Genomic DNA, 231,758 nt, shown 5'->3' on the forward strand with positions numbered 1-231,758 from the left:
TCTAACTTGAAATTAGCTACTAATTTTGTAGAAGTGGAAGTTTTTTTAGCTTAGTATCAAGTCATTTGACACGGTTAATTATACACGTTGAAATAAGATCAACTAATATTTAATGTGAGCTATGATTCTCAATCTGGTTGAGACGTCATCAATTTTAAAGCTGATTATAAAACAAAGTGAAAAGCATGAGAAGGGTTCCTAAAACAATAAAATGGAAGAGTTTTATCATAGAATTTTGCAGAATAGGGAACACTTATATTAAGTTAAGTATATATAATTTTTCAAACGCAATAGCTAATAAAATCGCATTGCAAGCTTACAAATCATATTTTGGTCTATCTTCAAGCAAATTTATCTATTGTTTTTTACAAGTAAAGCAACATTTGCTCAAGCAGAAGTTGAATGTGTTAATGTTTGTATATTTATACTTTTAACACATGCATTGCTGTATATCTTCCTTCTGTCTTTTCTTTTCTATCTTGCCCAAGACTTGTACAATAATGCCCCAGAAAAACCATTGTGGAGGTCTCTCTGACTTTGACTCTGACTCTGACTCACTTCCTTGAAGCTCAAGTTTTCTTTTGAGGTCACACCATCTATCATTTTGCCTTTGTCTAACATAACTCGATCGCTAATTAAGATATGGAAAAGGCAGCGTCATTGTCTCCATCAAGGCGCCCTGATCTATTTCCGATGGCGTTTGATTCGAGCCTCGTCTCCCCGGGGAGCTCTCCAACCCCTTCTCTCAAAGTTGGAGCATGCCTTGTGTGTGGCACAGAGTCACTTCCCAAAACTTGTACCTGCTCTATCCTTGTAACAGCCTCCCTCATATCTAATCGTTGATTTGGATTGCTCTCAGTACAGGCTGCCCCAATGTGTAAGAGCTTCTCCATGTCACCAAGTGAACCCTTCGTGCTCGAAATTTCGGGGTCTAACAATTCGGATTCTCTCCCTTCAGAGATCGCTGATCGAACCCATTGGATCACATCAAGCCCTCCTTTCCCATTGTTGAGGTATTGAGAAGGGAATTTTCCTGTCAGGATTTCAAGAATTATGATCCCTAGACAATACACATCACATTTGGGAGAGACTCGGCCATGTTCTGCAGCTTCTGGGGCTTTGTACGCAAATAGCGCTTGTGATATATTTGCAGTGTTGATCAAAGGCCCAAATGCAAAGTCTGAGAGCAATGGCTCATAGTCAGGGCCAAGTAGTATGTTGCTTGATTTGAGATTGCCATGGGGCACATCACAGGATGCAAATTCTGTGTGAATATAAGCCAGCCCTTTTGCTGTGCCTTGAATAATCTTTAGCCTGGCAGGCCAATCAAGTTCATCATGGGACTGTCCCCGATCACCTACAAAATCAGCAAGTTTAGAGTTCGATTTCCTTCCAATGTAACGAGAAAAAAACAAACAGAAAGGTTAAATTAATTTCATACCATGTAATATATAAAGCAAACTACTCTTGGGAATGTACTCATAGATCAAGAGCTTCTCCTCTTTCCTGTAGTGGTATGCCAAAGGTGTCAAGATGTTCCAATGGCGTAGACTTCCAAACCTTCTCATCTCTGCATCAAACCCATCTTTTCCCATGCCATTCATCTCCCGCATTCTCTTCACCACTACCGCGAACCCGTTCGCCATGACCGCCTTGTAAGATGACCCCAAGCCCCCATTTCCAAGCACTTCAGCGGCGGCCTTCATCAAATCTGGCAGCCCAAAAACACCTTTCTCCTCATTCAACATCACAAGCTCCGCCATTCCTCCGCCTCCCTTGCCATTGTTGGACCCCTTTCTCGAGCTGTTTCCCGTCCTTTTCGAGCTTGAGGGGCGGTCCACCACCACTTCCTTTTGTTTTATCTCCGACACATTCAGCTCAACCGAGTCCGGATGATCTACTTTCTCTATGTTCTCTTTCCCGGGCATGTCGAAATCTTCCTCCTCCCCCTTCCGCCTCGACTTCACAAAAACAGGACGATGAGAGCAACCAGCACCACCGCCGAAGCTACTGACACTGCCACAACAACTTTGGAGCTTCCCCCGTTGCCTTTTGAATTCGAACCATTTCCACCATTGTTGTTGTTGTTGTTGTTGTTGTTGTTGTTGTTGTTGTCATTAAGGGTTGTTGATGCTGCAGGTGGAGGCTCTGGCTTTGCACATTCCTTGCCCAAGTTCCCTCCACAGAGGCCAGCATTCCCAGCAAACGACGACGCTTCGAATTTCGACATGCTGGCAGGAACTTCCCCCTCCAATTTGTTGTTGGACATGTTGAGCGACACCAACGTTGATTGATTGATCACCGGAATGCTCCCACTAAATCCATTGTCTTCGAGGTGCAGCTCGAGAAGATTGGGAATCGTGCCCAACGAAGAGGGGATGTTGCCAGTGAATTTGTTATTAGAAAGCCACAGCTTCCTCAGAGACTCCATCTTGACAAAAAAATTGGACGGAATCTCCCCTGTAAATTGGTTGCCCGACAAGTAAAGACCCTTCACAGGACCCAAGGTGTTGAACTCGGGCATTGGCCCCGAAAAATTATTGTTCGCGAAACTCATGGTGCGAAGGCCCTTGATTTCAGCGAGGACCTTCGTGTCAATTTCCCCGGCTAAACCCATTCCCCCGAGACGAAGCCCTATGACGATGCCATCGGCGCAAATTAGTCCTGCCCATTGTGTGTTTCGGGCACAGGGCGCAGTGTCGGGGGTCCAAGAATTGAGTGCCTCCGCATTTTTAAAGGATTCTTTGAGCTTGAGCAAGGCTTCGGGTTCGGCTAGCGAGTATGCTATACAAGGGAGGACAAAGAAAATGATGGAGGAGAAGAGGAGGTGGTGCGGCCGGTGATAGAAAACCCGGGTTGCGGCCATTATTTTTTAGTCGGAAAAAGTTTTTTTGGTTGTGTGCTGCATCGTAGTTGGGGTGTGCAAAAATTTTGGGGGTGATTGTTTTTTGTGTTTTTTTGGTGGGTGAGAGGAAGAGAGCCTCAGAAATCAGAGAGGCCTAAAGAGCCTCAGAATGAGAGGGAGGCCTAAAGGACTTGGTGAACACCCTTTCTTTCTTTGAACAAGTCAAGCCAGGTTCAAAAAACCGTTATAACCGTTATCTTTTTCATTGAACATTATGGACTTTGCTTACCTGGGTTTCCAGCTGCAATCACATTGTAAATAAATTCTATTCTAGGGCCAGAGTCACCACAAAATTGATATTTCTTATAATAATAAAAAATTATGTTACTAAATATTGTGGTAAAATGTTTTTTTTTTTTCTGCCAAAATTAGAAAGGGGAAAGAGGGAAAAGTCACACACACAGGTACCGTAGGAGTTTGAATCAATGACCACCTCGGAACACACCAAAGACCTGAGTCAATCCAACTAACACCCTAATAGTATACGGTGGTAAAATGTTGGTTTGTGTTTTCTTTATGGAAATTAGAAAGCCTTGGTGGGTTGTGTTGGTTTTACTTTATGGAAGATGGAGTAGCAAACAGAAGAAAAAGAATAACTTGTATAAGTTTTTTTTCAGAGTTTACAGAGTTTTAAATGATATGCATTCATGCTTAGAGGAAAGCCAAATAGATCCAACTGCCAAGCATGAAAAATCTTAGCAGAGGATCCTTTTCCGTGGGAGAGAGAAACTCCTCACTTGAGGAGAGACACAGGAAGGTTTTGGTGCGTACAATTTTTGGTGTTATCTTTCAAACATATTTACTTAACAAAGGTTAGTAGTGGGCTCACTGCGAATAACCCAACTTTGAGATGGTGTTTAAATAAAAATTGGGTTGGACCACAAAAATGGCAAATTTGGGTTGGATTTTGATTTTAATGAAGCCTGGTTTTGTACTGTTTATTTGCTTTGCCCAACAGCTACTTCAATTTCAATGTAATGATTCTAAGCCCATCAAGATCTGCATATAATTTGCTGGCCCCATTGAATTTTGTTTTTGTTTTTTGTTTTGGGTCTATTATTTTAGAGAAAAGGGTTAGAGTCGAAGGAAGTATCCTCTTTGTAGCTTATAGACTAGAAATAGAAGTACGACTTTTTCTCCATGCACCACAAAAGAATTGATCATTTTTGTCCCTAGTCTACCATAAATCCAGGAGACTTTATCTATCATGTGCTATGGTTGAGGACTTGAGCTTTTATTTATTTTTGGGCTAGAAAGACTTGACTAATTGAGTCTAAGTAAAATAAGTAAAACAAAGGAGGCTATGACTTTTTCTTCTAACCTAATTAGTAAAAAAGGGCTTGGTTTTTAGCAAAATTGGCTAAAATGGACCATGTTCACAACATTTATTTCGTAATAGACACCTGCACAACTCTAGAATTCATTTAACTTACACCAACAAAGAAGAAGCATAAAGGCGAACATGAGCAAGAGCAAGGAGAGAGAACATCTTCACAACAAAATGGAACACCTCACAACACTTCTTCGCATAAGAATTGGAGCAAAGAGAGAGCACAAGAGCACCCAATTCCATTTTATAGAAATTAAGACATTGTTAATAAAGGGAGTTGAATTTCCCACTACCTTTGTTGGAAATTGTACATTCACACTCATCTTTTGTCCACTTAGAGCATCTATCCCCTCATCCCTAGCTACTTTGGCTAAAAAGAAGGAAAATCCTCCTTCCAGTAGACTCCATATTTGACTCTCTATTTTAAAGAACCAACTTTTGGCTCTCTACATCTAGAGAGAATGAGATAATTTGGCTAGGAGGAGAGAGATAGAGACATTTAGGAGGTTGATGGGGTTAGGTTTCTACTTTTGTTTTTAATATATTTGATTTGCAAGAGGGAGAAAGAGAAAGAAAATAATAAAAAAAAATATTTCAGATTAGCCAAAATAAAGAACATTGCTGGAGGAAATCCCTTTTAAGTGGTTTGCTATAATAGTCTTTTAGCTATTTTAGCTAGAATTTGGTTAAAATTTGAAAACTCTCCTGGAGGTGCTATTCACTCCATTTTTTGTTATAGTAAAAAAGTATTACAAAACAAAAATGAGTGCAAGAGAATGTCTACCTATTTGCCATGGTAAAAGGTAATGGGAGGCAATGGTTGTTACTATTCACATGAATAGTGTCTTCCCTTGCAATTTTTTTTGTTGGTTTTTCACCCATTGTCATGACAACCCAAGGGCAACCACTATTCATATGAAATATGAGGAGAGGAATTTGTATGGTGTGAGAAGTAAAGAATATGACTAGTTATTTATTTTTTTAAAATTATGGTTTTTTTTTCCTTTTTTTTCTTTTTTCAATTTTTTGTTATTTAAATTGGTTGCTAACATCACAATGACATCAACATTAGGTCAGTTTGCCCAGGCAAGTCTTGTCTTTAGGCTTGCCCAGGTTGGTGGAGCGTAGCTCTTATCCTGGCAAGACTTGGGAGTTGGAAACATGAATGGGGGCTTGGGGGGCTTCTTGCCTAAGCAAGGGCCTCTTGCTGGAAATGCTCTAAGGCCCCGTTTGGTTCATGGAAAAGGAGGTTTGGGATGAGAAATCAATTGCTTTCTCATATTTGGCAAGTTCATACATAAAAAATGGTTGTGTGGCATATGAGAAAGTAAGGGGAAAGTGAAGCCCTCCTCATAACTTGCATTTTGTTTTCCCTCATCATTGGAAAGTTTGAGAAAATAAGTCAACATTCAATGCACATTTTTCATGGTCATTTTGTCCCTATTAACAATTTAGAATTACAATATATCATTAGAGGCACTTTTATTTTATTTTATTTAATGTGGGTATAATTGAAAAATTATACAAACTTTGTTTTCTATTCATACTCAAAACAAATATGGGAAATGAAATAAAGTGAAATTTCCTGGTTACTTTCCCGGCATTACCAAACGTGGAAAATAAATATTCCATTTCCCATTTATTAGGAAATGACATGGAAAATGATTTCCCTTCAAATCGGTTATGTGAACCAAACAGGACCTAAGTGGACAAAAGATGGGTGGGAAAATCATCACCCTAAATAAGTAATCACTACTCATGAACTACTGCTATGTGTTAGGTATCTACAGGAGGGGCATCCAAGAAAATATGAGATAAAGCTTTGTGGAAATGTCTATTACGGAATAAGGGTTGTAAAGATGGTCCATTGTGGACTATGTAATTTTGCCTAGACAAATATACATTGTTAATTATTTCTTACTTGATTAGAACAAAAAAAAATTGAAAATGAAATGAAGTGCAAGTTCAAAAATTAAGTATAACGAAAAAAAAATTAATGTGAAAAAAAATTAATGTAGGATAAGAGTAGAATAGGAAAGAAAAAGAACAAAATTAATTAAAAAAATATTGGAAAACAAGAGATAATGTAAGTGGAGAAAATAAAAATAGGGAAATCAGCTCCCTATACGATATACGATATACGAAATACCAGTGCTGCATGCATAGTTTGATTTGTCCTGTCACCCGGCGTTTTCAGACTTCTCTGATGTGATGGGAAACGTTTTTAAAATTCTTCGGTGCCAAGAAGACTTTGAACATTTCAGAGCAAATTTAGCATAGTACGCACAGCCAACCAACCAATTCAATTCAATGATAATTATTATACGTACTAGAAATACAAGTACACATATGGATCATGTGCCCTATCTTTTTTTATTTTATTTGACCAATGTTTTGAAAGATTCCATCCAAATTGCTCTGCCCTACCACCGCCACAAAACCCCAATCAATTTTCAAACATTTTCTTGACTTGTTTGGCAACCTTTATGTTGATGGGTGACCCGACCTTCCCATTAAAGCTAACACGTTTTGAATATGACTGCTGCTACTTCGTCAATTCTCTCTCTTGGTCAACTAAAAAAATATATTTTGTAGAGATGCTTTTAATAAATTTAAAAAAATTAAAAGAGGTGCATTTCTATTGGAGCACAGTGCCATTTCAAATACAGAAAAACTTGTTTGAAACGGAAATAACACTATTTTCCTATTTCAGATCAATTACAGACAGATACATGTGATATACACTGATTGATCGGGATATCAAAACAGCGTTATTTCCTTTTCATGTAAGGATTTCTCCATTGAGACTAAACGTGTGGAAACTTCCCACCAAGCAGAGGTTTTTTATATTTTGTGGCATTATTAATTAATGGCTTTATTTATTATTTATTTATTTGGTCTGAATTGTCAATGTTATATAGTATGTGTACAAACAATGAGAGTGGGTGAGTAACAAACCGCGTGGGAGATTTCAAATCGCATTCTTTAATATGCATGAGTGAATAAATAAGGTGAGTTTTAAATCATGCTTCGGATTAAAAATAGAAAGATAAAACCATTGGGCACCTTTTAACTTATAAAAGACTGAAGATTAAAGACCAAAACAATAGCTTTTGATTTTTCAAACATCACTTGGTGTTGAAAATTCATTTGGAAGTGCTTCTCTCGAAAATACAAAAATACTTTATTTAACGTGAGAAGCACTTTAACTTGTTTTGTCAAATATTGTCAGAATCATTTTTGATTATTTAAAATAGTTACCAAACATACCCTTAATTCCGGTCACATATCATTTTAAAAAAACTAATGCAAGTGGGGGTGGGGGTGTTGGTTCGGGATGCTAGTGGCAGTTGTATTGCAGCTAGAGTATTACGTTTCAATCATGTAATCTCAATGTAACATGCATAAGTATTAGCTAGGGAAATTCACGATGCAATGTAGATTTCTATTCAAAGTGATTCAAGCACTGCAATGATGTCAGGAGCTCAATTCCGGGCACATCTGATTTGGAAAAGATTATTGATTATGCTCGGGATAGTTTTCTTCAATTTCATGATTCTTCGATAACTCATGTTTTTCAATAAACTAATATGGTTGTTCATTGTCTTGCCCCCGTTATGATATATCATTAGATTGTTATATGTTAAATTAGTTTGATAAAGTCTCCGATATCGTATGTATATGATGATTTTCTTAAAAAAAAGTTGTAATTTTTTATTACAACATGCAAATATCGCTTCTTTCTCAAAAGTAACATAACATCTCATTAGTTCATCACTATACAAAACTAGGCACATAAGAGGAGAAATATCAACTCATATAACTCATTTCAAATAGTTGGAAATTTGCATTACGAAAAAATATAACTAGTACATGGCATGCAATCCAATTGCTCATCAGTCATTCAATTACTATCAAATTAAGTTATTAGGAAATAACTAATTTTTTTAATAAGAATAATAAACAAGAGATAATATAATATGGGCAAACGTTGCATCAATAAACAAGCTCATGTCACATGGAAGTTGTAGATTTTGTTATGAATTTTAGAGGGAAAAATAAGTTATGCTAACCACATCTAGTTATTGCGCTAATTTTATCTTAAGCAACATGAAATGAACTAATTAGATATTAATTTAATGATATTTTGAGGTTGAAATTTTGATCCGAATCATTCCTAATTTCTTCTATAAAAGAAAAAAAATGAAATAAATATTCTGATTAATGTAAGAAAATAAGAATGTTCAACCACAAAATAAGCCGAAAAATTTCAAACATTTATACATAAATTCATACTGTAATGTAACCAGATGAATATCACAATGTTATTTTTCTACAAGCGATATTGGAGATGAAGGGACAAATTTAGGACCTCGAATATGGGAATTAATGTTTTTAACCACTTCAGCTACAAATCTCTTACATGAAAAATGTTTTGTCACTTCAAAAGTAAATTTATATTAAAAAAAAGGATAGTTGTAGAACAAATTTTCTTTTATATTAAAAAACGAGGATAGTTGTAGAACAATTTTTTCTTATATACAACTGATAATCTAAACTGCTCAAAATTAATTTAATATATCAAGAGAACTTGAAATTGAATACAATGAGACGAGCTCATTACCCTAATCAATTGATATAACTCACATTTACTAAAATAACTTTTTTGAAGTAACAATAACAAATTTTATTTTCTTTAAAAAAAAACATATTATTTTTTTAATAAAGAATGTGTAGGGTATATTGGTAATTTCATATACTTGACGGAGTTAGAGTTAACAAGGTTAGGCGGATGCGTGGAGTTTGGTTCCAGGATTTCGTGCCGACAAGGACCAACAGGGTGGCGGGGCCCACACGTGACAATTACGAGCAGGTGGTTCTCTTCTTGTTGTCTTCGGGATTCGAGACTTGGGTTGAGCAAGAGCACGTTATACACAATTCTCAATCCTCCGTGGGCAATCTCGTCACTTCACTTGAGTGGCCATAGTGATCGCCAGGTGTCGAAATATCACGCGCTTCGACGGAACATTTTCCACATACGAAGTTTCCTCGTAGTGTTTGTTCGAGCACAGTTTTGTAGCCAGAGCCCAAGTGGGAAAGCATCATCTTCCCTCTTGCCCTTTGAGTCCACGTGTTTGAATCGTGTCACTTGCTTGCGGTTGCCTCGAATTTTTTACAATGCAAAAAACACGTGCTTAAAACCCACATTAAAAAAATTGAATACCCATTAACCAATTAATTTTAATATTATATTCAAAGATAAAGACACCAAGAAAGCTCATGGCCGGTTATAAGATTCAAAGAACATGCTAAGCAAACTCACTCGGCTCTCTCCATATAATATATTCTCCCTCCTCCTTCCCGTCTCTCTTCACCATTAACATTTCTCTCAATTCAAGCCCCTCAAGCATCATCATCATAATCACCGACCGAGATTTGATTTTTCTCTCAGTTTCATCACCATCAATTGGAAAGCCATGGCAGAGAAGGTCAATTTTGCACAAACATGCAACCGCCTGAGCCAGTACTTGAAGGAGAAGAGAAGCCTGCAAGTCCCCACAACCATGAACTTGTTGACTAACATGGAGACCAGCCCAGCTGCTGAGACTCCATCTTCAAAACCCAGTATTGACTTGTTTCCACAGTTTGCTAAGAACCCAGAAGCAGTTGTGGCAAATCAGCCTGGATCTGCCCAAATGACCATCTTTTATGGTGGCCAGGTGCTGGTTTTCAATGATCTTCAAGCAGAGAAGGCAAGAGAAATCATGGGTCTCGCTACCAAGGGAAGCTCCAAGATTTATTCTGGGTTTGTTTCTAATGGTATTGACAAATTGGGTTCTGCCTCTATGACCAATATGGTGGCTTCTGAGCCAAATATTGCAGCTAATTCTCAGGACATTCAGAAAGTTCAGCCTCAAGTTATTGGTTCAGGTAATTAAATTGTTCATCCCCACTAAATTACCTCAATTTTTTTTAGTACAAGCGATTCGGGAAGAGAGTTTACAATAATATTCATTGGGTGTCTGGAGTTTCGAACATCCTCCCACATAAGTGGAGGTGGAAGAGTGAAGCTTTTGGTTGTGTATTTGCTAGGCTTGTAGTTTTTGGATATTGATTTTTTTTTTTTGCTACAATTTTTGTGTACAAACAGATTTGCCAATTGCAAGAAGAGCTTCACTTCACAAGTTTCTGGCCAAGAGGAAAGAAAGGTAAATTACTTTCTGAAAAATAATTTAATTTCTAGGTTGAAAAGTCTTGTTCCCCAATTTGGGTAAATATGTATGTGTGAAGAGATTCTTAGTGGGATTTTAATTTCAGGGTGGCAGCCATAGCCCCATACGAAGTGAACCACCAAAGAGCATCTCCTTCCAAGTCTGAGGAAGAAATGAGTTCAAGGTACCAAGTAGAAGGCCAGTCTTCAAAGCAGCTTGAACTCAGGCTATAGTGATTGGGCTCACAGTTTTTATTAGATTTAGATTTTATTATCATTATTATATAAAATATATATCTAGGGTTCCTAGCGGCTTTATGATTCTGACTCTGTAATTTGTTATACGCCCAATTTATTCTTCCATCAAAATTTAATTTTTGTAATTATTTTCTATCAATGGGATTGGATCCATTTGTGGATGGATATTAATATGTGTGTAACCGAAATTTCTTTGAGAGATTTAATATGAGAATTTAGATCCAAATTATATAAAATAAAAATAAAAATTAGATCTTAATGAAAATGAAAATCAAGTTCTTCCACTTTTTTTTGTTGTTGTTGTTGTTTGGAGAGAAACACGAAAATAATTTATGTTTCCCACTTCTCAGAGGGGACGATATGAAGAAGATGATTTTATTTCCTAACCCTAATTTTATGTCTTTGTTTCTTCTCGAAAAGGGGAGAAACAGAGGAAAGAAACTCTATACGTTTGAATTAGTCAAAGTTGACCAACTAGTAGTGGATGGTTATAAAGGAAAAAAAATAAAATAAAGAAATTAAGGTTGTTTTGGATTCATACTGAGTGGTATAGACATCACTTTAGTTAATGTGGTCAACTTTTGTTTAATTAACTTTTAATTAAAGCACCTTAATCCACAAAGTTGTTAAAGTTTACCTTCCATTCCTTTTACACCTTCCCACTCCTATTCATGCCTTGAAGTTTAAGAAACTATTGTGTGCAGTTGCCGTATATGACATTTACATTTACTTTGGTAGGATCATTCTGGGATGGGTGGAACCAAAATACAGGGCTTTCACTATTGTGTGAGCGTGGTTGAACACTCCATGCTGTTCATGGTCATAACATGCTCTTAAATCGAGATTTTCGGGTAGGCAAAATATGCAAGATTGACACCAAATAAGTGAAAGCTTTTTGTTGACCATGCTAGTTAACCGAGAAAACGATTTGGTGCGATCAGTAAGCATAAAGGCTAAACGCTAGTATGTGTTAACAAGATCTTAGCTTAATTAAGATATTTATTTTCTAGTTTATTATGATTATATTTATTTCTTTTTTGTAAAGATATTGTGTAATTATGTTTTTATCTTGTTTCCTAGTTTGACCATACTAGGCTTACATCATTGTACTATAAATACATTCTTTTGGAGAATGAAATACAACCTGAAAAATATTCTACCTATACTGTTTGACTGTACGGTAGAGGCAATTTTTGAGATAAATGAAATAATGATCTACAAAATAAAACACAAAGGAGATGCCTAACAAAAAGCAAAGGCAAAGACCAAGGGAGTCATTATAGCAATGGTGTGACATAGATGATGAAACCGAGAGAGAGTTCGTGTAGATCAATGATCAAAAGATCATATATGGATGTGGAAGATATGCTACGATGAATACCAATGTAAACATTTTCCAAAGTACATGAGATCCATGTCAAAAAGTGTGGACACAATGAATAAACGAGAAAATTTTGGGTGAAGACTTGAACTGAATGAACACGAAACAACATAAATGTAATACCCTAAATTTCATTGCAATGTAAAAGAACCAAATGGTATTATTCAAAATATAGTGCTCAAGTTGGAGTCCCCCTCCCAATAAATTAAATTAATATAAAATAGTTTAGACTATTACTTGTATTAGAAAAAATAATAATATATCGTCGTCTTAAAAAAAAAGGAATTGAAAATTAAATGACAAATACCTAAAGTGGGCTAAAATGAAAGGCTGAAGCCCAACTTTGGAGTGGACTCATATGTAACAAGTCCAACACCACCTCAAAATCCAAGCTCAATTTTCTAGCCTTAGCCCCAAGGCCTAATTAGTTGTAAAAATAGTGTGACACATTCCCATTTAGGAAAGCCCAATTAAGTTATAAATAAGACGTTTTAGTGCCTAATCCAGAAATAATTAGCTTATTATTTCATTGATTGAAGTAAGTTTAAATCTAAGTAGCCAAGTGGCATGTGGCAAGATATTGGGTCAGGGGAGCCAAATTCATTAGCTTAGCATTTGTCCCTCTTTGTCTTTGGTATATCCCTCTATATAAATCCCAAGAGCCATTAATGATTTTTTTTTTTCTCTCTGTCAGAGGCCTCTTCTCTCTCTCTCTCTCTCTCTCTTTCTTTCGCTCTCTTCCCTTCTCTTTCATTTCTATTGAGGCCCTTGCTCGAACCCTAACCTCAAATTTCTCGGCAAGACACCGACTTTCTCGGAAAATCACCGAGGAAATGCAGCACCAGAGGCTGAAGCAGCAGCAGCAACAAGCTCTGATGCAACAGGCTCTTCTTCAGCAGCATTCTCTTTACCACCCTGGCCTATTAGCTCCCCCTCAGGTTCGAGCTTTCTCTCTTCTTCATTTTTTTTCCTGTGACTTTGATTCTGTTTCTGGGTTCGAGTTTTGCTTGGATTTTGGTGTTGATCTTCGACCTCTGGTTGTCTTTCTATGTGATTGCATTATGGAAGCTAGCGACCTAGGGTTAAGTTCTCTTCTTTCTTGTTTTGGAAGTACCTGATTTCCAAGCTTGGATTTTTGATAGTTTTTGTTGTGCGAACGTTCTAAATTTGATTGTTTCTCGATAGTGGAAATTGAGCTAGGGTGTTGAGTTTGAGTTTATTTTTTGAATTTTCTCTTCTCCGTGTTATGTTTTGGAGCTGAGCGGAGCTCGAGTGTTGGGGTCAAATGATTCATGTTTAATTAGATTAATCATTTTTTTAAAACTTTTTCGGAATTCAAATATGGAGAAGCATTATAGGCATCTGTGTAACTTTCTCATCATTATGTCGTAGTGAAATGGCAATAAAAAATATCGTACTGATTTATCTATTCTGAACACTGGTTTTTTTGAATTGTTTCTGAGTATGTTGTTCCTGGTTTGAAGGCTCCAGTAAGTTGCAGAAAAGAGTTTCAAATATAGAAGTAAACCAAATGCTCATTTTGACCTATCTTAGAATTTTGATTAACTGTGTAGGGTTGCCCTTTTTTACGTTAACTTTAGTTTTCCTGCCAACCATGGTTTTGTCTTGCATAATCATTCTTTTTCATGGCGGAGCACTAGTGTTTTAAATTGTCCTTATTAGTTTCTCGTGCAAGTACCTATTTAAGTGGATTCTGCTTTCAGGTTGAAGTACTCCTGACTTGGTTGATAAAGAAGTAGGGGATTTTAGTTTATTTTGATTTAGGTTTCTTTTATTTCGCTTGTATTTTTTAGGTTTCTTTATTTTCTTTTCTTTTTCATATTTTTATTTTGCAGATAGAGCCAATCCCAAGTGGAAATCTGCCTCCTGGTTTTGATCCAAGTACTTGCCGCAGTGTGTGAGTGTTTTGTCTAGACAATTTTTTTCTTTTCATCTTGTGTTTTTCTTTGTTTCACCTCTATGCTTATGTAACTGTTATAGTTCTCCGTAGTTTTCATACCCTTAATCAATACTTCATTGAATAATTGATTTTTATCATAGTTTTGTTTCTTTCATTGTTGCTCTTCACTTACCCCATGGTATCTTCCTGAAGTATTTTAAATTTTCAACTATCTTAAATTATGCACCTTTATTGCAGCTTTACCCATTCCCTGGCCATGCTCTCTGTCCAAAAATATCAATATGATGTTAACTGTGTGTTACTTGCATTATATTTTTGTCTTTTATGATCAAGAGTAATTGCTTATGGATTAATTTAATTTCTTTCTTCTCTTCTGGTTTTAAAACTTCCAGTTTCTTTATTTTTGAGAAATTTCAGGTATGTGGGGAACATACATACCCAGGTGACTGAACCACTTCTTCAAGAGGTTTTTGCAAGTACCGGTGCTGTTGAAAGCTGCAAGCTTATAAGAAAGGAAAAGGTAAGTTTGCAATGGTCCACATAGCCGCCCTTGGTGCATTTGAACTGTTTTGCTGTTCACCAAAGAAGTCTACTTGGTGGCTATTGAAAATTTCTTGAATCAATTTGTTTACTATGAGCCTAACTCAAATTTACCAGCTGACGATCATTTTTGTTTTTTCTGCCTTTTGCAGTCATCATATGGTTTCATTCACTATTTTGATCGCAGATCAGCTGCCCTTGCAATATTATCTCTCAATGGCAGACATCTGTAAGTACAAATCTTAATTACTCTCCTGGTTATTTTGTTTGTAATGATTGTCTCTAAAATTTTGATGTGTGATTTCAAGGTTTGGGCAGCCTATCAAAGTAAATTGGGCATATGCTAGTGGTCAAAGGGAGGATACATCAGGTTAGTTCAAGTTTTTTCTTTCCCGGAACTAATTTTGATGTAGGTTTCGCATTTATCAGCTAGGTTAGTTTTGATATTGTCTTTTTGATGTGCAGGCCATTTCAACATTTTTGTTGGTGATTTAAGCCCTGAGGTTACTGATGCTACGTTATTTGCATGCTTTTCTGTTTATCCCAGTTGTTCGTAAGTGTCTTCTCGGACACCCATTTTCTTAATTTTATCATTTTTTATAGGACATCTGATGGCCAATAGTTAGAACTCCTGGAAGTTTTAGGTCATCCGTTAACAGTCATTAAGCTTGCCTTGTAATCCAGTGTGTTTATGACGTATCTAATTTGATTATTTTGTTGGTGTTAGAGATGCAAGGGTTATGTGGGATCAGAAGACAGGGCGTTCAAGAGGCTTTGGGTTTGTCTCATTCCGAAACCAACAGGTAGTATGTTTTTTACTTTTGGTATCTTTTGGAATGCATGGGATCTTGAATTCTTTTTTGTTAATAATCTATTCTGAGTCTGAATGGTAGTTCTGATGGACTGGTAACTGAATGCAAGGGATTAGGATGAGAGAAATTAGGTAACAGCTTTGATATAATGACATCAAATTTCAAATTTTCTTTTAAAGAGTCAATAACGCGTTAGCCAAAACCCAGCCTCTGCATTTATTTAATTGTGTAGATTTGTGCTTAAATTGATTCTCATCATACTTCCATTTTCTCTTTCAGGATGCTCAAAGTGCGATAAATGACTTAACTGGTAAGGACGATGTTCTTCCTTCTTTAAAAATTATTTTAAAAATGCATAGATGCTGAGTACACGGTTATGGCTTCCTCTCTTGTATTGCTTCTCGCCGTACTTTGAACTTTTTTTGGATGTGATGCCAGGTAAGTGGCTTGGAAGTAGACAGATACGTTGCAACTGGGCAACAAAAGGTGCTGGTTCCAATGAGGATAAGCAGAGTTCAGATGCTAAAAGTGTTGTGGAACTTACAAATGGCTCATCAGGTGAGCCCACTGTGGTCATTTTTTATGTCAAAGGGAAAATAATTTGGTTTTGCTAGTTTCAAATTTATTATGTGAAAGGATAGAGCCCTCTCCCTGTGACAGACTCATATTCAGTTTTGATTGTGCAGAAGATGGAAAGGAGACGACTAACAGTGAGGCTCCGGAGAACAACCCTCAATATACTACTGTTTATGTGGGCAATCTTGCACCAGAGGCAAGAAATTTTCTTATCTATTATATCTCTTTACTCTCTCTCTCTCTCTCTCTCTCTCTCTCTCTCTCTCTCTCTCTGTGTAACATGTGCACACACTCAGATACACACATAATACTTACCTGCACTGTCACACATTAATTTCTGCCATCCTTAGAAGAATTTTTTACTTTTAACTGCTTTTCAACTTGAGTTGGCGCTTTTTAGTTTCTTGAAAGAGGAAATGATTTAGAGAACTAAATGAATATCTTCAGTACTCGTAGATCATAGAAATTCCACTGTTATTAGTTTATTTGAAAACCTGTTAAATTGGTATTTTCATTACAGGTCACTCAGCTTGATCTTCATCGGCATTTTCATGCTCTTGGTGTTGGAGTGATCGAGGAGGTTCGGCTCCAGCGTGACAAGGGCTTTGGTTTTGTGAGATTCAGTACCCATGCTGAGGCAGCTCTGGCTATTCAAATGGGAAATACTCAGTCAATTTTGTGTGGTAGACAAATAAAGGTGTGGTTCTCTGCTTATTATTAGAGTTATGAATTTCAGGAAGTTAGAAATAGTAGAGGACTGGGTCGGTCAATCATACTGGGTTATCTCTCTTTTAGTGATGCATGTATGTTGTCCGAGTGTTTCTACTTTTTGTCTGTACATTGATCGTTGAACTCATATTATTTTTGTGCATGTAGTGCTCTTGGGGTAGCAAGCCTACTCCACCAGGGACAATTTCAAACCCACTGCCTCCACCAGCAGCAGCAGCACCTTTACCAGGCCTCTCTGCAACAGACCTCTTGGCCTATGAACGGCAACTTGCAATGAGCAAGATGGGTGGTGTCCATGCTCTCATGCACCCCCAAGGGGCAGCATCCCCTTAAGCAGGCAGCAATGGGAATGGGCACTGCTGGAGCGAGCCAAGCTATATACGATGGCGGATTCCAGAATGTTGCTGCTGCCCAGCAGCTCATGTACTACCAGTAATAATACATAAGAGTTCTGTTAAATGGTACAACCTACATATATATATTTCCTGCCACTATGCAGGTGTTATCTGAGTTATAAACCCCTTAGGAAGCGTTTTATTATTTCCGTCCGCCCCTTGAGCGGTGAGCTTGTTACCCTGCCTTATGTGCTTGCTGTCTCTGGATATGTAACATGTATGATCTCTGTTTTCTAATGTGTTATGATGAGTGGTTATTATTATTAGAGGGAGTTGGCTTTTTCAAATTTGTTTTCAGTTCTTCCCCCCTTTTATCTATTTATTCTGCTTTTGTTGTCATTTTAGCTGTTATTGATTTTGTAATGGTAAAACCCACCTTTGTTTAAGCTATCAGCAATAGATGAAGGTATGATTAATACATGGAAGTCAGTATACAATTTCACTCATTCTCATATCTGGAAGCTACAATTCGAAGCAACTTAGACTTCTCTTTGACATAGCTCCTTGAAAGTTGAAACATTAGAGGTAAAGGCACGACGGGGGTACAAGTTGTGAGTGGACAATTAAGACCCACTGATTTGTAATTCCTTTTCTTGGACGAATTAAAAATGGAACATCTATGTTCTTCTACAATCTAAAGTGACACTGACAGACAAGGTTGAAAAGAGTAGACGGATTAACAAGGCATTATGCATCAAACTACTTCTAGCACAAAAAATGAAACAAAATGATCCGGGATCCGCAGGCTACATCTAACTCTGTAATCCATAGATAGAGACCAAACTTCTGGGTCATGAAGCTGATTCAGTCAGATTCCAACCTTGCAATATAATTGTCATAGAACTTCCCTGCCTGTTCGAGATCTCCGAGCTCGGTATAACAATCAGCAATTGCTCCATAAGCTTCTGTGTTTCCTGAGTCTTCTCCTTCTCGCTCGGAGATTGCCAAAACCATAGAATGGTATTTAATGGCTTCTCGGTACTTGCCCAGTCTTTGCAGCGAGGCACCTACGAGATGCAAATCGCATTAAAAAGAACAGAATTAGAAAATAATTTCAAAATAGAAAAATACCCAAACCAACATAATTTAAGACAAGTACAATTGCAATCTGTTCAACATCATTCACATTGCCACCTGAAGCTAAGAAATGAGGCTCACAGAGACAAAAGTAGTTGGTAAGCAAATGAACAAAAAAGTGAATCTGTGCACAATGTATGCTCAGTCTCAATTAGATAGAGAACATGAACAGTTGCATCTAGTTTTTCTTATTTGTTGTCTTAACAAAGTTGCAAAAGAATTTCACCTGCCAGTGAATGAGACATTCAGTGTCAATGTAGTTTATATTACAAACGACACAATAACACGACTTAACTGATGCAAAAAAGAAACAGAAAATGTTTGTTCCCAAGATACGAGCACTCCAATTTTGCTACTTCTCTTTAGTACTTCTTATTCATATTTGAACTGCTGCAATAATATTATATGTGAAAACAGGAAAGTAATGAACAAGAGTAATGGAAACGAACCTAAACCTCTTGCAGCCTTCTTTTCCTCAATTGGGTCCTTCACACTTCGAGCAAGCTCAAGAGCTGTCTTAAACTCGCCCAGTGCTTTTTCTGTTTCTTGATTCCTCAAAAAGTTCTTCCCAGCCTTCAATCGAGAAATCAACTCATGCTTTCTTGGATCAACTATCACCTCATTCTCTGGTAGTACTTTTGCACCAATAGGTGAATAACTCAAAGACGGAGCATATGACTCAATCTTAGCCTGCCTTCTTAGAGACTGATTGATTTGACGCAACTGTTCATTCACTCGCTGTAATTCTCCTTTCCTTTGCCGAGCAAGCAAGCCTATCATAGAAGCAATAAACTATCAACAAACTACTCAACATGGCTATAAGGAATACACTGAATACAGTCTGTTGAAAAAAGAAATGCAATAGAACTGCTTAAAACATGTTCATAAGCAAAGCCCTTAAATCCTATGGAACAGCATTAATGCTGATTTGATTATAAACCCAGTAATATCTTACCACCAACAGTGGCCCCTACGAGGGCTACAAACAGCAGTACAGGCATGTTCATGTTGAAAACAGAGTTTTCAGCTTCACACGTTTCTGCTAAGGCCTTCAAAGGTGTTGTCAGTATTAAGGCATTACCAACCAAAAGTTCCATTGCTGGGAATCTCAACCGTATGTCTCCCTGCCGAAGTGATAGTTTCCACAGGAGTGGAAAAAAAATTGTTAAATAGGGATCATCAGATCATAATAGATGCGAAGGGTTTAGGGTAACAAAGAATAGGAATTTGGAGCACATGCATCTTCATGATATTAGACAAACTCAAATATCTTTTTATTCCCTCATAATGATGCATCTGTCAAAAGATGAAAATCAACCAACAGGGGGATTTAAGATACTTGAACGGAGCACCAGAATGCAATACTCAGCAGGTTTCTACATAAACCTTCGAATTAAATACAAATGATGTTGTCATCTATAGATTGGCTTCATGAAAGGGTGTAACATATATTTTCCTCTTGTAATACTTTATCTATAGACTGGCTTTACACAAGTCACAAAGCAGGCAAGTCAACGGTGACAAATATGAAAAACCCCAATCTCCCAAAAATAAATATACAAATAAACCACAAAAAGCTGGTACAGGAACTCACCATCATACCTGACATTTTTTGTTTGGCAACACATGGTGGATCTCAAACAGTCCATCTAAAGTATTCCCAAATGCTGACCTAAGCTTTTCGGCTTGAAATGGAAGAGAAGGTAACTTCCCAGGTTCTTACAATGAAAAAAACTTCCATGTCAATATGCAGACCAGCTTCAATTCAAGTGTACCAACTCATTTTTGCAACAAACAATGTACTAAGTTACTGCCCAAGAACATTGACAAGAAAAATCCCATAATGCAGTAGCTTTAAATCCTCACATTCCACTCACACCTTTGACCATGCCAAGCTTATTTATTCATTTCAATCTAGGAAGAAAAACTAAAAAGAGGGAAAATTTTCAATTATGAAGTCACCTATATCTGAGAATTCTAAGTCAACAACATCCCATTTTCTTTCCTTAACTTTCTGAGTAACCAAACAGGAACCCAAGTTAAAATTCCCCCGGAAAACTCAAGGTCACTAAATTGGCACCTAAAAGAAAGAACTTTAAGAAGTCATTACTAACCAGGAAGACTGGACTTGACGGAGATTTGATCGGACAGTGGAGATCGGCCGGAGTTCTTCGGGTGAGTAAATAAGCAGCAGGAGAAACGGGCTACCACCGCCATTGCTTCGGATAAACGTTGGTGGCGTTACTGTGGGCTTTTAGATAAGCAGAATCTTTGTCAACTATAAAATAACTTTATTTATAAATAACATTGGTGCCTCTGGTCATCCGACACGAGCAGAAGGATTGTATTTTGGATATTGATAATGGATAACTTTCTTCCTTGCTATTTAATTTTTAATTTTATTAATAATAAATAAATATGTGGCATAAATATATTGATATATTCTATTTTATTTCACCGTGCATTTTAAGATAGTGGATTTCAACCCATCAAAATGAAAACCCTTAGACCAAGTCGATCTTCTCATTTTAATTCTCATCTCTATTTTTAATTTAGTCTCTTCTTAAACAGGTGACATTTTTTTTCCTTATTGAATTTAATCTCTTAAAAAAAAAGATGTTACATGTTTAATAATTAGTTAAATATGTTATTGAACTACATACCTGTTTTTTATTTGGGACAAATCACATAATACATGTTTAACACAATCCAAACCTGACACAACAAGTTTATTAAATTGGTTGAATTTGGTTTGAACATTCTTGACACGTTTATTAGTCTGACATAACACATCTCAATACCAACCCTAGTTCTCATACATAAAATATCAATTATACCCTCATCATGCCATTAGCTATTAAAACAAATAAATAATTATTTCTTTTTTCTTTAGTTGCCAAATTACACAAATCCTCTGTGGTATGAATCATATGTCAATGTCCCTTTCTTTGTAAAAGTTCTTAATAATATCCTTGTGGTTAAGCAAGTTACCAATATCCAATTTAAATCAAACTTTTCACCTCAATTTTGTTCAATTTACCCATGTAGAGCCATGTATGATGGTGCAAATGGCAATTTAAGGCATTGGAGTCTGTTTGACACTTCTTGAAAGGACTTTTTCATAGTTCACCTTATGATATCGAGTAAAACTTCTAAGACAAATAGAGAGAGATGAAATATGAGATATGTAAGTTTTTCTCCATACAACCAAATGAACCAAGGGCTTTAACTTAATTTTTTTTTTTTGAAGAATACTTTTTTATAAGCTTCTCTAGAGGAAGTGGGCACACTGATTTGAATTGGCCTAACTCAAATTTACTATACCTTCAATTTCTTAAAAAAATAAAATAAAAAATGAAACGGCATAAGTTGGGCTATTACTTGCTGGTGGACCTGCAATTTGTTTGGCCAAGAGTGGGCTTGCAATTTAATTGGTGCTATTTGGTAATTTGCTGGGCTCATACCCAATAAGCAACATTAAGCTGGAAAAGAGAACCCCAACAACACGTCGTCTTTTGCAATTCCCAACAGTTTTTGTCTGAACCGCACTTTTGCATCTTGAATCCTTCGTTTAGATGAAGAAAAATAATTTGGAATTTGGTAAAAGTCTGGAATTTAAATGGAATAATTGAAAATTTATTTGTTTGACAACTTAAACATGTAAATTATTAAATGATTGCGGGAAAAAAAATCGTAAAAATTAGGGCATGAGATCTAAATTGCCAGAAATTTAAATGACGGAGATCTAAATTATGTTATTTTAGAATTTTGTGTAATTTTCAATTCCTTCGTCCAAACATGTTAGATCTCCGTCATTTAAATTTCTGACAATTGAAAGTAGTACGTAATCTACAAACTCATAGAGAAACTAACATAAAACCTATATGCAAACTGAAGCTTCATATATGCGATTTTTACATAAAATAATGGTGCATTACAATGTGTGAGCAAGCTGCCATTTGCTGCAGACTTTTACATGAATTAATCCACAGTAGCCTCGTATATCTTTTCATATATTTAATTAAAAACATATAAACCTGCTGCTGTTTTGGAATAAAAAAACCATTAAACTGCTATTTGCTGCAGATTTTTACATCAAAACATTATCCCCAACACTGCAGCTTCATATCTCTAATAAAAAACATATAAACCATCAGCTCTTTTCTAATCAAAAGCAATCAACACAATTGCCCAAAAAAACATATTTTTACATCAAAACATAATCCCCAGCAGCTTCATATCTCTAATAAAATAAAAACATATAAACCACCTTCCCCTTTCTAATCAAAAGCAGTAAACCAGTTTCCCTTTTCAGGGGGGAAACTGAGACTGAAATTGACTTACATGGGGTATTTCAATAATTTAGCCTTAAAAATTTCACACACATACCCAACAACTAAGTAACAAACGTCTCTTTAGGACCAGCTACAAAGCTGACAGATTCGCTTTGAAACCCTGTTATGCAGGTCTTGGGATCAAAAGAACTCCACTCAAACTGGTTCTTGAGCTTTTAATTTGTACCACTATCAATTTGCAACAATTGCACATAAAAGCAGTTGATAGGTTTGAATTCAGAAGCTGAAACCCATAATTTATCTTCCATGTAAAGATTCCATATAACTTTGACTACCTGTCAGACGTATCCATTGCAAATTGATCAAAGTAGCTGGAAAATTAGTTCACAACCTTTTTTTCAGTACTGACCAGCACATCCCCGAAACAAGAAGCAAATTGAAACCAACAGTGATACATGATGAAGTTATGATTCCAAATTACCCCTAATGCGGGAAGCAAGTCTTTGCACATATTGATCATCAAAAGAATTATCAATCTCCTTAATCTTCGAGAGAAAGTCCATGGCTTCTTTATACTTTCTTGCTTTACAATAACCATCCACTGCAATCTTGTAGCTTAGCTCATTGGGCTTGCAATTGTTCTGAGTCATATAGCTAATCACTTCATCTATTTCTGAGAACATTCCCTGCCCTGCATAGCCTGTGATAAAAGTATTGTAGGTAAAGATACACGGCCGAATCCCTCTGGCTGTCATCTCAGAGAGAATTCTTATGGCCTCCTGCATGTGCCCTTGCCTGCAAAACCCTTTGATGACAGTGTTATAAGAGACTAGGTCTGGTTTCCCACCAGATTTTTGTAGGGCCATTAGTATTTCTTCTGCTTTCCAACACTCTCCCTTTCTGGCATACATGTCCATCAAGCTATTGTAGGTTACAAGATCTGGCTGAAGGCCGTTTTCACGAATCATGTACAACATGTCATTCGCCCGGTCATACATGTTGTTTCTAGCAAAAATTGAAAGCATCGAATTGTATAGAACCAAGTCAGGTTTGTATCCATTGCTCTGTAATTTCTGGAATGCCCTCTCCATACCCTTCAGTGCTCTACACTTGAAGTTTGCAAGAACAAGAGTTCTTAAAAGAACCCAGCTAGGAAAAATATGACCATCATAAATTTCTCTCTCAATTCTCTCTATCCCCTTCACATTCGCTCCCTTAGCATAGCAGTTGATCATCAATGAATATGAGGTTTCATTAGGCTTGAAGCCCTTACTTCTCATGTCTACAACAACAGATTCTGCTGCTTTCCAGTCCCCTCGCCGAGCCAGAGCATTTAGAAGTGCATTGTAAGTTGTAACGCATGGAGTAAATCCTGCTTTGATCATCTCATCGTACATCTGTGCAGCATCTATTTCTGACCCACACCGTCCATATGCACTGATCAAGGTATTAAATGTGTCCCTGTCAGGCTCAAAACCACAATTCTTCATTTCTCGAAAGACCCGATTCACATACTTGTGCCTACCCTTATCACCACACATGGCAAGCATTGTGTTCCAGGTAATACGGTTGGGGGCACATCCACTTGCCTTCATATCACAAAGCAGCATTATCATCTCCTCTGGTCGTGATTTTTTTCCGAGCATTCCAAGGATAGCATTGTAGGTACAAACATTAGGAACACAGCCTGTCGCCTTCATATGGTTGAACAACCTTAGAGCCTCTTCCTCCTTTCCAGCTTTACCATATGCATTTATCACAGTCGTGTATGTAACAGCATTTGGCATTGTTCCTTTTTGGGTCATGGTTTCTAGGACAGATGCACCTTCCTCAGAGAATCCTGCCCTCACATAAGCTGCCACAAGCTCATTGTAAGTAACAGCATCAGGTGGGCAATTGTTGTCTCCATTTCTTTTAATATACTCAAGGCCTCTGTAAATACCCCCGCCTTGCCGAAAACTTGTAACAAAGCATTGTAGGTAACAGTTCCTGGTACATAGCCTTGTGACTTTAATCCAGCAAAGAACTCTTTTGCCTCATTCAACAACCCCTCTCTTCCACAAGCAGATATCACCGTACTACAAGTAAACTCATCAAATTCAAATCCTTTGCTCCTCATCTCCTCCAAGAGGCCTAAAATTTTATTCCAAGATCGACCCATCTTCCCATAAACATCAAGCATGACATTGTATGTGACCAAAGTTGGTGAGAGACCAATCTCCACCATTTTGTTAAACAGGTCAATTGCACGTTCATACTTGCCAGTACGAGAATGAGCGTGAATGATAGTCGTGTAAGCTCGAACATCTAATGAGTATTTCTCTATAGGAATCACATCAAACAATTTTGATGCAATCGTATGCTGTGACTCTCTACCAAGAATTCTAACCATTAGTTCAATCATCGGATTATTTAATTTCAAATTTTCTGAGCTTAAGTTGGACAGAATCCATTCGAACAACAAAAGGGCTCTTTCCCAATTGCCAGAGAGGTCCAATGCTTTCAAGAGACTAATCAAATCAACTTCAAACAACTCAAACTTAGCAGAATCAAAGAAATCATTCAAACTATGCAAAGGCTGCTCTACAATGGAACTGAACATCAACTTACCCTTTATTGTCAAAAAGTCAAGAAGCCCATCTTCTGGTTTCACCTCTACTTTATCGTCCTCAAAATTTGGGACCAAAATTGAAGCGGGTTTCTTCAGTTGATGATGCTGTTTTGGGGTTGAATCAACTGAAATTTGAAGAGAAGGGAAATTGCCATTGGTTTGCTGAGGTGGGTTTAAAGGTTTGAGCTTGGGGGGAGTGTTGGGTGGTGAAGAGAGGCTCAGAAGGTGCTGGAGAAGGGAGTCAATAGGAAATGGAGGAGATGGAGTCTGAGTAGGGGGTGGCAATGTTGTTGAATTGAATTTCACAGGAGGGCTTGGTTGTATTGGTCTGTTTGTTGGAAGGGGATATGCTGGTCTGGATGGAAAGAAAGTACCTTCCATTATAGAGATAATTGGAGTTAAAGGGTTTTGCTACAATGGATGAGCAGAGAAGCTCTATTGGGTGACAAGTGAGAAAATAAGCAGAGAAGATTGGATTTGGATATAGCAGCGGTAGATGGAGAGAGCATTTCAGCATGGGTTTTGATTTTGTGACTTGGATGAGAGACAGACAGAGACACAGAGATCATTGGTCTCTATTGAAGGGAGATGATATTGGGCAAAAGATTGGGTTTCTGAATAACCGAGTTTCTTTCAAGGGTATCTTTGTCTCTTTGCTATATTTGAAAGTCATTTTGGCTATATATATATAGGGCCTCCATATATATATATATATGATAAGTTCTCTTCGGTCTTTCATGTCTCTGTCTGTATCTGAAGCAGACGAAGGGTTTTAATTAAACCCTCACTCACAGCACTTCGGCTTCCCGCGCTTTGAGCTCCTCCTGGGTTTAAGCGACAACCAGCTACCTGGAAGCCACTGGAAAACCCTAGGGTTTTGAGGACAGCGTCGTTTTGGTGGCAATGGACGTCGAAATGGATACTTCTCCCAGCTTCTTCGACCCTGAAGACCTCTCAACCAGAGAGAAATTTCGTCGATACGGGTTCGAATCCAAGATTTCCAATTTAGCTCATGATACTGTTGTTGGGTGATTTGGTTTTGGCTGGGTGAAGCTTGATTAAAAAATGGAGTTTTTAGTCTTATTGTGCCATTTTAATGGAAACTTATCTACTTTTGATTGGTAAATATTGGTTCAAGCATTAGGGTTATGATTTCAGACTGTAAAGGCTCAGAATTGAATTAGGCATGATGTGTGTGTATTTTGAAATTAATGTTCAAAATTATGCTTCAAATGCCCTTTAGAGAGCTCCACTCTGTTTTATCTTTTCCTTTTCCCTTTCCCTTTTGCACTCTTCATAGTATCCTCCTTTATGGTTTACTGAAAAATCTGGGTATTGTTCCTACTGGTTTTCCATTTTATATGTTTGAAGTGAACCCTTTTAGGTGTTTTTGGAACTGTAAGTAAGTGTGACATTTATTTTTGCTTTAATGTAATGCCAGGAAAAGGCACTTGGGTTCAAACATATCTCCGCACCAAGAGAATTCAGCTTCAAAATTTAGTGAATCCTAGGCTACTCTATGATGGCCAGAGTATACATAGCCCGACCAATGCTGCACTTCTTCTAGAAAATATTAAGCAAGAGGTTGAAAGCATTGATCCTTATCACTTGGAAGGAACTCCTGGAAAGACTCCTGTCTCAAAAAGGAGGTCGCCCATTGATGGGACAGAGGTGGATGTTGGTGCCGGTTCTGGTTTAGTCCACCATTCAATAAAATTGCTCAAGCAGGAGGAGGACTCACTGGCTGATGATGGAGATACAACCTTTGCTTTATTTGCTTCTCTACTTGATTCTGCTCTTCAAGGTGTTTGAACTAGATATACCTAAATAATGTTGTACTCGAAATTCAGATTTCTATTTATTATATTTTTTCCCTCCATTTTCAACATTTCCTTTGAGAGTGTTTCTGATCTCAAGCTTCTTCTCATTGTTATAAATTGTATCAAAGTTTCCTAATGAGCAGCTTGATGTAGCATTTAATTGCATCATTGGTGATATGCAGGGTTGATGTCTTTTCCTGACTTGATACTAAGGTTTGAAGGATCCTGCCGAGACGTTTCAGAGTCAATTAGGTATGCTCCTTGTTATTGAGAACACTTGTAAGCTGGTATAGAAGCTGTTAGTATTGCAGATACACATAAATGAACCATTGGGTTTCTTCTACAGGTATGGTTCCAACATACGGCATCGTATAGTAGAGGACAAGTTGATGAGGCAGAAGGCTCAGCTCCTTCTCGATGAGGCTGCTTCATGGTCGCTGCTGTGGTACCTTTTTGGGAAAGGAAATCTATCGCTAACCTCTGAACTTCTTATGCTAGAACTGATTTCCTTCACACAACCACATATAGATGTTCACACAAATACATGTAATGTAATTAGGTTATAAGGATGCTGTAATCCAGGTGAATTTAATAATAAAGTTATCTCAGATGTCTTATATTTGCTAGTACAAATCTTCTGATGATAATGAAATAGTATTTGAATAATGAATGAATTTGATGAGGCGTAATTTCTCTGATTTAATGCAGAAGGGGTGAGGATTATCTCCTGTTCCAAAATGTTACAATTTAACATGCATGCTTATAAACATTCATGTATTATGTGAACACTGCACTTTAAGTCCATCTTTCATATTGTTAGATGGATTTCAGTTCTTGGACTCTCCAATCCTGTTTTTTAATGCTTTGTAGATTTGGTGTCCAAATGGAAATACGAATACATGTCTGTAAATGTGAAAAGCCATCTGTGTAAAAAAAAAAAAACTTTCTATACTAACTTGCCATACCTTATGATACCTGTATTCTAATAATTTGCACTTGCAGGCAATCCGACAAGATTTAATATTTTATCTTTGCTTATTCTACTCTACTAATCTCTTCTAAAAGTTTACCATCTTCTAGGAAAGAAAACTGTTTGTAGAGATAACTAGGTAAATGTTTTGGTTATTTTATAGGTTTATTCAGCTATATTCTGAGTTATGTTTATTTTCTAGTTGGTGAAAAGAATAATTAATTGCTTGTGTTTTGCTTTGGCTGTGAGTCTTACACTTATGAGCTCTGGGTTTTAGTGTGACAGTTAATCTTCTTCTTGCAGGGACTGAAGAGATTCCTAAAGAGCTCATCCTGGTAAGGCATTTTCCTTGTCGTTAGTTGTTTGATTGGAAAACATATGAATTCCTTTATTTATTTATTTTTTCAGAAAATTTAGTACATTACGTACAGGGAGGTTAGCCAGTTACAGGGAGGAGTTTGTTCTCATTTTAACTATATTGACTCATGACAGTTGCCCTCAACATCACACTTGGAGGCTTGCCAATTCGTCGCAGAGGACCATACGGCACAATTATGTCTACGGATTGTTCAGTGGCTGGAAGGCTTAGCCTCCAAAGCACTTGACTTGGAAAGAAAGGTTATTACTTACTGCTACATTTTTTTATTCCAAAATATCTGGAATTGTGCGCAAAAAGTTATGATCTGGCTAATATGCCAATCTGTTCTTATGCAAATTTCTGAGTACTAGTATCACACCATGGCTTGTATTAGCCCCTTTATTTGGAAAAGACAGTGAGCTCTCACAGCTTCTTGTGTACTGAGAAATTTTGAAAATGGAAAATTGTCAATACTTTCAGGTGCGAGGGTCTCATGTTGGTGCCTGTCTCCCAAGCTCTGGAATTTGGTACCATACTCAGTGCTATCTTAAGAAAGGAGCATCCAGTACAAATACGATTCATCACTTGGATTTTGATGCTCCAACACGTGAACATGCTCAACAATTACCTGATGACAAAGTATTCTTTGTGCTTGTCTTACAAATTTCTTTGAAGTTTGCTTCCCTTTTGCAGTCCCATCTTGATGTTTCCTGTGGCCATGTTTCTTCATTTGTATATAGAATTTGTGCACTTTTAAAAATAATTATCTACTATAAAAATGGATTTTTAAATTAAATAGGTTGTCTAATGGACTTCTTTTTATAACTGCCCCCTTTCCCCTCCTTAAGTTCTCAATGCATTGCTGGCTTATTTTGTAGTACCCATAAATATGCAACCAGGTGTACAAACACAGACACAAACACCAATCAGAGGAATAATATACTTTTACTATCATGATTACAAAACTTACATTTGACCAGGTGAACACGTAGGGAAGACAACATAGTATAATGGAAAGAATATCAAGTTGTAAGTAGAAGATTACCAGCATTGTATATTTTCTTATGAGAATATCAAACTTCTGTCTTGTCTGTTGTCTGGAAATTGCATTTAAAATTATGGAAAGTACTTTAGATTCTGTAGAGTTTTAACAAATGCAGTATGCGTGCCTTTGTGCTGCAACACAACACAAATTGGTCTTCCAAAAATAGTATCTAGGTTTACATTATTTTTGTATTAAAGGGGACAGGTGTTGTCAAGTCAGAGTCAATTAACTATGTACTGGGCTCCAACCCTCACCTTTTTTCCTGCTAGGGATTTACAAATCTACTTTTAACGTAAGTGTTTGACTTGTACTTTTTTCCATGTTGAAGACTGTTACCTAAAGGGGCTTGTATATATTTTTATGCATGTATGCTCGTCTCAGATAACATTTTGACAGTTTTACTCCTACAGAAACAAGATGAATCTCTTTTGGAAGATGTCTGGACTCTTTTAAGAGCTGGAAGACTGGAAGAGGCATGTCACCTTTGCCGATCTGCAGGACAGGTAAGAGAAGTTCTGAAAATATGAGATTAGTACTTTATTTTAGGTTTCGTGTTCCTGTCCTGATACATATTAACATTTTGGTAGCCATGGAGAGCTGCAACTTTGTGCGTATTTGGAGGACTTGATCAGTTTCCTTCAATTGAAGCCCTGGTGAAAAATGGAAAGGATAGAACTTTGCAAGCCATTGAGTTGGAAAGTGGCATTGGCCACCAATGGCATCTGTGGAAGTGGGCTTCTTATTGTGCATCAGAGGTAGGGTTTGAAGGATTTGGCAATAGAAAATTCTGTCCTTTTAGATGAAGTTCATATGTTGTTTAATCCATTTTAGGTTCTTGGAATTTTATAACATCTCTCTCCAGCATGCGTGAATAATAAAATTGAATGCATTTTGCGGCTGAAGGCAGGTCCTGCGAACACACACACACACACACACACACACACATATATGTATATAATTTTTTTCTAATCTTAATTTTTTGTTTTCTCTCCATGGTTTTCTCATTGTTCTTACTGTCATAAAATTATCTGTTGCGTTTTCTTTACAATTAATTTTTTGTCCAATTGTGATTTAGAGGTTGCTTGTTTTATTTTAACACCTGAAGTATTGTAACATGCTAAATTTCCTTTCTTTGTTTGGAAGAAAATAGCAGAGCAAGATGCTGGTAAATATGAATCAGCAGTCTATGCAGCACAATGTAGCAATTTAAAGCGCATGCTTCCAATCTGTACTGACTGGGAGGTATTTGTTTTTTCCCAACTTACAAAAATCCGCAAATCTCCTTTAATCTCATATGTTGTTGTAACTAATTTTTATACGGTTTTTCTTTCTGAGGAGTCAATAGCCTGTACTGACTGGGAGGTATTTGTTTTTTCCCCAACTTACAAAAATCCGCAAATCTCCTTTAATCTCATATGTTGTTGTAACTAATTTTTATACGGTTTTTCTTTCTGAGGAGTCAATTGTATTTACTGTTTAATGGTTCATATATTGAGATTTTAAATTGTTAAGTGACAGCGTGTTACAGTCCCTTCATAACTTATATAAAAAAAATTCCTAAAGAGCTTAAAAAATTGGCTCTACTCATGCACAGGAGGTTTGCAAAAGAAGTGTCTCAGAACAATAAATTTTATAATTTTAAGGCTGATAAAAAGTCTTCCCAACAAGCAAGAATCTAAGTCACAGACTTGGGATCACCTATTTCACTGCAGGCAAAGAAAACACAAAAGACCATAGCTCCCTGGTAAGCAGACAATTCAGCAAAAGATGGTCAAGATCAACTGTATCGCCACTACTCTTGTGCATGCAAATAAATTGATAGTAATGTTGTTCCACTTCCTAAGGTTTCCAACCATCAAAGTTTATACAAAGTTTGCTTGCCAAGTCCACTTTTGTATGGTGAAAATATTTTTATGTTTGCTGCATTGTAAAACTAGTTTATATGTCTAGGAATGCTGTTCTCTTGGAGTTCTTTGTGGATAATATTGATTTTTTTTATTTATTTCCTTGTAACACCACTGTCAGTTTTAGATGCCTTTTTTGAAGTCTGACCAAACATATTTTCAGTCAGCATGCTGGGCAATGGCAAAGTCATGGCTAGATGTTCAGTTGGATTTGGAATTGGTTCATTTAGAACCAGGAAGGTTGGATCAATTTAAAAGAATTGGAGATGCAATTGATGGAAGTCCTGGACATAGTGATGGAGCTGTTCAGCCTTCAAATGGACCGGGAATTTGGCCACTCCAAGTTTTGAACCAGCAACCACGACAACTTTCTGATCTTCTTCAGAAACTTCATTCAGGGTAATGTTTACAGTGCGATTTTCGTTCTGATTTTGAGCTGTCCGTTCTGCACTGTTTCTTAACGGTAACAAAAGTGTAATTTATTCAATATGCAAATTTTATTTTATTTGAATTAGGGAAATGGTCCATGAAAGTGTTACTCGAGGATGCAAGGAGCAGCAACGCCAAATTGAGGTATCTTGAAAAGGAAATAAGTTAGTTGACTCTCTGTTTGTTTCGATGGAAAATAGTTGCATTGAAATTTTTTTTTCTAATGTTCTTTTGAATGGAAAAGCTTCTCATGTGGAAACTTCTTTAGGACACAGGCATTTTCTTTCTGTTAGAAAATGTTTTCCCCCTAAAATCTCCAAGACAGAAAAAAAAAAATATAGTCAAAGAAAATATGAAGGAAAAAGGTTTCTCAAACACTTGTACTAGGTTAAAGCCTTGACCAGAATATAATCAAGAAAATGTTATTGTGGGAAAAAATTTCCTCAAAGAAATCTGATTTCCTAACAATTAGAGCCTTAGTTAGAATTGGATTTCCAGGTGAAGTTGTTCGGTGTTTCTACTATATTGGGTAAATGTGTTCTGTTGAATCTTATGTTCATGTTTATTTGTCTTGACAAAAGAATTGGAAGGTGTTAATGATTTTTATTTATTTATGTATGCTCCTAATGCTATTTTATTCACCACTAATATTTGCTCAACTCTTCTATGAATATGTGTGCACTATTATATATATATATATATATATATAAGTTCCATTATTTGGTGATCACAGATGATTCTAAGTTCCCACTATTTCTTCTTTATCCAAAGGAAGGATACAAATTTTTGTGTGCTTATAACGACACATTGTTTCACAGATGATTCTAATGTTAGGGGATATTGCACGATTGCTAGACCTTATATGGTCATGGATAGCACCTTCAGAAGATGATCAGAATGTCTTCAGGTAAGGTTATGTTAGTTGCCTTCAACTCAGTTCTAGATATATGTGTCAGATGGCAAACCAAGTTAACTCTTTATTCCTGGGCCCTTTAACATTTGGTATGACCAAATACTAACTCATACAAATAAGTGTTGTTTCTGCCCACTGGAAAGTCCCAGTGACAATGTATCAGATGCTCAATGCAACATGCAAGTTCTTCAATGGATGATTATGATGATATTATGATTTTTCATGTTAATGTGTTTTGGTGATTTCTTTCATACATGAGTATTCTCAGTTTCAATAAATTTTTGCAAACAAATTTCTTGTAGTCCTACATGTTCCACTAAACCAAACACATCAAGTGGTTCTCTAGTTGCTTAGGATTTGCTGAATGCCTAATGGGCGTTGTTTTTTTCTGTCAGGCCTCATGGAGATCCTCAGATGATTCGATTTGGTGCTCATCTAGTGCTTGTGCTCAGATACTTACTTGGTGATGAAATGGATGCTTTCAGAGAGAAAATTATGAATGTTGGTGATCTCATTGTACACATGTAAGTAGTTTCAAATCATGTCTAATGCAGTTGCGATGTGATGAGGTACCCAAACTATAGTTAATTACCATTTTGTGAAACCAATGACCATGATGAACAACAAAAAGAATACTTGGGGAAACAATATGAGGAAATAAGATGTATTCTTTAACCCCCTGAAGGGATTAAATAGAATACAACTCTATTGACACTAGAAAACTAAATTTCAACCAAGTCACTTAATTCAGGGAACTATCACACACCCGAACAAGCTAGGAAACCAAATCTTTTTACAATCATAATTACAATATGCTTTTATTTTCTATCATGTTGGTAAATAGATATCCCAGAAATTTAACCACATAATTATCTTTAGGCCAAAGTTGAAGCTGAGTTCTTCCCTATGGCTGGTTTCCTTTCTGGTTTTCTTTTTTCTTTGAGGTATACAAAAAAGACCCGGAAATTGCCAAATTTGTCTTCACAGAAGGTGTTGGGGAAGGTCTTAGGTTTATAATGGTAGAGAATCTTACCAAGAAGAAATGACAATTACCATAAAACAGCGTGTTTATCTTCTACTGCTTCGTTGCTCCATTGGAGTCTTGTTCTTATACCTTATTTAGATTTTTTATCATCTTATTTTTCTGTAATCTCCCCCCCTTTGTAATTAAAAGTTAAAATATTTTCTTTTAAAAGTGGAGATATATGGCACATTTCCAAATTATATCTCGTAGTGGAATTCTTCAATATGTGCTTGACATGGATTTGGCTCCCATGTAGAGGTGTCTACCTTCACTGACCCTTGAATGAGCTCAGTGCGGAGAGAGGGTGTCTTTGGAGAAAGCTTAAATTTTGTCTTATTGTTTGCAGGTATGCCATGTTTTTGTTTTCCAAGCAACATGAGGAGTTGGTGGGTATATATGCTTCTCAACTTGCACGCCACCGATGCATTGACCTCTTTGTGCACATGATGGAACTGAGGCTGAACAGCAGGTAATGGTGACTCCTCACTTGGGTTATGAGGTTAATGTTTCTATGCATATTTTTTTTAACAAAAGTATATATGGTATTCAAGATTTGCAGATTGTATCATAATTTTATGTTAGCAAGATATTTCAGATTGTAGGGTATTCTGTGCAAGGGTCCACCTGCAGCTTTATCGATAACTTCTTATAAATGATTTCTTTGTTGCCTGTTAACAGTGTGCATGTCAAATATAAGATCTTCCTTTCTGCTATGGAGTATTTACAATTTTCCCCTGTGGACAACTCGAAAGGAAGTTTTGAAGACATTGTTGAGAGGTTTTTCTGTCTACTTTACTTTTCGGGTAGGAAGAATGCAATTTGATCTTGCTACAAGTTATTCTACTTCTAACAAACTGTTTAAACAGGGTTTTGTCAAGATCTCGGGAAATCAAAGTTGGTAAGTATGATAAGCTATCAGATGTTGCAGAGCAGCACCGGCTGCAGAGCCTTCCGAAAGCTATGGTTATCCAGTGGCTCTGCTTCACACCCCCCTCCACAATTACTAATGTTGAGGATGTCAGTACAAAACTTCTTCTGAGAGCTTTGATGCACAGGTAATGGTTGTACCATGCTGTATAGCTTGATATTAGGATTGTGGAATATGAAGCTGATTTCTCGTCAGTATGCAGCTCTGAAATCAAACAAAAATGAATACACTGCATGCGATTTATTCTAGGTTCTTGGCTTCCTCAAATATAACCTTTTTTTTAATTTTTCTTTTTCCTATAGCAACATATTGTTCCGGGAGTTTGCCCTGGTTTCAATGTGGAGAGTTCCTGCAATGCCCATTGGTGCTCACACATTACTTAGTTTTCTTGCTGAACCTTTGAAGCAACTTTCAGAATCTGCTGATAGCTTGGAGGATTACAACGTTTCTCAGAACCTGGAAGAGTTCCACGATTGGGTATGCTTCAATTTTGTACCTCTCTCTCTCTCTCTCTCTCTCTCTCTCCCCAATTAACCTTGACAACTTATTAGGATGCTATCCCATCCCTGTGAAATTTTATATAAATATAGATATTGAATCATTATTCATTTTGAACAGAGTGAGTATTATTCTTGTGATGCAAAATATCGCAATTGGCTCAAAATTGAATTAGAGAATGCAGAGGTTTCTCCACTTGAACTCTCAATGGAGGAAAAACAAAGGGCTATTTTAGCAGCCAAGGAGACTCTGAATTCGTCTTTGTCATTGTTATTGAGTAAGTTGATTATTTCTCTTATTGGATTATTTTTTTAAAAAAAAGGAAGATCTGGTTCGGCTAGTGTTTGTTTAAACACTACGGATTTTGCTGAGGAAAATGGATTCAGCTTTGCATATTTAATTTTAATTGCTTGACAGAATCCATTATTTGTGTCCTCTTTTGTTTCAGCTTTTCAGATTGAATTTGAATGGCTTGACATATAAACATTCTGTCTTTTGGCTATAGGAAAAGAAAATCCTTGGTTAGCTCCTGGTGAAGATCATGTGTACGAATCTGTGGAACCTATATTTCTTGAATTGCATGCCACTGCAATGCTTTGCTTGCGTTCCGGTGAATGCTTGCCTCCAGATGCAACTGTGTGCACTACTTTAATGAGTGCTCTTTACTCTTCAGTGAGCGAGCAAGATGTGTTAAATCGGCAACTAATGGTATGTTTATTTGTTTGAGGAAACCGATTGGGAAGAAAGGGTAAAGTAAATGTGGATTGACATATTTTCAAAACCAAGTAAGAATCCAAATTCCTCTTGGTGTGGGATCTCAATGGCAAGAACAAGAATGGAGACTTGTGCTGTCCAGAATATTGGCTAGGCCTACGTAATTTTTTATGCATTAATGCCTCTGTTTCTTAATTTTTATTTTCCTTACAAATAGGAATTTTCTTTTTCCGTAGATAAATGTCTCCATATCCTCAAAGGACAATTATTGCGTAGAGGTTGTGCTTCGCTGCTTGGCAGTTGCAGGTGATGGTCTTGGGCAACAGGAACACAATGATGGTGGTATTCTTAGTACTGTTATGGCTGCTGGCTTCAAAGGTAAGCAATATTATTGATACTGCAGTTCTATTGTGCCTTGCATGTCGGCTACACTTGTTCTGGAACTAATTGTTATATTGGAATTTCAAGAAAAAGCAAAGGGTATGTTGAAATAAAATGGATTGTTTTTCTTTTGGGTGCATTCCGCAGTTCTCTATGTTCAACCTAACCCAATCTTGATCAGTTGATCAAAGTACAGTCGTGCCCCTATAGAATCAAAACTGAATAAAATCTAATCAACTGGTAACAAAATTTCTTTACAAAGAAAAGGAACGATGTGAAACTAAAACCGGGTTATGAAGGGAACAGAATGTACTCATCAAATGCTATATTTAAAAAATAGCAGAAGTGGTGATTAAACTGATTAATTGTCATTGCAGGTGAGCTGCTTCGATTTCAATCTGGAGTCACAATGGAGATTTCCCGATTAGATGCCTGGTATTCGAGCAAAGGTGGTTCCTTAGAGAGCCCAGCAACATACATTGTGCTGGGCCTTTGTCGTAGGTGCTGTATTCCAGAAGTCATTCTTCGGTGCATGGAGGTAACCTTCTTCCCTGGTAGCCCCAATTTGAAGTCTCTGTTTAAATCATTTTATATAATAACAAAAAAACTGTGCTCCCCTTTCATGGTGTAATGCATGTCCCTATGTGCAGGTCTCTCTTTCGCTTATAGAGTTGGGTATGCTACCTGAAGGTCATGATCAGTTGATTGACTTAGTTGCTTCGTCCGAGGCTGGGGTTCTTCATTTGTTTAGTCACCAACAATTGCAGGTAAGCTAATATGTACTTGTCATTTGTTTACAGGGTAGACAATTTATAACTTGATGCTTTAACCATATTTCTCCTTTGTCTATTGAGCAGTCTCCACTTTTAAACAATCAGATGAAAATGCATATGTCCTAGGGGCAGGCACTTTTGTAGCGTAAATTAGATATCTTTACCGTCAAAGTTTCCATGGATAACCATTGAAGAGCTTCAGTGAAGCTCTCCCTGGTTTACTTGCTCTTTTGAAGCCGTTGTCGATTGATATGAGCTGATTAATTGAACGGCTGTCTCATGTGTAGGAATTTTTATTGGTTGAGAGGGAATACTCCATAAGGCAAATGGAGCTTGAAGAGGAGCTTTCTTCTTGACTTGAATGTTGTTGTTGGTCATGAGCATGACAAGGTGGGTCTCTGGTGCCAACTGCAAGGTTGATAAGAGTTGTAAAATGCTATACTACATATGATGATCTTTGCTTTCTCGACTTAATTATTTTGGTTAGCATATCGACGTTGATGGAAATGTCAAGAATTATGATTTTGGAAAATATAGAAAGTAGAAACATTGACAAGAGATTGAAATCGAACCAAATTGCGAAATGAAAATATCGAAAAAATATTGTATAATTATTTTTTGGGTTGAAAGAACAAATATTGTATCTAATATTAAGAAGTATCGATGATATTGTTAGTAAACATAATCTGATTGATATTAGTCCATTGTATTGAGCAATTCCTGAACTCAATTCATTTCAGGGACAATTTCGTTTTCAGTTTTCATAATCACTTTTTTTGGTAACAAATTTTGTTTTCAGTTTTCAAAAAGTAAAATTTAGTTTTCAAAATCACCTGTATTTTTTAAAACAACTTGAAAGTGTTTTCAATTTCCATTATTATTTTTTTGCGCTCATTTTTCATTCACTAATTTTACTTCATCACACATGAAATGCACTCTAATTATCAAAATTCGGTATTTAGGACCACCTAACTTGGACATGCCCGCCTGATTCTTGCCTTCAGCCAGGGACTCAATATAAGTCTTGGGACTTCCATATCTAAAATTCACAATAACAAAAATCATCCTAAAAAAATTACTACAAACTCTTTATAATATACACTTTCATTCTATGATTTTAAAATCAAAATTTGACCCCAAAAAATTCCTTTTCCAAGTTTCACAAAAAATTTAAAATTGAAAACTGAAAACAGAAATAATTACCAAACGGCCATAATTTTCAAGTCTTCATTTATATCACTGATGACACAAATCATTCACTACCAACTACAAAGACATCTAATTGTAATGAAATAAATACAAGAACATGGCATTTTTCAAAAAATACTATTTTTTAAATATAAAATGATTACCATCTAATCAAACGATTAAAATATATTTTTATTTGGTTGATAAGCCAAGACAGGGACTCCATGGACTGAGCATATCATTCGTTGGGCCCAAGCTAGAACATGAGAAACGTAGAATAAGAATAGATAGACCTCAAAGAAGAGAATGATCTTACATGTTGGTTGGTTGTCATCTCAGCCTCCCAGAAATCCCTAAAGCTCATGCACAAAGCAGCCCATCTAATCTAATCTAATCTAAAGACACCCTCAGCCAGCAATACATTAGTTTTCTTCTCCCAATAGGAAGAGCATCACATAAATAGGAAAACCCCTATGATGTGTTTTGTGCGTGATCTACTTGAGCCCAAGGAGCATATATTGGGAAATCAACTTTTCATACTAGTGATGGCATGGCGAGGTTATTATGCAACAAGAATTTTGCTACATACAAATAGTTTAATGAAACAATTTCAATAGCAAAAACTTAATGAGTACAACTAAGTGTCTAGTTTTCAAATTTTCCTTTTTAGTGTGATACCTAAGATTTGTTTTGATGTACGAAATGTTGGGATCCCTCAAGGATCTTCCGGGGACTAATTATATGATCGGGGATTCCTTTCTTATCTCTTGGTGGCGCGCGCGAAAAGCCTTATCTTCCTCAACATTCTTTTCTTACCTCTTGGCGGCGACCGCAAGAGTCGTCTCTCTCTTCCGACATTCATTTCTTACCACTTGGCGTATTCGCGCAAACACTCATTCTCCTAACATTCCTTTTTGACCTCTTGGTGAGTATTGGCGCGATGGAGAGCCCCCTCTCCTCATGACATTCGTTTCTTACCTCTTGCCGCCATTAGTTTTATGAAAACATAAATTTTTCATTAAGATTTTTATTAAAAAGTGGATGGGAAAATATAATATATGTACAATAACGACATTGTTTTTAAATTTATGTCACAAGTATGTATGCTAAAAAAAGTGATACGTGTGAAAAACAAATTCTGATAAAAAAAGGTACGATATAAAAATTCATGTGTTGAGAAAAACAAGGATGAAAATAGAATTTGCTTAATCCAAATCAGTATATTAAACGCATATAGGCAACTAGCGCAGCCAATGACTCCCCGAATGCTAATCATATAAAAATCATATCAGACTCACAAAGAAGAAGACAACACAAACAGAAAACACTTTCTTCAACGAGCTTCACAACTCCCCCGCGTCTCTCTTTCTTCTCAGTTTTCTGTTAACTTTCTCATGAATTCAAAACTAACTGAAAAAGACACAATTTTTCTTTAGGGTTTTTGCTTCTCTTCTTCTTTTCCCTTATTGTTTTGTTAATAAAATTAATAAAATTATTTTCCAACTTCTTTCCCATGATCCAAACTCTCCTCCACAGCGACCTCAGATTCAAATTCTGAGAAAATTCAATAAAATCTCATCATGGGTGTTTCGTTTAAGGTCTCAAAGACCGGTACCAGGTTCCGTCCCAAGCCTCCTCTGCAATCCGAGACCAGCGTTGTTGACGATGACGTGTCCGATACTTCCAGAAGCAGCTCCCGAGCTGCCCCCAGGAAGGAATCCAATCCTCGAATGCTCGAGGTAAAATTTTGAGATTGGTCAATTTCTCTCTATTTGGTTGCTGATAAAACGTGGGAAAATGAGCGAGGCAATGCGAGAAAAGTAATTGAAAATCTGGGTCTGGTTCTGTGTATTTGTGTGCATATGTATATAAGCAAAATTGAACTTTGCAGAGTGAAAAATGAACTTATTTTCTTCTTCGTTTTTCTGGGCTCTTCTTTTTCTTTTTGTTTTTCTGTGTAATCAAGTGGAGGATTAATTACTGGGCTTGTTTTTTGTTACCCAGAATATACAGGAAAGAAGAGACATAGAGGTTTTCAATTTTTCAGTTTAATTCGATCTTTTGGCATATGGGTTTTGCACGAGTGTGTTCAGGCGTTGTACAGAGTCTTAATTTGAATATTTGGCTTAATCGTAGTGAATATTTTTATTTTTATTTTTGGGGGTGGAAGCTGGATGTTGAAATTAAAAAATTTCAGATCCAGCTCTTTATTTTCACAACGGGTATTTTACTTAAGGGGGAATTTATTCATTTCCTAGAGTTTTTAGCTGCGGTGGCGTCTTATGATTAAACGATCTGATCATTGAAGCTAAATGTATTCTTGAACTAGACTTGAAGAGTTGCTATGTGGACTCAACGAAAATGTTAAAGTTCTTCTTGTGAAATTTGTAGTTTTACTCCATTCTGTCGGTGAGTTCTAGTTGTTTTGGTTTAATTTGTGACGAGCAGGAAAATTTCGAGAGTTGACGCTTTTGATCAATATACCTAGTCTAACTGGTTAATAGTCTAATACAGCTTTTCAATTTCTGTAAGTTACATTTTCTGCGGTGGTAAATGAGATTGATGCATACGGAATCTATATTCTTTTCCTGATATATACATGGACATAACTTTTTGTGTGCCCTGATATGGAATCTGCAACCACAGAATTTTGATTATAGTTTGAGTGAGAGCCTTTGAATAAGGAGAATGAATAGAGGGTTTGATGTACAATTTGCATTCTATTTTTTTTTTTGACAAATTAGATTCTCTAATGGTTGACCATATAGGGTGATGTCATTGAGAGACATGGTAGTGTGCCCAGGGTGTCTGGTTCATCAATGTCTTCTGAAGGGCTTCTCGTATCTCCAGGTTTGTCACAATTTGTTTTTCTGTTTCGTTTTTTTTGGGTGCATATTCCTTGTTTTATCTTGATTTTGCTTCCCTTTGTTTTGACAGAGAATGAAGTTTCCTTCACTTTGAATCTCTTCCCAGATGGATATTCTTTTGGAAAACCCTCAGAGGTTTGTTACAAAGAAAAATAAATTATGGATAACATTATATATATATATATATATTCACGAAAAACTGATTCTTTTACATCTTATTTGTTATTTTAAGGTCTTATGTATTTTATGAATTTTCAGAATGAGAACGCTCATCAAGGTACACTTCAAGATGTTCCAAAGTTGTTGCACCCGTATGATAGGACATCTGAAACTCTTTTTTCGGTAAATGTCTAGTCATTTTAACCTTTTCCTTCTATATCTTTTGTGCATCCAGTTAGGGTTAGAAATTTGCAACTTTTGTTAAGAATATTGAATAGTTGCATGCATTATGACAACTCTTATATTGAGAAATTGTATATGAAATCTTTGCTGTTTTGTTGGTTCAGTGAACTCCAGCAAGCCGACTGTTGATGAGCTTCTCTCATTAGATCCATATATCAACAGACTTAACCCATCAACGAGCACAATGACATGGACTGAGTGTGTAAAACCAAACAAAGAAAAAAACAAAAAATGAAAGAGAAAGAATAATGGTTTTGTCAAAAAGTGTTTCATCATTTTATTTATTTGAATTTAAATAGCTTATAAATCACTTTATGCCACCCATAACTCCTTGTCATCTGCCTCACAATTACTATCTGGAAGTTCTTACTTTCTATTTAATATTTGCTGTAGCTTCTTTGATTTTAAATTTCTCTTCCTTTCTTATTTACAAATATATTTTGCAGGCAATTGAATCTGGCCGGTTACCTGGAGATATTCTAGATGATATACCTTGCAAGTATGTTGATGGAACACTTCTGTGTGAGGCGAGTTATCTATTCCTTAAGCTTACCTTTATCAAGTACCATGAAATGTTCCTATAAAATAAGTACTTTGAAATATGAATAATACGCCTATCAACTTTTGTTAATTGTTATATAAACAAATAATAGTGGCTCTTCAGATTGAGATAACCATATTTGTATCAAGCAGTCATCTTCTATTTGGGTTGTGTGGTATGATGGGAACACAAATTTTTTTAAAGATAGTAAGGGAATTTGAATTTTATTTGAGACGAATAAATTTCAGGAAAATTGACTTTTATTTGAACGTTATGGATGTTCCCTTTGGAGTAACTCACCTTGATGCTGGAGTTTTGTCTTGAGTGGGACTTTTCTTGTTTTCCATTTTTTAGTTGGTCTTGCATAGGCGGATTACTTGTCCAGATCCTTTTGTGATTCTGTTCTTTCATATATAAATTTTTGTTTCTGATCCCAAAAAGATATTTGTATCATGCAGTTTCTGCATGCATGCTTAAGTATGCATATAAAGTAGGAGCTCAGTTTGTTTCTAAATGAAAAAAATCTTTAGCAATGGTCAATTACCATAATATTATTAGTATCCCATATTCTTTTTACGAGGCTCTCTTTTTCACTCCTTTTCCATTTGGGTGGTATCCCGGTCTAGGCAACCTCAGATGAAGGAAGCTTTACCAATTATCAGGGAACATAATTAATTTTATATTATCACTCAGAGTCTACATTATTGAAAGGGGGTAATAGGTTCCATGCATGAATATGTTATTGGAGAATCCTGTCTTATACATAAATTTATTGTAGAGTTGCAAGCTTAAAAATTGACTAGGCTAAAAACCTATGTTAAAGATAGGTTTAATTTCTAGATGTTCAAGTTTCTTCCGTAAGCATTGGTGACGTGGTTGTGATTACCTTTATGATACTGTATAAATGTACCTTTCAAAATGCTCAGTTAGATGTGAAGTTTTTATTATTGAGCTATATTTAGGCTTTAAAAACTGGTTACATGCCATTTCTTGCAGGTTCGTGATTATCGCAAATGTATTTCTGAACAAGGGCCCGGTAGTCCGCCTACTGAAGGATCCCTTGTTGTAAATAAAGTATGCCTTAAAATGTCATTGGAAAATGTAGTGAAGGATATCCCACTGATCTCAGATAATTCTTGGGCTTATGGTGATCTGATGGTAAGTACCTTGATGTCTCCCATCCTTTCCAAATAGATCTCTCATATGTTTGAGTTGTGATGTCAACATTTTGTATTCACTTTAACTTGCAGGAAGTGGAATCCCGAATATTGAAAGCTTTGCAGCCACAACTTCACTTGGATCCAACTCCGAAGTTGGACAGGCTCTGTAAGAATCCAGTTCCCGCAAAGGTAATTAAGTTTTGATCCATTTGATGTTCTTCATTTGGATGAACTGATGCATTTTAACCATATCAAGCCTTGTGCTTGTAGCTCGATTTGGCTTTGACCAGTATCCGGAGAAAGCGGTTGAGGCAGATGCCAGAAGTTACCATCACATCTAGTAGCAAGACACATGGGAAGAAAGTTTGCATTGATAGAGTTCCAGAAAGCTCCAACTGTAGGTTGGGAGATTCAGGAATGATGCCACATCACATCCATGAAAATTTAACCACACAAAATTTGAGCCCAAATAACATGTTGGTCCGATCGAAGAATTTTATGTCTGATGCTTCTGTTCCAGCACCACCCAACCAATCTAGGTATCATATGGGGGTTGGAACCCCAAGAAGTATGCAGGACCATGGATCAGGAACTGTTGCCAATGCATCAGCTTCGCCTGTTGGGCAGGACACGATGATCTCATATGCTGACAATGTTAGCACCAATGTACCTCTTCATGGAAAGAGAGAGCATCAAGATGGGCAAATGTCACACTTATCTACTTTTAATAAAAGACAGAGGCCCTCACCAGTTGGCCTTGATGGAATGCAACATCAGCAAATAGGGCCACATATAGACAGCTTCCATGGATCAGATTTGAACTGGAAGAATACATTGTTGCAGCAGCAAACAATTGCCAAAGGAATTCAGTATTCTAATACAGGCATTCAGAAGTTTCCTCAGCAGGTGTTTGAAGGGGCACCGAGTCAGGATGCTGGGACAATGCAATTTTCTGTAGGACAGCCAAACATGAGATATGTTGCCAAGGAAGAGCAGTTTGAGACAGGTAAGTTAGATGGGTCAGAGCTCAGTGGGATTAAGAATGATATGCAGATGGTGGAAGGAGACACAGGCCATCTTGACCCACAAATATCACGGCATCACCAAAGATTACCACAGCATCCATTCATGAGATCTAATTTTTCTCAGCAATCCTGGAATAATTTTGGTCAGAATATTGAGAAAGATGCAAGAAAGGATGACCAACTCCAAAAAAGAAAATCAGTTCAAAGTCCCCGATTATCTTCTGCGTCTTTGGTTCAATCCCCATTATCATCAAAATCAGGGGAATTTTCTAATGGTTCTGTAGGACCCCACTTTGGAGCAGTTGCAGCAACTGCTGCTTTAGGGGTATCGCAGAAGGAGAAGGCAGCAATGACTTCAGTTCCTGCTATTGGAACCCCATCTTTGACCTCCAGTGCTAATGACTCTATGCAACGGCAACACCAGTCTCACGTTGCTGCAAAGCGAAAGTCAAATTCCCTCCCAAAGACCTCAGCAATGAGCGGTGTTGGATCTCCTGCCAGCGTTAGTAATATAAGTGTTCCACTAAATGCAGGCAGTCCTTCTGTTGGAACTCCATCTTCTACTGATCAAAGCATGCTTGAAAGATTCTCAAAAATTGAAACTGTTACCATGAGGTATAATTCCTGTTTTTCTTCCTTTTCATCATAATACCGTACTAGTTTTGAATTTATATAAATTCTTTGTACTTCATCACCAGCACTTTCTTTTCTCTCTCCCTGATCCTACAAAAGAAAGTGAAGGGCAGGATAGAAAATGGAATTTTTTTAAATGTGTGTTCCCTAATTGTTGTAAGCATTTAATCAGTTAATAGTTTCAATTCAAGGAGATAGCTATAGATTCTACAGCCTAGCTATGTGATTTCTTTCCCACTATGTTGATTACTTGCCCTTCATCGAGTGTTCTTTAACTTGTAAAGATGCGAGGTTAAAATTTTAAGATCCTATCATCTTTGTGGCAAAAGACCTGCTAGTCAATTATATGGCAATAACAGCATTTAATTTGTTTTGTCCGGTTTTTGGTTTTAGGTATCAACTCAACAGAAAAAAGAATAAGGTTGATGATCCATCCAACAGGAAGCCAAATACATTTTCAGCTCAAAATCTTCTGACCTCCCTCTCAAATGGTTCCAATAATGACGATTTCAAAGATGATCCATCCATGAGATCTTTGTCGAAGTCACTTGTTGGTGGCAACATGAATATCTGCAAGACTAGAGTTTTGAATTTTGTGCAGCATGATCGTATAGTTCAAGGTGCAGTATATCATATCAATCATGAATATTTGTTTTGATATATTTATTCAACTTTTGGGCCATATTTTTGGGTTTGTTTAAACTTCCAGTAGAATATCTGCCCCTTACATTCTACATTTGTTTCTACAGGAGGAACTGCTTATGATGTTCCGAGGGCAAGAACTAGATTGATCATGTCAGAGAAACCAAATGATGGTACTGTAGCAATGTACTATGGCGAAATAGATGAAGCTGAATTTCAGGCTGCTGAGGATTATCTTCCTACGTTGCCCAACACTGTAAGTGTTATTGTACAAATTAAACTTTACTGTCTGAGGTGATCCATCTGTTTGAGTGAACTCAGTGTACTACCAGTTAGTTGAGGCAATCAACAATTTTTTTTCGTCATTCTATTTTATTGATAATTCATTTTATCAAAATATAAATTCCCATAAGCACCCGTCTTTTGTGGTTTCTCAGTTTTTAGCTCTTTTACTCTTTATTTGTTTTCAATTTCACATCACTGTTTCAGAATTTCTTTTTGCTCTTTCAAATCATCCTATTGGGTCCTTGGGTGTCCTGCATTTATATTCTTTACATTCTTTCAAAAAAAATTCTGCCATTTGTTGCAAAATGCTCGCTGTCATATTTGTCCTATAAACATTCTGCATCATGAAGCTTGGCTTGACATTCATTATAATTTGTTATCATATGGCTGATGATAAACATAACCTTCTGAAGAGTCACTAGTAGCTTTGGTTGTCTAAGAGAGCTTGACTGGAATCTATGTCAGGATAACTCTCACAATTTATTGTTTCTTATGTTTTCTGTTGAACTGACATATATATTTACCTTATTCCTTGCAACAGCACTTGGCGGATTTGCTTGCAGCACAGTTCTCTTCACTGGTATGGTTTGGAAGGTCTTGAAGTTAACTTAAAGAGTTTAAGTTACACTTGTCCTTTGTGATTTATGTTATCTTCTTATACAGATGGAACATGAGGGTTATCGTAAAGAGGATCAAATCCAACCAAAGCCAACCCGCATGAATCTTGGCCCAGGAAATCAATCAAATGCTTCTGGACTGCCTCGTAATAATTCAGCAGTTGAGATGCAACAATATGCAGAATCAGTTTCAGGTCAGCCTTCCAATGAAGTTGCTAAGCCAATTAATGGTGGTAATTCATCCTTAAATCCGGCCCAGAATCTTCTACCAAGCACAAGGATGCTGCCACCTGGAAACCCTCAGGCCTTACAGGTGTCTCAAGGGCTCTTGACTGGGACTTCAATGTCTCAACGTCAACAACAGCTGGAGTCACAGCCATCGCTTCAGCTGCAGCAGCAGCAACAACAGCAGCAGCAGCAGCACCAACAACAACAACTACAACAACAACAACAACAACAACAACAACAACAACAACAACCGCAGCAGCAACAACAGCCGCAGCAGCAGAGCAGCCAACACTCCATGATTCAGCAGCAGCATCCCCAGCTCCAGAGATCAATGATGCTTGCAAATCCACTTTCACAGTTGAATGCAATTGGACAGAATCCCAACATGCAGTTGGGTAATCAGATGGTGAATAAGATTTCCACCCTGCAATTTCAGCTTTTACAACAGCAGCAGCAACAGCAGCAACACCAACAACAGCAGCCACAAATGCAGAGAAAAATGATGATGGGACTTGGAACAGCTATGGGTATGGGGAGCATAGGCAATAACATGGTTGGGCTTTCAGGCCTTGGAAACACAATGGGCATGGGAGCTGCAAGGGGAATAGGAGGAATGTCAGCACCCATGACACCTATTTCTGGAATGGGAAGTGTGGGTCAGAATCCAATGAATTTAAGCCAGGCTTCAAATATTAATTTAACCCAGCAAATTCAATCTGGAAGATTAACACAAGCTGCTCTCATGTCTAAACTTAGGATGCAACAGAACCGAGGCAGCATGATAGGGGTCCCTCAGTCAAGCATGTCTGGGATGTCAGGATCCAGACAGATGCATCAGGGAACTGCTGGTCTCTCAATGTTGGGTCAGTCTCTGAACAGACAGCCAGCAATGGGACCTATGGGTCCACCAAAGCTGGTGGCGGGGATGAATATGTACATGAACCCAGCAGCAGCAGCAGCAGCAACAACAGCAACAGTTACAGCAACAACAATTACAGCAGCAGTTGCAGCAACAGCAGCAATTGCAGCAGCAGCAGCAATTGCAACAGCAGCAACAAGAAACAACTTCACCACTACAGGCTGTTGTTTCGCCTCAGCAGGTGGGCTCCCCCTCAACGATGGGAATTTCACAACTAAACCAGCAAAGCCAGCAGCAACAGCAGCAGGCTAGCCCACAGCAAATGAGCCAAAGAACTCCAATGAGTCCACAGCAGATGAACTCAGGGGCAATCCATGGCATGAGTGCTGGTAATCCAGAGGCTTGTCCTGCAAGCCCACAGCTGAGCTCTCAAACGCTTGGTTCAGTTGGTAGTATCACAAATTCTCCTATGGACCTTCAAGGTGTGAACAAGAGCAACTCTGTTGGTAACGCATAGTAAAATTATGAAATCTTGGGCTTGTTTTGTGGAGTGAATGGTTCAGCTGCTCCTCTCAGAAGCCTCCTCCTCAAGTTCAGGAATTGTTGAAGCAAAAGCTGATGTTGTGGGCAGGATTTGGCTTTAAATTTCAGAGATAAGTCAACCTGTAGAATTATTAGGAATTAACATTACAACATTTATATGGTTCAATAATGTCTGGCAGAAGTACTACTTTAGTACTTGATGTCACCTTTGACAGGTGCAAAGGTGAATACTTTTACTGGGCTCCAGAGCGCTGAGAAATAAGATCCATCAAGAAGGATTGTGCTGTATAAGTGTGTAAGTTCTTGGGAATTGGTTAAATGTTTATTTGACTCACAAAAGTTTACTGTTAACTCAAATAGTTAGTATTTATCTAGATTGTCGTATCTCAGTGGTTTGGTTTGGTTTTTGTTTTGTTTTCGTTTTGGCCAACGCAATTTGTTGACTAAGGCGTGGTTGGGAATTTCCTTGTCTACTTATTTATTGAAAAGAAAGGGGGAAGGGAGAAAGGGGACTAGACCTGAGTTGTAAAATAAAATTTAGAAACTAAAAAGCAAAAAATAATCTTAATTTAGAAACTAGCAAAGGTGCTCATGCAATGTTGCGGGTATTAAAACTGTATAACTGTATGATATATGTAAAAAGTTGTAAAAACATATAGGAATCACAATACATACATGTGAAAGTTTTTAAGTTAAAAAAATATATCAGTAACATGTTATGTAGGTGAAGTAGTGTTTAAAAAACTATTACAGCTGTTGCAATAGATGGATAAATAACATGTTTTATACACTAAGATATACATTGATGTGGCATAACTTCTCTCTTCACTGGTTCTTGGTTTTTCATCGATGTCTTCAGGAAGGGTATTTTTCTTTTGTTGGCTTGGCTGCATATGTGTTTTTTCTTCTTTCTTCTCATGTGCAGGTATTTTCACTTCTCTGTTGCAAATTGGAAAAATGGTAGTTGTCAGCGTAGATAAAATTTCACTCATCTTTCTCCCATTTATGAGTGGATTATGATGAAAATTTAAAACCCCAAGCAACAGATTTATAAAGCATAGAAAACCTTACAGTCATAGAAAAACATAACAATGATTATGCTATAACAGAAATATTATAACCGAAAGGTTGGCATTCGCAACATTGGCGGAACTCTGAAACCAAAGAACAACCTCTGAAACATCACAAATAAACAAAATGAGTAACACACATTTCTAAAAAAAAAAATTATAACATGACATAATTTCTTAGTATGTAATTCATTATTTACATTACAACGAGAAAAGCCTCGAGTCTCAAGTGTCTCTTACCTATCTCTAGCTACAAAGATAAACACACACTTTTTCTCCCTTGACTTTCAAATAATTAAATTTATATTAATGTATACAAAGTAACAAAACTAATTTGAAGAAGCAGCCAGAGTATAACTATTTGAATAAATCTCATAATTTGCTTCGACAATAAGAACAATATTGAACGTGGCAATTGGCAAGTCACAATCTCAATTATTCACAAATTTTCAATAAATTCCTAAAAAATAATCAACAAAGAGCCTAGAACAACTATTCATTCATCTCTTTTCTATCACAAACAAACATGAATTCTCATGTTTCACCAAAAGCTAACAATTTCACCTTTGCACGACAATAAATCGCAGAAATTGTAAATTGAAATAAAGTTATGTTCTTGTATTCAATGAAAGAGCGCAAACTTGGATTTGAATCTACAATGAAGTTTAAATACTGGAATAAGATTCCAAGACCAAGAAAACAATTGTAATAATAATACCCAATGACCCAAGCCTGCAGCACACAAAGGGAAGATTAACTATAAAAGATAAGTTGGGGGTATGAAACATCATATTAATACAATAGACTTATTAATATTTTGGAAAAGAAAAAAGAGGATCTTCTCCTGTGTATTTGGATTTTGTATTTTCTAGAACAAACCTTTTTAAATGAAAATCAAAATTTCTAACTAAAATCAATTTCTAAGAAAAACGAAAGGAAAAACGAAAGACAAAAATATGGATGATAATCAATGTTGGGTTAGTCTTTGTAATTACTGATGCTACAAATCATCAAACTTTCCATAAACAACAGTCTAAACAATGACTTTCAAATACTTAAAAACAGAAATGAAACAATTGAACTACAAATTTACCATGCATCATAACTTCTGCCTTTAGAAATTGGAAACGGATAAACTTAAATTTGACATGGCTCACAACTATATGATAAAATGTGCAATCCTAATGTATGAAACATAGTAAGTCATTTAACATTCAACCATGAAAGTATATATGAATTAAAGACAATGCACACTACAAAAGTTTGGTTAACAAATAATACATGCGAAATTCATAATTTTTTTTAAAAAAAAAAAAACTAAATCTTGAACATGTCTAGTTCATAACCCTAGTTAAATCTTTAATATAACACATACTCAGTTCATCAATTTAATAAAAAATCAATCATACCACATATCCAAATCATAATTTCAATGAAAAAAAAACTTTTTACATATACTATTCTCCTTTGTTTTTTTTCTCTCTCCAGCAGTCATCAACGTCATTAGGTTGGTCTCTCTTTCTCTCTATCTCCACATGTTCATTCATGTTCATATATTGGCAGCAGACAACATCAAATAGCTATTAACACAGTTTTTAACATCTCTAACATGAAATCACCAAATGAATATATATTACACAAAGTTAGTACAAAAACATATGAGCATAAAAACAAAAAAGAAAAAAAAACAAATATTAACAACAATAGATCATTACACAAGTTAGAGTAACCCCAACAACAATTGATGAATTGATTGCTTTTGTTGGGGGACAAAAGCAAGTGTTTCTAAAACAGATAATAAAACAATTTGCTCAGTAGGAGAAAATAAACTCTCATATGCCAACAACCATTGTTCTTAAAGGCTTATCTTCTAAACCTATCACTGACTTGTTCTAGGAACCAATTTGAGCAAGGAATTAAAGGATTCAATAGTTTGCTCAGCAACCCATCAGCTAGTCATTAATTTGTTAAAAAGTTGATGGAATGCAAACTTGAAGACAAACGATGCAAGAACTTGCAGCCAAAAAAGATGGAAGATCTTTTAGACCAATACTCTACAAAATGATGAAAAATCTCTGAACCAACAAACAAATTGATGAGATGAAGACCAAAAGAAGGGTGAGGTTCGCAGTGCGCCCCCTCGAACGGGAATCGACGGCCCCAAACGAATCCCAAACATCCAAGCAGCTTATCCCATCGCTATAACCAGCTCAACCAGGCTGGTTCGAACTCAACGACGCGTCTCTATGAACCAACCAGTGGCGCTCGTAAACATCCGACGGGGGAGTGGCAAAAAGGGAAAGGAAGAAAAGTTTTTGTGGATGGCAGTTTCAACATTTTACTGTGCTATTGGGGGGAAAAAGAGGCTGAGAAACAGGAAAACGGGGGCCAATTGCATCATTTCACTGTGCTTAGGAACAATGTCTAGTTGGATTGGATTGTATATATAGAATTTATTGTTCTTCATTTTATTTAATTTCTCAATGACTATTTAATTTCAGCATGGAAGTGCTATCACTCACTATCACATACATTAACATTGTGATCACAGTTTAATAAAGTTGAATTACAATATGAGAGACAAGAATAACAATGTGCAGTCGTTCTCATTCATCTCTCTGCAGAATATTGTTTTGACACTTCTAAAAGAAAATTATAGCATCGAACGTGGCTTATCAAATTCTGTGGTCACATGGCTCCTGGTAATATCCTTAACACTGGGGCAGCCAGAAAGGGCCATAGTGAGCTCAAACTCATCCTTCAGCATTTCGATGACTCGTCTCACTCCACGTTCTCCGTTTGCTGCAAGGCCATAGACAACAGGCCTTCCAACCTGCAGTTACATTTGAGTATATCAGAAGATTGATATGCTAGATGATTAAATAGTGTGGTGGATATCTTACAAGGACAGCTTGTGCACCAAGAGCTAATGCCTTGAAGACATCTGTTCCGCGCCGTACTCCTCCGTCAAAAAGAACGGGAACTCTTCCTCCAACAGCATGAACCACCTGAAAACATTATAGATAGATTATGATTGAACATTTTTACAGCTTTGCCATCTGAAATTGTGATGGAAAAAAGCATTGCAATAACCATTATGAAAAAACAAGCTTCCCTTTTATTGCAAAAATGGCACAGTTTCTTCTAAAGACGATTCTGTCAAAACATTATTTTGGAAAAAGCTTAGCAAGTGGAAGTTGCATCCTTTTTGCGCCTTACAAGTTACACCAGAATAATGATGAATTAGAGAGAGAGTTCTACCTCTTCCAGGACAGAAATAGTGGCAGGTGTATAATCCAATTGACGGGCTCCATGATTAGAGACGACAATCCCAGCAACACCTACTTCCACAGCCTTTCTTGCTGAAATGGCAGAACAACTACTATTCAGTGAGTGAGGAGGGGGGTAATGTCTAGTTTCCTTTATATGTAAATTGAGCTTTCTCTCTATGAGTTAATAATATTTGCAAAAGGTAAAGTTGAGCAGTTGATGTTTACCATTCTCATGAGTGAGTACCCCCTTGATTAGAATTGGCAAGTTTGTAATAGATTTCAACCATCCTATGTCCTGCATATATGATTCGATATATAACGTCAATGGGTATTCTATAGCCTCAATCTCAAAAGAAAGTTACAACGGAACAAAATCCATATAAGTCATGCATCTTTATAGTGTAGTGTAGTCCCATCCCATGAAAGGGAAAGAAAAAAATTAGCCTTAGTAAAAAGGTCTCTAACATATGGGCTAGAAGCATATGACCATATAATCGGAGGAGTACACGGACTTATACCTCCCAGCTCAAAGAAGTATCATAGATTCCTTTGACCAAAGCTTCCAAGTTTGATCCTTTATCCTGCAGAGAAAGTGTCATGCATACAACTGAGAAACATATAGCACATTTAAATGAAAAGTTTCACAATAAAACTATTCCACTCACAGTGTGCACTTCAGTTGATAAAAGGCCTTCAAAATTCCTCAACTGAGGTGCAACCATTCTGCAGAAATTGTCACAATCATGTTTCAAATGAGATGCATATATAGTTCAACGCACAACATTCGACTTGATTTGCACAGAAAACTTACTGTCCTATTATACTTCAAAAGCAATAAATTGCACAGCATCAAGAAACAAGGAAAAAAAAAGCAGGATGATCTCAACCTATTCTTTATGTCTGCCTCTCTTCGACCAAGTCTGGGAGTATCAACAGTTAAGACAATAGCCTTGTAACCATTTTTTTCAACTCTGTGAACTATCTGAGCTGATATATCTCGTCTCTTGAGAACCTGTTAAAGAAAGGGTACCATTTCATAGCTTGAGCTTCGATCGGCAGGATATAGCGGAAACAAGAAGAAATGTTGCTGTAAAGAACAAATTTGGCTTAGCGAAACTAAAATGAGCTCACGAGAGAATAAATACATATAATTGAAAGAACCGAACTGCATTGCAGCTGGAAGCAACCTCCTCCATGGTGCAGGTAGACATGTTCGACAAAATCTACAATGAAAAACACTACAATTCAAACACCGAACTACACACATTCGCTCAATACATGTCATAATGACTCATAAAATACCATTATGGTGTTGCACGCAGCTGCTGCTCTAGCAGTGGCAACCTCTCCTGCATTGAACATAAAGAGCAGGTAAAGTTAGTGTCTGAAACCAATCTCAACTGAGAACTCTGGGAAGAAGATTTAGACCTTCAGGGTGTGCTAACTGATGCATAGCTGTGGGAGCAATCATTATAGGCGTTGAGATTTTGTAACCCAATATAGTAGTTGACATATCAATTCTACTAACATCTACAAGAACTCTAGGCCGCAACCTGTAAGAAAGACATAGGAATCACTCAAATAATTATACGTATCTTACAGTATTTGTCAGCAGGTTTAAACGTTACATGATTCGGCGAAATGCTGCAACATTCTCTTTTAGCGTGTGCTGGTCCTCAGCTCCCCCAGTATAGAAATCATAGTACATTTTTGGAAGGGCTTGCCTAGCCAATTCTTGGAACTCATTCACATTGAAAGGTCCGGAGGCCATTTATCCTGGGAACATAAACATTGATCAACCATAGCTTTCGAATTTCGAACAATCCATCCTTGATGATATGACATAAACATCGAAAAGTACAAGCAAGGACAATAGATTTACTTAGAATCTAAAATACTTGGCGAACATCCATTCCATTGCAATCCTAAACAATTTTTGTTTGTCAAATAAACTACTGAATTCCATTGCAATCCTAAAAATATGCGCATTCATGCTGACATGCCAATCAAATAAGCTGATCTTAAAACAAAAATACAAGCTACACATACCTATGACTTGAGACTTGGAAAACCCAAAATTTGTTTTCGTCCTGAAGAACTGGAGAGCCACTACCCACTATGACTTTAGACAGTCCGGTACCTCTGGACTAAATTCGTTGTTGAATTTTGGATGAGAGAAAGAGAACCGTTTTGGAATGAGTGCTATATGATCTAGTTCTGTTCTGGGACTGTTTTTGTCTGTTTCCAGGGTAAACTATTACTTTGTTTCGTTTATGTGGAGCCCGACAAAGGGACATAGAAGATAATTTGAAGTAGTCCCATGTTGTGAGTCTATGTTGCACGGATACTCCAAACTGCTGGAGTATCGGAGTGTCGGCCGACAGTCCGACACGCTGACATAGCTCCGACACGCCCTCGACACGCATTGGACACGGTTAAGACACTGCTCCGACAAGGTCAAGACACGGCAGGGACCAGTTTGAAATTTTCAAAATAAAATCTGGGGTCTAAACGTGATTTTTGAAACTTTTAGTGGACTGATTTGAAATATTTTTAAAAATAGGGGCTAAAAGTGGGAAAAGTCTTTTTTATACCTAAATCTCACTTTTTTCTGCTGCCAAAGTTTATTTCCTCCATCACAGCTCTTCTCCTCCCCTTCTCCTGGTTTTGCACAAGGTAACTCTCTTTGCAATTTTTTTTTTCTCTATTTTCAAATGCATTTATTTATGTTCTCTATTTTCTTTTCTTATCTCCCTCCACAGCAGTAGAAGAGTTTGACTTAGTGGTGAGGTGACAATTCTTTCTTATATTTTTTTAAGAGAAACACAACAAATAATAACAATAACAATGAAGACATAGATGCTTGAAGAAGATTCAGAGTTAGATAATTTATGTTTTATTTTGTGGTCTATTAATTATTATGTATGGATGATGAACATGAGTTATTTGTTTTGTTTTATGGAATTATGTGACATTGAAGTATTAAGAATAAATTATTATTTTAATTGCCGTGTCCTAAGCCGTACCCGTGTCCTAATTTTTTGAGATTTTCCGTGTCGCCATGTCCCCGTGTCGTGTTCCCGTGTCCCTGTACCTGTATCCATGCAACATAGGTTGTGACACCTAACTGATGTGTCACGTGTGCATACCATCTTAATTATAATTAATAAGGTATAAAATTTTAAGTGTATTCAATTTAAATTTTAATAAATATAAAAATTTGAGTGTATTTAAATCACATTTTTACATGACATAAAAATAAAAATAATTTAGACTATGCCCTCCTTTGCTCTACTGAAAGTTCTGTACGGTTGATGGGTTGAGGCCTCTATCATACTGAATCGACATGTGCCCAAGCCTAGTGAATGTTAAGTAATGTTCGAAAAATCGCTAAGCAATAGGCATAGAGTCTAGCGCTTAGAGGAGTAATTGGGGCCTAAGGGGTCATTTAGATGTTTATTTTTTTATTATAAATTTATACCAAAATCATGCAAAATGAAAGAATATATAAAAGAAAACTTCTAACTTTTACTTTTGTATTTTCTTTAGGGGAATGCTAGCAACCTTCTCTCTAACCTTCTCCTTTGGACCTTCTCCATTTTCACATGACATGTGTCATTCTCATTACACTTAAAACAATGTCATTAATGCATTACACAAGCTAACTTTTGCTTTCCAAGTTTACCCTATTCAATTAATCTATATTATTTTTTTTTGACAACTCTCTTACCATCTTAATAAATTTTTTTTTAAATTTTAACGTAAATTATTTTTTTGAAAGAAAATGTCTGCTTTCGTCTTCTTCTTTTTTTCTTCTTTTTTTAACACAAAAGAAATGTCAATTTTCTATTTTATATATATAAAAGACATCATTCACATCCGTAAGCACCTCAATGGTACAAAGTTTACAGACTAACTTTTTTTTTATAAAGGAAATTGCTTGATTGCATTTTTTATGCTACTAAATAAACCAAAATATCCCCCAACAGCATAGGCTTGAGATAAAATATATAGAAGCAAAAGAATAAAAAATCATCAAAACTGAATTCAATATGAAATAAATAAATAAATTGCAGTTTAGATTAACAAAAGAAAAAACAAAAGAGTGGTCTCCATCCATATTATACAAGCGGCTATAATATGTTGCTCTACTCTATTTTTATTATTTTTTAATGGTCATGAAGAGAAACATTTATAACAACCCAAGGCAAAAGGGAGGAGAGCCAAAACCTGTACAAACAATAAGCAAAGACCAAAAAAATAATTGACGTTAAAATTTAAAATTTTTATTTATTAAGATGGTAAGAGAGTTGTCAAAAAAAAAAAATTAGATCAATTGAATAGGGTAAACTTGGAAAGCAAAAGTTAGCTTGTATAATGCATTAATGACATTGTTTTAAGTGTAATGAGAATGACACATGTCATGAGGAAAATGGAGAAGGTCCAAAGGAGAAGATTAGAGAGAAGGTTGCTAGCATTCCCTTTTTTGTAGCCTTAATATTTATATTTAAAAAAACTGCTAAAAAAAGTTTACTTTTTTTAATATAGGGCCATTTTAATACAATGTTTAAGCCCATTTTACAAAACCCAACCCGTTAGCTATATTAAAAATTAGTTAGATGTCTTCTTCTTCCCAGCGTAGCCTACACTCATTCCTCTCGCTATTTCGACTTCATCTCTCTCTCTCGGTCTTTCTTCATGCAGCACCTCAGTGCTACCTGTCGACGCCTCAACGGCAAAACGCCAGCCCAGACCAGCCCAGGCGGAGCCCAACTCCCTGGCGGCTACTCCACTATCACTCACACTATCACATACATTAACATTGTGATCACAGTTTAATAAAGTTGAATTATATGAGAGACAAGAATAACAATGTGCAATCGTTCTCTTTCATCTCTCTGCAGAATATTGTTTTGACCCTTCTAAAAGAAAATTATAGCTTCGAACGTGGCTTATCAAATTCTGTGGTCACATGGCTCCTGGTAATATCCTTAACACTGGGGCAGCCAGAAAGGGCCATAGTGAGCTCAAACTCATCCTTCAACATTTCGATGACTCGTCTCACTCCACGTTCTCCGTTTGCTGCATGGCCATAGACAATAGGCCTTCCAACCTGCAGTTACATTTGAGTATATCAGAAGATTGATATGCTAGATGATTAAACAGTGTGGTAGATATCTTACAAGGATAGCTTGTGCACCAAGAGCTAATGCCTTGAAGACATCTGTTCCTCGCCGTACTCCTCCGTCAAAAAGAACGGGAACTCTTCCTCCAACAGCATGAACCACCTGAAAACATTATAGATAGATTATGATTGAACATTTTTACAACTTTGCCAACTGAAATTGTGATAGAAAAAAGCATTGCAATAACCATTATGAAAAAACAAGCTTCCCTTTTATTGCAAAAATGACACAGTTTCTTCTAATGACGACTCTGTCAAAATATTATTTTGGGTTTAAAAAAGCTTAGCAAGTGGAAGTTGCATCCTTTTTGGGCCTTACAAGTTACACCAGAATAATGATGAATTAGAGACAGAGTTTTACCTGTTCCAGGACAGAAATAGTGGCAGGTGTATTGTAGAAATATATTTCCTTGTATTTAACAGATTACACAATGTCCCTATTTATACTAGTATAGAATACCTACTTAAGGTAGGAAATAATATAGACATGAATACAATCTTATTTACAGCAGGAAAGGCTAATTGCTAGGAGGAGATTGTGAAGTTGACTTCTGTGTAGGCTAGGAAAGAAAAGCTGCGTTAACACCCCCCGCAAATTGGGCGTCACAGGATGCACAAGTTTGGAAGACATAAGCTGATGGCGTGGTTTATGAAGAGCTTTGGTGAACAGGTCCGCAGGTTGGTCGACAGAAGGAATAAAGCGAACTTGATGACTTCCAAGAGCCACCTTTTCACGGACAAAGTGATAGTCTAACTCAATATGATGTGTGCGGGCATGGAAAACTGGATTGGCAGCCATGTACGTGGTGCTGAGATTGTCACAAAAGAGTTGGACCGGGAATTGAAGACACACACCCAATTCATGAAGAAGAGAGCATAGCCAATTGGTTTTGGCACAAGCATGAGAGAGTGCACAATATTTGGACTCTGTACTAGAGCACGAGATTGTGGGTTATTTCTTGGAACACAATGAGATGAGGTTAGTGCCAAGAGTAATCACATATCCAGTGGTTGATCGACGAGAATCGGGGCACCCAGCCCAATTTGCACCAAGTAGGCAGAGAGGCAAGCGGCAGCAGTTTGAGGAGTGATGGAGAGGCCGAGATTAATAGTGCCCTTGATGTACCTAAGTATCCGTTTGGCGGCAATAAGGTGAGGGGTGCGAGGAGCACTCATGAACTGGGCAACAGTGTTGTGGCCAGGCGAGTAAGAGTGAGATACTGTAAAATGCCAACAAGCTCGCGATACTCTGTTGGGTTGGAGATGAGGGCACCATCAGAGACAGAGAGGAGAACCTTGGCAGCCAATGGAGTAGATGCGGGTTTGGAGTTGAGAAGATTGGTTTTCCGTAAAAGATCATGTGCATATTTGAGTTGATTGATGTGGAGAGTACCATCTCTATGAAGAACCTGTAAACCCAAGAAATAGCTGATTGGACCAAGGTCTTTGATGTCAAAGTGGTCACCCAAAAGAGAGATGAATTGCTGGAGGTGAGTGGAATCACTGCCAGTGACCAAGATGTCGTCGACATATAGAAGGAGAAATATGGTATGAGACTCATGTTGAAAAATAAATAATGAAGTGTCAGCTTGGCTTTGTGTAAAGCCCACCGAGAGAAGGAAAGTACTGATGCAATGGAACCAAGCACGAGGTGCTTGTTTTAGGCCATAGAGTGCTTTGTGGAGCTTGTAAACATAAGAAGGACGAGTGGGATCAATAAAACTAAGGGGTTAAGCCATGTAGACATCCTCTTGAAGAAACCCATGAAGAAAGGCATTTTTGACGTTAAGTTGACGAAGGGACCAACCACGAGAAATTGCAAGGTGAGAACAGTGCGAATGGTGGCGGGCTTGATAACAGGACTGAAGGTTTCAGCATAGTCTATGCCCAGACACTGATGAAAACCCTTGGCAACTAGACGAGCTTTGTAGCGTTCAATGGAGCCGTCAGAGTGACGCTTGATCCGAAAAACCTACTTGCAGCCAACCAAGTTCTGAGACGGAAAGGAAGGAACCAAAGTCCATGTATGATTTTTTGAGGAGTGCATTGATCTCTTCAGTCATAACGTCCCGCCATTCAGTATGCTTAATGGCCTGTGAAAAACAAGTAGGTTCAGTATGCTCAAGAACAGTTAATAAGGCATGGGGAAGGGATATTTGACAGTGCCGTCAGTATAAAGCTTGGGCTTGTGAATGCCATCTTGAAGGCGGTGTGCATGAGGGGAACAGGACAAAAGATTGAGGAGCTGCTGGAACTTGGGGTTCGAAGCTGTTGTAACCATGAGGCTCAGAGCTGCTGCAGCTGTTGGATTCGGAGCTGCTGGAACCAAGGAGGTCGGACTTGCTGGAACTTGGGGGTTCGGAGCTGCTGGAACCATGGGGCTCGGAGCTGCCATAATTGTTGGGTTCAAAGCTGCTGGAACCAAAGAGGTCGGAGCTGCTGGAACTGGGGCAGGAGCAAGTGGAGAGAGCTGGATGCAAGGGCGTCTGGAATAAGTTTGGAGCAAGGGTTGGGACAAAGTCGAAGAAGTGACAGTGAGTGGACCTGGGGTTGCGGCAGTGTCATGGCTTGAGACGGCAGCAGCTGGAAAGGTGCGCACCAGGGAGGTGCCGTGAGGTTGTGATTCTGAGTCTGAGTCTGCAACATGAGTAATTGATATGGGCATAGGTGTGGAGGAGGGCAGAATTGAGTGGAATTCAATATCCACATACTCAGAAGAAGATGATACCTGCAAATGCTCAAATGGAAAATGCATTTCGTTAAATAAAACATGACGGGACGTGTAAACACGACTCATAGAGGGATGTAAACAACGGTAACCTTTGTGGTGAGAGCTGTATCCAAGGAAAACACATTCAAGGGTGCGGTTGGTGAGTTTATTTTCAGTATAGGGTCCAAGGTAAGGAAAACAAGAACACCCAAACACTCAGAGATGAAAGTATGAGGGAGGATGTTTGAAGAGACGATTGTATGAAGTGTCCAATTGAAGATTAGGAGTAGGTAGGAGGTTGATGAGATGGACATCAGTGAGGGCGGCTTCAACCTAGAGATTATGGGGAGTGTGAGAAGTGGTAAGGAGGGTACGGATCATGGTGGCAATATGTCTGTGTTTACGTTCAGCTAGGCCATTTTGTTGGGGAGTGTGGGGACATGAGAAACGTTGGTGGATGCCTAGTTGACTGCAAAGATCAGAGAAAGCATTATTAACATATTCAATGCCATTGTCACTTTGAAGAATTTGTATAGTGGTGTGAAATTGATTTTTAACCATGGCAAGAAAGGTTTGAAAGTAAGAAAAGACCTCATTTTTACGATGCATAGGATAGATCCAAGAGTAACGAGAAAAATCATCTGTAAACAAGACATAATAGCGATAACCAGTGACAGATATGACAGAGGACATCCATACATCAGAGTGAATTAAATAAAAAGGAGATGGGGCAAAGGTTGTATTACTAAGAAATGACAGTTTGATGGATTTGCTAAGTGCACAATCCTTGCAGAAGGCATTTGAAAATTTAAAGCCTAAAAATGGCTCTAGATGAGAGAGCATAGGATGGGATGGATGACCAAGGCGACGATGCCAAGTAGGAGAGTGCACGACAGTAAAGGCACGAGGGACGGTGGATGAGTGAGAGGAGAGGGAAAGTGGGTAAAGACCATCTTTAGAGGGGCCCTGAAAGAGTAACAAACTAGTGCGTAAGTCATAGATTTGATAAAAGTCAGGAGTAAAGACAAAGAAAACTAAATTATCGCGAGTAAAACGGGAAACAGAAAGAAGATTAGTACGAAGAGATAGAAGACAAAAGACATTTTGAAGAGAAAATTGGTGAGAACCTAAAGGAAGATGAAGAGAGCCAGTATGAGATATAGAGAGAGAATCTCCATTACCAAGAAATACAGAATTATTACCCTGATATGGCTGTTGATTTTGGAGATTAGAAGAACTACCAGTCATGTGATGAGTGGCTCTTGTGTCAGGGTACCAGATAGAGTCAGGTGGCAGCATAAATTGAGCCCCAGCAAAGGATGGAAAAGATTCTGGGCCATTGTAGCAATGGGGACATGTTGAAGTAGTATGTTGATTGGTATTGTAGGTGGTGCACCAAGCGGGGTCCCAAGACACCAGGAGCTGAGTTGGGTCGAACAGACTGTTGGCTAGAAGTGGCAGATTGGGCCCAATGAGGCTGAAAGGAAGGCTAGCGACTTTGAGATCCAGAACGTGGAGAAGAAGGAGGCCACGGTTGAGTAGGCCATTGGGGCTGCTGGAAGCCATTTCACGGGTTGCTCTAGGAAGATGAGAAGTTGCGCCAGCCACCACGGCCGCGACCACGCTAGCCACCACGCCTGTTCTTTGGAAGAGCCACCACCACAGTTAGAAGGGAAGGAAATATGACCGGTGGTGTGAGGAAAGGATTGGGTGGCCATGAGCGCTGTGTTTTGAGCTGAAGAGATGCAAGGAGCTGTGCGTCAAAAGCTAACAAACGAGCACGAAGATCAGCAAAGTCAGGAAGTGGAGGAAAATTGAGAATTGCAGTGACGAGCAATTTGTAATCGGGTCCTAAACCCTGAAGCACAGCAGTGACAAGTTCTTTTGGAGAGACAGGTTCATTGATGGCAGCCAGCGAATCGACAAGAGACTTAGCATGACGAAGGTAATCATCAATGAGTTGGAAGCCTTTTTGCAAATCCATGAGTTGAAAACAAAGAGCAGATTCACTGGCCATACTGGATTGAGAGAAGTGGCATTGGAGACACTCCCAGAGATCCCGGGCAGAGGTGCAATCGATAGTGAGAGAGAGAATGGGCTCAGAGAGTGTACTGGTGATGTAGCTAACAATGAGTTGGTCTTGTTGGTACCACTGAGCATGGGCAGGATTGGGTTGGGTAAGAGTGGTGGTGGTGGTTTCGGTGTTAGAGGTAGATGTGTGGGCAGAAGGTTGTTTATGAGTACCATGGATAAATTTCCAGAGGTCATGACCGACTAAAAAGGGTTTGAGTTGGCGAAGCCAAAGAAGATAGTTGGAGTCAGTAAGCTTGATAAAATGAGAAGAGTTGGGGCTTGGGAGGGAGATGATAGATTCAGAAGAAGCCATGAGGTGGACCTAAAGAGAAGAGGATCGAATAAGGGAGCGGGAAGAGGATCGAATAAGGGAAAGGGAGAAAACCCTAGGTTAGGCTGATACCATGTAGAAAATATATTTCCTTGTATTTAACAGATTACACAAAGTCCCTATTTATACTAGTACAAAATACCTACTTAAGGTAGGAAATAATATAGACATGAATACAATCCTATTTACAGCAAGAAATCTGATTTACAGCAGGAAAGGCTAATTGCTAGGAGGAGATTGTGAAGTTGACTTCTGTGTAGGCTAGGAAAGGAAAGCTGCGTTAACATGTATAATCTAATTGACGGGCTCCATGATTAGAGATGACAATCCCAGCAACACCTACTTCCACAGCCTTTCTTGCTGAAATGGCAGAACAACTACTATTCAGTGAGTGAGGAGGGGGGTAATGTCTAGTTTCCTTTATACGTAAATTGAGCTTTCTCTCTATGAGTTAATAATATTTGCAAAAGGTAAAGTTGAGCAGTTGATGTTTACCATCCTCATGAGTGAGTACCCCCTTGATTAGAATTGGCAAGTTTGTAATAGATTTCAACCATCCTATGTCCTGCATATATGATTCTATAGCCTCAATCTCAAAAGAAAGTTACAACGGAACAAAATCCGTATAACTCATGCATCTTTATAGTGTAGTGTCGTCCCATGAAAGGGAAAGAAAGAAATTAGCCTTAGTGAAAAGGTCTCTAAACATATGGGCTAGAAGCATATGACCATATAATCAGAGGAGTCTACTGACTTATACCTCCCAGCTCAAAGAAGTATCATACATTCCTTTGACCAAAGCTTCCAAGTTTGATCCTTTATCCTGCAGAGAAAGTGTCATGCATACAACTGAGAAACATATAGCACATTTAAATGAAAAGTTTCACAATAAAACTATTCCACTCACAGTGTGCACTTCAGTTGATAAAAGGCCTTCAAAATTCCTCAACTGAGGTGCAACCATTCTGCAGAAATTGTCACAATCATGTTTCAAATCAGATGCATATATAGTTCAACGCACAACATTAGACTTGGTTTGCACAGAAAAGTTACTGTCCTATTATACTTCAAAAGCAATAAATTGCTTAGTATCAAGAAACAAGGAAAAAAAAAAAAACAGGATGATCTCAACCTATTCTTTATGTCTGCCTCTCTTCGACCAAGTCTGGGAGTATCAACAGTTAAGACAATAGCCTTGTAACCAATTTTTTCAAGTCTGTGAACTATCTGAGCTGATATATCTCGTCTCTTGAGAACCTGTTAAAGAAAGGGTACCATTTCATAGCTTGAGGTTCGATTGGCAGGATATAGCGGCAACAAGAAGAAATGTTGCTGTAAAGAACAAATTTGGCTTAGGGAAACCAAAATGAGCTCACGAATAATTGAAAGAACCGAACGGCATTGCAGCTGGAAGCAACCTCCTCCACGGTGGAGGTAGACATGTTCGACAAAATCTACAATGAAAAACACTACAATTCAAACACCAAACTACACACATTAGTTCAATACATGTCATAAAAAATACCATTATGGTGTTGCACGCAGCTGCTGCTCTAGCAGTGGCAACCTCTCCTGCATTGAACGTAAAGAGCAGGTAAAAGTTAGTGTCTGAAACCAATCTCAACTGAGAACTCTGGGAAGAAGATTTTAGACCTTCAGGGTGTGCTAACTGATGCATAGCTGTAGGAGCAATCATTATAGGCTCTGAGATTTTGTAACCCAATATTGTAGTTGACATATCAATTCTACTAACATCTACAAGAACTCTAGGCCGCAACCTGTAAGAAAGACATAGGAATCACTCAAATAATTATACGTATCTTACAGTATTTGTCAGCAGGTTTAAACGTTACATGATTCAGCGAAATGCTGCAACATTCTCTTTTAGTGTGTGCTGGTCCTCAGCTCCCCCAGTATAGAAATCATAGTACATTTTTGGAAGGGCTTGCCTAGCCAATTCTTGGAACTCATTCACATTGACAGGTCCGGAGGCCATTTATCCTGGGAACATAAACATTGATCAATCATAGCTTTCGAGTTTCGAAAAATCCATCCTTGTTGATATGACATCCTTGTTGATATGACATAAACATCGAAAAGTACAAGCAAAGGACAATAGATTTACTTAGAATCTAAAATACTTGGCGAACTTCCATTCCATTGCAATCCTAAACAATTTTTGTTAGTCAAATAAACTACTGAATTCCATTGCAATCCTAAAAATATGCGCATTCATGCTGACATGCCAATCAAATAAGCTGATCTTAAAACAAAAATACAAGCTACACATACCTATGACTTGAGACTTGGAAAACCCAAAATTTGTTTTCGTCCTGAAGAACTGGAGAGCCACTACCCACTATGACAGTCTGGTACCTCTGGACTAAATTCTTTGTTAAATTTTGGATGAGAGATAGAGAATCGTATTGGAATGAGTTCTATATAATCTAGTTCTCTTATGGGACTGTTTTTGTCTGTTTCCAGGGTAAATTATTACTTTGTTTCGTTTACGTGGGGCTCGACAAAGGGACAAGAAGATAATTTGAAGAGTAATGTCAGGCTTACCACATAGTTCATACCACAATTGTACCACATCTCTAATAGAGGTAGAGCCCACCAATACAATGGGCCCCACCTCTATTAGAGAGATAGTACAGATTGTAGTATGTAAAATGTGGTAAGCCTAGCATTTTTGTAATTTGAAATAGTCCCATGTTCTGACACTTGATTGATGTGTCACGTGTGCATATACCATCTTAATTATAATTAGAGGAATGCTAGCAACCTTATTTCCAACATTCTTTTTTGGACCTTCTCCTTTTTTCTCATGACATGTGTCACTTTCCTTATACTGAAAACAATGTAATTAATGCATGAAATAAGATAACATTTGTTTCCAAATTTACACTTATTTTTTGTATGGATTTTTATGTTTCCTTAAATTTATTATCCAAATTTGTTACAACTTTCTTAACACCTTATTAAAAAATTAAATAAGAAAAAACATTAGTTTTTTTTTTCTTCCCCTTTTTGAAAGACTCCAACAAATAAGACTTACCTAATTAATGGTTTTAAAAAAAAATCAATAATTCAACTTGCCGAATTAATGGTTTGAAAATGCAATCAATGAACTTCCTTTTAAAACAGACTTAGAAGGACATCTCTTGTTTGTATAAAAAAAGGATATATCTTTTGTGGATTTTTTTAAGGTCATTATTGTGTTTTTTTTTTTTAAACAAAACGTTTTTCCTCTAAAAAAAATAGACATTTACTTTATAAAAAAAAACAGAATTTTGTAATTTTGTAATTTTTTACATATGGTAAGAGAGTTGTAAAAAAAAGAAGATAAATTGAATGACAATACATTTAATAAGGGTAAACTTGGAAAACAAAAGGTGGTTTGTTTGATGTTTTAATGTCATTATTTTAAGTGCATGGGAAGTGACACATGTCATGAGAAAAAGGGAAAAGGTCCAAAAGAGAAGGTTGGAGGGAAGGTTACTAGCATTCCCCATCATTCAATGAAACAAACGGTAACAGTTAGTTCTTTCTATTGTTGAAATTTTTACATTTCTCACTTCTTCCCATGCACACTGCCTTTCCTTAACTGGTCTGTCAATTTTCTATTATGTCTAAACTTATTGATGTGTATGAGTTCCTATCGTGTATTGGGGGAACAAACAAAAAGGAAGACAGATTAGTCAATGAAATAATGTGTGGAATTTCCATTCTTTATGTAATTTTCATATTAAATGACGAAGAAAATTCTAGAGGAAGATAGATTAATCAATGAAATAATGTATGAAATTTCCGCTCTTTCTTTATGTAATTTTCATATTAAACGACGAAGAAAATTGTAGAGGAAGACAGATTTGTCAATGAAATAATGTATGTAATTTCTGCTCTTTATTTTTGTAATTTTCATATTAAATGACTCAGAAAATTCTAGAGGAAGACAGATTAGTCAATGAAATAATGTATGAAATTTCCGCTCTTTCTTTATGTAATTTTCATATTAAATGATGAAGAAAATTCTAAAGGTAGACTTATCAGAAAAGGATATATATGTGCTCATAAATGAAAAAGTAAAATACATGTCCTCCTCCTTTGTTTTGAGGAGTGGGACAAAAGTGTGTGTTTATAAGACTTTGAGGAAGGCTTATCAATCAATCAATCAAGACTAGAGAAAGACTTAAATACCAATGAATGGCTCATTTTTTGGTTGGGGGAACGTGTGTGTGGGTGTTAAAACTCATTGGAGAAAGACTAGATGACTATACAACATCTTGTGGTAGATAATGTGTCAATTTGCAAATAACTTTAGTAGCAAGTGGACTATACTAGCCACCTACAACTTTAAGCCTGATTGTACAGATAATGCTTGCATCCTTTGTTTTACTGCGATTGCTAGCACAAAGAAAGCCGATGCTTTCATTGCCTCTTCTACCTCTACGCGACATTGCTCTTTCGGGCTTTCTCCCATTGCGGAGAATTCCCCACTACTACCTTCGGTAGGAGTATGGGCTGTCTCTCAGTTAGTGTGGTTGATCTTCCTCATTGCCTTAGTTATCTTTACTTTACCAATTACCTAATCAGACACAAGGCCCCTCCTTGGAGAGAAAGTTACTAGCAGAACTGTATAACACTTTTAACAATTGTCACATATGATTATGTGTGTTAAACCCCTTTCAACCTTAACCCTAGAATTACATAGAGTAACAAGTATTATTTATTGAATTATCGAAACAGTACAATATTCTCAACAACTCATTCTTGATACAATAATTGCATAATATAGCTGTAAGCTCTCATTCACCAATTCGGTTAGAAACTAATTTCTTAACTAATCAATTAACAAACTGACTATGCCAGCTCATCACTAATCCAGCTCAACAATGATGAAGGTTCCTAACAATGTGATCAGCCAATGTGACATAGTGTTATTGATTAAAATATAGCCATTCCTACCACCTCATGTATATCTCACAAGACTCTCATTCACGGAGGGGAAGAAAGTAGGGGGAATGCTAGCAATCTTCTCTCCAACCTTCTTTTTTGGACCTTCTCATTTTTCCTCATGACATGTGTCACTTTTCTTACACTAAAAACAATGTAATTAATGCATCAAATAAGATAACATTTGTTTCCAAAATTACCCTTATTTTTTGTATTGAATTTAATGTTTCCTTAAACTTATTATCCAATTTGTTACAACTTTCTTATCACCTTGTTAAAAAATTAAATAAGGAAAAATATTAGTTTTTCTTTTCTTTTTTGAAAGACTCCAATAAATAAGACTTACCTAATTAATGGTTTAGGAAAAATAAATTCAATAATCAGACTTACCGAATTAGTGGTTTGAAAATGCAATCAATGAACTTCCTTTTAAAACAGACTTTCTTAGAAGGACATCTCTTGTCTGTATAAAAAAAGGATATATCTTTTGTGGATTTTTTTAAGGTCATTATTGTGTCTTTTTAACCAAAACAAAGCGTTTTTCCTCTAAAAAAAATAGACATTTTCTTTAAAAAAAAAAACAGAATTTTTTAATTTTGTAATTTTTTACATATGGTAAGAGAGTTGTATATATATAAAAAAGAGTAATGCTACACTTACCACATTTTTATCCCACAATTCTATACCACATTATGTGGCACATCCATATTACATGTCACATCAATTAAATCAATGAAATATATTTTAATTAAAGCAATTACAAAAACAAATACGGGAATAAATCATAAAAGAAAAGAAAATATTAAATAATTTTAATTGATGTGGCTGTCCACCTCAGCTGCCACATAAGATGATATAAAGAAGTGGTATACAAATGTGGTAAGAGTAGCATTATTCTATAAAAAAAGGATAAATTGAAGGACAATACATTTAATAAAGGTAAACTTGGAAAACAAAAGGTGGTTCGTTTGATGTATTAATGTCATTATTTTAAGTGTATGGGAAGTGACAGATGTCATGAGAAAAAGGGAGAAGGTCCAAAAGAGAAGGTTGGAGAGAAGGTTACTAGCATTCCCCATCATTCAATGAAACAAACGCTAACAGTTAGTTCTTTCTCATGTTGAAATTTTTACATTTCTCACTTCTTCACATGCACACTGCCTTTCCTTAACTGGTCTGTCAATTTTCTATTATGTCTAAACTTATTGATGTGTATGAGTTCCTATCGTATGTTGGGGGAACAAACAAAAAGGAAGATAGATTAGTCAATGAAATAATGTATGGAATTTCCATTCTTTCTTTATGTAATTTTCATATTAAATGACGAAGAAAATTCTAGAGGAAGATAGATTAGTCAATGAAATAATGTATGAAATTTTCGCTTTGTCTTTATGTAATTTTCATATTAAACAACGAAGAAAATTGTAGAGGAAGACAGATTAGTCAATGAAATAATGTATGGAATTTCTGCTCTTTATTTTTGTAATTTTCATATTAAATGACTCAGAAAATTCTAAAGGAAGACAGATTAGTCAATGAAATAATATATGGAGTTTCTGCTCTTTCTTTATGTAATGTTCATATTAAATGATGAAGAAAATTCTAAAGGTAGACTTATCAGAAAAAGGATATATATGTGCTCATAAATGAAAAAGTAAAATACATGTCCTCCTCCTTTGTTTTGAGGAGTGGGACAAAAGTGTGTGTTTATAAGACTTTGAGGAAGGCTTATCAATCAATCAATCAAGACTAGAGGAAGACTTAAATACCAATGAATGGCTCATTTTTTGGTTGGGGGAACGTGTGTGTGGGTGTTAAAACTCATTGGAGAAAGACTAGATGACTATACAACATCTTGTGGTAGATAATGTGTCAATTTGCAAATAACTTTAGTAGCAAGTGGACTATACTAGCCACCTACAACTTTAAGCCTGATCGTACAGATAATGCTTGCATCCTTTGTTTTACTGCGATTGCTAGCACAAAGAAAGCCGATGCTTTTATTGCCTCTTCTACCTCCACGCGACATTGCTCTGTCGGGCTTTCTCCTATTGCGGAGAATTCCCCACTACTACCTTCGGTAGGAGTATGGGCTGTCTCTTAGTTAGTGTGGTTGATCTTCCTAATTGCCTTAGTTAGCTTTACTTTACCAACTACCTAATCAGACACAAGGCCCCTCCTCGGAGAGAAAGTTACTAGCAGAACTATATAACACTTTTAACAATTGTCACATATGATTATGTGTGTGAAACCCCTTTCAACCTTAACCCTAGAATTACATAGAGTAACAAGTATTATTTATTGAATTATCGAAACAGTACAATATTCTCAACAACTCATTCTTGATACAATAATTGCATAATATAGCTGTAAGCTCTCATTCACCAATTCGGTTAGAAACTAATTTCTTAACTAATCAATTAACAAACTGACTATGCCAGCTCATCACTAATCCAGCTCAACAATGATGAAGGTTCCTAACAATGTGATCAGCCAATGTGACGTAGTGTTATTGATTAAAATATAGCCATTCCTACCACCTCATGTATATCCCACAAGACTCTCATTCACGGAGGGGAAGAAAGTAGGGGGAATGCTAGCAATCTTCTCTCAAACCTTCTTTTTTGGACCTTCTCATTTTTCCTCATGACATGTGTCACTTTTCTTACACTAAAAACAATGTAATTAATGCATCAAATAAGATAACATTTGTTTCCAAAATTACCCTTATTTTTTGTATTGAATTTAATGTTTCCTTAAACTTATTATCCAATTTGTTACAACTTTCTTATCACCTTGTTAAAAAATTAAATAAGGAAAAATATTAGTTTTTCTTTTCTTTTTTGAAAGACTCCAATAAATAAGACTTACCTAATTAATGGTTTAGGAAAAATAAATTCAATAATCAGACTTACCGAATTAGTGGTTTGAAAATGCAATCAATGAACTTCCTTTTAAAACAGACTTTCTTAAAAGGACATCTCTTGTCTGTATAAAAAAAGGATATATCTTTTGTGGATTTTTTTAAGGTCATTATTGTGTCTTTTTAACCAAAACAAAGCTTTTTTCCTCTAAAAAAAATAGACATTTTCTTTATAAAAAAAAACAGAATTTTTTAATTTTGTAATTTTTTACATATGGTAAGAGAGTTGTATAAAAAAAAAAAAAGAGAGGATAAATTGAAGGACAATACATTTAATAAAGGTAAACTTGGAAAACAAAAGGTGGTTTGTTTGATGTATTAATGTCATTTTTTTAAGTGTATAGGAAGTGACACATGTCATGAGGAAAATGGAGAAGGTCCAAAAGAGAAGGTTGGGAAGAAGGTTACTAGCAGTCCCCTTATAATTAATAAGGTATAAAAGTTTAAATGTATTCAATTTAAATTTTAATAAATATAAAAATTTGAGTGTATTTAAATCACATTTTTACATGACATAAAAATAAAAATAATTTAGACTATACACTCCATTGCTCTACTAAAAGTTCAGTACGGTTGATGGGTTGAGGCCTCTATTGTACCGAACCAACATGTGCCCAAGCCTAGTGAATATTACGTAATGTTCGAAAAATCGCTAAGCAGTAGGCATAGAGTCTAGCACTTAGAGGAGTAATTGGGGCCTATGGGGTCACTTAGATGTTTATTTTATATATATATATATAAATATAATTATTTTGTATTATAAATTTATACCAAAATCATGCAAAATGAAAGAATATATAAAACAAAACTTCTAACTTTTACTTTTGTATTTTATGTAACCTTAATATTTTTTTTTAAAAAAAACTGCTTAAATTTTTTTTAATATAGGGCCATTTTAATACAATGTTCAAGCCCATTTTACAAAACCCAACCCATTAGTTATATTAAAAATACAAATTTATAAATAAACCCAATCCTAGACATGTATTTATAAAAAAATCCAAGCACTATTTAAACATAGAAACACACCCAAAATCAACCCCAAAGTCAACTTTTTGGGTGTGTTTATAAATGAGTTTTGAGTGTGTGTAATGATGAATTTTTGGTGTGTTTATATGTTTAAATAGTGCTTGGGTTTTTTTATAATTTCAACCCCCATTTTAAGTGTTTTAGTGAAACTCCCTGTTAAAAATTAGGTTAGATGTCTTCTTCCCAGCGTAGCCTACACTCCTACCTCTCGCTGTTTCGTCTTCAACTCTTTCTCTCGGTCTTTCTTCATGCAGCGCCTCAGTGCTACCTTAAGCGTCGACGCCTCAACGGCAAAACGCCAGCCCAGACCAACCCAGGCGGCCTAGGCGGGAGCTAGGCGGGGGCTAGGCGGCCTAGGCGGAGCAACTCCCTGTCGGCTACTCCTTCCTCTAGCCGTTTCGACTCCATCTCTCTCTCGGTCTTTCTTCATAACAAGCAGCCACCTTAAGTGTCGCCGCCTCCTGTGCGCTTCAACCGCTCCTCGTCGACGCCTCAACTGCAAAACGCCCGCCCAGACCAGCCCAGGCTGGCGCTAGGCGGCCTAGGCGGGGACTAGGCGGCCTAGGCGGCGCCCAACTCCCCGGCGGCTACTACTTCCTCTGGCTGTTTGTCTTTCTTCATAACAAGCAGCCAACTTAAGCGTCGCCGCCTCCTGTGCGCTTCAACCGCTCCTCGTCGAAGCCTCAACGGCAAAACGCCCGCCCAGACCAGCCCAGGCGGCCTAGGAGGCCTAGGCTGGGGCTAGGCGGCCTAGGCGGCGCCCAACTCCCTGGCGGGTACTCCTTCCTCTCGCTGTTTCGACTCCATCTCTCTCTCGGTCTTTCTTCATAACAAGCAGCCACCTAAGCTTCGTCGCCTCCTGTGCCCTTCAACCGCTCCTCGTCGACGCCTCAACGGCAAAAGGCCCACCCAGACCAGCCCAGGCCGCCTAGGCGGGGGCTAGGAGTCCTCGGCAGCGCCCAACTGCCTGGCTCCTACTCCTCACGATTAGGATGAAATGGCAGCGGTGTCCTACCGCCTAGCAACTTGAATGTATCGGTGTGAAAGGCTGATCAAAGCTACGCATCTTGCATAGGAAATTGACTTCCGAAAGATGGTTCTCTCCGGTGACCCGTAAACACATGTTATGCTATCACTTCCATAGTAAATATAAATTTAACCTGCCGTTTAATGAAGTTGAACTATAATATGAGAGAGAAGAAAAAACAAGTTGATTTCCGATAGCTGTTAATTGAAGCTGTTTCCCAAGCATAATTTCATTTTGATGCTTCTAAAACAAATTAAAGCATGGAGTGGAGTTTATCACATTCTGTTCTCACATGGCTCCTGGTAATGTCCATAACAACAGGGCAACCACAGAGGGCCATAGTGAGCTCAAACTTATCTTTCAGCATTTCGGTAATCCGTCTCACACCGCGTTCCCCGTTTGCTGCAAGGCCATAGATTACAGGCCTTCCAACCTGCAGCAACATTAGCCTGTATTTCAATAAGAAAATCCAAAACAATACAAGCAGTTTAAGGGTTCATGTCAGAAGGGCAGCTTGTATAGATATAGATATCTTACAAGGACAGCTTGTGCACCCAAGGCTAATGCCTTGAACACATCTGTTCCTCGCCTTACTCCTCCATCAAGCAGAACAGGAACTTTTCTTCCAACAGCATCAACTACCTGAGACATTATAGATATATATGATTGAACATTCTTACAACTTTTCCAATGGGAGAGTTTCTTTTAAAGACTCCTTTTTTCTTGAGATCCTATTTCGGGATTATACAAGCCTAGCCATGCGTAAGTTAAGCCATGTTTGTGCTTACAGGTTACACCAGAAAACCATGAATTAGAAATAGAGTTCTACCTCTTCCAGGACAGAAATGGTGGTAGGAGTATAATCTAGTTGGCGGCCTCCATGGTTGGAGACAACAATCCCAGCAACACCTACTTCCACAGCCTTTCTTGCTGAAATGGTAGAAAGAAGAACACCTATTCAGAAGGGCTAATGCCAAATTTGACTTCAAGTGTCAATCCATTGTATTTCACTGAGTCGATTATTTTGACTGATCATCATGCTTTGAATACCGGGAGAAGTTAACATTTACGAGACCTTTTTCCTTTTTACGCAAATTGATGTTTCCCTTTATGAGTTAATACTTACAAGACATAAAGATAAAGATACGATTATTTGGAGCCTTGATCAGTTCATCTTACCAACTTCATGAGTGAGTACTCCTTTGATCAGAATTGGCAAGTTTGTAATAGATTTCAACCACTCTATTTCCTGCATATGCGATGCAATAACTAAAAATTTAAGAAGAAAAGAAACCAGGTAGCACACAGGCACAAAAATAAGTATAAAACTTAGGCACTTTAATGGATGTCTTATAGCCTCAATCTCTGCAGAAAGTTACAAACTTGCAACCGAGTAAAATCTGTATAAATCATGCATCTTCACAGTGTAATCCCAAAAACAAGAAAAAAAAAAATTAGCCTCAGAGTGAAAAGATCTGTAGCATAGAACATCGATCATATGACTCTGTAATGAGAAGACTCAACTGATTCATACCTCCCAGCACAAAGAAGCATCAAACGTCTCTTTGACAAAAGCTTCCACTTTCGATCCTTCATCCTGCAGAGTAAGTGTCATCCGTATAGATAAACATGTACTTTCACTTGGATCATACAACTGACAAGCAAAACTTATTTCAATCAGCACAAAGACATTCATGTTGTGAATAATCACAATGCACAAGATTTACTCTTTGGATTAGTTTGTTAAAAAGTTATCAAATAGTGAAAAGAAAAATTAGTAAATAAACAATACACGTCTCGACCACGTTCTCAAGAATCTGTAACAGGATTGTGGATAATTTGGAAACAAGTGTCATATTTCCACTAACAGTTGGTGAATAATAAGTAGAATGGATTATGGAAAACCTAAATAACCTGATTAATTTACTCAGAGGCAGTGATGCGCAGCATCTCACTTTCTAGGCTTAACAAGTAAAACATTTTAAAGTACAAATAGAACATGATATTATGAGAAAATAATACATAATACCTATTCATAACTAAACAATTACACTCACAGAGTTTAGGTCAGTTGATAAAATGCCTTCAAAGTTCTTCAACTGAGGTGCAACCATTCTGCAGAAGTTGTCACAGTGATGTTTCAAATGAGATGCATAAGATATAGTTCAATCCACCGCATGAGAGTGTTAATTAACAAAACAACATTTGATATGTAACACATAAAAGTTTCTTTCATGGCATAAAGCAAGTTTATATCACACTTCAAAACCAATAATTTCCATGGCATGGAGAAACAGAACACAAGCAAAATGAGAAGACATGAACCTATTCTTTATGTCTGCCTCTCTTCGACCAAGTCTGGGAGCATCAACAGTTAAGACAATAGCCTTGTATCCACTTTTTTCAGTTCTCTGAACTATCTGAGCTGATATATATCTCGTCTCTTGTAAACCTGTTCAGGAAAGGTACCATTTGATATCTTGAGCCCCAGTAGGCATGACAGAAACTGAAAAAACTGTAAACAAGAAGAATATTCCTGTAAAGAAAAACTTGTCTAGTGAAATTAAAATGAGGTCAAGAGAGAATAAGTACATATAATTGAAAGAACCGAAACAGCATTGCAGCTGGAAGCAACGTCCTCCACATTGCACGTAAACATGTTGGATAAAACCTACAATGAAAAATACATCAATTCAAAAACCTAACTACACATGTATTAGCTCAATACATGTTACAATTATACCATTATTGTGTTGCATGCTGCTGCTGCTCTAGCAGTGGCGACCTCTCCTGTGGTAAATATAAAGAGCAGGTTAAATCTAGCAGTGTCTGAAAGCAAATCTTAACTGAGAACTCTTCAAATATGATTTAGACCTTTGGGGTGGGCTAACTGATGCCTAGCTGTAGGAGCAATCATTATAGGTGCTGAGATTTTGTAACCCAATACAGTAGTTGACATATCTATTTTGCTAACATCTACAAGAACTCTAGGCCGCAACCTGAAAGAAATACATAGGAATCACTCAAGCAAATATATTGTATTTGACGGTATTCTTCAGCAGGTTTAAACATTACATGATTCTGCGAAATGCATCAACATTCTGCTTTAGCGTGTGCTAGTCCTTAGCTCCCACAGTATAGAAATCATAGTACATTTTTGGAAGAACTTGCCTAGCCAATTCTCGGAACTCATTCACATTGCCAGGTTCGGTGGCCATTTATCCTGGGAACATACACATTGATCAATCATAGCTTTCGAGTTTCGAACAGTCCATCCTAGATGATACGACATAAGCATCGGAAACTACAAGGAAAGGGCTATAGATTTTTCTTAGAATCTACAGAACTGGATGAACATCCACTGCAATTTTATAATGGACATTTCAGAAGGAAATAAAGGGAAAAGTTATGGGGCCTCTATAATCCCAAACAATTTGTGTTTGTCAAATATTCACCAACTACTGAATTATGTGTTTTGCCATCCAAAAAACTTACTTCACAATTAGCACTAAAACAACTAAGAAATGCCTCAAAAGCTTTGAATCAAAACCATCAGAAAGAAAGCATGTTGATCCACTAAAAATATGTAAATTCAAGCTCACATGGTAATCAAATAAGCTGATCTTAAACCAAATAGTAAGCTACACACCTATGACTTGAGACTTGGAGAACCCAAAATTTTGCTGTCCTGAGAACTGCAGAGAAATAGACAATCGTACTAGACTGTTTCTAGGAATAATGATCACTTTTGTTTCTTTATGTGGGGCCCGAGAAAGATTAGAGAATTATCAAGGCTGACTGATTTAGACATTAATTTACTCATTGCATGACTGTTTTGTGAGCAAGTCATTTTCTGGCAAGTTGTTTCTATTTTTTATATTTTTTTTTAATACGAACGGTGGGGAGAATCAATATTAGGACTTGAGGCGCACGAGTAAATGTTCTTATCACTTGAGCTACGAGTTCTTTGCATTTTTACCCTATAATCATGGGCAGCTCTCATCCTCCCTCTTAATCTCATCATCACTCTTATTCTCACTCTCATTTTCCTCTATACTCTAGCACAAAGAATAAAATCTAAAATCTAAAATTGAAATGGTTATCAAACAACCATAAACTTATAATAATTTATAATAGTGGGATAATATCGTTAAGAGTGTTTTTAATTTTTATTTTCAAATTTGTTAAGTATTCAATCAACTACTACTACTTCATACTTATTTTATTAAATTGGATTGTAGCAGCATTTTTGCTTAAGTTGGGGTAATTTAAGGAGCTATTTGAGTGTGTGCAAATAGACTTTTTTTCTGTTTCTGCATATGTTGATTTGCTTATTTCAGCCTCTCTAGAAGTTTCATTTCCCAAATTTAAGGCTGAGACTGACTAAACTGATTGAGAGATTCATTTGGCATGTTTACTAATCCGTAATCGGGTTAAGAGGAATTGAATTGAGGAGGAGTTGGAATCCGGATTCCTATTAAAGTTGTTTACTAAACTATGCGGAATAGGGGTAGGATATTATCGATTCCTTATAAGTTGTTTACTAAATTCTCATGCATCAGAATTGAAACTAGTTTGATTACTAAAACCTCCCACCTAAGAGTCCAATTTACTCCTAATTTTGTATGAGGCCCACTTACTTTTCCATTCTTATATGTGAAGTAAATTCGGGAGTAATCTATAATCGAAATTCAACTCCTTATTTTGATTCCCATTTCGGATTAGTAAACATGCCAAGAGATTATATAAAAATTAGTGGGGTACATGTGAGCTTCATTAAAAAGTTGTTCACTTGTCACAAATAACAAAACAATATCAAAAACATGTTCAATCACTATGTTTCTCCACTAATATAACTTGAGCATTCCCACCTAGGACCTCCTTTGCTCAAGAGACCACCTCTCTTCACTCCTTTGACTGTAGTTCTCTCTCATTCCATAAGAAAATTTGTTGTTGACACAAGTTCCTTTGCTCATGAGGCCACCTCTCTTCCCTCCTTTCATTGTAATTCCCTCTCATTGCATGAGGAAATTTGCAGTTGTTTCCATAATAACATCTACCCTGAGCATAATATTTGCACATCTGCTTTTGCCCTTGTGGACTTGTCGGAAGAAAGTGGTTCACACTTGTCAATGGCTGTCTTTTATTGTACACTCTTTCTGTGTTGTTTGAATTCCTACTCTCATTCAATTTCTGAGAAGCTTGGTTGAAATACCTATCTTGCATTGTAGTATTCTTTGTCAGTTGAGGTTGAATTGTCACCTTTCTGGAATCAACAAAAAAACCTGACTTTGGAGCTGGAGGTTGAGTTGCTGGATTTTGTGAATAGACAACAAACCCTGATTGGTGAATTTGAGTTGCTGGTTTTAATGAAGGGTCTCTTGATAAATCAGTAAACAATCCCAATTGCTGAGCACACACTTTCGTATTTCCTGAATGAACTGATATACCAACTAGTTGATGTAGGTTTGCTGAGTTAACAAGTGAACCAGATTGCTGAGGTTGAACTGATGTTTTATGCACCGAGGTTGAGTTAAACTGAGACTGGTTCTTTTTTGGTTCCTCCTTTCTTGAAACCCTGAAGTACAGAAAGCTTAAGCTTGTTATGAAAAAATAAAAAAACTGAAATTGTACTATGAGCATTAGCAGACTAGCTGGATGAAAAACAACTAGCCTCATTAGCAGACTGCTAGATATAAAACAACTAGTTTCCATTGCAATCATATCCAATACCTATTTCTCTTGAGCATTTTTCTCATGTCCTTCTCTTGGACCCGTGCTTCTTTAGCAGTCCTAGCAAGAGATCCTCTTGTGTGCTTTTCCATCAGAACTTTCTGCCTCTCCCCTTCATCTTCCCATCTCTAAAGTTGACGAATAGAATTAATTACCATAAAAAAGATTCTCAAATGATGGCAAAGGAACAAAAGTTACTTAGCACAGACCTGTCTCAAAGTTTTCAACCTGTAAAGGTTCCGACCCTTAATTAGAAGGGGATGAAGTGGAGGGAGTGGTTTTTCACCCTTGCTCCAGAGTACCTCAATCTGGTCAGAATAGCCAAGAGCAGCAATTTTATCAACTGCAATAATATGAAGACTTAAGTTGCTCGTTGAGTTATAGCTTTCCATCTAAAATCAGTATAATCTGCTGATTGGTAATTTACAGCCACTTCAATTTTATGAAATTATTATTTCAATCTAAATGAAGTTTAAAATGCAGCGCAATTGTTTTTAACACTTCTATTCTTTGATAAAAATCAAAAGATTCTTGGACTCACTGTAAATGTGTGCTGCTGTTTAGCAGCGCCATAGCTTTCTTTAACAATTCGGCCTGCAACAATCCTTGTGCCACATGGAGGGCCTCTTCCACTCCTAGAAGCTATGTCAAATCTACAAAGATAAAAGAACATTAACACTAGAACGTCAAAGTCCAGGGTACAAATTTGGGGAGGGGCTTAGCAGTACTTGTGATCCTAATTTCCAGTTTCCATGAGAATCATAAAGAAAATAAACCAAGCGCTTTTTAATCAACTAGCAAAGACATTGAATGTAATATGCAATAATACACGTAGTACATGGCTGCAAACATCAAAATTAGAGGTATAACTACTTTAATCATCTAACTGTAAAAATAAAACACAAATAAAACCAAAAGCTTACATTTCATAAACATTTTGTTCAAACATGACAACATCGCTAGTGCATGCATCCCCTGCATAAGGTCATCGTATCAGTGGGTTTTAAACACTAGAGGAATGAAAAATGTTAAGTACACCATCTTAGTGGAAGAAAATTGAGACATACACAAGGAATGATATGATTGCAAAGATTATCTTATGATTCTATAACGAGTGATGAGGGAAGGGTTTATAGGCAGGGGGGAACAATCTGTGTTTTCGTAACATAGCCTAGGATCAAATAGAATAATGACGATAATAACAATATGAATTAACTTAGCAAGCATACCTTTACAATTCAAAACAAAGCTAGATGCTGGGTACTTCTTCTCACCTTCACCATTCAAAATCCTGAGGAACATAAACGAACTTCAGAAATGGGAGGATTAATCATATCTCCAAAAAGCTAGTAAAGTGGCTGAAATTACTCTAAATGCTCCTTAATCCGCTGAATGAGTGTGTCTTTATTGCCAGTCAATCTCAACCCATTCTTCCTCAGGTACAGCTTACATTGCTCCACTTTCAATTTCTCAATTTGTCTAGCTGCCACCCAACAATGACAGAAAAAAAGCAAACTTATATTAGTACACAAAAGATGAACATGACCAGTTTAGTGTACATTTTTTGAGATTGGTTGGTCCAAATCGACATCTTCTTGACCTCAATTGGGTCACAATTCACAGAATCACTTTGATATTACTTATGGCCTATAAACCTAATGAAAAAGGATAAAGCAGCTTCTTAGTTTAGGGAAGATAATACAAAACTGAAATTGATTAAAAGGGCAAAATTTCCTGAACTTTTGCCAATGCCATGTATTTTCTTCAATTTTTTCATTCTGAAAAACCAAAAAGTTAAAATTTCTGGGCTAACCTTCAATAATCTTTTGGACCATTTCAAAGCTTTTCTCATCTTTCTGGTCCAGCCCAGGTAAAACCACCTCCTGCCCATCAAGGTCCGCTTCACTACCAAGATCGATATCTTTAGCAATACTGCAAATGCAACAAAACTCATTTCAATTCCAAAACTTAATCATAGATTATTAGCATTAAATCAAAATTTAAAGGCAAAAGAAAATAACCCATTAGCATAAATTTCCCTCTGATAAACCAGACACTAACCGAGTCTTTGAATTACGCTTGATTGAGAGCCTTGAGAAGTTGGCATGGGTTTCTTCAAGAGTACTGCTATAACTCGGGTCCTTCGTCGAATCATCCGAATCATATTCCGGGTCGGACTCTCCGTTTTCCAAGAAATCTCTATCTTTTTCTTCATATTGATGATATTTAGATTGTTCAGAGGTTGCCATTGATGGGTTTCAATCTGGGTTTATCGCTTAAACACCAAGAAGGTTGCTTTATACTTCTATTTAGATGGGAAATGTGGGATATTTTTAGGGTGAGAGGGATTTGAAAGAAGGGAAATTTGAAAACCACGCAGCACAGAAGCCTAAAGAGGGAAGTTTTATCAAATGCGACCGTTGGGATCAAGTAGAGAACCATTTTAAATTGAGTATATGCAAACCTACCCACAAGCCTGAGTTGAGTCCTGTTATTGTTAGTAAAAATCAAGAGTTAACTTTCTGTTGAGTAAAATGACACATGTTGCAAAAATAACGTGGAAATAAGGGGCACATGGAATTTTGTAAGGCCCTGTTTGGTTCATTGGAAAGGAGACTTGGGTAAGTCCAGGAAATCAATTGCTTTTCCTTAATTGCTTCTGAAAATAGTATAGCCGGTCGGCTATTCTAGTTTTTCTATTTTTTTTCTACAAATAGTATAGCTAGACGGTTGTACTTGTGTGACGCACTGACGCATGGAGCTTAGAGCATCTCCAAGAGAGATGTCAAATACCAAACATCAAATTTAAATTTGATGGCTGATGTGGAAATTTGACATTTACATAGTTTTACACTCCACCCGATATGTCAAATAAATACTTATTGTAACAATCAAATCATTTAAGATAAAGAAGAAAAAATATATAAAAAAGAAAATAATAAATGAAAGTAACAACCAACTATCTTTTAAAAATAATAAAATATTCATTTGACATCTTGCTTTTGGGATGTCAAAAATAGCATCTCAACGTCCAGCCTTCATTCCACATCAGCTTTAACACATCGGTTGGAGTGATGTGAGATGTTATTTCTAGCCGTTAAATGTGTATGTGACACTTTTGACACATCGGTTGGAGATGCTCTTAGGCACTGGGCGGGTCTTTATACATTCGGCTATACTAGATTTTGTTTGAAACTTTTTAACAAATAGTATAGCCGTGCGGCTACACTCTTGTTCCTTTTAAAAAAAATATTATACCCCCCCGTGCGGCTATATATTTTTAAATGAAAATTTAATCTCAGAAATTTACGGCATATACCTGTGCAGACGAACATCCATCGGGACAGGTTTTGTTTAAAAAAATATATATAAATATAACATTAGTTTCTTTACTTTTGTTTTTTGACATACTTCTTCAATTTAATATATGTAATTAAGTAATATGTTAAGCCTTTTTTAATTACTCTAGGTGTCACATGTTACAACAGTAAAGCCGTCCGGCTATACTATTGTAAAAAAATTGAATATAGCCGGACGGCTATACTATTTCTTGAAAAAATTTCAGAGAGAATCTAGTATAGCCGTATGAATATATAAAGACCGGCGCAGCACCTATGCGCTAGGCGTCAAACGCGTACGGCCGGGCGGCTATACTATTTTTATAAAAAAATAGAAAAACAAGTATAGCTGCCGGGCTATACCCTTTTTAAAAGCAATTAAGAAAAACTGAGTATAGCCGGCCGGCTATACTATTTTTTCTTTCTAATATATATTGTTTTGATTCAATAATATGTGAGAATTATGCGTGTAATGGTTAAGTAATCTATATTTAATTAATCAAAATGTTAGCCTTGGGGCTCTTGGGCTGTATAATTTAAATTAAACCCGATTAGTTAATTAATTATTTGAATTATTTTTAAAATTCAAACATCATATAATGTTTTTTTTTTCTTTTTCTGATTGAGTTTATCTTGTAAATTTGCAGAGAACATTCACATCATCATTCTTGTGTAGCCACATAGATAAACACAAAAATTTAGCTAGAAATCAAAGCCCTAGTGCTAGGACTTTGATTTAGAAACTTGTATCCTAATGGAGCAAACGCTATATTTAATTTCATTATTCTATTTTTTGTTTAAAATATAATTACTAATTAAGGTAATTAAAAAAGACTAACATATTACTTAATAACATATATTAAATTAAAGAAGTAGGCTAAAAAACAAAAGTAAAGAAACTAATTTTATATTTTTTAATTTTTTAATTTTTTAAAAAGAAAGAAAAACCTGTCCCGACGAATATTTGTCGCACAAGTCTATGCCGGCGAAATTTCCCATATTAAATTTTCATTTTTAAACAATATGGCCGCACGGCTATACTATTTATATATACAAAAATGGACTGTCCCGACGTAAAGCCGCCCGGCTATATTATTTTTTATTGGGAAAAAGCGTATAGCCGAACGGCTATACTATTTCTTAAAAAATTTCAAAAAGAATCTAGTATAGCCAGACGGTGATTCTATATATGAATATATAAAGACCCGCCCAGCGCCTATGCGCCACGCTTCGAACGAGTACGGCCGTGCTGCTAATCTATTTTTAGAAGGAAACGAGTATAGCCATGCGGCTATACTATTTTCTTTTTAGTATATATTATTTTGATTCAATAATATGTGAGAATTAGGGGTGTAATGGTTAAGTAATATATATTTAATTAATCAACAGGTTATCCTTGGGCCTTGGCGCTCTTAGGGTATGTGATTTAAATTAAACCCGATTAGTTAATTAATTATAGAAACAATTAGGAAACAATTGAGTATAGCCGCCCGGCTATACCATATTTTTAATATATACTATTTTTATTCAATAATATGTGAGAATTATGTGTATAATACGTGAATTTTGTGTCTTATTGAAATTTTTGTTAAAACGTGAGAAATACTTGCATACGTATATAATACATTATTAAACGTGAAAGTGCTAAAATCTTTATACGAGTAATAACTCTAGAAAAATAAAAAATAAAAAAGGAACAATAGATACTCGAGTAGTGACTTAATAGTAATGGATAAGGCTCTTGGGCTATGGAGAAATTTAATTAAAACACCCAAACGATTTCACAAAAGACTTAATAAATAGAAATGAATTATTTTGTGTACTTTTTCTTTATTTTTTTTAAATATGAAATAATAATTAAAATATAATTACTAATTACAGCAATCAAAATAATAATTAAAAAAATTCTAAAAATAATATAGTATAGCCACCGCGGCTATACTATATGTGTATATACAAAGACCCGCCCATCTACGTGTTTCTACATGAAATATATTTATGATAATCCACCCTTTATATTATTCATATCCACCCTTTATGGGAAATCGTTGTTTGGCCTATGGGAAAGTGAAGCCATCCTCCCAACATGGGTTTTGTTTTCCCTCCTCATGGGAAAGTTTAAGAAAATGAGCCAATATTAAATAAACATTTTTCATGACCATTTTGTCCCCATTTACAATTTAGAATTACAATATATCATTAAATGCATTCTTTTTTTATTTGATTTAATATGGGTATAATTGAAAATTTATACAAACTTTGTTTTCCATTCCTACTTAAAATAAACATGGGAAAATAAATCTTCCATTTCTCATCTATTGGGAAATGACATGGGAAATGATTTCCCCTCAAATTCGTTCCGTGAACCAAACGGGGCCTCAGAGGAGAATTGGATTGCACAAGACTTTTCTTTTGCTAGACATGGGGCCCAATATACCTTTTCACTTTGAAGTGGGCAATATTGCCTTGTTGGGGAGAGCATGTATATTTTGTCTATCCGTTTGTCTTTTCTATTGGAGCATGAAAATGCTGATGTGGCAAGGTAAATGAGGTTTGTCTGCTCTTTTGCCTCTTTCCTTGGAGATTCTCAGGCCCAAATCCACATATCATAAAATTCAACTGAAATGGATGGGATAGGGTGAGAGGGTACGTGTCAAGTTTGATTTATCTTATAACCATAAAATCTAGCTAGGCAACCTTCATTTCCCAAAGGATTCTTTGTTTTTATGTTTAATATGCTGATATTATTCTTGTATTTTCCCAATGATTCTCTGGTTTATTTTATTCGTTTGATATTGTATTATGTTGATATTAGTCTAACATATTATGTTGTTCTTAAGTTCAAATCAATGATCAAACATATCATTGTCCAAATCTAAATAGAGCGGTCATATATTTGAATTGAAACCAGATGTTGTATTTGACTAGACATACTTGTCACAAGTGTTCTGTTACATAACACCTTCATTTGGATCCTAATACCATGGAAGCTTAACAATTAATGCATATTCATTTGGTCAATTCAGACTGCGATTTGATGACACAATGCCGTGCATAATTCTTGTAAAATGATGCCCACATAGGAATATTCAGATGCGAAAGCATATCTTTTAAGGATCCTTTTTAAGCAAATAAATAAATCCCTGGGGCTTAAGCAAAACAACAAATTAACAATCCATGGGGTCATGAACACAAATAAAATATGCAGTCCTTGATTTCTAATGCAGCCATTTGCTTCATTGCATTAAAGAAACCGCCTGTTTGCTGCTTCTGCTGGCTTAATTGTTAAGCACAAGTCAAACAAACGTGTAAGTTTTCAATTCCATTTAATCTTATATCTAATGCATGGAGAGTTAAAGTTGTTTGAAATTCTTCCCTGTACAAAGAAACTTGTTTTGGGGCACTGCATGCCTGCCTTTCTTCATGAGAGCATCAAAATTCCTAATTTTACGAAAAGAAAATTTGTGTGAGGGAAGTTAACATCAAACATCCCATATTTAGATGTCTTTGAAATCAATTAACTGAAAGTGACTGACTTGGTTGGCATGCAAAAACTACATTTTAAGGGAAACTCTGTCAAGGTTTTTCTTTTCATGCTAGCTTCTCAGCAAACCTTTGGTTCTGACTTAGTCTCATTTCTTGCTAATATTATAGGGGGTCTTACTTTGGCTTCTCAATCTTACTTCTTTTAAATTGAAACCCTTTCAAAAGTGTTTCAGATTTTCCATCAGTGTCGTCTTGGGTTTTGTTTGTGTGAATTCTCATTGTCTTCAATGGCTTCTTCGTCTACGGCCTCACCATTCTGTACATGGCTACTTGCTGCTTGCATATCTTCTCCATATGAGAAAGACCACCCTATGAGGTCCTCTATATTTCAGTCTCCGAAGAGACTGAGTCAGTGGGCGAGAAGAAAGAAGCTCATTTCGAAATGCAACTACGTTGGTGGGGCAGATTTTACTAGCAATTTGAGTTCCTCATTCTCTGTATCTGGCGTTCATAACCCGATGAGTTCTTTCCTGGCTGCTGAGCCCTGCTATGATTCTAAAGTGCTGTATGAATCTTTGGCTTTCTTTGGGTCAAAGAGGTCAAGGACTAGAAGGCAAAGGCAAATGAATGGTGCTGTTCACTCTGGTAAATGTTTCATTTCAGAAAGTGATTATTTTTCTTGACTCTTGTAGAATTCGTTCCAGTTCATAAGCAAATTTTCCTTCTTCTCAATTTCAATTATTCTAGACTTGTGAAGCTGACATTTACATAGTTCAACTTAGTCTTTGTTGACTGTCCAAAAAAAAATTTGTTGTGTTGTTTGTACAAGTACCCAAATGACTTGATAACCTGTTAGCCAAAAAACCAAATGGCTTGATGCCTAAGACACATGGAAGTTCAGTGTCTTTATGGTCTTAATCTACTAATTTAAAGCTTAACTGTTTTTTCTTTCCCATGGTGTTAGGCATAACTATGGCTGTGCCTGTGCAAAGAGCAGAACAAGGCACAACAAAGAAAAAACCTCTAACGAAACAAAGGCGGGTTGTTGTGACAGGATTGGGTGTGGTAACCCCACTTGGACATGATCCAGATGTCTTCTACAATAGTCTTCTTGAAGGTGTCAGTGGCATAAGTGAGATAGAGGCTTTTGACTGTGCTCGATTTCCCACGGTAGATTTTCTTTGGCTCAGCTTCATTTTGTTGCATCTTAAAGATATGCTGACTCTAGTATCCTTTCAAACAGAAAATTGCTGGAGAAATAAAGTCTTTCTCAACAGATGGATGGGTCTCGCCAAAGCTTTCTAAGAAGGCAGACAAATTTATGCTTTACTTGATCAGTGCAGGAAAAAAAGCATTGGCAGATGGTGGGATTACAGAAGAAGTTATGGACAATTTAGATAAAAGCAGATGCGGGGTCATAATTGGCTCTGCACTGGGAGGAATGAAAGTAAGTTGAGCTTTGCATATAAATTAGCTAGGGGGAAAAATGGCTAAAAATTTCAGTTTTGAAATCCTGTTAATAATTCCATAAGCCATTGCTTAGTAGATATGTTGTGGTTAAAGAGGACATCATATAACCTCTAATTGAATCTCACTTAAGGAACGAATAAGGACAGTGTAAATTTCGTGTCCAGTATCAGTTACTTCAAATGGTTAAAGAACCAAGTTATGTATTTACTTTCTTCTCCCAGTTTATCTACTTATGAAATTTTTTATCAGGTTTTTAATGATGCAATAGAAGCATTGAGGATTTCGTACAAGAAGATGAACCCCTTCTGTATACCTTTTGCAACAACTAACATGGGTTCAGCTATACTAGCAATGGATTTGGTAAAGTTCAAAGGCAATGTTGGGATTGTAGGATAGGCTCAATGCCATATAGTAATGTCTTTCCAACCTTGTAGCCATTTCTAAGTTTCCAAATTTCAGGGTTGGATGGGCCCTAACTACTCAATATCTACAGCTTGTGCCACCAGCAACTTTTGTATACTGAATGCTGCATATCATATTATGAGAGGTGAAACTGTAAGTTAATTTTTACTCGGTCTTAGACAGACATGAGATCGATATAATTTCCACTTTGGATCAACGATATATGATATGTTGTGACCGTGATTAAATTTGCAGGACATGATGCTTTGTGGTGGATCTGAAGCAGCAATTATCCCCATAGGTTCAATTCCTGTCATTCTTAATCCATGTAATTCAAATTACAATCTCTGCAACATATGAACTTAATCAAGTTTCATGGTTGATGAACGTGCAGGCTTGGGAGGTTTTTCGGCATGCAAGGTTCTGTCGCAAAGGAATAGTGAACCAACTAAAGCTTCATGCCCTTGGGATATTGTACTGCTTTTCCTTAAACTAGTTTCATAGTTCACCTTCTTTTTATCTTTCATTCCTTTAATGTTTTAAGTCCTGACTTGAGATGCAATTTTCTGTCCAAAAGAATCGTGATGGTTTTGTTATTGGAGAAGGAGCTGGGGTTTTGCTCTTGGAAGAGCTAGAACATGCTAAGGTTTGCTAATCAATTTCTGTAGTTTTCCCATTGATTGTTGAAGTTTCATACACCACATATTTATCGCTCAAAACCCTCTTCCCCCCTCTCAATAATATCACAGAGAAGAGGTGCAAATATATATGCTGAGTTTCTAGGTGGAAGCTTCACTTGTGATGCATATCACATGACTGAGCCTCATCCTGATGGTATGTATCAAGTATTCTAACCACAGGTTCTTTTTCAAAGCTTAAAAGAGCTATTGTGTTAAGGTCCATGTGATTGTTTGCTTACCAACCATCATTTTATTTATGTCTTAAATCAGGAACAGGTGTTGCTCTTTGCATAGAGAAAGCCTTGGATCAATCTGGGGTCTGCAGAGAAGATGTGAATTACATAAACGCCTATGCTGCATCGACACCAACAGGTGATCTGAAAGAATATCGAGCTATAATCCGCTGTTTTCGAAAGAATCCAGAGGTAAAGTGAGAGCTTATTATTAGTCACTAAGCTATCAAACTACTCCGGTGGTGCTCAGTTATGTTTCTAACAATTGCAGCTAAGAGTGAACTCCACAAAATCCATGATTGGTCACCTTCTAGGAGCCTCAGGTGCTGTGGAAGCTGTTGCAACAATCAAGGTAAGTTAGCTTCTGCTTCCTTACGGCATCTTGGTGAAAGAAGTTTGTCAAAGAAGTTAGAGCCTTAATTTCTAGTTTTGATGTTATCATACATTAATCAGAAGACAGAAGTGGTTTGTTTTCTAAATGGATATTAATAGTTTTTCACAACTTCACACTATCGCCTAGCTCTTAAGTACAGCTATTGGTTTCTTTTGGCTTACAAATAAGAATTACAAATTGATGTATGGTTTCTTTTCAAATGTAGGCTATACAGACAGGATGCATCCATCCAAACATCAATCTTGAGAACCCAGATGGAAATGTGGTATGCATCTCTAGTTGTTTATAATCGAATGTTATCATTTCGGTGTGAAAGACTGTCACCGAAATGATCGCCAAAGTTCGGGGGTATTATTCATTTTCTGTCACTCATGAGATGACCCTCGAAACCTACTTGCTTATTCTCTAGGTCCCTTATTCTTGAAAGTGTGTTATTTTGTTTCTAACACATCTGAATATGAGCAGGACATGAATGTGCTTGTTGGCCCCAAGAAGGAAAAGTTGGACATAAAAGTTGCATTGTCTAACGCATTCGGATTTGGTGGACACAACTCTTCTATCTTATTTGCACCCTACAAATGAAATTAATAAATTTGTATAGATCTCAAACTTGGAAACTCCACCCCATGATTATACAAGATGAGTATACTAGACTAGCTGCACTTCCCAGTTCACCAAACTCCTTGTACTTCCATTTTTATTTATTTATTTTTTAATTTTAGAAAATATCCTTGTACTTCCTTTGCTTTTAGAAAAAACGCTTGTTGGTTCTTATCAGAAGAAAAATAAAATGCGAATGATGATAAATTTGTTTAAACCTCATATTTTAAGAAAATGAATCCATGCAGAAGAGCATTTTGGCGTATAAATCGGTATCTGTCATCAAACTTCATGTGTTTGATCGTTTATGCTATGCTCTTTGTGATTTGTTTACTGTTTGTATGACAATGTAGGCAAAATGCCATAACTTGGATTACAATAAACGTTCAACGGAAGTTAAAAAAAACATTTCGAGTTGTCACTTAAGCATTTCGAATTTAACTGGAAGCTCATTTCACATGGCCTATCAGAATACCAAAGTTCATAAACAGGATAAGACTAAAGCTACAGAGCAGGCTGCATAAAAAACAAACAATAATAGACAGGAATGAATGAAATTGAGAATGTATATATAAATAGCAAAATCTATTCCCTTTAACTAGTAGTATGATAAGATCTGATTCCTCAAGCTGTTCTTGAGGGTCTCTCTTCCATAGGGTGGATATGTACCCATCAGCAGAGGTTCTTACAGATTAATTTTCTCAATCAAACTCGGTCACCAATAAAAGTAAGCCCAAAACATCATTAAATCTTTCCTGCGGATAACCCAGCCAATCTGAAGTTCCCAACCCATTGATTATACCAGATGGAAGCAGTCCACCGCAACAAACAGATGCCCGTCAAAATCGTCACAGTTTCAGAACAAAGATGAAGTAGCTTTGATCATCGGAGCTTTATTACCCAGAAAAGGAGGAAAACAAGTCCTAGCACAATGGCAACAGGAGCCCACTTTCGGATCAGAGCCTACAATGAAAATGTGTGAGATCAGATGAGATGAGAAAGTAAATATCAGCTATATATACTACTCAGAATATAAAAGTTCAATTATGATCAAAATGCTTTGACAGAAACAGCTCAATCTAGAGAGCTCATGGCAGATTGGAAATTCTTCCTAATTGAAACAAATGCGGCTATAAAAGAAAACACCTATTTGATAACCAAAAAAAAAAAAGGACCATGGTCCAGGTAGTAGGGAAAAATACAAATACAATGAAAACAATTCAATCATGAGCATACAGCACCATCAGCCACAGTTAAATGAATTTTATAAGCGCAGAGGCATGAATAAATAACAGAATTTGAACACGCATTCCACTAAATAAAGAAACGGTATCATGTAAATGCCTCATCCACAGTTGTATTCATGCTGATCACAAGATAATACTACTTGATTTGAACTTGTGACACACAAAATATGTCCAATCCAAGAGTATGGTAATGGAAACAATTGGACACTACATCATTCAGACGAGTATTGAGGACAAGGTGTTTGAAAACGCCATACATCTCTAAGTTAGATAGCATATATAATATTAGTTTAAACTTAGCCTATCGCAACTCATGAGATAAGAGACTAACCTGTCGATTCAAATCTCTCGCCTTATCAGCATATATGCGAGATTCTGATGTTAAACGGCTAGACATTTGACTGACCTCTGCAAAATTCAAATTCAAGAGGAAATTTATGACCTATATACACAAACAAAAACTTTCATGTAGAAGCAAATAGAAACTTACGGTCCAACTTTTCACCAACACCAAGAACTTCCTGAACATTGCGAGTCATTATTTGGTGGACTTCATAGAGCTCATCGTTCAACTTTGCAATATTCCGCTGAGTGCGAGTGTCCTGGTACAATTTCTTTGTTTTCTGTATGAATGTATCTTTTAAACATAGAAAGTAAAAGGAAATCAAACCCAGAAAGCAGAGCACCAATATGTACACAATAAGTGCAGAATAATTCCACATAACATCTGGATCACTAATTTCTGGAAATAGACCTACCAAATTTAATGAACGCATAAGGTCTTGCAGCAGTTTCAATTTGGGTCCCATTAACACGCTCAAATTCATTTTTGAGATCTTCAAGGTATTGGAAGGCAAGTTTCTTTGGATAGGCACGGTCACACATTGTCAGGTAACAGACACGTCCTTCTATGATATAGCTAAGAACAAAGGTCAAGGCAATAACATTTGTATGCTCTTCCTCTAATAAGAAGAATAAATAATACAACACTAAGACACAACATCGATAAAACAAATTACTAAATGACTAAACATAAGTGAAAGGAAAAACAAACAAACAAACAAACTGCGTGCACAAAGACACATGTCTAATTGATATACTAAAAGATTATTATAATATTATGCAAGTATGCTAGAAGACCATATGTCTAATTGATATACTAAAAAATCACAAACCCCAAACCAAACTTTGCCAGTGGAATGATGCATGCGATGACATATCCTCTAAGTTAAGAAAACTGAAAGTTACAGTGCCTCTCATATCTCGTGCACACTAAAGATGATCAACTTAACTTTTTATAACAGCAGCAGCTACATGGTACTAACATAGTATCTGCTACTAATAGATTAAGTCAAAAGACATGCACAAAACCGCACAGACGTATTTATCAACAAAGTTCCATAAACTATCATTTCTTCATATTGCACCTAAACCCTGTACTAGTAAATTGTATCAACTCCTATTAAAAAAACAAAAGTAAATTGTAAAAACTCAGTATATCATGAAGAAGAAATAAAAGATGACAATATGGACGCATGTTAGGGGAGAGAAGTCAGAAGGATACTGGAAAACGTAAGGTCCGGTTTCGACTGACATCCTTGAAGGCTCATTTTGACCTCTTGACAAGTTCTTGAATAGGGCCTTCACTTGTTGTTTGTAGAATTCCGAGTCTTGTATATCACGGCCATCATCCAGTCCCTCTGCTAGTGGAAGACCGTCGGTAACACGAGCGATCATTGTCAGCTTCACCATCTTCACTTCACAACTTCCCAGCAATGCGAAAATGACTGCGATATGTTAATCGTCAAATCACAGATCCAGGAGACGTTGGACAAACCAAACTACTCAGAAATGCAATGATAATATCCCCAAATTGCCAGATAGCCTTACAATTTCTATCCATCTGCATATGAAAAAAGATCTAATCCCGCAAAAAAATAACTACTTTACGGTTGATCTAATCCATATCTAGCATAGTTAATTCCCAAAACATACCCAATTTTGCTTTTTTATGATTAATTGGGGTTTGCATACAAAAATCATAAACACCCACTTCTCAAATTCCAGTTGATCGATCACAAGGCATCAAAGATCAGACTCAACCTTTCAACCATCTAAAACCATTCGTCCCTAAAAAAACCCCAATACACCAATTTTACACAAGTTCTCTTCAATCATCACAAATGCCGAAAATTCCAAAAACTTTTCGATAAATCTGAGAAATTAGACGAGAAATCTGAACAATTGAACATTTGTACAGCACAGAACACGTACCTGCTTATAGCATTGACCTGAGGAACGGTGAGGACGATGGTGCAATCTGAGGCAGAAGAATTCGAAGCTGTGAAGAAGGGCTTGGCGAGGACCAAAAGGAGAAAACGAGGGTTGGTCTTTGAGTTTAATCTGCGATCTCCTGCGGTATAGGTGTTGTACGTGAAGAGCAAAGCTTGAAATTTCCAAGGTACAACATCTAAATGCAGTCAGGCTCGTGAACGACAACGCGTCGGGCCGCCCATTTAAATAACGCTGTCGGTCAATAGTTCACTTTACGACGAACCGTTGAGTGTTTACAAAATAAATGGGCCGACCGGAGTCCGCAATTAACAGGCCTGACTCGCTGACCCAATTAATTTACAATAAACAAATAATTAATTAAATAAAAAAGAAATTCCTAATCAATAAAAGCAAATAATTAAAGTATCAAGAATAGTTCACTGTTCTTCTTAGGAATGAGTGCAGGCCCGGTGATTATTTTGAAGTGTCAATAATAATTTTGTGTTATTTTTTTATTATTAATTTGAAATTAAATATTTTAGTATTTTCCAATATTTAATTCAAGGACTCACCTTGGCTTAAGGTTCTAGTATAGATGGTCGAGATTAACAATATGCAAAATAAATTTTTTAATTGTCTTGTAAAAATACAGTAAAAAAAAGCTATAATATCACCCATTTCAATTGAAATTAAATTTTTTATATAAATGATATTAGGGGATTCGAACAACTTCTCGGTAAAGAGACAACTACTTCTAATTATTTGAGCTATAAATTTCTTGTTACAAATTCAATGACTTTTTTCATATTGAAATTAGAAACTTTTGTGTGATTTATAAATCATTGTATTTTTCACAAATAGTTAAAATTTAAAATAAATAAAAAAGAACAAAAAGGCACACTCAGGTGAAAAGCCCAAAACAACGGTCGATATTTAATGGAGCCGGTAGCAAAAAAGGCTCACCTTTCCAATATTCCCTCCCTCCAAAAAAAAAAAGGCACAAACTGCAATATTCCATCGTCTTCTTTATAGATCAATAAACTTCCTTTTCATTTCCTCACTTCACTTCTCAGGCGTTTCCTTTCGTTTCTTCCAAAACCAAGCGTAATTTTCCCGCCAAGTATATCAGCAAAGAGCCAGCTAGGTCTGAGGAGACTCCATGGACAACCGTGGTCAGGCTCGAGGAAGCCCTCGAGGCGGAGGGTTCTCCGCGGATCTTGGTCAAGCTCGAGGAAGCCCTCGAGGCGGAGGGTTCTTCGTGAATCGTGGTCAAGCTCGAGGAAACCCTCGAGGCGGAAGATTCTCCTCGAATCGTGGTCAAGCTAGAGGAAACCCCCGAGGTGACCGACATTCTCCACGCACCGGCGGCCACCCTCCCCTTCCCAACGGCCCTGTAACTTTATCACCACCCCTCTTTTCTGTATTTCCTCTTATATATTTACAATACCTGTTTTTTTGGGCGTCTTTCCATCTTTTCTTTTACATGGGAATTCTTTTGCTCTGTCATTAAATTCAAGTGAAAGACTCCTCTTACCTGCATCATGTGCTTTGTATAACAGTGCATTCAATTTTTGGCTTTAGGGTTTTTGAAATAATATGGAATGTAACGTGTGCGCTGGTTGAAAAGTTTGGAACTTTTTGTTTATTTGCGCTTTGAAATGGTTTGGGTTATGGGTTTTGTTTAGAATGTGTTGTAGAAATTGGGTGTGAGTAAGAGAAATTTCAAGCCTCTGATGGTCCATGACTTACAAGTGGATATTCGTGCTTCTCTATGCAGTCACTTGTGCTCCGCAAATTTGGTGTCATTCTTGTTTTTTATTTATTAAACGTATTAAATGACTCTTTGCAGCATGCGTGGAAAAGTGATGAGAAGAAAGTTTAATGTTCATCGTTTACATGAATTATATGACTTTTATTATTTTATTGCATGTCTTAATTAATCTTGGACATGATTGTGGAGTTCAGTTGATTGACTGGTTTTTATTCACACTGATCACATAAACAGCAGGCCGGAGCTGGAACTCGTGGACCGTTTTCTAATGATTGTCCTGGTAGCAAGGAGTCCTGGTCTAACAGTGAAATGGAAAGTCCCCAGCAAATGTCACCGAGTAGCTTCTCATATCATTCTGAGCATAAGTCTGCCTTCAGTAATTCACATCGGCATAAATGGCATCCGTCTGGAAGAAAAGACACACTTCCCCGTGTTGAGAGTTTGAAAGAGGGACATGAATCAACTGAGTCTGCGAGCGTTAGACCAAAAGATTTAAAAAACTCAGTTGTTCCAGATTCAAGCCATGAAGGAGATTTTCCTTTGGGGGTAGAGAGAATGCATTTTGGGGTAGATATTCCATTCCACCCTTCTCTGAATCATTCTGGGAATTTACATTTGGGGGTAGGGAGAATGCATATAGGAGAAACCCTGAGCGATATGACAGGGTATGGTGAAACTTCTCTTGCCTCCAAATCTGAAGCCAGCAGTGGGGCTTTGCCTATTAACAGTTCTGTAAATATAACCGGCCATCGGAACCCAGAGCTTTCTGAACACTCGGCTTTTGATTTATGCCCAACCAAAGCTGGGAGTGGTGTTACCCTAAAGCCTCCTCTGCTAGTACAGAATAGAGAAAGGCGGAATGAAATCAAGCGCTCCATGGAACAGCAAAATGGTAGTGTTTTAGAGTCTGGAATGGTTCTTTTAAAGGGTTACCTTTCCCTTAGTGACCAGGTGCTGCTTTGTGCTCTTTTACTATCTCTATTTGCTGTGATAACTGATTAGTTTTCATTGTTAATCATTCCCCCTTGATAACTACATTGATCTTGAACTCTCATTAGTAAAGTAATAAAGCTTTTTGGAGGAGCTTTCTTTCCCTGTGGATTATCAGTACAACATAACTGTTACTTTCACTGTCTGAATAGCACTTGAAAACTGTAGAGCACCTGAGCTTTCTTTCCCTGTGGATTATAAGTTGACTAATCGCTGGATTTTCTGTGTTTTATGTCTTCTAGATCAATATAGTGAAGCAATGCCGAGCCTTGGGTTTGGGTCCTGGAGGTTTCTACGAACCTGGTTACCGTGATGGAGCAAAGTTGAATTTGAAGATGATGTGCCTTGGTAAGAATTGGGACCCTGAGAAGAGTAGCTATGGAGATCACCGACCTATTGATGGTGCTAAACCGCCCAGTATTCCTGTTGAATTCTTTCGGTTGGTTAAAAGTTCAATCGAAGAATCCCATTCCCTTATAAGAAAAGATTCTAAAGTTAGCAATTCCGAAAGCATACTTCCATGGATGTCCCCAGACATTTGTCTAGTGAATTTTTACTCATCATCTGGGCGACTTGGTCTTCATCAGGTTTGTCATGAAAGAGCCTTAGCCATATTATCTGAGTGGTTGAATGCTAAACAGTTATTTTTCTCAGCTATCTTTTCAAATTTTTTTTCTTCCGAAGTTAATATAATGAATGTTCCTCCCTCCCTCCTTCCCGTTTGATAGAACTTTATTAAGCATCACATCTCTGACTGTCAGCCTTTATTAAGCATGCTTCTTCTATGTTGTATGATAGTAATAGCTTCCAACTTCTTCGGCTTCACAGTATTCTTCTACACTTTTATTTAATACTTTGAACTGCATTACATCGATCAACAGCTGCAGCACCACTTCCAAATCCTCCATAAGCAAAATACAACTATTCTTAAACCCATCACTCACATACGGATTCTTTAGAAGACTCTAGAAAACTTTCCCATATAACCAAATTTGTCCCATATTATTTTGTGACTCTTAAAAAACTTAATTGCTTCTAGATTGTCTGCACCTCATTATCCTGAATTTAAGCATGAGTGTTTTAACTTCGTGATAACATCTTATGACCATGCTTCCTACAGGATCGTGATGAAAGTGCACAAAGTCTCGATAAAGGTTTACCGGTTGTCTCCTTTTCTATTGGAGATACTGCAGAATTCTTGTACGGCAATCAAAGGGACGTTGAGAGGGCAAATAAGGTTTTACTGGAATCTGGAGATGTTTTGATATTTGGTGGAAAATCAAGACATGTCTTTCATGGTGTAGCGTCTATACAGCCAAATACTGCTTCTAAGACCCTACTTGAAAAAACAAATATCCGGCCTGGCCGTCTGAATCTTACTTTTAGACAGTATTGAAAACCCTGTGTTTGTGTATATGTCGTTGCAATTCAGAACTTTCGTTTTGGAACTAGTTCATTCAGTTTATTCAGACGGGGCGTAAGGGAAACTTTTTGGGAAACTGGGTGTGATGAATTAAAAAAAGGGTGTAAGAGTAATGCTACACTTACCATATTTTCATCCCACATTTCTATACAACATGATGTGGCATGTACATATCATATGCCACATTAATTAAATCAATGAAGTGTATTTTAATAAAGAAAGTTCAATGAATGAAAGAAATATATATTTTAAAAAACTATTTTTTTCAGTCTTGGGGTTTTTCACTAGCCTTGTAAATATGGGATTAGTCAAGTTGGTTAAAGCAGTGTGCTCTCTACTTTACACTTGAGTTCGAATTCCTCTTCTCGTAGTTTAGATTATTTTATTGTAGATTATTACTTGTATAAGAATAAAAATAAAAATGATGGTTTTTCACTAGCCTTAATTATTGTCCATGGATTGTGCCTGGGCATGGTGGGTGGTCTGCCATAGCCAAGGGTCTACTTTAAGTTGGCACTTCGGTTGTACTAGATCCCATTTGTTTTTGGCAGCCAAACTTCACCGGTTACTCAAGCAAACTTGTGTTGGTCCAACTTCGGTTCAACATTCCTCTCTGGCTTCGCTTAAAGAACAATAAAATAAATGCTTATTTTAGAAGCAAAAGCCACAAGAGCAACAACCCTACCACCAACAAACTCTTTCTTACATATAAAAATCCTTTATAAATCACTCACATGTGTATCCCATTATCACCATGCATCTTATTCAGATTTTGTTAACCATGCTTTTATTCTTATAGCAATAAAAGTGCTCAACCAATGTTCATCTTCATTCAGCCACCAGTATGCAGAGGTGGAAGATAGGGAGAATGAGCCATGCTGGAGAAGCAGGGCACATGCTAGATATATCAGCTTCAATGTTCTGAGAATTTTGCATGTGCTCTAGCTCTCCAGCTTGGACTCTCTCCCTTTCAGGCACAAGATTGAAGGCAATGATAAAGGTCAGTTTCTTTGTAGCTCATACTGTAACTCATTTAACCGACGGTAATGTCGATCGAGCTGATTCTACTTCTGCAATGCTGCTCCCCTAAGATCATCTAAGTGCTACACAGTCTTGCCACTTTTCACTGAACCAGATGATCATTCACAAATTGAGTACAAAATCTCATCAGTTTATTTTGATGCAGACCTTCAATTGCCTTATTATTTTTATACACAATGAACATCCATAAATAATTTCATCATCCACAAGTTAAATGACAATGCTTGGCTCAAATCACCTTAGTTGGAAATCAACACCACCTTAAATTAAATGTAATAAGTTATTCAAATATACTAGAGGCCAATCAAAATTCTAAAATCACCCTTTTGGCTGGATCAACCACGGTCAGATCTGTTTTCTAGAGCTGAAGCAGCAGACTCCACATGAACAAGTAAACAAGCATATACTTTTTGTTTTAACCTGTCAACATTCTCCACCAATCCATTGTTCCCTGAGCTTATATTGTTCTTCATTTTATCCAACCACTCATTTGCTTTCTTAAGCTGTGATAATGTCACAGCAATATGATTGTCTGGGTCATTGCGTCGCCCGGCACTGTCCTTACCTTTCTTCTCTTGGGGTTTCAGATGAAAGCCAGTATCCAATGCTTCCTCCAAGAATTTCAAAAACCAAGATCTTGTTTCATTTATGAGAATTTCTTTCAGCTCTGCTATCTCTTTTGCACTATCTCCTTTAGCCCATTCTAGTTTTTCTGCTCCACTTAACTCAGCAGGGGCCTTTGGAGACTTCAATGTACTTTTACCATGAATTAGACCTGTCCTTTTGCTTAACTTTTCAACATCTGGAGGCATTAATTGTTTTGTAGTTAAAGGAATTGAATTATCCTTCAATGCAGCTGCAATGTTTGGTTGGTCAATGAGCTGGTGGAGTATGAAAAACTTGTTGAGAGGAAGGTGGGGATTGTCTGGTGAGGCAGATGAACATAGATCGGCAAACATGCTGAAAGAAAAGATTTAAGAAATAAGTTTCACAGAATGTGATTATAGATGTAAGATATTGACATGGATTCTTTTAATAGATATTATAGTTACCTGAGACATTTGACAAGAGTTGCAGCTGTAGATGCTTCTTTTTGAGCTTCTGCTGCTACCAAAGAAGCTAAATTTCTCCTCCTGAGCATTCCCTTGTAAAATTTTAACGAAAGATAAGAAAGAAGTGTCACATTGCAACAGTATAATGGATGCGAGAATTAGTGAGATTTTTCTATTCAAGATACTGTTGCCTAGCTAACATCAATCTAATTCAATGAAAATGCCTTTTAGTTTTTATTGTTGCCTTCAATTGAATGCATGCTCAATTGGTCATGATCTGAGTATGAACTCAACAAAGTACTGATATCTGTTCAGAATTTAGCATTATCAAAATAATACAGTTGTTCAACAAAAATGCCAAACTCTTTTCCATATTGGCTGTTTGGACTGATGGAACAGTAGCCATAACTTAAGTTTCGGACATGTTAAACTGAAAAGGAAAGAAATGCGAAGGAAACAAGGAAAGGTACCTTTCCAAGCTTCAAAAAGTTAGCCGGCAGACAAGCCCACAAAACAGCCTCTGGTGACTGGCTTTTATCTTTTCGGCTTGACAAACAATTAGAGTTCATGTTTTCATGTTTGTTTGAAGTTCGTTTTGCAGAAGTGCTTCTATAAGGCGCAGCAGTCTCCTTGGTGTTAGATACGACTGAGTCCAGCTTTGATGAAAGTGCACCAGGTCGATTATGGGAAGGAGTTATTGAGCGTGCCTGTAACACTAGAACAAATGATCATGTTACAAAACTGTTCTTTGATTACATAAAAGAGAACCATCTACTTATTTGTTTGTTTCAAATAAAAGGATTATATTCTCAGTTGCATCATTTGATGTAGGGATCCAGGAAAAGGTTCTAAAGATCCAAGAAAAATTTGTGTACTGCACAATAACTTTGTTCCAATTTATTGAATCTTGTTCTTGTTGTATGTTTAGTGTGTTAAGATTTCAGAGGGACGGACCATTGGCCCACCACTAACAACATCGATATTATTCCCAACTTAACCACCTATTTAGCAAGTGTAGGGTTTTATACAAAAGGCCTCAATGTTATTAGGAGTGGAACCATTTATTATATGGGACTTTCTATTTTGTTAAGTTTTCGATGTGGGACTCGTGTATTCTTCAACAATGTATTGCCTAACACTCCTATATGTGTAACATTGCCTGAATGCTTTAGGACTTGAAACAGAGAAAAAGCAACAATCTCATTTGCTTTTATTTTGTCATCACTATGGCATCTAATTTAAACAGATAATCCTACCCGTCTTAAAAATGGAAATTATGTTTAGCGCAAATCGTACCTGACCATTATGCTCTTGCTGCTTGCCTTTTAACATGGAAACCTTCTTAGCACCACTCTCATTGTCATGGTTCTTCCCACCTCCATTAGAATCTGGCCCGCTAGCTTTTGAATTTGATGTCAAAACACCTTGCATATACCTAGATGCAACAGCTGCCTTTTCCTCTTTAATAACAAACGTTTGTCTTGAGTTTTCATCTTTTGCGTCGAAGGACTCCCTCGATTTCAAACTATTGCTGCCTTGCTGATCAGCTTGAACTGGACTCTCTGATGGCTCTAACATTTGCATCAAATCCTTTGGGTTCCCCACGAAAGGGTGTCGTCCTGGAACTGGTCTGACCCCAATAAGTATAGGAACTGGTGTTCCTGCCTCCATTCTATCAACATAGAAAAACTGACCAAGCTGCAACTTGTTATTCAATATAATCTCATTGTCTTCCTTGGACAGTGAGACATAAGTGGAATGAGAAGAATCCGACACTTTTATGAAGAAGCCTTGGTTTGGCCACAGCTCTGAGCCATTTAAGGCAGGCACAATGCTGATCACTTGAAGCAGGACAGATCGATATTCTCCACGAACCTTTACGTTGGAGTTAATGCTCTGAAGGAGCTTTAGTAGAACTCCTGGTGTAAGGGAGGCCATTGCTTTTTCTTCTTGTTCTGGTAAATCCAAATTTGAGAAAGTCTACCTGGATGATGATGCACTGGAATTCATTTCATGGTACTATTCACTTCAGATACCGTTTTGCTAAGCAAAAACCATATCCATATGCAGCAAGAATCACAGACAGGCAACCTATAATAAAGTCCTGCAATTTTTCTTTTTTATTGGTTTTTGGCAACACAATGTCTTAACAAGAAAAGGCATTGAAAAGACACAAACTAATGAACATTGCATATTAAAACTCAAACAAAAAGAATCAAGAAAACAAAAATTCTGAGGTAAATTTCATTGAAGAAAACTAAGCTAGCACCAGTCACAATATTATGAAATTCTTGCTTTTCTGAAGAAATTGTGTAAGCTGTATAAGCTGTATGCATCAAAATGATGGAAATTATGCAATAACATGAATGACTAGACATGCTAAGAATTAGAGAGATGGTGAATACCTGGTGAAATATGGAGCACAAAGATCCAATAAGGTTGAACTAGAAAGATAGAACAAGGTGGGGAAGGAATCTTGCAGAGAGATGAAGCATAGAATACAACTTGAGAACCAAACAGTGTTTGATAAGTGGCGGCATTTGGCTTGACCAAAAGAACATCTTTAAGCCTTAGCTTTGCATGAAAGGCACGTAACCATCAGCTTCTCTTGGCTTCAAAGCCAAGTGACAATGCATACATGTGAGAATTTTATGGCCTTTTTATGTGATGTGCAATGATTATAAAAGGGGCTACTCACCATTAATTGAGATTATTGTGATTGATCAACCTTTTTTCTTATAATTTGCTTCTTCGTAATTAGGTCGTGGGTCTCTTTGTGGATACTTAAGGACCTTTCCAATGTTTTGATCAGAAATTGTACTTCAATCGAGCAGCCTCCTAAAAGGAATTGACCAGAATTTGTAAATGTGAATCATATTAAACGCAATACTCATTAGGCATACTTAATTTGGGTAAACGTAAGGCATCTCTTAATCAAGGACATTAACAAGTGGAATATCACATTCAACTTATCAGTTGGTTCTACTTCGCTAGAATAGATTCTAGGAGTAAATCCCATACCTGTGTGTTTGTGAAAATCAAAGGTTCAAGACTAAGAAAAGAGAGTTACCCTTATTGTGTAACTCAAAATACATCTCATTCGGCAAGAGTACTTGTATCTCAAGTGATTAAAAGCATTCACTCTTGCACTCGAGGTAATGTGATTGATTCCCCCCTCTTGTATAAAAATAATAATTTTGGCAAAAAAAAAAATATATACCTTTGTCATTTGGTTTACCAACTAGCCCAAACAAGCAAAGAATAAAATGCTTTGCAAAGTCAAAACTCACCATTTCGATGTATGTTGGTACATCAATTCCAATCTCTAATATCACAAAATAATGTAAGGGGACCAAACGATATTAAAATGGACTCTTCTCTATAACTACAAGCAACTGCTAATTGATTTCCCCCATCGGAAAATCAAAGGGCAAGCCAACAATTTTCTTTACATACAATTTGAATCTAAGATCTAGCAACTTTAATAGGTACATATTTATATGATTAAAATGCATTGGCTTCAGTTTCTGCACGCACCAAGCTAGCATACACACCATTGAGATGAGAAGCCATAAGTGCATCATGGCTCCCATATTCTGTGATGGCACCATTGCTCATAACTGCTATCATATCAGCCTCTCTGATCGTCGAAAGCCGGTGAGCCACTATGATGGTTGTAGCCCTTTTGGAAATCTTCCTAAGTGCATCTTGTATGTGTCTCTCTGATTCCAAATCCAATGCACTACTTGCTTCATCTAGCAGCAATACCTTTGATCTCTTCAGTATAGCCCTTGCTATCGCAATCCTTTGTTTCTGGCCCCCTGATAGCTGGGCTCCACTCTCACCAACCTATATATGATAGGAAAAATATTAGAAAAAGAAACAACAACAACAAATGGTCAAATGAAGATGAACAATTTGGGTGATACATATGCATCATAGAACAATACCTGAGTTTCATAGCCTTGAGGGAGGCTACTGATGAAATTGTGAATATAAGCTTCCCTTGCAGCATCTTCTATTTCAGCCCATGAAGCATTTGGGTTACCAAAAGCAATGTTCTCTCTTATAGTGCCGGAAAACAATGTAGGCTCTTGACCCACTAGGGCTATCTGCTTTCTCAACCACTTCACGTTAATATCTCTCAAATCCACTCCTCCCATCATCACCTTCCCTTGAATTGGATCATAAAACCTTTGTATTAACCATATAACTGTTGATTTTCCTGACCCACTTCCACCCGCCAATGCCACAGTGCTACCACCTTTGATCTTCAAACAAAAGTCACTCAACACAGTCACATCTGGCCTAGATGGGTATGCAAATGTGACCATTTTGAACTGAATATCCAATGGTTTCGACCGGTCGAGTTTCTTATCTTTGTCTCTGTTGCTACTGCCAATTAATGGCCTACGTGAAATGATATCAAAAACTGCTGGAATTGCTGTTGCAGCCATGGATGTGTCTGGTGCAAGACCGGCTAATTGTCCAACAGAAAATGAACTCAAAACAAGAATGAGAAAAATTTTGTATACCTCACCGAAGTTTGCTTTGCCTTCTTTGATAAGGTAAGCACCAAACAACAGAGTTACGGTGTATGCTCCATACATAACACCTTGAGAGAACCCCAGTGCTAGGCCCATGATTTGTGACCTTCTCACTGATTTGCTCTTTGGACCTGATAAAGCTTTTTCAAAGGACTCAACCAACTGCTCTTGAGCAGAAAATGTTGTGACTGTCCTTATGTTTGAAACTGCACCAGAGGCGATATTGCTAGCTTTGGCATAAGCTTCATTGTCAAGTTTTGGTCCTAAATTTATAATCAAGCTTAAGTAACTTGCACCAAGAGTCAAAGGAGTGAGAGCAGCAGCCAAAATAGCTAGCCTCCACTCAAGGTAAACACATAGACCAAGTCCCACCATACCTGAACTCAAACCCATTAACAAGACTGATAATCGATCAATGTGGACTGATCGAAAACTGACAGAATCAATTGAGAGCCGTGAGACCAGTACTGCTTTGGAGTTTTCTTCAGAATCAAACCAACCAGGTTCTTGTTTTAGTATGGAACGAAATAGGAGATTTCTCACTCTCATTGTGAGTTTTGTTCCAGCCCAGCCACACAAGCCTTGCTGTCCTGTCATAAAGACTATGTTCCCAAAGCCAAGTCCAACAAGTACTAAACAAAGGGGTTCAATGTTTCTTTTAATATTGGATGGGTCTTTACCAAAATATATTTCAAGGGCTACGCCGAGAAGAAAAGGAAAAATAGACAAAATTGCACCTGCATGCATACCCAAGATTAATCCAAATAAAAGCATTGGAAGCTCTGGTCTCAGTAACAACCATATATCTGAAAGTCGAACTTTTCTTGGTTTTGGTTTTTGGACCTCTTTCTCCTCTATTTGGGTTTTCCCTTGGGTACGGTTTGATCTTGACGCATCATGAATTGATTTATCAGGCACCAAAAGCTGAGTGCCTTTTTCAGTATCATTTTGCTTTGACAAAGGTTTTGTTACTCCATCAGCAGCAAGCTCAACAAGGCTATAGTAGGCCCCAGCTTTTTCCATGAGCTGGCGGTGATTGCCAATCTCAATGACAGAGCCAGAGTCAAGAACAACAATGGTATGAGAATTTCTTACTGTTGATAGCCTGTGAGCAATTACAATCGCCGTTCGGCCTGAGGAGATCTTGTCAATAGCCTGTTGGACTACAGACTCAGATTCAGGGTCTAAGGCACTGGTAGGTTCATCCAAGAGAAGGATTCTAGGGTCTTTGATCATAGCTCGAGCCAATGCGATTCTTTGTTTCTGACCTCCTGAAAGAAGTGCTCCTCTGTCTCCAACCTGCCAAATGACATTTGAAATGAATAAGCATTAGACCATGAGTACATAATCATTGATGTAAACATTTACATGTGTGTGCGCACGTGTATAAACGTCCTCCTGCCAGACAAGCCGGTACATTTTTTTCCCTCTGTCAGTCTGGATCACTAATTAGGTGAATTCTTGTTTGAATGTATGGTCCAAATTCACAGTTTGGAAAGATAGCATGCTAGATATCTGGCAAAAGAACGTTGGCATGCATATTCTAAACACTACTCCCGTCAGTATACTAAGGATCTCCCCATCAAGAGAACAGTAAGAATGCTTTTGTAACTGAACCTGAGTTTCGTAGCCTTGTGGAAGGCCAGAGATGAAGCTGTGAGCATTGGCAGCAATGCAGGCAGAAATTGCTTCCTTCTTGGTGGCATTCTCCTTTCCCATCAATACATTTTCTAATATGCTTGTGGCAAAGAGCACTGGCTCCTGGCCAACCATACCTATCTGATCTCTTAGCCACTTGACCTGCAGCGTCCTTAAATCATGACCATCTAATGTAACAATACCTGCAAAACAAACATTTGAAAACAAAATTAGAGCAGGAACTCAAGTTATTCCAACTTATCATAAATTGCCTTTTTATAATGTTAAACCATAAGCTTATGATACCTTGGTTAGGGTCATAGAACCTCTCTATAAGAGCAAAAATGGTGGACTTTCCACCTCCGCTAGAACCAACAAGTGCTAGTGTCTTTGAAGATGGAATAACCAGATTAAGAGAATGAAGAATTGGAGCATTAAGACGAGACGGGTATGAGAAAGAAACGCCTTTAAATTCAATCCTTCCTCGAGCCTTTGGCAGGGTCCTGCCTACTGAGCTGTAGGGATCTATCTCTGGAACTCTATCTATAATTTCAAAAACCCGGCTTGCTGCTACCGTGCCTTGTGAAAACTGAGCAAAGTATGACAGTGACAATGCCAAGCCCCTATGAAAATTTAGTCACATGTAAAATGTGTCAAGAAGATAGACAAGGTCATGTACAATTAGTTTCATGTATCTCTTTGCACAAAAATTTCTGAAATTTCTTAACCACCACAAAGACAAGCTCATTACCTTCCCCCAACATTGACACCAAAGAAACAAGCAATGGCATCGCCTCCAGCTATCTCTCCCCTTGCAACCAAAACACCACCATACCAGAAAGCCAATGCCCACGTTGAATAAGTAACCAGATAGATAACTCCCACTCCTGCACCCTTAGCAAAGCCAATCCTTGCTCCCAAAGGCACCAAATCGGCCAATAAATTAGCGTATCTTTCAGCCAAATTATCCTCCGCAACAAAGGAAAATACGGTTCTGATTGAACTGATAGCTTGCTCAGCTACACTACCGGCCTTCCTGTAAGAAACCTTTGAAAAATGCACCAGAAAAGAATAAAAAAGATGCTAATGTGTTGATAAAAATTAAGATCAAGTTTATAATATGCTTGGTTATGTCATTCTTTATTTGTTTTTACCTCTTCTTTTGTAGTTAGGCCAACATAAACAGCCTTGTATGCAATACCACAGAACATCATCAGTGGTATGACTGAGAAGACTACTAGAGATAATTTCCTTGACCTTATAAATCCAACTGCGTATCCACATATGAAAGTGCATATGTGGTGAATGAAATGTGCCATCTGCAGTTACATAGAAAGCTCAAAATGTATCAATGCTAGCTGATTCTCAATATACAAGAACAGAACAATAAAGACTATTTGTTACGTAATCGTAAAATTTTATTCAAGGCAAATTTATAAAAGAAAATAGTAGACCTTCTCTCCCAAAACTTCTTGAATTTGAGCAACATCACTGGAAATTCCGTGCATAATATCACCGGCAGCGACTGCTGTATCGAAAAAGCTTATGTCTTGCCGTAGAACTGCTCTTAGATATTCTCTTCTCATTCTTTGAGCAGATCTCTCTCCCACCATTCTCCAGCAAGTGATCTCTGCAATTTAGTGATAAAAAAAAATACTGTTGGTATGTATTCATATGGGCTTTGACAAAATTCCATATGTTACAAACATCTAGACACAAAGGAAAACCAAAATAATTCAAAAGGAAACAAAGAGGAAAAAGGAAATGTTCATCATGATGTATGCCCATCTTACCCATGTATGCTCCAACTACCACTATTGCAGCTAGTCCAGCCATGTACAGGCATATCTGAAATTAGATTCAAAAGAAAATTAGCTTCCATTATTAATCCAAACCAAATATAACCTACAGTAAATATTCAAAAACCATGGTAAGAAAAAGCTTACCAACAGTGAAGAAAATGTCATAATCTAAACATAGAAAATAAAACATATGAGCATGATTTATCTTTTCTTGTGTAAAAATATCTTTACATACATACCATCTCTACATCCTTCATCATCAGAGTCTTGTCAGCGTATGTTGATTCTTTAGCAATCTTGTTCACAAACTGTCCAAAAAGAAGAGAGTACCAAGGAAGAGACCCTCCATTGATGAGAGCACCCACACAACCCAAAAAAACAAGAACCAAATCCCATTTTGTTGAATACTTGAACAAGCTAAGCAACCCTACTTGCTTTGGTGGCACTGCATCCTCCTCATCCTCACCATCCTCATCAAAAACAGAACCTTGATCACTATCACCGTACCGGTCATCCCCATCGTTACGACGATTAGTAACCGTTGATTGCCATGCATGATCATCATAACCATGCTGATGATGATCCTGCCCTGCATGTGACAACCCATGACCATAGCCACCATGTTCTATAATTTTTGATGTGCCATAAAAATGACCACCTGCGTCATGACCCAAATTATGTGACAACCCATGACCCAAAACTTCAGATTTATCATCATCATCATAATGACCAAGCGCATCTCTTTTAGCCAAAGGACCACTATAATTCCCACTTCCCAGCTCCTTAATCTTCTCCAATTTTGGGGACTTTTTATAATTAGCATTGTAATTACTCTTCCCAAAAACCAAAGAACTCTCACTGTTATTATAGTTATTATAGTTATTGCCATCTCTAGGAGGAGCAACATAGCTTCGAAGCTCCAGCCTGCCATCAGGGGTAGAATCGTAATTTGGGTTATTTTGGGCAGAGCTTCTAAACCCAGTAGTGGTTCTTGAGAGGTAGTAGTAATTGGCTGAGCGGCGAACTATTTGGGCCTCTGTGGAGGTGCTGGTGGCAGCCCATGGGCTCAGAGCTGAGCCCAAGTTTCGAGTGTCACTCCACCCAGTGGGCTCAAACTGCCACGAAATCTCGCTCTGCCACGACACGTCGTTGTCCGCCGCAAACGGCGTCGTTGGGCGGGACCTCCGGCTGTTGGGTGTTCGGTTTTGAGTTGACCGGGAGTAGGAGCTGACGGGCGTGGGGTGACGTGGATGGCGGTGGCTGGAGGAGGACTGTTCAAATTCAAAGGAGGAGTCTATGCCAGCCATGATTGTGGGAGTGTTTGGTTGGAGGGAAAATTATGTGGGAAAGTGTGGGAAAGTGAGGGGGAAAGGAAGGAAAATGAAAAGAAGAGTTTTCTCCCAACCTTGTGGGTATTGTTGCTTGCCAGTTGGAGGAATTTTGTAAATGGTGAGTAGGAGGGAGGCTTTAGCTATTTGTGCAAGGATGGTGGCTGTTGTCCAGATGTGTCTTGTTGGTTTTTATTAAGCAGTCAAAGACTTCGTTGAATCCGTCTGTTTTTCAGTGAAATCAATATGCTATTGTTCATCTTATATGGACCAATATTTAAATTCTTGTAAAGATAGATCACTATTTTCCATTGTTTTCTAGTTTTAAAGTTAAAAAATTTACAGCGCATGTTAATGGTTTATTTATTAAAAATTTACGGCGTGTCAATGATTTCTAGAATTTAGTGACACACAGTTTTTACTTGATTATTTTATTATAATTCTGAGTTCAAATTTTATGAACGACGAAGTATTTCGATCAACTGTTAATTAACACATTGGCATAAATGAAATGTCATGTAGAAATCCTGTAATCTACTCTTCTTTTGTTGAGGAAAACATCATAGCATATCTAGGTTGGAATGAACTAGTCTCAATAACATGAAATCAAAGTACAAAAATGCATGCATTACTGTGCTGCTCTATCAAAAAATATTTCCCAGTTGATTTTCTTTTCTTTCTTTTAACCAATCATTTTGGATTTTATATCTGTCCTTTACATATATAACAACTTGTACGATTATAATAGGACAAGCACTTCGTTCGGATCTAGCTAAGAAAACACATCATCTATTATGTCATGGAGCCTCATTTCGTACTTGAAAACATCATGCAGGCCAAATCCAGGCCGGCTGATATATTAAGGAGGTTATTAAGTGACTAATATTTATTTATTGACTTTTAGGAAAACCCTAATGACATGCATTGTCTGTTGTAATCTGACTGACGTTCTTGGTCGGTTGCTTTGTTGATGTTTTCTCAACTGCAAACAAAGCTACAAACCGAAGAGTCTTTCTTTGGTTCCCTCTTTCACATGTCATCAATCTCAACTTGTAACAAAGTTCCTCCTCCAACTGTCATTAGCTCATGATTTACAAATTGTTATTTCCATTGTTGGTCGGTTTCTGAATGAATCCCATCACTACCAGCCGAACCTCTGTTTTGATCGGCTAATTGGGTTTAACCCAGTGAAAAATAACCTTGACTTGCAAACTAGAGATCTCAAATTCAATTCGAACCTTGGCACATTGTGTGTAAGAAAATCTCTATGCATAATCCTACACACACAAAACTATTAAATAGAGAGGATTCGGACTTAGGGTCTCGGATTTAACAGCTAGAGCCACAATCTCCCACTAAATATTCTAAATCTTAGAACCTCAAAAATATTTATAAACATAACTTGAGCAGCAATATCATCCAATATTGGTTTCTTTTAGCAGATATTAATTGCATATAAGTTGCTAGCTTTCAAATCTGAGATCATCCCATAATTAAAGTTTAAAGTTTAGGGCTTCTCCAATATAGATCCTTCCATTTTCTATTTCCTAGACATATACCCATCACTCTATAAATTTATGTGTAAAACCCAATTTGAAATTTAAATGACCAGTAGGATATAAGAGGTCTTAGTATTTCTATGTTTTTACATCATTGCCACTAAACTTCATATTTTATTTATAATTTATTTCAAGCATTTCATTAACTGCCATAATTGTAATTAATATACTCCCTATTAATAGCATATCAATCACCCCATTTCTTTTAGTTGTCATTCCCTCTCACATCTCGCCCCCTAAAATTGCAAACAAAAAAAAAAATCTGTAAATTACATATCCAATAATGTACCTATGAAAAATATAATATAAATATTGTTTGGGCCAAAAATTGACACATCCAGTGAAAAGATGGAAGCCCAAAAAAGAAGTAAGGCTCATCAAAGCAAACAAAGTGATTTGGGCCTCCAATATAAAAGGAAGAGGAGCCAGTAGGAACAATCCCGTGGCAACCTCTGGGATAAAAAGTCAGCAATGGCAACCTCGGGATGAAAAAGTCAGCAATGGCAATGCCATAGAAGAAGTGATTGAAGGGCTCGTGACATCAAGTTGATTCAAGAATGAAGATTAAATCCCCTTATATATGTATATTGAGATTTTTTCTGTCTTTTCGAGAAAGTAATTCTCCCAAGGAGATAAGCAATTACAATCTCGAGAGTGATAAGCAGGAAAGCGAGCTGTCCAGAACTGCCTTTGAAAAGATAATTCAAATAACTATAATAGGCAGTATATGCTAGCTGGAGACAAGTAGAGTCGCCCTACAAAGGTAAAATGACAGTGGAGCAATAGGTAGACGGCGCAACAACACAAAAATGGTCGTGTCTGACAAGCTATTATTCGGCATAATCACAACACTCTTCTTAAACTGTCAACAATGGTGATTGTAACAAAGTTGAGATATACATCACCCAAAGGCCAACTACACGAACAAGAAAAAGAATGCCTCTGGAACTACCAAAATCACGATTACATTACCCCAAAATAGCTGATCTGACTCATTGTTCCATAGAATATACACCATATTTCAACACAACTACGTATACATCACTCCCCTTGCTTCAAAATGATGAGAGTGAGAAGAATGACCGCGGAGCTGCAACGCAGAACCATGAGCATATCATTGTCAGAAAGATTCTAAGCAAATTCCATGAACAGACATAAGCATTTCCTTCTTGAAATCCCAAAAGACTCTGGCACATGGCCAAAAGAAATATTCTATGTACGTATGCATTTTGAAATTTTTAAACTATATTCATTTAAACTTTTTATTATAAAATCCTTTTATACATGAAACACCACATATAAGATAAGTATATTCATTGGAGCTTGACAATTGTAGTATTCCATTTGTGTAGAGCAAGACTAACATATTGAATCCAAGTAGCACAAACTACTTTGATTCATAATGAACAAATAGTATAGATCATTGTGTGTGTGTATATATAAGGGAGTTTTAGTTTTAAAACACAATATAGTTTACTAATTTGGAAGATAGGAATACAATTTCATTTAATTAGCATAAGGCTAAAGACCAAAATGTAGTACCTAATTTTACAAAAATATCATTAAAAAAAATCAAAATTACACACAATATGCCGCTCCTTCTAAGGCAAGCATACTATGCCACCTGTCCACATCCAGCTAACTGCCACCACCGACGCCTGCCACCTGCCACGACCCAGGTGCCGACCACCTGCCACCACCACCACTGCCGGCCACCCTTCGCCAGGAGCCATTGCCCATTGCCGGCTGACACCGCTGCAGGAGACCAACTATGTTGCCCTTTATTCACCTTAAAAAAAAAAATAAAAAGATTTTGTGTCATTGAAGGGACTCAAACCTTCATGAAGAGCTCACTCACAAACCACTACACTAAACTTGATTTTGTAATATTTATTCAGTTATAAAATATTTATATAAACAATCAACAGTTTTTTAAAGAAAAAAATCATTTCAACACATATTCACACAAAAACTGCAAATAAAAACATAAACTGCAACAAAAATACAATGTAGATATCAGTTATGTAAAACAAAAACAAAAACAAAAATAGTAACAAAAACAAAAATTAATTGTATAGAAGCAAAATGGAGGAACCAAGATGAAAGTACTAAAACGGAAACTGCAATGCAGAAACAAAAACTGCAATGTAAAGCGAAAGCAGTAATGCATAAACGAAAGCGCAATACAAAAATGGAAACTGCAATTCTGAGTTTGGGGGAAAATGCTCAGTTCTAGAGTTAAACAAAACAAAGCAATATTTTTTATTTATTCAAGACATGTTGGGAGAGGGGGAATCAGAATGAAGACCACCTAGAATGTAAAATAGGTTATTTATGTTTCTATTTTCTGCATTGCAGGTTCTGTTTTCTACAATGCAGTTTCCGTTTTATGCAATGCAATTTATGTTTTCTGCAATGCAGTTTCTATTTTTTGCCCTGTAGTTTCCGTTTTCTACAAAAAGCAAAAGGAGATATATACATACGAAAGCATCAGTTGGCTCGTGATTTTGAAATAAAGAGCAAAAAGAGATATATGCAGACGAAATGCAAGATACCTCCATATAGTAAACAGCTACATAATCCAATTTCCGCAAAATTAGCCAACAGGGTAGTTAATACATAGCAATATATATCATCATATTGATGAAAACCATATGAATTCCACATTTACAATAGGTATTTAAATGAACTGAAATTAATACAAAATTTGACTCAACTAAGCCTTATACCAAATTATCCATCATTTCCTTCTCTACCAATTTCTCAGCAATCAATCTATAGAGAGAGAGAGAGAGAGAGAGAGAGCAAACTTACAAGGTGATCATCTCTTCTGTTGCCCACCCAACACCTCATCTGAGTAACCTCTACTCTTCAAATTGGTGAGGTTGAAGGCCAAGGAAAGAGCAAAAATCCAATTGTAATTAAATGGAAACTGCATCCGAAACTGCAATGTAGTTTGTGCAAAACTACAATGTAATTGGTCATGTCAACTCAGTATATAAAGCTCAAATAGATCCCCCACCAGACATTAAAGTAACTGTAAAACCCAAGAGATTGGTTTTCAATTCCACAGTTAAGACAATCTCCTTCACGGTAGCAGTTTCCACCTACCAAGTGAACACAATATACTTTTTCGGAAGCCTGACTTGGAGTGATGAGATACATGTTGTGACAAGTCCCATATCAATGAGAACATAGATCGTACAATCTTATACTGTTGACAATTGAAAATAGATCATACTCATCCAGTAAAATTGACTACATACTAATAAGCTCATTTCTCCGGAGACAATGTCTGCCTCCTTTTCTTTTGTTAGCGTAATTTTGTTAGTCATATAATGCACAGTTGAAAAGAATATATAAGAGTCTGCTTGATGAACAAGGAAAGTAGACAAGGAATTTGATTCTCATTTGTGAGTGCACTGAAGAACAGAAAACCAGGTGCTTTGGTGGGAAAATTGATATGGCATCATTTTTTTTGCAGGTTAAAAAATATATTAAAAGGCACATCAAATGAATAAAAGATGAAAAATATTCATGCTTTTTTGCAGGTCCTAAAATATTATGCTTGGCCATGGCATGCAAATCACACCAAGCTTTTGTGCCCTACTTTTCAAGTTGACAATACAAAAGGCTGGGGAAGTAGATAAAGCAAAATATAATATTTTCTACCCAAAATGATGTCCTCACATGAATTGAGGGAGAAAAAAGATTTTCAACTTTTCACATGTCCATTAGGACCAATAGATTATGATTTACAGATGCTGGGATGGCTGGCTTTTTAAAGTTTACACAGTACATGCAGAAAATCTCCGGAGTTTTCTTCCAGTTTTTTTATGAATTCCAATACGAGAAGAAACTGGACATGTGCAAGAAAAAAAAACTCTCTTGAGCTAGAAGACCTTGGACTCACCGGTGAATGTCGAAGGGATGAGCCGCGAGTCAAGCAGCTTGAGAATTCTGGGCCTCCTCTTCGGCCAAATCCAAAACAAAATTCAATTTCTATGTATTAAAACCAAAACAGAAATATTGTTTGTCTCAAATACTAATTAGCAAGGATAATTATGTCCAATACCTTTTCTTATATATTATAGGATCGGATCGGATGACACAAGTTAAAACACACTTTTAAAATAAAAAATGAAACATGTTACAAAACTAAGGGAACTGACTTGAGAGAAAATTTAGAGGAAGACAATGGCTCAAGAGCTCAACCATAGCTTCTTCTCTTCTCTTGTATATTTGTCATTCATCTTTGATGCCTATTTATAGGCATAGGAAGTTCATAGTTTACTACCATAAGTGGTGGGTTCCATTCAATCAAATTGGTAAGTTACAACAAAACAAACTTTTTATTTATTTATTGATATACCAAAGCCCCAACGCCTTTTAATATTTTCATTGTATTATTTATATATATAATTAAAAAAGAAAACATGTTTTGGGTAGAACATGTTTTAATGTTAATTTATATATATTTTTAAAAACAATTTAAACAATTTATATATAATAATAATAATAATATTGTTGGGCTGGAAACAAAGCCCAATGGGCGGATAGACGTAAATGGGTCCAATAAAATGTTGCCTCCCTTCTCTTTTAAAAACAGAAGGGAAAAGAAAAAGGCTCTCTTTTCTTTTTCATCAGAAAGAACTTCAGAAGAAGCCCGCAGAACCAGAAAAAGACCCCGCACTTATACTTCTGCTTCAGCTAAAGTAAGCTCTCTCTCTCTCTATCTCTCTCTCTCTCTCATAATTTTCTGATTATTGTTGTTATAATATTTTGCGGTTTGTTATTTGAATAACCTTTTGTGCCTGTTAGCTGTTTGTGAGAAGTTCTCTGATGTAATTTTCTTTATGGGTTTTGGCTTGATGTAATTTTCTAATGATCTGGGTTCCCCCACTGTGTCATAAAAAAAAATAAAAAAATTAGAGAATGGAGACATCAGGTTTCGAAATCCTGACCTCATCCCTTAAAAGCCCACAACTTACCACTAGACCGCCAAGATTCCTTGTGCTATGTTGAAATAATGATCTTATTTAATACTAGCCATTCCAGATATAAAAAATGTAAAACTAACCCTAAACATCTTGCGCCGTCTCCATCCTCTCTTATTTTCTTCTTTCCTTCTATCGCTCTCCGTCAAGTATCTTCAGAGATTTCATTCTCTACTTGTTTTCCATCTCCCATTTTCTCAATTACAGTCTGTAGAGTTTCTGTTGGGATTTTGCCCTAGAACCCTAGAACTCAGTTATCTTCGTTCCAACTTCAATTCTATTGCTTTATCCTTCTATTCTCTGATTTTAGTGGGTGGATTGGTGCTGAGTGAACTAATCACTTGTATAAAATAGCAGATTAGATAATATGGATGACAGTCTGTACGACGAGTTCGGGAACTATATAGGGCCTGAAATTGAGTCTGACCAAGAAAGTGATAGAGAGGATGAAGATGGAGAGCTTCCAGATAGGCAAGACGATGGGGCTGCGTCAGATGGCGATGATGCAGCAGCGGCTTCCAATGGGTGGCTAGCTGCTACCTCCGATGATGTTGATATGGACAATCAGGTTGTTCTTGCTGAGGACAAAAAGTATTATCCTACTGCGGAAGAGGTTTATGGGGAAGATGTTGAGACTTTGGTCATGGACGAAGATGCACAACCCCTAGAACAGCCCATTATCAAGCCTGTTAGGAATGTCAAGTTTGAGGTTGGCGTCAAGGATTCTTCCACCTACGTGTCTAACCAATTCCTTTTGGGTCTCATGTCAAACCCTTCTCTTGTTCGGAATGTTGCTCTTGTGGGGCACTTGCAGCACGGAAAGACGATATTCATGGATATGTTGGTGGAGCAGACACACCATATGTCCACTTTCGATTCAAATAGTGATAAGCACATGAGGTACACGGATACAAGGATTGATGAGCAAGAGAGAAGGATATCTATTAAAGCAGTTCCTATGTCCCTTGTACTTGAGGATAGCAAGTCTAAATCGTACTTGTGTAACATCATGGATACACCTGGTCATGTCAATTTCTCTGATGAAATGACTGCTGCCCTCAGGCTTGCTGATGGTGCTGTCTTAATTGTGGATGCCGCTGAAGGAATGATGGTAAGCAACTCATCTGTAGTTTTCTATAGATTATGTGAACGAGAGTCCTTGATTATGGTATAGTTTTCTATTTTTTCAATTTAAGTTCTGTCATGAACATGATATAGCTGTCACATGTCACTGCCTCATCTGTGGAAGAACATCTGAACAGGTAGGATATACTGCTTACTTAAAAAAGTTTATGATTTTGATGAACAGGTAAATACCGAGAGGGCTATACGCCATGCAATCCAAGATCGCCTACCAATTGTGGTTGTAATCAACAAGGTATAATTTTTCCATATTCTAGAGCTGCTTTAGTTCTCAATTTTATTTCCATTTGGTCAGAATATGAAGTTGCGCACTTCCATTAACTGTACTGGTATTCTTACAAACATGAATTTTCATGTGAAAGGTTGACAGGTTGATAACAGAACTTAAATTGCCCCCAAGGGATGCTTACTTCAAGCTAAGGCATACTTTGGAAGTCATTAATAACCACATAACTGCTGCCTCTTCAACTGCTGGCAATGTGCAAATTATTGATCCTTTGGCAGGAAATGTTTGCTTTGCAAGTGCTACCGCAGGATGGTCATTCACGTTGCAATCATTTGCAAAGCTATATATTAAACTTCATGGTGTCGACCTTGATGCAGATAAGCTTGCTTCTCGTCTCTGGGGAGATATGTACTATCATAGGGGTGACAGGACTTTCAGGAGAAAACCCCCCGTTGATGGAGGAGAAAGATCATTTGTCGAGTTTGTGCTTGAACCCCTGTATAAAATTTATAGCCAGGTAATTGGAGAACATAAAAAGAGTGTGGAGGCAACTCTTGCAGAATTTGGTGTCACCCTTAGCAATGCAGCTTATAAATTGAATGTTAGACCTCTGCTGAGGTTGGCTTGTAGCTCAGTTTTCGGATCTGCCTCAGGCTTCACTGATATGCTGGTTCAACATATTCCTTCCCCTAAAGATGCCGCAACTAGGAAAGTTGACCACATATATACGGGACCAAAAGACTCTTTGATTTACAAGGCCATGAAAAATTGTGAACCTGATGGTCCTTTAATGGTCAATGTAACCAAATTGTATCCCAAGTCCGACTGTAGTGTGTTTGATGCATTTGGTAGAGTTTATAGTGGCAAGATTCAGACAGGGCAGACTGTACGCGTATTGGGAGAAGGCTATTCACCAGAGGATGAGGAAGACATGACAGTCAAAGAGGTGACAAAATTATGGCTTTATCAAGCTCGAGATAGGATACCCATAGCTGAGGCTCCTCCTGGTACTTGGGTTCTTATTGAAGGTGTAGATGCTTCTATTATGAAAACTGCCACCCTCTGTAATGAGTATTATGATGAGGATGCTTACATATTCCGTCCTCTTCAGTTCAATACGTTGCCAGTTGTGAAGACGGCAACTGAGCCTCTAAATCCAAGTGAGTTGCCAAAAATGGTGGAGGGTCTTAGAAAGATCAGCAAGAGTTATCCACTTGCAATCACTAAAGTTGAGGAGTCTGGGGAGCACACAATCTTAGGTACAGGAGAACTGTATTTGGATTCAATAATGAAGGACCTTAGAGAGCTCTATTCTGAAGTAGAAGTTAAGGTATTTGTTGCTCACACTTCTCATATTTTATTCACTTTTATTATGTACCTTTTCCACCTCTTAAAGATGTCAAAATTTTATTTTCTTCTTTTGTTGATGGATGTTCTTTTGTTTTGTATGTTTCACTTACAACGTAGGTTGCGGATCCTGTTGTTTCGTTTTGTGAAACAGTGGTGGAGTCCTCATCAATGAAATGTTTTGCTGAAACACCCAACAAGAAGAATAAAATAACTATGGTAAGAAGCAACTTCATTTCCAGAACTTTTATGAGATACTTTTTCAAATTATGATCACCTAAAAGCCGTTATCCATATGTAGATTGCAGAGCCGTTGGAGAGAGGACTTGCGGAGGACATTGAGAATGGTGTTGTAAGCATTGATTGGTCTCGGAAGGATATAGGCAATTTCTTCCAGACTAGATATGAGTGGGATGTTCTCGCTGCACGGTCCATATGGGCATTTGGCCCTGATAAGCAGGTAATTCACCCGTTAAGCAGCATGTAGCATTATTATGTTTACAAAGTTTTTTTGTCCTTTGTACCTTTTTAATCCTAACATAAACTTTATGCATCTTCTATACATACTTTCCTTTATTCATTACCCTTTCTCCTTCCTTTCCTTGAATTCTAGTTATACATTCCATGCCTTGCATGCTTTTGTTTGACACAAGGGTATATGTGCAGGGACCTAACATTCTATTAGACGATACACTTTCAACTGAAGTTGACAAAAGCTTGCTGAATGCTGTGAAGGATTCAATTGTTCAGGGGTATTTGAAATGAATTCTTGTTCTTTTGCCCTATATTGTTGTTTCAGTTTATTGCTTACCATAATGTTATGGGGGACAGGTTTCAGTGGGGTGCTCGAGAAGGACCCCTTTGTGATGAACCCATCAGAAATGTGAAGTTCAAAATAGTGGATGCAAGGATTGCACAAGAGCCATTGCATCGTGGATCTGGTCAGATCATTCCCACATCTCGTCGTGTGGCCTATTCATCATTCTTAATGGCAACCCCGCGGCTTATGGAGCCAGTATATTATGTGGAGGTAAATTCTTCCTTTTTGGTTTATATCACAATGAGATTTATTTTCAAGGAAGGTTATATTCAAGTATTTATTTCTTTTGATGTAAATGAGGACCAAGATGGTGGTTAAGGTGAAAAGTGTGGACATTAAAGCTGAACAAGCTGCTCACTTTTAGTTGCAATCTTTGTTGTTATGCTCTCTTATTTATTTATATTTTTGTGTTACCAAGCATAGGTGAAACGAAACAAATTATTTCTCAAAGCTACAAAAATGATCTATTTATTTGATTTTCCTTTTAAATAGAGTTCCCGAGGAACTTAGATTGCTTAATATGAATATAATGTCACTTCAATGACGGGAGCTTTACTTTGATTTTCTGATTGATTTTTGATGCTGTTGTTTCAGATACAAACACCAATCGACTGTATTTCTGCTATCTACACTGTTCTATCTCGCAGGCGTGGACATGTTACGGCTGATGTTCCTCAACCTGGGACCCCTGCTTATATTGTTAAGGTTTGTTGGCTCAGCTTTGTTTATGTAGAGTTCCAATTTCATTCTGTTGGTTCTTCATTTTATCATGAGGGAGGAGACTATTGCTGACGAGTGTTTCAATTGGATAAATTCAGGCATTTTTACCAGTTATTGAATCTTTCGGGTTTGAAACGGACTTGAGGTACCACACCCAAGGACAGGCATTTTGCCTATCAGTCTTTGATCACTGGGCTATAGTTCCGGGGGATCCTCTTGACAAGAGTATCGTTCTGCGACCCCTGGAACCTGCCCCAATTCAACACCTAGCCCGCGAATTCATGGTGAAAACCAGACGCAGGAAGGTAAAAGCATTCCGTCATCTCTCTCTCTCTCTCTCTCTCTCTCTCTCTCTCTCTCTCTCTCGGTATCTTTCTGGCAAAGTTTGAGGAATGCTAAAATTTCCCTTAGTTGTACTTTTGCTATTGGAAATCACGAAATGCGGAAGAAAGCCATAACTAGGCATAAATTTGCTGATTTAAATTTTCTTTATTTTGTTGCCAATGGCAGGGAATGAGTGAGGATGTGAGCATCAACAAATTTTTCGATGAGGCCATGATGGTGGAACTGGCTCAGCAAGCAGCGGATCTTCATCAGCAAATGATATGATGGCGGCGGCTTCATAGTATCCAAAGTTTAGGGAGGAGATTGTAGGCAAATTTAGTATGTGATGAAAACCGGTAGAAGTATTGTGATGTTGAGCTTAGAATTGGAATCCACGTGACAAAAACGAAATGGAAATAGGCGGATGCTAGAGTAATATTTTTCTGTTGTAACTTTCGGGTGTCCTACTGTGACTGTTGTATCCAAATAATTTTTGGTATCCTTCTTATAATTCCATACAGAAACCAAAAAACCAGTAACATTACAGTGAGATTGTTCTTCTCTGTAATCCAAGAGGTTTCGATCATGCTGCTTGCTAATTATTTTTTTCAATTTAGAATTCAATTGAGAAATGTTTGGTTAATTTCAATGTGCCATGTTGACATCACAGATGGATGCTCCTGCTTGATCTTGCATTTCTTTCTGCCTATTCGATTGGAATGTACTTTTCAGGGCATGTCGGTGATCGGATTGATTTGAGGTTGTTTCTTGTGTTTGGGATGATGTCTAGTGGCATATTAACTATATTCTTTGTTTGATGTTGGTTTGATGTTCATTTGTTGGGGTACTTAATGGCTGTTCAAGTTCTTTGTGGGTTGGATAGTCAATTGGGTGGCCTTGTGTGGTGGGAAACTGGTTTGAGAAAGAAAAGAAGGGGTTGATCATGGGGATCTGGACTTCACATACCTCAGTTGGAAAAGTAGATTTCATTCAGGGAGGGGTTATTGGTGGACTCATTTGTGCATGTTTGTAGCTCATTCATTCAAGAAGCGAAATTAACTGTTCCAGCATGTGAAATTCAAGTTGCATGCTGCAGAGGTAGACCATGAAGAAACAAATGTTTGATGCTTTTCAGCAGCCAAATAAAAAGCATTTTATGCGTCGCTATTTCAAAAACTAGTAGCAGAAAACTCCACAGAGGCCAACAATTCCGATCATCAAGGGCAAAGGAACGCACACTCAGTTTTAGAGCGAAGCGATGCTTGAACCTTTGACTTTGGATAACAATTAAAGTATTACAAGGCATGGAAGTGGTTCTGACAAATAAATGCAAGTACACTACACATCTGCATATACCTTGAAAAACAAAGGTACAATAACAGAACAGCCTCTTCACAAAATCAGACCTGCCTGGCTACCTCAGTTATACAACACATTCCTTTCCTCGAAGAAGATTTAAACTCCATTGTCTGCCAATAGGGTACAAGTAGTTATTCCAAAGTGTGATGATACAAATGTCTTCTTTATCGTTCCATCTTCTCTGGAACAGATTGGAGCACCAGATACAGAAGGAAGCAAAGCAGCAGTCCCTTTCTGAGTGTTACCGGTTCGAACCTTTGCCCATCAGGGGAACATCAACTAATAAACAAGTAATTCTATCCTTCTAAGAAGAATTTGAGATTCTGAAGTCCCTCAGCAGAAATGCTTCGTCTGACTCTAGACCTCTCTACCACCACATGCGGAGGTGGCTCCAAGTGGAACCTCACCATAACTAGTGTCAAATTATCGCTTGCTCCACGCTTTATTGCCTCCTCTATTATTTCCTTGCAGCACAATTTCACATCATTTAGACCACTATTTCACATCATTATTTCCACTCTCCTGACCGAAGGGAAGGGAAAAAGTTCAGCAGGCTCTGTTTTCTGTCTACAACCACTGTATCCTCTCACATAAGCTTTCGAGCTAAAAGACCAACAACATGATGGAACTTGAATCAGAATATGACGCATTTCAAGTGAACAGGTCAAGGACTCAAGCAAGTAAATTAGGCATTTTTTTTTTCTTCCAAGTATAATATCAACATTCAACACTCTCCTTGGAAAAAAATGTTCTCCAGCCAGAGAATGAAACTCAAATCAATCACAAAAGTTACATTGCATCGGAACATCAGCATCATTGGCTTTCCCAAAAAATTGTGAGATGTGAAAAACTGTGTAATGTTTGTGAAATATCAAAATCAGTCAACACAAATAAAATGTAATTCAAGACAAAGAACTCAAGGAGCAGAAAATAAAAGAAGAGATCCACTACAACACAATCCAATCAAAACAAACCCTTGAAAAACAAGAACGTTGGTTGAGAAAAACATAAAGAGCAAAAACTGGACCAAGACAATTACACACGTAAAAGCTAATTAAAGAACAATCATAAAAGAAAAACATATCACAAAGAAAGACCAGCAAAAGAAAGTTTCTGTCAATCATCAATCACAATAAGAAAACAAAGACCCAGAAGTCAATTTTAACCGAATGATCCTGAAAAACTAAGCAGTCAAAGAAGAAGAATTTTTACTTGAAATGAGTTTCACATGGTTTTCTGCAGACTGGAGCTCATCAAAAGGAGTTTCCTTGTCCAAATTCTCCGTCTGGTTGTGCAAGATTTCACATTGCAAAGGCCACTGCTTGTTATTGTTGTTGGTATTGATGTTATTATTCTCCATGTTCCCCATTTCTTGACCAAGCTGTTCTCCGTCTATCAAGCACATGCTTATGATGAAAATGATAATGGCGGTGCTATTTTTAGTGCTCAGTTTCTTAGCGAGTCGCTGAGGGAATCGGAAAGTAGTAGAAGAAGCAGAGAAAATGAAATATAAATTTGTGGTGAGAAGATTCTGAAAATATTTGAGTGGAAATGAGGGCCTCTGTTTATTGGAGTAGTATTCTGAGAGAGAGAGAGAGAGAGGAGAGAGAGCGAGAGAATGAGAATTTCAGATTTTTCTGTGAAAGCCACACCACACCACAATCTTCAAAACCATAATTTGTCTCAAGCCTAATTAATTAGCAAGTTTGTTTCGGTTCGTTTTGTTTTGTTTTGTTTAATGGGCAATAATTGCTCCAAAAAGTTTGAAAGTGAATTAAAAGGGCCAAAAACACATATCATCTCTTATGTCATGAAGCCTCATTTAGTACTTGAAAACATCATGCTGGCCAAAAACCGCAAACAAAGCTACAAACCAAACAATCTTTCTTTGGTTCCCTCTTTCACATGTCATCAATCTCAACTTGTAACAAGGTTTCTCCTCCAACTGTCATTAGCTCATGATTTACACATTGTTATTTCCATAGTTGGTCAGTTTCTTATTGAAGCCCCTCACTACTAATTGAACCTCTATTTTGATCGGCTAACGGGATCTAGCCCAGTGAAAAAGAACCTTGACTTGCAAACTAATGGTCTCAAATTCAATTCGAATCTTGGCACATTGACCCCGTGTGAGAAAATCTTTGTTTTGACTGAGCAAACAAATGGTAAGTCAAAAAAAATATATATATATATATATATTAAATGGAGAGGATTCAGACTTGGGGTCTCGGACTGAACAACTAGAGCCACAATCTCCCACCAAATAATCTAAATCTTAGAACCTCATAAAAAAAATTATAAACATAACTTGAGCAGCAATATCATCCAATATTTGGTTTCTTTTAGCAGATAATAATTGCATATAAGTTGCCAGTCAAATGGGTCTAGCTTTCAAAACTGAGTTCATCCCATAATTAAAGTTTAAAGTTTATTTCAAAATTTTAAAGTTTAACTAAGAGAAAACAGAAATGCCTTCAAAAAGGTAATTCAAATAACTACAATAGGAACAATATGCTAGCTGGAGACAAGTAGAGTCTCACTACAAAGGTAAAATGACAGCGGAGAAATAGGGAGACGGCAACACCACAAAAATGGTCGTGTCTTACAAGCTATTATTCCGCATAATCACAACACTCTCCTTAAACTGTCAACAATGGTGATCGTAACAAAGTTGAGATATACATCACCCAAAGGCCAACCACATGAACAAGAAAAAGAATGCCTCTGGAACTACCAAAATCACGATTACATTACGCCAATAACTGATCGACTCATTGTTTCATAGAATATACACCATATTTCAACACAACTACGTATATAGCTAACTAAATGACAAAGCCTCGTGAATCCGACATATACATAATCCCATCATAGATCTTATAAAGATGGCTGCGTCGTGCCTACTCAATTGTTCGTATCTTATAATATGATCATTCTTTAAACCTACCTTGAAGATGATCCAAGCACTTGCTATGTGGTATTCTCTAAGTGGTGATTATCTCAGCTTTGACTCACTCCCCTTGCTTCGGAATGATGAGAGTGAGAAGAATGACCGCGGAGCTGCAACACAGAACCATAAGCATATCACTGTCAGAAAGATTCTAAGCAAATTCCATAAACAGACATAAGCATTTCCTTCTTGCCATCGTAAAAGACTCTAGCACACAGCCAAAGAAAACTTGATAACCAATTCCGACTGGTGAACTGAAGCTGTCCAGGATAAAATGGAATGTTTTTTTAGCTCTTCACAGCTTCAAATTCATCAGCCAAAAAGTTGCTACTACCACTACACCAGAAATTTTGTTTCCTAGGTTGAAGCAACAAAGTACAGTGTACTATGGGGGTTATCCACGGATTTGCCTCCAATAGAGTAACTTCACCCTTGCATTTCAACCAAGAAAAGTAAAAGAAATTACAAAACAAGAAAACGTTAATAGAGAATCACCTTTCAATGAGCTTCCTGACAAATGATCCTCCCTCAGTTTAAAGTTCATTGGAGGTGCTGGGATGGAGCTTCGTAATGCTTCAACTGCATAGAGTAGTCAATTTGAAAATTTAGCTTTACATTTTTTTTCCCATGGGATAAATGCAAGAAAGAAATTTCTTTAAAAATAAATCAATTCGCCAAGTTCATAGCATATATGCATAGGAAGTTCAAACATAAGTGAAAAAAATATATCAAACAGGATAATTTGTTTTAAGTATTTGCAAACTACCTGCTGTTTCGACAAGAATGCATAGGGTCAACATTTTGATGAAGGTAACTATATGATTCTAAGGTAATTTAAATCACACATTTTTAAAACTGAAAGATAGATGATGATTGGAAAACTCAGTGGGCTTTCTGTTTCGCCACTACAATCCAAAGAAAGTGGTGCTTGTGAAATGGATGCATTATAGGAAGTTATGAAATGGACGCATGGAAACTGTAGCTGCGAATGCAAAGAAGTGAGTTGGGTTTCTAGTCCCTAGAGCTCTTCAAGGTTCATTAGGAAACCTTGGCAGCATTCAGCCACTTTGATTTTTTCAATCTAAGAAAACGGTTGGGACTAAAATATTTCCCCACATACAACAAGCTCTAAGTCACAGGAGTTACACGAAGAAAACCTTCAATTGGCAATATACAGGTTATATAAGAGAATATAATTGGAAAATTAGGATATCTGTAAGTTACCCTGTTCATTGAACTCGCTTTCATTGAAGCTGTCATCAGTGCCCTGCATGAATCCCATTCTTGACTTCCTCAAATCTTCTGACAATCGGTTTGCAGGATCTCGCCCATCTTCTGTATCATCATCTCCTTCAGAAGTCGTAGCAGAGATCCAGTCACCTGTATTATCTATCCCACGACTTTTTCTTCCAAACTTTAACAACCGTTTAAATCCTTTTGTCATATCCTTGCGTGACTGATTTTGAGCAGAATTGGTAGCAAGAACAGGCTTCTGAGCACTTCCCCATTTCTTTCTCATTCGAGCAGCATCAACATCTATTTGGGTAAGACCATGAGAATTCCATGAAGCAGGGCTCCCAATTGGAGAGTCTACAGAGGCATCAACATCTGAGGTCTCGTGTGGGTAAGAAAAGGGATGATGCATGTGCAAGTTCCATGACATGGGGCTTTCCCCTGGCGAGTCTGGTAGAGACCCCAAAGCATGAAATGTTGAAGGCACAGCAGCCGGCAATTCAGCAACTGAAGCAGGGTCCACTTGAGAAAGAGATCTTACGGAATTGACATTATCAGACCCAGAGTTACCAGACTTTTCAGATTCCTGGCTCAGTCTTGGTTTGCCATTATCCATATCAACCTCATCTTCAACTGCCATATTCCCAAGCTCTTCCTCTTCTTCTTCTTCCTTCGCCATATCAACTGAATCTTCTGCCTCAAAGGTCATCTCATCAAATTCTTCATTTGTTAAAGTCTCAGATGCCATGGACCCTTTCAACTTGGAAATACTAACTCCAGAACCAGTACCTATGCCATTACCTTTCCTAAGAAATGATTTTGACTCCACATATTTTGGAAATTTGTCATAATGCTCAGTTTGCTCTTTATCAAATGGCACCAAGACAACCCCATCCGAGTTCAGAGGAGACAAGTTGTTGAATTCTACAGGATTAGCAGAACTTTTCCTCAAGGACTGAGAACGCCGTGGCTTCTCTTCCTTGGACATTATCTCTTCACTAATGCTCTTGCTGCGGGAATAGCTTTTGACCTGTGAACGAGCGGGTACTTTGCTAACGGCTGTTTTGCTAACTCCAGAAGAGGGTTTTGTGTTTTCTTTCCTGAAATCAGAAAAGTTGGGAACTGACTGTGCAAGAGGATTTTCTAACTCTGGCCTTCGCCGCCCTGAACTAAGGTTGGAAAATTTGGACGATGACCGAGGCGCTGGTGCAGCTGGGGTCCAGGGGGTTGGCGAAGACAAATTTCTATTGGGAAAAAGCTTTTTATTTTGAATGCTTCTAGAAGCACCATCTCCTAAAGCCTCACTAGAAAATTTATCTTCTCCGTACAATTTCTGGCCTGGAAACTCAGAGAGGTCCTCATCCTTCTCCCAATCAATGGAATCTATTGGCTGTTGTCAAAACAGAAAATTATCATCCTAAGATACAAATATCAATCAGCAACAAAAATATCTTCAAAGATTTAGGCAGAAAAAAGAAATATCAAATCAAATTTTTCCAGTCATCAATTTTACTGCTAATATCATGATAATTTAAATAGAATCAATACCTGCTCCCTCTTCATACCAGATCTAAAATTAAAGGATCTCAGCTTGTCTTCACGTCGTTGAGCACTAGATACCGAATCCTGTCTGTCTGCTGACAACTTGGCCTTTAACTCTGCCTTACTTTGCTCAAGGCTATCTTCCATGGCCTTCAACTTGGCTTCCTTTTCTTCTCTTTTAGAACCCCATTCTTCTCTCAGTTTAGCATCTCTTTTCTGCATGTACCTCTCATAGAACTTTCCTTTAGAATCAAGGGAGAAACCAGGCTCAGAGAAATTCTGCCTCAGAGTATCACCATAATCCTGGAGACCTACCATCTTCAATGGGGGAGTAGTACTGAACTTGACCATATCACTAGAACTACCCATTGGTTCCATCACTGCGTTACTGCTACAAAATTGTGCAGGAGCAATCTCCTCTGCTGCAGGTTTTCTGTATTGAGAACTTACTGCCTGTTCCTTCTTCTTCACATCCACAGGCTTGCTTCTGCGAGCAGAACTAGACTGCTCCCCTGGCATCCGAAGCTTGTGTTCTGCAAAAAGCTTTTCAAGCTCATTCGCCTTAATTTTAAGCTCATCATTTAGCTCTTGATTTCCCTTGGTCTGTCTTACTCTCTGAACTTGCTCGACTGGCGTTGTTGGCATTGTAGGCAAGCTCTCTTGATTAATTGAAACCTTGTCACCTGTAAAATCCAACTTGCTACTTTCGTAAACACTATTGGTTTCTTCTCTCCTACCCTGTGACTTCTTAATCTGTTCACGACTGGCAGAAACCGATTTCTGGAATTTCATTTTTTGAGCTCCAGAGTCTTCCCCTTTATTGTGTTGCTTATCAGATGATGTCAGGTCAACATTACCCAACTGCTCCCCAAGATCTCCAGAAAAAGATCTCCAGCGATGCTGTGGTGCCCGTTGATCAACCTCAACCCCTTTGATCTGTGCTGAAGAGGGTTCTTCAAGTTTGCGTCCAACACCACCCTCAAACTGCCCAGAGAAAGATCGGGAATGACCCTGGTAACCCCTAGAACGTAACTGAGTCGTTGACTGCTCTCTCAGTCTAGAATCCTCAACCCTATTCCCAAATCCACCACCAGATATAGCACCGCCAACCTGGTTTTTCACTCCAACAACCTCAGCACGACCTGAAAATCCTTTAGACTGTGTCTCAGAATCCAATTGATCCTTAAACCCTCTGCTTCTCTCTTCGCCACCAGAAGAAATCCTCAGCTTCTCCACAGAAACCCCTTGATCACTCAACCCAACCTGCTCTGTTCTTGCACTAGAGGACCTGGATGGGTTTTGAGAACCCACTTGCTCCTTCTTCACCTTTGACCCCGCCTCCTCCTCCTTGCCTACAAAAACCCCGACACCTGTCTGCCCCTCAGTTTGATCTTTCAGCTCAACATCACCAATTCTACCAGAAGCACTCCTTCCCTCAACCTTACAAGAATCTGTCGGGTCGATGGACCCCTTCTGGTCCTTATCCTCGGCCACAACAGAAACTATACTAGTCCCCGCCTTCGTACGAGAAATTGTATGAGAAACAGAGGAAACAGAGGATGGTGTGCACAAGGAGCTCTCCGTCTCTTTCTTCTCTGCACTCAAATCGATGCTCATGTCACTGGCACCGCTCCATCTTCGCAGCACAGCAGGCGCAGATGAGACGTCAGCGGAGAGCCTCCGGAGCTCCACAGGTTTGGCAACAACAACGGGTTTGCCGCCACTGGAACTACTCGAACTCTCCTTCTGCTTATTCTCAAAGAGGCTGATGCGGTCCTGCACGCTGAGCCGCCTCGCGGGTTGACTCACACCCAAAGGCGTCGACTCGGTCTGGGGCTCGTCCTTCTTCTCCACCCGGGCCTTGTCTTCGTCTCTGTCTTTCTCAGCTACGTTCTTACGTTGTTGCGTAGGGAGGTTGGCGTTGAGGGACGTGGGTTGTTGACACGTGGAGTGTCTTGATGGGTCTTCTAGTTCCTCCTGCTTGTTTTGGGGTTGGCTGTGGGGCTTAACGTGGGGCCCAGATGTGTCTTCGGTGGGGTCATCAATTGACATGTCAGACTCACACGAGGATCTGACAGCTCTGTCGTCTACACTTGGCTTCCATGGGTTGATCACGTCGGATCTTCTTTGGCACAGTGAGCTAAATTTGGTGCAAGCTTCGCTGAGATTTTGAAAAATAAATAATAAATTACGAAATTGTATTTTGGTACAGATATTAAATTTACAAAAACTAAATTTAAAATGTTTTTTTAGGTGAGAAGTACAGAGCAGTTGAGATTTGGAGAAATGGAAAAAAGCCTTACAACTGCTACACCTACCTAATTGCGACAGGCTGCTTTACTATTTTCCTACGTTCTACCAACTTTTTTTTCCCTAAGTCTGGGCCAATTGGCAACTATTATAATTCATGGCTTTATAGTGGGCCCTATATGGCCCACTTATTGTGCTTTATTAAAAAACCAGAACAAACATACGAGAAACCCACGTCTTAGGAAGATTATTATATGCTCCTAAATTGAAAGATCAAGTTGGCAAACTAGCATTCACAGGTGACCCAACTTTGAAAAAAGAATAAAAAAATTAAATTAAGAAGAAAATAAATAAATTTGTTTCTGCTATGAAAATCCTTGTCAAACCGTGAAAAATATATGCTATTTTATGGCCCAGAAGGGTCAGAAACAACCACTAACATGCAGACAAGCAACATGGAGTCTCATTCCGGCCAAAGAAAAGCATGGAGTCACATTGTGATTGGTTAATCTCCCATCTGAAATTTCATATCTTAATCATTTAAAATGTCAGATGGCATGCTTCAATCAAGCCACCCTGTTAAGCATTTTGATTGAAGAGTTGCACATTTTCAAGGTACAGGGCAGTATGATAGCATTTCACTTTCCAATTTATCAGATGGCTCCGAAGGGGCATAATAACATATCACCTTCACAATAATGCATCAGCTTATATAATTGAGGAATCTGGATTCAACTATCGGCACTGGCAATACTTAAGCCTAACTAGTAATGGCAAAGTAGAGCCTCAGAAACCCCACACACATTGGCAATGTGGAAGAATCATCATCTACCATGAAGGAAATTCTGTTCAACCTATAGTTGATTTTGCATTCTTTATGTCAGTGATTCTGGAGAGAATTGGCCCAAATTAAGTTTTGAGACATTTTCCTCCACATTTATATCTGTTTTGCGTTTGCCACCCACATTTATATCTGTTTTGCGCTTGCCACCAATTCAACCAGACAGACTCATCACTAGTACCAAGATGCAGCAACAGTTCACCAGAAAAGGTGAGGTTTGATGATGCACACATGCAGACATGGAGGTAAGAGCATATGCAAGTGAAAGCATGCATACACACACAGGGGAAGAGATATGGGAGGGGCATAGGCTATTAAATAAGACTTTTTCTTTTCTTTTGCAGTGGGTGGGACTGAGATAAGATTAAATAAAACTTGAAGAAGCAACAATCAGAGGGGATTTCCCAGAATCTTACTTCAAGCGATGGGCACCAAATTGATCTGCAAAGAGTTGTAGTTCAGAGACTGTATCAGGGTTGAAACCAGCAGCAGATGCACGAGCACAAGCTGTGGTTAAATCCTGTCTAACTGCAACAAGTCGTACATCGATAGCCCTCAAAAGCTCCTTCCTGTATGAATTGCATTAAGAGAATAAAAAATGAGACCAATTTCCAGTGGGGAAAGGGAGTGGGATGCTTTAAAATAGAATATACATCATAGCATGATTATGTACTGCCATCCTGAATGGTGACAGGCAGAGTTATGGCCAAGTGTTTCCATTAACATGTGTAGTCAACTCCAATCATTATTGTTAACTTCCAATTTCATCCTAGTAGTGGATTTCAATAGAGATATCATGACTAGATTTCTTTTCAGTCTGGACTTCTGCAAACCAATATTCAATATTCTTGTCCAGCATAGAGAGCACTACATTCCTAAACATCTCAAACCACAATAACTTTATATGAAAGAGGTTCTGTAACCTCATCTCCTGTTAATGGTCAAGTTGTAGTCACTACAAAAAGACCATCATCTTAAATAACCTCACAGAAAAACCTTCCCCACTGCTGACTTCATGGATCCAACACGAAGAAGAGTGCAAAATGAGGGGAACTTAATGAGTTCAAATATGGTCCTACTGCAATTTAACTATAATTTTTCCCATAACTTGAAAATCTGACCACATTTATGTACAAAAAATTCACAGCAATCTAAAGCAATATTAAGTAAATTATAAAAAACCAAAATTTAACAGAGCATTACTTTGTTGCATCTGCTGCTGCTGTGATACCTGTTCCATCCCCACCTGAGCAAATTGTTCAAAAGCTAGGTCAGCATTGTAATAAAACTCATGCTTCGATTAATATCCAGATTTGACTGGATATGTCAATATTAAATACTTTACAGTCAAAAGTACAATAGCACAGGCAAAGAGTGTGGAAGACAGTCTTCAAGGATATGGAGCTTGATCTTGAAAATTTAGAAGGGCATGATATTTAAGTGCTTGTGGCTTTCCCTTTACACATTCACTAATCTATAGAGTCTATTCAATCTGACATAGCAAAAGAAATACAAGAAAAAATAAGTACTATATATGGATGACCTAGATCAGAATTACTTTGAAAATTAAGCATAAATGAAATTAAAACAGTAGCAAATTTTAACATCTACTTTAGACATTGGGCAGTCACTCCCAATAATGTATGACATTACTTAGCATTTTATATACAAAGACAATCCACGAACATCTATATTCATACAAGAAACTTAGCCTGACAGTGAAGAAACTAAGACAAAAAAAAATGGTGACCCACTTCTACACCATCAATCCTAAATCCTCTCCAATCTCAATCACTCATACAGAATCTACATTCACAATCAGTTATAACAAAGAAAGATCAATATGGACATAAATCCTCTCAGATAAAATTTAAGTTTATATTAGACAAGATTCCGGCCATTAAGTCTTGTTGCATCCAAACCAATTCAAGGTGCAAGATTACAATCAACTATCAAAAGTGAAGTTAGAACTGATGAACATACCCAATGTACCAGCATGTTGACCTCCCATTCCCTGGTATAAAACAGTTCCAAAATTTAATCAAAACAGAAAATGTGCTTGCAGTTACCATTACAGTTGTTGAACTGATCAAATGGCTAACCTGAGAATATATTCTCCGTGCTGCCTCCAACTGCGACATCTCTGCATCAAATATATTGACCAGTTCCAGTACTTCAGGAGTGCTAACAAACCGCACAAACCTATAAACAATATTGGCTATTGAAGTCAAATAAACCTGAAATATTACAACATAAAAGGCCAGCAGGCTTAAAATACCTAAAATTTATCTCCATTGGCAACCTAACCTTTCAACTGTTCCTTTTGTGAACCATGATGTCTCAGCATATTTACGTTTCTCAACCTCAAGTTTAATTGACCGAACTGCAAGTGCAACCTGCTCCTCTGCAACTTTTAAATGGGTCACAAATGGCTTGACAGAACCAGATGCAAGCTTCTCAGTGTTCCCGTTACTAGAAACAAACAATTCACATCTGCGAAAGTAAAGAAAAACAAGATATGAACAATGATAATTGTAAGTGGAAACGTTAAAAGAACATGGAGATGTAAAGACTCGGGACACTCACCGTGAGTGCTTTGGTGATAATTGGAATACTGCATAATCAAGAGGCGTATCAGATTTCATTTTCTCCTTCACTCTAGCTCCTTTATCCCAAATGACCTCTTCATATAACAGACGTAACTTTTAAGCCCCAAATGCCAAAGATCCTCCCAATTCTGATTAGTTCATTATCAATGCATAATCTGAACCAAAAGAAGAACAGAAAAATTATAAAACTGAGTATACCAGTTCTTCCAAGTGACATAATATTGTGTAAACTCATAAAGCAACGAAAATTTGAAATTATTAGGACTGGATGAAACTTTCTATAATCGAATGAAATATGAAACTCCCACAGTTAACTAATCCAGATTCTAAATCAGAACGGTTTATTTGAAATAAGCATGTGTACAAAGAAAGAAGCACAAGCCCAGTTGCTAAAACCTACTACTTTTAGACCAAATACTTACCACTAATACACCAATAGATCTCAATCCAAAAACTCCGGTCAAAAGCAAAATGCACCTGAAGTCTAGCTCTTGTACAAAAATAGAAACCAATACTTCAAATATGGAATTCAAATATTGCTCAGATCTGGGTTTGCAAAATCCAAATTGAAATGCAAAACCAAACAAAACCCAGATAGGCAAATGCCCAATTTACCCACAAAAACAAATTCAAATGCGAAACCACAACTGACGCAACCGGCATACATAAACTGAAATAGGAACATTTAAGCACTCAAGCAGCTAAAAATTGCATGCAATAAATGCAAAAATCCAAACCAATCGCACCCAAAAGTTAAGGCAAATGTGAAACCGATCGTCAATGTGAGAAGTTTACCTGAGCTTAACCTCTCGGAGATCTTCGATTGCTTCAATCGGATCCTCTGATTTGCTCAAGCTGGTGGCAGCATTTCACTGTTTTTTTCTTTCTATATATATTGTGCCCTCCTCCTTCTGGCTCTTTAAGAGTAGCTTTTCTTTTTTCCAAATTTTCCAAATGGTTTTTTTGTTTTCAAATTAATATTGGGCTTTTCTTCTCTTTCTCCTCCTTTAGGCTTTAGGCTTTAGGCTTTAAGGAAACCCTAATAACAGCAATGAGAATTTGGTTTTTGCTTTACTCATTCCTCAAATGCACCTTTTCTTTGCCCCCTCTTTTTCCCCCAAGTGCTTTGCTTTGTGTTGCTTTCTCTCTCTACACTCTTACTGTTTAAAAATACACAGTAGAGAGAGAGAGGGGAAGTGTCTGTGCTTTGAACTTCAGACAAAATTTTGGTTTGTAATTTGTAAAAAAAAAATCTTAACTAGGAATGGAAGACAGAGACTCTTTGGTGGTGCTTATGTGTAATTACACAAATGGTCTTGACTGTAGTTGACTCCAAATTACCATGTTGCCATTCTTTTTGCCTTTTCATCAGTAATTAATTCATCCAACTTCATTTTTAGTAAAAATAAATCTGAGCTTTTAATCCAATCAAGAGTCCTCCACAAAAATTGTACCCAATGGTTTCAAATTTGAACCCATCTAGATATAAATTGAAGATAATAACTATTTATCTTTTCCAATTATGTCCTTATCTTCTTCCTTTTTTCCACAATTTTTTGTTATTTTTTGAAAACATTTTCATAGTAAATTTTCTGGTTTTCCAATTACCTGGGTTAACTTTATTTTTTAATTGTTTAATTTATTCTTCGTGCTTGCAAATAATGATTTTTAAATAAACTATTTATGTCCATTTGCGTGCACGTTTTGTTCTTTTGTGAAATGCCTTTGTTTAATTTAGCAAAAACAACGGTCATGACTTGTATACTTCCCATCAACTTGTATTTTTATCAAACAAACTTCAAATTACAAAACCTCTAACGAGTTTCCAGCAAGAAAGTTTCGTATTTAAATTGATAACGAAAGTTATCAGGTCTCCAAATATACCACTTATTGAAGAATATAAAATCCCGCATTAGAAATTTAACTAAATAAATTATAACTTATAGTAATACTTTCCGATTCTCTGAAATTTAACCATACATATGCAATAGTAGCTAATGGGATCTAGCCCAATTGAAAAGGGCATTAACTTGCAGAATTTGGGTTTCAAGTTCAAACTCTTATGACATCATAGTAGTGTATGTATGAGAAACTCCTATCTCCCTGTCAAGTTACATTGCTTTCTCCATTTACTTAGTTAAAAAGAATCTCGTGATCAAATTCAAAGATCATTTGAGTCGAAAACCCATAATACTAGAGAAACCAAATTGTATAGCAATATGCGCGCATGTCATGTCAATTGATGACGCTGATTTCACATTACTTACTTACAAGAAATAAGTTAATTAATCACACGCTTTGTAAATCAAAGGCTTTTGAACTTAGAAAAGAAAACATGCCTGCCTATATTCAAAGCCCACAGCATGTGGAGAGTCAAGTTAGTCAAATTTATTGGGTATTAGGCTAAAACAAACACACACCTGCTTTGTGACTTTACTCAAAGCCCACACCTGCTTTGTCACATTGGCAAATGATGTTATTAATTTATATACTAATTTATATGATGTTATAATATGATATAATAGTAAAAAATAAATACACACTTTAAAAATAATAAATAAATAATTTAAAAAAAGTAGCTAGCATGCCGCAAAATCAAATGATTTTAAAGAAGCTTTGGTTTCTGGTATCTGAGTGTAAAACCAGTAAAAATGTTGTACCGGAAAATGAACCCCTCTCGAACTCTCCCAAATACTCTCCTTCTCTCTCACCTCAGGGAACCTCTCACCTACCATCTGCAATTTCCTTTGGTTCTGCCGGGGATTCCACATAGCATAAACTCTCTCTCTCTCTCTCTCTCTCTCTCTCAAGATGCACCGTTTGGCATTGAAAGAACAGTCATCTGATAACCAATCTACAGCCAGCGATGACAATATTTCATAAGCATCCATGAAAATGCATGAAGATTTTACACTTGATAAACAAAAGCAACAATATTCAAATAACAAGTGCACCATTTCAATAGACTAGATTCATTTACCATTGCCAACAATAATCCAACCTCTACATTCTAAACAAGCATTTACTGATGACTAGTGTCTTCTACATCATTTCACAAACTCACCAACTAGATGACAAGACAAGAACAACAGATCATACACTCAAATTCTACCATTTTGGAATACTAATTTGCCAACATGGGTTGGGTTTTTTTTTTTCACCTTTCCTAGTTGCTACAATCACTGTTATTGTTGTTGCTATGATGGTTACCAGCATTCCCATTCCCACTCCTCCTCCCACCCCCATGCTTGAGCTGAGAAATCTCCACTTGGGTCTTCATGAAGAACTGCATTCTCTGCAGCTCCAGCTCCTTGGCAAACTTCATCCTCTGCTTCTCCATCTCCACCACCTGCTGCAACTTTGCTGTCTCTGCATGCTCATAAGCCTCCCCAAATTTCATTATCGCCCGAGTCAATTCCCTCACTGAACTCCCCCACCCTCCTCCTCCTTTCTCTCTACCCACCCCTCCATCTTTTGTTCCAACCCCTCCCTTTCCCACGCCACCAGCATTGTTCACATTCGCCTCTGGCAGCACCGTCCTCCTCCGCCTCTTCCGCTCGAAAACCTCGTTATCAATCGAAAAAGGTGACAGCTCCCCGGACTCATCCGAGTCCCAATCCACCAAACTCCTTGGTCTAATCTTTACCTCCCGTTTCGAGTCCCGTTGCCCGAAATACTGACCAGGGCGAACCCCGACCGGCATTCCTATCGGCACTTTCTGGTTGTGCGCCAAAAACCCGCCACCGCCACCAGAGCCAGGACCCACCTTAGCAGCAGAGGAGGGCCCAATCAAATGATCGAGCCTCTCAAAAAAAGGCCATTTACTGGGTCCTCCGCCCGCTGCCATCTTCGATTTCTCAAGCTTATACTTCTTCTTGACAGTATCGATCCTATTCTTACACTGAATATCAGTCTTGGGTGTCTTACCATAGTCCTCCCTGCTGCTGACGACGTCCGCCACTTCCTTCCAGTGCTTCTGTTTCAAATTCCCTCTGCTCAGCTCCAAGTACCTCTCCCCCCACGCCTCGATCAGCACCGCTGTCGCTCCTTCGCTCCAGCAGTCCTCCCTTCCTCCTCCGCTGCTCCGCCCCTGCTGCCCCTGCGACGGTAGAGCCAGCGTCAAGCCCTTGCTCTGGGGCTGCGACGCCGGCGCCGGAATCTGAGCCGACGGCACCGCCACCGTCACCGTTATCCGACCGTTCTGCCTCGGCGACTCCGGCGATCCGCTTCTCCCCGACGCCGGTGATTGGATCTCGTCATCCTCCTCCATCGCTTCGATTTGCTATGGTGCGCGCCGATCTCAAAACAGAGAAAGGCGGAGATCGGTCCGGTCTGGATCTGAAATTCGGTGGTGAAGAACGCACCAGGCGTACAATAGCGCCGATCTGAGAGCTGGGACTTCTTCGGAGGGATAGAGAGCTAGGGATTGTGGTGGGTGCTATCGTGCGCCGGAGGCCGTAGGATAGGAGATATCGGCGATGTGAATATTTAGGTTTTTGGGGGTTGGGATATAGCTTTAAGTGAGGGAAGACGAGAGAGAGAGAGACGGGGTTGGGGTGTTTTGGGTTGACCGGCTTTTCGCGTTTACGGAAAACGTTAATTTTGCGTTGTGGTGTTTTTGTTTTTGTTGGGTTGCGTTTTCTCGGTTGACGGAAAAAACTGAGGGAGAGAGGAGAGAGAGAGAGAGATTGGGATTTGACGGCGTCCGTCGAGGGGCACAGAAAGGTTGGGACACGTGGCGAGGGATGAGGGACCCGGTGATCGAGGTGGCGTGACGTGATTGGTGGAAGGAAGGAGTCCCCGTCACCGGCGTCTTGGGACAGCCGGCTTGGTAGGTAACGTAGGGGACTTGCTGGCTCTGTATATATCTGAGTTCGGGTGAATTGACGTAAAACCCCATGGTACCGCTTTGGGCAGTGCACCAACCTTACCTCTTTCTCGCTGGCGTCCCCCGAATTCTGATGCTTCATCTCTAAATCATTCCTTTCTGGGTAATTTGCCAATACAAATTTATGCACCTTTAGGATTATTTTGTTAATAATTTTAGTTATTGGAAAATAAAATTAAAATTAAACTCTTAATTTCGCAGGTACGAGGGTAAGAAAGTAATTTGGTTGAGTGGATTAAAAACGACAAGCAAGTGAAACTGTAATTTATTATTAACTGAAGGCAATGAAAGGGTAATTGTTTCCACGGCGGCCTATGTCGTTGGAGTTGGACTTGTCTTGTCGACGGTCTACGTGTCCACAAACCAAACATTCGGCGCTACAACGTTATCGACGGTAACGGCCAGTTGTCGGTGAGCAGGGTCACGCCACGAAAACGGAACGGGTTCGAGCATAGGTCATAGGTGGAGGTGGTTGGAAACTTGGACGGCGTCAGACTGTCACGGGTTGCACTGTCAAGGCCCGCCTCTGATTGGCCACGTCTGACGTGGAAGCCAATGAGCCGGTTATCTAATCTCTCACAGGTCACAGCTTTATAATTCCCGGAAGACTTTGAAATTGGGGCATAATATATGGAGGAGGGGGATTGGGGACCGTGCATGATTTTAGGTTGCGCCCAAAGTTTTATGTTTGTATAATTTTGCTCGTAATGACCATTTGAACATGCTAGATGCTACCACCCTTCGAGCTATTTGAAAGCTCACTTTCCTTGAATAATTAAATTTGATAGAATCTTTAGCCAAATTATACAGAGGGTCATTTTTAGTTCCACGATACCATAACAAGCATGGACGGTTGAAAGTCACTTACGTGTACGTGGACAATTGACCATGAATCAGGGATCTAATCTCCAAGTCCTTTGATATGAAGATAATTATGTCTTTTATATACTATTATAGTGTGACCATGCGCCATTCCAAAAATGTCATTAGTGATTCTAATTATGAAAATTAATATGATAATCATATTCAACAAAGTGATGGTGGGGGCAAATGAACTAATCAACCAAATTCTTGGCGCAACCAATTTCATCAAGTCGCTACTTCATTGTCTTAAGCCAAAAACTGCCAAGGAAGACATGCTACAAGATTGGCAAAGCTCCATTTGGTTTCTCAGTCAAGATGGGGTAATCTCTCCTATCAGGAGAACTCTATGTGGCCTTGGCATACCTATCAACAGCAAAGTTTCGTGTTGCACTGGGCAGTTCAAGGCATATTCCATCAAGTTCAGGTTTTGCAGTCATTTGACAACCAAGTCGAGACCTGTTAAAAAAAAAAAAAAAAAAAAAATTCATCTTACAGAATTCAGAATTTATATTTCAACTGGTTTGACATAATTTTCCCTGCAGACTAATTCCAAGATACAAGGGACTTACGTCTCTGTGAGCCCGAAAGCGAGGTCCAGCATGTCATTTTCCTCATCGGTTGGATCTTCGAGTTTATTATAGTACTCCATATCCTGACCATGAGTTCTAGGAGTTAGCTTTGATGAAAATTTTAGTTGGAGGGATGGAAGTCTAAAATTTTCAAGGCAACTTTCACCGGATACTAACTAAACAGAAAACAGTTCAATTTGCATCAGTTTCCTTGTATCCAGTGATTGTTGCCTTGCTATCATGTTTCTTCTTCAGTAGGCAGGTTTCAAAGCACATACTCTCACAATCACATGACATGTTGAACAAGCGCAGGATCCTTCACATGCTCCTAGAATCACATTTAAACAAACTAGTTAAGGGGTACACTATAAAGTTCTTGCACATTCAATTCCATTTTTAATAACCATTTTATAATTCTTATAAACCAATCTTGAAGGGGAAGTTCAGGCATCAATACCACCAAGACAAAATTGCAAAGAGTTATTAGTGTCTATAATCTATCTAGAGCCCCGAAAAGTATTTGATAAAAGTAGAGTCATACTTAAGAGGAAATTAAAAAAGGGAAAGGAAGGAGGTACAGAACATCAACTGGCATGCCGAAGTGCTACCTTCAAGTTCTATGTCATGTTCATGAGCAGCTTCTAGCATGGACATGCCAATGGGAACCTTAATATGCGTCTCCATTTCATCCTTGTCAACAAATGTCACAGAAATTCTGTTGAGTTAAACAGGAAAATAAAGAAGTCAGCAAAAAAGATATAAGTGGTTCCAATAACGTAGATATAGGTGCAGCAGAGCACTGAAGATGAGACCCCATCTTCAATAAAATAAGCCATTTAAGGGAATTCTTTCCAAACTGTTCATTGGTGACTGAAACAATGTGTAAATCTTTGGTTCCATAACTCCAATACAGTTCCTGTTATACGAAAAAGCAACTTACTCTTCAACTACTTTATCCCCTTCCTCATGAGCGGTTGTTGTAGAGAAAGTTTGATGCTCCTTAAAACAAAGAGATATAGGGAGAATTTAGAGCCAGAAACGAAAACCGGACAAAGGTCCATTAACGAAAAGTCATCAAGAAGCTTACCAGAGAATGGAAAAAATAATTGTAAACTTTAGGTAAGTTTCCTGTCTTCGGTGCAGACGTCAATGTACCTGGAAAAAGCATGTCAAACAGTTCAGAATTAGTTTTTATACCAACTTAAATTACTGCTTAAAATCACTTAAAATAGTAAAAGTAGAAGGGCGCCACTTTTTAATAAGACCCAAAATAAGGACTTCCAAGATGAAACTGCAAGATAAGTCTCAACTCACAATGCCCATTTGGATTACACTTCTACTACATTGAAACCTTCAGAGAAGAAAACATCTGCGAAGAACCTATGGCTACAATCTAAGAAAAGGGACTACAACCTATTAAAACAATTTATGGCAAGGTACAGCCAGATCTCTAGATTTAGACTGATAAAATCAAAAAAATAAGCTAAACTATTATCATGTAAAAAACTTGAAACGTTGAACAACCCAACATTCCTGCCAATGATCCTACTATATGTTTTCACCCAACATCACTCTCCTTTCACACATATCTAGCTACATACAAAACAATTCAAGCACTAGTCTTACATGTATACCAAAGGATCCATGCCAAACAGGCTCATTCCTTGAGCAGCAGAACCATAGCATTTACCACACAAATATCAGTCCCACCAATTTTGTGCATTATTGTACATTAATCAAAGTTCGGCTATTTAGTAACCGAGAACAGTTCAATAAAACTACCAGTGTAGCTGCAATTAGCACGATATTAAGCTGAGCAACGAGCATGGAACAAATTAATGTTAAATGTGAGATAAACCAAAAACAATTCTCCACAAAACTGAAACCTTTTGTGAGATGCTTGACCATCTGAGTTCCGAACCGCGATACTCTAGAAACAAACATGGTCCACAGGAACCGCTGAGAAGCACCTGGGAAACATGAACAAATGAAGTATTACAAAATAAACCAAAAAGAATGAAAATGTATTTGACACAGATATGTAGAATGTATTATGCATGCAATCCTTATCCTTAAAGCAAAAAACCATCATTTATGAGATCGAAAAGGAAAATGAAGAGTAGTTCGTATGAATTCGGAGGAAATTCGATATCAAGATTGATAATGATCTACTTCAGCGGCATTAACGCAAACACATGGTTGGCGCCCAAAACAGAGACACAATAGGAAACCTTGATATACGTAAATCTTAAAAAGTCTCAATTCAATATTAGCCATAAGCTGCACGAAGCACCAAAACTCAAAACTTACTTATTTGTTATAAAGAAGAGACAGGAGCACGGACGACGGACGGACCTCTATGATCTGTTTCAGGCAGAAGTTGAGCGTCTGTGTGCTAAATTTGAAGTCACCAGTGTAGATGCAAAGGTATCGAACCCAAGACCCCTTGCCCAATTAGATGGCCTTTTAAATTTAGGTCTTTGAATATTAAAGTATCAAACTTTTCTTCGGTTAATCGTTTTATTAGCTTATGAACTTGGATTCAATTTGCATTCTGAGTCTTCCAATTTTCAAAATCGTTATCATGGTTCTTTAACTTCACTTTTGTTATGACAAATGGTTATACCATCAATTTTATTAACTTTTTTTATTAAATACAAGGGGCAAAATGGTATTTTTGTATTAAAATTAAAATTAAAATTAACTTTTTTTATTCATATTTTAATCAATTTAATACAAAAATATTATTTTGCCCTTGCATTTAATAAAAAAGTTAACAAAATTGACGGCAGAACTATTTGTCCTAACGAAACTAAAGTTGAAGGATCACGGAAACAATTTTGGAAGTTGAGGGACTCAAATGTAAATCGGGTGTAAGTGGACTAATAAAACGATTAACCCAACTTTTCTTCTTCTAATAATAAAAATTCTATATAAAAATGATCATTTCTTTTTTTCTTTTTTTTTTCTTTTGTAACTTTCTCTAACTATTTGTGAGACATTTGAGGCGCACAAGTGAATATATGTCAAATGTGATGGTCATGCTTCTCCAAGTAAGGGTGGACACGATGTCAAGTTTGGTTTGGTTTAGATCTCAAAACTAGTAGCATAATTATATCAATCAAGTAAATATTTTATATCTTTCTTATATATATATATATATATATTAAATGACTTCACAACGTATCATTGAAAAAACTTCTTACTATTGAATATTGAGAGAGTCATCAAGTAAATTGGTTTGATTCGATTATGCTCTAGTTTCAAACCTAAACTGAACCAATTTGAACTGTGATACCACATTTATTTAGTGTACAATTTGATACCTTAGTCAAACCGAACTGAATCACGCACACCCTACCTACATCAAATACTTTTCCTCTCCCTTGGGACTAAAGAAAAAGATAACCCGATTTGACATGTATCCAACCATAATCTTGTGCAAGCCCAAAAGTCCCAAATTCCCAATTGGTCCGAGTCCAAAACTTAAATGACTAGATTGAAAGTCTATTTCTCAACCCCAAAACTTAACTAGTATATATGGATGGACAAAGAAATGCTTGGACTTTCCCATTAAGGCAGATTGAATGATCTCAACTACAAGTTTATAACAAAGTACACAGCTTCTAATGAGGGGGTAAGCCCTGCAAATGCCCATATGTTTGTCTCTCTCTCTCTCTCTCTCTCTCTCCTAAGTCTACTTATTGCCAGCTTTACAAGCACAAGAGACACACTACATGGTATAATCCGCCAAAGACATGGCTCATTACCATTTGATTTTATTGTTCTCATCGACCAACCCTAGGCCTTCATTTTTATGCATTCTCTGCATTATAAATGAAACAAACCCTTTAAGCCCTGCAATCTAGGGCATTACAAGAACAAGTTGTTAAATTTACATATTTCTAATTCTTTCCAATCTTTGGCCATGGCTTCTTTTGCTTCAGTTTCTCCAATCACTGTTGCCACTCTACCTTGCACCAAGGGCAGAAGCATAACCTGCCAAGCTAATGGCTTATCTAGCATTGTAAGAGTGCCCATAGTTATTGCAATTTTTTTTCAAATTTTGGTGCATGCATAGGTGGTTTTTTTTTTTTTACTAATTCACATGCTTGATTGTTTCATATTTGCAGGGAGGTCCAATGGTTAAGGGACTAAGACTTGTGCCCAAGATCAAGATCACTAGGGCGGCTGAAAGATCATTTCCAATCCCTAGTTGCCTCAAGACTGCAATCTCATGTTCCATTGTGAGTAGATATCTTATTTCACTTTAGATTATGTTTGGGGGTATTTTATTATCAGTATAACAAGCTCGATCAAATGTTACCAGAAGCGTTTTTAGTAACTTGATAGCAATTTTTTTATATATGCTGATTTCATTACCTTGTGCAGGCTCAACCAGAGACTCTGCTAACTGTCCAAAGCACAATTGCCAAGCAACTCTCCATTGATGAAAGCACTGTGACTCCCGAAACTAAGTTTGTCGATTTGGGGGCTGATTCTCTGGACACAGTCTGCTACTCTATCTTCATACTTTTTACTTTAGTATAACAAGAAAAAAATTGATTAGTCGTGACTTATAAAAAGTTATCTATGTATATAAAGCAAAAGGCAAAGAATGGTAAAACATTCAAAATACTAGAAAATATCGTCGGTTAATGCAAACATTAAGAATTGAAATTATTAATTAAATGAAGATAAATCACATTTACCTTCATGTAATTGACTAAAATCACCTTTGTTCAATAATTATCTGATCAATGGAATAAAAAAATGAAACAGGTTGAAATCTTGATGGCTTTGGAGGAGAAGTTCGGAGTGTCCGTTGGAGAAGGGGGAGCAGAGAACATCTCAACCGTTCAAGATGCTGCTGATCTGATTGAGAAAGTGAAATCAGCTTCAACTTAAGTCGATGTGAAGGAAATTAATTCCTTGCTGTTTTCCAGTCAAGTTTTGTTTTCTAATTTTTCCCTTTAGATTATTACGTCACAACCCCAAGGAAATTAATTTTCGTTTGGAATATGGAATGGATTATGGCAAATAAATTTATCAAACTTTTACCTTAGAGACTCAGACAGTAACACTCTTGAATGCTTCAAGATGTCATAATTCTGCATCAATTGCATAATTGTGTGTATATAAGTCAAAGTATATCCTTTTGTGCACGAGGGTTTTTTTTTTTTTTTTTTCTTTTTTGCAGAGGACATTTTCTATTGAAAGGGGCGATAACATACCAATAGACACTACACCGATGCTAGAACTTGAACTCAGGACCTTTTCTAGGTAACAATTGCTACAAACTACTATACTAGTAAATCTTTGCACGTGAGGGTTAAAATGTGAAAAGGGAATTGATATGTAAAAGGTTGATATGTAAACTCATCATGAGTTTCATCGAAGTGGGAGGATTCAACACACAAAACCCATATATATACAAATATACAGAAGAAAACTTGAAGATCACATGGAAACATCAAATAGGCAAAATGGCTATCCTACTTTAGTTCCTCCCTCATAATCTCCAAGAGGCATTGGGTTCTTCTCTTGTTCCCCGACAGAACCACCTTATTTATGTAGTACTTAGATACATCTCTATTTACTATATGGATATATTAATATGCATCAAGTTCCCACAAAGGTTCTCTATGTACAATGGTGTGGAGTCGCCGGCCGATACTTCATAAAAATCTTCATCACTTCCTCTCTCAACGATCCAAAGCAGCAATTACCATCCTACAATACAAACATACCTAATTAATTGAATAAGAATTAATAAAAGAGGTTAAAGTAATTAGTTCTTGCTAAACATTTTTCTCCACGATTGCATCGATCATCTAATCTACGAAAGAACCTACGTGTTATAATGCGGATTTTGTCAAAAAGTCTTACATGTTATGTTATTAGACTCAATCTACTATCTCAACGACAATTATTGATATTCTTATAATATAACATACCAAATTATAGTAACTAGCTAGACCTTACATTAGTATACTAAATATCTTAAGCATCCAAGATAGACAGTCTCTCAATCTAGTTTTTATTTGGGGGTTGACTTGTTCAGTTCTTAATCTAGTGAGACATGATCTAAACTAAACGAAGATTTATATATATTTTCTCAAGTTTAATCCTATTATCATTTTTTAAACACACTAAACAGCAAAACAACCAATCGTAACCAGTCGGACTTCTAGGTTCGGCGCGTTCCAAAGCATCAGCTGACGACTTCCTCCTTCGTTAATTTCTTGTTCATTGCACCTGGTGTTCCCGCTGCACATAAAAAAACCAGAAGAACACATGAATAAATAAAAAAAGGAAATTAAAAAAATTATAGCATCTAAGATTCACAGACAAGAAATCTTTGCACAAAGCTTCTTCCTTCCCAGTGAGAATGAGGTAGTTATGACGGGATATGTGTTGTATACACCCGTTCCATGCAATAATTCTTTCATAATAACCTTTACCTTAGAGTAAAACTTGCAAGAAACATAAAATCCATTATATGCAACAATGTTTTCTTAATAGCCAAAAAGTAACACTTTCAAGAAAAATACAAAGGTAGGAGGATATTTTCTTGTTCTAAAAAAAAAATTCTTTTATCCATAACGAGCTTAATGGGTTGTCACGTTATTTTATTTGCGATTTTTATTCACAGTCTGATAATATAAAAATAAATTTTAACTTACGGCTTTTTGGAGTGCCCGGTGTAGTTGGGGACTCCGAGGGGGAGCCGGAATTCGGTGACAGGTTTCCAAAAGTGGAAGAAGTGGTCCTAAGAATTGTGATGCTCCGAGTGACGGGCACCTCGTCGCAGACCATACTCGGCGAAGCCGGGCTAGACAAGGAGTCGAACTTGCGGAGCTTGCCGAGGCCGGTTTCAGGTGCCGGGCCGGCGAGTGTTTCATCCCAAAGCTTGTGAAGAAAACCCATATTGACTTTATATTCTAATTATATTAACTAATTTAATTTCTCTCTGTAACAACCGACGAAGCTGGCTGTGTAATATGGGACAATGTTGCAAGCTATACGACTGTTACAAAGAGATGGGGAAAGCGAAGCAAATGAGAGAGAAGATGTGAAAATTAATGCGTAGAAAGAAGGTCCTTTCTATGAACACAAGAGGTTTCAGGGTTCTTATAAAAAAACAAAGGCTTTCTTGGCTTTGAGAGAGAGAGAGAGAGAGAGAGAGAGAGGGGTGATGATGGCTAAGCTAAATTCAGTAAACAGAGCGAGCGGCTAAAATGGCTTGATTGCTTTGGAGCCATCCACTTTGCTGCTTCTCCTTTTTAGTAATTTAAGTAACTATATATCGTTGGGGCGAAAGAGACTATAAGTGCAAGAAACTTCCATTAATAATGAACGACGCCATTGTCACCTCTCATATTTTTCTTCATTCTGTAATTACGTACTCTTAAGAAATTATCTTTAGAAAATTTGGGATAAGTTCAAAATCGAAAACATAAGTTGGGTGAAATTCACATATAGTGTTGTTGATACAAATCCTTTGACTTTTATACCATATATGATTACATTCCTTTTTTAGATTTTTTTTTTATGATGTTTACCCTTTTTTTTTTCTTCAGCTTTTAGTTAATTTGTTGTACCAATTATGGTCCTAAAACATAAGTAACGTAAGAAATTAATTTTTGCCATAATAATAAAAACACAAAAGGTAAATACACTAGACACATCCTAAAAATCACTCAAAACTATACCTATGTTCCATATATTACACATGCTTCTAATCCTGATGATTGACCATAACACAACTGTTAAAAGTGTAATGCTCAAACCTAGACTATTCGGCCTCCTGCTATGCTTGTTTTTTTAGTACAAGTGATTGGGGGAGGGGTTAAATTTACACACAAATATGCATGGGATGTTGTACCTCTACCCACATGTGTGAAGGTGGAAGAGCTCAACCAACTTAGTGATACCCTCATTGACTCCCACTAGGCTCGTTTTAACAAAGTAAAACTAGAGATGCACCCTTCCATAAGAGGAAGGGGCATTGTAGATGTACGGGATGAAAAATCTTCATGTATAACCATAAGAAAACACTAATTTTCTATAGTAGAAGATGTATTCTATGTGCGAGTTCTTTATTTTATTATGATAATTTAATAACACTAATATAGTACTAACATTATTTATTTAAATTAGTGGGTGAATTGGGACAAATAGTTTCACATCCTTGAACAATATTGACATTGCAAGTCATTTTTAATTTAGAAAAAGTGAACATCTTAATCTCAAAATGAGAAATTGCCAAACAAAGTATATGAGAATTTTCATATATGTATTCTTCTTCAATATGGAAGTATTTATATAGAAGTACAAAGATGTGTTAATTAACCTTAAAAGAGATAAAATAGGAAATAAATCTCAATTACAATAGAATTAAACAAACAAGTAAGTAACCAAAATCCTAACTTACCAACACTCCCCTTTAAGTTGGCACAAAGATGTTTCGCATGCATAACTTGTCAAGCGAGTCATAGAACATCATACTTGAGACTACCTTGATCAAAATATCTACAAGCTGGTTTCATAATTAACAAAGAAAAACCAATAATCTCACTTTCCAAATTTTCTTTAGTTAAGTGTCGTTAGAACCTTCAGTGGTGATGGGAGAAGAGACATCATTAGCACTAGTGATGTAGGGATGGCCAGGCAGAATTCAACCCAACAACAAACAAGGTCTTTTTGTCAACCACAAATTAAAAAACAAATATAGGAAAGTAAAGATTGCAACGGAAATACAAGAGCAAACCCTAAAAAATAGGGTCAAGGCAAAGCAATTGCAAGACAAAGTAAAGGTAAAGGAGGATTCTTCCATATCAACTTAAGATATTCTAGAAATGGATTTATATCTTGTGAAGTACAGGTTTTGAGTACATATGTGGAAATGGATTTATGCGTACAACTAGAGCAACAAATGCAAAATCAGTCTATACATTTGGAACTTGCATAACAGTTCATACATAAACAACTTTCATACAAATTGACATGGGAGATTATAAGGACCACTTTCTTACACATTAACCACTTTGATTCTCCAAAAGGTTCCACCAATGCTCACACAAAAATCATCTAAGTCTCCTAAATTTTAGACCCTAAATTTCAATTGCTAAGTTCACATTCTTGGATGATACAACCTCTCTCCATTCCAGTACTAGCATTCCCAATAACACAATAAAAAAAAATCCACAAACCTAGTAGACTTGCTCATAGAAATCTATGTGCTTTCAAGACAACTCTAACCTCCATTTTCAATTTTCTGTTTTCCTTTCCTCCTTACATAATCATTTCAACAGTCTAGGTATCACAATCTTCAACTTTTTGCATACTTGTGGAACATACCATTCAAAGAATGTGCAACCTCTTCTTACCCTATAATCGACATAGACCCAAAATCTTCTCACATGGTTGTCGTCAGTTCATGACGTTGTCATAAGACATTGATTGCCGCAACAAAAAATGGGAGGGCCCACTTCGAATCTTCGATTTGTAGACATCCTCGACATCATCGTCTTCGCTCTATGCAATTTGGAACCTACAACATGACTTATGTCAATTTGTGGCTTAAGGTGTGAGGATTTCAAATTTGGGAATTAGGATTTACGGTTGGTTTTGGAATAATCTAAGGCCACATGTAATGGTCTGGGTGCGAAGAACATCAAAACAAGAGACTGCAGTGGGATGCCGAAAATGCCTTTTAAAAATTGTCTGTGTAGGCAAACAACGGATTTCCTAACAATCTCGTTAATGGAATAGGCAGATTATAGGTTTTCCGCGAGGTTGAGTATGTACTTGTAAATTGTAGGATTTCTGTAATTGATTTCTGATGGTTTGTGGAAGCCTTGTAAGGTCTAATTGTAAGTAGCCTTCACCAATAGGGAGAATTAAATGATGTGATTTAATTCACACACTGTTTAAAAGAATCAAACCTACCCACTACCTCGCTAATTGGAACCTATGTATCGCACACTGATAAATGTAATAAGAAGAGAAATAAAGGAATAAGATAATACGTTGAAAGTCAACGGTAAAAGTCAGAGTAAACTCATTTGACCAAAATGGTTGATCAAGTTAAACACTAAATATTATGGTTAAGACTTTAATTCAAAAATCATAATTACATTATTATTATTATTATTTTTAATAGAAAAGATGGTATTTCATTAAACCAAAAGGAATATTACACGGTAAGAACTAGCATGTTAACAGCGGCCTTTTTAAAACCTTCATAGAGAAACAAAATCTCAGGGCAGGAAATAGTACCACCCATGCTATTGACTAAACATAAGAGTCAAACAACTTATACGAAACAAACTAACCTAAACCCCAAACCACAAAACCCTTAAAACAATATCTCATCACTACGTTAGTACTGTCAAAGAAGTCCTTTTATGATCTAAAAAAAAACATCATAGTTCTTCGTACAGAGTCAAAAAGGGACTATAGGTATCATAATAGATCCAACCAATCACCCAATAGCAAAACCATTGAAACACATCCCATCACTACGTAAATACTGTCAAAGAAAGCCTCCTATTATCTAAAGAAAGCATCATAGTTCCTCATACAGAGTAAAAAATGTACTGTGAGCATCATAACAAATCTAGTCAAACACCAACCACCACCTCAAATTTTCTTATCCAGAACCCCAGTTGACAAGGAAGGGAGACCAAGATTGGCCTTTCAGCCTGAAGAAAATTTCGAAGAAAGATCTTCATAGAAGGAACATTCATCGGTTGCCAAGCCCACGAACGTTCCATAGGAGAATTATTAGGGAGATCTTGGAGTCCCCTCGAGACTGGTCTCCTCTGCCTTGTCAACAAAATCCTCGATACAAAAACTATGATTACTAGAAAAATCCATGCCACTAATAATCAAATGCCCAACACCAGTTTTCACACGCTTCGATTCCTGCAGTGCAGCATACTTGTCATCCCCTTGAGTAGAAGAGGCGGTGGCCATCTCCATAGCGTTAAGATGGAACTAGCTCTTTGGGAACCCAAAACAGAAGCCAACACAACCACCCCACAGAGAACAAAAGAGCAAAAAAAACGTCATACCCAATTCACCAAGAAGAACCCAAAGAGAAATCAGAGAAGACTGAGAGAGACGGTGCAGAGAATGAGTAAAGAAAACTAGAGAAACCCTAATCCTAGCCTTCGGGCTCTCATTGCTTGAACGAGATAGCAACCCCTTAAAAAAAAATCATAATTAGATTGTTAATTAGTTTGAAGGTTAGATTCGATTTGGGCTTTGAAGACATTTTAGGTCAAATGACAAAATAGTCCAAGGACTCATTAGACCTAGGAACAAGTGTTGTACGACAACACAAGTTAAAAAAGCCCAAGAAAAGCCCAAAAAGACCTCTTGGCCGTCTATCATGGTGGGGAGGTTTTCCTCACATGTGTTTTTTTTACTATAAAAAGAGAAATGTTAGGCCATTTCTCATTAGGGTTTGAGCATCCTAAGCTTAGGGTGTGGTGTTGAGAGAGGGGCTATAATTCATACTCAATCAATCAACCGGCTTTAATACCATGTCAATCAAAGTGCATGAGAATTTTCATATATGTATTCTTTTTAAGTATGAATGTATTTATAAATAAGTACAAAGATATATTAATACTAAAAGAGATAAAACTAGAAAATCTCAATTAAAAAATGACTAAACAAACGGATAAATAACTAAAATTTTAACTAAGTAAGACTCACCAACAGAAATATAGTACAAAAAAAAACCCCAAATGAATGGGAGAGAAGACACTCATGGTGTGAGCCAAATCTAGGGAAGCCAAGCCAGATATAGAAGGCTTGGAGATCATAATAATATAAGAAAGGAAGCAGGAGGGAGAGTGACTGGGTCAAGTGGGTCGATAAGTGTCCCACCACTTTTAAAGATAGTTTTACACGTCACTGGATAAGCTTGAAGACAATCTAGATCCACCAAACACTCAACGTTGAGGTTGGAGTTGTGGGCCCCCATCCAATACCACGTGACAAGGATGGTGCATCGCCTTCCTTCGATCCATTTTCAGTGTTCCACAGTTGAGAAGAGCTCTTGTTTGTATTCCTCCTCACTTTTAATTATAGTATATATAATATGGCATTATTGGCCCTGTCTGTCGATGGGTTCAATAATTGTGTTTATTATTTCTTCTTGTTAGATCATAGAACTTAGGATAATTATAAATATATTTTGAACCACAAAAACTTTGAAGATTTATATTTTCTTTTCGGACGGGGAATGCGATTGTTTTAAGATTTATTTTGCTTAAGCGTTAATCGGTTAGTAATTTATTTTAAAGCTTTAGAAAATCTTAACGCGTGTATGAGTGATTGTTGTGGAAGAAAAAAAAATTCAATTTTTAACAACGGTAGGAGGAGTTGTTTTATAGTTTTAGAAGTATTACGTGTTTTTTCTCATTATGAATCAATAGACTGAATTGATGGGAGAGCATAGCACAAAACCCTAAAAGGCCTAAATATCAAAAAGTTTACAACACACTAATAATGCATGCGCCTCCTAATCCTCGACCAACAAACTCTTAGGACAGTGTCAGTGCTCCAACTTAAAATCCACTACCAGAAAAATAGTTGGAATAACATTCCTTCGTGGCCTCATATAATAACAGTAAAATTTCCTCATAACCTTTCGTTTGGATAAGGAAAAATAACTCATAATTTAATTAAAAGTCAGGAATATAAGAAGAGAAATTGACAATTCTCTTATTTTACAACTTAAGCGCAGAATTTATTAAATGACACGCAAAAAAAAAGCTTGAAAATTAGGGCATCAAATTCCTGAGTTCAATTTCCACCAAAATATGTGTTATTTACAAAATTCGACATACATAAATCCAAATATTGAAATCTTCAATTGCTAGAAATTGAAATGATAGAAATCTAAATTCTGTCATTTTAGAATTCTATGTAATTTTCAATTCCTTCATCCAATATATCAAACTATCTATTTCTCTCATCACGTGATTAAATTAATCGATAAAATAACCTCTAAATTGATCTATTTCTTTGGTCATGATCAATTGATCGATTAATATTGCTTGAAAATATCAATCTCATGATAGTCCGTTTATAAAGGTCTAAAGTCAATTGTTTAATCACCCAAAATTAGGTTACCATAAGCTAATCAAAACGTATTGTTCCTTTCTTCTGGGAGAGAAAAATGGATTGGTTGAGATTCAACCATTAAGTATCATGTTAGTGTCAAAATGGCCCCAGTGACTTCGATCCCTCTGATTTTTGTTAGCCACCACACAAAGACTAACTAAAGTAACCACAAAGACTTAAAGACAACATACAGCCTATGGCTTTGTAGTTCAAATTAGATGATTGTTTCCAATAATTCAGTTTGGTTGGTTTAGGTAGTGCTATGACAATGAAAGAAATATCATCATGTTTCTAAAACTGGATGACCAAAACAATCACATATAAACTTTTAATATTGGGGATACTTTATTAATAAAATAGCATAAGATGTAAAATGGAAAGTCGGAATAGAAAATTATAATCCAAATGTGACTGTTATGAATAAAAGCCAATAACAATGTGACTTGTGTGCATATGTTTTTCTTTTTGTGTTTTTGATGAATTATTTTTGCATATGTGTCAAACTATGATTCGAATGAAGGAGAAATATCTTCTTATAGGTAAGGCCGCAAGCAACGTCATAATTCTAATCACAAAGCACAAAAGATCAAAATTTCGTAAAATAATGTATTTAGCAGCAAATGACCTGCTCCTAAAAAATAGCATCCAAATTCCAATCAAAACTTGGAGACTTGGGCAAAACTAGTAACAAGGCCCGTGACACAATGAACCAAATTAAGGCCGACAAAGAAAGAAAAACTACTCTATGAACCGAAAGATGACATGACAACGGAACAGTTGATGCCAACAACTTGAACTGATATGTTGAATTTTCCAAAACCAACTAACCTACCAATAGTCTCCCAACCTCAGTACTATAGTTTCAAGGTTATATAAAGTTATATTTTAACTAATATTGCAACAGCTGCTTAAGAAATAATAGGTATTTCATGGAATTTGGGAGATCACGACAATAGCAGGCTTGTATGTGGCTCCGCCCTGATGGAAGAGACCAAAAACATATGTTTGGTTAGTCTCCCGGGAAAAGTTTAATAAAATCACTAAATAAGAAACAAAGTTTGTTAAATAAAAAACGAAATTCCGATCAACACTAGGTTACAAAGTATGTTAAATAGGATGAAAAGATGTGGTTACAAAGTTTGTTAAATAGGATGAAAATAAGTAATAACACTAGGTTAATGGTCAAGGTTTAGTTTGCATGATCAAGGTTGTTTTTAGTACCATAAGTTAGGGCAGCCTTTATAATTTGGATAACTTTTATTTTTTAATTTTTTATTTAGACAAACTTTTTTTTCCTCAATATAGAATCCGTCAAAAGTACAAAAAATTGCGGGCCTTCATGAATGTTTAAGAGTCGGGTATGGGACTCAACCCATTTTACAACGTTGGATTTCAAAACGGATGGGCTTGGGATCAGAAGATCCAAGTCCAACCCAAAGTTTTTTCTTTGGAATGAATATTTTCTTTCTCTTTTTTTTTCACGAAAACTTTAGGATTTTTTTTTTTAAGAGTCCACAACGACCATGATTGGAAATTAATTCATCATGTTTCTCAATTTTGAATACGCCCAACGATTTTAAATGTGAAAATGGGAATATTGAAAAGCTTAAACAAACTATCATATATTAGTGCTCACTTTTACTATTCATGCAACAACTCGCCTATATTTCTTTTTGAGAGAAATCCGATAATTGTATTTATAAATTAGACACAAAAATTATCAATCACAAGGGCAAATACAAATGCTCATAAAGAGGTAATACAAATATGAAAGCATAGTAACCTGTTCATACCCAAAATAAATAGCCAATGAGGGCCAAACACGTGGACAAAGATTGTGCCCAACCATGGTGGCTTTCGGCACCCAGCCTACCGATTCATCGATTAGGGCAACCTTCTTCTCTAGGACACGTGGCAGGCCTACAATCGATATCTACAGTCCCACATCGAAAATCTACACAACAAGCACACCTCCCAATGCTTATAAAAGGAGCACAATCCCCCAAAATGGAGTTAATCAGAACTTACGGCATACCGCCTATTGATCTGTCAGTTTAAGCTTACTAAATCCGTACTTACTTAAGCATCAGAGAGCCTTCGGCGGTACCACACCGGTGCTCTAGGTCTTACTGAGCGTTTGTTATCTTACGGATCACGAGCTCTACCAAGGCCCTGAGCATACCGAAGGCCCATACACCACTGAGTTGAGTAGGAAAGTGTCAAACCATTTTTCCGCGTCAACATAACCACATAGGGTTAATCCAAATACAAGCTACAAAAGGCCGGAGAAATTTTGGCATTAAAGTCGCATGCCTAAACAAATCAGACATGAATCACAACACCCAAATCTACAATACAACTATAACTTTTAACTTTCACAAGTACAAAATAAAAGTAAAGACTAGAAACAATCAAAGACCCAACCCAACTCACAAGGAGTTGATGCAATTATTACAAAATAAGAAAACTGCAAACAAATAACCAAAAACCAACAGAGCCACTACGGATAAGAACACATTGCAATAAAAAACCGCTACCACAGACATCATTGCCGCCTTAGAGACAGATAAGAACACCACCGAGATTACAGCCAGTAACCTTACAACTAAAACACCAACCATAACCACTCCACAATTAGAGAGAGGAGGAGGAGTGGCCTCCTCCCCCCTCCCGAAACATAGCCAAAGAGGTTTGAGAGAGAGAAAGGAGGCTAGGAATTTGAGATAACTACCCGATTTTAGATGTGATGCTTTTCTACTCGCCTATATTTCTAGATATTTTCCACATTGGCCATCAAGGATCCAACTTTGACCATAATACTTTCCAAACACAACTATACAATAATATCATAATTTAAATACAAAATGTTGCACTTCTCTCTATCAATGACTGTATGAGCACATCCACTAGACAGTCTCTTAACCATATAGAGAATAGTCATGATCACCATCACATACAGAAAAGTGCAAGTTGATTCATAAAATAAATAAAAATGCAAGTTGTGTGTATCTTCTAGTGTGAGCACAAGCTCGCTTTGCTAATGGGGATTATGGCAGGCAAAACAAGTAACAATATAATTTGATTTTCTAAATCAGGATGATCTAGATGATCTACTAGGCCTAATCAAGATCTTGATCTTATGCTATGTCAACTTAATGTCACCACTAACCACCCACAATATAGTCTAAAGAGCATGACTTGGTGTTCCTAGACATCATTTTTCACATCCCTTTTGATTTTTCTTTTGCTTTCTCCACTTTCGACACGCTTTGCCCAACTTGTGTTTTAAACTATTGCTTAGTCATGAAAATGTTGACAAAGACAGGCGACCATCTATTTTGGATGGACGGATTGAAATTTTGGCAACTTGCATGGGGCTTTTGGGTCCTACAACAAAAAAGGTTTCAAGTCTAGAATTGGATGGGCAATAATTTGCTGGAATTAGTGGGTCCAAATCACCTTTCCTTCACCATCCCAAAGCCTAAAGCAGACGAATAAGGCTTTTCCTAGGCGTAGGGTTTTAGGATCACACACATGTGGGGCCTTCGCCCACGTGCTGTAGGGTCTTCACCCTCAACATACTAAAACTTGGCCCATAAAAATAACAGAACTCCAATTCTGCCATTATAGGATTAGCCACCTTTGTTTGGTAGGCATTTATGCAGCCTCATGGTCGGTTGGTGGAGGATATTTGAAAACCCAAATCTTTACAGAGGCCAACCATTCAACAATTTCAATGCAATCACTTAAATTGCTTGTTACTCAAACAAGATTTGAATGCTTGCTGTGAACAAATACTTTTATCACTAAAGCAACACATCCCATACATGTTTCAAGGTCTTTTCTTTGTTATTGTTCCTTGGCAAGCAAGTCATTGTAAATAATGAAATCCCATCAACTAATATGAAGAAGTAATGACATGAAATTCGGCGAATGAGTGAATTACAATTCAAGACTTTGAGACGATGCCATTGCCATTGAATATTATGGCATGGAAGGAATGCCACAATGAGGCTCAACCCCCTGCTAAACCTAAGGTGATCTAAAATTTTGCCAACTAAGTCTCCAACAGTTCATGACCAACTGAATCAATAACATTATCTAGCTGATATACCAGAATAATCATTTGAGGAAACATCATGCCCAGATGTAACCTTTTGTTTCCTGCCATGCCTTCGTTTACCGATGGCTTCTCCTTGAATCCCTTCTCTTGCTGCCTTCCCCTTCCCGATGTCTTGCCGGCTTTCCAGCTGTCTTCATAGCATCAATCCCAAACAAACCAACAATATGAGGCTTGTACATAATAAGAACTAGCGCTAAAAGAGAGGAGAAAAGAAGCAAAGAAGCGGCAACAGCAGCATACTTATAATGCAAAGAGACAAACACACACTTACCATATGTTTTTTCATACCTTAATGCTTTTGTTCATAGTCCAATTGTTTGCCTCAATTGTAATTTAGTTAAAAAGACATTGCCTTCAAAAGTTGACAAAGGACACACAAAACATTAAGACACTCATAGCACATTGTTGTCAATAAGGTAGCTTCTATAAGGATCAAACTTGGCACAAACTCTGTTGAGTTATTGGGTTCCTTTGGTAACTAACTTTAATGTTAAATAGATTCATCAACTGTCTAAGACTTCAAAGCAAGCCCATACCCAAGACTAAATTCTGGAGCCTTGTATATTATAAGCAGCACGGAATATTGAATGTGAGCCTTCCCATTGCAATGCCTGTACTAAAAAAGCCACATAATGGTTCCACATTGCAATGGGGTCATGATTAAATAATAGGTTTGTGGTATAGGAGGTTTGTAGGCTTATTAGTATAAGAGTCTCACATTGCCCTGTCTTCGGTCTCATGGAAAAATCAAACACTCATCCCATATGCCTCATATTAAAAACACAAAAAGCTAAAAGCATTGAGAAGCATAAAGAGGAGGGAACTGACCCCGAAACAAAAACTCTGAAAATGAGTGTTGAAGCCAGAAGAATCTTCCAAGGTTGCCTTCTCATAATTCATTTCAGAAGAATTACGCTTGTTATTGGAACCAGAACTTTCACAATACGACACATATGAAGAAGTAGAACAGGAAGTAGCAGGCTGAGGGCCAGAGCCAAAACTCCCAATATCCCCTTGAAACATTTCATCAAAGAGATTTTGTAGTTCTTCAAAGCTCTCCTTCCCATTTTCCTGTCAATTACGCAATCTCCAAATGTCAGTAGTACTCGGAAACACTATCATCATGATTATCCCAAATGCAACCAGAGAGACTTAGGATTACAATTACAATGCTCAGCTCAGAAATTTCATTAAAACCCAGTAAAAAAGATGAGAGATGAAAGAAGAAAACATGCAATATCATCAAAGCAAGCTCTTAATCATACTGCATGGCAGATTATGACTAGTGCACACAAATTCAAAATAGTTAAACCCCATAACCAATCCACAACAGTCAGCATTCTTCTCTATGTCTTACTATTTTTGTCAGAATTACTGGCCCACTAAGCCTCGCCAGAAATGTACGTGGACCTCACAATGAGTCTCACACCAATCAACAGCTCACAATTGTTCACGTGCACATGGCGACTGACACTTACAAATATGCGCTAATCACTCAATGCAAATTTGTGCATTTGCACACAGAACAAATCGTCTCATAACCATCGATTTACCAATCAATAGTCTCATCTCATCCTTTCCCTTAATCTTGGTCTCCTCTTCTTTGTAGTTAAACAAATGAAATTGCATCATGGTCTAGGTGGGCCCACAGAGATTATCTTAGGTTTGTTAGCTAAACCATCCTATGGTCAACCCGGACTTCCTAATATTTGAATACAAGCGATCATATCTCCATAAAAACATCAAGACATTGGGCTTATCTATTTAGATAGAACTATTGACCCTTAAGTGGCCCATCAACTGTCGGTTCTAATTCTAAAATAACTCCATTATGACTCTTCTCAAGTGGCGTAGCAAAAATAAAGTCCTTAATAAAAAAGCAAAAGTAAACCAACAACGTAGGTTTTCCCAAAAAGCCGAAAGCAATTCCATCCCATTTTTTCTTGGTCTGCTTGCTTCAACATGTTTAAAACACGTATACGAAAAAGAAGTGCAAATACTTAAATTAAAAACGAAGAAAGGTGAGTGAATTTGAAGCATACATTAGGCTTCGTTTGGCTCATCATCATTGCCATCTCGTCCAAAAACTCACCCATTCCCTGCACCGACAACATGTTTCCAATAATCATTAGAAACCAGTGTGACTGGTTTAACTGAAAAGCTACAGGTAAAAGAGAAGCAGTAAATTCTACACACACAGGATCTCTAACAGAAAGAAAGTTTACATTATTTTCGTCATCATCCTCACTGTCATAGGCTCCTACATCGTACAGAAACCTCTTATTCGCGTCAGATAGAACTGTTTACCAAAACAGAGCACATGCGCCTCATGACCAATTTACTCAAAATACTAATAAAATAATAACCAACATGCGATTGAGAGGGTGGAATTACCAGAATAGGCTTGTTGAATGTCCTGGAATTTCTTCTTGGCTTCTTCCACAAACTTAGAATTTCCGGAGGCTGAACAACGATCTGGATGCCATCTCTATAGCAACAAAGAAAGACATAAAATTAACTGCAACGTACAATAAAGTAAAGGAAAAAAAAAATATACAATTCCCTAGATTTCCCATAAATCCCAGAAATCTCAATGCTTTTTCAATCTCTCTAACCTGTTTGATCATTCACTGAAAACCCATTCCCGGGATTTAAATGCTTCAACTTCAATTTCTTTTGGGAAACCCATTTCCCATAAGTTTCATTGAAGGACCCAGTGATGCTTAGAACCAGTAGTGAACAACAAACAATAGAAGAAAGGTCAATTTTTTCAATGATTTGTCAAAGACCCAGAAGCTAAAAGGAGGAAAAGACTAGTTCTTTAGCTCTGGATTTCAATTTTAAGAGGACCCATTTGAATGAATTGTAAAAAAAACAAAAGGTTCAATTGAGCAGAAATGGTTAAAAACTCTAACCAGTGCAAGTTTCTTATAGGCTTTTCTGAGCTCCGAGCCTGTGCATTCCTTTTTCAACCCCAAAACTGCGTAGAAGTCGTCACCGCCTTTCTCTTCCCCATTAGCCATTCTTCTTCAACTCCTCGAAATCAAATCCAAACCCTGCAACGCTCTTAATTTCTGTTTTTTGTTCTTGTCGACAAATTATAGGACCCAAAAAGCTAAAACAGAACACGAACACACAGACAGACACAAAGGAGAAGAAGAAGAAGTTGTATGTTACAACACTTGGCCTACATCTTTTTGGATTGGAACACGGAACCTTAGCATGATTTTAGGCTTAGGAAAGCAGAATACGGAAGAAAAAATAAAGATCAGCAGCCTCCCGTAACCATCCACAATAGGTGCAAGAACGCTCCAGAAACCAGCCCCATTTAAATAGGTTATTTGTGACTTTTATTCTAATCAATTAAAATACGATCTTTTATTTAGAAGTCCTGATGGACGGCTGAGATTGCATCGCCGGGTAGATATTTATGCAGGTTGTGAATCCAGAAGGTTCTGTTTTTCACTGTTTTTCAGAGTCTTTTTTGACGTCAACGAAACCTATTGTGAGATGAAACTGAGACTGGGTCCCACACCACCAGCACGGTTGCTGTCACAACTTGGTACTCAATTGGCATGGTAAACGGTAGTCCACTGTTGGAATTGGGTTCTGTTTCTGGCAAATTTACTCATGTGCCATTTTGGTTTGGGGAGAGAGAATCCACTTGGCCCAATTATATGAAAAATGAAAAATGAAAAATTAGAAAAATGAAAAATTATTGCATGGCTATCACTACGTAACATGTAGTGTTTATGAACTTCCAAAAAAAGAAAAAACAAAGAAGTCAGCTTTTTCATTAGTTAGATTCTACCCTCCTTTGGTGAAGTAATTAAAAATTATATAGAATTCTAGAATAATGGAATTTAGATTTTCATCATTTTAATTTCTGGTAATTGAAGATTTTAATATTGGGATTTATATATGTCGAATTTTGTAAATGGCACTATGAAAATTGTGAAATGACGTTTATTTTAGTGGAAATTAAATTCCGGAATTTTATGCCCCAATTTTCACGCTTTTTTCCGCACATCATTTAATAAATTCCACGCTTAAGTTGTCAAACAAGGGAACTGTCAATTACGCTTAAGTTGCCAAACAAGGGAATTGTCAATTTATCCTCTTAAATTCTCGACTTTTAGCTAAATTCTAAATTATTTTCCCTCGTCCAAATGGAAGGTTATTGTATTGATCATAAAAAAGTGTTTAGTTTATCAAATAGTTTTTAATTTAATTGAGCAGTACTTCTCTTCTCAATATTCTAAGAAATTCTAAGTTTGAATTCCTCATCCTATTTGGCTATTAGATCATCTCCAACCCAAAATAGCCTGAAATCAAACAAAAAATTTTGAAGAAATACAATTATACGATTGAGATAGTCAGATAGTCACTCACTTTTGACAGTTACACGATTCGAGGAAATGATCTAAAATTTGGCCGACGAGAGGCTGCTTTTGACTCTGTTACTTACTACAGCGTGATCAGTTTTGTGGGTAAGCTCAAATTAACAAATATTAAAACATTTGCATAGATACAAGAAGACCACCCCAAAATTAACAACCACCATGCTCTCTTTTTTAGGTCAATGGATTATAAAGATGAATGTTCTTAAGCACCAACTTTCTTGAGAGAAGCTTCTTTTTATGGTTGTATTGATATCACATAATGCATTTTAAAGCTCTCTCTCCCCGCCCACCCACACCCACACTCACCCCAAACACAAAAATTTGATAGTATGATAGTAAGTTGTAATTGTGGTGTTGGGCTAAAACAAGAGAGAAATGCTCGCCTACATTCAAACCACCCAAAAAGAACCAAATCTATTCGGCATTGGGCTAAAGACAAGACACAGAATCTGCCTTGTGCTATACTAAAAGCCCACACCTTCACGAGGGAGAATTCAGCACATGAAGGCATTTGTTTGGTCAAGCACTCTAGCTCATAACTCTAGAGTGGTTCCCTACAATTACAACGAAAGTTCGATTTTTGAACTCCTTCAATGCTGAAAATTCCCCGATAAGTATTTTATGTTAAAAATTAGTTATATATTTTTAATCTCAGACCATTAGATTGCATGTATGTTGCATATTAAATCTACCAACATATCTAATGAATGCAATTCAACAACCGAGATTATAAATAATAACCAATCCTTAACTTAAATACTTATTGGAGAATCTCCCCTTCAATCCATCCAGGTTTTCGGCCTCATATTTGCCCCAAAAGAATAAAAAGAAAAAAAGAAAACAATGTAATTCCAACTACAATATTTTTGCTTACAGGATGATTTCAATCTGAATCTCTACCCATAGGTAGTAATTTCTTTTTGCTAGTAATTGATGAAAATTAAGATTAAGCCATAGATTTCTCCCCATGATTCATGAAAATATGATTGTATCACCAAAAAAAGAGATCACTCCTAATTGAACTCTAATCAGTTAGTTGGAGCCCATTGTCGTCAAGTCCTAGCCCCAAAGCATCCCCCAAATTCATTGTTCTTCTCATAGTTCTCCTTCCAATGCCTCCTCCATTACCCTTCCTCATCATTGCAGCAAACTCTCCATAATCTATCTGCCCATCATTGTCCTGATCAATTTCTTTAATCATGTCCTCAAGATGAAGCTCACCTAATCCAAACTCCCTGCAGGCTTGCCTGAGTTCATCAATGGTTATGAACCCACTACCATCTTTGTCAAAAAAGGAGAAGGCTGATAACAAATTCTCTTCCCTCTCCAACTTGTTCAAGTGCACTGTGGCTGCAAGAAACTCACCATAGTCAATTGTTCCATTGTTGTCAATGTCAGCTGCCTCCATTAGATCCTTAATCTCCGACTCCATAAGCTCAGATCCCACTTTCCTTAAGCCCTCTTTGAGTTCATCAAATGTGATGCTTCCACTGTCATCTGCATCAATCATCTTGAACAGCTCTTTCAACCCACCAATCTCTTCCTCAGACAGCCTCTCAGCTATGACCCTTAAAGCCATCTTCTTGAGCTTGTTCATGGCTGAGAACTGCTTCAGCCTAGAAAGCACTGCAGAATCAAGAGGCTTATCTGGAGCCATGGTGTCATCTATGATCCATGGATGGCAAAGAACCTCATGGGCAGTTACCCTTTTCTTTGGGTTTCTTTCAAGCATTTTCCTAAGCAGATCCTTAGCACTTTCTGAAATCCCAGGCCATGGTTCAGATTCAAAATCTAATCTTGCTTGCAAAATCTGCCTAAAAATCCCAATCTCAGTTTCAGCCCAAAATGGAGGGACCCCACTTAACAAAATGTACAAAATCACTCCAGCACTCCACACATCTGATTCTGGTCCATAATGCTTTCTCAGCACCTCAGGGGCAACATAATAAGGACTACCAACAACATCAGAAAAGGTCTCACCTGGCTTGTAGAAAACAGAGAGGCCAAAGTCTGTGGCTTTAAGAGCAGCATCTTCCTTCTCACTATCAAACAAGAAATTCTCAGGCTTTAGATCTCTATGCATAACCCCAAGTGAATGGCAAGCCTCCACAACCCCAACAATGGTCTTCATGAGCTTTGCAGCCTCTCTCTCACTGTAATGACCTTTCTTCACAATCCTATCAAAAAGCTCTCCTCCTTTGCACAGCTCCATCACCAAGTGCACAGAAACTGAGTCCTCATAGGTGCCTCTGATCCTCACCACATGGGGGTGCTCAGAGAGGTGGTGCATCATCTGAATCTCCCTCCACACATCCTCGTAGTCCTCTATGCAAAGAAGCTTACGCTTTGGGATGGATTTGCAGGCATATTGGTGGCCCGTGGAGCTTTCAGTGCAGAGGTAGGTGGTGCCAAACTGACCCTGGCCAAGTACCCTGCCCAAAGTGTAGAGGTCAGTGAGGTTTTTGGTCTTGTAGGGCAGGACCCATGTGGGCTTTGATGATGGTGGTGTGGATGAGCTTGGTTTGTTGTTCATTGGAAGAGATCAAGATCTCCTTTGATGAAATGGAAGATGACCCAAGAAGAAGACTCAAGAGCTCTCTTCTCTTCACAAATTTCTGTACTTTTCTCTTTTCTGTGTTCAGACTTCTCAGAGACAAAACTGCGGAGTCATGTGTGGAATCTGAGGCTGGTCTTTGGTCTAGTCTCCCCAATAACCTACTTTTCTATTGACTACACTATTTGGAAATTGCCAGCCATTGTACTCGTCTTAGATCAGCAGCAGTGCCTTCCCAATAACCCAATTACCACGTTTGTTTCAAACACAAACATAATCTCATTCTTTTTCACTTCTGTTGTGCCACTAGCTGTACTTCTTTTACTAAGGAATATAATTGGTTCTATTACTCTATTTATTTTATAGGTGAATTGAATTCAGTTTTTTTTGGGGTTGAAAATTCAGTTCATTTGGTCTAAATGAATCTCATTAAAATTTTGACAAAATAGTATTCCCTTCTTCTAGAAAGAAACTTCATTTGTATCTTTCATCATGTAATTTGCTATGATATTTCCTTGGGTACTAGAAATTGACATTCAGCAGCATGTACTCAAAATAATTAAAAAAAACTATTCCAACAACATGGTCAAATTAATAAGCTATTGACAGAGTTGGATTGGCTCTAGGACAATATTTTGTTGTGGAAGTTATGTTCTGCCCTGATGAGATATATATAATATAGTTCCTTGGGGATCTCAAGATCAATGTGGTTGGACAATGAATTATGGCCACAATATGCAGATATTCTTACAAAGCACATGTGGTCCCCATACTGATCTTTGGGAAATTAATTTGGAATTTTCTGTTCAGTTCATGTATCCCAGATGCATTAAATTATTGGAATCAGAAAGTTTGTGTAATGTAATGAATTGAGAAAAACCAAAATCATCCATTAAATTATAAATACATCTAATAATGTGTGAATTATAGGAGAAATAGTAGTATTTTGCTATGCCACGTAAAAGTGTTGTTATGCGTGTCACAATATTATTTATCGGTAATAGTAAAATAGTGTTGTTCCCGTTTCATAAAAGTCTTTTTCGAATTATAGACCTTAATGTAACCCACTGAAATTAAATAACAGAAGAAAAAGTAATAGAATCAAAGGTATAGTTGATGGAAAATATAAGCAAAAGAAATATTTTGCTCCCATTATGTATTTTATATATTATATTTGTTTGTATAAGAAGTATCTTGTTTCCACCGACTGCATTATGTTTTCAACCGTACAAAATAAATACATTAATCACCCCAAAAAAAGAAAAGAAAGAAAGGCTTGTCATGCATTTTCCATATGTGAATTATGACTGCTTTAATTTTCTTTACAAAATCAAGTGCATGTTGGAAGGCTGGCCATGCATTTTGAATATGTTAATTATGACAGGTCTTCTTGCATTTCTCTGTCATATACCGCTTATCATTCACATGAAAAGCAGCTTTTCTCATAATAGATATGCTGACAATCCAAATGAATAAATAGATGCCCTCCTTGGGAAGAAAAGCAAAATAGATTTTATTTTTTTTGGTCTGAAAAAAAGCAAAATAGATTAGGCCCAGAACAGAGAAAAGAAAAGGATTAAATTGCTTTGCCTTATGCAGAAATTTTGGCTTGAATGGATGACTGATGATGCGGATCCAGCTATGGCAGGGGTCCCATGGCACTCAGTTAACTAGATTTTCTAACTTCATGAGGCAGTGAAGGATGGGAAATTAGGTGCAGTGAAACCAAAAACCATTACAATTTGCAACTTGCAAACATAAAGGGGACAATCTGATGAAAAAGCCTCTTTTAGGTCCATTTCAGTATTTTTTGGTTCCAACTTTTTCTTTTCCCCTCAAGTTCTTGGATAATTTTTTTTTCCAGAACTGATAATTGGATTAATCATCAAAGTGAACGTTTACATCCTTCGTGAGTGCCGGAAACAGCCATTCCGGTGGAATGGAAATAGAACAAATTTTAGCGATCCTATTTAGGAACTTTTTCTTTTTGTTTTGCTCAAATTCTTCACTGCAAAATGTTCTCAGTATCATATACAAGACCTTCCAGATAATGGAGGCCAACTATTATTGCAAAAGCTCAAATTTGCTATCAATGTAACCCACAAACAGAGCAAAATTTTCAACTGTATTAGCAGGAAAGCAGCAGGAGCTTTCATTTTCTGTGAATTGTCAAGCCTTCCAATGCTTTGTTACCAGCATAAAACAAACTTGAATACAACTGAATTTCATTCTCCAAAATATTTTACAGGGTTCACTGTGTTCTTAAAGCCTTGATCCAATCAATTTCGAGCTTGAAATCACCCGGTCCAACTCTAGCACCTGGGAGACCACCTTCTGCATTGACTGATAGAGACATACCAACAACGCGAGAAGGATTCATTTCCATTTCTGCATCTATAACATTTCCTCTCCATGTTGGTAGATACCGGGCAAGAGGAATCTGAAAGACCATACAAAATTAGCTGAAAGGAAATTGATTTAAATACATCAATTATTTAAAGTTATGACTGCACCAACAAACGCAAACCGTTCAGTGTTTTCAGAGCGTCCTGGTGCTATCATATCAGATGTTGAATGGTAACCCAAGATAGGATAAAAGAAAAAGATGACGCATTCAGTTATGAGCCCCAGAAAAATGATGTCACGGACTCAAACCATCATGAGGATTATCAGTTGGCATACCCAAAGACATTCCATTAAATTGAATTTCATGTTTCTTGGCTCCCTATGAGAGCCAGGTCCATCATATCACATTTCTAAGCAACAAAGGTGGAGGTAAGTATAACTTGCCTTTGCAATGTACCAGTTGTCTTTGGGTACAAAAACAAAAGCTTGCCACGAATTATCTTCTTCTTGCCCAGGTGAATTTACCCAGTTTTCTGTATAGATCTGTATATGCAAGGACCACATAAGTTAAAAAATGACAAATAAAGAAGTATGGATGTACAAGTCTTATATTCCAACTCCTCTCATTACATGATCAAGACAAAAATACTCACCGTAGATATGTAGCATCTTCCATCTCCTCTAACTTTCAGTGCTACGGTATCATATGGGTCCAAATCAATGAAGCCGTCAAACTGCAGAAGAAAGAAAGAAATATCGAAATGATGCCAACTAAACCCTCTCTTTGGTGGGCTAACAATATTTAAGTGGGTACTTATACGATGTAACTAAATCATTCCATCATTTTCTGTAGCATAAATCCAAAATTTGCACTGTGGTCATCACAAATATGAGTAACAATAATGCTCATTTGGTGTCAGGAAATTGGAAAACACTCATCTTCAGGAATATAGAATCAATAACTTGTGTTTTTCATGAACAAGAAAAACTGGAGTAACACACATTCACACATGAAATTGAGATCAACAAACAACAAGAATAACAATTACTGTGAATTAGCTAATAATTTAAAACCAGTATGGGAACAATCTTAAGATGTTAAGATGATACGGAATAGTAATATAATATTAAAAGATCATTAAGAAAACTTTTCTGTCTTCATTTCTGATGTTTTCATCTATATCCCTAAAATGTTGGAATACTGTTCAACGCTCACCTTTTTGGACCGCATTCCACAAAAGCCACTCCTGTTTATCTTCAATTTTGAACCCTCAATGAAATCCAACGAAAGGTTACCCGAGAAAATTCCTAAAAAGTTATAGTGAGAATGGTTTCGGAATGTAAGTGCGTAATAAATAAACTATTGGTAACAGCAGAGATGTAATGAGAGCAGGTGAACTCGTAGCATAATTTGGATTCACAAACTTTGCAATTTCATTAGTTAGTATAATGATTAATCTTATCTGAATCTTACATTCAAAGTACAGGTACTATCCTACAACTTTGCCACCAAGGCAATAACCTGCCTTAGTATCAGACCATATCACCTAAGCAGTAGTTCTCCATTTCACTTTATTTAGTATCAGAACATAAAAATGTAACTTTTATTACAAGAAAGCATACATTTGAAAAACAAGTTTCTAATTACAGTATCTTTCCCTTCATTTTTTGAAAGACCCCAATTAATTCTTTATGCATGAAAGTTGTGTTTAGAGCAAAAATAACTTGAACCAGTAGCACTAGAAACTATTTGATATGTTCCCACATTTAAAGGTAAGTTCTGTCCATTACCGTTGGGTCCATTTCCAGTATCTGGGATCTCTAAAGATGCCGAGGACAACCCTGCAAAAGAAATAGGAGTTGAGACATGAGAGATATGTTAGAATCATAGCAATTTACTGCACATCCAAAATGAAAGTGAAGGAAAAAAAAAACAGCGAAACCAAACAAAATACTTCAGAAAACAAAGCTACAATTCCATCAAGTGATACATAACAATGTTGCATGCACGGAAAAACTCCATTGTAAATTAAAACTGCACTCATATGCAAGGAAACTAATAAACTAGACAATAAATCCTAACTGCTTTTAGTTTTTTCTTATATACTCACATAAGGAGACATCAAAATTATGTACTTCCATACCTCCATATTCGGAATCAGAATATAGATGCCACTTCTTGAGCTCATCCTTCGAATTGAAATTGAAAATATATCTCTCAGTTGGAGGCACCAGGTCTTCAACATTCCATGTAAGTGCTAAAATGGATATTCGATATAAAAGAAACCAGGATAACGTTAATACAACAAAATTGTTTCAATATTGATAACTTTGTGTATCACAAGTTGCATAACTTCATCTATCAATGTGGAAAAAGCGAAACATCTGTGCTCACTTACTGATATGAAATCAAGAAGTAGACTTCAAACTCCTATAAAACTGGAAGAACACAAATGAAATAATGTTTGACCATCATAATCTGTTGGTGCTAAAGTGTTAATGTACTATTAAGGCATTAATCATGATCTTGAATATATTCGGACATAGTAAGTGAATTCTTATATATTCTTCAAAATTCTAGAAATATATAACTATCACCACTAATCAAACAAATTTGACTATAGAATGTAAGGCAGTTACACACATCTTATATGCATGAGATTCTCTACTGTATCATGGAAAAAGATGGAAAACAAAGGAACAGACGGCAATAGTACCCTTCTTGGTTGCATTTAAGGAAGCTTGCAATAGTCCTCGAAACCTGGACATTTCTCTTTCCTCAGAGCTCCTACATTAACAAAAAAAACCAAATGCTTTAGACATTTTAGAATGTACCAAAATAGAAACTGTCTCTAATGGGAGAGGAAACACTCTTCACCAGTGTGTTTGAAGTTTCATTGCAGATTAAATATCCCTCTGTTTTCCAACATAAAAAGTGTGTTTGGATGAAGTACTTTGAGGTGCGAAACAACTTCAAAATGATGGGATTTGTAAAGTGATTTGTTTGGCTAAAATGGTGGGATGGCATGGCCTTAACACTTGAATATAGTCCAAATCCAAAACCCATTAGTAACAATAATTCCCAAAGGAGCCTAAAACTTGCAATACCACACATAAGACCAAGCCCTTCATTTCATCTAAGAAATGCTTGCTTAGTAGCATTAAGTTGCTGCATAATTCTAATGAAGTCTAGTGTCTTATTGATTTCAACTTAAACATCAAAATCTTGATCTATGCAGCTCAACATAACAAAGTTTTACTTAAATTCCCCTATTATGAGCTAAAATTTTTCAACCAATGCCAATATAACAAAAGATTAACAACAGCCCATTTACATAGTTTACCCAATAAATAAACCCAATGAATCTTCAACCTCATCCTACATTTTCTGGGTTGGTTGCCTGAGAAAAACCCATTCAGCATAAACCCAGAAGCATGAACAACAAAAACAAACAGATTTTAAAAAAAAAAACCCATTTCTGTTAAATTTGTATGGAATTAGAATTTGTGGTTTGAAGTGGTTGGGGATAGAGAGCTTACCAAGCTAGTTGGACTGCATCACCGAATTGAGTCACCGTTCGTTCTCAGTCTCACCGAACTGAATCCCCAGTTGGCGTGGAGCCGTTCTAACTTGTAATCCTTCAAAGAGTTTTAAATAAAGGCTACGGTGTCGTTTTGGGTGTGAGCTTTGAGGTGTGTTCCTCTGGAACCGTCCGGATCTATATCGCGCTTTAACTCAATGTGTACCTCACCGTCTTTCTTAAAAAGTTAACATCTGTCCATATAGATAACCATAATTAATTTTTTCTTTTAAAATATTTAAAATAAATAAATAAACTCTCTCCATCTCTCCTTCCTTCCCTTCTCCGACCGACTCCCTCCATCTATGAAGGCTCAAATTCTAAACCCATCTCCGCCGGCACATCATCCCTCTGGTACTCCACCGCCGACCGTGTTGTGCATCAATCAATTTACTTAAAATAAATAAATTTCAATTGCGCCAAGCATTCTTGATAAAGTACCCATTTGGGTAATACCTTTGCCCTAACTCCGTTGACCAGGTGAGACTCAGCACCATTAATGGGCATTCTATCCATGCAATAATCAATCTACAGATTCACATAAAACCTCCACGAGGTAAATAGAAAAAATCCCCTTCGAAAGCCACACATGAATTTTACCAATTTTACCCAAAAAAAATATGTGAATACACATACAAATACAAAACATATACAGATATACAAATGCAAATACAAACACACATATACCAGTTTCTATGCTTCTCGTCAGTAGCATTCTACATCAAAAGGTAAGATTCCCAATGGTTTGGGGAAGAAACAACAAAAGCCAACGTTTAATATCTACCATTCACATCATTCCATTTGACCAGAAAATAGACACAGTGATAACTAATCAGTAATAATAATACCCATCAACCCTTCCGGAAGATTCACAAACTCACCGAACCAAAGTAAGCTATCGTACCTAGAAATCAGATCTCTTGGACGCTGGTGCCCAACTCATATTCGCTAGGTTTGAGATCTGGTGGCTGTTAATGAGAGGAGGCCTATTTCAAATTTTTGCACTCCAAAAGAACAAACCCTTTTAAAAAAATGATTGAATTCGACTTGAATTTCGTTTCTGTAAGCTGTGCAACTCTTCTTCCTCGTAAATCAGTCTTGTCCTTTTTTTTTGCCCATCATGACGGCTAAATGAGGTGGGTCCCATGAACATCATTATTTGGGGGAGGGAACGGTGGACTGGGTTGTTAACAGGGGATGGCTGGCTGCTACATGGGGGAGTAATATTTCGATGTTGACGAGATTGATGAAAATGAACCTTTTTTTACAGTTTTAAATTTTAAAGTGTAGTTAATTTATTTTTATTTTTTTCATTCATATGTTATGCAGCCTAATTAAAAAGACAGTCCTACCCTTGGCTGTTAAGTTAACACCTGTTAGATTTAGGGGGTGTGAATGTAATAAATGAAACCTATGAGGTGTGACTGTAATTATACCAAACCTCAGGGGGTTTAAGTGAAATTCTTCCTTTTTTAAAATTTCTTTAATTATAAAATATAAGGTTTAAATACTTTTATGGTCACTGGGGTTTACATGAAAATTTAATTTTGTCACTGAAAAAAATATTTAGCCAAATTAGTCACTGTGCTTTGTAAAGTTTACAATTCATATAGATTCTGTTATATTTCGTTAAGTGCATTTTTTATTTCATTTTTTTTAGAAAGTGCCTTTTGTTTTCTTCATTTAACTCAATGAACTAGGGTATATTGTGTTATTAGAAATTAACAAATAGGGAAATCAAAATTGTGAGGCCACATGCACTAGATGCTTAAGTCGACAGATTTACTCAAAGCTAGGTCGAAGGACTGTAATCAGCCCTTAAAACTAGGGTTGAGACAAAACCCTTGCAGACAGACCCACACAAAATTGGGAGAGAAAACTATCCACCACATATTATGTGGGTGGGAGGGAGATAGAGACCTGATTTATTAGTCAAACGAGTGGGCAATTCTAGGGAAAACTCCTAGAATCAAAGAGAGTTGCAAAGCTACTGTGTGTTTTAGAAGGAAAGAGAAGAAGAGTCGAGAGAAAAGAGGGAATTCATTCATTCCAATTTTGAGTCTTTTTTACCCATTATATCCTCACACAATTTTCAAAATTCCAAATATGTCATTTACTTTAACTCAAAAATGTGGACTTACCCTCCATATTGGATGAATAGGAAAAAATATATTAAACAACATCCGGAATTTAACTTAATCCAATTAAAGTTGGAAATTTAAGAGGAGAAATTGACAAATAGAATTTTCTTTCAATTATTATAGCTTTCAACCATAAACAAAATTCTAACATACAAATTACGGTGAGTATACTCGATGTCTCTCTTTGGCAATATATTTTGATTTTATGTAAGAATTAATGACCAAAAATTCTAAAATATATACGAGTACATATTCAGTACCTCTTGCAATAACTATTCGCATAACCAACTCATTAGAGATGACTATGAGATCAATGATATATACTCGTTCATCAAACAATCAACAATCACATATATTGGCCGGACAAAATGAAAAGATAGACAGTATTTATAAAAAAACCCAAGTACTATTTAAAATTATACTTTTTGGGTGTGTTTATAAATGGGTTTTGAGTGTGTGTAATGATAGGTTTTGGGTGTGTTTATAAAGTGTTTTGGGTGTTGGGTTTTTTTATAATACCTCCATTTTGGGTGTTTTAGTGAAACTCCCTTTTTTTAATCAGATAAAGTAAGGATTTAAGAAAAACAAACAACAATTAAAAGGGGTTTGGTATCTTATTCAAATAAGGAACTCAAAAACTTTGATTTCTCTTAAAAACAATGAGTTCTTAAATCTATTTTTAAGATTCAAAAACTTGTTTGGTATTGCAACTTAAAAATTGTTTTCAAATCTTAAAAATTTGAGAATTTGTGGGTTGTTAGAAAAAAAAACTAAAAAAACAAATATTTTTTGTTTTTAAAATTGTGAGTGTTTTTTTAGTTGTTCTTGAGTTTGAGTTTTTAAAAATAGGGCTATCAAACAGGTTTTCTTTGTTTTGGACTTAAATTCTATTTTTAAATTTAAAAAGTTGAATTCAAGTTGAATATCAAACAAGCCCTAAGCATCCCGAACCCTTCAATAATTTCTTCCTCATATTGAGTCTAACATGCATATATAACGCAGTCATAGAACATTATACATTTATTTATGGAATTATTATTAACACTTCAAAATAGTCATCTTAAACTTATCTATTTTCTTTATCTTTGTTCACTAATAAGGAGTGCAATGTGACTATTTTGAAGTGCCGGCTCTCTTTACAAATATATATATATATATATATATATATTATACAAGTTAGAGATAAAAGAAGAAGCATCCCAAACCTCATGTCATAGATAATCAAGGTAGATAAAATGACATATATAGTTCTACTAGTTTATTATACATCACCAATAACCCTTGCTTCCAAAACGACTCTCCTAATTAATCACCCATAACCAAAAGCGATGAATAGTAATTAGAAGGAGCACTTCCCATAATCATCAGATTGGTTCGAACCTCCACATTGTGTTTCAACTTGTACAAGGCTGCCTTGTACTCTTCTAACTCCTCCACACTACTCATCATCCCAATCTGGATCGGCCTCTCCCACCACCCATAACCACAACCTCCTTCTCGTCCCTCATAATCACTATTATAATTATTATTATTAATAACAAAATTAATATTTTTATTATTCTCCTCAGCCTTGAATGATATCTTCTCTGCCTCGAGGTGCCTCGTAGCTTCCACATAGTTCTCAACTTGTTTATTACTACTTCGCGTTGTCTTACCATGCAGCAAAGCACCATGATCTAGTTGACCTGCTGCAGCCAAGGAGGCAGTGTGGTGGCCAAGGTAGCGGTTGATGACCGTGTCGTAGTTGGGTGTGCCGAAGCAGAACACCTTGCCGTTGCTGGACACGACCATCGTCGCTATCTCTGCACCGCTCAAAACGCTGAGCTCGGCGGCTTTGTTGAAGATACCCTTTTTGCGCTTGGAGAAGGTCACGTGACGCTTGTTCTTCTCTTCAATTTTCTTGATTTCAATTCTTCTCCGACCTTTGCTTCCCTTTTTTCCATCACTAGTAATATTATTGTCTGCGATCTCACTCTTGGGAATCTTAATCTTAGCCATGGCAGTACTAGTACTCGTTATATTAATGGAAAACCCTAGAGATCGAGAAGGAAAATATGCAAAACCCTAGAGATCGAGAAGGAAGGTATGGAAAACCCTAAAATATTGTCAAGCAATATAGGTAAAGCTCTAAGTTTTGGCTTATGAAGAAGGTAAGTGGTTTATACAATGGCAAGATCCAATGACTTGGCTGTGAAGGATATGATTAAGGTGTGATTTTGGGTAGTTAATTTCTAGAGCTTAGGCTAAAAATATGGATATGGAGATTGTACAATCTTTTATCATAAATATATATACTATCCTGTCTTCAATTTAAGCAAAGTACTTAATCTCACCCAAAAATTACGTACTCACCTTTTTCATGTTGATTAAATCCTTTTGCACAAAATTAATTAGTGTTTAAGGATTAAGCAATTGTGGGTTTATGATTTGCCGATTCAAGTTTCTCCTAGCCCATTAAGCCCAAATCCTTTGCACAATAATCCTCTACAGAGGGGGAAACCTGTCACACCCAAGTATCCTAATCTAAATGGGAGGAAATTTGTTTGCACTCAATTTTGTTTCCGATTACCTTTATTTATTTGGAGACTGAAAAATAATTTCTAATCTTTCAAGACTGCATCCTTTATTACCAATTCAAAATATTTCTCTTTGGACACAAGTTTTATTTTTTCACTTTATGACGGTAATATTTCATTTGAAAATATGAGTTTTTTAAAATTTTGGTTGTTTTGGGTTTTTTTTTATTGCTTGTTTTGAGATCATAATTGATTTTCGTGATGTACACTTTGCAGTAGTTTGCATTAGCTTTAATTTGTTTCTTTCCAATGCTTTATTTTTATTTTTTTAGAACCTTTTCTATAAAGGGGGTGACAATTTACTAAATTCACACATTTGATCTTAGGACTCGAATCCAAAGACTGCCTCAGAGAACAATTGCTCCAAACCACTATAATAGTGGGTCTTTTGCTTTTTGTTTTGTTTTTGGATACCGTAAATACTTAAACATATTGAATAAAAGTAGTCTAGCCAATCTAAATTATAAATGCTTTCAATTTTCCTTCATTTCAAGCTTTCTTCTGTGTTTGGTGTTCCAGATTCTTTTGGTAAGTACGGTACGTTATTATTAGTTGCACACATCGTCACTCCAGGAAAATTCATTTGCAAAGCCTTCAAATTGTCTCATGTGAGTGGCTGGCTCCAATACTTGTCAAGTTACGATTCCCAAAGCAATCTTTCCTTCAGTACAAATAAGCTTCCTTCTTGTACATGATGAATGCCAACAAATTAAAGGAAACAGACTGAATCATTTTATATTCATTAACCTTGGAAGATTATAATTAGTCAGTTTTCGAAATTTCCGGATTGAGGGTCGGCAAGGTTGAATTAATTAATTAGTGACATCTCATTGACTCATTCACGGGTTGCACATAAATCTGAGATGGCAAAGACATAAAATATGCTAATCAGGCAGCTGCAAGGTGAATTTACATGACAATTACAGACTAAAATAATAGTAACTGGAAAAATAAATTATTAAAGCTATTTTCAACCTTGTAGCCACGGCATGTTGCTTGCCTCCTCATAAGACAATGCACCTCAATAGTAACAAGCACGTACATTTAAACATTTGCAATTTAATTAAGATGTTAATGTCGCAATCATCAAGTTAATTTAGGACGGCGAAATATATCTTTAATCAACGTCGTCTAATTGGGACATAAATAGTACTAGGGTAAGCATAGCAAGGACACAGAGTACGCATGGCAGCCTTAAATTTGTACTGATAGGGAGCACCAATATTATATATTTGGAATTAATTGAATCACTAATCCACAACTAGATGAAGAGACTGCTTTCTTATTTGCTAATGGGGGTGAGAAGCAGCAAGCTGAGCCAGTTCATCGGCGCTCGAGGAGCTAAAAGACTGAAATTCCCTCCTCCAGTGGCACCGAGAGGTTATGTGCCTGTTTGTGTCGGTGTGGATGGTGATACTAGGCGTTTCATGGTGCATACCAAGTTGCTTGGCCATGCAGAGTTCATGGAGCTGCTTTACAGATCAGCTGAAGAATATGGTTTTTGCAATGATGGGGTTTTGAGGATCCCATATGAGGCCAAGGATTTTGAGGAGTGTTGGATGATCAAGAGGTCCAAACCCAAGATCTACAAGGTTGAGCCGGTTTAGTTAGTCATGGGTTTTTTCAGTTCATTTCCTGGTTAGATGTAATTATCTAGGAAAAATTTGATGTTCATTTGCCAATCTTAGCTTTGGGATCAATTTGTTTGTTGGTGTCAATTTGCACTGTTCTTCTGGCTTGTGAAATGAAAATTATTAATTGGCTGCTTTTTTTTTTTGCCTAATTGTTAGAAAGTAATTATAGCTGTAAGGTTGGTGGCCTGTTCTTTATAGTCAGAATATATATTTCTAAATGAGCTGGAGTATTCTGTATCTAGATGGTCTGCAGACTCTGCCCAGTAATCTGCAGGCTCTGCACAATATATAATCTTGCAGACTCTGTCGAATAATCTTCAGTGTATAAGGAGTGGAAAGAAATTTAATGGTGCTTGTTCTTTGGGCCAATGCTTTAATGAGTGACATCCAATGGGATATTTTATTTCAAGATGGAAAGTAAATTCAGTCCCAAGCCAACTTATAGCTCAATATCATCAGCAGCAAAAGCAAAACACTTCAGAGGCCTCCTTCACCTCCTTCCAACTTTCTGCTTATGCTGTTCATCATAGTTGGATTTTGGTAAATTAGGATCTAGTTGTGCTCCATCTGGTTATCTTTCAGCATCACGGAGAAACTCTTAGATATCATTCATGTATACAACATTTCTCTCACAATAATTAATCACGTAATTTATATGTGAACTAATAACTAATCACGTGATTAGTATGTAAGCTAAAAAAGATATATAATTAGAAGAAAATTGTTGCATACACGCATGAATTCTCCCAATATCATCACATTCTGACTATTTGATTTGATTTGATTTGATTTCGGGATTTGATTATGGATTAGCTCTAACTAAATGTTCATACAATACAAGCAAGTGGTGGATGGTGAGGATAAGGGAGAACCCAAGTGTCACTCTAGAACCATATAAAACTGAAGTTGGGGTGTGAATTGGATCATTCATTTTGACTACAATTTTATGACAACATAAGCAAAATACATGAAATGAAGCACAAAAATGCATAAGAAAACAGTTGGTGTAGACGGGAGCAATGTTCTCTACATAAGCATCAATTTGATGTCGCATTCTGACCTTGTCACAACTTGTCGTGATTGTTGCCAGTCATGGGTCCGGCATCTCTTTTGCCCATTCTGCTGTGGGCCAAAACAATCCTTCCTTCTATATTATGCCTTCTATCTATATATCATCTAATTTTCCAGTGTATATTTAATATCCTTGGCCAACTAAATTTAGCCCTTCACTTTTGTTCTTATATTCCGACATGTTCACATGTATAGAAGTTTGAAATTAAGATCACTTAGAAGCACGCTAAAAATCTAAATCAATTCAACTACCACCCGATTGGTGTATATTTAATATATTTGGCTAACTAAATTCAATCTTTCACTTTTGTTCTTATATTCCGACATGTTCACAGGCATGTATTATCCCATGAGAAAGTTTCGATTCCCATTACTTTTCTTTCTGAAAAAAATCAAATTAAATAACTTGTCTATATCTTGATTTGAATAAATTTTGTCCTAATCTTTGTATCCTGTGGGCAAGGCCCATGGTAACGCACACAGTTCAGTTTGTAGGCCTACGCCAACATGCATTGGCCATTTGTGCTTTGCGCCATTGATGCGATTATTATTCTCTGTCTCTGCCTGTCAAATTTGTTGTGCAGAAACTCTTTATGTAAATTTATGTTTTAGTCACAAAAAAAATTTTATTTTTGAAAAAAGTTAAAAAATTACCAAAAAAAAACTGAATAACTCATCAACTTTCAAAATAAAGATATGCAAATGTAAATGATTCTTTAGGAAATCCAAAAACAAATAAGGGCATTTTTGTCCATTTTGACTTTTTTTCAAAATATTTCTCTCTCCTTTGGCTTTTTCCAAAATGTCCCGTTTTATTCTCAAAGAATTTGTATATGTGCCGTTGTATAATTTATCAACGACAAGATCTAAAGTGTTGGGACATTTTGGAAAAAACCAAAGGAGAGAGAAATATTTTGAAAACTTTGGTTATAACTTGAACCCCCTTAGCTCTGACAAGATCTCTAAATTTCTTCCTTTTGCTTAAACCCTTTGATGCCCTTAAAAAACACCCTAGAATTCCCCATTGAATTCTCTTGTGTCTCTCTCTTGAAAATTCACTCTTGAAGTTAATGCATAGGATTTATACTTCGTAGTACATCCTAGGCATGCAACATTAGGGTAAAGAGGGGAAATATGAAAGTTTTGGTAAACCACATTTTTTTGGTTGACTTTAGTTTTCCAATTGTTTCTTGAAGCATAAGGTAACTTTTCCTATTATAACTTGGAGGGGTTTATAGCCTGTGGAATCGACACATATAACAATTTGGAAAGTCAAAGAAGTCCTTTAAACAGAGTGTTATGCAACAGGAATGTCACTGTGGTGTTATCTTCAATCGCGGACCCAATGAAGGACAACTATGGGCACTTGCCCACACTTACAAAAACATTTCAGCCATATAATCTCACCCAAACTTACTCTTTTTTTTTAATTATTTGTAGGACCTTCTTAGGTGGAGCCCCCACATGGCTCATCCAATACATACACTTTAAGCCCAAAGCTTATATTAAAAAAGAAAAACCCTTATATTATAAAAGAATAATAGAGATCCCACCAAGTTCACTCATTTTGTAATTTGGTGGAGAACTATTTATGACAGTTATGGAAAAAAGATTTTAAAAGAAAATCTGAGTTAGAATTGTCACGACCTATTGGGAGAAATGATGATAGTTCAAATCAAAGTCGCATAAAAATCAATATGTCATATCTTCATTCTAATTATGGTTTACGAACTTGGATTTTCGATTACAATCTGAATATTCGAGATGAAATTAGAAGAGCTTACTTACAAAAAGGCCTTGTTAGCCTAGAAATCATGATTTTCCTATAAACAAAAATTAGAAAAGAGTCAAGACAATTCAACCCAGCATGGTTTGATGAATTCCCTTATTGGTTGGAATATAGCATCAAAGAAGATGCTGCATCTTGCTTAGGTTGTTACATTTTTAAAACAAATTTGGGAGAGAAAGCTTGAGGTGACTCATTTGTTGGTACAAGTTTTTCGAATTGGAAGTAAAAGGAAAGATTTCAAGTTCATGTTGGAGGTCCCAACAATTCCCATAACCAAGCTCTGAAAACATGTCAAGCCTTAATGAATGAAAAACAACATATTAATTGAAAATATTTTCCATAAGCACTCATATAATGAATGATTGCTTGGTAGTATATCTTGAAAAAGACATATTTAATAGTATTGATAATGAGCTTATTATGCAATGTTTTCAGAATATGAAAAGTCGTCGAGGACAATTGTAAATTTACTTATTGGACAATGCTATTAATATACTGAGTTAGATATATTTTTTGTTTAGCTATATATCTGTTGGATTTTTTTTAGGGAGTTTCACTAAAACACCCAAAATGGGGGTTGAAATTATAAAAAAACCCAAACACTATTTAAACATATAAACACACCAAAAATTCATCATTACACACACTCAAAACTCATTTATAAACACACCCAAAAAGTTGACTTTGAGGTTGATTTTGGGTGTGTTTCTATGTTTAAATAGTGCTTGAATTTTTTTATAAATACATGTCTAGGATTGAGTTTATTTATAAATTTGTATTTTTTTTAAGTCCCTAGATGAACGAAAGTCTGAGTCCGCCACTATAAAATGACATTCTTGTTGTAGCTAACTTCTTCAAAAAGTCATTGAAGAATTGACAATTTAGAGAATTTGTACGACCCTTTGAATTTTTGGTGTATCGTGATGCCATTAGCGTGAGGGCTTAAGCTATTATTTCCCGTGGCGACATTACTCATTCTGATGATCTGTGTTTTTTTGTCCTTAACTTATTTCTTCTCTATTATCTTTTGAGAATATTTGATTGGTCCGTTGGCAGCACGCAAGAGATGGAAAGGCTACGCCTCCTAAAAGATTGCAAATTGCACAATTGCATGTAACAAGACAGGATTAAGAATATAATATAATAAAATGGACTCGATGCGCGTATGTTACAGAAGCATCTCTAACTCATATTATATAATTCCTAATCATTTGCAGCACATAAACAATGTATTTCTTCTGCTCTAAGTGAACTACTAAATTTAATGGCCAATTCTACTTTACATTTGCCCCACCTTATACAGTTAATTTTCACTTTTTAATGTCCATAAACTTTGGTAAAACTTTTTTTGTCGAGTGGGGATTTTTTCTATTAAAAGGGGTAACAATATACTAAACTCACACACAATATACGGATATTAATTAGGACTTAAACTCGAAACTTTTCCAAAGAGCAATTGCTCCAAACAACTGTATTGGTGGGTCCTTTACTAGTAAAACTTTAGCATAAAAGTAAATAAAGACTACAAAAAGAAGAAAACGATGCGCATTTAATTTTTATTTTTTATGGCATAGTCAAGACTATTGCAAAGGCAAAATCTAGGGGAGATTCAGATTGTAGTAGTAGGACCAAAATTAGAGGGGACCAATGCAGGACGTCCTTGTACTGTGGGCTGGATTTTTCCTAGCTACTTTCACATCAGCAATAATACCCAATTTCCAAACCTTTTTTCTCTTATTTGACAAGAACTCAATGTCCGCAGACAGCTAACATAGATCTTTTTTTTGCCCTTTTTGGGGCAGGAATTGAGCATTCATGCTTGTTTCCAGCTTGTAGTCAAATCCCTCGAAATCCTAAAGACCCTAACATTATCATTAGTTTTTTTCAATCCCTCAAATCAAAGTTGATGCATTGGGGCACATAACAGATATATATATATATATATATATAAAAATATGTGAAAGGTGGAAAACAATCAAAGTCTAAAATTAAAATAAATAATAAAATAGAATAAAATTGTAGTTCATTTCAATATACTCCCAACCATTTTGATTAATGATAGAGGTATATAAATCGACAATTCATAACATAATTAACCAAGTTCTTTAACATGGTGGATCTCCATTCGCAGTAAAATTAAATGAAATGGGTTAATTAAATCAAACCTCACCGTCCAAATGGACATACATTCACAAATAGCAGCCAAACACACGCACACACACACACAAACTAAAACAAAATATTAATTCCCTAATTATAGTCTTAATTTACAAATTACCTAATTAACTCAATTCATTTCTTGTCAAAACACACAGAACTCAGCAAGTGTAGAACTCAACAAGCTCGTCCATGGAGCCCAACTGAGTCTCGGAGTTTTCCAGCATCCACAGCAAGTGCTCAAACAGCACCACCTCACAGGCCACCACCACCTCACCTGATGACGTGTCCACCAGCTCTTGGATGATGGGGTGATCAACGATGTCTGAGTTAACCAAGTATCTCCTCCTGGACTTGCCCACGTACACAGCATGAAGCTCCTTGGAGACCTTGCTGTCATGATCTGATTCGCTTGTTGCGGCAGCTATGGAGCTTGTGGTGCGGGTGAGCTTGGTGAATGAAGGCCATCTCTTTATGACTGACTTGAGCTTTGTTAACTTCCCCACTTTTGCCATCTCTCTCAAGCTCACAGGGTTTGCTGGGTTTTTGATACCTAAGTGTTTGATGAGGGTCTGAGAGAAAAGTGTGAGGAAAGTGTGAGGGAAGGTTCATATATAAAACCGTAGAGAGAGAGAGAGAGAGAGAGAGAGAGAGAGAGAGAGAGACACTTGCATGCATGGCCCACTGTTTAATACCAGCTAAGAATGAAATATATTTGGGTGCAAAACCAGTTGCTGGCAATTTGGCGGGCCTTACCCTTAGCTTGGCAGATGGATCTTTATTTTGCTTATTAGCTTTTCTATTTCCTTTTTCTTATTATTTCTATTGTGGGGGATATGTACATAAATATCCTTTGCCAACCCATCATTAATTTTAAAATAGTAGTAGGCTAGAAGCTCAACACAGGAGAATGCTTTATACATGTCTTTTTTATATGGGACCATGGTAGGTGCATGATTTAATTTGATTAGTTAAGACTTTCATGTGTATTTAACTTGCAAGCTATCCAGCTCAAGACAAAAAAGAAACAACTTTCATTCACAACGTTCATGTTTTCTAGAAATATAATGAAACAATCTTAGTTAACAACTAGTTCATATTTAAATCTCAAAGTTCTCAACAACTTTAGTACCAATCGTATTCATACATACTACGCTATGCTCATACATATATGAAAATGCGCTCTAGACACGTCAACATGTTATCTTATTAGACTGTGCAATCTGAAGAATTTATGTAGTCACTCACCGATTAGATTTTCATTTATATAATCCGTATTAACAACTTGCCTAATAACAAAGCTATAATTAATGGCATGCAAGACAATATTAGACATACCATATGATATGTTCATTTACTTATTAGAACCAAGTATGCAAAAGTAATTATGCAATATAGACATATATAATGAGTATTTTGATTGAACTTTAAGTATGCGAGGGTAATCATGTAACTAATAGATGGTAGGTTAACGTTGTTGGTGGTTGTTGTTCATGGTACTTATCAACAGCAACAAAATTAAGCTGTTTGTTGGTAAGCAGCCTACTATTTTCCAACCGTGAGTTTTTGTGTTTGGGAAAAGCAAGGAAACAAACAACAAGATAAGCATCTTTTTTCCTGACCACTTGTACCAACTGTTGTCTTCACTTATATTCTTGTTTGCGTTTCCAGCTTTTTCTGCCCCCAACAAACCTCCGCAAGATGTCATCCATGCATGGAATTATGAACTGTAAAGAAGTCTCTCATCGTCACTCTTATGGGCCTTGCAGTGCTTGCACCATCAATTGCTTCAACAATTCAACTTGTACCAACCTCCTTTCAAACCCACCACTATAAAATTAATAAATTAAGAATAAGTATTAATAAATTGCTAGCATCGATCGTTCATACTCTAGCTCCTGATAATTGTCACAAAATTTAGAATGAATTTCATACTCACTCGAAGACCATCGTTCAAAATCAAATGGTGCTTATTCAGAAGATTAATAGGATAGAATTTCTCTTAGCTTTAGTGATTAGGTTGACATTTACAACAATTGATCAATGGAAGGGTACACTAATTGAGTTAGTACGAAGGGAGAAAAGAAGAAACATAATAAAGTTTCATTGGGTATACACTAATTGTTTGTTTGTGGACCGTCCAATTAATATCTATGGTGGTAAGAGAGCCATAACTAGGGAGACAAGGCGTTGTGTTCTTCTCTTTTATAATATTACAGCTGGGTTAGATGGAGCTAATCCAGTTGTGTACCAACTTTGCTTGTCCCTCTCTTTTCTTTTTAGTTGGTAAATATTGAACTAGAAGCTCAATATTATCATACAAATTTAATTAGATTAATAACTTTATTATTTGTATAAGATAATTGAGTCTCTAAATTAATGCATGTGCTTAAGAAAATCATATAAAGATTTTGAGGGGGTTTGTTTGTGCTTAAGGAAATCATATTAATTGGAGGGTACAAAGCATATATACATGCTTTTTGAGAATTGCTTAATTAGCCGACACAATATATGAGACTAGTTCGTTTGGGAGTGATTCTAGATAGGTCATAATCACTTTTGGGGAGAAGCATTTCCCACGTGCTTCTCCATATAATCACTTTAAGTGATTTTAAGTGATTATGGGGAGAAGTACCTCTCGTCTGCTTCTCCATAAAATAACTTAAAACTACCTAAAGTGATTATATGGAGAAGTGATTTTTGACCTATCTAGAATCATTTATTATATAATATATTGATATTAACGCTTCATGTGCCAAGAAATCCAAGACTTCTCCTTGCATGATTATCAATTTGTGCAATTAAGTGGTTAATTAGCTGGACAATATTCACTCTTCATTTCTTTACCTACCAAATTACAAAGTTTGAAAAAAAAAAACAAAGCAAGTTGCAAATAGCAATGGAGAGGAATTGTTGAAGAATATAAGTTTCATATCGGAAACTTCGCTAAATGAAATAAAATATATAATGAATGACATCACTCTTAATAAGACTGATGTCTTTTGTGATTGGGCTTAAAATCTCTTAGTAAATCAAAAATATCTTTGAGTTTAGTGCTACTAGATTTAGTCTGAGTTGGCTGCAAGTTGTAATTTGAGTCGGCCACATTTCAAATAGCAAAAATGTAGATAGTATTTGATTGTATGTGGCTCCCCCATTGAATGGGTGGACATGAGAAGACTCAAGTTTGGAATCTCTTTAAATATTATAGAGAAAAATCGCTAGACCAACAGTTTGTCCGACTTTGTCCGTATTTTCTTTTGAAAGAACAAAAATTAATATGAACAAAAAAACTTTGACTAATAAAATTTCTTTTATTATAAGTATAATGTGTTCTTTATGAGTTTCACGTAGGAAAAGCTTAGCCTGAGAACTTCATTAAGAATGCAATCAAAATATGTATCTTTCAATGCCAATGGAGTCTAGCCAGTGAAAAAGAGTTTTGACTAAATATAATTTCACACACTAATTTCATGTTGAATTAAATATAATTTGATGACCAAGTAGACATAGACAAGTTATTTCATAAAGGATGACAAAATCTAAGTACTAGCATATAATAGTTTCCAAGCTTATAGTATGAGTTTTCAATTTTGGAATTTTAACCCTTCAAATAGTTGGGCATGTTTAGAATTTTGAACTAGTTTCCAAAAATTTTCAAAAAAATCTTGAAATATGTAAGTTCCGAAATTTTCCAAAAATTCCAAAAATTCAGAGTTTTCCAAATTGGAATGGATATTGAAATTCTGATTTTTTTGGGAACGGAATTGGAATAGCAATTTCATTCCAATTTTTTTTATTTATTTATTGAAATTGGAATCCAGTAATTCTGATATAATTCGTTCGAAAGTCAACCCTCGTCACCTTACTGTTTTTTTCCCCTCCCTCTTTTGGGGCCTCGTGTGTTTGTGCTACCTCTCCTTTCGTCTGGGTCTTGTCAAAGCCTGTTTTTCCTTTCAAATCCAATATAAAAAAAAATAGATTTAAAAAAAAAAAGCAATATTCCACACCTACAAAAGCGATATTACTTTCAACTCGAGATTGTGGGTCAGCGTTGGTGGTGCAGAATAATCTCCTCTAAACTTTTGTTCTAAAATAAAAAATAAAATAAAAAAAAGAGATGTAACTAGGCATGTCACAGGTTCAAAGAAACAGAAATTAACTGAACATAAACAAAATTAAGTTAAAAGTGACAGAAGAAGTCTAGTTTAAAAGAAACAGAAATAACTGATCAGACCTTGTATTTCTGTGGATGATAATTGAGGCATGTCATTTACACCTCATCTGCGTCACATTTGATTTCCAAACAAAAGCTGTACAAAAAAACTGCTTTAAATAAACCTAAATTCTTCAAATCCTCATCAAGGACATCAAGTTTCGTTGTGGTTAATTCTCTTTGGCCTTCACTCCTTGTTTTAACTCTCTACACGTACAAATGGACACCGTTATGATTAGAACCATTGCCGGCATTATTGGTCAGTAAATCTGATGTTTACTTTTCTTTCTTCTCTTTCTGTTCTCCATTTTCATTTTTTCTAGTTACTAATATTTTCTTGTCACTTCCTGCACAGGCAATGTTATCTCTTTTGGCTTATTTCTCTCTCTCTCTCTCTCTCTCTCTCTCTCTCTCTCTCTCTCTCTCTCTCTCTCTTAATTACAAAAATCTAGGTTGACAAGCATAATAAAGTTCGATCGGGTACACCGATTGTTTGTTTGTGGTACACAAAGAGAGCCAGAACTAGGGACAAGGCAATTCAAGAGGTTCCAATATTGTAACCACTCGTTGTGTCCCAATGTTGTTCTTATCTTTTATAATAATACGGCTGGGTTGGATGGAGCTAATCCAGTTGTGTAACAACTTTGCTTGTCCCTCTTTTCTTTTTGGTTGGTAAATATTGAACAAGGAGTCAAGGGTGGATCCAGAAAATTTTATAGAGGTAGACTAATATTTTTTAATGAGAGATCTATAATATTATCTTCTTTTTTTTTCTTTTTAAAAACAGGTTTACATGGTTTTTTTTTTATGAGGGGTTTACATGGTTAATTAGCTATAGGCTATAGATTTTTTTTATATGCAAAGAAAATGAGTGGTAGCAACTATTCTTCAATTAACAATTTTTAAATTTTATGGGAGTACACATAGATATAGGGAGTATAGTCATATAGATCTACAATTGCATAATCACAAGCTACAAGCATTCAACAAAACCAAAAGACAACTAGACTATATAAAAGCAGAGATCAAGCAATGAATAGATTAAATCATAAAAATGACGAGTCATCAATAAAATCCTAGCAAATTGCATTGGAAAAAAAAAATTCCCAAAACTTAACACCCAAACTCTAAATCATAAAAAGCTAACAATAACAATTGAAATTGGAAATTAAACAAAAAGTAAGAGAAAAACTTACTAATATTAAAGAACCCATTGGATATAGGTTGATACAATTTTAAAGAGGCGATCTACTACTTCTAAGTTCTCAAGTTCAAATATAAATTTATAGCTTACATGGATGGATGATAGAAAAACATGATGTTTGATGTGTGTGGGTGTCTTTAGAGATGGAATCTTACGGTTATGATAGGTAAATTTCAACAAAGAGGGGTGGACTATTTTTAATTAACTTGGATTTGACTTATAAAATTAACATTAATTTTTTTCGTCTCCAAATTTAGCACCGCATAGATCCGTCTTTGCAAGGAGCTAAATATTATTATATTAATTTAATTTAATTAATAATTTCATTATTTGTATAAAATAAATGAAAAAAATTATGTGGGAGCTTGACATAAAAGTCCAAACCAGAGTTCAAAAACGTCACACTAATTAAAAGATTTTAAAATCTTGTGAATTATAAGATAATTGAGTGTCTAAAAGGATTTAAGGCATGTGCTTAAGGAACTAATATAAAGATTTTGGAGGGTCTTAATTATCATGTGTCACAAATTATGAAAAAAGGGTCTAATTTGTTATGCTGGTGGGATTGGGCTTAAAATGTCTTAGTAAACCAAATATCTATGAGTTTAGTGCCGGCCAGATTTAGCCAGAGTGGGCTGCAAGTTTTAATTTGAGTCGGTCACACTTCAAATAGCAAAAATGTCGATAGCATTGGATTGTATATATGTGGCTCCCCCATTGAATGGGTGGACATGAGAAGAGACTCGAATTTGGAATCTTTTTAAATATAATAGAGAAAAATCGCTACACCAACAGTTTGTCCTTATTTTTCTTTTGTAAGTACAAAAAATAGTATGAACAAAAAACTTTGACTAATAAAATTGCTTTTATTATAAGTACAATGTGTTCTTTATGAGTTTCACATAGTAAAAAAGCTTAGCTTGAGAACTTCATTAAGAATGCAATCAAAATATGTATTTTTCAATGCCAACGCGATCTAGTGTGGAAAAGGGTATTAACTTGCAGATTAATGGTCTCAAGTTTGAACTTTCATGACACCTTATATGACCCCTACCACTTATAGTTTAGAATTGTTTTTTTTTTCCTTTTCTATGATTAAAAAAAAAAAAAACAGCCCTCTTTGCCAACGGGATCTAACCCAATGGAAAGGGGCATTGACTTACAGACTAATGGTCTCAGATTTAACACCCATGACACCTTAGTAGTGTGTGAGAAACTCTCTGCCTCTTGTAGTTTAAATTACTGCTTCTATTAAAGAAAAATAATAACCCTCTTTTATATGATTAGGGCTAGCTTTTATTAGCAAGAAAATGTAATAACCTATTCATCATTAAATTTCGAGGTGGTCATAATTTTGGGTCAACCTGACCAAACTGTCTAACTCAATTATTAGAGGGTTGGCCTAATAATGATCGGGTCTTATGTTCAAAAAATCATAAATCGCTTTGTTTGGGTTGGGTTATGGATTGGAACCAAAACTTTAAAGTATGCTTAATTTTATGTTAAACCGATTGAATATCCTAACTCGATCACAAAAGGGTTCAGTTGGCCTAATAATGAGCAAATCTTGGGTCTAAGAAATCATAAACCACTATATATCGAGTTAGGTTACAAATTGGGACCTAAACCGACCCACTCCAAATTAAATTATCTCTCAATCAATCTTGAAAAGTCACTTTACTGTTTTTTTCCCCTTTTTTGGTATTATGTTGTTATTTCTTTTGGGGCCTCGTGTGTTTGTGTTGCCTTTCCTCTCTTCTGGGCCATGTAGAAACCTGTTTCTCTTTCCTCGTGTGTTTGAGGTTGTGGGTCTGCCTTGACGTTGGTAGTGCGAGTAGCCAAACTCCCCCTAAACCTTTGTTCGGAAAAAAAGAATAGAGAGAGATATTACTCAGCATGTCATAGGTTCAAAGAAACAGAAATTAACTGAACATAAACAAAAATTAAGTTAAAAAGTAACAGAAGAAGTTTAGTTTAAAAGAAACAGAAATAACCGAGCAAACCTTGTATTTCTGTGGATGATAATTTAGGAATGTCGCTTACACCTCATCTGCGTCACATTTGATTTCCAAACAAAAGCTGTACAAAAAAACTGCTTTAAATAAACCTAAATTCTTCAAATCCTCATCAAGGACATCAATTTTCGTTGTGGTTAATTCTCTTTGGCCTTCACTCCTCGTTTTAACTCTCTACACGTACAAATGGATACCGATATGATTAGAACCATTGTCGGCATTATTGGTCAGTAAATCTGATGTTTGCTTTTCTTTCTTCTCTTTCTTTTCTCCATTTTCATTTTTTCTAGTTACTAATATTTTCTTGTTACTTCCTGCACAGGCAATGTCATCTCTTTTGGCTTATTTGTCTCCCCAATGTACTCTCTCTCTCTCTCTCTCTCTCTCTTTAATCACAAAAATCTAATCGTGTTACATGATGGCCATCACGGATGGAAATATTGCAGCCCAACATTTGTGAAGATAATAAAGCAAAAATCAGTTGCTGAGTTCAAGCCGGATCCTTACATAGTAACATTGCTCAATTGTGCTTTGTGGTCATTCTATGGTCTGCCCATAGTCCATCCTGACAACCTTCTTGTTGTTACGATTAATGGCACTGGACTTGTCATTGAATTCATTTACATTGCCATCTTTTTCGTATTCTCTCCCGGAAAAAAGCGCGTAAATAATGTTTAATAAATTCACTAAATTATATGTTCTTAGACATATTAGTATCTTATAACATTTTGGTGTGTTTTTTTCTTCTTCAGCGAAACATCATCATTGCTCTTCTAGTTGAAGTTGTCTTCTTTGCCGTTGTGGTTTTCATTACTCTACACTTTTTCCATGACACTAAAGGCCGGTCTATGATAATTGGGATCTTGAGTATTGTCTTCAATATCATTATGTATAATTCACCTTTGACAGTCATGGTATGTATAATTTCTATATATTCCAACCTACCTATTCATAAAAAAGTTAATCATACCTTCAACCTCTGACGATCGCGTAGCTCGGGCAGGGACCTTAGGGTTTTGCTATGGCTTCGCCTCTTTCCAGGTTGTGTTGAGGGGGATATGAATCAAATGACACCATACATGCTGCATTTTGAATGTCTTGGATTAAATATGTATGAAATAGACTTATATGATTTTTGGGTGGCAGAAAATGGTCATTAAGACAAAGAGCGTCAAGTACATGCCATTTTACCTCTCACTCGCAAACTTGTGCAATGGAATTGTCTGGACCATCTATGCGCTCCTTAAATTTGATCCCTACCTTCTGGTAATTCTAAAAAAAAAAAGGTTACTAATCAAAACCTTTTTTTTTTTTTCTTAATTTATTTTTAACTAATCAACCCTTTTCTTTCAATGACAATTTGATAGCTTCCAAATGGTTTGGGAGCAGTTTCCGGTGCGGTGCAAATCATCCTGTATGCTACCTACTACAAGACCACAAATTGGGATGAGGATGGATGATGAAAAACCAAAATCTCAAGTTCAAATCTCCGACGTTTAGTCAAAGTGGACATTTTGTATGTACATCTTTTGAGACATAAAAGATTGACCTCTTTTGAGACAATTTGTCCAAGAATGAAGAAAATAAATGTTTTATGAAGGGCCCAAGTTATTATATTACCTTATTTGTCTATTCATATTAATTAAGAAAAATATTGTTTTGCAGTCATTATATAGAAAATGACAATTAACGGATGAGAGATAGCATTCCGGCTAAGTGATTCAAAGTAATTACTTCCAAGGGTCATTTATTTATTTATTTGAGAAATTAGCCCCTTTTGCATAGAAAAATACATATTACACACCTTCTTAACTGAATGCCTCTTAACACATATCTTGAAAAAGGCCATGCGAAGAGCGTTAGAGCATCCATAATGGGCTCCCTAAATCACCTCCTTAGACAAATTATAGGGAAGAATTAGAAAAATATAATACAAATTTATAAATAAACCCAATCCTAGACATGTATTTATAAAAAAACCCAATCACTATTTAAACATATAAACACACCCAAAATTAACCCCAAAGTCAACTTTTTGGGTGTGTTTATAAATGGGTTTTGAGTGTGTGTAATGATGGGTTTTGGGTGTGTTTATATGTTTAAATAGTGTTTGGGTTTTTTTATAATTTCAACCCCCATTTTGGGTGTTTTAGTGAAACTCCCCTCAAACCATGCTCCTTATCCATCTCCTAAAATAGGAGACCTTTAGGAGCTTCTAAATCTGAGGAGAGAGAAATGACTTTTAGTGGCTTCCTATAATTTAATGATGCTTTATTTAATGAGTATTTCAAACTTTTAATTAATGCTAATTATTTTTTAATAGAGATTGACCAATTAAAAAAGAGTTATAGCATTTATGATTCCCTAAATTAGAGAGCATGATTGGAGTTTAAATTTTATAGAGAGCTCCTAAAATTACTTTCATATGTTTTTAGCTAAAATTTAACTAAAAAATAAAGAGCATGATTATTAATGCTCTTACGTTTTCAGTTTTTGAAAAGAAAAAAATTATTCGTTTTTGTGTAGTGGTTTTTCAAAACCAAATTACAAGAATATCTCCTTTATCATCTTGACAAATATAGCCCCGAACCCAACTTTAGACATATACTTACTTGTTATTCGACATGATCAATTAAAAAAAAGGTTTTTTAGGTTTTAGACATAAAAAAATTTTCACTTTTGGAAAAAGCCAAAGCTTTTTCAAAAAAGACAAAAAAACCGCTCAACTTTCAAATCAAAGACATGCAAATGTATTGAATTCCTTAGGAAATTTAAAAATAAATAAGGGCATTTTTGTCCATTTTTGCTTCTTTTAAAATTTTTCTCTCTCCTTTTGCTTTTTCTAAAATGTCCCTTAAAAAAATTGCGAAATGAGATTACACAAATAGAACGAAACGTGTCAAAGTTTGAATGGCATACACGGCTGAGGTGAACTCAATCCTTTATCCAGTGGGGCGTACAGTCGCGCAGCCGTAAAATATATTAATATTTAAAGAGTACAGCCGCGCGGCTATACTTCTGTAATATCTTCTAACACGTCAAATGTATAGCCGCGCGGCTATACTGTTGAAATATTAATATTCTAAACGTATGGCCGCCGCTATACTCCTGAAATATATTCGAATATTTTTAAAATATAACCGCACGGCTATACTATATTTTAACAGTATAGCCGCGCGGCTATACTTGTGCCCATCATTGAGTTTGCAGACACGTGGCAGACACGTGGTGGCTCCTGGCCCATGCCACGTAGAAACCAATACGACTGTCTGAGAGTTCCCCAACTACAGAAATCTAGACGTGTAAGGTCAGGATCTTCCAATATCCGCGATCTATTCGTGAAAACCGCGCCATTCTTCTAGACCTTTCGGTAATCTTCGCTCTATTTTTCGCGAGCTTTCCTCTCCAGGCCTTTTTTATATCCATAATTTTCTTGCTAACCAAACAATCAGCTGCTAAAATCTCTCCTTCGATCAAACGCTTTCCCGCGCGAATCTAAGATCTCTTTCATGTAAGAATCTTTGCCGTCTCATTCCTGGAAGATTCTCATTCTTAGCTTTCATTTTCTTTTACTGGAATGAATTATACGCATTTTCCTTCCCTTCCTCAACTAGTTTCCCGAGAAACAAACAGCTCAAAATGTCCTTAAATGCTTATAAACTCAAGTGTTCAAGCTCTGATCTTTAATGGGTCAGCGCAAGTTTCAAACTTTACCCATTTTTAATTGCTTAGTTGCTAATGGGTTGCTCTTGTGGTTTACAGAGAGTGTCTTGTGGTTTCTGGGTCTTTGGACAAATGAGCAGAGTAGCCGATTCGAGTGCCTTCAATGGGGATTTTGCAACAGTAGTGAACCACCTGCTCAATTTCCCTGAAACCATTGACAAGTTCATGCTCCCTTCTCGGGCTCACGAAACCAACAACGAGAACAAAGGAGCGGCTAGCATTCCAGTGGACATTTTGGACTCTCCCAAGGAGTATATATTTTTCTTGGACTTGCCTGGCTTGTCCAAATCTGATATTCAGGTAATTTCCCACTTTCCCACTTGTCCAAATCTGATCTATTTTCTACTTCCTCTCCTGAAATTCTCAGTCTTTCGGAGAGCGAATTGTGTGAGTGGTTGGTTTTTTATTTTTGTACATAAATTTTTTATGGTTTTTGTTGATGAATTATGTGAGTGGTAACAATTTTGTGGTTGCAATGCAGGTAACAGTTGAAGATGAAAATACTCTGGTGATCCGAAGCAATGGGAAGAGGAAACGTGAAGATGGGGAGGAGGAAGGCTGCAAGTACCTGAGGCTTGAGAGGAGAGGACCCCAGAAGCTGTTGAGGAAGTTTAGGTTGCCCCAAAATGCTAATGTAGGAGCCATATCTGCCAAATGCGAAAATGGGGTTCTCACTGTGGTTGTTGAGAAGCTTCCTCCACCTCCCAAGCCCAAAACAGTTGAAGTTTCTATCTCTTGAAGCAGACTCACATTGGCCTGTTTGTGGTTTGCTGTCACACTAAGGTTTTGGGCTTTAGGTTTTAGGTTCCTCGTTGCGTTACTTTGAAAATTTCTCTGTTTTGAATGACTTCTGCCCTTCAGAGAATGCTGGTTTGTATGATTATATATAACTATAAGTTGATTGCTTAGAGTCCAAAATCTCTAAGCATTCATTTGGTATACTGAGCAGCAAGTATTATGCATTTGTAGGTTTTGCATGTTAGTTTGATTGGTTTTTCTAAGCGGCTTGAAAATGCAAAATTGGAGTGTTTGAATCATTAACAATAATGCCGTTAATGCCCGTTTAGTTAATGGAAAAGATTTGATGGGAAATAATTTCTCTAAATTTTCTCAAAGGATTAAAAATAGAAGATTTATTTTTCAATTCATGTTTGAAAGTAAGAAGGAAATGCCATTTTATATTCTTTCACATGTTTAATTGGTATAGGGATATAAAACAAAATTTGTTTATTTTTTCAATTATATTCATATAAAATTAAATTAAAAAAAGAATATATTTAGTGTTATAAATTGTTAATAGGGACAAAATAATCATGAAAAATATGCATTTGAGGTTTGTTTATTTTGCCGAACTCTCTTATGATGAGGAAAACAAAATCAAAGTAGGTAGGAGGGCTTTATTTTCATCCTTACTTTCCCATGTGCTATGCAACTATTTCGTATGCCTTGACTTACGAAACATGAGAAATTGATTTCCCATTTCTAAGCCTCCTTTCTTATGAACGAAACGGGACTTGGTATACAATAGGGACATTTTGGAAAAAGCAAAAGGAGAGAGAAAAATTTTAAAAGAAGCAAAAATGGACAAAAATACCCTTATTTATTTTTAGATTTCTAAGGAATCCAATACATTTGCATGTCTTTGATTTGAAAGTTGAGTGGTTTTTTTGTCTTTTTTGAAAAGCTTTGGCTTTTTCCAAAAGTGAAATTTTTTTTATGTGTAAAACCTAAAAAACCTTATACAATAATATGGAGGTGCTTTTCATGGAAAAGCCTACGGCTGAAAAAAAAGTTAAATATCGTAAACAAATTTGGGATCTTTTTCTGGCTAAAAGTTATAATATATGAGAGGCTCAAGGCAAAAATTGAGGTTTTCCTGGCTTTAAATAAATGCTAATGAAGGATTTAGTCGGATGATTTTCTCTTCTTTCGAGACTTGGGTTTCTTCCTTCTAGATTCCTTTTCAGCAGGAGCATCATTTAGCAAATGCTCATATTCTTCAAGACTTGCAAAGGGGGATGCTGCAGACTTCCCGCGCTTCCGTTTGCTTTTCCTTTGATCATTCTCCTCCTCTTCATCCCCGTCCATGCCGTCGTCTGCATCCCCTATATCAATATCAATAGCATCATCGTCACTTGGATCATTGTCCGCATCGGCATCAAAATCTTCTCCAAAATCTTCTCCGTCCCCACTATCCGATGGCAGGTCCAGCTCGGTATCACTGACATCAGCAACTAAGTCTTCATCATCTTCATCGGCAACTTGGTCAAGATCATCGTAATCGTAGTCACCATCTGCTTCAGTAGAAAGGCCAGCAGAATCCAGCATGCTGTCAATCTCTTCATTATCACTGTCATCACCATTGCCACCATCTATGTCAAACAAATCTGCAGCAGCTTCATCATCTTCTGTTGCTTTCTTCTTCTTTTTCTTTGGTTTCTTTGAAGAATTCATCTTATTCATATAGAACTTGTGGAAGACAAGATCTTCCGGGGCTACATCTTCCTCGGCCAATGAGAGAATCTCTGGTCCAATTAACTGGTTCGTCATGTCAAGCTGGAACAAGAAAACTCTGTCAGCATTGCAGATTAACGGGATTGATATTTGGGCAGTGCCCATAACTATGGCACTCCAATCATTCAAGAGCATGTGAAAAGACAACATCTTCACTTAAGTGAAGGCACAAGGCAAATGGATAATAAGTCCATGGAAGTTCAGAAAACAAGCTGACCTTTTTCGCAGGTTCAATTTGTGAACCACCATGCCATGTGCTTTGCTTTGGTTTCTTCTCCATAAATTTGTCCAGAAAAGCAGTAAGTGATAGGTCATTCAGAGGGTTTCCATTGTAGACAATATTGGCCCCAGAGAGTAGCGTCTTTGCCATGGTAGAAACTGAAGGGTGCACATGTGAAGAAAGTACTGTCAGCTCCCACCAGCTCACACGATCCGCATTGCTGTTCACTCGTAAAGAAATTGGAATTAGAAAGTCAAAAGAAAATATAAACAAAAATAAAGGCTGCAAAGCATAAGAAATTCCGCAGAAGGTTGTTACAGAAGAAAACTTGGTTAACCTTTACTTTTTCCTTTCATTATCCTTTACTAACAAAACATTACGTACTGCACAAGTCTTTATTGACTTAATTCATTTTTCTGGTAGCCAGAAGAAATATGGATTCTAGCATTTATACAATGTAGGGAAGCTAAGAAAAGACAACTGACCAATAAGAGGGCTCTCTGCGCCGTGGATCATAGCCTCCAGGCAGCCAAGACCTCTCAGACGGTACTTGTGGTGGTTGCCCATTAAGAGTAGGAGGCGGTTTGGAGTTTGTTAAATCATTTCCCACAAGAAACTCTTCTGCTTCATCAGAACCTTCATCTTCAGAATAAGAGGCAGGAGAGTCATTATCATCTTCTGAAGAATCATTATCAGAATTGACAGCATCACTGCTGTGAGCAAGCTCAACATCAAGTTCTTGTTTCTCTGAGACAGGGGTGGGTTTATCATTAGTTTCTTCCTGAACATCTTCAAAATGCTCAAGTTCATCATCAACTGACTCATTCTGGAGCACCATGTTCCTGTTTGGGGATGGCGAAAAATGTGTTTATTTGACAATGTTGAATAAAATCTACAGGCAGATCTCCAAATTAGCACGAGGCTTACCATAAGGGGGGTCTTGCTTTAAGAACTTCTGAGAGGAGGAAGAGGCATCCACATGCATATTGAGGCGGCTGCTGAAGGGCAACCTGTTCAAATCAGTAAATGGTTAGAACATCCACATAAGTGGAGCACAAGGATCCTCAAATGCATGTTTTCCTCAAAGAAGCTTACTTAAGATTCAAAAATCCCTCCAAATGATGTAGCACAACAGACGCAAATTCCAATTTGTGGGGTTTTGTTAACAAGATATTCAACAGAAAAGAAATATGTGTAGATATCTAGAAGGAACTGTGCTCTTATGTGGCAAACACGTAAGAATATAGTTAAGCACATACCTGCAGTACACGCTTTGCAAAAGCAGCTGCACGCTTCAGGTTCACATCATTTTTCATTGCTCTCAGAAGAAGTCCAATAAACATTTCTGCCTGAAAAACAAGCCATATAAAGACAGGAAGATATATAATTGAATGAAAGGATAAAAATTGTCGCATCTGAAACTTCAACGTCAACAAACAAGGATCAAAGAGCTTATCTAACTAACTTCTTATTGATGCATTGTTTCACTTTATCTGTTTGAATAATCATATAAAATGGAAGAAGAGGAATCTGTGTCCCAAGGACACAGGTATAAAACCACCCAGCTCTTGCTGAATCCAATATACACCACAAGGAGGATAATTGTTAGAACCACAAAGCAACGATGAAAGAGACTAATCAACTGTGTGCCTCTTGGTGGCTATAATTCCGTTTTGTAGCCTTCAGGTATTAAGTTGAAAAAATTGAAATCATACAGCAAACTGTAATTTGTTACCATTAAAAAGAAAAATTTGGCCTTGCACACATGAAGAGCACAGGGAACTTTTTGTTGTAAGAAGAAGTTTCACAAAAACCATAATGAAGTTTGATTAATAAATAACTCTAAATAACGAGTGTAAATAAATCCAGCTCCACTTGCCTTGGAAGTATTCATGGCAGCTGGAAGTAGTAGTTTTGAATACAAGGCTCTGTAAAACCTATCACTGACGATTTGATTCTTCGATGAGATCTTATCGAGGAGCATCAATGCTTGAACTCCTACGTTAAAATTCTTAGAATGAACCTGCATGAACGGGCACATTAAATTCCACAGGATATAGCTAATCTTCCAAGTAATGAATAGCAAAGCTTTGAGCTTACCAGTTGGAAAAGCATTGGTGTTTGGACCTCGACAATGTCATCAGCCTCATTACTTGAGACAAAGGGAAATGCTCTATTGACTCCCTGTGAAGATGGCAAGAGAAGGGATGTAGAAGTAGTCAGTAAGTTCTTTGAAAAAGCAAAATCTTTTTCTAAGCCCAAAATTCATGCTTAGGTTTTTTCTCTCTTTTTTTGTTCTATGTGTAATTAAAACCTCGTAAAGACACCAAGAGGAACATCTGAGATGGCATAGCTACATTGTTATGCAAGCTAAGAAGTAATTGTCCTAACCATCAGTAGAGCTGATAGAAGGCGTGAATCCAATTCAACATGAGAATCTAATGAACTCTCCACTTTGCTATCCTCAAGAGATCTGAGTGGTTTCTTAACCCCTGCTTTTCCACTTTTATCCATCTTTTCACCACCACCAGCCTCAGTAATCAGTACCTGAAATATTACTTTGTGAATATTCATTTTCTACTTCCATAATTTAGGCCATTTGATAAATTGATGATACACTTCAAACATTAGCTGCATTACAAATCCTACATTAATAAGCGCTTGTCTCCTCATCAGCAACATCCAAAAAAGTCATCAAATTAAAGATGCAATGATTTAGTGTATTAGGGACTGCAATCATAAGTATTATTGATGATAAATACATTGAAAAGCAAAAACAGTTCATTATTACCTTGAAAAGTGCAAAATAAACATCTATTAAACGTTTTGCCACCTTCGGCCCATCTCCTTTATGAGTTAAACGCATTTGGCTCAAAAAGTTAACCTGCATACATAAAAGTTTGTTTAACAAGATTCGCAAGTTGTACCAAATCAAAATGAATGTAGGCAGTACATGGACATTTTGAGTTCAAATCCATGGCTCATCAAGTACTTAAAATTTAATAGAAAAACGAAAATGCATTTTATTGTAAGTAAATGAAAACCCAAAAAATCCAGACTAATTGGTCCAGTAAATGTATAGGGGCAATTTCAGACAGCATGGCCCTATACATGTACTGGATCAATTGCCCCTACTCATGCATTTTTATATGCACATATGCTAAGAGGAAACGTATTAGTGTCTGTCTCATCTAGAAATAGATGTTTAAATTTCCATCTTTTATGAGATTTATCTCCTTAAAATTTTAACAAAGTTTGTGGTCCAAGTGAAATGTAAAGCACCTCATGATCATCACTATATGTAATAACACTATTCCAAGTGTTTTTCCCACCTCTTTATTTATTTAATTTTACAAAATGATATTCTAAACTACTTTAATCTATCAGGAGGGGAATATGACCTCGAGTGCAACAGGGTGGGCACACTACCCTGGCCAATTGGCCTAATCCACATTTGCCCCCATTTTTCATTTTAATGCTTCATGATTTTATCATTGCAAGTTTTTCTTCTTTTAGGTACTCTCTTTTCTTACCCTTTGAGTATGACTTGAACCCCAATGCACCCACTCCTGTAAATGTTTAATTACTAAGCCAAGACAGCATTAGCCTTTGCATTACGTAGTTTAAAGATCCAACATCATAAATACTAAAACTTAATATTTTCAGTATAATTTATGGCAGAAAAATCAACCAAAAACAAAATAAATAAATAAAATTAACTATGAAAGCTGAAAATAGAAATACTATACATGCCTAGTCTACATTAGACGCTAACAATTAAATTATTAGTAGTATTCATGATGAGACATACGGCATGATATTTTGCTTGTGGGCTCAAACGTGGCCGAAAGAGGAAAGAGTCCACCTCATCAATCACCACTGCCTGTTCAGAGGAGCTCATAGTATAAGATAGGATGCAAGGGCAACAAAATGATTACAAATATGCACAAATTACAAAAAGGAAAAAAAAAAAAAAAACACATGCCATGAACTATTCTACTGTCACTATCATCGAGGTAAAGACAGATGATGTACATATCATATAGAAACACAATTTAAAAGACACGCTCCTGCGTTCCATGAGTAAAATGTTAAAACGTCCTCTATAATAGAACTGTTTGAGATACTTTTTTCAACAAATAAAATAAATAAATAAACTATTTGAGATGTGCATAAGCATAATGTTCAAACAAAGAGAACACATTCAAAAAGCAGCTCACATTTTTGAGAAATGAAAAAATACCAACGAAATCAGTTAAGACCATATGGTAAAGAAAAATGAAAGGCTGTTACTTCCGTGTCCTGTTCCACTGCAAGAGTTAAAAGCATAAAAAATAAAACTTAAACCGAGTGGCAAAATGAGCTAAACTAAAAATTCTCTACTCTCATATTTGTACAAAGTACCCTACTACTCTAAATTCCCTGAAACCTCATCCGTTGGAAGTTGGAACAAGTGAGTAAAAGCAGCTGACTGAACTCATGAGCCAGAACATATAAATAAAACAAATTAGATTCAGCTAAGCTAGATAGTCGTACCTTCATGTTTGGATGATCAGACAAAAGGTTTGATAAGTGAAAATCAGCATCAGATGCCCCCTTATTTTTAGGGTCTCCCAGCTATATGTAACCAAAAGAACAAAAGTTGACAATAAAGCAGGTTGACAGTTGTAAGGGCCAAAAAAAAGGTATTTTTAATATATGTAAGTCGGTGAGGCCGAAATCCAGTGTAAACTTACTTTGTTAACTATTGCAGACAGTAATCTTCGCTCTTGCTCCGATTTATTCTTTAGCAACACATATATAGTCTGAAAGCAGTTATTTAAATAGGAAATATGGATCAAAACTCTCATGTCAGCATATTACAGATGTTACGAACAACTTCAATTAGATCACCACTAAAAAGAAATAATGTTTGCATACAGATCTTTACTAAATTTCATCCTTTTGTTGATAAGCATACCATGCGACCTTTGATTTTCTTTTTTAGGTAACTTCAATTATGTAACCTTTTTTTTATTTTTTATTCAGCAATTGTGAGACCTTCGAAAATCATGAGTTGCAACATGGATCTCCAGACTTAATGCCTGTTTTCATATGAAATAACATTCAACAGGAATGGGGAATAGGGAATAGAATGTGTAAATTTTTACAACAATCAACCAACATAGGAATTGTCACCCCAGCCTTAAACTTACATATAAGAAATCAATATATGAGACAATAACATGCTTAGAAATACAAACAGATGCATATTTAGTACAAACATGCTTTCCAAGTTTCACTTTGACCAGTGCTTTAAAGAAAATACATGAATTGTGTTCAAGAAAACTTTTTGACTGGAGAAAATAAATGTTGAAACTTCAAAACTTCAAGAACAATAAAAAATAGTATTCACTGAAAAATGGGCAATTACACTGGCAGCAAAGTAACAGAAAGAAAAGGAAAAAAACAGAGAGAACCCCAACCTTCAATGCCTTGTTTTTCAGTTCAGGTAACATATCTCTTGATGCTTCCTCGAGAGCAAAAACAAAGCGTTCATACCTGAGATGACAATAGTCGTATTCATGTTAGGAATGGGAGCAAATTTCCTTGAATGAATTAAAAATATTCCACCAAATAAGACATTAGTTTTTTGGCCATCTAGGCCATTGGAAGTTAAACAATACACGCAATAACATTTTGCGTAAAAAGGAAGAAAGAACAAAAACCAATACCTTTGTTTCAAGCACTCCTCCCAATACCATAGAAGTAGAAGAGAATAACCATCTTTTGTCTCAGGAACATTATTTAATGGCCGTTGTAAGAGGCTCTTAAGCTTACGATCAGGTAATAAACTGGCAAAAAGAAGTATATATGCAGATCAGAGCAAAGTAAGGTGTATGAACTCATAAATATGCAAAGTTCAACTATTTTTGTGTCGAATTTCTGATACAAAGTTAAGTGGACAAACATACACCATCAATTGTTACCAATCACAAGGAAAATGGTTTCTTACTAGAATTTACATGATATCAGTTTTTTCTTCAATTATTTTTTGCCTTTTCCCTTTTGTTAAACCATATAAGAATATTAATTTTCTACAGGAATGTCAGACCATGCAACATAAAACACACCAAACTTGGGGACCTTCAACTTCACTTACTGCATGGAGCAAAGAAGGATAATAAAAAGTATAGCACAAAATATGATCATTTCTATAATGAGGCACTGGACTTCAGTTCAATTTTTGAAGCATGGTCATAGATGGATAATAGTTTAGGATGGGCTTGTTTGTTAGTACAAACTTTTCTCTGTGGTTTGGGCGAGAGTTTCACTAGCTCTGGAGTTTTGTCTGTCAGTGGATTGCACTGTCTCTTCTGTACTACCTCCACTTACTGTGTGAAGTATTGGAACTTCATTGCACTTCTTTCTGGTGAATAAAAGTAGTTCTCCGGCAGACCTCACGCACACACACACACACATACTAATCATGATGCACACCCACACACATAAACACATACTAATCATGATACACACACATACACACAGAGGAAGGGAAGGAGGGAGGGAGAGAGGGAAGGAGAGAGAGAACCTTGTAAGAAACAATTCTCTCAATGCTTCAAAACCTGCGAATGCATATCGCTTTCCCACTTTTGATGTCACCATTCCTACAACAAACAAGAAGTTCCAATTAAAGTAAACTCAAAGATTCATCAAAATAAGGCCAATCAAGGTTCGAATAGAAAGAAAGAATCCACATGCAGCATTCCACAGAACCAAAGCACTTCATGTTGATAATTTGATATGAATCAACTGAGATTCTAGAGTGATTGTAGTAATTAGCCCCCGATCAAATGTAATATAGGCTTAAAATAACCAGTAACATTCGATATTTGCATTTCTCTTGCTGAGTGAACCTAGATGATACATTCAGCAATAAAGTATCATGTAGAGTGAGGCAAAAAGCAGAGACTGCCAAGTCCAGATAGAAAAAAAATAAGCAAAACCACATGGAATACAGAGTCTACAATTCTAAGAATCAGAAATCACCACACACACACATATTACAATGTGAGCATCCAACCCAAATCTAATTGGTAATTTGGAGAAAGGCCTAAAATCTTTTAAACCCTAAGGAAAAGTGATATGGGATACTCTCAGCAAAACACACCTAGAGAAAAATGAAGCACAATGAACCACCTTTGCTTACATGTGACTAATTACAAACTGCAATATTACCTATAAGTGCATCAAGAGACCTCATATTGGCAATGGGATTGTCCCCAACCAAGACAGAGAACGCCGATATCTTATCGGATGCAGTCCCGGACCTCTGTGTGGTAAGCAACAGCTTAATATCCCCACTCTTCCCTTTCGACGACTCATAGTCAGCTACGTATTGCACCATTAACCTCTCTCCAAGCTCTCTCTTCTTGGCCACCACACTCTTCCACTGCTCCGCATTCCTCACCTCCGCTTTCTTCCCATTCGCAAGCACTTTCTTTTCCAATTCCTCAGCTTCCTCATACCACACTCCCAAGTTGCTAGCTGCTATCAATGGCAGCTTCGAAAGGTTCTTGAACTTCTCAAAGTTCTTTGCTTTCTCCTTGTTGGTGTCGTCTTCCAGTGAAGAAAGAGTGAGTTTCGGCTTCGAAGAATCAGGTTTTCCATTGGATTTGAAATTCTGGTTATTTGGCTTCTGGTTTTTTGTGGGGTTTTGGTTTGGAGCTGGTTTTGGCTTCTTTTGGGGTTTTTTGGGACCAGGTTTACGAAAATCAACATCGTTGAAGCCTGAAGAAGACGATGGTGGGAGAGAGGTTGCGAGGCCGAGGGAGGAAGCGAAAGACGCTATGTCAGACTTGAGGTGCTCTATATCGTCTGAGTTGTTTGCAGGTTTCTTAGATTTTGAATCCGCCATTGCTAGCTACGGAATGAAACGGTACCAGAAAAACAGACGAAGGCTTGCAGTTGGAGATAGTAGGGTTTAACGAAACGGGTTTGGATTTGGATCCAGGTCTGCTGGGCTTAACTCTGGGTTTTTCTATGAGGCCTATGGTTGAAATTAATGGCAAGCCCTTAACACGATGGATCTTAAGTTTGGGTCATGCTGTATCTGTAGATTCTGTACACCCATAATTTTTTTTTTTCAATAGAAAAATATCATCGAAGTTTGTCCTTGAAAAATCATTAAGTTTGGGTCATCTTTAAGGAAATGAAAATAAGAAGGCAATAAATTTGTAGCTAAAGTGATTATGACCGGTTATCTCTCAATTCGAGATCATATGTTCTTAGAGCATCTACAATGATGCTCTCTATTTTTTAGCTAAAATTTGGCTAAGAATATAAGAAAGCTATTTTAGGAGTTCTCTAAAAAATTTCAACTTCAACCATACTCTCTAATTTGGAGAGTCATAAATGCTATAACTCTTTTTTGATTGGTCCATCCCTATTATAAAATAAAATAAAAAATAGTTAGCTTTAAATAAAGGTTTGAAATACTCATTAAATAAAGCAGCTATTTTAGGAGGTGGATAGGAAGCGTAGTTGGAGTTGCATTTTTATCATTCCTCCCTAAAATTTGTTTAAGGATGTGATTTAGGGAGCTTATTGTGGATGCTCTTACACCCCGCTTAACAAGTCAAAGTTCATTCTAGCCCGTAGTTATGTGTGGGGTAGTCCGTCCTAGTTCAAATTTTGAATAGGATTTACATAATGTTTGAAGAGAATCGGGACATATGGGTAGGTTTGAAGGAAAGTATTGAAATTCAAAATCGGTCCGAAAAATGTCCATACTTGAAATGGTCCGGTTCAAATTTGACCTGAACCCAAAATTTTATGGCCAAACCATTTCAATTTTACCCAAACCCGAAATTCTATGGCCAAGCCAAGTGTCGAACCCTACTCTAAAAACGGGTGGATTTATTGGTTTTTCGAAGAGAAAAAGAACCAAAAATAAAAACGAAGAGAAAGAGAAGCAAAGGGTTGCAAGGGTTTTATTCCCACCCAGCCTCTCATATATAAAGGAAACAAACTCGCCGTCTTGCACCTCACAGCCTCGTTTTCACTCTAGCACACAAAACCTCCAGGAGGGATTCTAGGGTTTTCAGAGGCTCATCTCTCTCTGTCGAAGTCTTAACCATGGCGACCAACGCCGCTGCACCTCCGCGTCAGCTTTCTCAGAAAGAGGCTGACATCCAGATGATGTTGGCCGCTGAGGTCCATTTGGGCACCAAAAACTGTGACTTTCAGATGGAAAGATACGTCTTTAAGCGCCGCAATGATGGTATATATATCTCGCTTTCGTCAGATTTAGTCATTTTCTTAGTCTTTGTTTATGCTTTTGTTTTTGTATGGATGCTGAGAAACTGCATTTGATATAAATTTGAAAGATCAGATTTTTTATATTATTATAGCTGTTTGTTTGTATGGTGTTTGAAATGATGGGTACTATTAAATTTGAGCTGAATTGCCTGAGAACATCTTTTTGCATATTGGGTAACTTTTGCTTTTGCCAGATCTGTATGGGTCGTTTAGCTTTAGTCTCAGTTGATAGTTCTGGTATATTTTATTTCTCTAATGTTCCTTTGGATTAAATGTTCTTTTTTGCCTATTTAAACAGCTTCATTGGGTTGAACTTAATTGATTTTAGAAGATGAAATGTATGTCTGCCGTTTGGGGACTGTTTCTTAGATGAACTTGTTATACAATACCAATACTGTGAGGAGTTAGTTTTGTATTTTTGATTGCACAGAGTTGTTGTCGAGCTAGATGAACATTAAACTCTACAATTTCGGTTGCGTGGTGATTAGTGGTTGTGATGCGCATTGATTAGGCATGAAATTGTGCTATCTGCGTAGTTCTCCCTATTATCTTTCATACCTGTTGGTTTAATCGGAAATGATCTTTTGTTATTGAATTTGAAGTTGGTGCTTAATTACTAAATTTTGTCTTTGTCAGGAATTTACATTATAAATCTTGGCAAAACCTGGGACAAACTTCAGCTGGCGGCCAGGGTGATTGTTGCTATTGAGAATCCCAAGGATATAATTGTACAATCAGCAAGGCCCTATGGGCAGAGGGCTGTCCTTAAGTTTGCTCAGCACACTGGTGCTAATGCAATTGCCGGGAGGCACACTCCTGGTACCTTTACCAACCAGATGCAGACTTCTTTCAACGAGCCCCGTCTTCTCATTCTGACTGATCCAAGAACTGATCACCAGGTGATGATCGTCTTTCATTTCGAGTAATGGAGTTTTATGCTATGTTAATTTTGGGATTCTTGCAACTGTAAAAATGATGTGACTACCCAGGCCTCTGTGAAGTTAGAAATCTTAATTTATTTGTGATGCTGTATTTGTTATTTCTCAATTTTATTCTGCTCCTTTGTCTCATTGTGTTCTAATAATCTTTATTTACTTGCAGCCAATCAAGGAAGCAGCTCTTGGAAACATACCCACCATTGCCTTCTGTGATACTGATTCTCCTATGCGTTATGTTGATATTGGCATCCCAGCTAATAACAAGGGAAAGCACAGCATAGGATGTCTGTTTTGGCTCCTAGCAAGGATGGTTTTGGAGATGCGAGGTTCCCTCCGTCCAGGGCATAAGTGGGATGTCATGGTATATTTTGCTTTAATTTTGAAATTCTTTGCCTGAACTGCTGTGCCTTATTTTTATGCAACTAGAGGGCTTGTTTAAGAATAGTTTTTAAACTTCTTAGTTTCACCCAAATTTCTATTGGCAGGTTGATCTGTTCTTCTATAGAGAGCCTGAGGAGGCCAAGGAAAAGGAGGAGGAAGAAGCTGTTGCAGACTCAGGTTATGGAATGGGTGGATATACTGCACCCGGTATTGATCTTGGTGGTGATCAATGGCCTACCCAAGCTTCTGATGCTACTTGGCTAGCAGATGCCCCTGCAGCTGCCCCAGCTCCTGGTGTTGGCTGGAATGCAGAACCAGGTTTCACTTGTCAACCTTTTTTAATTTTGTAAATTTTTTCTCTATGTAAATCAGTCATTCTGTGGTTAGCTCATTTCCTCCTGTATTCTGCAGGGCGTTAGAAACTATTTAATGCTTGAAAGCAGGAATTCCTGTGAACTATAATGTTTTTTTGCTATGAAGTGTGCACATGATTTTTCCCCTCTACCTAATCTGACAATTATTCTTTTTCCCTGTTTCGTTTATGTTCGATTTCAGCACCTTTAACGGCAGATGTGTGGGAAGCTATTCCTCCAACACAGGCTCCTGTCCCCTTGGTTGAAGGTGCAGGTGCTCCTCCTGCCACTGGCTGGGAATGAGCAAATTTTGGAAGAGCGTTTATCACAATGTCGTTGAATTTGTAATGCGGCTAGGTTTTCTTTTATTCTTCTTTGGGTTAACTTTATGACTCCATTTTGAAAAATGGAATTGTTTTTTAAACTATTAAGTTCTAGATTTGAGTTTTTCTTGGAAATCTTGATAAGATGTTATCCTTGTATGAATTAAATATGCTTCTTTTTAATTATGTCTTAATCTTTACAAAAAAAAAGTTTTTGAATCTATTATGATTCCCCCTTATTTCGGAATGCTTAGAATGAAGTTGTTTAAAAGCATATGGAAATATTTTTGCTCACTACTTTAATCTAAGGTGTATCTTCACCACTCAACACTTGACATGTGTTATATGCATAACTTTAGTTGACTTTTGCTTTTGCTTTGTATTTAACCTTCTCCTAAACCTTCTCTTTTAGACTTGATCTCTTCTCTTCATGATATGTGTCACTTCTCTTTTGCTTAAATCAATGTAATTAGTTTTTAATTAAAAATATATATCAATTGTGTTTCCATATTTGCCCTTGATAGAAGCTAAACTTGCTTAAGGGTCATAAACCAGTCCAATTCTCCTGTGCCCTTAACAAATTTTATTTTAATCAACGTGAAAAAAACAAAAATTAATTCTTAAAGATAAAACAAAAATCAGACTGCCAAGAAAAAAGAGCACCCAACAACCACGCTGGCAAATTCCTTCTTCCCCCGGAAAAACTTTTTCTCATTCTCTTTAGCGCATCACCAAAAAGTGTTTTGATAAATGCAAGTATTAAGAAATGAAATTATAAAAAATAATATGAAAATTTTATACATTGATTAAAATTAATGAAAAATGAAATTTTTTGTTAAGAATTAATTCTTAAAATTAACGTTGAAAATTTTACACAAAAATTAATTCTTAACTTTTTCTCATTTGTTCTATATTAAAAAATGAAAAATAAAATCAAATAATGTGTCCTATTTTATTGTTTTAACTTCTCTCGTAGAAGTATTTTATATTATTAACTTTTTTATATTTAATGTACAAAAATTCAAAGCATGTTGGTAATACTTATATTATAAACCTTCATAATAGACTGATAGCAAAACAACTTCAACAAAATTCAATTCAGTTTATATTTAATCCAAATATTATAGTTTTGATAAACCAAGAAGTAAAATAAATTTCTTCGCCTGATTTAATGTATTTCATTTTATATTATTCACACTCATTAATGTAAAATAATAAATGAGTAAATAATAATAATAATAATAATAATAATATGTTATTACTAATTTCATTTTAAAATGTAAATTTATAGAACAGGCCTTGCATCTGTGAGGCCAAATTCGCTAATTTCATTGGAGAGGATTTCATCCTACCTTTGGACATGCTCTTATTCGAAAGAACTGCAATTCTTGGGTTAAAAGTCTTTTTGGTTTGAGATGGTTATAGCGCCTTCCAAAACTATAAATAAATAAAATTCGAGTTCGGCTTTTGTTTGTTTGGTTTTTTTTTTCCCATCTATGTGTATTTGAAATCTTCAAGCTTGACATGCTCAAGCTTTGCTCGAAAATTTTATTTTGGGTTGAAAAATCACAGTAACTCAAGAAAAATCTCTACACATGTCAAATTGTGATTGGTAAGAAAGTATGGAGACGTGTATTTTCCTTTAGTTTATGAGAGGGGATATTGTCCAAATAGGCACTAGGTTATTTTATTTTGTATTTTCCCATCCATCTTGCTTTGTGAGAGCAATTTAAAGCTATGTTAACGCAATTACCACATCACATGCCCTTGCTCCTTTTTCTGTGAGTTGTGCTGAGATAACCATCACTTGGTTGTGTAAATGCCTTCCACCATTGCAAGTTATGAAATTACCAGCAAACCAATGACACAATCTTCTTGTATGTCAATCAGCAAACCAATGCCTCAAGCCACTCAGCCATACCTTAAAGTTTGATTGGAGCTTTATGTGCAGGGTTTGATTGGTTGCCCGAAGGGTTTTCCGATCCAATCAGGGTTTCTCTTGGATCACCTCTCTCTATTACTTTTCTTGAGGACAGTAGGTTTACTCACAAATGCTGCCAAGTTCGATGCCCAAAAGCATTGTACTTCTCAAGGTGAACAAAATTTTTGGTGCATTACCACCTGACCGGCACAAATGCATACACAACAAATAAAGTTGAAAAGAAAATGAAATGAAACAAAACCTGGACCTGCATTGAGCTTGAAGGGAGCAAATTTGTTGTTATCTAAATAATATCTACAGGTAATTAATTTTAGAGAGATTAGAACCTACAAGAAGCGGTTGAGTTGACAACAACTGTAAGAGTTGCTTATTGCTTCTTTTCTTTACTTGCCCCTATCATGACAATGGACCTTATGACAAGATAAACTGTAAATTCTCAATGATCCAAGAATTAATTTTCACCTTGAAGAATATATTTCTCAGCACATCCCAGCACTATGCTCTTTTGGTTGATATCTTACCATTTATTTCATGTACAGGAACCCAAATCCTTCGGACGGGTTGAGTCAAAGTTATGATGCAAAACCTTCTAGTTAGCTTCAAAGAAACAGCAACTCCCCGTTATCTACCCAGTTCATGAAGCTTTTTGAATACTGGAGTATGCCGTTATCATCACTGAGCTCAGATTCACATTGCTCTTTGCCCTAATAAATCAGAAAACAAGGCCTTCAGAATTTGTTTCTATGCGAAAAAAATGCAGGAAAATAAAGATGGCAAATTTTAATGGTTCCAAAGATCTAACAGAATATGGCAAGTCTGGAAATCAATCTTAGGCGGACATCAGTTGTACAAAAATCAGAAGCAACTAAAATACTTTAAAATAGCATGATTCACTTGTTTCATAAATTCGGTAGCCATAGTTTCTATGAAATTAGACCATCCCTTTTCAGACTGTCCTACACCCCTCCAATTTTTAAGATGTACCATAGCCTGCAGTCGTCTGCTGTAATGTCATTACCTTACTTCTTTTCTTTTCCTTTAGGGATAGTTAGTGAGTAATGTCAATGGATATATACCAAGGTATTTTGATCTATCATTCAAAAGGTTCCAACTACTTTCCTCTATTTTTATTCTGCAAAACATGGTCAAGTGGTCACAGAACAAAGAATGCTATGGCAGAGTTCTCCTTATCTAAGTGCAGTAGAATGGTATAACCAACTTATATTTTGTCTGTTCATCAGGAAAGTTGCTAATCTTCTCTAAATAAACACAAGTACTAAAACAGTTTCATGTAATTCCAGCAAGAAGATAAAAAATAACTCACCTTTTTTGTGGATCCTGATTCACTTACAGATGTACTCGTTTCAACCTTTGGTCCATTCACAAGATTCTCCGACGAAACGCTGGCAAAAGACCTACAGACAAGAACCAATTATCAGTTGTCAGAACTAGGAAGTTCACGCGCAATGTTGCCAAGTCTAATCTGCATGCTTATTTTTGCGAGGGAAGGAGTAAGTACCTTCCATAAGTTTCTTCTTCACACGAATTTCCAGATGAAGACAACCAGTCCGAATTCAGAAAATTTGAGAAGTTACAATCATAATCATGCTCATCATAAAAACTATTATCACTTTGGAGGCATTGGTCTTCTTGCATCACGCTTGGCACTGGGGAAGTGAACCTACAAAAGAACATTGTTAGACTGGAAGTCGGGTTGACATACAAACCTTTTAGACCAACTTCAACTATCCTTAACATTGGAAAGGAAAAAGTAATTGTTGTAGGCGTACACCAATAAAGATAGACCGACCATTTAATTTCTTGGCTTCGAAACTTAAAAATGTTGCAATATACTCTCTTGGTAACAAGTATATGAATTACAATTCAAGCATACCTGCAATAGGATATCTCACTTTCACAAGTTGGGATTGCTGGTGCAGACTCTGAAATCCCCTTGCTACCTCCTTGTGCAATTTCAGACAAAGGCTGATTGTGTCCTACATCTGTACTTGCTATAGGTGAATCACTTTCGGAAAGCATATGGCCATCAGATAGTGACCTTTTGATAAATGACCTACATATATAGAAAGTGGTCTTTCAAGTCATATGTAGAGCAAGTCATAGGTTATTTATTCGTTTTAGTAACGTCAGACAGACAGGAGACTGGAACTGTAATATTGATCGATTGACCTTTTTCATAAGAAGTAACAATAGATTTACTTCTCATCCTCATAAGCAGACAATTATTTTTAACCCTAAATATCATCCAGCCAGATATCAGAGATCTGGGATTACCAATTCTATGTTTACTAAATGATTAAAGAACTTTTATAAGTTGTTAAACCAATAAGAGTTTTACATATAGAATTTCAACACGAAAATTATTGTGCCCTTTTAGTTCAATGCCTCCTGCAGCAGCAAAATAAACCTAAAGAGATATGAGTCACTCCAGTACAGAGACCAATGTTTCCAATTATAAACGTATCCAGTGATAAATTTGAAGACTAAGTTTTACTGTATCCAGATATCTAAAACGTATGAAGCAGGTAAGTATACGGCAGAGATTATTCCATATTGACAGAAAACTGGAACTTAAAAGAACACTGGATATGTGGATATGTGTGCATGAATATGTTAACTATTTTCAATGTTGGTCTCCCTCTGAATTTCGATTACAGAGAACAAACAGACAGACCATTTCATACCTAACATTGTCATTACGCCTCCCCACATTGTAATGCTGGTCTGAATCCAATTCCCACAGTGCTGGTTTACCCTGTAGTGGTTGATAGTGCCCTAGGAATCTGCACAATTATGAAGAGAAATAGTGCATTCATTAGATTACATTATTCCCAAGGAAATATACAGAGTATATCAAGGTACAATTTCCAGGTTCCTTGAGTTTTCTTTGAGAAAAAACAAAGGCAACTATTAACCTGTTAATTACAAAAAAAAGGGGCTTATTTGACTTACACATTAATAGCATCTTGTTTCTCAGCATCCATGTAGGCATTACTGTAAAACCGTTGTAGAGTTCTAAAGAACTCCTGCGATTGAGTTGCTGCCTTCCATTGGCCTCTAGTCTCAGAGAATATCTGTTTCAAACAATTTATTTATATCAGATACCCAGAAGTTGAGATCTGAAATCATGCAATTTAAGTACTCTTCTGCAGGAGATGTTTAGAAGGGTTACCTTATTGTGAGCTGCAGAACCACCGTACTGTAGTGCAAGTGTGTCACCCATTGCCTCATAAACTCTCATCAAATCTTCAGCCAGAGGGTTATCTAGATCAATATCTGGGGATTCTGTAATTCCTAAAGCATGCAGCTGATGTCCAAGACCAACTAGCCCATAAGCATATTGGGCAACGTTTGTGCGATCTAAACAGTCGATACAATTGGTCCTCAGGACTCCTTTTTGAAACATTGGGGATCTGACGTCATAATTTCTGCTTGCATCGTCACTACCATTGCTAATTTCTGTTCCTAGGCTATCATCATCCTCATCTTTTCTGGAACAGCTATGTTGCAAGCACTTACCACTATCATCATTTTTCCTGCATCGCATCAAAGTTGTAGGCATTGTAAATAGCTTGCAAGTACTTTAAACATGCATACTTTGAAACACCTACGAGTATATATGGTTATATGTACCTACTTTAAAACTACTGAAAAACAAATCATATGACATAGGAATACCAAGCCAAAAGGCGGTCTCTTGACAAGAATAACTTACTCAAAGAAGGAACCCTTCAATAATCCTTCAGGCCCTAAATTAGGAGTTACTTGACAATAGAAGATTCCAGTCAAACCCAATGCAAACGTAGCCACTCTTCCTAGATCTGTCAACACATTGGTAGCTTTGCTGCAAAAGATACAGGTTCTATTAATCTCAACCATACTTTTAAGTCATGACATTCCTTTTATCTATAATACAAAGGGAAAAGCTAGTACCCTCTGGCATGTTTGTGCAGATCCCAATGGAGAAACCTTAGACGACTCGCATCTGTTAAACTCTTATTGATATATGTGATAGCATTTGCAAACTCTGCACGGAGAATTGTTTCTCGAGGCTTCTTCTCACATTTCTAACAATAGCAATCATTATTGCAAGAAGCAAATAAGGGAAGACAGTTGAAGGACAAGAATAGCAAAAAGCAAAGCATGGATGCCCATTCAAGTAAACAAGTCCTACCTTAATCAGATTCAAAATAATTATTGGATCTCCATATCTCCGGACAAGATTTTCAAAATGAAGTCTCGTCGCCTCGTAATTATGATCCTTCCTCGATACTTGCAAAAGATAGAATGTCAGTGAAACATATGAGAAATAACCACAGAGAATAAGATAAAGTGGGTGTTCTGAAGTCATACATATTATGTCAGGTTTGATATTTAGACGAGAGGTTTCCTGGGACCAGAAAAGGGGAATTGAGCCTCGGTTCTGCACAATAGAACTTATTTGCACTGGGGATCCTCCAGCAGCATCTTCAATAACAATCTGTTCTGTCTCAACATCATTAGCTACTCTACCCTTCTCATTTACACCTCGCTTTAAATATCTGCACATGTGGGAACTCAGGTGTATGAGACATATCTAAAGAATATAGCATTAACAATTAACTAATACAGGAAAGAGCATTAGCAGTATACAAACCTGGTGCCAGCAAAGTGGCGAGAACGTCTGGCAATGAGGGTCAACTTGAAATCCCTGCCAGATACAGAAAGATTGACCTGGATATTGAAGCATGAAACCATTAATATCATATCAAACTTTTCAAGTTTACCATAAAAGTACAAAACAATGTGCACAAAACTTCCTTAGGAAAAACTATCAAGGATGAAATCCTGCATTAATCACTACACTGTCAAAGTCATGGGACATGGGTACAACTAATCACAGACCATACTGTCAATTTATTCTGGCAATTCTGTAAATATTAAGAAATAGAAAGCGCTCCCAAGTACCGGACTTACGAAAACATTAACAAGCTAATACCTAAAGTTACCAATTACAAAATGTAACATCACCAAGATTTTCAGACTTTGAAAATGGGTAAAATAGTCACACACATACGAGGACAAAAATAGCAAACTGAAGGAAATTCAAGTGCAAAAGAAGTTCTGGCATGCTATGGTAAGAAATCACTCAGTTTCCAGTTATAAGCAGTGCCACTGAAGCAATGAGCGTTCTTACCTGTTTAAAGAATCCGTACACCAAGGCAACTGTCCAGAGAGTATTCTTCAGACTATTTCGGATTCCACGAGTCAAGTATTCGTTCCAAACAAACATTTTTTCATAAAGGATTGGTCCTCTCTTATTATCACATAAGTTCTTTTGCAAACTAGACATGACATGGTATGAATAGCTGAAAAAGAAGTCCTTTGTGAGATCCACTGTGCATAGGAGCTTCTTGTATCTATGTCAACAAGAAAAGGAAAAAGAGGAGTAATGTACGTCAATAAATAACTTTATAATTTAAACAAGTGGGAAAAAATACTGATGAAACAACTTTATGAAGTACAAATATTAACCAGAAAGGGGAAAAAAAGGAGAAAAGGAAAGAAATTGATTTCCCCAGTGAAACCTTGATGATACCTTGTCTCATTCAATATTTATATTTACATCACAATGGCAATGAAGTTTGCCCCTGCACATGAACTGGCAAGGCAAGTGGCAATAGCCCCTAAAAAGCTTAACAAAGAAGGATCTAACAAAGAACATTTCACATTTATCAAATCAAAATAGTCCAGATTCATTATTTGCCTTATCTTAGAAATGACAAACTAAGGTACCAGAAGAACAAGAGCCAAGTCTGGATCGAGAAGGCCCACATCATTAATTTCACACTGAGGGGTGCTTTAACTATTAACAATATAGTACACAGATTTTCTCCACAATGAAGAACTTTCTACTACTAGACTATTTTCCCCACACAAATTAATTGAAACATAAATAACATAACACCATGGCACGATTCTTATTGAACTACAAACTGGCAAGGTAAAATTCTGAATACTACTCTCTTAGAATGCTTTAGAAGTACCAAGTACATATTACATTTACATACAAAATGGACAAAAGACCTGTTCTCATTCTTAGAATTAGCCAATTTTGATCGCACAGCAGGATTTGGAACTGGGATCATCTCGCTCTTGGAAATTGCATAGATTGTATGGCCACAAATCGCTCCAATTTTCCTTCTTTTTGTAATAATTAGCATGTAATAAGGTCCCAGAAATTTCACGAACCCTAAAATCAGAAGAAAACATCTTAGGATTTTAAAGTAAGAATGCAAAAGATGGCAAAAGTATAAAACCATGCAAAGAATTCATACCAACAATTCCATAACAAATGGTGATAAATTTAAGTCCACCCATTGATTTGTTTCCTTCATGTATTCGTTTTAGAAGGTCGTAGCACTCATCATCCGAATATGTTGCAGGATCTTCAAGAATGTTTAACTCAGATGGATCCAATCTGTCAATCTTTAAGACCCTCCAAAAGGTTCTGCTTTTGTCTCTTCCTATCATATAAAAATTCTGTTGCATACAAAACTCGCATTAATAATAGATGAGCTCAACATTGGCACAACAATGAGGTGAAAGAAATAAACAAGCCAATGGATTCACACTTTTTTTTTTTTCTATGTTCCTAAAAGGAGAGCAATAAAACAGACAGATTTCAACAACCGAAGGCATTAATGTCCAATTTCTATCTGAAAGAGTTAAAAAGAGATTAGATTTCCAAATTAAATAGGAATAGAAAGAGATTGTAAGGCCAGTATTCAAGCTTTATTGCCCTGAATTTTAAACAAATCAAATTAGATGGACAGCAGGTCAAGATTTGCAAAGGCTCCCGGTTCTGTGTAAGAACTAGCAGATTCAATGGCAAAGCCTATCCGGAAATCTGCATACATATATACATATATGAACTCAAACTAACTAAAAATAAAAAACCCAAATCATAAAGTTGACTAAAATCAGTGTAGAATCAGAACCAAAACTTAAAAACTGTTCAAATCTCAAATATTTGTGCCAAAACTGAATTGGAATGAGTTCAACACCATCCTCCTCCAAGTCAAATCCAACTTTACAGAACTAACATTAGCAATCTAGCAGGATGCGTATTATGCTGATCCAGTCAATGCAAAAAACCAAAAAAATTGCAAAAAAGAAAATATCAAAATCAATAGCAACTAGCAGTCATGCATAAACAATTCTAACACACACACACACAAACAAGAAACCAAATAGTATATGCATTCCAAAAATCAAAACAGATCAAAGCTTGAAACAAGCGCGCACACACAATTTCCAAGTCTATACTGAAAACACGCATATATATATATATATATATATGAACATGTACAGTACCGAGCGAGTCTCGTAGAGCTTGAACTTCTGCAAGAAGCAAGAATTGGGTTGTTCTGGTTCGAGCCGATCAGGGAGCTCTGTCTCGGAGTTCATGATTTCGGATGAACCCGAGCGTCAAAAAGCCCGGGCAAAAGCTTATATTCAAAACCTGTAAAAGCACTCTAAAACCAACTCTGCTAAATATTTTTGAGAACCTCAAACTTTATATATACAGAGATACAGGAGACAGACACATATATGTATATGCGTTACACAATGAGAGGCAGAGAGAGCCTGTGAAAATATATATATATATATATATATGTTTCAGAATTCAGAGTACAAGGTTCAAAGAAAGAAAGAAAGAACAAAAGGGAAACTATTACAAACGAAAAGCTAAGAAGCAGGAAGAAGCTCTTTTCTCTGACTTTGTGTTTTGCTCATTAAGCAAAGCAGACAGAGAAAGGCTTCAGATCCTCAGGGAAGCAGAGAAAGGCAAAGACAGCTTCCGCTTCCGTATCCACAAAAAAACAATAATATAAATAATAATATTGCCAATAATAATACCTCCTTTATTTTTATTTTTTTTAAAAAGAAATCTGGTTTTTCTTGCTGGGTCGGATTTATAGTATTGATTTTTTTTTCTTTTTTTCTTTTGGGTCGAAAAATTATTGACCCACTGAGTCAACTCAAGACTTACCAGATTTTTATTTATTTATTTATTTATTTTGCAAATATTATATGTTCATTATTGTCAAATAAAAAAAAGGGAAAGGAAAAGGTTTTATTTTATTTCCAGTGTTTCAGGAATTTTGTCTTTTTGGCATACGATGCTTATTTTATTTTTACTTGGGTGGGGGTGGGGAGACGTATCCCCAATAATTATTCACTTTTAAATGGAAAAAGAATATTAAATTAGGAAAAGGAAATACCAAGATGATATCATAGAAGTGAGAATATGCTAATATGCTTTCCTCTACTCAACCGGTCTCCTTTTTATTGTGAATTACAGAATTAGATATATACTTGTCAACCGGTCTCCTTTTTATTATAAATTACAGAATTAGATATGTATTTGTATTGAAATACTTATTCAACTCATCGTAAATCTCAAATACATATATTTAGTGTTTATTGAATACAAAATACAATATGTAGAATATAAAATTTGTGGGAGTCAAGAGATTAAGTTGGAAGCCACCCTAATAATAAATTCATATAAAAAATAACCAATATATATTTTAAATACGGCCGGTTCAGTCGGGGATAAAAATAGCATCCCTGTTGCGCTCCTAACTTCATACTCGAATACTTGATTCTATCATTCATACTCAAATAAGTATGTATTATGTAAAATTGCCAATAAAAACTCAAATGCTTGCATTTTGGGTAGATGAGAGTTCAAATTTACGGCTGAGTTTTGGTCTTGTATTTGGTGATCTGTCTACAAATGGGGGAATTGCCTTTTATTCAAATTTTAGAAAATTGAATAATTACCATTTCAACAGATTCGTTGAAAGAAAAATGCTAGGAGACATTACAGACATCTCTCTAATAGCGTGGGACCATCAGTACGTGGGCTCCACCTCTATTAGAAAGATGGTACATAATTTGGTATTTAAAGTTGGTATCTCTAGCATAATCCTGAGTGAAATTACATTCACTCATCCTAATAAGCAATGTGGGGCCAGGCAATAAATACACTCCTCCTCAAACAAAACAAAAAAAACAAAAGACACTTCTTCTACACTACACGTATGTTGTCTTATTGCCATACTTAGCTGTTTTTTCTTGTTCTAACCCAAAGAAAAAGATTGTGACATGTCATCTTTTTCATGTTGCCTTATTGCAATGTTATCTATAAAAAAAATACTTTTATATTTGCAGTGAATGTGATTTCCTTCCAATATGATCTCAGATTTGCTGACTTGTCAAATCGAATTTCTTTTATTGGGGGACCATAATGCACATAATTTAACGGAAAATACTAACTATTTTCCTTTTGAACTTTTCTTTTTATTATGCAATGTTGTTTGATATAACCGAACCCCTTCTCTTTTGAGATCATCTGTCAAACAAAAATTATTTAGTCATTTGATTAACAATGTGATAATTTAGTATTTAACCCGAGTTGTGATTAACACGAATTTTCACTGTATATGTATGTGAGTTTTAATATACTTTAAAAGGTGACCTAAAAGATAGATGGTTCTAGTTAATGAAAATGCAAAAAGAGAAAGTACAAAAGAGAAGGTAATAGCATTCCTTAATCATGTTAAATTGATGGGTTGTCGTGTTATATGCTTCACCTTTTTGACACATGAAAACTAAATTGACATGTTTTCATCATAACGTGAACAACAAATCTTCCCAAAACCCACTTGTTACTTTAAAGAAATAAATGTTTGGCTCAACAAAAAATTCATAATAATTGTAATTTATATATATGTTATGCATAAATAACTACTTTCAATTGACTAATTTTCCGAGAGCATTTTTTTTCACCACTTTAATTCAAGGTATACACTCATCATCCTTCTTAATTATTGACACGTATTCATTGATATAACCATGGTTCCATAAATACAAAGCAAATGGTTAACTATGTTTATGTCAATGGACACATGTCAAGTGTTGAGAAGGGTGATGAGAGTATACATTGGGTTAAAGTGGTGAATAAAAATATTTTCCCCCTTCCAAGTCATTGCCACTACAATATTATATGTGCACCTCTAGTTTGGTTATCTTATAAAAAAATAAAAATCTCTACTTTGGTTATTTTCCCTAAAACATATTTTGGAGGGTAAAAAACCAATTAATTAGAAGTTATTGAAGAACCCATGTTTAAGCTAACTAGTTGACCATCACAAATTTATAATATAGTCATATATACTTGTTAAGGGGTATATCCAATTGAGATTTTAAAAGATTTTAAAGAAGTTTAAAAGTCGAGGTGTATTTAACCACGATTTTTTAGAAGTCTAAAAAATTATAGGTGTATTCAATCCATACTTTCTAAACTCCATCCAAATTTACGATGTATTCAATCATGACTTTAAAAGGCTCAATAAAAGTTTGGGTGTATTAAAAAATTCATTGATTTTAAAAGAAAGGAAATGCAAAAAGTGATGGATTTCATTTCATTCTAGACTAATTTTAGGTCATGACAAATCTTTGCTTCCCCCCCAAGAGATTTTGATAGATATATTATTTTTATTAGTAAATTTGGCTTACACCCTTCAAATTCAATTTGTCGTATCTAAAACCCTTCACTTTTTGTTCCTATAAATAATACTCAATTTGTATAAGTAAAAACTCATGACTAGGATCCAACTCAGCAAGTTACCTAATTAAGCATAGAATCTGATTTATTGTACTTTTCAGATTCCAAAAATACCCCCAACTAAGCCATTATTGCATTTTGTATATTAATGTAGGAATCAATATGGAAACAGTTTTTAATTGGATTGTATATAATGATAGATGTTGAATTTGAAAAGATCTCCAAATGGTTGTAATGAATGTAGGAATTAATTTTGAAACGTTTTTTAAAAAATTTAACAATAAATTCAAATTTAGGTAATCGGTTTGTTTAATAAAATGTTTATGTTTTTTTTTCTTTTTATGAATTATACATGACTAATAATCCACTTTATAATTGTTTATGCATAAAACTGTACATACTAATTATGTTGAAAAAATAATGTACCTATTACTTGTTTGTTTTATGAAAAACATAATTTACCTAGTACGAAAAGTGTACATAATTATCTATTCCAAATAATTTATCTATACACATTTACAGATATATTGTAAAATAATTTACTTGTGGGTAAATAATGTACCTATATTTTATATAAATTATTGTGTACCTATTTTTAATTATGAAAAATATACGCAATTACAAAGTAACTGACTTTGTTTTTTGTTTTTTGGTAAATTATATACCTATATTTTATTTGTATATATTTAGATTATATTTTTCATAGGTACATTATTGGATATGTAATTTACAGATTTTTTTGTTTGTTTGTAATTTTAGGGGGCGAGATGTGAGAGGGAATGACAACTAAAAGAAATGGGGTGATTGATATGCTATTAATAGGGAGTATATTAATTACAATTATGGCAGTTAATGAAATGCTTGAAATAAATTATAAATAAAATATGAAGTTTAGTGGCAATGATGTAAAAACATAGATTTAAATTTGAAATTGGGTTTTACACATAGATTATAGAGTGATGGGTATATGTCTAGGAAATAGAAAATGTAGGGATCTATATTAGACAAGCCCTATTTTTATTTTCAAGATATGATTTCACCATCTCAACTACCACCATCTTGTCATGACTATCATTGCCGCCACCACGACCTTTACCACTACCACCATTACCACCACCATCGTCATCACCACCGCCGCCCCCAACCCCAGCGCCACCACCACCCCTAAACGTAACTTGCACCTCCACCACCACCATTGCTGCCACCCCTACTACCAACCCTACCGTCATTGCCATCCTCATCCCTGTCACCACCACCACCATCACTGCCGCCATCCCCACAACCACAGCCACCACCACCGCCCTTACCCTTAGAGCCACTAGCTCAACCACCACCGCCATTGACACCAACACCACCTCCCCAAGTTCCACAACCACCATTGTCGTTGCCACCAACCTTTTTTTATTTCTTAAATAACTACATTATTGTTTTTATAACTTTTTTTATTTTTTTTTAATGCTATAAACTCTATTAAAATCAATAATAAAAGTCTAACAAACTCAATTATATATATATATATATATATATATGAATTTAGTCAAAATTTATGTGGAGTTTGTAGAATTCAGTCAAACTCTATTAGATTCAATTAAACTCCATCAACTTTATAACTCGTTTGAAATCATTTAAAATCTTAATTGAAATGTAACCGTCAATGATTTCATTTTTTATTTGAGGATAAGCGATAGTTTTTATTGATAAACAAACAAAAGTATAAAGCAACAATGTGCCGAATGTGGGTAAAAAAATCTTCTCGAGTGACCAAATGCAATAACACGTTGAATTGATCCGGAGAAAATCACGCACAATTCAAAGATGGCTAAATTACATGAAAAACATGTCCTCCACATGCCCTTAGACGTAGTAAGAGGTGCGGCAAGTCAAGTTTGTGCATCCTCCTCCTACTTCGCATGAAGTGGTCAACATCATGTTTGGTCATCTATTTGGAATGCCAAGGTGCCAGGAAAGGTGCGCCACTTTTGGTGGAGAGTTTGCTCAAATATCCTCCGTGCAAAAGACAATTTTCTTAAGAAACATGTGCAGGTGGACAACGACTGTGTTTTCTCCAACTCCTACACAGAATCATCGCTCCATGTGCTTAGATATTGTCCGTTTGCAAAGAATGTGTGGTTGCAGCCACCGAACAGCTAGCACGAAGGAATGGGTTCATGCATGCTCGGAATCTCTCGCAAGTTCGCAACCTATGTTTTTGAAGTCTTTCTTATGACATGTTGTATACATGGGAAGCTCGAAATGGATGGTTGTGGAATGATCAACGTATACAACCTCAGGAAGTTAGTGCGTAGATGGACCAAACCTAATATTGGCTGTCTAAAGATGAATGTTGACGGCGCCTGGCAGCCCGGGACTAGCGAGGGCGGCATAGGCATTGTTGTTCGCAATGAAGATGGCACGGGAAGGAGTGTTATTGGCGGAGGAAAGGGGTTTGCGTAATATTTCTTTTGAGAGTGATGCTCTCTAGATTCTTTCAGCTATTCGAAGTACATCCATTGACAGATCTTTACTTGGGCCTGTTGTGGTGGATACCAAGAACTTGTTGGTGCACATATATTGGAGATGGTTTTACCCACATCCGTCGCACTGCCAACTCTGTTGCTCGCCGTATAGCTAGCGCGCTTTGCTCTTCATGTTGAGACTTCACTAACTTGGTTTGAGAAGCCCCCAGATTTTATTTCAGATGTATTGTTTGAGGATTGTAACTTGTAGTTTTTATGGCTATGTTTCTAGGGAATGGGGGGTCGCTCTACGGAGGCAAGGTTTCTTCTCCCACGTGGGGTTTAGAGGCTAGGCTACGTAGTAGTTGATGACCAAAATGCCTATTAGTGTATAGGTACTCGTCTAATCCTTTAGGACTTACTCAGTTTTTGTATTTGTTTCATTCATCATCATTAATTAATAAAACAACTATCACCATGTGCCAAAAAAAAAAAAAAAATTGATTTAGCAACCAAAAGCACATGTACTCAAACCTACAAAACAGATCCGCCGCACAACGGCAAAAATGACAAATCCATATCAAAAGCCAAAACTAAATAAAAATAAAATAACTTAAAGATAAGACAAACCACAACAAACTACGAAATTTTTTTATTATAGAATTATTAGACTTAAACAATCTAAAAATAGGACTACCCCTTCCATCAATGATTTCATATATATACTATATATGAATGGCAAATGCAAAAGTAATTAAGAGTGGGGTGGTTAGTCTCATTGTTGTTGCATGCAATTGTCATGTCAGCATTAAGTTAAATCATTAAATTCCAAGATAATCAATTCATGCATTCATTTGAAATATTCAGGTTTGCTTTATTGTGTTGTAATGCTTCTTCATCATTAAATCATCCAGAAATACCCTTGAAATATTCAAGGATGCACGAATTTTGCAAGAATATATATTAGACAAAAAAGAAAAAGAAATTGGCCTAGCTAGCTCCCCCATGTGTCCATCCATGTCGTGCTTTCAATTATGCCTTTCTTTTTTCTTTTTTCTTTTTGTGCTGAATAACACTTTAAAAGACTGACTTGATCATTCATTTAGTTTTTTTTTCTTCTTCTTTTGATTACATCAATACATGCATCACACTAAATTATCATGTACTAAAAAGTTTATTTAAGTATAAAAAAAGTAATCATGCATTAAACAATAACATAAAGTTTTTCTTTTCATTAAATAAATACAAATTACACCCTCATGAAGCAACCATTCCTTTCAATATTGAGCTAGATATATAGAAGGTCGAATGGAAAACCATGAGGAAAACTCATATGTTTTAGGGAAATGCTTCCAAATAAATAACACCATTAGTGTAACAGTGTTATTTCGATAGAATTGTTGTAATAAATAGTCTCATTATATCGATATCATCTCGATAGATATTGGCATTCTCGTATTTTTCCCTATATTTTATGACTCAACCTGGTGAAAGCAATTGATGTTTCATTTTGCTTTTTGATTAACAAACATTCTTGAGCTAAACGTGTTGCATGTACAAAATTAAATATTATATATCTCCAATAATTTTCTAGGTCCCCATATAGACCAAGAAAATAAAAAATTAAAAAAAAAACTAAAATATTAAAATATTAAAATAATATGGATGTAAATGTTGAACAAATCATGGTTTCGCTTTATACACATAGATTTCCATTAATTTGATTGATTAGATGTAAAATTCAACCTACCAAACATAAGAAATGAGTTAATTGCGTTGAGGTGGGCAACCCTAATCAACACGGTTAGCTGTATCCTCCATGACCACTTCAATTTATTTCTCTTCACACAATTTTAAATAATAATAAATAAATAAAATACATTTATTTTCCACCATTCCTTATCTTCTTCATTATCACTTGTCTATAACACAAAGGAAGAAAAAACAAAGTCAATCAAGGTCGTGTGATGATCGGACGGCTGTAACGAAGCCAAACTCGGTGAGATCTAGTGGGAATTACTTTTCAACGTGTCCTGATCTATACACGTAGCTGGAGACAGCCGAGTGGATGACGTGGAGTTACCTGGAGCTTTCATATCCGCCACGTGAATATTATTTGGCTTTGACAGCGACACCACGTGTCTTGCGTGGGGTTGGTCAAAGCAATCATTTACAAAGCGGCGGATCCAAGAGGGCATTTGTCAACACTCGTCGCCATTCCGTGCCTTCTCCTTCGTAGTCGTACTCTCTTTTCCCATCTTCAGCAAATGCAAATATTCAACATTTTGGACATGTTGTTTACATGGTGATTTATTCAATTTCCACCAATATAATTATTATGCATTTACCATAAAATGTCCTCCATACATGATTTGGGGTTCTCTCACATCAATCAAATTTTTTTTTCATGGTGGAACAAAAATAAATAAATAAATATTACCACATTGGGATATGAATTTTTAGGACTGTTTTGATGCAGGTAGAATTAAGTTTTTATTTATTTATTTATAGAAGAAGTGATATTTTATTTTAAAAAAATAACCGATTACATACAGTCTTCATCATATATGATATCGGGAGTCATACCATCTTAACGCTTCATCTAAAGAAAGAGCAACACAAGTTATTATATGAGCAATCATATTGGTCTCGCGAAAAGCAAAATGCAAAGTACAACTCCCACTGTTAAGGAGCATCATTTTTTAATTATAGTGAAAATTGGATGAATTTTTATGTCCTTTTCATCTTACATGAAGGGATTGTGACATGTACTTATGAAAACATGATAGGGTAAGATTTATAATTGACGTAAGAGCAACTCCACCGGTGAGCTAAGCCTAAGGCTGTTTGGGGGGGAAGGGGGGGAATGACGTTCCAGTGAGGAGCCCAAGCCCGGGTTGGGAGTGGGACCCACGAAGACGAGTGACCCTCAGCCAGCTCGAGGTTGGGTGATGCTAGGTTAGGCGTCACCCACTCATTTGATTTTTTTTGGCACGTGGCGTCGTCTGGGCTTTTCGATCGGATTTTTCCTCCAATCCAACGGCAACCAATTTTTTTGCAATAAAATACTGGAAAAAATTTAGAATTTTTTTTTAAATACCCAAAAATTAATGAAATTTTTTTTTCTATAAATATCAGCCAATTTTTTTTTAAAAAATTTATATGAAATATGAAATTGAAAATTTTATCCGATTATGAGATATGAATAGTATTGACACTTAGGAACCCGAAAATATTATCCAAATTAATTATTGAGGTAAAAAAATTTGTGAAAAAAATAAAAAAATGAATAGTAATTGCCTTTGCTATGGCAACAGTGGAAACGGAAATATTTTGCAGGCAACTACTATTCACGTGAATAGTAATGCTTAACCCCCCCTTGCCATGGCAGGGCAAATGGATGGAGTTGCTCCAAAGGACACTCATTTACAATTTTTCTTTGAAGATTTCCTTTCTAATTTGTATAATTAGGTTTTGCTATTTTTTTAAGGAGATGAATAAATCAGAGTTATATTTTAGCAGCACCCTTTACAATAAGAAAGAAAACTTACATGCCAAAAACAAAATTGAAAATATATGAGCAAAAAGCCAAAAAAAGGAAAAAATTATTTGAGTAAATTACTCGAGTTAGTTTTGAGTAAGATCGTAATACAACCACGTAATATATATATATACTTTATTTATATTATAACACGTATTTTATTTATTATTATATGTATATATCATAAGGTATAAACTCGTGATCTACTAATGTTATTAATAAGTCTGGTATTAGTCTTCAAATTACATCACAATTAATGTTCTAGCTTCTTGTTTAGGCAGGGAGTTGTTTTCTTGGTGAGCTTATTGCAGATGTGGTGGGCCTGTGTCTGTCTCACACAGGAAAAAGACCTCCAGATAGAGATTGGACAGAGAGAGACAGAGAGAGAGAGCAATAATTGAGAGAGTGAGTAGTGAGAAATCAAAAGGTGGTGAGTTTGCGTAAATTGCCAGAGAAGCCTTTTTCAATGATTCTAATCAATCCGGGATGTGGGTTGGTTTGGGTTGATCACTTTGGATTCTCCTCCCTCCTCCACCTATTCGTTTTAGCATCTAACTTTTTATGCACAACAACATCATTGAAAACATGACTGTATTTTCCAAAAGTGTAGTTTGTGTCTCGACTCTGTAAATTAATCTCTGGGTCTTTATCTTTTCCAATTTGTGGCTCAACTTTTCTGCTATCTACATCTTCTCCAGTCCCTTTTTTATATGCATGCAGACAAAATTACTCTTTCATGTAGGATGTGTTTATGGTTCAAAGTCTTTATGGTTGTGGACAGCAATTAATCACCGCTACATTCCCTTACTTGTGGAGAGCAACTAGAGGGGAATCTAGGAATAGGGATTAAATAATTGAACGGTTGGGTATTGGATTACGAAATTATAACTTTTTTTTTTTGTCATGTGATTAGGCTTGTTTGAGAATGATTCTAGGAGGACTATAATCAATTATAAGGATAAGTATCTCCTATGTGCTTCTTCTTATAGTCATTTTCAATAAAATTAAGTGAGGTGATTCTCCACAAAATCACTTGAAACCACCTAAAATGATTATATGGAGAAGCGATTATTGACCTATACAGAATCACTCCCAAACGAGCCTTAGTAAACGCACAAGAAGTCAGAAATTGAAATAATTCCAATACCCATTCTTAGCAAATCAACATACTAATACACAAAATAGTTTTTACGATTTAAAGTCATTTTAACAGTTTTTAGATTATATTTTTTTCATTTGGCCACTCGTTGTTAAAGACAAAAACAGAAGTCAATTAATAGTGAAATGATTGTAACAAAAAAGAAGAAGATTAACAGTCGCATTTAGGAACCATTTATTGAGCTTAGACTTTACAGACACATCCAAAACCATTGAATTTAATTAAAAAAAATAAAAGCCGGAGCTGCCATTATTTGTTAATTGACTTGAGATTGATTGCATGCGATAGTTAAAATTTGTCAAATGTGTCAAAAACAATTATGTTTTATGCTCTCTGACTTTTCCAAAATCTAAATATTTGAAGCTAATATCAAAACAGATCAACCCTAATTAAGACTTAATAAAAGATTTATGATGAGTTTTGGCTTTTAATAACATGAAAGGGATAGTAAACAATTCTATGGTGGAAAGGTGGAGATGTCTAAATCCAAGCACTTAATTTTTTAGGTATGGATGAGAAAGGGTTCCAATTCCACATCCCCTTTCTGTTTGAAAAGAAGAAAGAGGAGAAGTTTACAAACAAGTCAATACAGTTTTAATTTTTAGAATAAGTTTAAACAATAGTACATGGCAGGCAAGGGGCTTGTAATTCAAGTGACTACATTTGAGTCCTAAGTTCGATTCCTCCCTCCCCATATCGCTCGTATCATTAAAAAATGGCAACACCAATATTACATGGCAGAAAACGAAGGCCTTTACATTGGGCTAAATCAAAACTGGCTAAATTTGGCCCACTTAACTTTAACCCATCAATAAAGCTTGCATTGCTATTCACACCCAAACATTTGACCACCAGTAACAACCCAGATTATGTTTTCATGTTCCTTTGGGAACAAATGAGACCACATGCTCAAGACAAAGGGTACAAATTAATACAATATAAGGATTTAATAATGTTATGAATGACGTTTTGTTAGTTGAATGTAATAAAAACCTGCATATTAAAATCTGACATAATTGTTGGAACTGTGGACCTGGCATATGGGAGACAGTGGGCTCACATGTTTGTTTATAACTTTATACATCTTACGAGGAGGGTTTCCGTGTTGAAGCACACACATACATATGCAGAGGCACATGTTGTCTTCTTCACTCGTTCTGTAACCATATCTAGTCCTGCCTTTGGGTCAGAGCCGTCCCTGAGCATGGCCTCCCATCAAGGGTTCTTAAAATATATGTAAGTTGTTAGAATCATAGAAAAGTCTATTAAATAAATTAGGATCTCAATTATTTTTTCTTGTTAAGAAGTATAGAGTTTTTGAACAAGTGAAAGTCTAAATACTCTAAATTAATCAACTTTACGGAGTAGAAAACTCGAACTTGGACGTAGGGGCCGACATAACTACCCTGACCAATTGGCCTAACTTACGTTTGCAAGAAGCATACATTTTCATCCATGCACTCTTGTATTTTTGTTTTTTGTTTTTAATGAAGCAACTATATTTAAGAAAAATAAATAAATACGAAACTGTTCTTTTGTGTGGAGACTATGCTGCTTCTTCCTTTTATTTCACCCTTCCCTTTTTTTATTTATTCCTTCTTGCATGTAGTTTGGCCTGTCTATGGATGGAAGGATTTCTTCTAAATAGTTATGTTGTCAGACTGTTAATCTCGACAGTTTATAACCTTGATATAATGGTATATAGGCATACCTTTGCATGTTTCTTGTGCTCGTTGTCGTTGGACATCACAAACAGAGTCCGAGGACGGCAACTCCAAAGCAAACCCTCCACAAGAAACATATGAATTGAGTAACAGGACCTCACCTCCACTATAAGCCTTTCAACTCCAACTAGTACCGAAGACATTGTTCTAGATTTGCTAAAATCCTTCAGGTTAAAGTTGAAATATACCAAAAAAACAAAAGGAGACTGAACAAAACAATGTATGAATTATTATTATTATTAAACATGATTACAGAGAGAGAATTTGCATAAGTCTTTTGTTGACGCAGAAAAATGGTTCTGCACTTTCCCGAGTAACTTAGTGATTTCATTACCTTCGGTATGCTATGGCTTCGGTAGTAAGTTATACCTGTAAGATAGCAAACGCTCGGTAAGTCCTAGGTACCGGTGTGATATCGGCCGAAGGCTCTCCGATGCTTAAGTAAGTACGGATTTAGTAAGTTTGAACTACAGATCAATAGGCAGTATGTCATTAGTTCTGATTGATTACCTCCAAGCTGGGATGGTTGTCCTCTTTTATAGGCCTTGGGAGGTGTGCATTTTGTTTAGAGTTTCGATGTGGGACTGTGGACATTGATTGTGAGACTGCCACGTGTCCCAGATGCCAAGGTTGCCCTAATAGAGCGATCGGTAGATAAGATGCCGAAGCTAGATGCCGAAGGCTCCCATAGCTCCAGCTTGGTCCACGTGTCAAATGTTTATTGGCTGCTCATTTTGGTATAAACAGGAGTCCCCAAAGTCCTCTTGCGAGAATTCTCGGAAGGGAATTTGAAGTTGCCCTCCAAGAGAACGCCTACCGCTCGTAGACCCATTTAATGGAAGGGCTCACCGAGCCTTCGCTCACCCGTTCGGCCGACGCTTGGGTAGTCGAAGGTCGCGCCGAGAAGACAGCGAAGGGACGCTCGAGCGCTGACTTCCACGCCTCGCGGCCGCCGCCCCATAGGATGAGCGACACGTGGCGGAAGCAATGATGGCGCACGCGCATTAATGCGCCGCTTGGTTTCTCGAGGTGTACCGCTATGACCTCGCCCCTATAAATAGGAGTGACCGAGGAGACTCACTTTGCACTTAGTGAAAAGCGAGAGTTCTGCGAGGCGATTTCCGACGATAGCTTCCAGTATTCAAGGCGATTTTCCATGTTCGCAAACGGCAACCAGACGATTTCCGGCACCACAAACGGTAGGAAGGGCGATTTGTGTCTAGACGATCCGCTACGCTTTGCGCCATTTTCCGTAAGCTAAACTAAGGTACCGTTCGCATCTCCTTTTTCCCTTTGCATACCTTAAGAGTTACGCCCTTCCTTGGTTTGAACTAGACTGACCATAGGGTTCCGCTCGGTAGTCTAGTCGCCATAGGTAGTGATGTAGGATCGGTAGGATAGCATCCGGATGAGCCTTAGTTTCCTTTCTTCCCTGCTTTTGTAGATGTCCGATAGCGAGTCATTCTCCGAGCGTGAGCCCAACGCGTTTGATGAGGACTCATCGACGGTCTCTTTGACTCGATGTTGAAGCGGCGGGCCTGATGCCGAGGATGGGAGTGATACCGATGTCGAAATACTCGGCGAAGGGCCCACTCGCCTCGGCACATGGCATCGGAAAGGGCTAATGACCGCCTGCCGTTGTTGTCTATTATCTATAGCGACGGCCGCCATGTGGTCTGGCGCCTCGGGAGGCGAGGCCGCTTGCTACCGAGGCCTCCACTGGTCGCGGAGAGCCACCGCCGAACCATCCCCACCGAGGGTTTGTAGTCTTCCCAAAGAACCCTAGGGTGCCGATGGCTGTTCCGAAGGAGCTAGTCTTCGGCGAGATTACCCGGAGCCTAACAGATCGCCGAGAGGGAGATTGCGAGGTTTCGGGCCGAGTATTTATCCCATTCGTGGGCATGAGGATCCTGTGTCCTACCAATCTCTAAGCACCCAAAAGATGGTGAAGTCGTCTCCTTCACTGACGCATTTCGCAGGGGTGAGGCTCCTCCGCAGCCCCTGCTCGAGGATCTTGGCGCAGAGATAGGCTATGCTCCCGCCGCCAATCCCAACTCGGGTAGCGCTAATGGGTGTGATCACAGCCTTGTATGGTCGCAGGAGAGCCTTTGTACGAGCAGCCTCCCATCTGCACATTATCACGGTCGAAGTCTGCGATCATGGGGTGGGTTCAAGCTAATCGCTTGAAGGCTACCGAGTGTGGCCATTTTGTCAATGCCATACCAACCTCCCGTAAGACGTGGAGGAAACGGCGGTGCTTTTGTCCGTGATCGAGTCTCCTGACACCTTGTCCGCTTCACATTCCCACCACATTCCAAATCGCGGTAGGTCATCCTACCGCTCGGTAGACTTCTTGATTGTGTCATCCTTAGTGACATTAATTCCGCTTTCTTTGTACTGTAAATCAAGCACCGAGCGCCAATCAATCGGAGATCCGCAGATCGAGAGGGTGAGGTCAAGGTCCCCGCCGTGGAGAGGGTCTATTCAAGTTTCTCTTCACCGCCAACCTCATCAAAGCCTATTTGTCACCCCGAGAGTAAGCATACTTGACCATTTCGACAGTTTATGGTGTAAATGAGAAATCTGACCGTTCCGCCTTGCGGACCGAAGAGAGGAAGATCGCGAGGCAAAGAGGATGAACAAGTCCTCAAAGAGGCGCCTCATGCTTGGCATGCAAGGGAAGAAGAAGGCGGCAAGCCGGAATGGCACCTCCGCTTCTGGAAGGGTGAACCTCGATGACCTAACCTCAACGAGCGCCGCTGCCGATGAACGCCGAATCGGCGCATGCCGGCGGCCGCCATCGTCCGCCTCCTAGCCGAGGTATGTCGCCGAGGGCACCTCATCTAAAGCTGCGGTAAAGGCCGGTCACGTGAGACCTTGATGCCGACCCGCTCAAACGCGGCGACAAGCCGAGCCGCTCGGGCCATCTTCTCTCCCGAGGACGATGAGGCGCCTTCCGGCCGCCACCCTTGCTCGTTCTTCGAAGATCCGGTTTGTGAACCACATGATCCTCGGTTCACAAATGGAGCCGCCAGAGATCGAGGACCTTCCAAGAAGCTCCTTCGGGAGGAGGCTGGCCGTGCCTTCCGCCTTCAAGCTTCGATAAGTTCCTACCAGATTTAGCAATTTCTTGTCGCTCGCTTTCATTTTTGTCTAACGCTTTCCTTTGCCGCTCAGCCTCAATGGGTATGTGGCTGCGCTGCGAGCCATTAATGCCGCCAAAAGGCGAAGAAGGCGACGAAGACGGCAGAGCGAAGGTTGCCGAGGCCGCAAAGCCATCCAAGCCTGTGCGAACTTGGCGGCGATATGCAGCCGCCAATGGCGTGTCAAAGTTTATCAAGCCAAGCTCGGTGAGATGTCGGCAGATTGAGTCGGCGCAACTATAGGCAAAGGAGGCTCGGAATCAAGGAGGCGATCCAAGTGGCATTTGAGGAGTCCGAGCGGTCGGGCTTCCGAGATCGAGGCCGCCGCCCAGAGGCGATAGGGCGTACCGTTGGTCAACCGAAGTTTTCTACTTTGCTTGACTCGGAAGTAGGCCGAGATGGCGGACTTAGTCTACCGCTTCAAACGGTACAACCCCGTGAAGAAGCTCAACCTCACTTCATTGCCGATCCTCACCCCTTCCCAAGGCATAACCAAGAAATGATTGAGGAGTACGAGGGGAGGACGCCACGTAGGAGGTCCCACCGGCCTCGGCGGGCATCGCCAAGGCGATGTGGATGCCGCCAAAGCCGGCGAAGCCGCTGCCGACAGTAAAGTTTCAGACGCCTGCAATGATACTCAAAGGTATAGTCCTATCTCGAACGGCAGAGCGGCGATCTTCTCCGAAGCTTCTTCTCCAGTCCCGCTCCTCTCTTATGTAATTTAACGCCGATGGCATTTTTAATGTAACCTTGATGTAATCTTGATGCCGTGGACATCTTTTTAATGTAACCTTGATGTACTCTTGATGCCGTGGACATCTTTTTAATGTAACCTTGATGTACTCTTGATGCCGTGGGCATCTTCTTAATCGAAAGTTTCATAATCAATTTTATATTTTATTTTCGAATTTTGAGGGCCCAAGTTAATTCAAGTTGATTTGCAATCGGTAAAACACTTAGGAAAATTCCTTCAAAAATGCCGAGGGCTAGATAGAAGTTGGAGAACAACGGTCGTGCTTGCCGAAGGCTAAGCGACGGCTAAGAATGCCGAAGGCTAATCAAAGCCCAAACTTGATTCTCAGAGCTGAAGTTGTCCTTCAGTCGGTAGGCTAATGTCAAGTTGTGTAGTTTTAATGCGATCGAAGGTCTCTACCGTATCCCTTTTTAAAAAAAAAAATGAAAAGAGCTTAAAAGGGTACAACAAAGGTTCCGAACATATGGGCCGAGGCCCTTTTCATTGATAAACTGCTGAAGGCAAAGATACAATATGGAGGCGTTTTACAAAAAACCCGCCGTAGGCTAGGGAACGCTACACTGCCGAATGCCGTGAATACAGAGAAGCCGAGGGTTTTGGGACTCTATTGCAATCCTACCGTAGGCTAGGTGACTTCATTTAAAATAATATTTCAAATGCTCCACATTCCAAGGATGACCGAGGGTCTTTCCGTTGGAGAGTCGATAAGTCCCCGATCGCTGGATACCAATGATTTCGTATGGTCCCTCCTGTGATGGTCCGAGGGTTCCTTCCGTAGGATTCCCGTTACCAGCGAGACTTTTCGCATGACCCAGCCTCCGATTCTCAAAGAGCGGATCTGACCTCGAGTCATAGTACCGAGAGACGCGTTGTTTGTAAGCCTCGCCCAAGGTTGGCTTGTGCTCGGCGCTTCAAGTGTCGAGGCTTAAGGCGCAGCGCCTCATTCGCCTCGTGTGAAAGCTTCCGCTCGTAGGAAGGCTCTCCGATTTCCACCGGGACTACCGCTTCGAGCCGAAAGCCATGGAGAACGGTGTTTCACCGCTGCCGCTCGTAGGATGTCCGATGGCCCATAACGCCTCGGGAGTTTTTCCGCCAGCCCTTGGCTTTATCGAGCCGCCGCTTCAATAGCTTCTTAACAATCTTATTCATTGCCTCGACCGCCGCTCGATCAGTGAGCCGCGGCAAAGAACGAGTTGATCTTCGCCGACGCAGAACTCCCCAAGACTTCCGACCGAATCGCCGCCGCTATCCGTGACAATGGCGTAGGGATTCCGAATCGGCAAAAATGTTCGCCCGCATTTAAATCCTCAATTCGCGCCGCTATCGCTAAGGCTTTGGCTTCTACCCATTTGGTGAAGTAATCCACGGCGACCACAACATATTTGACCTGACCATTGCCTTCCTAAGCATCGGACCAATTAGATCTAATCCCCATTGGGCGAATGGCTATGGGCTTACAATCGGTGAAAGTGGCTCGGCATGGACATGAGGGACGCTGCCAATCGCTGGCATTTGTCACAGTTCTTGACTAATATGTTAGCATCTTGGTGCAGAGTTGGCCAGAAATATCCTTGTAGGAAGACCTTGTGTGCGAGCGATCGGATCCCGAATGATCACCGCAGACTACCGTGGACCTCC

The 231,758-nt window shown here is 37.0% G+C and overlaps 31 protein-coding genes and 1 pseudogene across 45 annotated transcripts; 12 read left to right on the plus strand and 20 right to left on the minus strand.

Annotated features, from left to right (window-relative positions):
- Window positions 1-230: 230 nt before the first annotated feature.
- LOC103327605 (pollen receptor-like kinase 3) lies at window positions 231-2,986 on the minus strand. The gene is given in 3 exon segments (XM_008229943.3): window positions 231-1,357; window positions 1,442-1,975; window positions 1,978-2,986. Coding segments are annotated over 3 exon segments (2,145 nt in total). The 5' UTR covers window positions 2,867-2,986; the 3' UTR covers window positions 231-635.
- Window positions 2,987-9,530: 6,544 nt separating this feature from the next.
- LOC103327604 (protein TIFY 10B-like) lies at window positions 9,531-10,875 on the plus strand. Its single transcript, XM_008229942.3, has 3 exons — window positions 9,531-10,166; window positions 10,387-10,444; window positions 10,554-10,875. Exons 1-3 carry the CDS (start codon window positions 9,713-9,715, stop codon window positions 10,678-10,680), a joined length of 639 nt encoding a protein of 212 aa, XP_008228164.2. The 5' UTR covers window positions 9,531-9,712; the 3' UTR covers window positions 10,681-10,875.
- A 1,882-nt stretch (window positions 10,876-12,757) lies between these two features.
- LOC103327602 (oligouridylate-binding protein 1B) lies at window positions 12,758-17,324 on the plus strand. Its single transcript, XM_008229941.2, is given in 13 exon segments — window positions 12,758-13,023; window positions 13,942-14,003; window positions 14,424-14,526; window positions 14,699-14,775; window positions 14,855-14,916; window positions 15,012-15,099; window positions 15,274-15,349; window positions 15,638-15,668; window positions 15,797-15,916; window positions 16,045-16,130; window positions 16,455-16,631; window positions 16,811-16,969; window positions 16,971-17,324. Coding segments are annotated over 13 exon segments (1,275 nt in total). The 5' UTR covers window positions 12,758-12,918; the 3' UTR covers window positions 17,100-17,324.
- A 290-nt stretch (window positions 17,325-17,614) lies between these two features.
- Window positions 17,615-20,481, minus strand: FLU (Tetratricopeptide repeat (TPR)-like superfamily protein). 2 transcript variants are annotated; one of them, XM_008229939.3, is made up of 5 exons: window positions 20,250-20,481; window positions 19,738-19,853; window positions 19,091-19,259; window positions 18,585-18,908; window positions 17,615-18,065 (listed from the first exon to the last, which is right to left on the minus strand). In XM_008229939.3, the coding sequence occupies exons 1-5, from the start codon at window positions 20,350-20,352 to the stop codon at window positions 17,863-17,865; spliced, it is 915 nt and encodes a 304-aa protein (XP_008228161.2). In that variant the 5' UTR covers window positions 20,353-20,481; the 3' UTR covers window positions 17,615-17,862. The 2 variants fall into 2 exon arrangements, with proteins under 2 accessions (XP_008228161.2, XP_008228162.1); XM_008229940.3 differs by having other exon boundaries at window positions 19,730-19,853; window positions 20,250-20,282.
- Window positions 20,482-22,179: 1,698 nt separating this feature from the next.
- On the minus strand, window positions 22,180-25,613 carry LOC103327600 (Tetratricopeptide repeat (TPR)-like superfamily protein). Its single transcript, XM_008229938.2, is given in 2 exon segments — window positions 22,180-24,333; window positions 24,336-25,613. Coding segments are annotated over 2 exon segments (2,526 nt in total). The 5' UTR covers window positions 25,423-25,613; the 3' UTR covers window positions 22,180-22,894.
- A 173-nt stretch (window positions 25,614-25,786) lies between these two features.
- On the plus strand, window positions 25,787-37,476 carry LOC103327599 (nuclear pore complex protein). Its single transcript, XM_089050014.1, is given in 25 exon segments — window positions 25,787-26,024; window positions 26,483-26,549; window positions 26,551-26,845; window positions 27,044-27,113; window positions 27,208-27,321; window positions 28,133-28,166; window positions 28,324-28,449; window positions 28,670-28,828; window positions 29,645-29,737; window positions 29,822-29,989; window positions 30,378-30,476; window positions 31,302-31,537; window positions 31,654-31,711; window positions 32,386-32,474; window positions 32,876-33,004; window positions 33,851-33,973; window positions 34,183-34,281; window positions 34,371-34,559; window positions 34,735-34,909; window positions 35,051-35,207; window positions 35,436-35,638; window positions 35,881-36,022; window positions 36,403-36,563; window positions 36,676-36,792; window positions 37,086-37,476. Coding segments are annotated over 25 exon segments (3,252 nt in total). The 5' UTR covers window positions 25,787-25,944; the 3' UTR covers window positions 37,155-37,476.
- Window positions 37,477-39,246: 1,770 nt separating this feature from the next.
- Window positions 39,247-48,172, plus strand: LOC103327598 (nuclear receptor coactivator). Its single transcript, XM_016793908.2, is given in 13 exon segments — window positions 39,247-39,725; window positions 40,755-40,836; window positions 40,924-40,988; window positions 41,112-41,195; window positions 41,702-41,782; window positions 42,793-42,954; window positions 43,047-43,145; window positions 43,227-44,596; window positions 45,008-45,234; window positions 45,364-45,512; window positions 46,083-46,121; window positions 46,205-47,329; window positions 47,331-48,172. Coding segments are annotated over 13 exon segments (4,074 nt in total). The 5' UTR covers window positions 39,247-39,566; the 3' UTR covers window positions 47,763-48,172.
- A 3,176-nt stretch (window positions 48,173-51,348) lies between these two features.
- On the minus strand, window positions 51,349-54,358 carry HAOX1 (Aldolase-type TIM barrel family protein). 2 transcript variants are annotated; one of them, XM_089049875.1, is made up of 12 exons: window positions 54,180-54,358; window positions 53,759-53,906; window positions 53,559-53,683; window positions 53,433-53,479; window positions 53,297-53,353; window positions 53,018-53,142; window positions 52,796-52,853; window positions 52,649-52,711; window positions 52,356-52,425; window positions 52,120-52,220; window positions 51,762-51,866; window positions 51,349-51,691 (listed from the first exon to the last, which is right to left on the minus strand). In XM_089049875.1, exons 2-12 carry the CDS (start codon window positions 53,899-53,901, stop codon window positions 51,512-51,514), a joined length of 1,074 nt encoding a protein of 357 aa, XP_088906001.1. In that variant the 5' UTR covers window positions 53,902-53,906; window positions 54,180-54,358; the 3' UTR covers window positions 51,349-51,511. The 2 variants fall into 2 exon arrangements, with proteins under 2 accessions (XP_088906001.1, XP_008228157.1); XM_008229935.3 differs by having other exon boundaries at window positions 53,276-53,353; window positions 54,180-54,356.
- Window positions 54,359-72,526: 18,168 nt separating this feature from the next.
- LOC103327596 (peroxisomal (S)-2-hydroxyacid oxidase GLO4-like) lies at window positions 72,527-76,073 on the minus strand. The gene is made up of 12 exons (XM_089051302.1): window positions 76,014-76,073; window positions 75,440-75,587; window positions 75,239-75,363; window positions 75,108-75,154; window positions 74,957-75,035; window positions 74,690-74,816; window positions 74,422-74,479; window positions 73,899-73,961; window positions 73,544-73,613; window positions 73,194-73,294; window positions 72,902-73,006; window positions 72,527-72,797 (listed from the first exon to the last, which is right to left on the minus strand). Coding segments are annotated over exons 2-12 (957 nt in total). The 5' UTR covers window positions 75,442-75,587; window positions 76,014-76,073; the 3' UTR covers window positions 72,527-72,617.
- Window positions 76,074-77,088: 1,015 nt separating this feature from the next.
- LOC103327761 (uncharacterized) lies at window positions 77,089-80,510 on the minus strand (annotated as a pseudogene). Its single transcript, XR_016126395.1, has 9 exons — window positions 80,159-80,510; window positions 79,911-80,029; window positions 79,466-79,580; window positions 79,327-79,388; window positions 79,021-79,072; window positions 78,639-78,750; window positions 78,307-78,405; window positions 78,098-78,225; window positions 77,089-77,942 (listed from the first exon to the last, which is right to left on the minus strand). The product of XR_016126395.1 is annotated as an uncharacterized LOC103327761 (transcript).
- Window positions 80,511-84,928: 4,418 nt separating this feature from the next.
- LOC103327760 (3-oxoacyl-[acyl-carrier-protein] synthase II, chloroplastic-like) lies at window positions 84,929-88,824 on the plus strand. The gene is made up of 13 exons (XM_008230129.2): window positions 84,929-85,566; window positions 85,886-86,091; window positions 86,165-86,368; window positions 86,641-86,751; window positions 86,851-86,946; window positions 87,049-87,094; window positions 87,188-87,267; window positions 87,371-87,439; window positions 87,543-87,627; window positions 87,744-87,898; window positions 87,978-88,058; window positions 88,306-88,365; window positions 88,566-88,824. The coding sequence occupies exons 1-13, from the start codon at window positions 85,209-85,211 to the stop codon at window positions 88,680-88,682; spliced, it is 1,668 nt and encodes a 555-aa protein (XP_008228351.2). The 5' UTR covers window positions 84,929-85,208; the 3' UTR covers window positions 88,683-88,824.
- A 424-nt stretch (window positions 88,825-89,248) lies between these two features.
- SEC22 (Synaptobrevin family protein) lies at window positions 89,249-92,432 on the minus strand. The gene is made up of 6 exons (XM_008229934.3): window positions 92,222-92,432; window positions 91,512-91,734; window positions 90,706-90,866; window positions 90,438-90,584; window positions 90,279-90,355; window positions 89,249-89,663 (listed from the first exon to the last, which is right to left on the minus strand). Exons 2-6 carry the CDS (start codon window positions 91,697-91,699, stop codon window positions 89,583-89,585), a joined length of 654 nt encoding a protein of 217 aa, XP_008228156.1. The 5' UTR covers window positions 91,700-91,734; window positions 92,222-92,432; the 3' UTR covers window positions 89,249-89,582.
- A 762-nt stretch (window positions 92,433-93,194) lies between these two features.
- LOC103327594 (2-oxoglutarate-dependent dioxygenase family protein) lies at window positions 93,195-96,451 on the plus strand. 2 transcript variants are annotated; one of them, XM_089050777.1, is made up of 4 exons: window positions 93,195-93,614; window positions 94,230-94,943; window positions 95,225-95,569; window positions 96,103-96,451. In XM_089050777.1, exons 1-4 carry the CDS (start codon window positions 93,381-93,383, stop codon window positions 96,376-96,378), a joined length of 1,569 nt encoding a protein of 522 aa, XP_088906903.1. In that variant the 5' UTR covers window positions 93,195-93,380; the 3' UTR covers window positions 96,379-96,451. The 2 variants fall into 2 exon arrangements, with proteins under 2 accessions (XP_088906903.1, XP_008228155.2); XM_008229933.3 differs by having other exon boundaries at window positions 93,196-93,614; window positions 94,227-94,943.
- Window positions 96,452-97,555: 1,104 nt separating this feature from the next.
- Window positions 97,556-101,059, minus strand: LOC103327593 (protein CORTICAL MICROTUBULE DISORDERING 1). 3 transcript variants are annotated; one of them, XM_089050775.1, is made up of 5 exons: window positions 100,904-101,059; window positions 99,795-100,602; window positions 98,969-99,205; window positions 98,499-98,590; window positions 97,556-98,406 (listed from the first exon to the last, which is right to left on the minus strand). In XM_089050775.1, the coding sequence occupies exons 2-5, from the start codon at window positions 100,434-100,436 to the stop codon at window positions 97,782-97,784; spliced, it is 1,596 nt and encodes a 531-aa protein (XP_088906901.1). In that variant the 5' UTR covers window positions 100,437-100,602; window positions 100,904-101,059; the 3' UTR covers window positions 97,556-97,781. The 3 variants fall into 3 exon arrangements, with proteins under 3 accessions (XP_088906901.1, XP_008228154.2, XP_088906902.1); XM_008229932.2 differs by having other exon boundaries at window positions 99,795-100,482; window positions 100,904-101,044; XM_089050776.1 differs by having other exon boundaries at window positions 99,795-100,497; window positions 100,904-101,033.
- A 743-nt stretch (window positions 101,060-101,802) lies between these two features.
- Window positions 101,803-108,024, minus strand: LOC103327759 (ABC transporter B family member 19-like). The gene is made up of 9 exons (XM_008230128.3): window positions 106,725-108,024; window positions 106,477-106,531; window positions 106,138-106,313; window positions 105,838-106,002; window positions 105,435-105,730; window positions 104,990-105,306; window positions 104,663-104,886; window positions 102,449-104,344; window positions 101,803-102,347 (listed from the first exon to the last, which is right to left on the minus strand). The coding sequence occupies exons 1-9, from the start codon at window positions 107,790-107,792 to the stop codon at window positions 102,003-102,005; spliced, it is 4,542 nt and encodes a 1,513-aa protein (XP_008228350.3). The 5' UTR covers window positions 107,793-108,024; the 3' UTR covers window positions 101,803-102,002.
- Window positions 108,025-114,431: 6,407 nt separating this feature from the next.
- On the plus strand, window positions 114,432-119,535 carry LOC103327591 (110 kDa U5 small nuclear ribonucleoprotein component CLO). Its single transcript, XM_008229930.2, has 10 exons — window positions 114,432-115,480; window positions 115,679-115,747; window positions 115,875-117,068; window positions 117,206-117,304; window positions 117,387-117,545; window positions 117,752-117,837; window positions 117,917-118,115; window positions 118,500-118,610; window positions 118,724-118,930; window positions 119,136-119,535. The coding sequence occupies exons 1-10, from the start codon at window positions 114,737-114,739 to the stop codon at window positions 119,232-119,234; spliced, it is 2,967 nt and encodes a 988-aa protein (XP_008228152.2). The 5' UTR covers window positions 114,432-114,736; the 3' UTR covers window positions 119,235-119,535.
- Window positions 119,536-122,920: 3,385 nt separating this feature from the next.
- LOC103327590 (GPI-anchored adhesin-like protein) lies at window positions 122,921-132,973 on the minus strand. Its single transcript, XM_008229927.2, has 11 exons — window positions 132,529-132,973; window positions 131,711-131,888; window positions 131,432-131,617; window positions 131,227-131,326; window positions 131,108-131,138; window positions 130,328-130,370; window positions 129,541-129,693; window positions 126,040-128,194; window positions 124,483-125,881; window positions 123,754-123,837; window positions 122,921-123,368 (listed from the first exon to the last, which is right to left on the minus strand). The coding sequence occupies exons 2-11, from the start codon at window positions 131,767-131,769 to the stop codon at window positions 123,304-123,306; spliced, it is 4,275 nt and encodes a 1,424-aa protein (XP_008228149.2). The 5' UTR covers window positions 131,770-131,888; window positions 132,529-132,973; the 3' UTR covers window positions 122,921-123,303.
- A 1,716-nt stretch (window positions 132,974-134,689) lies between these two features.
- Window positions 134,690-136,664, minus strand: LOC103327589 (trihelix transcription factor ASIL2). Its single transcript, XM_008229926.3, has one exon. The coding sequence runs from the start codon at window positions 136,001-136,003 to the stop codon at window positions 134,900-134,902; it is 1,104 nt and encodes a 367-aa protein (XP_008228148.2). The 5' UTR covers window positions 136,004-136,664; the 3' UTR covers window positions 134,690-134,899.
- Window positions 136,665-137,593: 929 nt separating this feature from the next.
- On the minus strand, window positions 137,594-140,637 carry LOC103327588 (uncharacterized). Of its 2 annotated transcripts, none has more exons than XM_008229924.2 (8): window positions 140,365-140,637; window positions 139,941-140,024; window positions 139,142-139,209; window positions 138,995-139,050; window positions 138,663-138,769; window positions 138,333-138,382; window positions 138,055-138,137; window positions 137,594-137,941 (listed from the first exon to the last, which is right to left on the minus strand). In XM_008229924.2, the coding sequence occupies exons 2-8, from the start codon at window positions 139,996-139,998 to the stop codon at window positions 137,830-137,832; spliced, it is 534 nt and encodes a 177-aa protein (XP_008228146.2). In that variant the 5' UTR covers window positions 139,999-140,024; window positions 140,365-140,637; the 3' UTR covers window positions 137,594-137,829. The 2 variants fall into 2 exon arrangements, with proteins under 2 accessions (XP_008228146.2, XP_008228145.2); XM_008229923.2 differs by having other exon boundaries at window positions 138,995-139,053; window positions 140,365-140,627.
- Window positions 140,638-141,794: 1,157 nt separating this feature from the next.
- Window positions 141,795-143,123, plus strand: LOC103327757 (acyl carrier protein 1, chloroplastic-like). The gene is made up of 4 exons (XM_008230127.2): window positions 141,795-142,081; window positions 142,188-142,301; window positions 142,447-142,566; window positions 142,837-143,123. The coding sequence occupies exons 1-4, from the start codon at window positions 141,983-141,985 to the stop codon at window positions 142,960-142,962; spliced, it is 459 nt and encodes a 152-aa protein (XP_008228349.1). The 5' UTR covers window positions 141,795-141,982; the 3' UTR covers window positions 142,963-143,123.
- A 339-nt stretch (window positions 143,124-143,462) lies between these two features.
- Window positions 143,463-145,271, minus strand: LOC103327587 (Dormancy/auxin associated family protein). The gene is given in 4 exon segments (XM_008229919.3): window positions 143,463-143,787; window positions 144,224-144,288; window positions 144,290-144,324; window positions 144,741-145,271. Coding segments are annotated over 4 exon segments (372 nt in total). The 5' UTR covers window positions 144,985-145,271; the 3' UTR covers window positions 143,463-143,759.
- A 9,803-nt stretch (window positions 145,272-155,074) lies between these two features.
- Window positions 155,075-158,657, minus strand: LOC103327586 (Chaperone DnaJ-domain superfamily protein). Of its 8 annotated transcripts, none has more exons than XR_001677729.2 (7): window positions 158,239-158,657; window positions 157,718-157,811; window positions 157,549-157,622; window positions 157,366-157,422; window positions 156,152-156,394; window positions 155,595-155,675; window positions 155,311-155,450 (listed from the first exon to the last, which is right to left on the minus strand). XR_001677729.2 is itself a non-coding variant. In XM_016793815.2 (7 exons), exons 1-6 carry the CDS (start codon window positions 158,344-158,346, stop codon window positions 155,661-155,663), a joined length of 591 nt encoding a protein of 196 aa, XP_016649301.1. In that variant the 5' UTR covers window positions 158,347-158,657; the 3' UTR covers window positions 155,317-155,454; window positions 155,612-155,660. The 8 variants fall into 8 exon arrangements, 6 of the variants coding, with proteins under 6 accessions (XP_016649295.1, XP_016649296.1, XP_088906063.1 ...); XR_001677728.2 differs by having other exon boundaries at window positions 155,315-155,454; XM_016793815.2 differs by having other exon boundaries at window positions 155,317-155,454; window positions 155,612-155,675.
- Window positions 158,658-160,548: 1,891 nt separating this feature from the next.
- LOC103327583 (calcium-dependent protein kinase SK5-like) lies at window positions 160,549-162,703 on the minus strand. The gene has a single exon (XM_008229917.3). It carries the CDS (start codon window positions 162,257-162,259, stop codon window positions 160,751-160,753), a length of 1,509 nt encoding a protein of 502 aa, XP_008228139.2. The 5' UTR covers window positions 162,260-162,703; the 3' UTR covers window positions 160,549-160,750.
- Window positions 162,704-164,310: 1,607 nt separating this feature from the next.
- On the minus strand, window positions 164,311-168,635 carry LOC103327582 (putative complex I intermediate-associated protein 30). The gene is made up of 8 exons (XM_008229916.3): window positions 168,167-168,635; window positions 167,344-167,414; window positions 166,771-166,884; window positions 166,418-166,468; window positions 165,843-165,934; window positions 165,280-165,360; window positions 165,071-165,169; window positions 164,311-164,720 (listed from the first exon to the last, which is right to left on the minus strand). Exons 2-8 carry the CDS (start codon window positions 167,393-167,395, stop codon window positions 164,532-164,534), a joined length of 678 nt encoding a protein of 225 aa, XP_008228138.1. The 5' UTR covers window positions 167,396-167,414; window positions 168,167-168,635; the 3' UTR covers window positions 164,311-164,531.
- A 3,018-nt stretch (window positions 168,636-171,653) lies between these two features.
- LOC103327756 (agamous-like MADS-box protein AGL62) lies at window positions 171,654-172,379 on the minus strand. The gene has a single exon (XM_089051123.1). It carries the CDS (start codon window positions 172,344-172,346, stop codon window positions 171,654-171,656), a length of 693 nt encoding a protein of 230 aa, XP_088907249.1. The 5' UTR covers window positions 172,347-172,379.
- Window positions 172,380-174,087: 1,708 nt separating this feature from the next.
- On the plus strand, window positions 174,088-174,690 carry LOC103327581 (auxin-responsive protein SAUR41-like). The gene has a single exon (XM_008229915.3). The coding sequence runs from the start codon at window positions 174,190-174,192 to the stop codon at window positions 174,529-174,531; it is 342 nt and encodes a 113-aa protein (XP_008228137.2). The 5' UTR covers window positions 174,088-174,189; the 3' UTR covers window positions 174,532-174,690.
- A 4,734-nt stretch (window positions 174,691-179,424) lies between these two features.
- On the minus strand, window positions 179,425-180,215 carry LOC103327580 (SAUR-like auxin-responsive protein family). Its single transcript, XM_008229914.3, has one exon. It carries the CDS (start codon window positions 180,088-180,090, stop codon window positions 179,737-179,739), a length of 354 nt encoding a protein of 117 aa, XP_008228136.1. The 5' UTR covers window positions 180,091-180,215; the 3' UTR covers window positions 179,425-179,736.
- Window positions 180,216-187,196: 6,981 nt separating this feature from the next.
- On the plus strand, window positions 187,197-188,510 carry LOC103327579 (bidirectional sugar transporter SWEET5-like). The gene is given in 7 exon segments (XM_008229913.3): window positions 187,197-187,236; window positions 187,333-187,369; window positions 187,457-187,673; window positions 187,763-187,924; window positions 188,157-188,276; window positions 188,378-188,463; window positions 188,465-188,510. Coding segments are annotated over 7 exon segments (708 nt in total).
- A 1,850-nt stretch (window positions 188,511-190,360) lies between these two features.
- Window positions 190,361-191,672, plus strand: LOC103327578 (HSP20-like chaperones superfamily protein). Its single transcript, XM_008229911.2, has 3 exons — window positions 190,361-190,521; window positions 190,773-191,033; window positions 191,215-191,672. The coding sequence occupies exons 2-3, from the start codon at window positions 190,806-190,808 to the stop codon at window positions 191,470-191,472; spliced, it is 486 nt and encodes a 161-aa protein (XP_008228133.2). The 5' UTR covers window positions 190,361-190,521; window positions 190,773-190,805; the 3' UTR covers window positions 191,473-191,672.
- An 865-nt stretch (window positions 191,673-192,537) lies between these two features.
- Window positions 192,538-201,486, minus strand: EDA25 (CCAAT-binding factor). Its single transcript, XM_089049927.1, has 16 exons — window positions 200,686-201,486; window positions 200,039-200,114; window positions 199,182-199,301; window positions 198,933-199,008; window positions 198,204-198,272; window positions 198,004-198,084; window positions 197,279-197,350; window positions 196,259-196,351; window positions 195,859-196,014; window positions 195,568-195,651; window positions 195,343-195,490; window positions 194,727-194,812; window positions 194,395-194,477; window positions 193,953-194,309; window positions 193,465-193,687; window positions 192,538-193,289 (listed from the first exon to the last, which is right to left on the minus strand). The coding sequence occupies exons 1-16, from the start codon at window positions 201,362-201,364 to the stop codon at window positions 192,639-192,641; spliced, it is 3,054 nt and encodes a 1,017-aa protein (XP_088906053.1). The 5' UTR covers window positions 201,365-201,486; the 3' UTR covers window positions 192,538-192,638.
- An 892-nt stretch (window positions 201,487-202,378) lies between these two features.
- Window positions 202,379-204,945, plus strand: LOC103327754 (small ribosomal subunit protein uS2y-like). Its single transcript, XM_008230124.2, has 5 exons — window positions 202,379-202,729; window positions 203,404-203,666; window positions 203,869-204,066; window positions 204,191-204,404; window positions 204,642-204,945. Exons 1-5 carry the CDS (start codon window positions 202,585-202,587, stop codon window positions 204,740-204,742), a joined length of 921 nt encoding a protein of 306 aa, XP_008228346.2. The 5' UTR covers window positions 202,379-202,584; the 3' UTR covers window positions 204,743-204,945.
- A 1,989-nt stretch (window positions 204,946-206,934) lies between these two features.
- LOC103327577 (phosphoinositide phosphatase SAC2) lies at window positions 206,935-214,570 on the minus strand. The gene is made up of 16 exons (XM_008229910.3): window positions 214,082-214,570; window positions 213,043-213,247; window positions 212,792-212,957; window positions 211,902-212,124; window positions 211,362-211,438; window positions 211,079-211,266; window positions 210,900-210,997; window positions 210,659-210,792; window positions 210,441-210,569; window positions 209,898-210,261; window positions 209,678-209,799; window positions 209,410-209,508; window positions 208,599-208,778; window positions 208,224-208,385; window positions 208,029-208,119; window positions 206,935-207,408 (listed from the first exon to the last, which is right to left on the minus strand). The coding sequence occupies exons 1-16, from the start codon at window positions 214,172-214,174 to the stop codon at window positions 207,304-207,306; spliced, it is 2,436 nt and encodes an 811-aa protein (XP_008228132.2). The 5' UTR covers window positions 214,175-214,570; the 3' UTR covers window positions 206,935-207,303.
- Between the last annotated feature and the right edge of the window lie 17,188 nt (window positions 214,571-231,758).

Source organism: Prunus mume, linkage group LG4, assembly GCF_029339155.1.
Source record: "Prunus mume cultivar Tortuosa linkage group LG4, ASM2933915v1, whole genome shotgun sequence".
NCBI classification, from domain to species: Eukaryota; Viridiplantae; Streptophyta; class Magnoliopsida; order Rosales; family Rosaceae; genus Prunus; species Prunus mume.

Bases quoted from the DNA above. Each gene is read 5' to 3' on its own strand.
- LOC103327581 (XM_008229915.3), top strand. From the start codon at position 174,190: ATGAAGAGACTGCTTTCTTATTTGCTAATGGGGGTGAGAAGCAGCAAG.
- LOC103327588 (XM_008229923.2), bottom strand. From the start codon at position 139,998: ATGTTTGTTTCTAGAGTATCGCGGTTCGGAACTCAGATGGTCAAGCAT. The intron at 139,210-139,940 runs GTTTCAGTTTTG...TGCTTTTTCCAG, and splicing joins GGTCAAGCATCTCACAAAAG to GTACATTGACGTCTGCACCG. The intron at 138,770-138,994 runs GTAAGTTGCTTT...TTAACTCAACAG, and splicing joins GGGGATAAAGTAGTTGAAGA to AATTTCTGTGACATTTGTTG.
- LOC103327594 (XM_008229933.3), top strand. From the start codon at position 93,381: ATGGACAACCGTGGTCAGGCTCGAGGAAGCCCTCGAGGCGGAGGGTTC. The intron at 93,615-94,226 runs GTAACTTTATCA...TCACATAAACAG, and splicing joins CTCCCCTTCCCAACGGCCCT to CAGGCCGGAGCTGGAACTCG. The intron at 95,570-96,102 runs GTTTGTCATGAA...TGCTTCCTACAG, and splicing joins GGCGACTTGGTCTTCATCAG to GATCGTGATGAAAGTGCACA.
- LOC103327582 (XM_008229916.3), bottom strand. From the start codon at position 167,395: ATGTCCAGGTTTCGAGGACTATTGCAAGCTTCCTTAAATGCAACCAAG. The intron at 165,170-165,279 runs GTGAGTATTTTT...TTGCATATACAG, and splicing joins GAAGATGCTACATATCTACG to ATCTATACAGAAAACTGGGT. The intron at 164,721-165,070 runs GCAAGTTATACT...ATGGTCTTTCAG, and splicing joins ACAACTGGTACATTGCAAAG to ATTCCTCTTGCCCGGTATCT.
- LOC103327586 (XM_016793809.2), bottom strand. From the start codon at position 158,346: ATGGCTAATGGGGAAGAGAAAGGCGGTGACGACTTCTACGCAGTTTTG. The intron at 157,812-158,238 runs GTTAGAGTTTTT...TTGTTGCTATAG, and splicing joins CCTATAAGAAACTTGCACTG to AGATGGCATCCAGATCGTTG. The intron at 157,623-157,717 runs GTAATTCCACCC...TTTGGTAAACAG, and splicing joins CATTCAACAAGCCTATTCTG to TTCTATCTGACGCGAATAAG.
- LOC103327757 (XM_008230127.2), top strand. From the start codon at position 141,983: ATGGCTTCTTTTGCTTCAGTTTCTCCAATCACTGTTGCCACTCTACCT. The intron at 142,082-142,187 runs GTAAGAGTGCCC...TCATATTTGCAG, and splicing joins CTAATGGCTTATCTAGCATT to GGAGGTCCAATGGTTAAGGG. The intron at 142,302-142,446 runs GTGAGTAGATAT...TACCTTGTGCAG, and splicing joins CTGCAATCTCATGTTCCATT to GCTCAACCAGAGACTCTGCT.
- LOC103327754 (XM_008230124.2), top strand. From the start codon at position 202,585: ATGGCGACCAACGCCGCTGCACCTCCGCGTCAGCTTTCTCAGAAAGAG. The intron at 203,667-203,868 runs GTGATGATCGTC...ATTTACTTGCAG, and splicing joins ATCCAAGAACTGATCACCAG to CCAATCAAGGAAGCAGCTCT. The intron at 204,067-204,190 runs GTATATTTTGCT...TTCTATTGGCAG, and splicing joins GGCATAAGTGGGATGTCATG to GTTGATCTGTTCTTCTATAG.
- LOC103327756 (XM_089051123.1), bottom strand. From the start codon at position 172,346: ATGGCTAAGATTAAGATTCCCAAGAGTGAGATCGCAGACAATAATATT.
- LOC103327591 (XM_008229930.2), top strand. From the start codon at position 114,737: ATGGATGACAGTCTGTACGACGAGTTCGGGAACTATATAGGGCCTGAA. The intron at 117,305-117,386 runs GTAAGAAGCAAC...ATCCATATGTAG, and splicing joins AGAAGAATAAAATAACTATG to ATTGCAGAGCCGTTGGAGAG. The intron at 118,611-118,723 runs GTTTGTTGGCTC...GGATAAATTCAG, and splicing joins CCCCTGCTTATATTGTTAAG to GCATTTTTACCAGTTATTGA.
- LOC103327593 (XM_089050775.1), bottom strand. From the start codon at position 100,436: ATGGCCTCCCTTACACCAGGAGTTCTACTAAAGCTCCTTCAGAGCATT. The intron at 98,591-98,968 runs GTACCTTTCCTT...AAATTTTACAAG, and splicing joins ACTTTTTGAAGCTTGGAAAG to GGAATGCTCAGGAGGAGAAA. The intron at 98,407-98,498 runs GTAACTATAATA...CTTTTCTTTCAG, and splicing joins ACTCTTGTCAAATGTCTCAG to CATGTTTGCCGATCTATGTT.
- LOC103327760 (XM_008230129.2), top strand. From the start codon at position 85,209: ATGGCTTCTTCGTCTACGGCCTCACCATTCTGTACATGGCTACTTGCT. The intron at 86,092-86,164 runs GTAGATTTTCTT...CCTTTCAAACAG, and splicing joins ACTGTGCTCGATTTCCCACG to AAAATTGCTGGAGAAATAAA. The intron at 86,369-86,640 runs GTAAGTTGAGCT...ATTTTTTATCAG, and splicing joins CTGCACTGGGAGGAATGAAA to GTTTTTAATGATGCAATAGA.
- LOC103327596 (XM_089051302.1), bottom strand. The intron at 75,155-75,238 runs GTCTAAATCATA...TATTTACCACAG, and splicing joins TCAGTTAGCCCACCCCAAAG to GAGAGGTCGCCACTGCTAGA. The intron at 73,614-73,898 runs GTATGAATCAGT...TCGCATATGCAG, and splicing joins ATGCTTCTTTGTGCTGGGAG to GAAATAGAGTGGTTGAAATC.
- LOC103327604 (XM_008229942.3), top strand. From the start codon at position 9,713: ATGGCAGAGAAGGTCAATTTTGCACAAACATGCAACCGCCTGAGCCAG. The intron at 10,167-10,386 runs GTAATTAAATTG...GTGTACAAACAG, and splicing joins GCCTCAAGTTATTGGTTCAG to ATTTGCCAATTGCAAGAAGA. The intron at 10,445-10,553 runs GTAAATTACTTT...TTTTAATTTCAG, and splicing joins CTGGCCAAGAGGAAAGAAAG to GGTGGCAGCCATAGCCCCAT.
- LOC103327759 (XM_008230128.3), bottom strand. From the start codon at position 107,792: ATGGCTGGCATAGACTCCTCCTTTGAATTTGAACAGTCCTCCTCCAGC. The intron at 106,314-106,476 runs GTAAGATGGGCA...ACTAAATTGCAG, and splicing joins GGTAGTTGGAGCATACATGG to AGATCACTTGCTGGAGAATG. The intron at 104,345-104,662 runs GTTCAGTTACAA...GTCATTTGGCAG, and splicing joins CACAAGGCTACGAAACTCAG to GTTGGAGACAGAGGAGCACT.
- EDA25 (XM_089049927.1), bottom strand. From the start codon at position 201,364: ATGGCGGATTCAAAATCTAAGAAACCTGCAAACAACTCAGACGATATA. The intron at 200,115-200,685 runs GTAATATTGCAG...TGTTTGTTGTAG, and splicing joins GTCTCTTGATGCACTTATAG to GAATGGTGACATCAAAAGTG. The intron at 195,491-195,567 runs GTAAGCTCAAAG...CCGTTCATGCAG, and splicing joins CACCAATGCTTTTCCAACTG to GTTCATTCTAAGAATTTTAA.
- LOC103327583 (XM_008229917.3), bottom strand. From the start codon at position 162,259: ATGAACAACAAACCAAGCTCATCCACACCACCATCATCAAAGCCCACA.
- LOC103327578 (XM_008229911.2), top strand. From the start codon at position 190,806: ATGAGCAGAGTAGCCGATTCGAGTGCCTTCAATGGGGATTTTGCAACA. The intron at 191,034-191,214 runs GTAATTTCCCAC...GTTGCAATGCAG, and splicing joins TGTCCAAATCTGATATTCAG to GTAACAGTTGAAGATGAAAA.
- LOC103327580 (XM_008229914.3), bottom strand. From the start codon at position 180,090: ATGGCAAAAGTGGGGAAGTTAACAAAGCTCAAGTCAGTCATAAAGAGA.
- SEC22 (XM_008229934.3), bottom strand. From the start codon at position 91,699: ATGGTGAAGCTGACAATGATCGCTCGTGTTACCGACGGTCTTCCACTA. The intron at 90,585-90,705 runs GTAGGTCTATTT...TATGTTTAAAAG, and splicing joins TTATGCGTTCATTAAATTTG to ATACATTCATACAGAAAACA. The intron at 90,356-90,437 runs GTAAGTTTCTAT...TGAATTTTGCAG, and splicing joins TGTTGGTGAAAAGTTGGACC to AGGTCAGTCAAATGTCTAGC.
- FLU (XM_008229939.3), bottom strand. From the start codon at position 20,352: ATGGCGGTGGTAGCCCGTTTCTCCTGCTGCTTATTTACTCACCCGAAG. The intron at 19,854-20,249 runs GTTAGTAATGAC...TTTCATTGTAAG, and splicing joins CGTCAAGTCCAGTCTTCCTG to AACCTGGGAAGTTACCTTCT. The intron at 19,260-19,737 runs GTATGATGGTGA...TCACTTCGGCAG, and splicing joins TGCCAAACAAAAAATGTCAG to GGAGACATACGGTTGAGATT.
- LOC103327577 (XM_008229910.3), bottom strand. From the start codon at position 214,174: ATGAACTCCGAGACAGAGCTCCCTGATCGGCTCGAACCAGAACAACCC. The intron at 212,125-212,791 runs GTCTTTTGTCCA...TTGTTGACATAG, and splicing joins AATTCTAAGAATGAGAACAG to ATACAAGAAGCTCCTATGCA. The intron at 208,386-208,598 runs GTATGCTTGAAT...GTTCTTTTGTAG, and splicing joins AGTGAGATATCCTATTGCAG to GTTCACTTCCCCAGTGCCAA.
- LOC103327590 (XM_008229927.2), bottom strand. From the start codon at position 131,769: ATGAAATCTGATACGCCTCTTGATTATGCAGTATTCCAATTATCACCA. The intron at 130,371-131,107 runs GTATGTTCATCA...CAATTTGCTCAG, and splicing joins TCAACATGCTGGTACATTGG to GTGGGGATGGAACAGGTATC. The intron at 129,694-130,327 runs GTAATGCTCTGT...CAATTCATACAG, and splicing joins GCAGCAGCAGATGCAACAAA to GAAGGAGCTTTTGAGGGCTA.
- LOC103327589 (XM_008229926.3), bottom strand. From the start codon at position 136,003: ATGGAGGAGGATGACGAGATCCAATCACCGGCGTCGGGGAGAAGCGGA.
- HAOX1 (XM_008229935.3), bottom strand. From the start codon at position 53,901: ATGGCCTCCGGACCTTTCAATGTGAATGAGTTCCAAGAATTGGCTAGG. The intron at 52,426-52,648 runs GTATAAGTCCGT...TCATATATGCAG, and splicing joins ATACTTCTTTGAGCTGGGAG to GACATAGGATGGTTGAAATC. The intron at 52,221-52,355 runs GTAAACATCAAC...CTGCCATTTCAG, and splicing joins GGTACTCACTCATGAGAATG to CAAGAAAGGCTGTGGAAGTA.